This window comes from Sorex fumeus, unplaced genomic scaffold, assembly GCF_029834395.1.
Source record: "Sorex fumeus unplaced genomic scaffold, SorFum_2.1 ptg000265l, whole genome shotgun sequence".
NCBI classification, from domain to species: domain Eukaryota; kingdom Metazoa; phylum Chordata; class Mammalia; order Eulipotyphla; family Soricidae; genus Sorex; species Sorex fumeus.
Genome location: NW_026606322.1, coordinates 28,286,751 through 28,530,543, shown reverse-complemented (window position 1 = coordinate 28,530,543; position 243,793 = coordinate 28,286,751). Strand labels below are relative to the sequence as shown.

The 243,793-nt window shown below is 45.3% G+C and overlaps 4 protein-coding genes and 1 non-coding gene across 11 annotated transcripts; 1 reads left to right on the top strand and 4 right to left on the bottom strand.

Moving 5' to 3' along the window:
• Window positions 1–255: 255 nt before the first annotated feature.
• On the bottom strand, window positions 256–100,355 carry SYNJ1 (synaptojanin 1). 7 transcript variants are annotated; one of them, XM_056109352.1, is made up of 33 exons: window positions 100,222–100,355; window positions 98,830–98,975; window positions 76,620–76,706; window positions 74,030–74,297; window positions 69,330–69,555; window positions 67,150–67,233; window positions 56,246–56,307; window positions 54,757–54,853; window positions 52,757–52,926; window positions 49,628–49,709; window positions 46,076–46,228; window positions 43,149–43,305; window positions 40,710–40,733; window positions 37,997–38,188; window positions 35,713–35,797; window positions 31,138–31,278; window positions 30,564–30,756; window positions 29,694–29,852; window positions 27,295–27,451; window positions 26,070–26,187; window positions 25,755–25,970; window positions 21,455–21,533; window positions 19,512–19,674; window positions 16,861–17,070; window positions 15,844–15,987; window positions 15,285–15,323; window positions 12,973–13,020; window positions 11,743–11,781; window positions 11,556–11,626; window positions 9,358–9,460; window positions 8,720–8,919; window positions 5,716–5,739; window positions 256–3,135 (listed from the first exon to the last, which is right to left on the bottom strand). In XM_056109352.1, the coding sequence occupies exons 1-32, from the start codon at window positions 100,317–100,319 to the stop codon at window positions 5,719–5,721; spliced, it is 4,032 nt and encodes a 1,343-aa protein (XP_055965327.1). In that variant the 5' UTR covers window positions 100,320–100,355; the 3' UTR covers window positions 256–3,135; window positions 5,716–5,718. The 7 variants fall into 7 exon arrangements, with proteins under 7 accessions (XP_055965327.1, XP_055965328.1, XP_055965330.1 ...); XM_056109353.1 differs by having other exon boundaries at window positions 5,716–5,736; XM_056109355.1 differs by lacking the exon at window positions 12,973–13,020.
• A 5,512-nt stretch (window positions 100,356–105,867) lies between these two features.
• On the bottom strand, window positions 105,868–143,878 carry PAXBP1 (PAX3 and PAX7 binding protein 1). Its single transcript, XM_056109359.1, has 18 exons — window positions 143,374–143,878; window positions 141,134–141,262; window positions 136,319–136,495; window positions 133,788–134,009; window positions 132,745–132,848; window positions 130,612–130,829; window positions 129,886–130,075; window positions 125,862–125,985; window positions 122,622–122,721; window positions 122,418–122,533; window positions 121,750–121,949; window positions 120,814–120,958; window positions 118,903–119,024; window positions 117,612–117,688; window positions 117,017–117,083; window positions 113,680–113,826; window positions 110,613–110,767; window positions 105,868–106,345 (listed from the first exon to the last, which is right to left on the bottom strand). The coding sequence occupies exons 1-18, from the start codon at window positions 143,759–143,761 to the stop codon at window positions 106,228–106,230; spliced, it is 2,799 nt and encodes a 932-aa protein (XP_055965334.1). The 5' UTR covers window positions 143,762–143,878; the 3' UTR covers window positions 105,868–106,227.
• On the bottom strand, window positions 109,477–109,582 carry LOC130018773 (U6 spliceosomal RNA). Its single transcript, XR_008791643.1, has one exon. It is a non-coding gene; the product is annotated as a U6 spliceosomal RNA (small nuclear RNA).
• Window positions 143,879–146,453: 2,575 nt separating the features above from the next.
• LOC130018556 (peroxisomal sarcosine oxidase-like) lies at window positions 146,454–147,654 on the top strand. The gene has a single exon (XM_056109302.1). It carries the CDS (start codon window positions 146,473–146,475, stop codon window positions 147,643–147,645), a length of 1,173 nt encoding a protein of 390 aa, XP_055965277.1. The 5' UTR covers window positions 146,454–146,472; the 3' UTR covers window positions 147,646–147,654.
• An 11,142-nt stretch (window positions 147,655–158,796) lies between these two features.
• CUNH21orf62 (chromosome unknown C21orf62 homolog) lies at window positions 158,797–188,362 on the bottom strand. Its single transcript, XM_056109303.1, has 2 exons — window positions 188,342–188,362; window positions 158,797–159,667 (listed from the first exon to the last, which is right to left on the bottom strand). Coding segments are annotated over exons 1-2 (669 nt in total). The 5' UTR covers window positions 188,344–188,362; the 3' UTR covers window positions 158,797–159,000.
• Window positions 188,363–243,793: the final 55,431 nt, after the last annotated feature.

Genomic DNA, 243,793 nt, shown 5'->3' with positions numbered 1-243,793 from the left:
TACAGTCTGCCTCTATGACAGACCTTTTTTTCACTCTCTCGCTCCCCCCATTCCCTACCTTTTAGGCACTGTGGTTTGCAATACTGTGAAAATGTATCATGCGTATCACCTTACCTCTTTTCAGCACTCTATTTTTGTCTATAGTGATCATTTTCAACTATCATTGTCATAGTATTCCCTTCTCTGCCCTACCTGCACTCCTCTCCACCTTGGTAACTTGTGTCCAAGTTTAAGGAAGGTGGTGGAACACAGCAGTATGGTAAAGACAGGTATATTTATTTCATGTGACGGCACATTTCACAGGATATGTATGTACAGAATGCTCAGATACCACTGACTTTCATACTGTATTTCTATAAAGGGTATAGTTATAAATAGTGGATGCCACATCAGCAATAAAATACTTACATATAAACAGAAATCTACTATAGAGAACAAGTAATTCACAAAGAGATTCTTAGTGTCTAATTCCTGCTCTGCTTTCAACAGAGCTGGTAGATACTTTAATACACAGAATAATGGCTAGTTATTGGCAGCAGACCTTCAACTCTCTTCATGGTGCCCTTGTAGCAACTTGCCACTTGTAATGTTCCTGAAAAAAGGCTGAGCTGCTATGTGATATGTATATCGTAGACAGTAGTTTATATTCAATGGGAAACACTGGTCACAGAACTTCAATCGGCACTGGTGATGTTTATATGGAATCGCTTGGCTAATGGAGAGCAAATACCATGTACACTAATCACATCGATGGTAAAGCCACGGGTTCAACAAGTTAGTTCACATTCCGAAGCACACTGCTTAATACTGTTGTTTAAGATATACTACCGCTGAAATGATTAGAACACCCCCCCACCCCCAAAAGCACAATATAAAACTCACAAGAGTGATTTCTAACAGCGAAATACGGGCTGTTAACAGAGAGGATTACTGCTCTAGAGAGTCATTTGATAACATTTGAGCATTTAGAAAAGTGCATTTTTCCTACTAGATTTGCTTCAGGTGCTAAGTGCAATGCAGTTTGCTGTGCTTTTACATTTCACACATTCCGAGCCATGAACTCTGTTTCCTGATCCTCTACCAGTGCATGTCTTGAAAGGTGAGTGCGGACAAAGGAACTCAGGTGGACAGAGACAATTCTTCAGAGAAAAGGAACGCTAAAGTAAGCCTCAGTGAGTGTAGATGCTCTGTACTGGGGACTGACAACAAAATAACTCCTGTTCAAGGAACTTTCTGGTTGGAATGGCCTAATGCTATCAAAATATGACATTCTGTATAAAGTGTAAGTACTTCATAAAATGAATAGAAGCAGGACCACGTGCATACTGGCAGTGCAGGAGACAAGATCAGAAAACTTAAAGCAGCATTGGAGATATATTCCATTGCCTGACAGGGAGAGGGAGCAGGGGGAGAGAGCCCAACACAAAACCCTGACAGCACTCGGTGTGACTGACGAGGTCCCAGAGTACAAGCAGCAAATATCCAAGTGCGGGATGAAATGGGCAACTGACAACTTCATGTTTGGAGAGATGAGTCTGTTCAGCTCTGGCTTTTTCACAGATCTCTGGGGAGTGGGGTCTCTTCTCCAGACCTAAGGCCACAGTGCTTTCTGGAAAGGACTAGAGTGTGCATCTCCACCTTCTCTAGAGGAAAGCACAGAGGCAGCATGGGAGTGGTAAGGGGTAGGGCAGCATCGTCTGAAGGCGGGGGTGGGGTGTGGAATGAGTGATGCTGGTTCTGCGGTGGGATTACTATAGTTTGGGAAGGACAATGAACACAGTGATTGAATACGTTTCCAGCCATCCTTTTGGCTCTGAAATATTGAACAGTGAACCATTAGAATTTTTAGGCAAGAATTTGGCCTGAGTTGTATTCTAACTTAGGAGTTCCCCCAATATGTGTCTCTGTGTGTGGGTCTGTGTGTTTATAGATACTTTTTATTTTTTAAAGCAATGCTTTTCAAAATTCTATTCAGTATAACTTAGATAGCTCTTTGGTAAATTATTATAAATACCAATTGTGAACAAATGCTGAGGGCTGGCAGGAATGACAGCTAGCTGGTTGGGCTTTTTTGAGATTTTCAGAAGACAGACAGGGGACTTCTGCATAATGACTATTTTCTAAAGTAGTTTTGAGCACTTTTTAGGGCTACTACTCTCACTTACTTATCCAAATAGAAACACACCAAAACTCCAGTTAATAATGAGAAGGATTTCTCCTTATTTCCAATATACACATATTCCAGCTCTGTACACATTCAATAGTGGTATCGTGAAGATATCAGTGCACTGAACGGCAACTTATTGCACATCATGAACAACTAATGCCCCACTTACAGCCCCGCCTGCCCCGCCTGCAGAACACTGCTCTCTACTGTGCAGCATCATCTTCCCGTTGAGAGAGGCTGGCGGGCTGGGCTGGGACCATCAGAAAGCCAGGGCCAGGGGGTATGGTCTTCCAGATGGAAAAAACCTTCATCCCCTTTCTCTCCCTCCAGTCAACACCAAAGGTCCATGCTGGAGCCCCAGGCTACCTGGGTTGAGCGCCCCGCAAATCTGGAGAAGGCAAATGGGTTTTGCCCTTCACACTAAAGTCCTCTTCATCCTCAAAGGTCACCCAGCCTTTGGGGTGGCTCGGCTTGACTGTCGACTGGCCTGGCGGCTTGAAACTGTCCTGAAAGCCATCGAGGGATGAAGCGGGACCAGAAGCCAGAGGCTTCAGAGGTGGGAAGGGCCTGGCAGCCATTCGCGGCTCTTTGGAGAACCAAGTGGCTGCCTCTGACTCTTGAAACTCAGCCCGAAAAGGGTTTCCGGGCGCCGCAGTCCTATCCACGAAGGGGTTAGTGCTGGACAAGCCGGCGGTGACCAGGTCTGGGGCGGCGCGCACACTATCCTGGGGCTGACTGCGGGCTGGAATGGGAAGCAGTGGAGGCATGCAACTTGCAGAACTCAAAGTGTTCATGTTACTTGGTGTCGCGGAGGGCAACTGAATCAGAGGCCAGGGGGATGGGCTGGGTGTTGTCGGAACAGAGAACTGAGTCTTGGAGACCGCAAGCAGGTTGAATGACAGGTCATCAAATGGGTCACTCTTGAACGGAGAGTCCAGTCTGACGGCGGCCACTCCGTTTGTCTTTACCTGGAACGCAAGAGAACACGGAGGCATCAGAAGGCTTGGCACACTTGCTTCGAGCACCCCTCAGCCTTCCTGTCTCAGTTACTCTTCATGTGGGATGAGGACGCAAATTAAATGATAATTAAATGAGAAGTAGCTGTTACTCTGCCATTGTCAGTAAGGGAAACGGACTCTATCTCCTTGTCTCAAAACTTCCTCCTAAACCAACCCTTTCTAAGGAAATACCTTAGAAAGTTTTTCTTTCAAATCAAATAGAGCTCTTTTCTTTCATGCAAGGTAAAACAGAGGCACATACAGAATTGGCTAGTGAGTTTGGTCATGCCCTGGAAGATACAACAGGAGCATGAACTTGGAGGCAGATGCAAGGACTGGGGAGACGGCTCAATGGGATGGAGCAATTAGCCGTCCATGTGCAGGCCTGAGTTTGACCCCCCAACACTCCATGGTCCCCTGAGTTCTGCTTGCGAGGCCCCTCCAAAATAAAACTTTTTAAAAAATCAAGCATCCCATTAAAAGAGAATTGCATATTCAGAGCTTATGCTGGATCTATATAGGTAACTTCCAACACCCATCTACGATGATGATGATGTGGTTCCTTTTGTGTTTTAACACATTTTTACTGAAGGTTAATGTGGCAATATTTAACTTTATTGAGGAATGAATTTAATTTTTCCAATATTCATAAGCTGAACATAATCAATTCTTGTCCTTGGGAAAAAAAGAATTTTCAAAATATTCTCTGCCTGTTAAAATCTAAGTTGTCTTTAGCAGACTTAAACCCTGTGAATACCTTGACTATGGTCCTTAACTGACCTTCCATGTAAGGAAGCCAAACAGTTAAAGTCAGAGTGGGCATGAAAAATCCTACTTTCGTTTTGGTGTTGGGATTTTAAAATCAAGATGAAGCAGCACCCAGGGAGGTGGAGAGTTTGTCCTCTGTGACAGAGTTGGGAGCAAGTGGTCTTCACGAGTGTCCAGGTAATTACCAGCTCACGAAGCTCACTAGTGGCTAGTGCATGAAGGCGGCAGAGGAGTGGGAGTGACAGGGGGAGGGCCAGGTGAGGTGGTTTTTCTTACAGGAAACAGAACTAAGATCCAGCCTTGATAAGCAAATGACCTCAGGCACTTCACCTTAATAAGACAATTTTTAAAAACCCTAAAGAACTGAATCTCACTTATGCCAAATTCAAATATAAGAAAAATCAGCTTTGGGGTGGGAAAGGGCAGGAGAGGGCAATTTATAGCTCACGATTTGAAAAGGTAAATGATGGAACAAAGTGAATTCAGACGTTGTTGAAGCAAAATAATGAAACTTTCCACAACTGGGGAAACCAGAGTGGTATGGTACAGAACAGAAATCTGGTGGTGCCTGAGAAGAGGGAAGGCCACTGAGGTGCAAAGCGTGATGGTGTGAATCAGTGTCTCCAACCACTGGAGCGTGGGGGCCACACCAGCCCGCAGGTGTAGAAAGGCCAAAGAAGACTGGCGTGAATTGTAAGGGAGTAACACACTCAGCTCCCTATCTGGTTCCACTGTCCTATGATGCATTTCATAACCCAACAAACAAATATATTTTTAGTCAAACCTATTATGACAACAAATTTTTACAAAATTCATTTAGGCATGTATGTTAATGAGTCAGTCTCTAAATTGTATTCTGTATATATCACAGGTAAGCAAACCTCTATGAAAATCGTTGAGACACATATTTATAATAGACATCATTAAATTATAATTAACTGTATTATCTACAGTCTCAGGAGAATTCGAGCATAAAAAATAGAAATATTAGGCTGGTACCTAATGCTCCCCTGGCAGCTATAAGTCCATAAATCAAAATACTATGCTTTGCATTGCTTAGAACAGTAGGCTCTTGCCAAATAAATTCTACATACTTAATTGTCTTTATTTTCATACTTTGTTTCTCAAAATACAATTTGCAAGAAAAGAATCATTTTGCCCAATCAGGTTTGAAATCATCTGAAAGCCACACCGCCAGTCATTGCATCAGAATTTATTTATAATCAAAACAGTATTTACAATCAGATTAAAAACTGGTGTTTTTATGAAACAGAGAAAGGTGTTGGAAGGACCTTTAAATAATCCTTTAGTTAATTTCACCCTTTTTAATCACCAATTATTCCTTGACAATAAGAATTCTGCTCCTGAAATTACTGGGATGAAGGGTAGGGAACCTCCCCAAAGAAATCCAATACAAAAAAAATATAATTTTTTATTTACATAACTATGCCATTGTTACAACCAAGAACCTATTTGATTTTGCCAGACTTTTACACAGCTAATGCTTACCTTCTTGATGTTATACTGTTAAGTTTTGTTAACTTTCATTAAAAAAAAAGCAAGAAATAGAAAAGCATTAGCTAGAACAACTACGATGGTTCCTAAAAACTCAAAATACTAAGGAAAAGAAAAGGCTTTATGGCATGAAATAGAATTATTAATGTGGACAGGTGGTTTTAATAATGGGTGAAACCTTAGATGTATGAAAGGCAAAAAATTTCATACATCTAATGTGCTCTGACAGATGGAAAGCACAAATAAGACTGAGAAATGATCCAATACCTGTTACCCTGACGGTTGCTCCTGCTTTGAGAAAAGGAACACAGATGTTAAAGGCAAGAGTTAGCAGACCCCCAGCAGCAACCCTACCCAACCAGTCTTCAGAGGACTCTGAACTCCAAGACATGTGGACAGTTCAGGGGTTGTAATTTTGGGGTTTGAGAGACCATTCCAATTTCTTTGTAACTGCAAATGGAAAGATGTCTCTCTGAATGAGGGCTCACACTTTGATTCTGCGTTAGGTGGATTACTAACCCATTTAAAGTCTTGTTATTCTCCAAAGGGTATGGGAGCTCTGAAAATATTTTCAGTGGTCTGTGGTGGGAAATGTTTGCTGCCCATCCCCCCACCCCAGCCCCTCAGTGGTATGGCAACTGGAGATGAGGTGTTTGGGAGAAAACTGGGGTTTGATGAGGTCACAAAGGAGGGGAACCCCAGCCAGGAAAAGAGCTCTCTCCAGAGTGAAGCCATCTCAGACCTGTGAGGCCTCCAGAGCTATGAGGAAACACATTCCTACTGCTCAAGGCACTCAGTGGATAGGGGTTTGTTGTGGCAGCCCACCGAGAGCAGAATACAGTTTATGATCCAAACTCCAGCGTTCTGAGGGAACTGCTCCCATTTTGGAATCCTTCATCACAGAAGTCTCCACACAAACAAGACACTCCCTCCCTGGCAAAGAAAAGTGTGTCTGTGCATAAGATATCCAGAGGAATTTGAGAGGGGGGAAAGTGAGTAAGGATATAAAGCATCTTTGGTCTTCCTGATGAGCCAGATGCAAATAGAGTAGAGAACATCATTAGGCCACAAGCAAAGTACATGCTCCGACCACCTGCCACCACGTCACTACTCCCAGCTCGCGGCAAAGCAGGACCCCACAGAGTGGGGAATATGCTGAAAGGAGTGTGGCCATCACTGCCGTGTTCATCCTAGGGAATGGTGCAGCTGTATGGGACTTTGTACTGGAAACTGCAGTCTGGCTGAGAACTTTGGTTTTTCTGCAGTTTTCCAGAGATTGGGATAGAAGTTCACTTTTACTATGGAAATGGATGCTCAGTTTGTCCTGAAACAGTAGTAAAAAAATTCTAAGATTTGTAGTAAGAAAGGTTTGGGAGTACTTTTCCCCTAAAGCTACATTTATAAAAGATATTCCACACAATGCAAGAAAAAGAGAAGACAATTCCTGGCTCACTACAAGTGGATGGGGAGAGAGAAAAGCAGGGGATATATTGTTTTGTTTTGGGGCCACACCCGGCTGTACTCAGGGCTTACTTCTGGCTCTGAGATCACGAATCACTCCTGGCAGGCTTGAGGGACAATACGGGATGCTGGAGATCAAATCTTGGTCAGTGACCTGCAAGGCAAGCGCCCTACCTACTGTACTATTCCTCGGCCCAAGCAATGTATATTTTTATTTTTAGAGGATTTACAAAATTGTCATCTATCCTTACCAGATTTAATTAAAAACAAAAAAATGCAGAATACCTTTTGGAATTAATCAGCTTTACAGAACATTTTCTTTTCAACTAAATGTCCTTTTTCATCTTGTACAGATGTGACCAATACTCTTAGGAGGGTTAATCACTCGCAATATCCATTTCTGCTCTGAGTTACATTTACTCTCATATCTGCTTTTCACCATGCAGAAGGATTAAGAAACTATTAACTTCTGTCCACCAGTTAAATATGGCCATCTATCTGTAAAAATAAATGTTACTTATTATTTACAAATATGCTTAGGAGACACTGCCGATATGTAGCATTTCAGTATCTTAGAGCTTGTCAAGGAATAAAGACTTTTCAAATTTGACACACCTCTTTGGCCTTCTTGATGGCAATTTCTGGTTATATTTTTAGACTAAAATAAAGTTAAGACTGCACTGCACTGCACTGTCCTCCCGTTGTTCATCGATTTGCTCGAGCGACACCAGTAATGTCTCACAACAAATTGTGAGACTTGTTACTGTTTTTGGCACATCAAATACGTCACAGGTAGCTTGCTAGGCTTTGCAGTGTGGGGGAGATACTCTTGTTAGCTTGCCGGGCTCTCCTAGAGGGGCGGAGGAATTGAACTAGACACTGAAAAAGCTATTTACTAAATATATATATTTTATTTTAGCTATTTTACCGAAATGTACAAAATAAAACTAAATGGATAGAACTGATCACACTGCCTCTCTCTCTCTCTCTGAAGGAAGTGAAAGAAAGTGAAAGCCACCCAAACAAATTTATTAGCTTGGCAGTGAACAATTAAAAAATTATCTACTGTTTATGCTTATTAAATATTTAAGGTAACTCACAAGGGCAGGAGCAATAGTATAGCAGATAAGGCACTTGCCTTACATGCAGTCAACATAGGTTCAATCCCGGGAACCCTCATATGGTTCCTTGAGCCCCACTAGGAATAATCCCTGAGTCAAAAGCCAGGAGTATGCCCTGAGCACTGCTGGGTGTGACCATAAACCAAACAAAACAAAGCAGAAACAAGGTAAATCACACACAAAAAAAACTCCAAGAAAATCAAAGACTGTGTTAAAATAAAACAGGAGAGAAGCCTCTGGAAATCCTCCACTCCGCCCCTCTGCCCCCCGCCCAGAACCCTAATGTTAGAGGCTGAAGGAGACAGTGTAGAGAACTTGCTTGGTATGCAGGCGCCTTGGTTTCGATTCCCAGCACTGCATGGAGCACCAAGTCAGAAAGAGCTCTGAGTACCAATCGATTTATCTCCACAACCAAAATATACTCCGAACCCAGGATCACTCTGACAATCTTGGACCCCTCCAGGAACCCATGTATATCCAAACATCCCAAACCCAAGCCCTGGGTTTATTTTCCTGACTAGTTAGCCAGATGTCAAATGGCACCTAGTTACTGAAGTCATGTCTCATTAAGATGCTATTGCCACCAACACAGGCAAACAGGAAACGGTGGGATGTTGGGGTCCTTCCTCCCAAGGCTCTCGGTTAATATGGCCATGTGCAGAGTCCTCACAACCCTACTGCATGCTTACCTGCGGCTGGGCCGGGGGCTCGGAAGGCAGGTTGTGCGAGGACCTGCTCCGCGGGGGTGGCTGAGGGGGCGTGTCGAGGTTCGGCTGTGCTGCTGCCGTGGGCACCAGGGGCTCCTGCATCTTCTGACCCGGTGGCGGGAGAGAAGGCTGCGCAGGAACGGCTGCCTGAGGCTTCAGTGGTTCAGGAAGGAAAGCTGAACCTAAAGAAAAGTCATTCTCCCTGGTTAGCTGCCTTCCAGAAACGTTTGCTTTGGCCTTCTCAAGCGAAACAATAGGAGAATCTAGGGTTTTGGTCTCTGCTCAACGTCCCCAACTCCCCAAAAAGAAGGAGCCTCATTTCTTGTGGCATAAAGAAGGATGGAGATTCCCTAGTTAGGAAGTTATGGAAGGTCAGCAGAAGAAAAGGAAAAGTTATGGAAAATACGGGCTGAGGAGGTGGCTTAGCAATGGAGCACTTGCGTCGTTATGTGTGAGGCCCTGGGTGTGAGCCCCAACACCACACAAGGGGGAGGCAATATACTAAACTGCTTTCCATGCAGGGGTCCCCCCCGCCCCTAATCCCTCAGCGAGCACTTCCTGATAACTTAAAGAACGGAAGGAAAGAAGAGAGCAAAATCAGGGCTTTTCCCAGTACCCACCTTTCGGTCCTTCTTTGCTTTGGCTTTCGGGGGCGAGTCGACCGGCAGATGCTCGAGCCTGGCTCTGGGGGGCGCTGATCACGCCAGCACGGGGTGGAATAGTCTAAGAATGGGAAGTGGAACCACAGAGACATTTATTTTCAACAGATAAGATCTTGTGGACATGTTACTATAACTTTTAATCACCTTTTTTTTGGGGGGGGGCAGGAAGATGGGGTGTCGTGAGTCACACCAGAGAGAAGGCAAGTGCCTTATCTGCTGTACTGTCTCTCTGGCCCCTATTATTTTTGATTCCCTATTTATAACCATGACATCTTAAGTTTAAAATCCTTCAGTTTTAGAGCCAGAGAAATGGTACTGTGGGTAAAGAAGAAGTTGCCTTGCATGCATCGAACCTAATTGGATTCTGGGCACACCACATGGTCCCCTGAGTGATCCCTGAGCTCAGAGCTGGGAGTTATCTCTGGGCATTGCCGGGGATGGCCCAATACCGTCCCCAACATGGGGGGAAAAAAAAAGAAAAAAATTAGAAAAGAAAAAACCTTCCATTTTACTTTGTTGTTATGGGGGTGCCGGGGATCTAACTCAGGCCTGGAACAGGTAAGGCATATGCTCTACCAACAAGTTCCATCCTCCACGGAGCCTGCTCTCCTCCAAATACCGCTCAGAGGTAGGGCTTACTTAACTCGTTTGCTTATCTATTCTTTGGTCTGGGTCACCGCTGTCAGTGCCAGTCTAATTCTTAGGGCTCGCTCTGGGCAGTAAAGCTAGGGAACAACCTCAGACAGCCCTTGCACAGAACACACTCTCCCTTGGAGCCATCTCTCCAGCCCCACAGTGGGTTTTCTTTTTTGTTTTTGGCCACACCCAGCGATGCTGGGGGCTAACTCCTGCCTCTGCACTCAAGGATCACTCCTGGCAGGGCTTGGGGACCATACGTGGGGGGGGGGGGGGTAGGGTGCAAGCCTGGGTCCACCATGTATTACCCTCTGGCCTCCCTGGAGTTATTTTAAATGTAGCTGAAAGATCCAGGCAGGGGTCAATCACAGTGCAAGCAGGCTGCAGCCTGGCTCTCCTCCCTGCTGTGCAGAGCTGGGGAAGGGCACAAACCCTACTCAGCCAGGAAGGCTCAGACTGGCCAAGCCAAATGCCTCAGAAAAACCACACTCCTTTTCCACACAAAAACACAATTCAGGTGAGTAATAAGCTAACTCAGTCGCACAAAGAGGCAGACTGGTGAAAAATACGTTTTTATTTCCATACACTTGCTGATGCTCTTAGCTCTAATGCTTACTTCCTTCTGGCAATCTCGCAAAATTCTGACTACCTTTTACTACGCCTCCCTGTGCAATTGATGGAAGCACCAGCAGGAAGTGGAACAGCCAATCTCCCATTTTCCGATCAAAGGAGAGTGGGTGGCAGATCTTAGCTCAGTGTGGAGTAGGTACTCTTGGCATTTTTATTCAGAGCGTCACATCAACTACAGAACAGGACCTTTAGATATTAAATGGTCAGATCCAACCAGAAACGAGTCATCTGTCCCCCACACACTAGGAGAGTTTCTTCTGAGAGATGAGGACCAGGCTCCAAGTTTCTCACCCTTCCCCCCGCTGGAGGACAGTAGCGGTTCTGTGTCCTCATGCCTCAGCCCAGGCTCACTGCTTTCCCATCCTGAACTTAGCTTCTCCGATTTCTCTTCAGAATTTTTTATACTCCAGAGTAAAACAAACAAAGAAAAATGGTGAGGGCGGTCAGGGATGGGTTTGAGCCATATCCAGTGGTGCTCAGGGCTTATTCCTGACTCTGTGCTCAAGAGTGACCCCTGGCCATGCTCAGGGGGAACCATATGTGGTGCCAGGGAGTGGAACCAGGTCTTGGCTGCCACTGTCACATGGAAGACAGGTGCCTCTCTGGGCCCCCCTCCTCCCAACCCCGGAGGAAAGAATGATTTAGGTAACAGAATAATCATAACCAGTTTCAGTTCTCAATTCAAGTGTTTCCCCTCTGAAATCTGATTTTTAAACTTTCTTCTTGCGGGATGACCATATTCTCACATAGTCTGTTGGACTCAGATGAAAGGACAGAAAGTTGCTCCGATACACCAGACTAACAGGAAGATGCTCGAAGTGGGCAAGACAGGCGAGTGGCAAATGGGGAGATCAGCCCTGGCCCTCTCTGTTCCCAGGGGTGCTGCCTACCGGTCTGGCCATAGTGTATCCAGCAGGTCCTGGGCCCGCAAGTCCTGCTTGAGGGGAAGGCTGACCGCGTCCTGGAATGAAAACCGCACAGTGTCATGAACGAGAAGAGAAATCATGTACTTATCTACACAAAGTGTCGGTTCCAGTGCAGTTTTAAGGGTAAGTAGCCAAATTCAAGTACTTTTACCTATATTATCTTTCCGTGTCACTCCGGGGCTTTTGGGAGCTTTGCAGCAGGAAGGAAAGAGAATGAGTCATAAATACACGAGAGCACAGTAACTGCAGTACATTATGGCTGCTCTGTTCCGTGAGCAGCAGAGACGGAGGCGTGGCCATGAGGAAGGGGACTGGAGATCCCTGAATGAGATTCTCCCCAGAACAGGGACATGGGAACTGGGGGGATGACAACCCTGATCCTGTCTGACCCCTGCAGGGTCCCTTCAAAGGTGCCTCTCGCCCAGCCCCCCTAGCCCCTGTGCTTATCCATGTGTGCAGGGCTGTGCTGTGGCTACCATTACGGACAGAGGACTCTTACAGGACACACCAAAACTGAAGGGTGAAGGCAGGAGACCGGCATCTTTGAGTATTAGATGCTTGCCTTATGGAACACTGCTCAATTGGGGTTTCAACTATTTAGAAAGGAGCTGGAGAGATGGTACAGGAGGTGGTAATACACTTGTCTTGCATGCAGTCACCCCTGGCCCAATCCCTTGGAACCACATATGATTCTCTGGGCACTGCTAGGGGTCACTCATGAGCACAGGGCCAGAAAAAGCTCCCAAGTACAGCTGGGTGGGATCCCAAAACAAAAACTAAACCCCAAACATTTAGAAAGGGAGCAGAAATAGAATCCCTTTCGGGGGCCAAGAGGAATTTGGCACTTAAGGGAAGCACCTCAGAATTCTCCTTTTGAAAGGAAATTTAAGTGTAATTGTTACCTGAGGTCCATCAATCCTTCAAAAACTCTAGTTTCAATGACTGGCCTCCAGTCCTAATAGCCTTTGGAGCAAATTTAGTTCAACATCATTATGTTGTACATGGCAACAATGCTGTTATCTGAAAGTTATATTTTTAGATTTGAAGAGGGTTCAGTGACAACATACTATCATTAATTTTTTAAAACTCCCAAATATTAGACTCATTTGGTCAAAAATTTTGAAGAATGAGTCTGGACAGTAATTTCACATCCAACGTATAAATGAAGTCTCTACAAAATGACATTAAGACCACAGGGAAACTAAACCAAGAGGTACTGTACACAACAAAGAACGAAAAGAGAAAGAATATGAGATTACAGAGTGAGTAGAAGGAGAGGGAAAGGACAGGCATGGTTGGACCACGGAGGGCTTAGAATGCCTTTCCACACATTGAGGAGAGCACAAGAGAGACCCATTTCCACGGTACACGTGCTGGTTACCTTCCATCTCTCGCCTAGCTACCCCAGGACTGGGAGGGGCTCCAACACCTTTTCAGAGAAAGAACAGAAGCTGTATATTGTTCAGAGCCCACAGCACAGAATGAAAGGCAGGCACACAAAACAAGTTCTGCATTAAACTTACTTTTGCAAAAAAAAGGTCCTCAAGTACTTAAAGGCCTTCAAATTATCAACACAAACCAAAGTGACTTTGGATGGAATGGTCTGAGATGGAGTCCCCCTTTCCACAAACAAGAGTAAAAAGCAGGGATGGGGGAGGGGCACTTTTCACATCTGAGATCACTACTAGCAGGAGGGAATTTTAGAACATGTTTAGTGAAAGCTTTTGTTTTTTTGTTATTCTCATTCCTTACACACAAATAAAAAACTCCAACAGACAGTCAAAAGGAAAATGATAGAGTTTCAATTTCCTTTCAAGTTTTTATGAGAAAAAAAAAACTTTCTATGAGGCTATATCGGTATCTGTGCAGGTAGTTTCTGATGCATTATTTAAAAAGAAACAAAAACAAACTCTAAATGCATCAAAATGACTTTCTTTCAGCTCACTGATTTAAAGGAGTTCTTGATAATATAATATGCTGCAAATGCTACTATAAAATAACTCTAAGAAGCAATTTCAAAAATTAAAATCAGATTTCAAAGTGAGCCACTGAGACGCTCACCTAACTGCTCACAAATTCATTGTAAGATCTATCTTCTACAGGTTGCTTCCCTAATACCAGGAGAAGGGACATAGAATTTATCATGGGAATAAACATAAAAACAGTTGTTTGAAAGGAGGAAGGAGAATGTTTTCTGGAGGTCAGTGAACCATTATCTAGTGGAATTCAGCAGGAGCTGAAATGCTGAGATCTGGGCCACCATGACTGGGTCAAGTCGAGTCTGTAACAACCACATGTAGATCAACTCAACCTGCAGTTACCCTGAATTGGCTGAAAATACTATTAAGCAGCAAGAGCAGAAACAGGCCAATTTCTTCAGATACAGTATGTCCCAACAATACTAAAACTGGACCTGCAAAAGCTCCTTGGTGGAACTGCAGTAATCTGCCACATTCTTTCTTAAGAATTCCATTATGGGACCAGAGCAATAGCACAGTGGTTCAAGTGCTGGCCTTGCATGCAGCTGACCAGGGTTCGAGCCCTAGCACCACATATGGTTCCCCAAGCCCTGCTGGGGTGATCCCTGAGCACAGAGCCAGGAGTCAGCCCCGAGCACAGCTGGATGTGCCCCATCGCCCCCCAAAATAATTACACTGAATTTGACCATTATACATTTGTTAAAGCTCCACAAGAGCTTGGTGGGAATTCTTTGTGTGAGCCAAATAAGCTGTACTTCAAACAAAAAGTGATCCATTTTTTTTAAGGATCTCTGTTGGAAAGAAGATACTCATTTTTATGTAAAAATGGAAGCATATAAGGGCTGGGGCTGAATCTCAATGGCAGAGCGCATGCCTTGCGGGTATGAGGTCCCAGGTTCCATACCTTCATACACATGCCCCCCATACAATAATATCATGAGTTTTAGGTCATGTTAAGCTAAAGCCATGCAAAATGAAAGCAACATTTTAGACAATTACTGTAACTTTAAATTACACTCCTAAGAAATGTTGCTAGTCCACAAGCTATTGGAAAAGGAACATACTAGAGCTCTAATACAAGCTAATGCAATCAAATGTTTGAGAAAAGTTCTATATTCACTGTACCTAAATCACTTAAAATCAGTAGATTTTAGTAATTAACTTCTAATACCAAATTGCCCATATTTGCTAAGTAAAGTAATAGGTGCCAGGATGATGGCTCAATGTCTAGCATATGCTTCGCAGGTGGGGCCGTGGGTTCAATCTCTGGCACTGCAAAGTCTGCAAAATACTACTGGGAGTGATTCCCAAACATTGCACCAGTAGTAGTTCCAAACCAAAGGTATGGCCCCAAAAAGTAACAGTGGAAAAAAAAAGGAATAAATAGGAAAAGGGGGGGAGGGGAGGAAAAGAAAAAGGAAAAAAAGGGGGGTAAGTAATCAGGTCTTGAGAAATCATCAATATCTACTCGAGAAATGGAGGTCTTGTTTGTTCTAGTCACAAATAAAACTTAAGTTCTAATGTTTTACTTGCCTAGGAATATATTACAAGTCGGGGCTATTATTAACTTTGAGTATAAATGCCATTTGTTTTGATGTTGATCAAACACACCTAAAATGTCTTTCAGTTACTGGGCTCAAACTTTCAGTTACGGGGCTCAAACTCCAAAACAGTCAACCAAGATCCACAATTGACAACAAAGAGAAACGGTTACCTCCAAATTCTTTTCTAGCAGGTGCAGGACTCCTAGCCCCTGAGTGTTCATAAGGAAATGTGCGGCAGAAAGGAGATGACAACAGACAAGAGTGGAAATGTCAACGATTGCATTGCACTCATGATGGCAATATGCACTTGGTACAATAAAAAAAGATTACTTAAAGAAAACCCTTCTAATAATTAACACCACTATACTTGTTTAAAATGGTCTCATTTAAACAAATATATATAACTCAATATAATTATCCATTTTTTTGTTCTAATTATACATTACAGAAATTAGAACAATGACATCAAACTAGCAAACCCAAACAAACACAATTTTCATGCTTTTAAGATGGTAGCAAGGAAAACAGGTTACAGAAATCTAGTTAGGACATATTCATTTCACCCATTCTGTTCTGCCTTCCGACGTTCTTTAGAGAACGGCTGAGGAAGTAGCCACAGAGAGGGGAGATCGGTTAAATCTAGAAGCTGCAATCTGAACCCATGTGGGACTGTTTTCCAGAGTGTGGAGGATCTTGTGGAAATGGACACAGAAAGGGGCCGTTACTTACCTGAAGGCGGAGGTGGTCTCTGCGGGGGAGCAGGCCGGGCTGGAGGAGCAACTGGGCGGGGAGGAGGGGGACGCTTGGGCTCCAGGACCTGGGGAGTGTCCTTCTGCTGGAGCTGAGTTCCTGGCACACTGTCAACAGGTGAACCTGGAAGCAGCAGAGTCAGTGAGAAGAGCTGATTCCGGCACATGAGGGTACAAAGGTCTAGCACTGCCTAGAGAGTGAGGCACTCTCTCCCTGTGTTCAATTTCTAAGCTTGCGCTCGGGGCTACTGACATGTGCATCTATGATGAACACATGAGCAAATGTACCGTTAAATTACCCCTGGGTACGTGGGAAGCAGCAGGCAGTAAGTTCTGGGCTTGCCTTGGTCCCAGATTTACCAAGCGGTCCTATTGAGATGGTACCAAGCATTCTACCAGTGTAATCAGTTGTGTTGTGCCAGCAGAGAAATGAGACAGCAAAGGAGTTTCTCTAATTAATGCAGTCAGTCCCCGGAGGGAGAACAGTAGAGATTGCTGAGATAGAAGGTATTTTCTAGATATTTTCTGAAGATACTGGTTAGTAGAGGACAATGATTTAATGATTCCGCAGTCAACAATTTTCAGAGAAAAATCTTTCAACTGTGGGGGGAAATGATGACACATTTTAACCCCCAAATTTGCTCTGTTGCTTTTTCCCTTCTTACCCACTGTAATGTAAATAATGTGCAGATAGGTGGTTAAGGCCAGACAGGTATGGGTTCTTCCAATCATAACAGAGAATCATCCATTTTAAGACAAGAGCCAATTGACCCCAGGCAGGAAGGATAAACACTTTTCCTCTGTGAGGATGAATTTCCTTACCATTTAGGGCTTAACCATCTATAAACTTCCCTTTTAGTAGACACAGACAAAAAGCACACTTTCACATAGGTCACAAGATCTCAACAAAATGGGTCTCCAAAGGCATGAGATCTGACTACTGAAAAGCAAACACAGGAGCCAGAGGAAGTGAAACAACTTTGAATGAGCTACACACTCTGTGAAGACGGGTGCCCGGAAGTTCTTGCTGGTGCTCGACTAGGTCTTGCAGGAAAGGACGGTACAGGGCCCTCGGCTATTGTGGGGGACTGGCAGGGGCTGGTCCGGGGTGAAGAGCCTGGAGAAGTGCCAAGGCCAGAGCTGGAGGAGGGCTGGAGATGCTGAGGAAGAATTTCCTCCACTTCGGCACTATAGTCATCGACATCACCTACAAAAACAAGGTTATCAAAGACATCACCATTTGAACTCTCAGAGTTTCCTTTAGCCCAGCAAGGCTGACGGGGAAAATAAACCACATGAACATGTGAACACTACAATATCACAAATAGGCACCAATGAAGCAAGCATATAAAAGCGTTTGTATATGTAAAACTAGAATTAGTGCCAACACACTTATAAAAACTCTTATTAATGGATTCACCTCAGAGCAAGAGGCCTACTATGATAAATACTTGGAGCTGTATTGATTTAATAATGGCTTTCAAAAGCCCACCGAGCAGCTCCATCCAACCCTCCCCTGCCCTCAGCTCAGTGCATCTGTCATACCCTCTCACCCACCCGAAGATACACTATCTCCCCTTTAATTCAACCCTGGCCCCCCAAGGTCACCTGATCTACTCTAATCTCAGCCTGAGAGAGTGAGATCCTGGTAAACTCATTCCAATCTTCCTCTGCTGAACAAAAAGGCCTATTTCCTCTGAAGCCTTGTTATCAAGAACTGAGGTAACACCTCCTTACTCCATCCCCTCACACTTGAACCCATTCCCTCATTCCTATAGGACACGATGTTAAGTGAGGGGACACCCAAGTCCATAGGTGTTAAGGCTGTGGTATGGGTGGGACAGTGCCTTGCTTTTTTCATTACTGACCTCAAATCTCTCATTCTCTTCACCCTCAGAACTGCACTCCTGAAAAGATGAACGCAGACTCCTCCCTGATATGCCTGTGCCCATCAGGCTCGCCCTTTTTGTCCTCCATTACTCTTTCTTCCTGCATCTGGATCTAGGCCCTGGGTCCGTCAACTCTCAGCCCAACTAGACTAGGCGTCCCTGGATCTAACTTGGGGACCTATAGCTCTCACCGGGGCCGTTCCCCTCTGGCACTGTTCTTCCATCTCTGTCATCTCTGAACAGTGGCACTAGGGAGGCCGCGGTGAGGGCCAGATGAAGCCAGTGTTCAGTGATGACTGCGGTCACATGGGTGAGCTTGTGGTCTTGTCTCATCAGAGTCTAGGGAGGCCTGGGTGCTGCTCTCCCTTACCCCTTTCTACCTCATCTACCTCAACCTTCCTCAACTCTTCAGACCTTAACCCACTCCTGCAGATAACCTTTTTTTTTTTTTTTGACAAGGTGGGGGTACTGGACCACACCTGGCTATGCTAGGGCTAACTCCTGGCTCTGTGTCAAGAGTCACCCCTGGTGATGCTTGGGGGACCCTAAGTGGTGCTGGGGATCAAACCTGTGTTGGCCACTTGTAAGGCAAGCACCCTGCAAGTTGTACTGTCTCTTGGGCCCTTAACTCTTAAACTTCACAGAAGAAAAGAGAAATCTTAAGACTGGAAGAATTTGCAAGTAAGCTGGAGGCCAATCCCTGCGCGCGCGCGCGCACACACACACACACACACACACACACACACACACACACACACAAAGCACCTGGGGATGATCAAATGGGGCCTGCACTTTCTCAGTGACTGCTCTAGCATCCATCAGGTCCTGCCTTTCCCCAATGTTTCTAGGCCTTTCTGTTACTATCAAGCCTGCTCGAGCCTGTCTCATTTCATAACCACACTCCCTGCAAGCCCCGTCTTCTGGGACCACTGTCCTCTTCTCCCCCTCTTCTTGACTCTTTAAAGAGCTGTCTGTGCACGAGCTTTCCACATGTGCACCATCCGCCTTTTTCTCACCACAGAAATGCCTCTGGGGTCCCCACCAGCCTCCTTTCCTGACTCTAGAACACAAGGGACATGTTGTGACCCTCAAGACTTCCCGTTGCTTACAACACACTACTGATGTGTCACTTCTCCTGGTTTTTAAGCTGGTTGAGTCCCTAGGCTCTTCGATATTTCTGTAATATTTCCTTCTCTTTAGATAACTTGTCTAAATTACTTTTTGGGGGAGGGAGAGGTAACCCCAGCAGTGCTCAGAAGTCAAGACTGGTGGTGCTGGGCGTCCACATATGATGTCAAGGATAAACCGGGGCCAGCAGCATGCAAGGCAGGCCCCTTATGCCCTGTACGGTCTCTCTGGCCCTCCAATTCTGAATTTGATGTGGTGACATTTTTTCGGATGGGCTGTTTCAAATGCAAGTGTTCCTAACCACTTTGAGGATTATTTTCCCCAATTACTTTGAAAGAGCCACTCTTTTGTAGGAACTATCTTGAATTCTACTTTTTTGCCTTCAATACCATGAATGCAAATCACCAAAAAACCTATTTGTGCTCACCCCTTTCCAGGATCTAAAGTAACACTGGTAAAGATTCAACCTGCAAATGGCAGGATGGCAAATGCCTTTAAGTCTTGGGATGAGCATATTCAGCAAAACAATCTCATTCCTAATCTTCTCCTAACTGCTGTGTGAGCACAAAGAAGCAGGGGGCCTAAGACTTCACCAGAAGGAGCAGAAGGTGAAGGTATTCAACAGACACACCTTCCATATCGAAATCAGCTGTAAGCTCCGCATCTTCACCGAGCAGGGTAGAACTGGTAGACGATGGCAATGGAACGCTGATTTTCTCTAAACTCATTTCTTCTTCCAAATTTCTAATCCAGTCTGGACTTTTCAAAGTAATGGTTATCGTTCGACCCAATAACTAGTTGAGAAGGAAGACACAAGATAAGAGTTCATGGGCATGAAAACTGACCATTAGAATAAAGCGAATGGCTTGAGTTAGGTTGTGTTGTATATTGGGGTTCGGGGTAATGAAACCTAACTGAATTTGACCTCCCTCCTTCACTCCCAAGAGCCTATGTGCAAAATCTAGTCTTCTTTCCTAGGTGCATCTAGAAGCAGGTTCCCTTTGCAGCAGCCAGCATCTCAGTCTGGATAGATGTAGATTTTTGCTGCATAATTTTTATACTTCTTTTGACTTGGAGTCATATATTAGATAACAATCTTCAACAATAATATTCTTACATTCTTATAACTCTGGGCAAGGGATAGAGCGCCACTGCAGAGTGCATGCTTCACATGAATGAGGCCCTACACACGAGACACACACGCACACATCCCCAGACACACCCCAGTAGAAGAAAAATACTTTTCCTTCGGGCTTCACTGATTGGCATAATAGTCTGGAGAGTTGCTATACTGTGAAAACAGCTTCAACACTCCAAATATCTGAAGAATGAGTATCCTAAGATTTTAGGACTAGTTTAAATCTTTAATAAAAATGAACTTTTACTACATAGGTAAGTCAAAATATCTCTTCCAAAGGCCCAGGGGAGAGTCGGAATTCTTTAGAAAGGGCTGGAATTCAATCCCTGGCACTGGATGGTCCCCTGAGCACCACTGAGCATAACCCATGAATACCGACCAGCAAAAGTGCCAAAGTATTGCTGAATGTGGGCCCCAAAACAAAAAGAAATTAAAATTTTAACAAATTATCAGGGCTGAAGTGATAGTACAGAGGGTAGGATCCTTCTTTGCCTTGCATGCTCCTGACCAGGATTCGATCCCCAACACCCCATATGGTCCCACAAGCACTGCCAGAAGTGATCCCTGAATACAGAGCCAAGAGTCGAACTGAGCAATGTGCGGTGTGGCCCAGAAATTAAAACAAATAAATAAATTATCCCTCCCAGGTTTGATTCCCAGTATCCCATATGGTCCCCTGAGCACCGCCAGGAGTAATTCCTGAGTGCATGAGCCAGGAGTAGCTCCTGTGCATTGCCAGGTGACCACCCCCCAAAAAAAAATCCCAAATAAAATATTGTATGCTTTTTATGATAAAATAATAAAAATCAAATTATGTAGTGTGAGAAGTAGGAGGAGGAAAGTAGTGTAGGGGTAAAGAACTTGTCTTGCGCATAGCTCTCCTGGTTCAATTCCTGGCACTGTGTACTCCCTCCCCAAAGCACCACCAGGGGCCACACAAAGCCAGGAAGAGGTCCTAAGCATCTCTGGGTATGGCCCGAATCAACCTTCTTCCCTCACAAAATTAGGTGGCACACATGTTTTTTTCCTCAGTCTGTATCAGTGGTTAATATTTTTAGGATATAAATATTTTAGGGTATAAAATAATCCTAAACAAATCAGAAAACTGATCTAATTATTAAAGTAAATCATAAAGCCTTTTATTTTAGGGTTTGTTTTCTGAGGGGGGGGTCACGCCTGGTGAATTCAGGGGTTAATCTTGGCTCTGTACTCAGAAATTACTCCTGGGGGTGCTCAGGGGACCACATGGATATCGGGGATTGCGCCCTGGTCAGCCATGTGCAAGGCAAATACCTTGTCCACTGTACTTTATCTCAAGCCCCTCATAAGGCCTTTTATTTTCCTGAACTGGAAATACATTTCTATAGCATTTCTAAATGTCTATAAAAAATAAACCCAGTTTTAGAAAAGCTTACAATGAAAGACTGTCTCCTTACCTGTGTTCCATTTAGGCTGAGAACACTCAAGGCAGAGCTTCCCTCCAAAAATGTAACCCACATTTTATTTTCTACAAACCTTCGAGAAAAAAGAGAAAACAAAACAATAAAAATATAGAATTAATACCTACCCCCTAACTAGACAATGACTAAGCCAATATCTACTGATTAACGAGGGCTGGAAATCCTGAGAGGAAAGCAGTGTGGGGCAGTGACCTGTAGAGGGCATCCTCTCCCCCCAGGAATTCAGATTCAAATTTCTTTCCGATTCAATTGTGGACCCCTCCAATAATGATGCCTGCTAACCCTGTCTGTCGCTTCAGTGACAAGGAAGGAAAGAGCCAGTGGTTAAGTGGGTTGTTCAAAGTGACCCTACAGGCGTCATTTTCACTATCTGAATAACCACTAAAAGGAAATTTCCATTGACCCAAAAAGTAGACAGGACTTGTAAATGTGCATGTATGTACATGGACACACAAGCATACACATCTTACGTATATACATGCACACAAACATGCAAATTCACAACACATGCATGTATGTGTGAGTCCAAAGTGCCCTTAGGTTATGTCCTTTGGGCCCTTTACTCACTGATGCCCATCCACTCTCTAAGGACTTTAATGGTCTTTGCTCTGATTCTAAATGTGTAATTCTGAAGTAATAAATAAAACTCCAAAGTAGGTTATGCCATTTGGTTCCTTACTCATTGATGCCCATCCACTCTTTTAGGAATTTACTGGTCTTTAGCTATGACTCTAAATTTGTAATTTTGAAGCAATCAACTCCCCAAGAGGAAAAAACAAAAGAAAAATTAAAACAAGTACCAAAGCTTATGGTCACTGATATATAAGTAATTACCAAGAGTATCTTGCCCTCACAGCAAAGGTTGGCAAGCTACCCATGATGTATTCGATATGTCAAACACAGTAACAACAAGTCTCACAATGAAGATGTTACTGGGCTTGCTCAAGCAAATCGATGAACAACAGGAGGACAGTGCTACAGTGCTACAGTACTACCTTACCACGCAAAAAAGAATAAAAAGAAACAATAATGTTATTAGTGTTATTTACAGAAACAATCGGATGTTTTGAACTATTCCCAACTATTCCAAAATTCAAGTTTGGAAATCCTTGCAGATATCTTCAGAGTGAGAGAGAAGAATATGTACACCTAAGTACACATAGACACATTCAGCCTAGGATTCAGAAGTACGGTTTAGGAATATGGCAAAGAAAAGCTGAAGACCAAAGTATGTACAAGGACTTTATTTTAGTTCAATTAAAGGTTCTAGAACAATTCTAGGGCCATTCAAACATGACCAAGAAAAGAAAATCTTGGTGTTATTTTGGTCAGGTCACTTATCCTGTAGGTCAGACTGCAGGATACTATCATCTGCAAGACAAAGGGGGGCCTCCTTACATAACACTACAAGGGCACCTTTTTCAAATTCTTGGTGATGGGTGAAGACTCTCCCTCCTCCAAAAGCTGAATCACTGCATGAAGGCTGACTGATGCAGTTCCAGTGTTCAGGCAGCTTTCTTTGTCAAGAGTGCCAATCTAGGGGCTGGAGCGATAGGATAGCAGATACGGCGTCTGCCTTGTACATGGCAGACCTGGGTTCAATTCCCAGCATCCCATATGGTACCCCAAGCACTGCAAGGAGTAATTCCTGAGTGCATGAGCCAGGAGTAAACCCTTAACACCACCAGGTGTGAAACCCCCCGCCCCCCCAACCCCTAAAAAAAAAAGCAAAAAAAGAGAAGAGTGCCAATATATCTGTGGTCCTCTGCAGGGATTGTCACTTGATCCTGGCCTTAATTAGCAATGTGTCCCTTGCACGTTTTCAATGTGAATAAGAGATTCTAACAGCCCTGGCCATTCTTTTAAAGCTGTATTTCACTAGAGTAAATGCTTCTAAATTCTACCCCTCTCCTAATTATTAGGTAACTTTTACATCTAACTTTGTCCCATCTATATCTCCAAGATACTTCTACTAACAGGATTCACACTATTAATAGTGTTTATAGGTTTTAGTCACTTTTTTGTTTGTTTTTGGGCCACACACAGAGATGCTCAGGAGTTATTCCTGGCACTGCAATACTCCTGGCAATACACAGTGGAACATACGGGATGCAAGGCAAGCACCCTATCACTGTAATATCGTTTGGGTCCACAGTTTAAGTCACTCTTAATGGCTCTTATTCTAGACCAAGGACCATATAAGGTTTTGCCTTAACAATCACAGTGGTTCTCTTCTTATGTTCATTGTGTGTCTTCCATTTGATTTAATTTTCTCTCCTAACTGACCGTGTGAATATGTGCCTCACGGAATATTTCAGGCATGGTTTTGAAATGTTAGGGATGCCTCCTTTTACTACCACCAGGACTTTTCCTAATGATAGTAAGAACTTTGCAGGCAGCGTTCCCTACCAAGTTCTTTCCAGACTGAGTTATGGAGCTACACATGTCTTTTGATCTTGATATACACAGAGCACTATTTTACAGCGACATATAAGGACACTTCTCTGTGACTTTGCTGCCCTTTCACATGCCTCCAAGATGCTTGCTCTAGTGGTTTGGCATTTCTGTGCTTGGCAAAACTGACTCATCTGTAAGCTTGGAGATCTCATTATGTACTTCTTAGAACCTTATGTTCTTTGTTATATTTTACAGCGCTGGGAAAGATCTTTATGAAAAGGCTGAGCGAGGCCTAAATACAATTTCCCTCTTTGTTCACGTCTTCTCAGAGAGACACTCGTTTTTGTGGCCATGCCTCTCACTCTGGAACCCATCAACTTCATTGTGTAGATTAGTGTGTCCAATACACACACACGCTGCTCTTCCCAACAAGATAGGGATCAAAGCTTCAATGTCTCTTCTGTTACTCTTCAACAAGAGTAGATATTTGTCCACTAAGTATGTATAAAATGTACTGATATAACAGCACAGAACAGAATTTAATAGTACCTCGTCTCTGTGAAATTCAAATAGACACATGTCAATGTCTGTAACTACTACGTTTTTTTTTTTTTTTTTTTTTTGCTTTTTGGGTCACACCCAGCGATGCACAGGGGTTACTCCTGGCTTTGCACTCCTGGCGGTGCTCAGGGGACCATATGGGATGCTGGGAATCGAACCTGGGTCAGCTGCGTGCAAGGCAAATGCCCTACCCACTGTGCTATCTCTCCAGCCCCAACTACTGTGCTTTTTAAACACGCAAAGAGGCATCTGGGTAAAACAGCAACGAAAACCAAGACTCAGGGAACCACATGGGGTGCTAGAGACTGAATCTGGATCAGCTGTGCACACAGCAAGCATCCTAACTTGAGATATTATCTTTCCAGTCCCCCCAATTAAACATCCTTAAAGTTACTTACAACATCAACTTTCTTGAATCGATGGGAGTAGAATCATCCTAGTTTACTATCTTCCCTTAAAATAATGAAATAGGGGCCAAAGGGGGAGTACAGGAGTTAAGGTGCTTGCCTTGCATGCCACTGACCCAAGTTTGATCCCTGGCACTACAGAATCTTCCTGAGCATCACCAGGGGTCATTCCTGAGTCCCTGAGCACTACTGAATGTGGTCCAAAAACCAAAAATAAAGTAAGTTAAAAACAGTGATCACTGGGGTTGGAGTGACAGTACAGCGGATCAGGTGTTTGCTTAGCAGATGGCCAACCAGGACCTGAATCCCTGGCACTAGCACCCCATAAGGTCCCTCGAACCCTACCAGGAGTGATCCCTGAGCGTAGAGCCAGGAGGAAGCCCTGAGAAGTGCCAGATGTGGCCTCTCCCCAAAGAAAAGCGGTAACACCTTTATGTTGATTTAGTGTTTTGCTATAAATCATACTACAGAGGAATCCTGAGGTGCCACATCTGAATATGTGAATATTTTATCATCAGTGGATCTTGTAAAATTTGACTGCCTGACTAATTTATTATACTTCCTAAGTAGAAAAGGCACTCTCCAAACCTATGAGTTCTTTTCAATATTTTTATCATATGATTTTTTTTTTTTTTTGGTAATGTTGGTGAGGCTAGCTGCTTGTCCACACCAGGTGGTACTCAGAGCTTACTCCTGGCTCTGTGCTCAGGAATCACTCCTGGAGGCCATTGGGACTGTATATGGTACCAGGATTCAAACCAGGCTCCAATACTATCCCTTTAGCTTATCTTATTATAGTTTGGAACTACAAATATTCCTATCCTAATCAAGGACTAACTGTGGAATTTCTAATACATGACATATTAGTTAGAATTATCAACTGCTTTTGGACAACAGATGTTTTTACTCACCTTATGAGTATGACTTCGCCATAGTTTGTAAACTGCTGCAGAAGCTCATCAATCAAAGCATCATCAAAAAAGTTATTTTCTGGGGAGGAACTTTTGATTGAGACCAATACGGTCCCGTCAGGTGGCCCCTGCATGGCAATGACCTCCTTATAAATGTTCTGCCTCTCTTCTGCTTCAACTTCAAAGATATCGATATCGATCAGGGCAATGACGGGCCTGCAGGCAGAGAGGAAGACAGCCTGTGAGGGGGGTCCAAGGAAGGGCGCGCCTGCAACCATTATCGAGCACGATGAACAACACGGGGGTTGTTCGGACCTGTGGTCTGAAGTCTTCAGCTCTGCGCGTCCATAGTGCAGAAGCGTGCCAGGAGTCCACGTGTAGAGGATTTTGCTTCCATCCTGAAAGCTTGCATTGAGAAGGTCTAAGTCTTCAGCTGCATGAGAATAAAACACAAAAGGAGCTGGCTGATATCACAGGGCAAGGGCCAAAATGATCCAGCTCAGTAACTGCAGCTGTCGAAACACTTAAGAAGTAAGAATTACAGACTCCTTTAAGCTCTCTGCTATTGTTTTGTGGGTTTTTTTGCAGGGGTAATTTTACCATTTGATATTTGGTAAAATTTAAGATGAAGCTCCACCTCTAAAATGACTTCAGACCTTGACCAAAATGTTTTGAAAAACAATGTAATATAGAACTCATATGGTGCCAGAGATACGAAGTAGGATCGTGGACAAAGTGTCTTTCCTTCTATACTGTATCTCCAGCTCCCCCAGTACCATTTAAAACAATAAAAGAAAGGTAAAAAACATTTTTGCTCAAGTTTAAAACCTTAATAGGGGGGCTGGAAAGATAGTATGGAAAGAAAGTACGACGCTTACCTTGCACGCGACTGACCTAGGATTCCTAGCATCCCATATGGTCCCCTGAGCACTGCCAGGAGTGATCCCTGAGCAAAGAGCTAGAAGAAACCCATCTCCAGGTATGGCCCCAAAACAAAAAAAAAAATACAAAATAAAGAAACCTTAATAGGAGTTCTAATTTCAATTGACAACCTCATAACCATATTTCCATACTTCTCCTCTTTGACAAGTCACTGAATGAAAATAGATGAAAAATTAAAATTATAAGCAGGTTTGAGAATATTTTTCAAAATCTAGTTTATATTTAAATTGTTTTTATTTATTTTAGATAAACTGTGAAAAGTTGAGCAAAGTAGCCCTCTTCTTAGCTATCAGTACCATTCCCTTCTGCCTCAAAGTCTTTGCCTGGGCTCATTGAGAGGAGCAAATCCAAGGTTAGAGAGAAAATACAACAGGTAAGGAGCTTGCCTTGTATGCAACTGACTTGGATCAATCCCCAGCATCCCATATGGTTTCCTGAACTTGCCAAGAGTGAGCCCTCAACACAAAGCCAGGAATAAGCCCTGAGCTCCACAAGGTGTGGCCCAATAAACAAAAACAAAACAAAGAAGAAGAAGAAAAAGAAGAAGAAGAAGAAGAAGAAGAAGAAGAAGAAGAAAGGAACAAGTGCATTCCCCAACCTGATCTATCAAAAGGCCATTTCCTCCTCCTCCAGAGGACACGGTCCGTCCAGGCAGGGGTGCGGCACTTCTCACTGGTGTCATAGTCATCCGAAAATAAATCATATTTGTATGTTGGAGCAAAGGTTACTTTTCCCTCCAAGAATCCTCTAAAAATCTAAAACAAACACACGAAAGTAAGTTATTCAAAATGCAAGAGATTTTCTAAGATCAGAAGGTAGTCACTCCTTTAAGGCCTACTATGAACTGGAAACACAGGAAACCGTGCATCTGATAACATTATTAAATGAATGAAACAAAGCCATGAAAAATAACCTAAGGCATGGTATTTTTGCATTCCATCTGTTTGATCTTCAATTAAACAAAGTACACCAACATGAAGAAGGAATTTCTACCAGACTTTTGAGTTATTTAAGACATTTAGTATTGAATAGAATTCTGGAGATCATCCAGCCTTGTGTCTTAACTCAAATGAAGGATGAGGCCAAAGTGGTGCCCAAAGCATTAGAACTGATATCTATGTGAGCCAGTGAGGTACTACAGCAGGGAAGGCACTGGCCTTGCCAGGTTTGATTCCTGGCACCACATATGGTCCCCCAACCTCACCAGGAGTGAGCACAGAGCAGAAGTGAACCTGAGCACTTCCCAGTGTGACCCGAAACAAGTGAGCCTGAGCACTGCCCAGTGTGACCTGAAACAAACGAACAAACAAACAAGAACAAAAAAATTAAGTCTAGTGATCATGAAGGCACATTACCAAAAGGTCTCACTTTGAAAAACTCTTTTTATACTAAATCTTCCAAAATATTGTCATTAAGTTTTATTTTGTTTTTTTTCTACGCCTGGCCATGCTTGGGCCCATGTTATAAGTTTTAAGAAATAAGTTTCAAAAGGCAGATGAAAGAAAAACTTTTTTTGTTGTTGTTTTTTGGTCTTTTGGGGTCACACCTGGTGATGCTCAGGATTACTCCTGATTCTGCACTCAGAAATTACTCCTGGTGGTGCTCAGGGAACCATACGCTGCAGATCAAACCTGGGTTGGCCACATGCAAAGCAAATGCCCTACCAGGTATACTATTGCTCCAGTCCCCAAAAAATTTCTTTAAAAAATGCATTTTACCATAGGATATTAAAACCAAGGAAGTAGAATTCTGTAGATTCTAAGATCATTTTATGACTGGGGAAAATGTATATTTTTGAATTTGAAAATGAATCTTACAGGAATATATTTTTCCTCTGGGAACTACTGAGTTTTCCTTTTCCTAGCTTTCTTTTCCATCCCTTCTTCTTCCCATCCTTCCTGATAACTTCGTATCTGCTAAACTACAGATATTTATTTCTTAAGCATAAAGAGAATCAAGAGATTTTCAAAAAGCGAAATTATTTATAAAGTGTGTTTCACAATGAGATATCATCTTATACCACAGAAACTTGCACACATCAAAAAGAACAAGAATAACCAGTGCTGGCACGGATGTGGGGATAAAGGAACTCTCTTTCATTGTTGGTGGGAATGCCAACTGGTCCAGCCTTCCTGAAAAACAATGTGGACATTCCCCAAAAAACTAGAAACTGAGCTTCCATATGACCTAGCAATACCACTTCTGGGAATATATCCCAGAGGGTGCAAAAAAGCACAGTAGAAATGATATCTGCACCTGTATGTTCATTGCAGTTCTGTTCACTATAGCCAGAAACTGGAAACAACCCGAGTGCCTGAGGACAGACAACTGGTTGAATAAACTATGGTACACCTATATAACGGAATACTATACAGCTGTTAGGAAAGATAAAGTCATGAAATTTGCAAATAAGTGGATGGACATGGGAGAGTATCATGCCAAGTCAAAAGAGTCAGAGTGGGACAGACATAGAATGACTGTGCTCATTTGTGGAATATAAAATAACACAATATGAGACTAAAACCCAAGGACAGTAGAGACAAGGGCTAGGAAGATTGCTCCATGGTTGGAAGTCTGCCTCATGAGCTGGGAGAGAAGGCAGCTGGGATAGAGAAGGGATCACTAAGTCAATGATGGTTGGAGGGATCGTTCATGATGAGAGATGTGTGCTGAAAGTAGATAAAGGATCAAATATGATGGCCTAGCAGTATCTATATTGCAAATCATAATGCCCCAAAGCAGAGAGAGAATAAGAAGGAAATTGTCTGCCATAGAGGCAGGGGGTGGGGTCAGGTGGGGGGTGGTGGGAAGGATACTGGGGACACTGGTGGTGGAAAATGTACTGGTGGAGGGATGAGTGTTTGATCATTTTATGACTGAAACTCAATCATGAAAGCTTTGTAACTATATCTCATGGTGATTAAAAAACAAAAAAGTGTGTTTCATAACAAAAGAGCCCTTTCTTCAGTGCAAGTATCATCTTAAGTATGTACATACCTGTCCAGAATTTTTCTGATTGATAAGTTGATCACCTGCAATAAGAGAATCCCAATTTTGCTGTCTTATGAGCTCTTTAACCTCTTCATTTGGAAGATCAATTCGGTAGTTGAAATCACCGCACCAAAATACATAGTCATGAGAAAACAGCATCCTTCCCTGAAAGCAAGGAGATGGCATGTGAATTTCAAAACTACAAATTGAAAAAAAAAAATCAAAACATGTATAAGGGGCTGGAAGATAGCTCAAGTGACTGGAGTATATGCCCTGTATGCAGGGGTTCTGGGCTGGATCCCCAGCACCATGTGGTCCCTCAGCACTGTCAGAATAAACCTTGAGCAATGAGCCAGGAGTAGGCCTTGAGCATCACCAAGTATGACCCCAAAACAACCCAAAATGTATGGGCCCAAGGATATAACTCAGTAGTAGAACACAAACCTGAGGGATTTGAGGCCCTGGGTTTGATACCCAGATCGCCACCACCACCAGCATCAAAACACCATACCGTGGCTTCAGATATGTTTGCTTGCCCACTGTACCCGATTTATGTAATTCAGGAGTGAAAAGACAACCAATATTCATAGGTGAATACTGGAATGTTCTTAAAGTTTCACAAATACTGGCAGAGACTTTGGGAGTACATGAAAAGTAAGGTTCAGAGTCTAGAGAAATAGTACAGGAGGCAGGGTGCTCGCCTTGCAAATGGCTGGCTTGGGCTCAATCCCCAGCACCCCATATGGTCCCCCAAGCCCACCAGCAGTGATCCCAGAGTATAGAGCCAGTAGTAAGTCCTGAGCACAGCTGGGTGTAGTCCCCCAAAAAGAAGAATGTTTAGAACTTCTGCTCTCCTGACAAGCAACGAGTGCTTACCATGGGAAAACTCAACTTGCGTGCTATTTCAACAAAGTCTTCATTTCTTTCTTTGACCTGTGATTGGCCGGCGGCAAAGTGGCTACAGACAAAGCACAGGCTCGTGGTATGGAACAGCATGCGGATTGCCACTGCTCCCTTATTTCCAGTGGCGCCACCCATTCCAGTCTTCACGGTATCGACTGCAACATCCCTTGAAAATAGAATGCGAAATCAGAGCTCTGAAAGATCCAAGTTTCCTTGGGCAGATGAGCCGAGTTACTCTTGAGGAACTGAATACAGTCTCTATAACAGAGACATGGAAATAGGTGGCACTAGAAACGCTTAATGTTACAAGCCAATGTCACTGCCAACCAAAAGCAGAGAAATTGGAGCTATACAGGATATTGTTTTAACTACCTATGTTCTGAGGAGTCAGCCTATGAGACAGTCTAGTAGAAGTTAGTGACTCTTTCATCAAAGACATTTTAATGGAAGAATCATGAGCAAATTTCTCTTGGAAGCAACAGATGTCCTCTCGGCGATCTCTAAGCCTGACGGCAGGGTGTGGCGCGGGCGGGTGCTGCGTACTGACCTGATGAACGGAGCATGCTGGGGCCTGATAAAAACGAACAGGCAGACGCCTACCAACTGCTCGGATGCCAGCAGCACATACTTGTTGTCCCTGGAGATGGTTTTCTGAAGTTCCACAGCCCAGAGTTTCTGATTTGTGGTGCTACCAAGAAAACAACAGGAAGGAACTTTCTTCAGAGGACAGAAGCAAAGGTAGTTTCCTAAGACACTGTCAGTGATCTTAGATACCCATATTCATCAAGACTATCTGGTGGTGAAACCCACAGCAACAGTTAAGTCTTTATGTGAGCTATTCTTTAAAATAAAAAAAACTCTCTGGAGAGAGAGAACAAAGGGGAATGCCCTGCCACAGAGGCAGGGTGGGAGGGGGGGTGGGAGGAAATGGGCACTGGTGGAGGGATGGGTATTTGATCATTGTATGACCGAAACTCAGGCACAAAGATTTGTAAATCTACAACTGTACCTCATGGTGCTTCACTAATAAAAATAAATAAATAAATAAATAAATAATTAAAAAATTAAAAAAACTCTCAAAAATTCAAAGAGCATCACATTTTAAAATCTATTATTCCTTTACGACGAAATTCTAGATCATGGATTAAATGAACATTCACCACATAAATAACCTGGATCTTATACCCAGCTTCAATGGTTACCAACATTTTTTTTCTTTTTTGGGGTCACACCTGGCAATTCTCAGGCGTTACTCCTGGCTCTGCATTCAGGAATCACTCCTGGCAGTGCTCAGGGGATCATAAGGGATGCTGGGGATCGAACCCAGGTTGGCCCCATGCAAGGCAAACACCCTACCCACTGTCCCAGTTACCAACATTTTGCTTCTTTGCCTGCCTGCCTGTCTCTCTCTCTCTCTCTTTCTCTCTCTCTCTCTCTCTCTCTCTCTCTCTCCTTTCTTCCTTCCTTCTTTCCTATTCGTTTTGTTATTAAATGTTTTTTTGTCACACCTGTGATGCTCAGGAGTTCAGGAGTTACTTCTAACTCTGCACTCATGGATCACTCCTGGCTGGGCTCATGGGACCATATGGGATGCTGGGGATCAAACCCGGGTCAAATGCATGCAAGGCAAGCCTACCTGCTATACTATCCCTCCAGCCCATGTTCAATTCATTATCCTTGTGATTGATGTTCCAACTGATCAGATTCAGCCTGGAGCCATTCAAGGTCAGAGAGAGTTCAGGGGGATCCCAAGCACAAAGCCAGGAGTAACCCCAACCACATAGGTGTGGCCCCCAAACCAAACCAACAAAAATCCAGGTTTCTTGACCATGAAACATCCTAGGGCTGGCGAGATAGTACAGGAGCATTCATTCACCTTGCATGCAGCCCGTTCCGCAGTGACACAGGTTTAATGCCTTGCACTGCCTAATGTTCCCTGTGCACTGCCAGGGATAACTTCTGAATACAGAGCCAGGCACAGGTCCTGAGCATTGCTGGGTTGTGGTTTCTGCCACCACTGCCTATTGGTGAACTGTTACTGCGTCTTATCTGTCTCCTCTCCTGCTAGAAAAGAAGGGCATGGGGTAGAAATGTTCGCTTCATTGATTTATCTTTAGCATTTCAAGAGAATGTGCTCTTGAGAGAGGAGCTAAATGAATATGTAGTCATTTTATTAAAGAGTAACTTAATTAAAATCTACATAGACAATTAAAAATCTTTAATACTCAGTAGTCTACAAATACGTTCCATTTGAAGACTTGAACATAAGTTTTCAGGAAAGATATTCAAATAGCAAAATGAACCTGGGTTTCTTTTCTATTTGCCAGTGCGAATTCTATTCACTTTTGAAAAAAAAAATTGTCTAATGGCTATGAAATAGTATGCAGCATACTCCTTTATTTAATTTTGTAACTCTTTTCTTTTGGTTTGCGGGGATCACACCAGGCGATTCTCGGGTGCTACTTCCAACTCTGTGTTTGGGGGAACAAGTTGCATCAGAGCTGAAACCAGGCTTCCGACATGAGAATCTTGTAAAGTAGTATCACAATAGCTGAACACTGTACTGTGGGAGAGGGCAGTCAGGATGGACAAGGGAATATTATGACAATGATGATTGGAGGGATCGCTCTGGATAGGAGATGTGTGCTGAACGTGGGTAAAGGACCAAACATGATGGCCTCTCAGTATCTGTATCGCAAACCATAATGCCCAAAGCAGGGGAGGAGGGCAGAAGGAAAGTGCCTGCCATAGAGGAAGGTTGTGAGGGCTGAGGGGAGGGATAAGGGGGATATTGGTGGTAGAAATGTACACTGGTGAGGGATGAATGCTGGGACATTGTATGACTGAATCTGGAACATGAAAGCTTCGTAACAATCTCATGGTGATTCAATTAAAAAATAAAAGAGTACTGGGGCTGGAACACGGGCCTCCTATGTGCAAAGTGTCCAAAACTGTTCCATCGAAGAGCAAACATGCTTAAAAACAAGCATTGAAACTTTTAAATCCCACCCAAGTAATCTGTATTCATAGTACAAGTTGGGAGCAACAGCTTTAAAAGTGTGCTCTGAAAATATCCCTGGGCCGCTCCACAAATCACAAGATGAAAACTCTTTGGAAGACACTGAGACACTCTCTTTCATTGTGCTGACTCACACTTGTGCAACACTTCAAAAACAACAATGTGTAAACATGCCAAGGCCCTGAATCCAGGCTGCTAGTTTTAACAGATAGTGTTCATTCTGGTCTCTACCACCAAGGATTCGTGATTACACAATACCACTTTACTCAAGAAGATCCTTACCGAAGCAGAATTGGGCTCGGATTATTCAGATGTGGTTATATGGCAACTTTTTTATAAACAAAAATAAGAAAAAACAAAACAAAACTTTGTAAACAAAATTACAATAGGTTCTAAAATACATACTTGAGAGCCTGAAGAAATAGGATAATAGGCACAGGGCATTTGCTTTGAATGCGGCTAACCTGGATTTGATCCTCAGCACCCCATTTGCACCCCTGCCTCAACCCCAAGTTCCTCTTGGAGTGATCCATGAGTGCAGAGTCAGTAGTGAGCCCTGAGCACTGCCAGGTGTGGTTCTCCCCCCCACCCCAAAAATACTTGAAGGATTTTCTGATGCAATCAAATAATATTACTTAACATGATGCTTTGATATCATACAATAAAATGTGTCAAACTCTGGAAGACCTATCTAATTCAACAATTTGTTATTTTCCAAATAAACAATTATGATGTTTAAAATCATGTAAAGTAAGGGATAGAATAATGAGGGCCAGAGCAGTAGCACAGCAGGCAGGGCATTTGCCGTGCATGTAGCCAACCCAGGTTCGATCCCCAGCGTTCCATTTGGTCTCCCATGCACCATCAGGAGTAATTCCTGAGTGCAGAGCCATGAGTAACCCCTGAGCATTGTCAGGTGTGGCCTAACGCCCCCCCCCCAAAGAGAGAGAGAGAGAGAAGAAGGAGAGAGGGAGGGAGAGAGAGAGAGAGAGAGAGAGAAACAGCGACAGGCAGATCAATGAACTTTAATATGCACAAAATGTTCACTGCTAGAGCTATGCTTTGGTAAAGTATCAGAGAAGAAATTTATTTTCATTTTCAATTATACTTGTTATTTTCTTCATATAATTCAATCAAAACAACATATGGTAACAGGCTAACACTTAAGTAGATGTGAAAATTCAGCTGTCTTAAGCCAGATATTAAAGAGAGATTAGTAAAACCATAAAAAATACCATCCACAATGCCATCCTTCTCAATAATTTTTTTTGGGGAAGTTATTTTTATTCTTTGTTTTTTTTTTGTTTTTGTTGCTGTTGTTGTTTGTCTGAAGTTAACACCTGGCAGTATTAAGGGCTTACTCCCAGTTTTGCACTCAGGGATCACTCTTGGTAGGACTTGGGGTACCACATGGGATGCCAGGGATTGAACAGGAGTTGACTACAAGCAAGGCTAGTACCCTACCTGCTGTACTATCACTCTGGGCTGGGAAGAATTAACTTATTAGAGAAAATATGCATTATTTTTTATTCTCTAGTAGGTTTATTACTATTTTTAAATTAAATTAAACTTCATTTTAAATTTTTATTGTGATAATCATGAAAAGCTATGATACATATATATAAAAATCCTGAAACCAACAACTTTGAGAACTATTATTTTGGGGCTTGATAGTACAGGGAAGGTTAAGCATTTGGCTTACATGTAGTAGACCTCTGCTTCAATCCCCAGCACCAAAAGGTACCCCAAGTACTGCCAAGTGTCACCTCTGAGCACAAGCCAGAAATAGGCCCCGAACATAGCATTTTGCATTTAAGAAGCACCTTTAGGGGGGCTGGAGCCATAGTACAGTGCGTCGAGCGTTTGCCTTGAACACAGCGGACCCGAGTTTGATCCCCAGAATCCCATGTGGTCCCCTGAGCACTGCCAGGAGTGATTCCTGAGTGCAGAGCCAGGAGTAACCCCTTAGCCTAGCCACGTGTCACCCCAAAAGCCAAAAAAGGGGGCACCTTTAAAAATATTATTTCAGTTTCTTCTTGAAACTACCTGCCCTCTGTATCACTGATGACAGGAACATTTTCCAGTGTTACCTCACTAGCTTACCTTGCATTCACAATGTTTCCAGCATTCAGTTCTACCATTTCTTCAAAGCCAATTGCAAAAATATCTGTTGGCTTACTTCGTTTGTCTGCAATTAAGCATTCAAGAAAAACTTAAAACATGGCCTCAGTTACATAGCAACTCCCTACCCCAACAAAACAAAGATCAATACCAAATTCACACATACACATAGAATTTTTTTTGTGTGTTTTCAATTTACCAAATTCAAATTAAAAGCAAAAATGCATGAGTGGAACAAAATTAAATTTAGTGGGTCTGTGATAAAGACTGAAATAACAAATGAAGAACACTCAGAATTGGAGTCTTAGCTATCAGTTTATTATTATTATTATTACTATTATTGTAGAAGAATTACTAGTTCAAATACCATTTCAAGTGAGGTTCACAATAAAGAAACAATTTTTTTAAAAATACGGGTTGCAGGATGGAGAGATAGTACAGCAGATAGGGCTTTTGCCTTGCACGTGGCTGACCCAGGTTCAATCCCTGGCATCCTATACGGTCCCCCAAGCACCGCCAGGAGTAATTCCTGAGTGCAGAGCCAGGAGTAACCTCTGAGCAATGCTGGGTGTACCCCAAAAGTGAAAAAAAAATAGGGGTTGCATTTGGCAGGAATCATGAAATGCTAGAGATCAAGATCTTTCACATGTAGACATGTGCTCTACCACTTAAATTGTCTCCCTGGCCCCCCAAAGCACATTTTTACAAATATGTTATAAACTCTAGGATTTAAGATATGAATAAATAAACATAACTAAAAATGAGAACTCATTTTTTGAAATTTATCTTTTTATAAAGTTTTTCATGATGATTTGTTACATTCAATATTCTAACACTACTCCCACCACTACTGCATCTTTCTGTCACCATTATTTCCAATTTTCCCAACCACCCCTCAAGTCTGCCTCTACAGTAGGCTCTGAATAATTTATTAATATGGCTTGTTATAAATAATTCACTAAAAAATTGTCAAAAAGTGTTTCCTTAAAAGAAAGTGTGTGAAGATTATTGCATCTCACCATGAAGCCATAGGAGATTACTAACATGTTGTTACAGGTTAAGCCTTGTATGTTTATATTTTGTTAAGCAAGACTGGTTGCCTTCTACCTTACATGCCATGCAATGTAGTGTGTTACTCATGGTTTATCAGTGATGAAGAATTTGAGATGTTGCATGGCCATATTTGCAGCCATGCGCTCCAGGAATTCAAAAAATTTGAATGGGCTGATACAGCTGGAGTTAAATTTTTAACTGGATGGTGACTTTGGGTGGTTGGACAACTCAGCTGGCACGGGGTCTGGAAGCATCTCTGCTACTTGTTTATCTCTTTCAAGATTAACTTATGAGTCTCTAGATCATGGCCAGTTAATATGCTTATTGGATGCCAGAGGTAGCTCATAGGCATGACTGCCAAAGCTTCTGGAAGAACAAGGGGAGGTAGTCTGTCCCCAACTCCCTCAGAGTCTGGATATTCAGTCACAAAACCTGTATACCTGAATTTTTCAACATATTAACTTAGAACTTATTTTTCTTATCTACATGGTTGCCTTACAGAATATATATTTAAGAATTAATATATCTATTTATATCTATTTAAAATATTCTATTTCCTGAGATTCAGATTCCTAAGGAAAAAAACCTTGGGCATTGGTTTATGAAGTAGAAAATAAAGACCTAGGAATAAAAGAAAGACAAAAAAACCCTAGGACTTGGGAATAGAGAGAGTACAATGGGTAAGATCCTGCATATGGATGATACAGGTTTGAGTTCTGGAACCCCACAAAAGTCCCCTGAGTACTGCTATGAGTGAGTAAGAGAAGGAGTAAGCCCTGGGCACAACCAACAAAGGCCCACAAACCAAAACTAAAAAAATCAACAAAACAAAACAAAACTCCAAATAAAACAAAACCAAGAATTAAATTGCTAAGACTTATAAAAATGCTAGTCTTCAAGTTTATAAATTCTAGGTTTAATAATATATAATATAAACACACACATATAAAGCACTAGACATAGTTTTCTAGATCAATAAATAATAGCCAGAATTTTCAGTCCATATGGAAAAAGTCAACCTTGGGTGGTAGTGAAAGTACAGTGGGGAGGATGCGACTGACCCGGGTTCAATCCCCAGCACCCCATATAATTTCCCAAGCACTGTCAGGAGTAACCCTGGAACTTTGCCAGGGTTTGGTTGCACCAACCACCACCTAGTACCATCTCCCCCCCCACATCCCCTCTCCACACACATACACACACAAAGGGCAACCTTGAAATTCCTGGATGCCAGCCAACTTGGGTGCGTCCAGAAGCCAGTCAGTGAGTGTCTGGTTCTTAAAAGCTATGCTTCGAAACTGCTTCCCGCCATTCACATTCCAGGTGCCAACACACACACGGATTTTCTTGGGCTTCGAATACTTGTAGAAATTCTCACACATGCTCTTTAGTACTTTAGACGATGCTAATCAAAACCAAAACAGAATATTTCTTAATGCACAATATCACTTATAAGTTCTATCTTTCATAATTGAGAAACGGTGTCTGGGAAGTACAGTTACCATCAGAAGCAGAAGCAGGTGTAAGAGGCATGCACAGGTACAAACAGGGAGCAGAGCAACCTCAAAGTTGGACAAAGTCCAGCAAAATGCAATTAACCAACACAAGAAGCAAAAACATTGCACAGAAGTCAGTTTGGAAAAAAAAAGCTTATATAAAATGATTGCAGCAATATAAAACATGCAGAACAAGCAGCTGTTTCAATGAAACAGTACAAGTGAAATTAGGGGCTACACATTTTCAAGAAGAATAGCAGATGATGCTCATATAACTTCCGTTGGAGGAGGGTAAAACATAAACTTTCTCCAAATAGGAACCTTTAAGAGCAATTCCAATCAAGATTCTATCTAGCCCTGGGCAGCTGGTGTGCTGAAAATGACTTCTCTGACAAACATAGAAATTACAGATGATAATGAGATGTTGGAGAATGACCTCATGGGAGATTCTGGACATTTCACAGTGAAATCTTCCAGGCCCTAAACTTTCTGCCCTATTTTTCTGTCCTCATCTGCCAGCCCTCCCTGTTCACTTTCCGGCTCTTCCAATCCCGTGCCAGGTCTGCACCCATCACAGGGTATTTGCACAGGCGGTTCCACTGAAAGCAACCCTCTTTCCTTACCTCCAGGTCTTCGCTTTCCCTTTCTGAACACCTACCTTCTCTGAGATTTCTCTCTGCCCCACACCATTCATTTCTTCTACTTGTTTTATCTGGCTCTCTAGATTGTATCACCATGTACCAATTATATGTTTATTTCTGCTGCAACTATCTGTCACCTCTCCCAAGAATGGAAGCTCGGAGCAGGCAGCACTGTTCATTACAGATTCTCTAGTGATGAGAAGAGTAATGTGGTACACAGTACTCTGGATCTGTTCAATGAATGATACACAGCGCTCTAGACTTGTTCAACAAATGGCTGCTCCATGATTTTGCAGCCTTAGTCACTTTCCTCCGTGTCACACAGTCTCTGTGAATGTGTGTATATGTTGGTTTATTTTTATTTTTTCTTAACCAATTCTCTTCCTTCCGTCTAAACCATACTTCATCTTGGTTAGTTAACTTTAGCACTTAGAAGTAGAGAATGTCAATGTAAAAACAGAGGATGCACTTACTTGGCAGGGTATAGGAAAAGAAAAGGCATGAGAAACAGAAAATCAAAGGTACAAGGAAAAGAAAATTAATGGCCCAAGGGAAAATATTCAAAATAATTTTCACTTTTCCACTGTACAGTCTTTATTGCTATATTTTGTGATACTAAAATTTGTAGAAACTGAGAATGGGGCAGATACCATCTTAGTGACACCGTATGGAAGCCTTTTGCCCATGACTCCCCTGTAACAGCTGTGACTCAGACGCCAAGTACAATCCTATGGTTCCTGGGGACAAGTGGGAAGCTTCTGGCTCTCTTGATTTTTGGGTTCCCTCCTACAGAAAAGCTTCTGGTGAAATGAAAGCAGGTGGTTTGCTCTGGGCTGTTGTGTTATTTGTATTCAAACCTGGCTCTTCTTAGATAGAAAATTATTCTCTTTTTCTGTTATTCTTCATTCTTGCATCTATAGTTACTGCCACACTATCAAAGCAGCTTCTGCACTCTTTGTCCATTAAAACACAACTTCTATAATGATTAAACAGCTTAGAATAGTCAGCAGAACAGAAGAGTGTATACACAAATACACACAGATTCATGTTTTGAGACCAGATCATATATCATAATGAGATATGAATGTATGGGAATGAAGGTATATGATTCCCATGAACAGAAAAGGTGAAAAAAAATGAGTTAAGTTTTACATACTGAACTTTCAACTGTTACCAATCTTAATGATTTTGAAAAGATTTTAATGTAGGTTTTATAGCCACAAAAACATTTCATCTCCTGCATGAGAAGATGAGTCACTCCCTCTCCAGTATTGTGTGTGAGAAGTGCTGCTGGGTCCTCATAAACATCCCAGACAACACTCGGAAATTACCCCTAGAGCGGCACATCCGGCTTTGTTTTCCGTTGGCCTAAGGATAAAATCTAATTTGCTCAATAATACATGAAAGTGAAATTAAAACTAGACAAGTTATGTTTAATTAAAAGTAACAGGCCAGAGAGATAATACAGGGGTGAAGGCGCCTGCCTTGCATGTGGCCCACCCTGGTTCAATGCACTTATGAACCCCAGTCAGGAATAGGTCCAGAGCACCGTGGTATGGCCCCAAACCAATAAATAAATAAGATAAAGTAAACAAAATAAATCATGTGTGACAAGAAGACAAAGAGCACTATATATTTCCTTCGAAGTGAAGTACTTTTTTTTCTCAGAGTAAAACAAGGTATCAAAACAAGGGCAAATTAAGAAATTCCATTTCTGTGACTTTATTTATAACATCATCTTTGGAAATAAAGAAAAAGATGCTTTTATCATTTATTTTCTATACTGTACCTGACTGTAATGTCTGTTCAGAAACTAGGGATGCAGCAAGAAGAAAACAAAGAATCATTAGTCAAACAGCAAGTTAAGAATTCAAATGTAGTATCATGACAGAACATTCTAAGACTGTTTCTCTTTTTTCTTTGAAGTCTATGTGACTACTTTACTTTGCCTGGTGGCTAAAGAGCCCCAAAGACGAACCATGAGCTTGGTTGGCACAAACCCTCTGTACCTAAGAAAAATCGTACAGGAAGTTGGTGGTGTCCAAAGTCTGTCCCCCGCACATCCCAGGCTGCCTCTCTCAGAACGTGGTTATGTACATATATGTGAAGAATAGGAAGCTGAAAACCCAGCAGGCTGGGTGATACTCAATGAGGACAGAGAAGGCCTACTAGATGTCCTTCTGGAATTTACCCTGACAATCCCCAAGCACCGTAAGGGCCTATCATTCAGTGGTCTGGGCTGGATGGCTTACAGCCATTCAGAGTGGCCCCCAGGCCTATTGATCATTGTGTGGGGGTCTCTGCACCCCAATTCACTATGCCAATGTAAAACAGTACAAATTCCCTGTGCCATAGGCTTTTAGGACAATGGGACTAGGGCAAAACTCTCCATCTCCTCCAGACGCCCTCCAGAAGAGGAGCCTGATATCAGCAGCAGCATTCCCTCACAAAGAGGAAATCGGCAAAAAAGAACTGCAACTCCTTCAACATGGCACTTTATCTTGGAAAAGGAGCTTACATTTGCTTGGCAAAATGGGTATCACCAGCATGTAACTGTGAGTGATGGGAGAACAGTTCTCCGAAAGAACAGTGAACAGAAATGTGAATGCAGGGGGCTCCTCGTGCAGCTGGTGAAAGAAGGCAGAGAGATACCTGGAGATGGTGTGGATGTGCATGTGTACTGCATCTCTTTTATCCACCTCTCCTCTGCTTGGAGCAGTTTTCTGAGCTTACCAAGTGCTAGCAGAATCAAGTATAAACTAAGGTAGAAATGGCATTTTCAAAGTTCCCAATCAGAGCATCCTCTCTTGAAGGAGACAGCTTTCTCAGAATAAGTATTGTAGCAAAACTGACCATAAGGACTCTTTTTACACACAGTGCTTGCTTTCCAGGTCTGCTTACTGCTATCTCCATAGAAAAGTGGACACAGGTGGAAAGAGGGATCAGGTGCAAATTAGCCAGGAGCCCACTGCTGGAGGCAGGATGAAAGCCAGCAGATGGAAGCTGTAGCTAAGATCACAGTTTGGTTTTTCAAACATCGGTACCCCAGACACCTCACAGGCACCCCAAGGCACTAGCAGTGGAGATTATCTTCAGCCCCAGGTAGAATTCTGAAAGAAACTATGGTAACCTATTTGACAAAGTAATTACCCCAGAGTATATGACTCACTGAGAAACAATTTCTCCTGTGTGAATAGGGGAAATTCAAAGGTTTGGTTTGGAGACAGCAGAAAGAAAAGAAAAAGGTCAGAGTACTGAAAAGTTAAAATAGGAGAAAGCAGAATTGAAAGTCTAATTGAGTGTTAAGACAAATGCAGTGTTCCCAAGGTACTATGTATACATACATGCTCACTGACATGAGCTCTAACTCTTGCTACAATAAAGAAAAAGGTAAAAGATAAAAAGTCATCAAGAAAGTTATTAGATCTGTTAAGTATTAATAGTGCCAAACAATAAGCAACATCTAAAATTACTGATTAATATGATTTAATGTTTATACAAATGATAGGAATTAAAAGGCAAGATAAAGTTATGTAAACTTTTGGGTAGCGATTAGCAAAATAACTAATCTACTTGTGTTCCTTCCAACAAAGCATTTGTTTTCTACATAATTACTGAATGCTCTTTTAAAAACAATGGCTTTAATTCAATCAGCCTAATCAGTGGCTGAATAAATAGCAGTACTCAGCGGTAGGGCGTTTGCCTTGCACGCAGCCAACATGGCTGACCCGAGTTCGATTCCTCCGCCCCTCTCGGAGAGCCCGGCAAGCTACCGAGAGTATCTCGCCCGCACAGCAGAGCCCGGCAAGCCACCCGTGATGTATTCGATATGCCAAACACAGTAACAACAAAATCTCCAATGGAGACGTTACTGGGCCCACTTGAGCAAATCGATGAACAACGGGAGGGCCTACATAAAAATAAATAAATAAATAAAAACAATGGCTATCTTAAAATATCCTACTTTGTATTACTATTACAGTTAGTAATACTTCAATCATTTACCTCTACAATCATATTTTTTTAAAAAAAGTACGCATGGACTTCTATTTTTGAAAGAAATAAACTTCCTTTGGAGAATGCTTTTAGGATAAAGTTTTAAAAGTTAGATGGACAGAATTTGTTTCTAAAACTACTTTAATCAATGTAATGCAAGATTAATTTGTGTAGTGTTAAATTTACTTCTTGGACTTTTAGAAGGAATATAAATAATACAAAGAATGCATACCACGCAAACTTCCAGTAGTTAAAAGTGCTCGAGCTTTGTCAGCTAAGTCACTATTTAGAGTATTTCCCAGAAGCAAAACATCAATGGCCTCTTGCTTGGAGCTGTCAAAGAAGTTATTTTGAATCGTTCGAGTCACAGAACGAGCACCATCTTTTAACTTTCCAGCCTGTTTGGGGAGAAAGGAGTAGGGACTTTTTTCATTCTAAATACCAGAGTTTACTGAATAAGTATCCTGAACGCTTTAACCAGTTGTATATCATTGTTCTGCAGTAAAAAGGACTGAACGTATCTATTCCAAATATTCAAGTATCACACTGAAATGGCTCAATACTGTCACAACAGCTATAAGAGATGGGAAAAGCTCAGAACTACAACAGCATCCATAAAGGGTATCTAGAGTAGTGAATGTTGATAGCATTTATGTTAAAACAAATAAATGAAAGCAAGCATATTTAAAACAAGGACATTACTTCTTAAATTTATAAACTTGTGATGGGGATAAAGCAAGGGAGAAAAAGCACACACGCTGCACTTAGCCAACTCCTAGTAAAACTCTAAAATACTTAATCGTAGAAAAGTAGAATGAGATTGCTCCCAAACTCTACTAACTGAAACTAAAACTGAATGAGAGAGACGGCTCAATGGACTGGAACACATGCTTTGCACCAGGGAGGCCCCAGGTTGGATCCCTAGTACCACCTGGTCCCTCAGGCACAGCCACAAGTGATCCCTGTGCACTGAGCTGGGAGTAGCCCCTAAGTATCACTGATCATAGTCCAAAACCCCAAATAAGTAAATTAGAGCATAAATGGAGGCCTGGTGTTAAAAGATTAATAAATATATATAAAATATATATATATACCTATATTTCAAAAACAACTCTTACATATCAATTATAGTTTGACAATTGCAGGTCATTTTATCATCTATATAAATATGTAACAAAAATAACATGCCAATTCTGATAGTAAGAGATTCAATTATAAATTTTAATGAAAACATACGTAGGCATGTAATAACAAAATTAAAGGCTCTTTCTGATCTTACAGATACTGATGAATTGTTTAAAAAAGAAACTTTTAGGAAATAAAACACTAGCCTGCGGTTGCTAATTTTTATTAAATAACAGACAGTTTAAAGTGTTACTTCCTTCTCCATACACTGACACACACAAAGGACATGACTTGAAAAGGGCACTCACCATTCACATTATCAGGCAATTAACCAAAGGAACCCAGAGAAGAAGGAAAAGAAAGAGCAGTTCAGAAGTTAGATTTTAGTTCAATCCAAACTAGTATATGTAATATATAAAATTTCATATCTACTTGTTAGAGATAAGAAATTGAAAACATATGTATTCTCTGACATACAATGTCTTAGTTACTGCAGAAATAAAAGGTGGAACATAGTAAGCAATAGTTGTAGACAATCTGGTTTTGATAGGAAGAATTTTGTTCTTAATTTAAAAAAAATGAAAGTTTAACTATTTCAGGTTTTCAAAAATAGTGACCAATTAAGAATTATTTTTTGTAAATGCCAAAACAAATTATTTTTATGAATTAAGAGGATAAAAAACAGAACTCCAGACAAACAAAAAAAGGAATTACAGCCTTATTAAATTTAAGCAACTAAGTCTGAAAAATGGCATTTTATAAGAACAGGACAGGAAGAAGATTTAGAAATTAAAAGATTAAGTGATGAGAAATGTTCTTCAAAAGAATTTCAGTTACTATGCTGAAGAGGCTAAATGGGAACTGTAAGGTGGGCAATATTTTTGTTTTGTTTTGCGAGTATTTTGAGGAGCTCTAGAGAATTTTATTTATTTTTAATTTTTATTAGTGAAACACCATGAGGTACAGTTGTAGACTTACAAATTTGTAAGTTGGGTTTCAGTTATACAATGATTGAGTACCCATCCACCAGTGCCCATTCTCCACACCAATGATCCCAGTATCCCCCCCACCGCCCCAATCTCACCCTGCCTCTGTGGCAGGGCATTCCCTTTTGTTCTCTCTCTCCTTTTGGGTGGTGTGGTTTGCAAAAGAGGCATTGAATGGCAATCATGTTTGGTCTATAGTCTACTTTCAGCATGCATCTCCCATCCTGGGAGAATCCTCCCAACACCCATTATTTGGTGCTCCCTTCGCTTTAGAGAATTTTAATGTTAACAAATTCTACTGAAGCCAGGAACCTTAAGAAGTCATTTAAGTATACAAAAGAGTAAAAAAGATCTCAAGAGTGCTTCCAAAGGGTCAGATACTAGAACAGAAAGTAGTCTATAGATAAGACTGGCAATCAGAAAGTTGAGACATAAATTATAATCAAGTCTACATAACACACTTCCTTTGCATACTCTGATAGCCTGAATCTCAAAGTAAGATAAGAAAAAATGCAAGCCTTAATGGCACTGAGTTAGAGTAGGTGTTATGAAACAGTGATAAATGTCCACTGGTTTGTCTATCACCAACTGTAATGCAACGGTTAACAGGAAGCAACTATCAATTAAACAATATAAGTAAAATACATGCAAGGAAAACGACATAAAAGGGTAAGCAAATCTATAGCCATAGTGAATTTTCACTTAATGGCTAACTATATCATATACCCACCCCTAATCCAAGGAAATAATTATTTTCCAGTCAATTATTCACATCTGGTACAGAAAGAAACATTAAAGAGGACCAAAAAAACATGATAAAAGAAGTCTAAAACAGGTATCTTTAAAAGAAAACTACTGATTAAAAGTAAACACTAAGAAGCTTAAAAAATTTTTTTTTCTTTTAAATTTTTTAATTGAATCACCGGGAGATAGCCCATTACAAAGCTGTTCATGTTTGAGTTTCAGTCATATCCATCCCTCCACCAGCACACCTTATTAGGAGGGAGAAGAAGGGGCCTTTTGTCCAACTGTTATGCTGTAGACCTACCTTTGCCTTTCCTTCGAGAGCACCAGTTCCCGCATATATCTTACTGATGGAATCACCATTCACAGACCACATGGACCTAAAAACTTCTTGAAAACGAGTCACCAGCTGAGGTTTCTCAGCTAAGCCCAGAGCTTCCAACTGTCTAGCTAGCATCTAAAACAGAAAAGAGAAACTTTTTTGAGTATACGCTAGTTACAGTGTATAACTTTTCAATCACAAAGTGAACTTTTCAAGCAAGAGTTACAGTGGGAATTTTTAACCACATCAAAAGTTTGGTCTTTGGGTCTCACAGTTTCTTCATCACCGGTAACAAAGTAATATGGTCAAATCAAAGCAATGAATAATCCTTATTCAGCCTACTTAGCTTATTTGGAACCCAGTCATAGTGTCTATGACTTACAGTTTTATTCCTTCACTGGCTTTACTTATAAAGTATGATTATTATCTACATTTACAGATGGATCAAAAATTAAAGTATTAAAAAGTACTGAAGAAAACATTAATGATATTTTTGAAAACACACTAGGCTAGAGTAGAGAAAAAATCACGGGTCAATACTAAAAATGGCATTTAGCATGAAATATGGTCAAATCAAAGCAATGAATAATCCTTATTCAGCCTACTTAGCTTATTTGGAACCCAGTCATAGTGTCTATGACTTACGGTTTTATTCCTTCACTGGCTTTACTTATAAAGTATGATTATTATCTACATTTACAGATGGATCAAAAATTAAAGTATTAAAAAGTACTGAAGAAAACATTAATGATATTTTTGAAAACACACTAGGCTAGGTTTACTCAATCTCTTAAAGACTTATCCAGGGGTTGGAGAGATAACACAGCAGGTAGGGCATTTGCCTTGCACGCAGCAGACCCAGGTTCGATTCCCAGCATCCCATATGGTTCCCTAAGCACCACCAGGAGTAACTCCTGAGTGCAGAGCCAGGAGTAAACCGTGTGCATCACCAGGTGTGATCCAAAAAGCAAACAAACAAACAAAAAAAGACTTATCCAGGGAGCTACTTGTTTATTTCAGTAAGTATGATTGAGCGATGATAGCACAGCAGTAGGGCGTTTGCCTTGCACGCAGCCAACATGGCCGACCCGAGTTTGATTCCTCCGCCCCTCTCGGAGAGCCCGGCAAGCTACTGAGAGTATCTCGCCCGCACGGCAGAGCCTGGCAAGCTCCCCGTGAGGTATTCGATATGACAAACACAGTAACAACAAAGTCTCCAATGGAGACGTTACTGAGCCCGCTCGAGCAAATCGATGATCAACGGGAGGGCCTTCTATTCTTCCTTCTATGCTTGTTTTGGGTTTTTTGTTTTGGGGCCATACCCTGATAAGGCTCAGGGGTTACTCCTGGTTCTTCTACTTCCTCTGTTACTGGAAGTAACTGGAAGTTACTGGAAGAGGAATTCTCTCTTCAAAGAATTGAAGACTGATCTCTGCACTACTCAGCAACAGTAGTTGCTGTTTACTACTACTTTACCTACTTTGGCAATAAACTTTGTGTGTGTGGGTGGGTGGGCGGGGGAGGGGGCGGAGATGGCAGTTGGTGGGGAGCACATCAACATGCCAAGGCTCTGAACCCAAGAATTACTCTTGGCGGTGCTTGGGGGCCCACTAGGGATGCTGGGGATTAAACCAGGGTCGGCTTTATACAAGACAGGCTCCCTCCCATTTTACTACCACTCTGACACAAAAGTAACCTTTCAAACAATAAACCAATACCAAGGAGCATTCTCATATCTAGTTTCCAGGATAGGATAGTTAAGTTGCAATCTTAAAATTAACACTTTTTAAAATAGTTTTTCAAGTATATCAATAAGCTCATTTTTAGAATCTAAGCAAACATATTCAGGAACTTAAAAACAGAATTCCAGATAAACCCAAGTCCTTCGACTAAACCGTATCCAAAAGACTAAATGCCCACTTTCATTTTTGGCCTGTCATATTTTCTAAATAAGTTATAATAAAACTCAATTAGCTTTCAAAACAGGCAAAATAGTAAATTTTATTCAAACATGTGAAAAATGTATTTCTGAAGAATTTTAGACATTGTTCTTCCATTTTTGTGCTAGGAAGAACTTTAATTGCACAGTAAATACTTTGGTCAAATTTAAGCTTCATTCACTATAAAAAGTACGTATATACTGTTTTTTAAAAATTTCTTTTCTTTATGGTTTTTTTTTTGCAGGGGGAGAGGAGCAAGGCTCGGGCCACATCCAGCAGTGCTCAGGATTACTCCTGGCTCTGTGCTCTTGATATATGTTTGGGGCGGAGATGTTTGGGACCACATTAAGTGGTGTTCAGGGCTTACTTCTAGCTCAGTGCTTAGGGCCTCCTGGTGGGATTGAATTGGGGTTGGCTGTATGCAAGGCAAGTTCCTGAACCCCCTGGACTGTCTCTCTGGTCCTCTTATAAGTAGTTTTAAGTCATTTATTTACTAATCATTTAGCTACATACCTGGCAGTGCACAGGAGACTATGAGGTGCCAAAGACTGAACTGCGATCAGTTGCATGAAAAGCAATTGCCTTAACCCAGTTCTATCTTTCTAGTCCCTGTTTCTTATTAAAAAAAAAAAAGGGGGCTGGAGCAATAGCACAGAGGGTAAGGTGTTTGCCTTGCACGCAGCTGACCTAGGTTCGATTCCCAGCATCCCATATGGTCCCCTGAGCACCGCCAGGTGTGACCCAAAAAGAAAAAAAAGAAAAACCAAAGAAAGTTTCCTGGGCTGGAGAAATAACTCCACAGGCTTATGGAGCGCATGTGTCACTTATAGGGAGTCTTGCATTGAGCACTGGAAGATCAATAGGCATGGCCATAAAACCTATACAGACAAAAATAAACCTCACGGTTGTTCTTTAAATAATTGTATTTGAGAACCGTACTAAGTCCCTGTGGAACTAAATGGAGACTCACCATAGCCTTATGACTCTGCTGTACGAGAAGAAAAGAAGGATCTAGAAATCTCAGCATTGTCATAGTTTGTCAGACAGTTGAAAAGTCTATAGTAAACTGAATTTGATGGATAAATAATGATGAAAAAAACTTTTACAAATGCCATTTAAATAGCACTGATCTGTAGACAATCTAAAGCATTATCCTATAGCCTTGGATATATGAAAATAGACTCTCCCTAATTTCAAGGAGCCTTTTAAAAGACAAGAGAATAAAGGTCACATAAATATACATACACATACTCGCATTTTTTTCTTCCAAAAGACAGGTAAAAGAAGCAATTATTGGAATAGCATCAACAATTGTTTCTTAAAGGGAAAGTTAAAAGTTGAACAGTGGGAAATAGCTACTTTAAATGGAGTACTCTGAACAGATAACAGAAACATTTAAATAAAAAGGGATTTATACCCCATTGCCCCCCAACCCTGTCCCCAAAGACTAGAAGACAGAACATATTTGAGGAAGCAGAACTTTGTTTTGTGGAAAATAACTACTGAGAAACATAAATATTACAAAAGTGCTGACAGAGCAAAGACAACAATCACACTCACACATTACATAAACATAAGGTAACTTATGTTTTACCTCTAAGCCAAAGAATGCCTGCACACTATTTGTTCTATCAAGACAATCCAAGCAGTTTGTCCGAACAGTACCGCTCTGGCATCTGTAACCAATTCAGCAAAGTTAAACAGCTGGCTTGAAACAGAACAAATTGAGAAAAATGAAAGGGGTTACAATTGTACTGCCCCATTCTAGTACCAACAGGTTTATTACAATTTACAAACATACAAGAAAGAAATGCAGAAGTTTGCCAGTGAGTATACCACCATATACACCCACTACCTAGATTTTGCAACTCTGAATATTTGCCATATATGCAAAATACAGTTTTTTAAAAATTCAGAGTCGGGGCTGGAGCGAGATAGCACAGTGGGTAGGGCATTTGCCTTGCATGCGGCTGACCCGGGTTCAATTCCCAGCATCCCATACGATCCCCTGAGCACGGCCAGGAGTAATTACTGAGTGAAGAGCCAGGAGTAACCCCTGTGCATCACTGGATATGACCCAAAAAGCAAAAATAAATAAATAAATATTCAGAGTCATGGGGCTGGAGAAATAGAACAGTGGGTAGGGCATTTGCCTTGCACATGGCCAACCCAGGTTCGATTCCCAGCAACCCATATAGTCCCCTGAGCACCATCAGTAGTGATTCCTGAGTGCAAAGCCAGGAGTAACCCCTGAACATTGCTGGGTGTGACCCAAAAAGCAAAAAATAAATAAATAAATAAATAAATAAATAAAAATTAAGAGTCATGCCCAACAGAACCTGGGGAGCCCAAGACTACCCCAGAAAAAAGGGAGAGGGCCAGAGCAATAGTCCAGTGCGGGGGGGAGGGGGGGGGGGCGTTTTCCTTACACACGGCTGACTTGGGTTCAATTCCCTGGCATCCCATGTAGTCTCCTGAGCACCCCCGGGAATGATTCCTGAATGCAGAGCCAGGAATAATCCCTGAGCATCACTGGGTGGGTGTGACCCAAAAAGCAAAAAAAGAGAAAAGAAACAGGGGTGAAATTGTTTGGTTTTCAGGCCCAGAGACAGAGTGCTACTCAGGTCTACCGGTGTTGGGAAGATACCAGGGCTACACAAGGTGGTGTAAGGAGACCAGGGGATCATAGGATACCAGGAATAAAACTCAAGGCATGAACTATACCAACTGAATGATATCTATGGCACTTGATATATATTTGGGGTGGGGATGTTTGGGGTCACATTTGGTGGTGTTCAGGGCTTACTCCTAGATCAGTGCTCAGGGCCTCTTGGTGGCGCCAGGAATTGAACAGGGGTTGTCTGTATGCAAAGCAAGTGTCTGAACCCTGTGGACTGTCTCTCTTATAAGTAGTTTTTAATCATTTACTTACTTATCATTTATCTATTAATCCACCCCATATATATATTATTTTGGGGTCATACTTGGGGTGTTCAGGTTACTCCTGGCTCTGCACTCAGGGATTCATCCTGGCAGTGCTGAGTCAGCACCTCACACCCCTGATAAATCTGGGTCAGCCGCATGCAAGGCAAGTACCTTACCCTCTATACTATCTCTCCATCCCCAACACACCTATATATTTTTAATTAGCCCAATGAGAAATTAGATACACGTTTAGATTTATAACCTATTTGTGTTCTTGGACCATAAAAAAATAACAAAATATTTATCGAATTAATTTTAAAAAATGAAAATATGGGGCCAGAGAGAGAGAGAGAGAGATAAAGAGAGAGAGTACAGTGGGTAACACACATGCCTTGCATGCAACTGACCTGGGTTTATCAGCATATTGAGTGCTGCCTTGCACCACACATAAGTCTCTAAACCACCACCATGAATGATCCCTGAGCACAGAGCCTGGAGTAAGCCCTGAGCACCACTGGACAGTAGCCCCCCCAAAATTTTTTTTTAAATTAACTTAAATTCTTTATTTTACTCTTATAAAATTTCTATGCCATTGATACTAAAAATTGTACAAATTGAAATTTTTTTTTGCTTTTTTTTTAAACCCAGCAATGCACAGGGGTTATTCCTGGCTCTGTACTCAGGAATTACTCCTGGTGGTGCTCGGGGGACCACATGGGATGCTGGGAATCAAACCCGGGTCTGCCGTATGCAAAGCAAATGCCCTACCAGCTGGACTATCGCTCCAGCCCCTGAAAAAAAATTTTTTTAAAAAGCTTGAGATTCATTAAAGCTGACCTCAATTTGTGTATGCATGGTATCAAGGTTTGTACTCAGCGTCTCCAACACACAAGGCAAGCACTCCACCACTGAGCTACATCTCAAGCATCTTACCCTCAATTTACATTTGGACTTAAATCTTTTAATACTTTTCTTTTGTATTTCATAATCAAAAATGGAGACACAGACAATCAATGTCTTTAACTTCTATTCTGTATTTAACAATTCTCACTGAGGTCAGGAAATAATAAAAGTTTTATGAAAGTAATATAGTCTGATGTAGGGACATATTTAACTTTTACTTATTACATAAGGAGTCGCAGGAGGGAAACTGGGGACATTGGTGGTGGTAAATGTACACTGGTAAATGGTGGGTGTTAAAACATTGTATGACTAAAACCAAATTATGAATAACTTTGTAGCTGTGCATCTCATGTTGATTCAATTTAAAAACTTTTTAAATATACATACTATTTATATTCCATAGCTCAGCACTTCATAGAGTGTGATAGATAATAACCTCTGTCTCAATTTTAATCTGCCCCAATTTCCTTAAATGTGATAAAAAAAGAAAAAAGAAAAACCCAGCCCTACAAATGCTAACACAATATGTAAAGACTAAATATACTGCCTAATCTCTGGTATGTGCCCAATAATTTAAGCTGTTATCAATTGCTGATTTGTAGAGAAAGAAAAACAAGTTTAATACAAAGTATAAAACAGGAACATATTTTATCTCATTATAAATGAATTCTTTCAACTGTTCAATGGTAAGAATAAGTGATCTTGTTTTGTTTTGTTTTGTTTTGGGGCCACACCTGGCAGCGCTCAGGTGATCGATTTAGTTCTGGAATAGAACCGGGGTTGACTGCATGCAAGGCAACTGCTTTATCTGTAGTACAATCTCTCTGGCCCCATGAATAAATTTTAAAGTATAGCAAAGTTCCAGTTTAAAGAAAGAGAAACAGCGTTGTCAAACCTTTGAACATCACTTCCGTTGTAATAAAAAAATCCATAATCTAGAAACTTCTGCACTTGAGGTTTAAGAATACTGTGCAATTTTTCTGCCTTTCCTCCTTTCACCATTTGGTGATAGTCAAAGTTCACCATCTGGATATCAGCAGCATGTTCAGAAGCTTTCAAATGACTCTGAGAATAAAAGGGCAAGTATTCATCAAAAAGTTAACTAAATATATGATCATAGTATAGTGTACAGTGGTTTAAATAGAACATATTTTTTGTTGTTGCTGTTGTGGGGTTAGAAACCCAGGAGGACTTACTCCTGGCTCTGCACTCAGGAATCACTCTTGGCAGGCTTGGAGGGACAACATGGTGTGCTGGGGATCCAACGTAGGCCCACCACATACAAGGCAGGTATCTTAAACCCAATAACAGCTCTTCAGTTCCGGTAAATTACTCTCTAAGGTCAAGCTTATGAAAAATTTAAAAATTCTCAGTTTATGGGGCCAGAGTGACAGCACAGTGGGTAAGGCACTGCAGCCGATGCAGTTTGATTCCCAGCAAAACCCACCAGAGTTGATCCCTGAGCTGCAGAGACAGCAGTAAACTCTGAGCACTACTGGGTCTGTGCCCCACCCCCAATAATCATAACATTTTTAAAAATTAAATTCTGTTTCTTTTCTGCAATGCCAAAAACTGAACTCAGATCTCATGCAAGGCCTTACCACAAATCCCAGCCCTCTGGAAAATTCATTTTTAAACCTTTTCTGTACTTCATTAACTGAACTTTAGAAAATGTTTTATAATCATATAGTTTAATTTTAAATTAGTTTATAATCTTAGGCATAATATAATTTTTATTAATTTATTATTGATTCAACAATCTTTCTTCTTTTTTCTTTTTGGGTCACATCTGGCGATGCTCAGGGGTTACTCCTAGCTCATGCACTCAGGAATTACTCCTGGCGGTGCTCAGGGGACCATATGGGATGCTGGGAATCGAACCAGGGTCGGCCATGTTGGCTGCGTGCAAGGCAAACGCCCTACCCGCTGTGCTATCGCTCCAGCCCCCAACAATCATTTTTGAGGAATATTTTTACTTCAGAAGTCAGACATTTGGTGCTTGCTCTTTAAGTCCAGGCTCACCCTTGGACACTTATCTTGCTTGCTTATCTCAATGTTTTTGTGCTGGCCTATTTCCACTCTGGAGAAGCCTGTGTTCTCTCTTGAACATGTACTTCTCCACTTCCCCTCACATTTTTCTAAATGTTTCGATAAAACCTTTCTTGCTTCACCAAAAGGAAGTAAGTGAGACATTTGGGGCTCTTAATTTGTATTTGAAATTCTTCCATTTTCTCTCACTAATACAGGAAGGTAAATTCAAATGCATTCTTTGCCATCTCACAGTTTTAAAACAGTCACTACGGTTTCTAGGAAAGAGGCAAGGCACTGAACAGATGAAGGAGAAATCTGCCTGGTGTTTTTCTACCAGTGACAGCCGAGTTTGGAAGAGGGGGAATATTCTTCTGCTTCTTCACCAGATAATAAAAGCAGATTTAAAAACACTGCCATGTTTCTTCAAAGGTTCCATACTCCCAATTTACTCCCAATTTCGGCCACCTTACCCTAAGTTGTCTCCTAAGAGCTCCAAAGAATTAATGATTCCAATAAGCACCCATCTTTTCCCAAAAAGAAATGTACCTCCAGGAAGAGGTTGATTATTGTACTGCACTCTCTTTTAAATACCATTCTAGGGGCTGGACAGATATTACAGGGGTTAATGTTCTTGACTTGCATTGCATATGGTAACCCGAGCACCCCAGGACTGATTCCTGAGCACAGGGCCAGCATTTAAGTCTGAGCTCCCAAATCACACACTCCTCCCTGAGCACAGGGCCAGGAGTAAATTCTGAGCACCACCAAGCCAGGTATGGCCCTAAATCACCACCTCTCACCCATCAAAAAATACCACTTTAGATATCCATGAACCAGAAGAGAAAGAAAAATAATCATGCTTACCTGGAAAGCTTTACTTAGCATATGTTCACCTTCCTTAGATCCAAGCAAATTTACTATTATCTGTTTGCCATATAAGTTCTTAAGAGTTCTAAAATGCCTATTGAAGAAAATAGGTATACGTCAAAAGATTTTTTTTTTTAGAAGATACGCCTCTATTATTAGAAGAGAATCAATGTGGCAGAACTTAAGTGAACAGAATTGGCAAAATTGGACACAAATTCATTTCACGTGGTCCTGAAATTCTGAATTTATGAAAGCTTGGTTAATGCCACTTCCGTTCTGACTCATCACTGCTGAAGCTTCCACCTCTGTGGGATGTGCAGTCATCACTCCCTCACTGCTCAGTGATGCTGTGCTGGACAACGTAGAGAACACAGCCACCCACGCAGCTGCACCTCATAGTCCCCAGGATGACTCAGAAGGACCCCCGAGGAGCTACAGCCTTGAAACTGCTCACATGATGAGCTGCTAAATATTGCAGAGGCTACAGTGCAAAGCCATCCAGAGGGAGCACAACATGAATCAAAGAAAGTGTTTAAATCTCCCATAAGAAATATATTGAGAAAGAGTAAACAGATACAACTAATGTACATGTAATTTATTTCATCTAATTCAGGTATCATTTCATCATTTCAACATGTCACTGTCACTGTCCTCCCACTGTTCATCAATTTTCTCAAGCGGGCACCAGCAACATTGTGAGACTTCTTGTTACTGTTTTTGGCATATTGAATACGTCAGGGGTAGCTTGCCAGGCTTTGCCATGTGGGCAGAATACTCTCGGTAGCTTGCTGGGCTTTCTAAGAGGGGCGGAGGAATCGAACCCAGATGGGCTGTGTACAAACCCTACCCGCTATGCTATTGCTCTGGCCCATTTCAACATGTAATCGATATAAAGTTAATTGCTAGTATCACTAAGACTTCTATTTTTAACACTGAGATCAAATGCACATTTCTCTTTCTTGCTATCTTAAAAAATTCTTTGTCTGGGGGCCACAATTGGCTGTGCTCAGGGTTTACTCTTGGCTCTGTGCTCAGGGAAACACTCCATGCAGGGCTCAGGGTCATATGGATGCTGAGGACTGAACCAGGGTCAGCTGCATGCAAGGTAAGCACCTTACCCATTATACTATCTCTCTGGCCCTCAAATGTGTGTTTGTCACTTCCAGTACAACTCAATTGGGACTAGACCCATTTCAGCTGCTGAACAGTTACATCTGACTGAGACTGTCTTCTCGACACCACATCCAAAGAGGAATCTTGAAGGCCAAGAGAAGATGGGCCACACACCTAGCACTACTACTGCTGACACTAGGGGCAGCAGCGATAGTGACAGGGTGTCACTGTCTTCTAGTTAAATTAGAAATCCCAAGAAATTTTACTCAGAATTGAAAAAGAAAAATGGATCTGAATCCGATAAATATATTGAATTAGTCTCACTGCTGACCAACATCAGAACTTAGATCACTACATATAAATGAGAACTCACCGATCAAAAGCAGGTGCATTGGCTTCAAATCCCCTTGACATACGGACACGATGAGATCCCACCTAGGACAAGAGAACCACGTTTAATATACTGAAAGTCAATCTGCTGACAGGAGAATTCCTGTTTATAACATGTAAACAGGAATTCACTGGCTGAACAGAGGAGTATGAACACCTAGCAGCAAATGAAATAATTTATTTACATTCAAATGCTGGGGCAAGGAGGTAGCTCAAGGGGTAGAGCTAATAGAGCTTTGTATGTATGTGGCTCTGAGTTCCATATGCAGCATGGCATGAACCCCAGAGAAACTCCAGGTGTGGGCCAGGGGGCCGTCCCTAAGCTGGGCATGGTTCTTATTGAAAACAAAAATTCTAGGGTTGGAAAGATAGTACAGCAGATAGTACACTTGCCTTACATGCATCTGAGCCAGGACTGATCCTTTGTACTACACAGGGTCCCCAAGCCCTGTGAGTGAGGAGTGAGCCCTGATTTGGGTATGACCCCCAAATCAAAGATAAATAAATACATACCTAGGTGTTTTTCCTCATTTCACTTTTTAAGGTATTTTTTAGAAGGATCTCTGCCTGGCAGTGCTTGGGGCTCACATCTGGTCTGCACTCAGGGAACACTCCAAGCAATGCTTGGGGGACAACATGTGGTGCCAACATAGAACCCAAGTTGGCAGCATGAAAGACAAGTGCCTTAAGCACCGTACTATCTGTCCAGTCCTTCATTTCATCTTTTAAAAAGCACATCTTCAGGGGCTGGAGCGATAGCACAGCGGGTAGGGCGTTTGCCTTGCATGCGGCCGACCCGGGTTTGATTCCCAGCATCCCGTATGGTCTCCTGAGCACTTCCAGGAGTAATTCCTGAGTGCATGAGCCAGGAGTAACCCCTGTGCATTGCCAGGTGTGACCCAAAAAGAAAAAAAAAAAGCACATCTTCATAGGAGTCGGACAGATAGCATAGTGAGTAAGGTAGCTGCCTAACATGTGGTTGGCTCAGGTTTGATTCCTGGCACAACATTTGGTCCTCAGAGTCTACCAGGAGTGATTCATGAGCACAGAGCTAGAAGTAAGCCCTAAGCACAGCAGATGTGACCCAAAGCCAATAAATAAGTAAGTCTTCACAGGGATGGAGAGATAGTTCAACAAGTTATGGGGATGTTTTACATACAGAAGGCCCTGCTCTCCTGAGCAACGCTAAAAGCAACCTCCAAGCACAGGCCCTCAGCAAAGGCTTCTAAATACCACTAAGTATGAACCAAAATCAACATATATAGATGTATTCAGAGAGAGAAAGTGAGAGAGAGAGATGCCTCATAAATTCCAGTTTATACTACTATGAAACATTTGTAAACAACTAACAAGAACTTTCACTCATGAAGATATTTTTAAAGAGTTCTTTCACACATACCAGCTTGCTTTAAGCTCAGACTATATTTTCTGTACAGCTAACAGAAACTAATACCATTTGGACAACAAAAAAGAACTGAAAAACAGGAGGTGCTTTTAACTCAGGAGAGAGAGCAGCGTGGGTAGGGTGTGGTCCCCTGAGCACCGCCAGAGCAATTCCTGAGTGCAGAGCCGGAAATAAGCCCTGGGCATCCTCAGCTAAGGCCCCCAAATCAAACCAAAACAAAACAGAACAAAACAAGACAGAAACACAAACAAGTGAAATAACTTATCCCCTTAGGTCAACATAACTAATTACAAGAAAGACTAGCATTTGAGAGTTCTGAATTTTTACTCTTTCAAGCTATTTTCTCTGTTATGCCAAATACTCCATTAACTTCTTTCACCAAAAAAGAAAAAAACTTCTTGAGGGGGGAAAAGGCGTCTAAGTCAATCTCTTTCACAGCTATAGTAATAACACAACTACAGTAATAATACATTGTATATAGAATCAGAAATTTTGGATTAAGAGATTTAAACAAGGAAAATATCTTCCTGTTTAAAAATACCTATTATGTTTTATGATTTTTCTCATAAAAGACAATAGCAGAGAGATATGATTGAGAAAGATGAAATGGATACAAAGAATAAATATGAAACTGATTATGTGCCCATACCTCACTTTTAAACATTCCCCTGAGACTGGGGAGCAAAGTTTCCTAGGATTTACCCCTGTTAATCTGTGTACAATGTGCCTTTAAAGTGGGCATAATAAGGGGTGAGAGGAACAGAACGGGGGTAGAGTGCTTACTACGTACACAGCTAACCCAGGTTCAGTCTCCAGCACCACATATGGTCCCCTGAACACAAGAGTCAGAATAAGCCCTGAGCACCACTGGGTGTGGTCCAAAAACAAACAAATAAATAAATAATGGGGCCATAAGAGGAAGGCTACCAGTTACATAGTTTAAGAAATAAAATCAGGGGCTAGAGAGTTAATTTAATGGGCTGGACCACATGCTTTGCATACTGGAGACCCAGGTTCAATCCCCAGCTCCACACAATCCCGAGCACTGCCAGAAGTAATCCCCAAACACACAGCCTGGAGTAGCTCCTGAGCACTAGAGGAGCTGGTGGCAGAACCTGGCTCCGCTCACAGGTCAGAAGTTGTAGTTTACGGAAATAGGACGCCCTCAGTCCACAGAGTCCCCCAGAAACCTCACTGGAAGTGTGGGGGGAGGGTGCTGACACACCTCCACACTGGGAAGAAAGGTGCCATGGGAAGGCAGCCCAGAACCCCACCAAGAGTAGTGGGTGAAGCAAGTAATCCTGAGGACGCAATCAGCAATAACCACCTATACACTCTCCCTGAAAGGGACTTCAGACTGGAAATACTTCAGCTGTTTAACGAGCTCAAAGGAACAACAGACCTGACAGTCAATAAAACACTAGAGGCGATGAGAGCAGAAATGAGAAAAACATACAAACAGAAATGACAGAACTGAAATGTATAGGCGGCTAAATGGAAAACTCTGGAAGGACTCAGCAGTGGAGTAACAGCAGCTGAGAACAGAATCAGTAAGCTCCCAGAAGCAGAATCAGTGAGGGGCAGAAAAATCTCCAGACAACAGAAGAGAGAAAAAGGCCCCAAATAACCAAAACCAAATGACAACTATATACATATATAGATATGTAATATATAACTAGATATATGCTCTAATATGTTCAACTCTAAAACAAATGTTTATTATTTGTTAAGTTTTCTCCCTTCCGCCCTAAGTCAGGCAATCTGTTGACTGTTTGATAATTGACAGAATCTCCTTTTTATGGTTTTCCTTTTTGGGGGAGAGAGGGTGAGGGCACACCAACTGGTATTCAGGGCTTACTCCTGGCTCTGTGCTTACTTCTGTGAGCTTAGGGGACCATATGTGGAGCCAGGGATTGAACCCAGGTTGGTCACATGAAGGCAGATGTACTACCCCTGCTTCTATACTATACTATCACTCTGGCCCCGTGTTTTTATTTCTAATAAGAAACTGATCTCCTAATATCACATCTGTATTCAGTTTTATTTTTCAGTGCTTAAAACTCTCTGTAAAATTTAAAAATTTAAAAGATATGTGCCACAAGACCAAAAGCATTTTAGACTGCAAGAAATTTAGCTGAAGTCAATACTTTTTCTAAAGTAATCTCAGATAATTGCCCATAATTCTGTAAAAGCTAACGACTTAGCATTTAATCTCTTGATTTATATTTACCTTGTACTGTATGCAACTGTCAAGATGAAAAAATACAAGTTCTCAGGTTTTCAGAAAATGCCTGTGGTTGTTCTCTGCCTCCATCTCCCTGGTAGGGAGTAGCAAAAGATCATAACCCGCAGAATGATCTACAGTTAGGCTAGACAGGTTTTACTGCTCAATGTTACAGGAAAAAAACACCAAAAAACCTCTAAATAAAAGAACTATTATGTCAACCATGATAAAATAACACTGTAGGAAGTTTTAAGGCCTTAAGTAACCATTAATTTACTCAACTTAAACAAAAAGGCTGTATCAGAGATACTTTTAAAACATTTAATTGGGTACTTTCATTTCCCTGAAATATTATTGCTTCATGCACACATATTTCTAAAACCTCAACTTTTTTCCCCTTGGTTTTTGAGCCACACCCAACAGTGCTCAGGGCTCACTCCTGGCAGGCTCGAAGTACCATGTGGTGTTCCAGGGATCAAATCTGTGCCAGCTACATGCAATGCAAGAATGCTACCTGCTGTACTATCGCTCCAGCCCTTCTGAATTCTCGATTTAACCATCACAGCACAGGCCAGTGTGCTACATCATAAGAGGCCTAGGGTTCACCATGAATATCAGCTATGCTAAAAACCATGTCAGAACAATACAACTGTAAGTGCTAAATAACTTCAGAGAAAGGAAATCATAATCAAGTGAGGTGGCAGAACTTACTAAGTTATTCTTAACTGGGTGGTACTATCACTACTCTGACAATGCAGAAACAAATTCCTGTGGAGGAAAGGGCTAACTCCCAAACAGACCGAGAGCTTGAATTTCTCGTGGGGTATGGGATTCTCTACAGAATGATATGCTCTGGAAGACATCAGTGCGAAGGAACGACCAGAATGTACTCAGAGAGATGCCAGTTGGCCACAGAAGGACCACAAAGCTTAATTCAGGGAGCAGAGGAGCCTGGTTGGAAAAGAACAAGGTTGGGGGCCCGGGAACAGCTCAGTGGAAAAACACTTAACCTGTAAGCTCATGAGGTCACAGGATTGATCCCTGGCCCTGCCCCACAAAAATCTAGGGTAAAACTCAGAGGCGCTGTGGTTTAGGATCCCTAGTGCCACAGCCAAGTGCTGTCATCACCAGTACAGTACAATCAGGAATGGAGGAGCCCCACAATCAAAGTGTGCAAGCACTACAACCAAGACACTGCCAGGAAGTCACCACTAACGACCACAGCCACCAAGCATGTATGTGAGCACTGACTCAGGAAAATCTTCCAGCAAGTACAATCAAGCACTTAGCATCTCCAGCCAACACAGTAGAAACTAAGAAAGGGCAGAGGCTGGACAGACAGTACAGGTGTTAAGGTGTCTGCTGACCCTAGTTCAATCCCTAGCATTATATAGGGTCCCCCAAGCACTACCACCCCCGAGGACTAACCCAGCAGTAAGTCCTGAGCATCTCTGGATGTGGCATCAACACAAACACAAAAAAAGGGGCAAAGTTTTATTATTTATTTACTTTGGGTAGGAGTGGGGGGGACACACCAGGCCATACTCACAGGCTATTCCTGGTTCTGTGCTCAGGAAACCATATACAGTGGCAGAAATGGAACCAGAGTTGGCCAGATGCAGAGCAAGCACTTTAACTCTTACATTATTTTGTGGGTCCCACAGTTAAGTAGCTGCTGTTGCTCTTTCTTTTTAGTTCTTGATTCTGGGATAATACCCAGTAGTGCTCTGAGATCATTCCTGGCAGTGCTCGGGGGACCATCTGGGGTGCTGGGGATCCAACCTAGGGTGGCTATGTACAAGGCAAATGCCCAGTTGGCTGAACTGTTCTATCTCTTCAGCTCCAGGATTAAGTCTTCAAATAAGTGGATGATCCCTGAGCAATGGCAGGTGGGGAGCCCAAGGAGCACCACCATCTTCTCAGGCTAATTGCTGAAATCTCAGGACCTAACTGCTGGAGCCGGTATCACATGGGTAACGTCCTGACCGCCAGAGTTCCGCATGCGGGAAGGGACTCTGAGAGCTTGGTTTCAAGCACTGGCTAGGCAGGCAGCAGTCGTGAAGCCCGGAAGTGGAACAGCAGATGTAGGAAAGAAAGAAGGGGCAGGAGGCTGCATCCCCCTCACTGCCATCTCCCCATGCTCAAGCTCAGGACTGGCGGCTGCAGGACAGGCCTATCTGTCAGCTCTTGGGTCACGTGCCTGGGCCCCATGTGACACAAGTTCTCAAGTCTGAGCAGGAGGGAACTTTTTTTTTGGTTTTGAAAAAATGCTGATTCTTGGCTCTGGACCAAGAGACCATTTCCGAAGAAAGGAAGTAGAAGTCATGAGTCCACATTCTACAAGTTCAGATGATTCCTTTAAAATCTTCTAATTGAATAAAAAATTAGAGGTGTTAATCATGGTGTGTAAGAGGCAAGAAGGGGCACAAAGCTTCTGGCCCTGACTTTTCTAATGACTGAGAAATCGGCTAAAGTAAATTTTGGTCATGAAAACACTCATACACACAGACCCCTAAGCCCAAAGGGCTAGTTTGGGAAGACCCTATTTTCCTTTGTTTATTTGTTTCGGGGTCACACTCTTCTGTGTTCAGGGCTTAGTCTTGGCTCTTTGCTTAGGGATCTCTCCTGGTGGGCTAAGAGGACTATATGGGATGCCGGGGATCAAACCCAGAACAGCTATGTGCAAGGCAATTGCCCTACCCACTCCACTGTTACTCTGGCCCCTTGGAAGACCTCATGGCTTATTTCTGAGCTTGCTATTCTTTTTTCTTCTTTTTCTTCCTTCCTTTTTTTTTTTTGGTTTTGGGCCACACCCAGAGGAGCTCAGGTTTTATTCCTGCCTCTCAGCTTAGAGAACTCTCCTGGTGGTGCTTAGGGGAATCTATTCAGGGCCCAGGAATCAAACCCAACTCAGCCACTCACAAAGCAGGTGCCTTACCTGATTTAGTGTTTCTCAAGCTGAAGGGTTGGCATTTCTTTTTTTTAAATCAATATCTATTTTTCAGTTTAAAAAAAAAATCAGGGGCTGGAGAGATAGCACAGCGGGTAGGGCGTTTGCCTTGCACGCGGCCGACCCGGGTTCGATTCCCAGCATCCCATATGGTCCCCTGAACAACGCCAGGAGTAACTCCTGAGTGCAATGCCAGGAGTAACTCCTGTACATCGCCAGGTGTGACCCAAAAAGCAAAAAAAAAAAAAAAAAAAAAAAAAAATCAATGATGTATTTTTATTCCTCTTCTGCAAATTCCTTTAGAATGGGGAGGGAAATGTTTTTGCTTTGAGATACTCCTGAAATGAATCCGTTCTTCAAGGAAAGGCTGACTTTGAAAACTGCTAAGCTAAATATTTAAGAACTGCTGACCCAATCTTCAACCTAACCCAAGACATGAGGCAAGATCATTGACTGAGAACTGTGGACTTGTCTCAATCTCAAAAATAACTTTGGGGTCGGGGAGATTATATAAAGGGTAGGGCACTTGCCTTTCATGCGGCTGACCTGAGTTCAATTCCCAGCACCCCATATGATCCCCTGAGTACCATCAGAATTGATTCCTGAATGAGATGTAGGAATAAGCCCTGAGCATAGCCAGGGCCCTCAATTACTTTTTTAAAATTACTTTCTTTTTCAAGAAATGAGAGACTGGAAAACCCACCATTTTCAGCCCATATTTATAGGCTATTTGTCAGTCTGACTCTCTGTGTAGGCAAGCCACAGAACATAGATGGGAGGAAAAAGGAAGTCCTGCCTAAGGAGGATCCCTCTGATTTAAGTCTTCAGAACCCACTCTCACTGGATTATTGTTTGTTTGTTTCGGAGTCACACTCTTCTATGTTCAGGGCTTACTCCTGGCTCTTTGCTTAGGGATCTCTCCTGGTGGGCTAAGAGGACTATATGGGATGCCGGGGATCAAACCCAGAACAGCTATGTGCAAGGCAAATGCTCTACCCACTCCACTGTTACTCTGGCCCCTGGTTTTATGAAGATAAAAATAGATATTGATTTATCCTGTTTTATCTTCATAAAACCAGGAGGAGGGCCCAGAGGATACTGGGATATCTCTTTGGGGGTTTTGTTTGTTTTTTAAATTTGAAGTATTATTTGGAGCAATAGCACAGCTGTAGGGCGTTTGCCTTGCACTCAGCCAACATGGCCGATCCGAGTTCGACTCCTCCTCCCCTCTCTGAGAGCTCGGCAAGTTACCGAGAGTATCTCGCCCGCACGGCAGAGCCTGGCAAGCTCCCCGTGACGTATTCGATATGCCAAACACAGTAACAACAAAGTCTCCAATGGAGACGTTACTGGGCCCGCTCGAGCAAATCGATGAACAACGGGAGGGCCTTTACCTTACCTTACCTTATTTGTTTAGTTTTGGGTGCCACACCCCGCAGTGCTCAGAGCTTACTCTTGGCTCTGTGCTCAGGGAGCACTCCTGGCAGGTCTCAGAGGACCATAAGGAGTCCTGATGATCAAATCCAGGTCAGCTGCATGTAAGGCAAATGAAGAGCTCTGCCCACCATCCCATCTCTCTGGCCCTGCCACAGGATTCTCTTGCACTCACCTATTCCTAAAACAAAAGCTTTCACATACCCTGCATCAAATCAGGGCTTCAGGAATGTTCTTAAAACAAATACTCCAACCCAGCCTTCTCTCACGGCAAAGGAGAATGGAGATTAATAGCTGGAATTCTTTCCCAAGAAATCCAGGGATAGATAGACACACTGTTTGCATATAGATAGTGCTAACATATATGCCTAACAAAACTCATACAAGTCAAACTGGTATGGCAAGAAGTCAAGAATTTTAGTGCAGCAGCTCAAGTGTTAGTGTTTGTTAACTCTTCCTGGCCTGCTGTGAGTAAACTGTATTATTCAACTGGTTCCAGAGGTTTGTAGTTTTTCTCCACACTACCCCTCCTAGATATAAGAATCAGCGAAGATCTTGGAAGTCAGGAAGCAATATTATTTTTTTCTGCTCATTTTCTCAAGACCATAGATTACGGTGCAAAATTTACTAAACAATATATACTTGGTGTTGAAAATGAATATGACTTATACTTCAGGGACTAAAGAATTATGAATATAGTAAAATGCAAAACCACTATAGCATTGTTCTCCCATTGTTCATCGATTTGCTCAAGTGGGAACCAGTAACGTCTCCATTTTGAGACTTGTTGTTACTGTGTTTCGCATATTGAATATGTCACGGGTAGCTTGCCAGGTTTTGCCGTGCGGGTGAGATACTCTTGGTAACTTGCCGGGCTCTCTATAATCTAATAATATACTCTACATGAAAAAAATCTTATAAAGATGAGATATTTATAACAAAAAAAAGGAAAAGAAAACAATAATCAATAAAAGGCAAGACAGAGGCAGCAGAAGAAATAGTACAGGTAGCAGGGTATCTGCCTTGCACACGGCTCACACCCCTGCACCCTGAATGGTCCCTTGAACATGGTCAGGAGTGATCCCTGAGCATAAAGCAAAGGATAATCCCTGAGCACAGCTAGGTGTGGCCCAAAAATCAAAAAGAGAAAAAAAAGAAAAGGCAAGTCAGAGAACACAGTCAATGTAACAGTAGATACTAAAAATTACAAAGTAAAATTTCAGCAGCAAATGTATTCTTACAAACAACATCAAGAATATGCACTTCTACAGTGCTGACCATGTATACCAGGCTCAAGTCCAAGTGCGCTTCATTTCATCGATGTTACAAGAGGCTAAAGAGCAGGTACTACTATTCTGTCATTACTCCTATTTTATAGATCAGTTGAGACATAAACACAGAATCCTTTGGCCAAGATCCTGCAGCTAGAAGTGGTAGGGATCCCAATAAACAAATTATTTTCAGCCCTAAGAACTACATTAGAGCTGTAATCCCATCAACGGCCAAAACCCAGATCTATAAAACCCTGCTCCCGGAAGAGAACAGCGCAGAGTCTCCTGCCTCCACACCTGGCTGTCCTCACCGGGGCCCCTTGGAGGAGGGTGAGTTGAATTTCCCTCCCCATCCCAAGGAGAGCCCTGGCAGCTGAAGACCTCCGGTTCCAGCCATGTTCGGACGAACCTCATGCATGAAGGGACCGGTAAAGGAACCCAAGTGTGCGGGACCTGGGGCGTAGATCTCCAAGTGTGCTCGGATTGGGACTGGGGCCTCCTCCACCCAGATTCCCCACCTTCCAGGTGTTACACCCACCAACTGGCCCTGGTGATGTGTAATCCCATCAACGGCCAAGACCCTGCTCCCAGATGCACACGGCCACAAATGCAACCGCGTGACATCTTATTATCTAGGTCTTACTCTGGTGAACCTGGCAGGCTACCAAAAAGTATCCTGCCCACACGGCAGAGTCTGGCAAACTCCTCGTGGTGTATTCAATATGCCAAAAACCAGTAACAATGATGGGTCTCATTCTCCTGACCCTGAAAGAGCCTCAAATGTAGCACTTTTTAAAATCTCAGGGCTAGGACGAAGGAGCTGTTACTGGGGTCTGCTCGAGGCGATCGATGACCAACAGGATGACAGTGATACAGTGATACAGTGAAGAACTATATTTTAATTTAATTTTATATTATGGGGGTGGGCCACACCCAGAAATGCTTAGGGGACCATTCAGAGACTGAGTAAGACAGTCATATGCAAAGCAAACACCTAGAACTCTATACTTTCTCCTCCAACCCCAACATCCTGTTGTTTTTTAATTTGCACAGACTATTAATCTCTAGCTATAGAAGCAAGGTACATATACAATATATTTTGAAATAGGAGATATGGAAACACTTCTGAAAAATCATCATGCTATTGAAACATCAAAAATTAAATATTAAATAGCTGAATTTCCCTGGCTGTTAAAAAAAAAGCATTAAAGGAAAGAAGGTCTGGGGGCTGGGGTGATAGCACAGTGGGTAGGGCGTTTGCCTTGCACACAGCCAACCTGGGTTCGATTTCCAGCATCCCATATGGTCGCCTGAGCACCGCCAGGAATAATTCCTGAGTGCAGAGCCAGGAGTAACCCCTGTGCATTGCTGGGTGTGACCCAAAAATAAAATAAAATAAAATAAATAAATAAATAAATGAAAGAAGGTCCAAGACAATTTCAGGAGTCTGTACTTAAATCTCACTTGTGAGGCTAGATCATTTTATTAGCATAATGAAACTATCGAAGTAAACTGATTAAACTATCCCAAATGTTTAGACAATACAGAAAATTTTCAGAGGAAAAAAAAAAAAGCCCACCAAAATAAACGCCAAATAACATACCTGTAAGCCTGGTTGCTCCCAGAATAATGGAACAGATCCCCGAATTTGTATGAAGGAAGAAACAGAATCATCCAAGTATACAACCTATGAGAAAATAAAGTACAGAGTATTTCCACAAAGCTGTCTTTTCTGTATTGAAGACAAACCCACTCATATCTCTGGCATGTTGCTTATATCGAACTGACCCATCTCTCAAATCCAAATTCTCCAAACAAAAGATTCAAAGTAAGCCACCAAATGAGTTTTTCTTTCCCTCTTTTTTTTTGGGGGGGGGGGCACACTTGGCGGTACATTGGGGTTACTCCCCTCTCTGTGCTTGGGTATTACTCCTGGCAGTAGTCAGGGGACCTTAGGTTTCCAGGGAGAGAATTCAGTCCTCCATAAATTTGATATAGATTAGTGATAGTTCCTCTCTCTGTAAGTACCATGCAAATGGGAGTCAGCACTACAGTATAGTGGGTAAAGTATTTGCCTAGCAAAGCAGCCAAAACAGGTTCAGTACTTGGCACCCATATATCACTTGAGCACCACCAGGAGTAATTCCTGAATGCAGAGCCAAAAGTAAACCCTGAGCATTACCAGCTGTGGCCCAAAAGCAAAAAAAAAAAAAAAAAAAGAATCATGCAAATGGTAAAAATATTAGCTTATGTCTATTCAGAACTTTAAAGAAATGGAATCCCCTTTAAATTTTAGTACTTAAATTTAAGTTTATATATTTCATCTCCTTTTTTTCTTTAGCTTCTTGTTTTATAAAAACTACAAGATCTGAGAGGGCTGGAGAAATAATACAGTGGGTAGGGTGCCTGACTCAGTCCTTGGCACCCATATGGAAACCAACCCTCACCAGGAGCCTCACCAAGCCTCACAGTGAGCAGAGAGCCAGGAGTACGCCCTGAGCACTTCTGGGTATGGTCCAACATAAAAAACAAAAAGAAAAGCAAAACAAAACAAAACAAAAAACTAGAAAATTTGAGATGGGCTGGGTGGAATGGCCTGGATTTACCATTACACAGTTTCAAAGACAAAAAATATGATAACTTTCAATTTTAGATGTTAACAGACCTACCATTAAAACTCTTTGTGGGGCTGGATCAATAGCAGAGTGGGTAGGGTGTTTGCTTTGCACGCGGCCGACCCAGGTTCAATTCCCAGCATTCCATGTGGTCTCCCGAGTACCAACAGGAGTAATTCCTGAGTGCAAACTTAGGAATAATCCCTGTGCATTGCCAGGTGTGATCCCCCCAGAGCCTGGTTCCTTCCCAAGCACACCTGGCCCCGAGAGCACTGCCAGGTATGTCCCTACAGAGGCCCCTTGGGTACTGGAAGGGTGACTTGTGGTTCCTGGCACCAAAGGACCCAAGTAACACAACACAATGACCCACTGGCCTGTCGGCCAAGAATTGCAAATATGGCCTCCTGAATACTGCTTGAGAAATGATGCCCCCCGCCCCCGCTGTTCCCCCAGCAAAGAAAAATTCTTCTTAAGGAATCTAGCTCTAATATTAATAGTTTTATTTTGTTGGTGGTGGTGTTTGTTTTCTGTTGTGCCTTTTTTTTTTTCCAACTTTTGGGGCTTTTGTGGGGATTTCTGGTTTTGGATCATACCCCCAGCTGTGCTCAAAAGCTAGCCTCTTGCCCTGCATTCAAGGATCACTCCTGGCGAGCATGGGAAAGCAAATGGGGTGCTAAGGATCAAACCTGGGTCAGCCAAGTGCAAAGCAAATGAATGCCTTACTCACTGTCCAATCTCTTTAACACCAAATAGTAATGGTTTTAACACTCAACACCAAAGCCTTTTTTCCTGGGAATATCACACAGATGTGTCATTTCTGTTATTCATTTGAAGACTAGTACCTAAATAAGTCTCAGGAAAATCTATATTGATTGTTGTTTGGGAGTCACACTCAGCAGTACTCAGGGCTAACTCCTGGCTCGGCACTCAGTAATCACTGCTGGTGGGGCTCTGGGAACAGTGATCAAACCAGGGTTGACCACATGCAAGGCAAGCACCCTTCTTCAGGGTGTACTTAAGGCCGTTGTACTTAAGGCCAAGTGGTTGTCAAGAACCACTATAAATGACAGTATATGCATCAAAATGAGTTTTGCCATCTAATCGTAAATGGTTCATTCTATTGTTATTTTCAGGGACTCTCATACGATATATGAATTAAGCAATATACCTGCTCCGTTTCCACAAAATTAGCAACATGACCATCATCATTGGTTCCCCGGACATTAAACCTGGTCCCAGCTCGCTCGCAGCTTAGTCTGGAAATGAGGCAAGCCTTGGCCTGCTTGTGCGCAGCATAAATTGTCCTGATTTCTACTCCACCACACATGAGGCGTAATAACCAGTCGTCACAGTTTACACCATAGTGCTTGAGATGCAAGTGCAAAGACTGATTCCTGGCAGAAAAAGAAATGAAATGCATTAGTGGGATGAGGAGCAGTTAACACAGTATACATTTTAAAAGCATGCTCTGGAACATCACGTATATTAAAAGGCAGCAAAAATAAAATCAAAATGCTATGCTAAGGCTCAGAAGCAGCATGGTAAAACAAGTCTGTGGATTTGAAGCCTGTTGCCCATAAAAAACAACATAGAGCTGGAGAGATAGCACAGCTGGTAGGGTGTTTGCCTTGCACGTGGCCGACCCGGGTTCGACTCCCAGCGTCCCATATGGTCCCCTGAGCACCGCCAGGAGTAACTCCTGAGTGCAGAGCCAGAAGTAACCCCTGTGCATCGCCAGGTGTGCAGGTATGACCCAAAAAGCAAAAAAAAAAAAAAGTAGCACTGGTTCTCCGCCCCCCCCCCGCCCCCTGCTGAGGACCGAACCCAGGGCCACAAGCATGAGAGGAGCATGCTTTCCCACAGAATCACAAAAGCACCTTAACATCTTTTAAGATAAGTAGTAAATATATGTGTATATTTCTGATTCTAGAACCAAAGTTTTCCCAAAGAGATTTCATAAACACATCTCCATGCTACATTGGAAAGTCGTACTTTAAAGGATTTTTTTTTGGTGGGGGGAGGGCTTTTTTTTTTGGGGGGGGGGTCATACCTGGCAAAGCTCAGGGGTTACTCCTAGCTTTGCACTCAGAAATTACTCCTGGTAGTACTCAGGAGACCATATGGGATGCTGGGGACTGAACTTGGGTTGGCTGTGTGCAAGGCAAATGCACTAACCACTGTACTATAGCTCCAGCCCTGATACTTTGAAGGGTTTACATGGTGGAAGGCTCAATACAAATTTGAATAGTCAGTGCTGGAGTGATAATACAACAGGCAGGGTGCTTGCACTGCATGCAGCAGGCCCAGGTTCAATCCCTGGCATCCCATATGGTTTCTTGAGCCCCTCCAGGATTGATTCCTGAGTAGAGAGCCAGAAATAAGCCCTAAGTGCTGCTAGGTGTTCCCCCCACCCCACCACTTCCCAAACAAAAACAACATAAAATTATAAGTTTGACTAGCCAGATGGGCTAGTAGCTACCAGATTCATGCATGCCTAGAGACTTCCACTGCTCTGAACACTTGACTCCAGGTAACAGGTGAAGCCTGCCTTCCAAATAATTTCCAGATCCCTGCACCCCCACCAACACACACACCAAAAATAGTAAAAGATGTGGATTCAGGTTGAAGTGATAGTAAGTGGGGAAAGTGCTTGCCCAGCATGCAGCCAGCCTCATTTGATGCCTGGTACCACGTAGTCCTGCTGGGTTTGGGCGCCAAACTCAAAGCAAACTAATAAAATGTGTCATTCTGGTAGGCCAGCTAGAAATTCATCTCTTCCTAGGCAATCAAGAAAGCACCCCAGAGGCAAAGAAGCAGTGGAATAGCATTCTCTGATGACTTATTTGTGGAACACACACAAACTTAAGTTTCTGTACTTAACTCTGACTTCCTCTGACCCAAAGCAAAGCTCAAAGTTCAGTGACCCAGTCTGACCAGGTCCCACATTCACTTGTTCCTGTTTAGAAAGAAGTGAGACTCAATGCATTCCTTCTGGGAGCACTGCCTTCTCTTTGCTGGCCCTGGGCTCCTTTTTAAACTCTCTTTAGACTCATCTCAGCTAGAAGCAGCTTCACAATGCCAACAGAGGAACAATACCTGGCTTTTGTGACAGGTATCTGCTATGCTCAACTGTACCCTGCGCTAATATTTCTCTAAGCCCTGAGGATAGGCACAATGACTTCTCAAAGTTTTCATCTGTCTATGGAAAGTGAAGCCTGAGACTGCCAGTTCCTGGCAAACTGCAACTCTTTGTACATTGTGCTCAGTTATGAACTTTGCCTCTGGGCTCTCAGCCATCCCTTTGCTCGGTCTGTTTCCTGCTGTCCTCACAACCTGCTATCCATATTTGCCACCTTGATGGAATAAACGAAAGGAAATGAGTCCTAGGGCCAGTGTGTTAATACAGCAGCTAGGGCATTTGCCGGAACATGCTCTCTGAGACTCAATCCCCGGCATCCCACATGTTCCCCCAAGCCTCCCCAGGAGTGATCCCTAACACAGAGCCAGGAGTAAGACTTGAGCACTACTGGGTGTGCCCGCCCACCACCAAAAACTAACTTTGGGGGGGGGGGTATCGTTTTTCTGTTCTTTGAGAAGGGCCACACCCAGAAATGCTCGGTGATTACACAGAGCTTTGTACCTACGATTCACTCCTGGCAGTGCTCAGGAGAACCATGTGGGATGCCAGGGATCGAACCTGGGTTGGCCATGTGCAAGCCAGGTGCCCTCCCCACTCTGCTATCACTGAGCCCCATTAGTTGTCTGGTTTAGTGTAGCAAAGGTGCTTGATGGCTGATGGCTGAGCCAACATACCAGGCAATTGGTTGGCCTCTCCGCCTCAGGAAAATTTTGCTCTTTTCATCTAAAGAATGTGGGGAAGCAAGGGAGGGGTGTAAAACAGCTGCCCTAAGCTCCCTCTGCAAGGATTTCAGTGTCTCTGCCATCAAAGAAATGTTTCAAGTTGGGGCCAAGGCAATGGCTCAAAGGCTGAAGTGCAGCCTGGCTTGCAGGAGCGGCAAATTCCCTCCCTGATATTGCACAGTGCCCTGAGCACCTGCGAGTGTAGCCCAGGAGGGTCCTGACATTGTAGGCCAAGCCTAAGCACTATATCTTCAGGTCTGCACAACTGGGATGAGTTTTGCTGGGAGGGGACCCAGGGTTCCGGGAACATCACTTGGGCATACCCCCCAAAAGGAAAAGAACAAATTGTTGAGTTGGCATTGAGCAGACAAGGCATTATGCCCCTCACCTAGAATGACAACCTGGTCCTAACTCCCACCTACACACACTGTCCTCTCTTTTGCACAGTCTCCAAGGGTCCAACTCACTACTAGTGCCATCAGCAATTTTTCCCCCTTCCAATGGGACAAAATCAATAAGCATTCAGTAGTAATGGCATTTCGAGGACCAGGGAGAGAGCTCAAAGGTTGGCAGGAGGCCCGTGTTCCACCCAGAACTCCACACCAAGAACTGCTTGGTACAGCCAAAACATTAACAATAACCATAAATTGTATCACAAAATTTGACTTGATTTACCCCCCGACTATCCATGTGGTGTGTGACCCCTAAGAGATAATGACAGAAGAAACAATGACAACAGCCATGTCCTCCCGGGGGTCAACAATAGCCTCTCACCAGGGGTCAGCACTGACAACCACTATGGGTGAGAGACGGTCCTGACTTGTAATGGTTCAACTGATGACACCTTCAGTAACTTACAAGGGATAATGGAATGGGACCAACCATAAATTAAGGAAGATTTGTCACATGATCTGAAACCTTCAGCATTCTGCCCTCCCCTCTCCAACAGGCTATGACTCAAGTTCATATACCTCCACAGACACTCCAAAATAACCAAGCTCTTGCTCTAAAATAACCAAGCTCTTGCTCCAAAGTCAGTTTTCTTTTTGGTTGTTTTGTTTAGTTTGGGGGCCATACCTGGCAGCGTTCAGGGCTTAGATCTGGCTCTGTGCTCAGAGGACCATATGTGGTGCTGAGGATCAATCTGGGGCTGGCTGCATGTAAGGCAAATGCTCTACCTGATGTAGTATCTCTCTCTACTGATCCCAAAACCCCCTCACACCCAGAATGGTTAGACTTGTGTGCACTCTTCAAGGCCCAGAGGGGAAAATGATGGGAAAGAGTGTGAGGAAAAGAATATACAGGGGGAACACCTTGAATTTGAACTACCCAGGGGGCCTTAGAGCAGAAAGAGGTGGCCTTTGCCTTATCACTCAGGGAAATACAGTCAAATACAATTCGTACACTACGTTCAGGAAAAAAGTCAAGGCTGTAAGGCTGGCTGTGAACAGTACAGAGCACATAACACTTGAAAATCTGGTCTGCTACAATAAGCAGCACTAACTCTAGTCACAAGGTTCAGTTTATCACTTGCGCCTGCCTAGAGACAGCACAGTGCTATCTCACAGTGCAGGATCATAAAACAGATCACAGTAACCCACTTAAATCCCATTTAAATCCCATTTTAGTGGCATACTAAACTTTACCCGGGCACGCGACTTTTTTAATCTGTGGCTCTTAAATCATGAGCTTCAATGTACAACTCAAGAAGACAGGAAGGCTTAGAAAGACAAAACATGCAACCATGGACAAGAGCTCAAAACGGAAGAATGGCAAAGGTTAGTAACACAACTGATCCATTCCTGGTTTTGAAAGAAACTCTGAAAATGTCTTTTCGGAAATGAAAGATCAGTTGAAATCAGGGAGAGTAAACAGCTTCCAGGTGCATTCAACTCCAATAAATGCTCAGTAGAGACCTGCCCTTGGACAGTGACGGTTCAATCTACCAAGTTCCCTAACTGAACAGCGTGCAGTTTCCCGAGGAGGGAAAAGAGGACACCAACTCACCAGAAGAACCTATTATCCGTGGTGTGTTCTTGCATGCTGCGATGGGCATTAAGACTCAGATCTAAACTGACTCCAGATGCAGACCAAGCAAAATAGAAGTTTCCTGAGTTCAACACTTTACGCACTTCTGAAATGCGATCCTCATCTGAAGAATCAACTCGGAGCGATATGAATTCAGTGGAAGTAACACGAAAAACCTCCGATTCTTGAATCTTTCCCACAGACATACATCCTGTGACTAGGACCAGATAATGTAGCATGGTATCACCTGCAGAAAATAAGAATTAAATGGGTCAAAGGTTCCAACCCCTCAAGCTATTCAAAATTCCTTCAGGCCTTCTTCTTTCACTTCTGTCACTGTCCTCCCATTGTTCATCGATTTGTTCCAGCGGGCCCAGTAACACTGTGAGACTTGTATCTGTGTTTGGCATATCAAATATGTCATGGGTAGCTTGCCAGGCTTTGCCGTGCGGGCGAGACTACTCTCGGTAGCTTGCTGGGCTCTTCGAGAGGGGCGGAGGAATCGAACTTGGGTAGGCCATGCTAGCTGCATGCAAGGCAAACACCCTACCTGCTGTGCTATCGTTCCAGCCCTGCTATCGCTTTTACTTCTATCTTTTAAATTTCACATTGCGATCATTTTAAATTTACCATGGACAGATTTAAGTTCTCAACTAGATTTTGGGGAAAAAAATCCTTGTTAAAGTACATTTAGTATGCTGAAGCACTTAAATATTAGCAGAATAATCTCAAATTTCTGTGAATGTTCCCCTACTTAACCAGGGTTATATAAAAGAAAGTTGGGCGGGGGGGGGGGGGGGGAGGAGGCTTGGGGCCACACTCACTGGTGCTCAGAACTTAGCTTACTCTCGTTTCTGTGCTTGGGGGACCATATGTGGTGCTGCGGATTAAGATAGTGTTAGTAGCCTGCACAGTAAGCCCCTTAACCTGCGTACTTATCTCTCTGACCCCATAACTATGTAAGAGTCATCAAATTAAGAAAAGGAATTTTGGGCCAGAGGGATAGTACAGGGGGGGTAGGGCGTTTGCCTAGCATGCAGCCAACCCGGTTCGATTCTGGCATCGTATCCCATATGTTCCCCTGAGCACTGCAAGGAGTGATTCCTAAGTGCAGAGCTAGGAGTAATCCCTGAGCATTGCTGGGTGTGACCCAAAAAGAAAAATTTAAAAAAAGAGGCATTGTCTGATGTGAGATATAATACAGAAGACAAAGCATTTATTTGCCTTGCATGCAGCTAATACCAGTTAGATCCCCAGCAGCTTGTAAGGTCCTCTGAGTACAATGCCAGGAGAAGCACTGAAGCACAGAGCCAGGAGTAGCCCCTGAGCACTTCTGCTGGTTCGCCCTAACACCCCACCCACCAAAAAAATAACTTGTTTTAACTTTCCTATCTTTCTTTTATGACTGGTAGGAATTTCAGATAAGATAGCGAATGTAAGAAGTCTTTGTAAAGAGTAAAGTGGAAAATGATATGCATATGTGAGCATGTGAGCATGTGAACTGGAGCTCTTATATGAGTAAAAAGTTTCTGGCAACAATTTCTGAAGCAATTTGGTATCCATAAATGCTCAAAGATTTTTTTAAATCCAATTTTGACAAGATCTTGCAACATCAATCTATGAAATTGGAATTCACAAGTGAGGTACTTTGAAAATGGGTACTGATAGAGGCAAATGTAGTCCCAAGAGTGGTGCAAGAACTTTTTTATCTTCTGGACCAATTTCAGTGTGTCAATACGAAGAATGGGAGATTCACTCAAACATTAGGTTCCAACAAATGTCACCACACTCTGAGTTACATAAGACAATATTAACTACACACCTCGGCAGAGAACTTTGTAAAAGACTAAAAGAAATAACCTGTTTACAGACTAAGGCTTCTCAGTCCAGTCCAAGAACTGTTGTGACCAGTTCACCGTAAGTAAAGGCGCTTGCCTGCCCATTTTAGAATGGAAACCAATGATGTCACTCATTCATCCTTTGCTTTTTCCCTCCATTTTGAAGGAAGCCATGGGTTGAGGTACATGAAGAGGCAAGCTCTGGATCTCATCACAGACCAATGACAAAGCAGGTTAGGGGACAATCTTAGGTTTTGGACCACACAAGGAGTCACACCATTATAGAGAAATTGGTTTATGTAAAGATAAATGTGCAGCACCAGGTAGCTTTAAGTGGCAGAATTATACTGGAGCTGAAGCCTTCTAAATACAAAAAAGATGTGCTCCCCGCCCTAAATAAACCAGATAAATGGTCTACTTCCCACTGAGACTTCTTTCCCAAGATGCTGTTAGGTAAAGGCAATGAGCAACGCCTTTCTCTTCTGACAAATGATACCAGCTTCTTACAACAGGACCCCATCTCTGAACTTAAAAGCACAGGGGCTGGTGCTTTGAAGCACGTCTTTTCCAGCAACAAACAATAACCCAAGACTGACTTCCTGAAACCTGAAAAGATGCCACCATACTTACAGCTCCAATACAGAACCCAAAATGATACATAGGCAGTCTTTCTCAAATCCGGAGAATCACAGAAACAGAAATCAATTAATTATACTGAATGACAAACTTACCGAGATTTAATCGCAGAACACCAAGGAGTCCATAAGCATCCAGTACTTTGGTGTATGTTCCCTTGATTGCCTCTTTTTCTGCTGATGCTACAAAAAAATAAGTTTTAAGGTTAAAAAAAATGACCTGGGGCTGGAGCGATAGCACAGCAGATAGGGCGTTTGCCTTGCATGCGGCCGACCCGGGTTCGATTCCCAGCATCCCATATGGTCCCCTGAGCACCGCCAGGAGTAATTTCTGAATGAAAAGCCAGGAGTAACCCCTGTGCATCGCCGGGTGTGACCCAAAAAGCAAAAAAAAAAAAAGAAAAAAAACAAAAAACCCTGAAACATTAGATCTAAATGGCTATATAAAGCCATAGTTTCAAATATAAATTTCTTTTCTTTTTTCTTTTTTTCCTTTTTTTTTTTTTTTGGTGTATGTGCGGAGGGTATATCTGACAATGCTCAGGGGTTATTCCTGGCTCTGTGCTCAGAAATTAGTTCGGGTAGTGCCCAGGGAACCAGGTGGGATGCCAGGGATAGAATCTAGGTGGGCCATGTGCACAGCAAATGCCCTACTATAGCTCTGGTCCCTCAAATATAAATTTCTGAATCTAAACCTGATATTTCAATGTACTGCATAAATATTTTTTTAAACTAGGAACTTACCTGGTTAAAAAGCTAAAGTATTCTTGCAGTGTCACCTACTAATCAAACCAACTTTCAGAGTCTGCACATTTATAGGTTGCTTTTTAGACTTTCTTTTCTTTTCCATCTCGATGATCTTAGCTTGCCTATTCTTAGTGAGGGCCACTGGTGATACCATTATGATAATCTACAAGGTCTTAACAAGAAATATCTCAAAGATATATATCTTTATATAATATATAAAATATAATATTTATCGGTCACGGTCCAGTCACGGTCCTCCCGTTGTTCATCGATTTGCTCGAGCAGGCCCAGTAACGTCTCCATCATGAGACTTGTTGTTACTGTGTTTGGCATATCGAATACATCACGGGGAGCTTGCCAGGCTCTGCCATGCGGGCAAGATACTCTCGGAAGCTTGCCGGGCTCTCCAAGAGGGGCGGAGGAATCGAACTCGGGTCGGCTATGTTGGCTGCTTGTAAGGCAAACACCCTACCGCTGTGCTATCGCTCCAGCCCATAATATTTATATTTATATATAATATAACATATAAAATATAAGATAAAATATAACAAAGAAATATCTCAACATACTTCTTCTGCTTCGGTTTTCATCCCTCCCCTCTTCGCCACCACCCCTTCCATCCCTTCTTAAGTTACATGAGACGCTCCCAGTTGCTCACATTCCTTCACATTTCCCTATCTTCATACAATAATCGCCTGCAAGGTCCCACCCAATCTTGGCCTCAAGGCTCCTGGAGTCATGGAAACTACTTCTCCAGGCACAGTGCTTTCCCAGAGCCCCTCAAAAAGTTGAAAAAACAGTTGAAAATATCCACAGCATCTTGTAGTTCCCACTGCTCCTTGAAGATAGAAGCTCACCCTAGTCACCCTTTACCCCTGACTGAGAGCAGTGTCTGGCCCACAGAAGATTGATGTTTTCAATGATGAAAGCCACAGCAAGCCCAAACTACACAGGTTAACACAGGAACTCATCAATCTAGTCTCCTCTGAACTTAAGTCTTCTATTATGAAGGTAAAACTACTCTGGCAAAGTAAAATAACTCACAGAATAATTTCCCTGGGGCAAGCTGCTGCCCTCCTATTGAGAAAAAGCAAAAGCAAATTAAATTTTCCAAATTTCAGGGAAAAGCCTGACATAGTTTTTAGCAAATACACACATTAAAAAACTGACAAGGTTGGGGAGAGATCTCAAATGGTCGAGCACAGCCCTAGCATGAGTGATCTCTGAGTTTGATCCCAGTCTTGTTATGAGCTGGAGGTGTTTAAAGGAGAAGCCCCACCAAGCCTCCAACCATTGCCAAGGGTAGCCCACAGGATCCAGAAGCAACACTGGGAATGATCCCTACTGGAAAAATGGCAAAGAACCAAGGAAACAAACCACAGCTAGAATCCCAAAGCACAGTTAGAAACAATACATACTAAGATTGAAAGATTGGGTCTGATCCCTCCCTCCCTGGATCATATGGGGTGCCAGGGATCGAACCAATCAATCAAACCTGAGTTGACAGGTGCAAGGCAAGCCACCTGCTATACTATCTCTCCGACCCCAAAGGGTCTGATTCTCTTTGTCATCATCCCTGTCCCTTCCAGCTTCTGTCCTGAGCTGTCCTTCCTTTTCCACGCCCCTCTCTGCACCCTCTCCTCACCACTGGGTGGGCTGGTTCACTCCCTGTTTACCATATTCTCTTCCACCTAGTATACAGAGTTAGAGTACAGTTTGGCAAAGCTGGGAAGTTTCGCATTAGAAAAACCTTAATTCCTATGGTCCACCCATTGTGGGTGTCTTTACTGCCAAGGATAGAGCTATCATCTCTGCCTCTTTCTGTGCTTAATTCTCTGTAATATTTCACATTTAGGATCTTTTCTTCTGTCTCCATGGTCTTTCCAGAGTCCTCCAGACTTGGTTGAAAAATCACTGCTCATGACCATAGCATGTTCTCTACTGCTACTTTCACCACCTTTCAGACTATTTTCACTGAAGTCCCCACTTCTGCCTAAGCAAGAAAGCTAGTGGTAGCTGGCAGCAGAGGCCCAGACCAAAGGGTCCAAATACTCAGTGAATGAGATTGTCATTGTTCTCCAGAACTGTGGTTTTCAACCTTTTTATACCTCAAACTGATGAAAATGAGAAATTTCTTGGACCACTAAGGCAAAACTAAAAAATAAGATTTCTCAGAAGACTATACACCCATATTTACAATGGTAGTGCTCTATGATCCAGGAAACCATATGTTAAATGACAAAACCTTTTCACAGATTAACTGGATACCTTTGCAGTTCCACATTGGCCTGTGGACTGGTACCTAAAAACCTCTACTCTACAATATTCATTATTAATGGAGACCTTTATCTTCATCAAACCACCAGTATACAATTACATGAGGATGTCACCAAGCCCTTAAGTTCCAGGTATCTGTATTTCAATATGCATTCCTAGCATTCTCATTATATTATTACTATTAGACTGTATGTTCAAAGAGCAGTTATACCAAGCGTTTAATGCCAGGCAGCACAAATGTAAAACCTTTCAATATAAACTTAAACACTTTTTATCAAGGAAAACATAACTTTCTCCTTAGTTCCACACTGTTAAGAGGACCACAAGCATACAAAATTCAATGTTAGATTCTACCAATGTTGAAAATACTATCATTAGGGCCAGGGATGCACCTCACCTGGAAGAGCACACACTCCTTGCTTATGTAGGACCCTGAGTTTCATCCCTGCACCACATGGCATTCTCCACAACCCCCTGGCAAGAACATAGTTGAGAGCAATGAATTAATCCATTAATAAAATACATGGGCCAGAGCAATAGAACAGGAGGTAGGGTGTTTGCCTTGCTTGCGACCAACCTGGGTCTGATTCCCAGCATCCTATATGGTCTCTTGAGCCCTGCCAGGAGTGACTGCTGAGCAGAGTCAGGAGTCAGTCCCAAGCCCTGCCAGGTGTGGAACAAAAACCAAAACAAAATTTCAAAGCCACATGCTCTTTTGGCTTTAAATGTTTCCAGAAGAATTTTCTTCTTCACGACTTTAAAAAGACTTTGGATGGTTTCCTACTCTTCCTTCCCTACCTCCTGTGAGTTTGAAGACAAGGTCTCTGCCAGCCACTGGACCCCAGACAGGATCAGAGCAATGATCTTATGAAGAAATTATGTAGGCTGGAACCTAAGAAGTGTGGGATGGAGTGCACGGAGGAGTGCCCAGGGCAGAGCTGGAGTCCCGGCGGCTGCCATGGCAACAAAAGTGTGACCACAAGGATGGAGACGGGTCTCCCATGCAGATGGGGAAAGAGAACAAGGGAGAGAACTGGGAGAACATTGGAGAGGTAGGATAGGGTCCTGCTCCTGCATATGGTCCCTTGAGGACTTTTAGGAGTAACTCCTGAGCACAGAGCCAGAAGTCAGCCCTCAGTACCATCAGGTATGGCTCCAACTCCTCCTCCAACCCAAAAGAAAAACCTAAAATGGACACTGAAGTGTGGATTTGAACTGGAGTTACCAGCACATACTTAAGTTTTCACACCAGAAAGAAATGGGTATATCTAACTATTGTAAATATAAATATATAGACTTTTTCCCCCCAGTTTTTTTTTTGGGTCACATTCGGTCATGCTCAGGGGCTACTTCTGTCTTTGCACTCAGAAATCACTCCTGTAGGTGCTCAGAGGACCATATGGAATGCCGGGGATTGAACCCAGGTCGGTCACATGCAAGGCAAATCCCCTACCCACTGTACTATCACTCTGGCTTCATACTTAGACTTTCCTCTTCTACCCACTGATGGAACCTGAAACCAGTGATACTCTGATAGCCCTGACCCTGGTCAGCACCCAGATCTCACTTTCTATTACCATTCTCCAACAAATGGAATTAGGACTCTGTGGAGAAATGACAAATTCCAGGACAAAGGGTGGGGAGGTAAGATGAGGCTGGAATACATTCTTGCACCAGGAAGTGTTCGAAGGAAAATAGAGACACTTCCCCCAAATGCAGATGTTAACTTCAAAGCCCTGAGTGGCAGGATCTGTGCAGTTTGAGTACCAAAAGCGCAAGAAGCAGATCCGAATTCACTAAATAAAACTATAAATTGAAAGCAGATGAGGAATGGGATACTTATGAAGTCCCAAAGTACCTAACTTCAAAACACATAGGAAAAAAGTCTGCTAAGATGCCTTCCAGGTAATACCCGAACCAACTCACTAAAGTGGACACCAACGACAATGGGACCTGTCCAAATGGTGCCACTAGCAGGAAGCTCCACTGCTTGAGAAACTGCCCTGCCAAGCTGCAGAATCTGCATCTGTGCCTATAAACTCATGACACGAACCCAAATGGAGGCACCTGCTGCCAAACATCTAGCCTTCCTCTTCTGAAATGTCACCAACGAACTTCTCTCGACTTAGGGAGACTCGTGAAATGCACAGATCTGTGAATGCACTCTTTCTGCTACAAAAGTCAATGTTGGGAGAGCTGGCAAACTTAAAATGAAGTCTAAAAACCACCACCACCACCACCCCGCCACCAGGATATATGGAAGATACAGAGGACCCACCCATACCTATTATTTTGCTGGCAAATAAACAGCCCAGCTTCACAACTAATCTTGAAAAGAACATGATGTAGTTGAGGTCCCTTTTCCAGGTAGACGGTGTGAGTGAAGAATCTGGGGCCTTCTCAGGATGGGGCCAGACAGAATCCTCTTTCTGAAGGCCCAGCAGCAACCACCCATATCTTCTAGCATAGAAATGGCCCAGTTCCACAACAGAACCACATCAAACTGCCAAGTCACCAATCCAGCTGCACAGCTCTGGTGTTGACGGCAGCATATGCAGGCACATGACACCTCCAAATTTCATATGCTGACAGCCCACTAAGAGCACAGCAAATTTGATGAGAATGTTGCATAGAAGTCCAGCAAACCCAGTGAGCAAAAACTGTAACACAGAAGGCTCAACTAACACCAACCAGCCCGGTAAGTCTTCAGCAGTGACTTTAGTAACAAAACTATGAGACAGAACAATGATCACAAGTTGACTTTCATTGCTCTGTTGATAACTCCATTTGTGTTTTTGTTGTAACAAGTGATATGAAGTACATTTGCTTATGCCTGATAAGGAGGGCAGGTTTGGGGTTTGGAAGGGAAACTGGGGACACTGGTAAAGGGAAAGTAACCCTGGTGGTAGGATTGGTGTTGGAACACTGAATGCCTGAAAACACTGTATTATGAACAACTTTGTAGAACTCAGGACAACTGTGTGTAAGACAAGCACCCTACCTGCTATATTATCATTCCAGCTCCAAAGACAAACCCTTAAAATAGCATACTATCCCCTCTCATACTTTATTCTTAATGAAGAAAAGTGTCCCCTATTTATGAAACTCTGTAACAAAGCTAATTAAATTACTGCCCCATTTATCTGAAAACTTTTCAGAAAATAACAAGTCTTCTACTAATTAAGAAAGCCACTGTAGTTAAAAAATACAGTAAGGGTGGGGTTGGAGCGATAGTACAGGTAGTAGGGTGTTTGCCTTGCATGCAGCAGACCCGGGTTCGATTCCCGGCATCTCATATTGTCACCAGAGAACCGCCATGAATAATACCTGAGTGCAAAGCCAGGAGTAACCCCTGAGCACTGCCACGTGTGACCCAAAACGCCTCCCCTTGAAAAATAAAAGAAAATACAGTAGGGGGGCTGGAGAGATTGTACAGCAGGCAGGCCAACCCAGATTCAATCCCCGGCAGCCCATATAGTCCCTCAAACCCCACCAGGCATGATCCCTGAATGCAGAGGCAAGAGTAAACCTTGAGTACTACCAGGTGTGACTCCAAAACAAAGGGAAGAAGGGAGGAGGGAAGGAAGGGGAAGAGAAACAGGACTGAGCCTAGAGTCAGAGAGACAGTTTAAAGGGCTGAGCATATACACTGCAAGTGAGAGGCCAAGAGTCAATCCCCAGCACCACATTGTCTCTGAGTACCTCTGGGAGGGATTTCCAAGTGTAGAATGTGAGTAACTTCAAGCACTGCCAGATGTGACCCCAAAACAAAAACAGTAAGAAAATAAAGGTCTAGAGAGAGCTCCATGGGTTACAGTACACACTTTGTGTGTAGGGATCCCAGGTTTGATTCCTAGTGCTAGAAGCTTAAGCAATGCAAGAGCACCCTCCACCCCAAGCAGTGAGGAGGGGGAATCCCTGAGCATCACTGAGTATGGTCCCAAAGCCCCCAAACCAAACCAAAACACAACAGAGCATTCAAGGTTCACGTTTCCCCAGCACTGGCAGAAGCTCACCTCTCTTCTTCAGCCCTGGTTTGCCATTTATTCCTATTTGAATCCTCACTTCTTGCTGCCATCTCATGCTGAAGCCAATGAGTCATGCTGTGTTCACCCCATCTTCTCCCTTACCTGCTTTTTGCAGTGTCTGTGAATTCTGCTATATCCTCCAGTTATCTCTGCCCACTTCAAATATTGCCCTACCTTCCATCCCGAACTGAAATGTCATTCTTCCAGCATTTGCTCCACTACCTCTGGCTGCAGTTAAGTCCCGCTCTCTTTTATGGGACAGTCACTTGTAGAATAACAACAATAGAAACAAGGTTTCCTTTCTTTACATTTTCACACCCCACACCCCAGCCCAACACAGCGACTCTCATTCCTGCAGTGGCTGAGTCTCTGCTGAAGGCACAAAATAAACCAAGAAGGTTTTGGCTCACATTAGTGTAAAACACTAGATAAAAAGAACATTGTAGCTTTGCCCTGGATGATATTTCAGTGCCCTTGTTACTGAAACTTAGCCATTCTGGGAAGGAGCATGAGGGTGAGAGGGTGAGGTAAGGTGGGGTTGCCTGCTCAAGACCTCACCTAGGTCTTAAACTCGGAGAGCTTAAGGGGTGGTTGGATGTGTGGGGAGCAGAGAAGCAAGCAGAGACCTAGCAGAAAAAGTAGGCGGGGGAGTGCCAAGGGGAACATACAGGGCGCTCCCTGCCTAGGCCAGCCCTATCTGTCCAGGGATCTACAGAGCTCTCAAAGAGGGAAATAGGCTCTGTCATTTCACAGACTGGAGCCTACGGAAACCTACCCTGCCTTTCACAAGTTACTGATGTCTGGCCACGAGTCTGTGTGACTGGCCAAGAACACCAGTTTCCAGGGAACTGAGGAAATTGAGTCGCCGATCAGGCATCCTGGAGGTTCAGCTAGGGTAAAGAGGCTGCACCTCGTGGGCTCAAGTTTTAAAAGGGAAGTTACTTACAGCAAAGTCCACTCTGAAATGGCTGCTCACACACATTGGGATAAACAGTTCCCAATGCCCAAAAGAGCTGCTTTTAAAGAGAACTTGAGGACTGGAGCAATAGTACAGCAGGTAGGGCATTTGCCTTGCAACAGGCTGACCGGGGTTCCCATATGGTTCCCTGACCACTGCCAAGAGTAATTCCTGAAGCAAAGCCAGGAGTAACCCCTGAGCATCACCAAGTATGACCCAACAAGCAAAAAAGAACAACTCTCAGCACTTTCCTTTATGCTTTCACCATTTCCTGTGTCATTAATCTACCGTGAACATACGTTTCCTGGAAGGATAGCACTATCTTCTCTCTTATGCACAGCACACTGAGGAGATGAAAAAATATTAAAAACTACAAAAAGCCCCAAACTTCATTAAGCAAGCTCAGTTAAAACTACAAAAAGCTCCAGACTTCAATAAGCAAGCCAATACATTAGTTTGCTCCATGCATGCTTACAAACTCTGTTTTTAAGGTGAACAAGTTCATAACTGAACCTACTTATGCTACAGGAAAGAAATGAAAATAAAAGTTGTAGAGAATATTTGTAGACTACAGAAAATACTTGGTAAAAATACATCAATTATTTCCTATCCAAATTTAACATTCTAATTGCTCTCCGCTACATTATTGGACCTGTTTGTGCTGTAGCTTAACCCAGTTTGGCTTTTACAACCCTATGTCGCGTTAACATAACTAGCATTTGGAACTGGTGGGGTCACACTCTGTTCTAACATTAAAGGTAAATAGTGGAGCATGTAAGGCACTTGCACTTCCCCAACTAGGGTTTGATCCCCGGCATCCCATATAGTTTCCTGAGTGCAGAGCCAGGAGTGAGCATTGCTGGGTGTGAAAAAAAAAAAAAAAGACTGTAGAGGAACAAGACCAACAGTATAGTGGGCAGGCTATTTGCCTTGCAGGCAGTTAACCCAGGTTCTATCCCCAGCACCCCATATAATTAGCTGAGGATGACAGCAATGGTCCCTGAGCACAGAGCCAGGAGTAAGCCCTGAGTCCAGCCAGATGCGGGTCCAAGGAAAAACAAAACAAAGAAAGATGAGACTAGAAACTAAGACATAAACAATCACACACTTCGGCCTTGGTTTTCCTGAGCTGACCCTACACAGAATACTGGTTACATGAGGATCACACCTGCACTGCTAATGCCTGTCACTCAACTTATTATCGAGACTTAATAATTGAATTGAATAATTGAATAATTGACTGAATAATTGAAGTCCTTTGCTTTTCACTTAATTCTACTTTGAGAATCATATAATTTTCTCTAACTTTAGATGCATTCCAAATAATTAAGCTACCTACTGAAGGTTCTGCGATCCAAAGTCAACATTCTGCTGAGGCTCAAACCTCCAGATGGGGAACAGACTGTCTTTCCTTAGCTGCCACAGCACAAAAGAAAGTCAATAAAAGTGTGCAAAAAGATGACAAATTAGTGTGAGCCCTTCAGAATTACAATTTGCCTGTGGTTGCATGCATTGCAGTTTGTGGGCAACCAATTTGCATTACAGGTGACACATGGGTGAACCAGCAAGCTGCCTCTCCTCAGAGGCTCCTAGAGCTCATGCACCCCAAGCTACTCATTTTCAGAAGAACGTGACTGGCGGCTAGCTGATTCATCGAAGACCATATAACTAGCTGGCAATAAAACCTCATCACAGTTCATCATACATAACAGAACTTTCATTTGAAAGGAAAAGGTTTTCCTTGCATAATTAACTTATTAAAATTCCAACTCAAAGACATAAAACCATCCAAATTAGGACTATGTAAACTGCACACTAAATGTGATGCAATTTAAAGAAGAAAAGAGTCTTTCACTCATTCAAGCAACAAGTATTGTGCCAACATCCTGGCAAGGCTCTAGGAACACAGAAATTGAGGGGTCTTATACCTTCTCTTCCTTCTCTTAGGAAGACAGGCATTATATAATCACACAAGTGCAAAATTATACAAAGTTCTATGATGGCATTCTAACAGACTGCAATTGGAAGAAGTAATTTAAAATTGTTTATTAGAGAAGGGCAGTAATTAGAATGGGTCAGCCTGCTACCTGAGGAAGTGACCTTTATGCTGAAATCTGAATAAATAGTAAGTCAAACAAATGAAAAGTGATCCTGAAAAGGTCTCTGACAACATATATGAGTTGACCCAGCAATTCCATTCCTAAGGAAATATACACATGTGGGGCTGGAGTGATAGCACAGCGGGTAGGGCACTTACCTTGCACGCGGCAAACCCGGGTTCGATTCCCAGCATCCCATATGGTTCCCCCAAGCACCGCCAGGAGTAATTCCTGAGTGCATGAGCCAAGAGTAACCCCTGTGTATCACCGGGTGTGACCCAAAAAGGAAAAAAAAGCAAAAAATAGAAATATACACATGTGTACAGCAATGGCATAAAGAAGGATGTCCTTATAGTGTGATTTATAACAGGAAACAATGACTACAAAACAAATACCAATTTAAAAAAAACTGGAAAATTCACACAATGAAATATTATGTAGCAATGAAAACAGATCACTGTCATATTCAATGGTAAGTTTGATACTCCATGGTGTGGTAGAAGCCAAACACAATATTGTATCCATAGCAAATCATATAATTAGTGTTGAGTTAAAAACAAGAAAAAGTGAATCTATGATGTAAGAAGTCAGGACACATTGTTGGAAGGAAGTGGACACTGGTGAAGGAATTGGTATTGGAACACTGTATGCTTGAAACTCAATCAGAAGTAACTCTGTAATTCACGGTGATTCAATAAAAATAAATTATCAATTTTTTAAAGTCAGGACAGGGCTGGTGAGATGGTTCAAAGGACTAAAGCACATACTGTGCTTGCAAGAGGCCTAGTTGTCAACGCTGGCACCACAGAGCTTCCAGAGCAACAAGCTGGAAGTAGCCCCTGAGCACTGCTGGGTGTGGGCCCAAAGCCAAAACCAAAAACAAGCGGTAAGAACAGTGATTATCTTTGCAGATCATGGTGGAGCTAATTGGAAAAGGAAGAGGAACTTCTGGAGGGAATAATCTTTGAGATAGAAGTGGTCAACATGGTCCAATCCCCAGTATGACATAGGGTGTCATCCCCTCCCCTACACCCCCCCACACCCACCCAGCACATAGCTGGGAGTAGCTGGAGCACTACTGGGTGTGGTCCAAACCCTCCACCAAAAGAGGAACTTCTGGGGAGTTAGTAATAATATCCGATTTCTTAACAGAGCAGTGGTAAAGTAAGGCCTTTCTCTCTTTACTGATTCAGCAAGTTGTACATTCATGATGGATATACCTTTACATATATAAATGAAGTTTATTTAAAAGGAGAAAGTGTGAAAAGTGTGAGAAGACCCTGAGAAGAGACAGAAGCTGCTATGCTGAGAACTGAAAGGCCAGTGTGACTGGGACAGGAGGAGGGATGAGAGAGGGTCCAGGGGCTGGAGAGCACGACCCAGGGTCACCAGCACTGCATGGCTCCCAGAGCACCTTGTGTGCTCCCCTGGCCCCAAAAGACAAGACTGAAGGAGACAGAGACTCAATGCATTGCATCTCATTTTACGAATCTGATGTTAAATCAGTGGCCAACCACTGAAAGGCATTAAGCATGGGGATGCAACGTGGTATCTAAACTGTGTTTGAAAGACTGGTGTGGGCAGGAGGGGTAAAAGCAGGGAAGTCAGACAAGGGAAGCTACTAAGATGCGCTGTGAAAGAGACCTCGGTGGCTTGACCAGGGTAGAAATATGTAAAATGCGGATGAGACAGATTCTCAATAGAATTGAGAGGCTGAGTTCACTGAGTTAATGGAGTTGAACATAGAAAGTGAAAGAAGCAGAGTGTCAAGGATGGTCTTAGCTTAAACAAATGGATGAAGGGCAATGCATCAAGATCAGAAAGCGTTAATGAATAATTAGGTAGGGAAGTCATTAAATGGGATGAGATCATGCTTTCCATGGAGGAGGCCTAGGTTTGATCTCCAGCATGGCATAGGATTCCCTGAGCATCACCAGATGTGGAGCAAACTTTCCTTGCCTCCTGTCTCAAAAAAAAGAACAGCTAAGACTGTAACTATGGATCATATTCCAATCCTTCTTATTGTAGTTACTGTCCACCACACAGCAATTTCTACCTTCTTTTGCCAAAGGTCTGTCCAACCATGTCTAAAACCTATAACAATCACAGGAATTGGTTTAGGAATGGAGAGAGAACTCAATTTACTGACTGTAAAGGGGAATCCACTTGCAATCTGTATGTGCAAACCCATTACTTCAATTTGAAACAGCTGGATTTCAGCTGTGTTGTCCAAAATAGATAATTCCATCCTGTTCTGCATCTATCCTGCACAGCTTCAGAATATCTATAAAGGGTGCTGGAGCAATTGCTCAGCAGGTAGGGCATTTGCCTTGCACGCGATCGACCCAGGTTCGATTCCCAGCATCCCATATGGTCCCCTGAGCACTGCCAAGGGTAATTCCTGAGTGCAGAGCCAGGAGTAACCTCTGTGCATCACCAGATGTGACCCAAAAAAACAAAACAAAGCAAAACAAAATATTAAACCATCTTAGAATTCTTTGAAAAAGTTAACATTAGATATCTAAGGGGGACTGGGGAAGATGATCTATTTAAACTGATGCCCATTACAATATCTCATATATATTTAGCTTCTGGTTATCTGAAAACTTAACTTTTGGAATTGGGTATATATATAGTTTTATTTTGCCTTTCCTTTTGGAACTTCTCAGATGCTATTCCCTGACTAAGATTGTTTCTAAAGAAAAGTCTTTTCATTCTTTTTGTTCGTTCTTGGACCTTGCACTGCTGTGCTCAGGACTTACTCCTGGCTCTGCTCACAGGGATCACACCTGGTAACGCTCAGGGGACTATATATGGAGTCGGGGATTGAATTCAGGTCAGCGGCATGCAAGGCAAGTGCACTACCCACTATACTATCTTTCTGGCCCCTCATTCCTATGTTCATTTTTCTAGATCAGCAATTCTCAATTGTTATATTGAGCCCATATTGACCCTATATGGGTTCCACTGGCTCCCAGGATAATCCCCAAAAAGTCACCTGTGGGAATTGAGAAAGCAGTGGTCACATGAAGGAAAGAAACAAGGTCAGAAGGGGGCCTTGGTCAGAAAAGAGTTGAGAATCACTGTTCTAGAAAAATATCCTTCCCTTTGTCTTAGGCAGCCTGTTGTTTTGTAGTCATTGTGAACAAGTTTATTTCAGATTTTTTTTTCCTAGTTTGGGAGGACAGTGCTACAGTGCTACAATTTGGGATCAAAGCCAGGCATGTATGCAAATACAGTTTACTATTCAGTCATATTCCTCCCCCTAGTTAAGTTTTTATTACATTATGTTCATTATTTGAATTAAAATGTATAAAGTATATATCTTGAAATTGTTTTATTTTGATTTGGGGGCCACATCTAGCTGTACTCAGGGCTGTGCTCAGCCACATCTATCTGCATTCTGTTCCTGGCAGACTCAGAGGACCATATGGGATTGAACCCTGGTCAGCTGCATGCAAGGCAAGTGCCCTATCTCCTGTAATATAGCACCAGCCCCCCATAATTTATGTGTACATGTACATATATATATGTTTATATATATGTTACTGTTGTTTTGCTTTTGGGGTCACTCCTGGTGATGCTCAGAGCTCACTCCTGGCTTTACATTCAGGAATTACTCCTGATAGTGCTCAGGGAACCATATGGGATGAAGGGGGTGAAATTTGGGCTGGCTTTGTGCAAGGGAAATGCCCTACCCACTGTACTTTCGCTCCAGCCCATGATATATTAATTCTAAAGCTATCCTTCCTTTGAAAGTAAGTAGTCAGCATAAATGTCCATTTTAATCTTCAATAATTTTTTCAAGTTTTCATGTGTTTAGAGGGCCACACCAGCAGCCGGTGAAACTAATGGGTCCACAACACATGCGAGGCTTCTGTTCTATCTCTTGAGCCATCTCCGTGACTTGGGCTGATTTATGAAGTTTTCTCTGTATCAGGCTTCCCCACCCCTGATATCGCTACCCTAAAGCAATTTGGGTATGTTCTTTTTTGTGTAGTTTTCTTTACACTTCCACATCCATTTAGCTTCTTGGATCTGTGGATTTAGAGTTTTCATCAAATCTGGAAAAACTCAAAGCTTATGTTTCTTCAAATATCTTCCTGTTCCACTCCTTCCTTCAGGAATTCCTCTCACACTCACAGACTGAGCCACCTGAGGTCATCTACCAGCCCAGGATGCTCTATTAACATTTATTTGTTTCTTATTTGGGAGAGGGTGGGGACACCCAAGAGTGTTCAGGGGCTTCTCTTGGTTCTGTGTTTGACAGTCACTTCTAGTGGTGCCTACAGTGCCATACAGTGCCAAAGGTTAAACCTGGGCCTCTGACATGCAAAGCATGCAGTCAGTCCATTGAGCTATTTCTCCTGCCTTCTCGTTACTTAAAATTTTTTTGTTGTTGTTCCATGTTGGGTAGCTTTGATTATTATATCTCAAACATGCCAGTCGTTTATTCTGCCATGTCTAATTCCAATCCATTTATATTTTCATTTCAGATGTGATTTCCATATTTCCAGAAGTTTGATTTGGTTCTTTTGCAATTTTCATGTCTTTCCATGACACATTCATTCTTTTCTCTATTTCTTGAACATATGGCATACACTTATAATAGCAGTTTTAATGCCCTTGTTTATCAGTCTTAGCATCTGTTTCTACAGACTGATTTTGCTCCTCATTATGGGATATATATTTCTTCTTCATATATACATACATATATATGTGTGTGTATATATCTATATATACATATATAATTTTAGAGCCATACCCAGTGGTGCTCAGGGATCACTCCCAGCATTGCTCATGCAACCATATGGATGCCAGGGATGAACTGGGTTGGCCAAGTACAAGACAAACACCCTACCTGCTGTACTGTTTCTCTGGCCCCTGAGAGATAATTTTTTATTAAATGTCAGAAATGGGTTGGATGCAGAATAGCTGGTATTCCTATGACTGTTTCAACTCTGTTCTGAGATACAGCTATTTGGAAATGAACCCAATCCTTCTGGATCTTGCTTCAGCTCTGTCAGGCAGGAGCAGAGCAACAGTTGAACTAGGACTACTTTGCCCCACTACTGAAGCAATTACCAGCCCCTGCCTCTACCCTACCCCAGTAGTCACCCGAATTCCCTGAGTGTTTCAGAACTGCCCCAGTCTGGCTGTTTAGAGCATCCACTCTCCCCATGCTAAGAAGCATCAGGATTGTTCTGCCAGATACTTTCCTGCCTTTAGTAGCTTCTTTGCATGATGAATCAAGTCAATTCTTGCAGAACCTCAAGAGGAACCCTCAATACATCTAAGGATTTTGGACCCTCTGTCTCCTCCATGGTACTCTGCCCTGAGAATTTCAGTCACCTGATCGTGCCCAAAGGTGTTGCTCTGTCTCTATAATTCAAGGAGACTGCCAGGCTTTCTACAGGTTCACCTAGCTTGCTCGGTCTCGAGATTCTCAAGGTAAGTAAGCTGCAGCAATAACCGTAAGATGCCCCTTCTTCATTTCCTTTCTCTCAGGAATCAGTGTCTTGTGCTGCATACTATGCAAAGTCTAAAAAGTATTTCACATATCTTATGTGTCTTATGGGTATGTTGTTGCCTTTAAGGTGTGAAGGATAAATCGTGTTTTGGCTATGCTGTCATAGTTAGAAGCAAATATGCTGTGACAGAACTGAACTGGTTCATGTTGTCAGGGAAGTAAGAATATCAGGTAGACCTAAAACCATCCATCTCAAAAGTAACAGAATAGGGCCTCATTGTTCAGTGAGAGAGACATCAGATCAACATAGCAGAATTCAAAGAGAAATCAAAATGCTCAGAATTTACCTAGGAGGCAGGAATGGAGGCCATACCTGGCAGGGCTCAGGGCTTATTCCTGGCTCTGTGCTCAGGGATCACTCATGGCGGTGTTCAGGGGACTGAACCAGGGTTGGCCACATGTAAAGCAAGCATCTTAATGTCTATTACTCTCTTTCTGGCCCCCTCAGCGCTGTTTTAATAAGAGTGCTGCTGCTCCTTAGCCAGGCTGAGTTAAATTTTTTTTTTTTGGCAAAGCACTTATATTTAAACTGCTGCTTACTTCCCTTTTTAGTAATTATGAACATTTCACAAAACACTTCAAGGGGTCAGAGAGATAGTACAGTGGGTAGGGCACTTGCCCTCATGTGGCAAAGCCAGGTTTGATAACCAGCATTTCATATGGTCCCCCAAGCACCACCAGGAGTAATTCGTGAATGCAGAGCCGGGTATGGCACCCCAAAAAAGCAAACAAAAAAAATCATTTCAAAAGGAAAATAAATTTTGGGGTCACAGAGATAGTATAGCAGATAAGGTGCTTGTCTTGCATGTTCTTGCATGTCTTGTACCCCTGGTTCAGTTCCCAAAGCAAGTCCTGAGTACTGTCAGATATAGCCCCAAACCAAAAACAAAAAGAATTTTTGCAACTTAATATAAAGTGATATATAAAATGTTTAAATTCCATCATTCCTGTGCCTAAAAAGTCATCTATAAAAGGGATTCTCGTCTTTGAATTTAAAATTTTTTCTGAAAAGGAGACAAAATCCTGCAAATTCTCTTAAGGTCAATCATGCTCACTGGCAGCACTTGGCAATTAAAACAACCAAAAAAACACAAACAACTACATACATTTCTTGTCATCACCACCTACTATACATCTCCCAAAATTCTAGAGCCTGACATTTAAATGGCCCAGCCAAAAAAGAAAAAAACCCCTTCCATTTTCATTTTCATGACCTAACTGTAAATCAAATCATATTCTCCCTCATATATTAATAGTTCTGTAAGCTAGAGCACAGCATTATCTACATTTTTATGTGGCATTTCAGAAAAAAACTTAATAATGTGGCTAATGCTTGTTTCCAAAAGAATCTTTCAATAGCAATGTCAAACAATGTGTAATATATGTCTTTTATACTGACAGTTCTGTAAAATAGAACAGAAACTCTGTAAAGCAATTCTGTAAAATAGAGGAACTAGGAAAAGACACCATACTCTCAAATATTAGGAAAAGACACTCATACTCTCTTACTCTACTGCATTTTGTCAACTTTCCACAAGCTAGAGGAAGCTGATAGTTTTTCCTTTGCCATTTATTTAATAAGCATTTTATTCTGGAGTTATGAATAAAACCCTGAACTAAGCTCCAGAAATACAATGATATTTAAGATATGGCCTTTTCCTCAAGAACTAAGTTCAGCATTCAAACAGAAACCTGAACTCAACTTCACATAATACTCAGTGCTATAGGAGCATGAGAACTCAATTCAGACTGAGGGTTTTAAGAGAAATCATTATTTGTCCCACAGGAATTAATAACAGCATTAAAATTCTGGAAATGTGGCTCACTGGAATAAAATTTACAGGCAAAAAGTGTAACCCTGTGATCACTCCTAAAAAGACCTATACAAACTATGCTCAGAAATGATCATCCCAATCTAAAGACATCAGAATCTGGGGGGAGGGGGAGGGGAAGGGAAGAGTGGGGTACAAGGGGCACTTGTCCAGGGGCAGAGGATCAATAGGTCAGTAGCTGTAAATCTTCCCTAGGTGATTATTATGTGCGAACAGGGTGAAAACCAGTTCATTAAGTCTTCGCCTCATGATTAACTTAAGCTCAGGAGCCAATGAACGTAAAGATAAATAGACCTTTGGTCCCAAGGAGGACCCATGACCTGAGATTTCTTTCACAGTGTTTCACTTGAGGCCTATTTATTGATATGTACGAATAAGATAGGACTTTTATGGCTGGGTTTTCCAGGAGGTGGTTCAATGACTAAGGCACCTGCCTCACAAGCGTGAGCCCCAGAGCAACCACACATGCCAAGCACCAAACCAGCACCCTGGTACTAAAAGTGATTTCTGGTCACACTCAGTCAGGGGTCTGCAGGCACCTCAAGTAAAGGATGGGATACCTAGAGAGAACACAAGAGCGAGAGTGGAGGGGGGGGGCATACACACTCTTAACCACATGGGCAAGCCAAGGGGGCACACGCCTCCATCTTAGGGAGCACTCTAATCAGAAAGTGTATGAGCACCACAGGGACACAAGTCAGCAAACACCATAGCTGAGTTTGTGTATGTCATTCCCCACTTCCCCTCCCTGCAACAGCATCATCCACAAAGGAAAACGGAAAACAAAATTTCTGGCTCACATCAAGAAAATGAAGTGCCTGCAAGCCCTCACCATGTACTGCTGGTAATATACAATATAATGATGGTGTTTATTTATTCAAGCTGTGCTCAAGGGTCACTCCTGGTGGAGCTCGAGACACCATATGGCAGTGTTAAGGAACAAACCTGAGTGCCATGTGCAAGGCAAGTGCCCCACCCACTCTGTGATCCTCTATTTTATTTTTATTGTATGATTACTTTAAATTTTTATTTATTTGTTTTGGCTTTGAGGTCATACCAGTAATGCTCAGGGGTTACTCTCTGCTCTGTGCTCAGGGTCCAGGGGACCCTACTGGGTGCTTGGAATTAAACCCAAAGCAGCAACATGCAAGACAGACACCCTACCCACTGTATTATCACTCCAGCCCCTCCATTTTTTTTTAAACCTGGACTCTTGAAACTGGAACAGGAGAAATCATAAACTTTAGGTAATATTAAGATTCAGTCCTGCTAGGCTCACTTTCATACCATCTACTTGCCAGAAAAACACTCGAGAACAAGCAAACTAGCATACATAGTGTTCATCTTGGGATACAAACAATCACAATCACTACCATCCTGTTGTTCATCGATTGCCTCGAACAGGCCCCAGTAACGTCTCCTTCGTCCTAGCCCTGAGATTTTTTAAAAAGTGCCATACTAAAGGCTCTTCCAGGGTTAGGAGAATGAGACCCATCATTGTTACTGGTATTTGGCATATTGGGTACACCACAGGGAGTTTGCCAGACTCTGCCGTGTGGGCAGGTTACATTCGGTAGCATACAAAATAAGTTCTAAGAAATAATGCGAAGGAAGAGACAAGATGAGCTGGGTGCTAGGGGATGATGAGTCCCATATAGAATACTTGAGCCTATGTCAGGTCTGGACTGGATTGGAAATTAAAGTTGTAAAGAAAGAGAATGTGATGAAGAAGAACATAAGGAAGAGCATGGACAATGCATAGTACATTGAGAAAGCAAGTCGAAGTCTCAGTCTATTTAAAGGAGACTGATTTTAAGCAACTGTGTGGATTAATCGCAATTTTAGAATAATTTTAAATTATGGATATATGAAAGCCATGATATTCAGGTTGATGAATCCAAACTTAATCATGTTTAAAAAATGGAGTTACACCTTGATGTAACATCAAAAACGCTTTCAGAAGATTTTTCTGGTAGCTGGAAAGATAGGACAGTGGATAGGTACTTGCCTTGCAAGTGGTTAGCCCAGGTTTGATCCCCAGCACCCCATATGATCCCCCCAAACCCTGCCAGGAGTGATTCCCGAGTGCAGAGCCAGGAGTAAATCCTAAGTACAGCTGGGTGTGGTACAAAAACAAAATAAAATTTTAAAAGGGGGAGGGGGGCAGAGTGCTAGAGATTCAGAAGATATTTCCTTACTTTCCTGACCTTTGAGTAAAACAATGCTAAAAACTGGGAATAATACAAATTTTATAGCTGAAATTTTAACTTATAGTATATCATAACTACAATTAAAAAAATACATTTCAAATTTAGGGTCTGGGCAGGTAAGGCATTTTTGTCTTGTACACAGTCAACTCAGGTTCAATCCCTGGATCCCATATGGTCCCTTGAGCACCATCAGGAGTAATTTGTGAGTGCAGAGCCAGGAGAAACTCCTGAGCACCTTCAGATGTGACCCCAAAACCAAAATAATAAATAAATAAAATAAACAGGGGCCAGGAGATAGTACAGTAGGTAGGCCACTTGTCTTGCATGTGGCTGGCCCCAGGTTCAAACCCCAGCACATCAGATGAGCCCTCCAGGAGTGAGTTCTGAGTGCAGAGCCAGGAATAACCACTGAGCACTTCCAGGTGTGCCCTCCCCCCAAAAAATATGAACGAACAAACAAAACACCCACTACCATTTAAAATTTAAGCAAATTAGGAAATCAGATGTCACCAAAAGCAAAGCTTTCAAAAACTATTTCATCATACCTTCATGCCTGAAGATCTCTAATGAAGAATTCATCTCTTTTATAGTATGAAAATTATTCTATGCAAATTAATATTGTAGCAAGTTCTATGTTAGTTATATAAAAATAGGAATGGAGATAGTAAAGAAAGGCTAAAAAAAGAAAAAGAAAAGGCTAGTATAGGTGCTTTGCATGTGGGAGACCTGGGTCTGATTCCTAGAGGATTGCTGGAAGTGACCCCCAAACACTGAGCCACAATAGCCCCTGAGCACTGCTGAATTAGGTAAAACCCCAAAACATAACAATAAATTTTTAAAAACAGTTTGAATGAAGTCCATATTAGCACATATAAAAACCTCGTTACTCCCATGTACAGCTCCACCAGGAGGGACTCCTGAGAACTGAGCCAGGAGTGGCCCAGAAACAAGCGCAAAAGGAAGATGGTGGGCCAGGGGCTTAGCCGAGCAGGACGGGCACCCAGCCGAGTTCCATCCCTGGCACCTGTCAGAAGTGATCCCGCCACCCTACTGCCCGCTGTGGCCCAAAGACAGAAGTGGGAGGAAATAGGGGCGGGGGCTGGGTGGTCATCCTGGGTGACCGCCCTGGGTCCAGCCCTTCATGCTGCAAACAAGGGAAATGGCAGAACACACACACACACACACACACACACAAAACAACAACAACTAAAAAAAAAACCAACCTTATTACTAATGTTTCACAGAGCATATTCCAGGCTTTTCCTGCCCACAGAAACCATGGTACTCCATGTTCCAAATAACATATATACTTCTCAGACACTGTTCTCTGCTTAAGATCTATTATGTTGCAATCCTTTTTCACAAAGCAGACAAAAGTTTACTATTTTACCATATCCATATCAGGTTGCTACTTTGATGTTTGGGCCAGAGAGATAGCTCTGCTGGCTCAGCACATGCTTTGCCTGCAAAAGTCTTGGGTTTGAGCCTTGTCATTCTGGAGTCCACTGAGCACCACCAGGAGTGACCACCCCCCAATACAGTGCCAGAAGCAGCCCCTAAGCACTGCTAGGTATAGTTCAAAAATCACCTACACACATTTGTTAGCTGTTGTTTTGAGCCACACCCAGTGGTGCTCAGGGCTTACTCCTGGCTCTGTGCTCAGAAATCACTTCTGGCAAGACTCAGGGGCCATTTAGGGTACAAGGGATTGAACCCAGATAGGTGACATGAAAGGCAAGTGCCCTACCTGCTGTATTATTGCTCTGACTCCTAAAACCTTAGTGAAAATAAAAGGCGTTCACCATAAAATACTCTGATAATAGTCAACAAATAATCTCAATCTGTTACTATTACTGACTTAAAAGAAAGTCTGTTCAATACAGTTTAAAAAAAAAAAAAGTCAAGCAAGCCATTTCATAGGTGTATGATATGACTTAAACTGCAATTATTTCTTGAATTCGGTTATTTCTTCCAAAACAAAGATTTCCTTCTAGACACAGCAGAAAAACCCAAGAAAGCAAATAACCTTTAACTCAAACCTCTACCTCCCTTTTATCTCAACAAACACCTGCAGAGGGAGGAAAAAAAGAAAATGAAAGTGTGGGGCTGAAGAGACAGGGCAGGGGTTAAGGCACTTGGACTGATTCCAGTTGATCACCTCAGATCCATAAACCCCCTCCCCCCACCACCAAGCAGGACCAGGAATGACCCCTGACCTCTGCAAGGTGAGGAAAGAGAAAGAGAAAAGGGAAAAGAGAGGAAAGGAATGGAAAGGAAAAGGAATGGGGAAGGAGAAAGGTAAGGGGAAAGAGAAGGGGAAGAAGGGGTGGGGGAAGGGAAAGGGAAGGGAAGGGAAGGGAAGGGAAGGGAAGGGAGGGGAAGGGAAGGGAAGGGAAGGGAAGGGAAGGGAAGGGAAGGGAAGGGAAGGGAAGGGAAGGGAAGGGAAAAGCAAAATATGCTAGGTGAAATAGTGAAGGGTTAGGATGCCAAGCGTCTTCTCTTTAAAAAAAAAAAACGTAAATCTTTGCAAACCAAAATAACTGCAAATCCCAACAGAGGCCCCCTCCGCCCCCCCCATCCCCCCCCCCACGCCCGGCGGAGGGCCGGGGGCCGCAGGCGACTTACAGAGCACGGCCACGGCCCCGGACTCGAACATGAGGCATTCCTCCTTGTGTCGCGTCTCCACGATGAGGCTGAAGGGCGGCGGGTCCAGCTTGTGGTAGATCCGGAATCCTTTGCTGAACGCCATCCTCCGCTCGTCCGAGGGGGCCCTGGCGGAAAAGCAAAACAAACCCCAGCGAAGCCGGGCCCATAAAGCGCGGGGTTTCTGAGGGGGGGTCCCGGCTGCCTCCCGTCCTGCAGAACGTGCACAGGGCATGGGCGGGGGGGGGGGGGGACGGGGGACGGGGAGGAGAAGATGCAGGAGGGAGGGGGGGGGGTCTCCCGGCTCTGCTGCCCTGGGGATGGGGCTGGGGGGGCAGGGGCGAGGTGCTCGGAGCCGGGGCCGGTTCCTCCCGGCAGGTGAGACGTGAGACGTCACTTCGTCTCTCCCCCACTACCACCACCACCCCCCCAGGCGGGAGGCCCAGGCGGCCCCCGACTGCCCGGGGCGGTCCACAGGGTGGGCTGCCAGTGCCCGCGGCTGTTTACCGGCGAGCGCCCGCCGCAGCCCCGAGGTGGCCGCCCGGCTCCCCGCCGGGGGAGGACCACGGAGCCTCACTCAGGTCGCAGGGGAGCCGAGTCGGAAACCGAGTCGGAAACTTCAAGCCCGTTCCCCAGAGAGAGAGAGAGAGAGAGTGTATGAGGAAGAGGAGGCTGATGTGATGGGGAGTGGGGGGGGGGATAAAAACGCGGAGTTGGGGGGTGGGGGCGCGGGAGGGGGGAAAGGTAGCGCGCGAGGAGGAGAGACGACGTGAGGGAGAGAGGCTGCAGCCGACCGGCTCAAAGCTCCTTAGCGGGCGGCCGCGCGCGGGGGGGAATGACCCGAGCCTGTGGTGACGGCGACGGCGGAGGGGGGGGGGGTCACCCCTAACGCTTGACCCTCCAGCCCCGGGGACCCGGCCGCGGCGATCACGGCTCCTCAGGGTCAGGGTGGAGGAGGGTGGGTGACCAGACCCCGGCACTCAAGCGCCGGAGCCCGGCGGCGGCTCCGTGCCCGGAGGGAAAGGGCTGAGGGGAGGAGACGGTTAGTGGCCCCCGGGCGGCCCCATCCCTCCGGGCTGACAGGGCGCTGTCACCGCAGTCCCCGCCTGACCCGGCGCCCCGCACCTCCCGGGGGGGGGGGTTGGTTCTCCTCAGCCGCCCGCCCTCCTCAGCCGCCCCGCGTCGCCGCCGCTCCCAGCCGCCTCACCCCTCGCGCCCCCCGGGGGGGCTGCTGCGGCGGCGAGCCCCGCCTCAGGAAGAGTCCGCCCGCGCGCCCGGCCGCCGCCGCCGCCGCCGCTGCTGCCGCCGCCGCTGCTGCTCCCCGCCCCCCACCTCCACACAGTCCTCTCAGCTCGCGCCGCCCGGCAGGCTCACCTCTTCCTCCGGCTCCTCCTCCTCCTTCTCCCGCAGCCGCCGCCGCCACAGCCGCTCGAGACGTCACTTCCGCTCCAGCAGGCCCAGCTCTTCCGCATTGCGCCGCGGCCGGGGGGGGGGGGGAAGCTCCGCCTCTCGCGGGGGAGGGGCGGGGCTTCAGAGAAAGGCCCGCCCCCTCGCCTCTGCCCGCCTCCCTCCTCCCTCCCTCCCTCCCCCACACACGCGCAGCTGCACGCGCGTCCTCGGACCGCTGCCGTCCGGCTTCCCGGGTGGCCTGTCTGCTCCCCACCCCCCAGCCCTGCGCAGGCCGCGGGGACCCGGTCCCAGCGCTCGCTCGGGGGGCTGTCAGGAGAGCGAGGATCCCGCTTCCCCCGGGCCTCTCTCGCGTGGGCTCTGCGGAGCTTACCATGCCTCCCCGTGGGCGCCAGGGAGGGACTTTGGGGAGCAGCTTCGGGGACTGGGTATCGAGACGTGCTCGAGACGGGTGTCGGGACCACCCCCTGCCGCCCCCTCCGGCTCTCCGGGCGACGGAGGAGGGGGGCTCGGGGCTGCGGGCGAGTCTTGCAAAGCGGGCGGCGCCTTCAAGCGCTGTCCATGGTGTCTAGGAGAACAGCGCCGGGTTCTTAGCCCGTGCTGACTGCTCTCGCTGCCTGCTTTTGAAAAGGCTCGCCTTGGCTGGGTCTCTCTGTTCCTCTGTCTGTCTCTGTCTCTGTCTCTGTGTCTCTGTGTGTCTCTATGTCTCTGTGTGTCTCTCTGTCTCTGTCTCTGCTCTCTGTTTCTGTCTGTCTCTGCTGTTTGTCTGTCTCTCTGTCTCTCTGAGTCTCTGTCTCTCTCTGCTGTTTCTCTGTCTGTCTCTCTGTCTCTCTGTCTGTCTCTCTCTGTCTCTGTCTCTGTCTCTCTCTCTCCTGCTCTTGCATCCCAGAGCTCCCAATAGCAGGAAGGAGAGGGCTCCGCTATCTCCAAGGCAGAGATGGGGGGCAGGCTCTCAAACCCGGATGGGAACCCGGCATCCGAACAGGGCTCATCGTGGGGCAAGCTGCGTTGGATGGTTTGTCCACACCCTTCTTGGTTTCCTTTCCCAACAGATAGATCATGCGTCCTTGTCCAAATCAGTGTTCCACCCACTTCTTATTCTGTTTCTTTCTACTAGCCCCACAAAATGAGAACGAAGCCAGAGCTCGGAGACCCAGGAGGAACTGAGAACTCAGAAGAAGCCATTCATTTCCACTTGCCTTTGCGTTTAAAAAAAGGGGGGAGGGGGGAATTTCTTCCTCTTCCTGCTTTTAAATTTTGTGTATTGCACAAAATCATTTCCCCTTCCAGTCCCTATGGACTGATTTCATCCCTCCCCTCCTTCCCCACCCCCAGCTCCATCACCATTCATTTTAGGGAAGCTAAATTGATCCTTTTAGAATATAACTTGTTCTTTTCTAGGTGTGCAGATACGTTCTCATTTAGAAGGGTCTTAGAAAGGCTGCTTTTTGCTCTTTGTAATGGTTACTGACAGAAGCTTCAGGATTCGATTCATTTTTAACATAATCTACTGCTCTGCCTTTGCTTATTCCAGAAGAATTCATTTCAACTGGAGATCTCCTTTGAAAAAGAAAACTAAGTGGGAGTGGGTGAGAATGGAATTTTCCTTATTTTCTTTTTTCGGTGCAATGCCTCTGTAGGCCAGAAGGAATACCAGGCAGAGGTAAGCACCAGAAAAACGTATGATAATCGAGCCAGGGGATATATGTCTGTTTACATAGATCTGTTATTGCTAAACATACAACCCAGAAAGTTCAGTTAAGTATTTGACACCTGCTCTGCTCCTTTAAGACCTGTTTGGCTCCATCTGTGCCCGTGGCAGGAACCCACTTTCTTAGAAGAGGAAGGAAATGTTCTGCCTATTCATGGTTTCTTTTGATTTTGGGGTAAGGAGACTGAGGTTAAATTTTCCTAGTTCTAGAGCCTGAGAGATAGTACAGGGGTTAAGGCTCTTGTCTCGCATGCAATTAACCCCGGTTTGACCCCTGCCATCACATAAGGTCCTCTGAGCCCAGGGTCAGGTATAATCTGTGAGCTCCACTGACCCCCCCCCCCAACTACAAACCAGTGTTTTCTTATTCTTAAGCAGAATTGTTGTTTCCCTCTTCTTCAAATTAAATTGGGGTGTGGGAGGTAAATCACATTAATCACAAAATTAGCAAATGCACAGGATTGAAAATACAAGGGTAATTCTACTAGTGACTCTTGGGGGCAGAAATGCAGAGGTTGGGGCCCACCCTTCAGTGCACAGGGGCCACTCATGGCTCTGCATTCAGGAGTGATCAGTGGTGATGCTTGAAGGATCAGATGCAGTGCCAAGGGTCCACCCAGGGTGGATGACATGCAAAACTTACCCTTCCTACTCTTGCTCATCCTTACCAGGAACTTTTCTTGTTTGATTTTGGGCCATATTCAGTGGTGCCCAGGGCTTATTCCTGGCTCTGTGCTCAGAGATCACTACTGGCAGTCTCCAAAGACCATATGGGGTGCTGGGATTGGACCTGGGTCAGCCATGTGTAAGGCAAACTCTTTACCCGCTGTACTCTCTCTCCAGTTCCCTTCATGAACAATCTGAGTGTTTTCATGACTCCTCTTTTCAACGGTTGGCAACAATAGGCGGAAATAGTCATTGTCATAATCACTGAATGCCCCTCCCGCTATTCCATGGCTATCACCATATGAGAGGTGAGACCTGTACCCAGAAAGAATCACCTGGAGAGATGGTACAGGGATTAAGGTGCAGGCCTCTCATGGAGCTGATACCAGTTTGATCCCTGGCACCACAGGGTCCCCCTAGCCCACAGCCAAGAGTAGCTCCCCCTGGTCCCCACCCCACCCCGACCCCCACCACACCCGCACCCACACCCACACCCACACCAAACCTGGCAGTGGAGTGTATGCAGTAGTTAAGGCTTGCCTTGCATGCTGCCAATACCATTTGATGTACTGCTGGGTGCATTGGATCACCCCCAATCCCATAGAGCCCTTTCATTGAACCCAGTTGGCTGAGTATCACCAGGAGGGGTCCCTGAGCCTCCTGAGCAGATTAAAAGACTGCCTTCCCCCAACCCCCAAACAGAACCACCAAGGCCTGGGGAGATAGCTCAGGGTCAAGGCACTTAACCTGCATCCTGCTGATGGGGCTCAACTCCATCCCACACCTCATATGGTTCTCTGAGCAGAGTCAGGAATAGCCACTGAGCACCCTTGGGTGTGTCTCCAAAATAAATAGAATTTAACAGTCAGGTGCGGGACTAGAGCAACAGTTCAGCGGGTAGCGTTTTTTTTTGCATACAGCCAGCCCGGTTCCACCCCCAGAGCTGATATGGTCCCCTGAGCCTTCCAGGAGTGATCCCTGGAGTGCCATCAGGAGTAAGTCTAAGCCCTGAGCACCGTGTGGCCCAGAAACAAAACAAAATAAAAACAAAAAGGATGGCGCAATATTGAGTATGTTTGTCAGAAAGGTACTTACCTGTGCAGTTTGGGGTCACTGCTGGCCACCAGGGAGCAAATGAAGAGAATCCCTATGGGTGCAGGTACCCAGCCCAGCTATTCCTGCCTGGAGACCAGGTAGCAGGGGTGGTAAGATGTGAATATATCCTCCTGCCTGGGAGATTGACTGGGAACAGACCACACCCTCTGATGACTGCTCTTGGGTATCAGTCTTAATGTAAGCTCCATATTGGGGAGGGGGAAGGGGAGGGGGCACACCTAGAGTGTGTATTACTCCTGGAGGTGCATGGGGGACCATATGGGATACAAGATCAAACCTGGGCCTGCTGCATACACGGCATGTCCTACCCACTGTCATATAGCTCCAGTCTACCCTCCACCTCCATTTTAGAATTAACACAGAAGACTGCTCCAAAAGAGAAAAAACCCACAAAGGCCAAGGTAGGCTTTTAGTTTGCCACCCCTTGAATTTATCTTTTGACCATTCCCTACACAAAAGGTATCCTAGGGTCAGCTAGCAAAGGTGCTTTCCTTGCAGGCAGAAGACCTGGATTCAACCCAAGCCCCACCAGGAGTGACCCCTGAGCACAGACCAGGACTAAATCCTGAGCACTGCTGGGTGTAGCCCTGAAACCCAGAACAACGAAGTATTCCTTCAACTATTAAGAACATTCCCTGGCTGTGATGTAAGAACCACTGCGTCTTAGTTTCATAATTCACCTAACAATAATTATTAACAATGACACAGAAGTTGCAATGTGTTAAACTCTTCAAGTGTGAGCTACCGGTAGTCCTATCAGCATGGTAAGATCCTGGAATGGTGTTCAAGTATATTCCCCAAACCAAAACAGCTTGAGGGATTTATTTCATGGGACAAGTCTCAGTTTACTCCTAATATGGGAATCCCTAAAAGCAAATGTAGAAAGGCAATTGTGCGATAGGTTTAGAAATGCAAACTGCAGGCACAAATGAAGTATACGTTGTGCACTTACACACTGGGAAATTTAGCTCTACTGGTGGTGATGATAAGTCAGCAGGAAAGGTGGTTGGTTGCCTTACACATGGCTGACCTGGGTTCGATCCCTTACACCGCATATGGTTCCCAAAGCATTGCAAGGAATAACTGAGAAAACCAAAACCTCATCCAGGATGTTTGTAGAAATAGCATTTCCATCATAAAGAAAAAAAAAGCTGACACAAAATCAAAGTGCACATACACAATACAAAAGCTATTTGGGGTGTCAGGGCAATAGCACCTGGGGTAGGGCAATTGTCTCGCATGCGGCCTACCTGGGTTCTACCCCTGGTATCCCATATGGTCCCCAAGCCCTGCCAGGACTAAGCCTGGAGTGTGGACAGGTATGCCCCCCCCAAAAAAAAAGCTATTTGACTTGACCACAGGCACATGTGCTAAGAGTATTATTGCAATCATTTGAATCATTTGAAGTAGTCTAAACTTAGTCGCCCACAAGATACAACAAAGGATATATTTAAAAATTAATTTAATCCTTGGCTAAAGCTTAATTACATATATAATTATCAAACAATAGTCCTTAATTTCCAAAAAGTCCCTCTTTTGAAAATCACAGAATCAGAAAGCATAAACTTTAAAACAAGTTCTCTGGATATTTACAACATGGTAGAAACAGCATAGAAGACTATGGATAGTAAACTGCCGGGTTTGGGGAATCAGCAAGGCGTATTCTTTATTGCATATGTCACTCACATATGTGGGATTCTTTTAATGACAGACTGCTCCAATCCAAGTGCAGGTATAGTTAAGCCGGTCAGAGAAACAGTTGGCCAGCCCAAAACCATGCAGTTAGCTTGTGGGACAATGAGTAATTTTCCAGAAAATGAAACTCCTAGGTTCTTTCACAAGTCCTAGTTGCATCTATTGTCGCAAACTTGTGGGAGGTCACGCTGCTTCAGGCGGAGGTCCACCATCTCCCCAACAACGAAGCCCAGACTCGGTGCTCATGTTTAAGGCAGCACACAGCTACAGCCACAGCCATCGCTAACCAGAAGAGAAGGACACCGGTCACCGGCCAGCCCTTTTGTTGCAACAGTGTAGTAAGTTCCTTAAGACAATTTGCTACTGAATAATTTTCTGCTGTTAAAAACGCTTACTCTGTAGAAAAACACCACAAATTTCCAGTGTGAAAGTAACTCCATGGTGGTATAAATATATATTTATATATATGCATAATTACACAATTTACACCGCGCACACTGTTTACAGAGAACAATTAACTGAGGGTTCATCTGAACGACCATATAAAAGGCTTCTGTAAACCAAATATGCCAGGCAGTAAGGAAAACATTCACAGACGCTCTAGAAATAATCTACGTTCCTTTCATTCTGAAGAAATCACATTTAGGGACACCGTATTGAATGTGAATAATGTTCTTTGTATTAAAAGAAATAATTTACAGTTTAAGAAACTTTACATATATACACAATTTTTACATCGGGAATGGTGTGTATTAAAGCAAACACGCTTTTTCAGTCTCACAGATCTATTTTCCTTCAATCAAAGACTTAAATTCTTTCACATTATGTTCACTTGCAACAGACATGGCATGATCCAGCGCTCGAACACTTGCAAGGAGTTTTACTATCTGCTTTATGTTTTCCCTAAAAGAGAAAAAACAGCGGTCATCCCATTAATTCCTTCGGACAAAGCCCATAGGGAAAACTGAAAGCATGAGTTGGCCGCCTAACACCCCAGCTAAAAGGCAACTGCCTTCCTAGCAGCCCTCAAGCCTTGTATCCACTGTGGAAAAACAGACCACAGGACCAGCCCCAGGCATCACTGGGTAAGTCTGGTGGTAAGCCTGAGCGTTTGCAGACAAACAAACCTCCCAAGTGATGCTGCTGGACCAAGAACTGCACTTTAATAATGAGTAAGCTTATGGGCCGGAGTTACAGTACAATGGGGAGGGTGTTTGCCTTGCACACGGCCTACCCAAATTCAATCCCCAGCATCCCACCTGATCCCCTGAGCACGGGTAGTAATTTTTGAGTGCAAAGCCAGGAGTAACCCCTGAGCATCGCTGGGTGTGACCCAAAAAGTCCGAACTCGACCCCACAAAAAGAGTGTTTCATAACAAGTGTATGAAGGGCTGAGGGCCAGTGCAGAAGGGAGGGTGAGTTCAGCTCATCCCGCACAGCCCTACTCCCCAAGTAGTCCCCAAACACCAAAACAGGATCCTGGAAAAGAAAGGAAACCAAAAAGAAATGAAACCGTGCTGAAGCATTAGGCTTGAACCACCTGTGAAAAGCATGGGGGGGGGGGGGGGAGGGAGGAGTGGGAGTAGGAGTGAGAGAGAGAGAGAGAGAGAGAGAGGAAGGAGACAGCTCAGTTGGCTGCAGGGGAGGGGGCAGGAGCCCTGGGGTCACCCTCCAGCACTCCCTGAGTGAACCCAAGCATTAAGTCACCAGCAGCCCCCAGTACAGTCATGCATGTATGTATGCCCCCCAAAAAGACCCAAAACCCCACAGCACAGAAGGGGGGGACACCAGTTGTCTACAAAACTCTGCAGTTCAAAGTGCCTTTTAGGGGAAGAAGATAAACATTTGTAACACTTTGTTAATGGTGGGATCTAATTTGTAGGCATTGCATAGCCCCAGGCGCTTAAGAACCTGCTGGGTTTTCTCCCCTCCCCCCCAGAAAAGCAGACACTTTGTTAATATGTAACTTCAAACTAAAACAGTATTAAATCTAAGTGTTTTGTTTTTAAAGAAGCTTCAGGGCTATGCATACAGCTGATCGGGCAGGGTGCTTGTCTTACAAGAGGCTGTCTGGGTTCTAGTATCCTGAGCCTGACAGGAGTGACCCCTGAACACAGAGCCAGGAGTAAGCCCTGAGCACCACTGGTGTGGCCCCAAACCAAAAAAAGCTTAAGAGCAAGAGATAATTGAAGGGTGAAGGCACTTTCCTTGTACACTGCTGCACTGGGTTTAATGCCAGCACCACCTGGTGTCCTGGGCACAAAGTTAGCCCCAGTACTGCCAGGTGTGGCCCCAAAACACAGAAGGAAAAATAAAAGTTTAAGTGATTCTAGCTAGGACTTATCTAAGAAACTACAATTTTAGAAGAAACATCCACATAACAAATAGCCAACTGGCATACATTAAGATGAAATTAAAATACAAACCAAATCAGTCACCTGATAAATTTACCACTAAAATCTTGTACTACCTAAAAAAAAAAATTGATCAAAAATTTTTGCAACTTTCCTCTCAAGAAAACAGGCTTCTGTATTGTAAAAAGGGAATGAGAGGGGAAAGACTGTGCTATAGGATATAACTAATGATGTAATCTAAGTAAGAAAAAATAATTTGACAGTCAGAAGACTACAGTGCAACTTTCCTTTATTTTTGTTTTTAATTTTTTTGGTTTGGGGACCACACATGACTATGATCAGGGGCTCAGTGCTGGATACTTAGGGACCATATATGCTGTGGAGATGGAATTTGGGTCAGCCATGTGCAAGGCAGGTGAGTCCTCCTGACTTTACAATCTCTCTGGCCCTAGCATGCAACTTTTTGTTTTTTTGTTTTGTGGGTCACATCGGCAGTGCTTATGACTTCCTCCTGGCTCTGTGCTCAGAGATTACTCTTGGCAGGTGCTTGGGGAAATCTATGCAATGTTGGGAATAAAATCCAGATGAACTGCATAAGGCAAGAGCACTACCCACTGTACTGTATCTGAGACCTAAAAATGCAACTTTAATTTTTTGTTTTTGATAGAGGGGGCCACACCCCACTGTGCCCAGGGCTTATTCCTGGCTCTGCACTCAGGGATCATGCCTAGCAGGCTTGGGGGATGATATGGGATCCTGGGGAGCAAACTCAGGTCACGCAAATGCAAGGCAAGAGCCCTCCCTCACAGTACTGTCACTCCAACCCCCTAAAATGCAGCTTTTAAAAGAAAATCCATGAAAATGGGTATGAAAAGCCTTAGAATACAAAACTTGGGAAAATCACCTTCAATATGCTTAGGGTTTCAGTGACATCTTTATTCCAGAGTTTATGTCTATAATCAAACTCCACAGACACATGGGGATCCTAAGAGTTGTAGAACTCTCCCAATGCTTGAAGCTGGAAGGGCACAAGGGGCAGCCGGAGAAGCCCCGGCAGCTCTCCCCCAGCCACCGGCGACTCGGGGTGGGCCTGGGACACTCCCCCAGCCAGGGCAGCCTGGGCCATGAGGCAGACGGTGGACAAAATGAGGGCCAAACCGGTTGATCGATCAGTTACCATTTATTCCATTCTCCCCACGCACCTGCCCCAGTCTCTCTGAGCCCCCCATTCTAGTCTCACACTGCCCCTCATTCCTATCTCCTCCTCTCCCCCGCTCATCTCTCTGGGCTCCATCTCGTAGCCTGGGCTCTCTCTGTCTCCACGTGCCTGCTCCTGTATTCTTCTATATCCTTCTCTCTCGGTCCCTCTTGCTAGTCTCTCCACACTCCATCTTGCTGCCCTGCTCGCTCTCTCGCTCTCTCTCTCTCTCCGCCCCCCTCCCTCTCTCCCTCTCTCCCCAGCTCTCTTGTCTCTCCAACTCCCCAGCATTCTGGGCTGACACTGTACAGTCAGGTACCAAAATCAACATAAGAATGCCCTTCAAAGGGAACACCACTAAAGAGGTATTTCAAAGCCCTTCCAGAATACCTCAGGCAAAATACCTCCTAAGGTGTTTTTCTCCTTTCCTCAGTCTAATAACTCTATCAACATCTTTTTTTTTCATTTATTTTTTATTTATTTTAAATATAGAACGCTTCACAATTTGCGTGTCATCCTTGAGCAGGGGCCATGCTAATCTTCTCTGTATCATTCCAATTTTAGTATATGTGCTGCTGAAGCGAGCACTCTATCAACATCTTAATACTACTCATTTTTGTATGGACACAGTAAGAGATACACTGAGGCTTGTACAGCAGCACTCCTGGGAACATCCTGCCACAGACTCAGACTACAGAGCTCAGGCCAGATTAATCATTCCTAACCCTAGCAGGGTCCGAGTTTAGTTATTACTTTTTGGATCATGACAGCATTTGTCCATGACCAAGCTCTTAACTTACAGTTAAACATTATGGCACTTTGGCCAGGCCCATCTCGATGCCAGGGTAGCAAATAGCTTACCGCTTGCCCTGGTTCCAGCCAGTCCCTCGTCGGGACCCTGCTTTTGGGGGTGATAGGAAGTAAGGGCAGCTGAGGCTTAGGTCCAGAGAACAGATGCCCAGGAGGAAAATATCACTGACAGGTTACGAAAGCATAGCCTATACTGTCTTCTTGTGTCCATACAAAAAGGACATTCTCTGAATAAACTATGTAAAGGACTTAGGGAGAAGAGAAAAACAGTATTTACAAGTCAACAGAGCACAAGGAAAGAAGTTACAAATAAATACAGAGCAATGGGAGCACTGTGATGGGGGAAACCCAATAAACCTAAACTACCTGAAGCTATGCAGGAAGGACAAAACAGTGTTATCCTACCGGGAGGGCTTCATTAAAGTCCTCTCAGGCCACTGATCCTTACCAGAAGGCTTTCCCTTGACACTTCTGTAAATCAGCATACTTTAAGATTAGGGAAAATTGCAAAATTTTAAAAACGATATGTGAAGCAGGAGAGACAGCTCAATGAGCTGATGAGGAATGGGATCTGTGGGCAGGAAGCGGGGCTCCATCCCTGGGACTATGGCACCTGTCTCCCAGCCCCACAGGGAGCAACCGAGCACCACTGGGTATGGTGGAAAAACACAAACACAAACAAAAATGTGTATTTTCGTTATTAACAATGTGTCGACATACAGCTCAAAATACACGTCTCCCTGTAAGTCACTTCAACTATATTACATCTTAAAGATTCTAGATCACAAATTCATAAAATAATAATTACCTTGCGTTTCTTTTTTCCACATCAGAACACCCGATGCTATTTCTGTAAATTGTATCTGCTAAGTGTACAAGGTATCGACAGAAGTTTTCTAACTGAGAAATAGTCCTTTCTCCTTTCAAATTCACGAACCACTGCTTGGGGAAACAATTGATTACCTGTGGAAAAGATGAGAAAGAAAAATTTTTGAAGAATTAAGTAAAAGGTTGAAAAGCTCAGTACACCTACCAGATATAACATACTTGCTACTGGGCCACGGAAGTAATCACTGTGATACTGTGACGGGGCTATTCCTTTAAACCTGACTTCCTATGTGAACTACAGGGTTTTCCCAAACAATACAAGAATTCTCCCTGCAGCAGGCAGGCCCGATATGCAAAGAAAAAGACCAACCATTGGCCAAACGTTTAAGTACAGTAGCTCTTCAAGGTGATAACCAACTGCTTCATTTTTTTTCAGTTTCCCAGGAAGGCCTGGGGGGCTGGTGTCCCAGTGAGGGGCAGAAGTAGTCCAAGCGACCCACAACCTATGCACAAGAGCTCAGTGAGTGGCTTCATGCTGCAGGCTCCTGGGCGGAAGGGCGGGGGGGGGGGGGGGGGGGGGACACACACACACAACACATTCTAATAAAGGGCCTGGCTCGAGAAGAGCCTGCACAGCATGCAGCAGGCATACTGGCAACCTGAGGCTGCTGCCCACCGGGGAGACACGGCTCCCTGATCAGGGATCTAGGGCTCCTTGGAGAAATGACTGATTGCGCAGTCATCTGAGCGCATAGCCAGTACAGAGTGAGTCAGGAACATCTTGTTCCAGAGGGGGGGAGAAATTGCTCCCCCCAAATGAGAATCCAGCTTAAGATAAATGAAAATATGCCACATGTTTACACAAGCCCACTTGGAGATGAAGCTGGGGCCAGGCGAATCTGAACGAGTGAAGAATGACGACGAGGCAGCTCGCAGGGCCGGAGCATGGACTCCACACACAGGAGCCCAGCCACTAAGCCTCGGACCCACACTGGGCTCCTGAGCACCAAGGACCCGGCCCCAACACCAAACAAAAACAACGATCAAACTGTGTAGCTCATACATGTAGCAAAGAAACTAATACCACCCCCTGCCCCACCCCCACAAAAAAGACAAAGATTTCTTGGGGCTAAAGAGATAGCACAGGGGTTCAGGTCTTGCCCACATGTGGCTCATCCTGGTTTCATTCCTACCACGCCCTGAGCAAAGCCAGGTATGGTTCAAACGCCATTCCACAAAATTATTTCTTAAATGCCGAAAATGCTGCTTGAGTAATATTTAATATACAAATGATGACCAAATTAAACAATTAAACAAATTAACAATGATGACCAAATTAAAACTTTTTTTTGGGGGGGGGGGCTTTTTGGGTCATACCAAAATGCTCATGGGTTTACTCCTGGCTCTGCACTCAGAAATTACTCCTGGCATTGCTCGGGGTACCATATGGAATTCCGAGGATCAAACTAGGTCAGTCACATGCAAGGCAAACGTCCTATCCGCTGTACTATAGCTCCGGCCCCCCAAATTAAAACTTTTTAACCATACAAAAATACTGCTATAGATGGAGATATATACACATATAAAGTGTGAGTGTGTGTACAAATACACACTCCAATCTCCAAGCCTGCTCGGATCGGGACTGGGCCTCCTCCACCAGATTTCCCATTCTCTAGTACCTATCTCTCTCTCTCTTCTCTCTCTCTCTCTCTGTATGTGTGTGTATATACACACACACACACTCTCTCTCTCTCTCTCTCTCTCTCTCTCTCTCTCTCTCTCCAATCTCCAAGCCTGCTCGGATATCTATCTCCAAGCCTGCTCGGACACACACACACACACACACACACACACACACACACAAACACACACATTCCAATCTCCAAGTCTCCATCTCGGATGGGGACTGGGACTCCTCCACCCAGATTCCCCATTTTCCATTAGCTAGGCAGTCACACCCACAAACTGCCCCCCCCCCCCCGCCCGCCATGTAATCCATCAACAGCCAAAATCCAGAGAGTATAAAACAAAGCTCCCAGAAGCACACACACAACCTCTTATAGTCCAGGTCGCCCTCTCGAAGAACCTGGCAAACTACCGAGAGTATCCTGCCCACACGGCAGAGCCTGCCAAACTCCACGTGGCATATTCGATATGCCAAAAATGATAATGGGTCTCATTCCCCTGACTCTGAAAAAGCCTCCAATGCGGCACCATTGGGAAGGATGAGTAAAGAGAGGCTGCTAAAATCTCAGGGACAAATGGAGACGTTACTGGAACCCACTCGAGCAAATCGATGAACAATGGGATGACAGTGATATATATATAGGCTGGAACGATAGTAACACAGCAGGTAGGGCGTTTGCCTTGCATGCAGCTGACCCAGGTTTAATTCCTTTGTCCCTCTCGGAGAGCCCGGCAAGCTACCTAGAATATCCCACCTTCACAGGAGAGCCTGGCAAGCTCCTCATGGTGTATTTGATATGCCAAAAACAGTAACAAGAAGTCTTACAGTGGAGACGTTATCTATCCATTTATCTATCTATCTATCTATCTATCTATCTATCTATCTATCTATCTATCTATGTTTTGGTCACGTCCAGAGGTGCCCAGCACTCAAGAAACCATATGTGACACCAGGGAGCAAACCCAGGTAAGCAGGATATAAGAAAAGCCTGTTACCCTTTGAAGTATCTCTCTAGTCCACAGGTGTTAATTTTTTATTGTTTTGGTTTCTTGAGGGTCACACCCAGTGTGCTCAAGGCTGACTCCTGGCTTTGCACTTGGGTACAGAGTGGCAGGGTTCAGAGAACCACATGGGGTGCCAGGGCTCGAACCACCCACATCAGCTGCGTGCAAAGCAAGCTGCTTCAGGTACACATTGTGTGTATATTGCTGTGAGGGTCTGAAACATTCTGAGCATGCAAATTGTCAACTTACAACAACCAAAGAGCTTTTTATAGAATCTCAGATCTTCTTCTAACCAAAGAAAAACATTCATTTTGGTTGATGTACTCTGAAAAATGGTGACGTGTCACTGAACTCACGTTTTGGGCTTTTTTGATGCTGTCATCTCCATATTCTGAATTCTGGAAAGCCATGAGAATGTATCTGTTTAGCAAGCCATCTATTGATAATTCCTGTAGAGTTTTATTTGAGAAAATGCCACACCACTGAAGAAAATTCCCTAATAGCTAGAGAGAAAAAAATGAGAAGCAATGTTAATCCAATTAGGTAGAAAGGGAGTGAGTTATATGGCAACTTGACAACTACTCCTTTAAAAGGTCAAAACATTTCAAAATCTGAGGACTTCAGAATTGGAGGATTTGAATCTTCAATTTTAACAAACTTAATTACTGTACTAAAACCACCATTACATGTAGCTTGATGTCTACCATATTAGAGACTGGATATAAAACATTTCCTGTCCATTACAAAAAGTACAACTATGTTAGTGCTGATTGTCAGGTAAATGTTTCCCATTCAAAGCCAAGCCAGGGTGTAAGAGACAGTCCAAAGGTTAAGGCACTTGTCTTGCATGCAGCTTAACTCCCCAGCATCACATATGGTTCCCTGAGCACTATCAGAATGACCCCTGAGCACAAAGCCAAGAATAAGCCCAAAGCACTGACAGAAGTGGTTCAAGAACCCCAACACTAAATCATGCCAAAGACAGTTCTACGACACATCCAACATCCTCTCCCACCAAAAAAAAGGAAAGGAGGAAAGGAAGAAAGGAAAGGAAAGGAAAGGAAAGGAAAGGAAAGGAAAGGAAAGGAAAGGAAAAGGAAAGAGGAAAGGAAGGAAAAAGGGAGGGAGGATAGGAGGGAGGAAGGAGGGAGAGAGAAAAAACATAACAGATATTCCTATTTTTAAATTTTGGCCACACCCAGCAGTGCTCAGGGATTCCTCCTGGTGGGGCTCAGGGGCCCATATGGGGTGACAATGGACGGAAGCCCAGTTTGGAAGCATGCAAGGCAAGTACCTACCCGCTGTACTCTCTGGCCCCTGGAAGTTCTTTACTGCAGAATACACATTAAAACCCTAGATCTATGGGGCTGGAGAGATAGTACAACGGATAGGGCGTTTGCCTTGCACGCGGCCGACCCGGGTTCAATTCCCAGCATCCCATATGGTCCCCTGAGCACCACCAGGAGTAACTCCTGAGTGCAGAGCCAGGAGTAACCCCTGTGCATCGCCAGGTGTGACCCAAAAAGCAATAAATAAATAAATAAACAAATAAATCAACATGGCGACCTCAAGTTACAGAACCTCAAGATGGGTCAGGCAGAAGCTGAGATCTCTCCACTCTAGAGGTCAAAGATGCTCCAAGTCTCCTAGAACTGTCACTCTTGCCTCCCACCTCTATCTGTGCTATCCCTTTCTCCCCCTTCCCACGGGCTAATTAAGTCACTCTTTCTGCACCCTACAGCCACTCCAGTGATTCAAGTTCTGGAACTGCTACTTCTTAATTAGGCAGGGATTTCCTAAGAATGAAAACCTGTAGAAAACTCCTCACTCTTTTCCCAGGGTCAGGACAAAGCTAGTACCATTCTACATGAACGGGAAAGAAGCGCCCCAAGCACCTCGGCCACGGCAGAGCCCTGGTGACCTTTCTTCTCACTGAGGCCAGCGGCAAGAGCTGCTCCAGAGTGACACTCTTCTGGAGTATCACCAGAAGAACCACCCTCTACAGACAACTCTGTGCATGTTGTACCAGGAGCACAAGAGTCTAGTTTCCAGGACTTGTGAGAATTTACAAGATAATTAGAGCAAAAGTTCATGTTTGCCATATAGACATATAAACATGCAACAAGTTATTTTTTCCCCCTGGGGGTGGGGGAGGGTTGGCTTGGCTACCACCGGCAGTGCTCCAGGATCACTCCTGGCAGTACTCCAAGGATCATATAGCGCCAGGGATTGAATCAGGGTCGACCACATGCCTTATCCCCACAATCTCTCCATCCCCCATGTTCTCTACTTGTAAGCAACAAAGAAAACATTTCCCTCCATCTTATTTTCATGAAGCTACGCTGGTTTACAAATCTGGAAGGAGCCGTGTTAGGGTGCAATGTTACTGCACCATGATCACAATGTCCCCCCACCTTCTACTGAAGGCCCTCTCCCTTTGTAGCCCCCAGCCTCTCACAGAAACCTGGCTGGTCTTTGACATGCAGATCTCAGGTGCTAGCCAGGCCTAACTTTGGGTTGTAGATTCCAAGCTCTAGCAGACTAGTCTTTGGGATGCAAATCCAAGTGCTTGTGGCTTGTGAGAGTGCTTGAGAAAGTTTTTAGTTTTGTATGTTCTTTCAGGAGGCCAAAATTACTGGCCTACAGATGTAAAGAAACAATGTATGTTTTGCTGCCTCAATGTTCTTTCTGTAACTCCTTTTGATGACATCACTGCATTGCACCCTCTGGAGGTACCATGATCAATAAAGGGAGATTTAGGGGCTCTGTAAGGGAACACAGGCCAGAGAGAACCTGGGGGTCACAGGTCTGAGAGAACCTGGGCCCTCCATGACCTAAATTTCTAGGATATAATGAGACTGAAGAGTGAGCTAGGAGAGACAGGAGTGAATGGAGACTGAAGTAATGAGTAATCAAGGAGTAATGAGACTGAAGAGTGGGCAGAGGAGAGACAGGAGTGAATGGAGAGAGGATTGGAATAAACTGCAGCTAAGACCAACCAGCCTGGCCCTCATTTCCTTCCTTCGCCTAACCAACGCCATCGACCTCCCTGGAGTGGGGAAAACAGCCTGAGACTATCAAACATGGACGGCGGGAGAGACAGACCGCTGCTGCCTTTTTGTGTTTACACAACTTTATGTGCCACACATGAGTGAAATACAAAAACCCAACTTAAAAACCATGTATGTGCCCATCTGCCGAGCGGGCTGGGTGGTGCAGCCCCAGAGGCCATGACTCTGTAATGCCCACTGCTCTAGCCTGCTCCCCTTCTGATACGCCAGGGCTCAGCAAGGCATTTTGGTGAACAGTTCGTTCCTAACTTTGGAACCCAGAAATTACTATCTATTGTGCAGAAAGCAAACCTGAAGAAACTTTAAGAATAAAAATTATTTTGTTAAGGGGCTGGAGCAATAGCACAGCGGGTAGGGCATTTGCCTTGCATGAGGCTGACCCGGGTTTAATTCCCAGCATCCCACAGGGTCCCCTGAGCACCGCCAGTGTAGTTCCTGAGTGTAGAGCCAGAAGCAACCCCTGTGCATCGCTGGGTATAACCCAAAAAGAAAAAAATTGCTTTGTTAAGATTAAGAATTCTTATCTATTGGCAGAGCTAAGCGTCTGGGGAAGCAACTTAATGAAACAGGAAAATACTCCACAAAATATAATAAGGTCAAACAGCACAACAAAGATACGTACCTTAACTGAAGACCAAAATTGCCGTTGAAAAAACAAGTAAGGCCCAGAATTTTTATTTTCCAAGACACTGAAAGAGAAACAGCATGATCAAATGTTCTATATTTAAGTACTATATGATTCCAAGAAGAAAAGCTGTCTACAAGTAAAATACATAAAAAAAATCAGGTCATTTTCAAACATCTGTATCTCAGAAGATACTAAGTGTAGAAAGCAGAGAAAATTTACTCCAAGGTACTAAGTGGCAGCAAAGCACTGTTTTGCTTTCTCTGCTTAAGGGAAAAGCTGGCCCCATGGAGTTAGTTTCTTTGGGCAACAGGTTCACACTGAAAAAAGGAAAGATTCTTTCATAAGAAAGCTTTAGTTTCCCCAAACTTAAAAAGTTTGCCCTGGAGGATAATTTAACAATAATACACACACACACACACACACACACACACACACACACACACGTTTTGTTTTGAGAGGGGAGGGGGGTCATACTCAGGACCATATGGGATGCCAGGGATTGAACCCCAATCGGCTGCAAGGCAAACGTCCTCCCCAGCAGCTATACTATTATGCCGGCCCTATATGGTAATTTTTAAAAGTCACTTACTTTTTGGGATATAAGGGCATGAAGACATCATCATCTAATGTTCTTCTCATTCTCAATAGGAGCGCCTTCAGGTATACCTAAAGTGTTCAAGACAGAGCACATCTTTAATGAGGGTTTGGTGAAAGTTCATTCTTGAGAAAGGAAAATAATGTCCTATTTCAGACCATAATTCTCTGAGTATAACTCTCTAGTGAACCGTCTTCCCAACTACCCTCATGAAAGGCCTTACAATCTTTCACATAGACTCCTGCTTGGCCCCTCAACAACTATGAAGCAATCAAGCCATTTCGAAACCATTCCCTGCTTGTCTGTAACCGTGTGCTTCTAAGAATGGGGGTTGGGGGAGCGCTATGGCGCGCCCTTTCCACATCTGAATAGCTCCTGGTGTCTACCAAGGATGATGACATCTGAGGGCTGGGAACAAGTTATAAAACAGCACTTGGCTCTCTTACCTGCTCTTGGAATTGTAATTTCGCTGGTGTTTCCATGCCCCTCCCAATAGTGGGTGGTGCTGGTTTACACCCAGCCTCGCTCTGGGCTTATTCCAGGGGCTGCTTGGGCAGACTGTGTGTGGTGCTGGAGAGGGAACCAAATTCACCAGGTACAAGGTAACCCTTAACCCCTGGGCTATCTTTCCAGTTCCAAGAGATATGCAAAAGAAGTGAGCCGAAGACTAGAGCACAGGCTTCACAATGGGAAGCCTGGGTTCTATCCCCAGCACCACATACTGGCCACTGAGCAGTGCCAGGAGTGACATGTTGAGAAATGAGCCACAAATGACGCCCCCACACCAGTGGAGCTTCGTAAACACATGCTCCATTGATCCCACTGAGAGTGAGGGCGAGGCGACTCAAAGGGACTAATACAGGCTACCTAGACTAAACGTAGCATCCGTGTAATCCGTGTACAGAGATGTTGGGGTTTCTGGGCCACATCTGGCAGTGCTCAGGGCTTTCTCCTGGCTATGCGCACAGGGATTACTCCTGAGGGGGGCCTAGCGGACCATATGGTGTGCTGGGGACCAAATCCAGACAGGCCACATACAAGGCAAGCACCCTATCTGTTGTACCATCACTCTGGCCCCTACTGAGACATTTTCTAATTGAAAACTCTCTCAGATTTCCCATCTCTCAGGCCACACAGGACAAGACTGCCCATGTGGGAGCATTAGATGCTCTGCCTAGCCTGCAATAAACGCTCCAATTATCGCAGTACTTGCTCATTATCAGAAAGGTGTGTGTGTGGCGGGGGGGGCGGGGGGGGAGTGTCATAATAAAATATCATGCATTACCTGCGTGTTTTTGTTTTCTGCATTCACTACCGAAGGATATCCATTTATTAATTTTAGTGTAATCCCGACCATTCTTGATGTCTGTGTTGTAGAAAAAGGATCCCACATATTCTCTGCTATCACTAGAAAGGAAAAGGCAGGCCATGTTAGATATAAACGTAAACAGCACGAGAGTTAAGTCTGATGTCAAGGTGCAGAGCTGTCCAGGGGCTTAGCGTCTGCCTCGGATGCACACGGTCACAAGGTTAGGCTCCTGGTGCCCCACATGTGCCAAGCATGATCCTGAGGGCCCTGAGGAGCTGGGGCCTGGCCACCCTGATGCCTGCTATCTAGAATGTCCCAAGCGACTCCCCATGGCACTGCAGCTGGGCACACACCCCACAGCCCAGGCCAGGTGGGGTGGGGAGGAGAGGAGAGCTGGACAGCCACCCAGGCCATCTCGGCACATGCGTGAGCCCCACTGATGGCAACCTGTGGGTCTCAGCTAGGACAGCAAGGCCTGGCCAGCCCATTGAGAGCACCAAGGAGGGGAGCAACCACAGGTCAGAACTAAGGGGCTGAGTGGAGAACAGGGAGTAAACACGTAACCATAATAAAAAAAGAAAAAGAAAACCCCAATTTATAAATGCCGATCCTGACTCATGTCTCTCTCTAAACAGGCTCACCAACAGTTCTGGCCCACTGTCCTTTTTCAGAAAAAAAAAAAAATTGAATTGCTCATTGCACCCCTGGAAACTTACTTAAAACAACAAATCAGGGGCTGGAGCAATAGCAGAATGGGTCAGGTGCTTGCCCTGCACATGGTCTACCCGGGTTCAATCCCTGGCATCCCATATAGTCCTCCAGGCACTGCCAGGAGTAGTTCCTGAATGCAGAGCCAGAAGTAACCCCTGAGCATCGCCGGGTGTGGGCCCAAAAGCCAAAAATAAACAAATAAAAATAAAACAACAATTCACCCCCAATTACACCCAGAGTTCCTACAGCCCCCTTCCTGCATCCTCCCAGTCCTTGGGGAGCTGAGGGGAGATGGGATGACACAACACGACACATACACCTTAAGGAGGGAAACACTACTACAGTCTAAGTTACAATCATCTTTTGGAGTCACATCCTGTGTTGTTCTGGGCTCAGGGGTCACTCCTTACAGCGTAGAGTGTCAAACCAGGGGCAGTCTTGTTCAAGGCAAGCAGCTTACCCAACTGTCCAATCCCTTTGGCCCCATCTCTGACTGCTGCACTAACTGTAGGAATGTTCAGGATCTCTGTCTCTTTGTCTCTGTCCCTGTCTCTTTCTCTCTGCCCCCTCCTCTCCCAGCCTCCTTCCCTCACCCCCCCCCCCCCCCCCCGCCCCGTGTGTGTAGGTATATGTATGTGTTGGAGGCCAGGATGGGGAGAATTTCTGGAGGGAAAAAAAAAATATTCTAGGAGATGAATATCCAGGCATATCAATAACTGCAATTACATTTGAAATTTGTAAAACAGGCTCCTATTTCAGGATTCACAAATTTTTTGAGGGGAGTTTGGAGCCACACTTGGCAGTGCTCAGGGCTTACTCCTGGCTCTACACACAGGGGTCACTCCTAGCAGGCTTGGGGGGCCCTAGGAGGTGCAGGGAACTGAACCCAGGTCAGTGACATGCAAGACAAGGTCCTTCCTACTGGAATTACTCCGGCCCACAATTCCTAATTTTCCCTAAGAAAGTAACACAAACATTCTAAGTGCTCCCCAGAAAAGGTTTCTCTCCACCAAGACGCTGTGGTTTGGTGACTACAGTCTCTAAAGCGCAGCCAGGACCAATCATCACCCCCAACTTGGGGTACAGCCCTCTCTCCCCAGAACCCCCTGGGAGCAGAGTCCAGGCTCGGGCTGAAGATCTGCTGGGAGGAAGCCCGAGGGCTAGAGGAGACCTCACCTGTGAGCTTCGGAAGAATCACCTTCTCCACGATGGTCGGCAGCAGTGCGACATCCACATCATCTTTCTCTTGCTCTCGTTCTTCACAGCCATAAAATAGCAGCGATTCAAACCACAGCATAGTCTCAAAGTCTCGACACTTTGCCTAGAAAATACGACAAGTTATCAAACACGTGCTTCTAGCCACAGAAGACGGACTGGACTGGAGTCAGCCTTCAAACCAAGCATCGCACAGAAATGAGAATCTTCTATGGTGGGGAGGGTAGGCCCAGGACCTCGGATCCGGGTTGAGTGGAATCAGTCCACAGGAGAACAAAAAATACCAGATGTTCTCACATACCTGCTGTTAGTGAAACATGCGAACCAGCAAAAAAGGCTGAAGGATAGCAAGCCTTTGGCCCTGAACAATATACGGAGAATGCCAAGGAAGGAGGAATGAGGTTGACTGGTGACCACAAAAGGGCACCAGCAAGGGTCCTGGTTATTTTGATCAGATGGAGATTAACTAATCCTATCAAGGGACTGGAGAGCTGGTACAGAGGGCAGGGTGCTCGCCTTACACATGGCCCACCTGGGTTCTATCCCCGACATCCCATATAGTCCCCCGGGACACCGCCAGATGTAATTCCTGAGTACAGAGTCAGGAGTAGTCCGTAACCACAGCCCAGCGTGGCCCAAAACCCAAACCAAACCGAAACTCTGCACATCAGAAGCCCAAGAGTCAAGAGGGGAGTTGGACAAGCAGTTTGCAACAGAGTGAGCATAAGACTCAATAAGCCAAAGGAGCTGGCTCAGGAGACGGTGGGGCAGAAGCCCTGAAGTCCGTGACTGTGACTGACACCCTTGGTTCTATCTCTCCTGAAAGCTATTTTGTGTTCAGTTCACACCCCCAGTCCGGAGTCATGCACCCTGGCTGGGGATGGTGGAGTCACGCACCTCCAGAGGAGTCCACGTGAGCAGCTGCAGCCGGATGAGGGGGTTGAACAACTTTGGCAAGCAAAGGCCAATGTAAGCATCCTTGTAGGACGTGTAGTACTTTGAACGCCATGCTTCAAACTGGGACTTGATACAGTCGATCGAATAGAAACTCTCAAGGACATCTTCAAACACCTTGCTGGACTCTTTTGAAATGCGATCTAGAAACAACAGTAGCAATAAAACCAGAGAGAATCAAAATTTAGTCCAGTTCACTGTCTTCAAAATGTTTTCTTTGTAACCTATTAATAAGATAGGTTCATCAAGAAGAACTGGAATTTTAAAGGACCAGCAAGGGGGCTGGAGCCCAAGTACAGCGGGGGAGAGAGCTTGCCTCGTATACTGCCAACCCCAGCTTTAACCCTCAAAACCCCATTATTATGTGGTCCCCGGAGTACCCCCGGGCTGCCTCGAAAACAAAAACAAGCAAACAAAAATACATGCCATACCCAGAGAGAGTAAGGGGTTAAGGCGCTTGCTTTGCATGTGGCTGACCCCCATTATGTCCCCAGCACTACAAGGACCCCTGAGAATCACCGGGTATGGGGGTTCAAACTTCCCTCCTCCAGCCCAGTACTCAGTCATAAGTCAAACTGATAATGAAACTGATCTCCAAATACACTGCTAACCTTTTTCCAAATTAAAATTTGTAATGTCCGTTGAAGTTTCCTCGTCGTCACTGGAAAGGCCTTCAAGGTGATCTGCCATCTTCCCTGTTTGTTCTCTGGCTTGTCTACGTCGAGTCCTGAAAAGCAAAATAGCAAGTTCCCAAACCAGATATGAGAAAAGCTCCCAGGGCCATCCCACTGACCACCAGGGCATCCTGAAATTACCTCCTGGCCTCCCGTTCGGCAATCCGACGCTTTGCATGCTCTTGATACAGTGCCCGATCTCGTCCGAAGGAATCAAGATTGGGAGCCATCAGAGCTTTATCTGTAAAACAGCAATAGTTACAATTACAAGCCTTCCCTCAACAATCCCGAGGAAAGAGTTTGCACAGAATGAGCCATGACAATGCTGGCTCATCTCAACAGGACTCTGCAGTACCTGGTAAACCAGCTATTTTCTAGTTCAGAGCAAACCTCAACTTTATTGTTCCCATTAAAAAAAAAAATAAGAAAGAAAAAGTAATAGAAAATCAACAAAGTCTCATCGCCCGACACAAACGCAATTGGGCGTGCAAACTTATTCTTGCATCTAAGTAGAAGTTCTTATGCCTTACAACTAGTTTATGGTATTCAAGTGCAAGAAAATTAAAAACCTAAGTTATCTGACTATTTTTTAAAGGAAGAATGTGCTGAATGATATAAAAGACAGCAAAGAATCAGGATAGAATGAGAGAAGTTCTGTTGTTGGAATTCAATCATTTCTTCTATTTTGCTCCAATTTACTTCACTGAAATTCATTCTCTATTGTCGCTTCTAGGAAACAGGCAGAAACAGCTCTGTATACAGAAAACTTCCTTTTTCTTAAAGTACCTTAAGCATTTTAAAATACTACCCTTTCGTAGCAAAAAACCTCCTTTCTTATTTTCCATTCATCTCTCTTTTCTTGACTCATCGGAGTTTTCTGGCTCTAGCATCAAACCTTCCAATTTAAATTTATATTTCAGTTACCAATTCTCAGTTTCTAAGGGATGGTACTTCCTCTGTTTCTATTCTACTCCCACCCCCCCATGTGGATAAGGCCCTCCATGGTCTCCCTGTGGCTATCAGTTCTGTCTGAAACTTTTCTACCACCTGCAATGTCTCCTCGTGCCTTAGATTTTGTCTGTGAATGTGCCTGATGATCCCTAACTCCCCATTCAGAGCTGTATTAACAGATATCTATCAAATCACAAGGTGAAAAAGGCAACTCTTTAGTTGGGGGTCCCCCAATGGTAGTGTCTCTGGGTCTTTTCTCTAGCCTAACTTAAGAGAACCTGCGTCAAAAACACTCTATCCACTATACTATCACTCCCGTCCCTGATGCTATTATTTTTAAAAGTTGACTTTTTGCTATTTTTCATTCATATTTTAAAATAATTCAGATATTCGTGGGACAGGATATACCAGAGTTCACTAATTATAATTATAACCAGTGGAGAAGATGATTTTCAGCTCTACCCCAAATGTGAATTTGCTATATACCAACCATGACTTAGTTAAAAAGACCCCTGCCTCTTTAAGAAGGATTGTCACTCAAGAATTATTTTAGTCAATATTCATTGCTATATTAAACTCAGAATGTGGGGCTGGAGCGATAGTACAGCGGGTAGGGCATCTGCCTTGCTGGCGGCCGACCAGGTTTGATTCCAAGCATCCCATATGGTCCCACGAGCACCACCAGGAGTAATTCCTGAGTGCAGAGCCAGGAGTAACCCCTGTGCATAGCAGGGTGTGACCCAAAAAGGAAAAAAAAGAAAAAAGAAAAGAAAACTAAGAATGTTGCTAACAGGTTTTAAATATATAGAGAGAAAGATATGAGAGATTAGGTTAACTCAAGTGATGGTCTTCTTTCATGTCTGTAGAAGTAATTGTGACAATTGTAACAACTGCTCATAAGTCTGTTTAGTCTAAATTTTGGTTTCCTTAAAGAGACCAGAGAAGGAACTGATACTTTAGCAGCCCAAGTTATTTTCATCAAATCTTTGGCTTCTATTAAGTACCCCCTCTAGGGGTGCATTTTTCACTTTCATACTACTTTTTCAATTCTACTTCCCATTCCCAATGTAAAGTACATCCATCATTTCGGAATCTATACCAGGCAACAGCTTTAAATTGTAAAAAAAAAAAAAAAAAAAAAAAAACACTATAGGCAAGCAAAGTATCTGATGAAGAGCACAGCTCACACCATTTCACTGACAAGAATATGACTTTCCTTCAGAGGAACTATGGTTACCTGTCATCTGCCCCAGAAATCTGGTTCTGTCTGGATCAAAAGTGATCTGGGAGGGATACGTTAGTCATTTAGGTGCCCAATAATATAGCGACTGTTCAGTGGAAACTTGAGTGGCAAAAACTGAAGGTCAAAGTCACATGTACTGCTCAAAGCTGAGTCTGACACAGACTAGAGGGCCTATCACCACCCTCTCTGACTCCAGACCCCATCTGGCACACAGGACATCCTTTCTCGGGTATCCAATGTCTCTCCAGTTCCCATGACACCCTTAACGACAGCAATATTTCAGAAACAATAACCAGAGGGCCCATTGCCCCTGTGTCACCTGAACATGCAGATTACTGGATATGATACTAAACCCAGCAAGACTCACTGTGGGGACAGAACCGGAAATATGCATTCCTAAATAAATATCATGGGTAATTTTAACACATCCTGTCTATTTGAGAAAAGTCACAAGAAATCCATACCAGGAAATTTTCCATAAGAGAACCCCAGAACATAAAGAGCAATGTGAAAACTGAACTTCAGAGGTTTAAATGACCTCAGCCTAATCGTTTAATATGAGACTGACAACCTCTGTAAGAGACTGGTCTCTCATAACAACGTCATAATGAAAGAACCACAGAATCAATTTCTAAATTGCTAACATTAAAATTTCAGAAATTATAGGCAGAGCTGACTTACCAAAACCTAATATCTAAGACAAACTGGAAAATATCCCCCAAATTTAAAAATACAAAATTTTTATTTATCGAAGGGATGAAGCTCAAAAATCCCCTAATCTTGGCTACAACCTCCATCCATCCCTTCCCAAATTTCAAATCTTTCACAGTAGCACCTTTATTGGTGGTATGAAGAAGAAGAAAACAGAAGTTGGAGAGAATTAATCATGGCCAAACAGATTAAGGTTTGTGTTACCACCCTCCACCCCGGACTACGTAAAAGACATATCCCAAGAGTAAGATCGACAGAATATTGGCACATGCTTTTGAGCTCCTCAGAGCAGCTGTATTTTCTTGAATACAATCAGCTATGTGACTTTTATACATCTACCCAACACAAGAAGAACAAGGAAACAATAGCTTAAAAAAAAAAGAAAAAAAGGCTCTGAGATCTCTAATTTTCAATTAGACTGCACTAAGTAAACAAGGTTGTTTAATGAATAATAAAAACCTTCAAGATGGACTGACTTGAATGGCTTGAAAACTCCGAAGATTCATCTTTAATATCATCTTGTCGTCTTTGGACAAGGCGGGAAGCGCGCTGTTTGTACAGCTGATGTATTGCTGATTCAAGTTCATTAATCAGTGGCACCTGTAAAAATACAACACACTCCGTAACACCAAACTCCTCAGCTGCTTCCTTATTTGAGGGTTCCATCCTATTTCCGGATTTCTGAAAAAGTACCCTCTCTATGGACAGAACCACCATGACTTCCTAATGGGACACAAATAGCAAATGAGTTTGGTGATGTTTAGGAAACATCACTTCTTCATTTTAATCCTCCCATAGTACTCTAATGTCCGGTACCGAGCTACTGAAGCAAAAGTTTGGTTAGGAAACTCAACAGTCAGTATTAGTAAAGAAGATAGAGTAATGTCAAGATTTTCAGTGATTTTCCTTTAGAATAAAATAACTGTAAAGTAGTATTTATTTCAAGTACATTTGTTTAATTTTTTTGTTTGTTTGTTTGTTTTGGGGCACAACTGGCAATAATCAGGGCTTATTCCTGGCTCCGCACTCAAGAACTACTCCTGATGGTGCTTGGGGAACCATCTGGGGTGCTGGGGATAGAACCAGGATCAACTGCATACAAGGCAAACCCCCTACCTGCTGTACTATCACTCTGGCCTTCGTCACTTCTATAGTTAAGAGTAAGAATCTTCTAACTGCCTTCTTATACAACAACTAAATTGTTCTTACATATTATTGTCACACTTAATATTAAGAGTATTTTGCAACCTTACTCCATATTTTAAATGTGAACTGCATTGCTTTACATAAGAATAAGGCAAATAAAATTCTCATCACTTAACCTATCTAAAATCAATATACCTTAAAACCAAAGGTATATCAAATATCTAAATTTTTCTTTATTTTACCACAAAATTTTCGCTTGAAAAGGCAATATACTTTTTGAGGTTATTATCTGTAGTTAAGCATTCCCTTGGTTCATACAGAATATGAAAGCTTATAGAACGTGATCTAACTTAAAAAGGATCCCTCCTTACTCAGATAAACCTTAACTTATAACCAAATGACCATTACACATACCCAAGGAAACCAGAAATTCTAGTTTCCTGAATGTTAGCGCAATTTAGTTATTTAGAGTCTGGGAACACTGGCACCAAGTGTTAACCACAGCTTCCGATTAGAACAGAATGCAAATGGTAAATTTTAAAAAAGGGGGGGAAAACGCAGAACAACCCACAGGTGGAATACAGAGATGTCTAGTAAAAGCGAGTTCATGCACATGCATGAGGCCACTGCAAAAGCAGCATGTTCCCAGACAGCTCAAAATGATGGAGTCACGGCTGTCTGCCATGGCCCGGGCAGCAACGTCCCCAAATTGGCAGGATCTTTGGCAATGGAGCCCGGAGACTCTGCACCATGCATCAATTATTCTGATGGGGCTCGAGTGACTTGGGATCCATCTTTGTGACTGACACCTGCCCCTGAATTTCTACAAGCCCTGCAGGGCCATAGCGAGATGGACCAATGGAATCTAGGGTGCAACCTTTTCATCCTGGACACTGTCTGCATCCTCCACCGTGAAAGCCTCACACCCAAAGTGGCATTCTATATAATTTAACTACTCAATTTACAGGGAAAATTCTAATGTGATCCTCTGCTTAAAAGCTCCTTTTCACAAAGACCAGAGAAATCTGTATGCACCATGACATTTTCTTGACCCTCTCCAAATCTGAAATTGTTACTGACTATATTATTTCAGGACCAAAATGAGGGTGAAGAACACAAGGAAGATGACTATAGGGAAACAAAACAATGGAAAGTTAAAATGATCTGCAAATAACTTAAAACCACATAAACTTTTATAACAACAAAAAACCCAAGGAATGTTTATCTTTTTATGGTCTTACCCTGGACAAGTAGTTTTACAGTATAACATGAATATTTCAATTGCTCCTAAACTTCTCCAGGATGACATAAATTATTGCAGCCCTCTTTATAAAACTGAATGCATATGAAAATGTCAAAATGAATTAAAATACTCATCTTTAAAGCGATAGCTACCTCACTTTAAAATACAGTAACTGGAGCTGGATTAATAGCACAGCGGGTAGGGCGTTTGCCTTGCACGCGGCCGACCCGGGATTGATTCCCAGCATCCCATATGGTCCCCTGAGCACAGCCAAGGGTAATTCCTGAGTGCAGAGCCAGGAATTACCCCTGTGCATCGCCGGGTATGACCCAAAAAAGAAAAAAAAAGTAACAAATGAGGTGCAAAGTCTGTTCCTACAATATTTTCCATGGAACTCTGAAACCTTATTAGCACACAGCTCTAGATGTTGCTAAGAACAGGGTCATCAAAGAGAAGGTACACAATGAATTATTTTTAAAATAGTCAACAATGAAAACTATTGATCTATTTGCCCTGCTAATAACTTTAATTCAAGAATGACATAATCTTGTTAATCAAATTTCTCTATTCTTGAAGGGGGGAAGGGCACACCAGTGGTGCTCAGGGCTTACTCCTGGCTCTGTGCTCAGGGATCACTACTGGCAGGGCTCAAGGGACCATGTGGGGTGCTGCGGAAAGAACCTGGCTTGGCACATACAAAGTAAGAGCCCCACATGCTGTTCTGTCATGTCACCCCGCCTGCAGCCAGTATATTTTAAGAGTTAAGTTTACAATTACAAGTATGTCAAGTTCCATAGCAAAGGACAAGAAACTTCAAGGGTTAAAAGAAAAAAAAAAAAACCTCTACAGGGACAAACCTCACTGACAAAGTATGGTTTAGAGCAATGATTCTTTGTTTCTGCCTGAGAGACTGGACCCTACCCAGCTCCACAGGGCCCAGAATGGTTTCCTCAGCAGAAGGAAGGACACTGTAGCAATACCTCACCCTGAGGCCTGCTTCTGGTCTTGACCTTTCAGACCTTGTCCTTGTACTAGTCAAACTAAGCCCCGAAGCTGCCAGGAGGGGGCAAAGGCTGCTTCTCCAGCAATCCTGGGAGGTCAGGGTCTATGAGTGCTGGAAAGGCCTGGACCTGAATCACCACAGAGTGCAGGAGCCCTGAAGCCCACAAGGAAGCACAGGCAGGCAGTTTGCTTCGTCAGCCACTGGACTGAGGGGAGTGAGTGACCAAGACGCAGAGGACAAAGGGAAACTATTTTTGTGAACATACGACATGCTTCTAGACTAATCCACACTGTCAAGCCTACGGAAAAGTATATCTACTAAGCCTGTCATTGAGGGACTGGATCTTTAAAGCACTTCGGATTTTAATTTTTTTTTCAAGAAAAGGTTGTGAAGTCTAGAAATATTTATAAATCAATGCATTGAGTGGGAAGACGAATTACTTTAGAAGTCATCTGAAAAGAAAGGGGATTTTGTATGCAGCAAATTTTAAAAATGCAAACATACTAGAATACAATGCAAATATTTTGCTAGCTGACTATTTGGGGGACTGGGGAAGAACTTAGAAGAAACAAGAACTTAAAAGAAATTATGCCCAATGAATGGTTTCTGAAATGAATGAACTATACTTGAATGAACTATACTTTTTTAGATGAAAACTAGGAACAGCAACGATCAACTTTAGCGTTAAAAAAAAAAAAGTCTGATAAAATCTTGCAATCGAATGTATGGATGGAATTACTTGCCAATTTTTTTTTTAAGTTTAGACCTGAATCACATAAAAGACAGTGCTGTCAAATAAGTTCCTTTGATTCTATTCATTCAGGCCACCACTCTGTTCCCTATTAAGGCAAGACTTGCCAATACTTTACTGCAATGTGCTTTATCATTTATTTGTAACAAAGCCACTTAAGTGTCCCCTAGATAGAATGCCATGAAATATAAGATAAAATGAAATGAAGAAAATGAAGTGTGACTTTTTATAAATTCTAAAGCTCAATTCAGTGGGTATTTTTTGACACAGACAGACAAATAAGATCTATACACGCGGTCATCTAGAACACCCTAAGTTTTGCCTTATTCAAAGAGATTAATATTTTTGCATTCTTACCTTTTCACTGAAACACTCAAGCAAGTCTTGGACATACCCTCGCATTTCTTGCAAAAATTTATACCGTTCACCAATACCCCCAGAAGACCCTTCTAATCTTTCAATAGCCCTGGTCGAGTCCACTCGGCTTTGCAGATGCTTCTCATGCTGCTGGCGGTTGCTTTTGTGCAATTCTTTCATAGAGTCCAACCTTAAGAACACAAAAGGATAAATATAACACATTTACATCCTGAGTCTATGCTGTCAGGACTCTTGCAACATTATTATAATGCATTAAGTTCCACTATTAGTATATAAAAATCATAGGAAATGCATCTTTTCATCTGTACTGCTTTCTCAAAAAAAAAAAAAAACCTAAAAAAATTAAAAAGTAGGGGTGTGCAGCAGACAGACTTCATCTAGTTATCTGGCTAATCAAAATCTGTTTTGCTCCCCCCAGTATCTGGACTACACTTTTCTTTTTCTTTTTTCAGAGTCCAAAAGGTGCAAACTTAGAACTGTCTTCAACAAGCTCATGGAGTGGCATTTTTAAAGAACGTTTCCAGGCATCCACAGAAGGAAGACGAGAAGGCAGCAGAGTGCAATAGGAAGTCATCTTCGGGGTTAGCTTTGGGAGGCAGGCCAAGGAGTCTTCTCTGCCGACAATCAGTGTCTGCTAGCCCAGACTACACGTTGCCTGAGGAACAGAAAGCTAGGACGGGTCTTTAAGAAGGTGATCTGCCCTACCTGTCTTTAAGCTGTTTCTTTACCAAATCAATAGTAACGGGAGTCATCTCATTACTGGGAGTTTTGAAAGGGACTGTATTATCTGATTTTTGAGATTTGGCATCAGATGATCCATAGGCCGAGTAACTATAAGGAATGCCATAGGAGGAACCGTAAGGCATTGCCTGGTAGGTGTTCGGGTAGTACATGTTCACTTCCGTGGGCTGACTTGCTTGAACCTACGGAAGAAGAAAGGGACAGATAGGAAAATGGCCGCCTGAAAACGGGGAAATTGTGTTTCTAAGGTCAAAAAATAATAATAATAATAGAGGAAACATTACACAAATTCTGTAAGCAGTCTAAGGAGAACTGATGCAGAACTCTTCAAAATCAAAATCAGGCTGGTTAAATCACAGGATTTCAGTTCAGAATTTAGTAACTGGAGCATTAGTATAGTAGGGAGGGCATCTGCTTTGCACACAGCCAACCTAGGTTCAATCACTGGCATCCCATATGGCCACCCAAGCACCACCAGGAGTAATTCCTGAGTGTGGAGACAGGAATAAACCCTGAGCACTGCCAGATGTGGCCCCCCCCCCCCCCAACAAATAAAAACTATGAAGTTTAGTGCTGGAAGGGATAGTACAAAGAGCTCAAGACCACTAATTTATTAATAGAAGAGGATCTCAAGCCTTTATATAGTCAGAGGAAAGAGGACAGGAAGCAATTACAATCGAGACTCCTTCAACTTTACCTCCTGTGGAAGCCTCGTTAACTGAATGCAAGCTAAATGCAGTTTCCAAACACTGAGGACAGAAATTTTCCCATTCACCCACCAGGGTTCCACTTCTGCGTTTCCAAATCTACCAAGCGAGGGAGGAAACAGAAAACTACACAGGAAGAAGTACTGCACCCACACAAAAGATTCCTACTAATCCTACTAATCTCAAAGACCTGGTAGCATGAGCCTGGGGCTTCTCACACACAGTCTCTCAAGAGATCATGAGAATTTGGGAGAAGAGGGTGGGGTGGGAGCTCGAGATGTGGCTCTGGGTAGCGCACTTGTCCCAGTTAGTGTGAGGCCCTGGATTCAGACCTCAGCACCATCAAACATTAAAAGGGTGAGAATTTGTACTAATTTGCACTAGTCTATTTGTACTAACAGACTCTCATAATGTTGCTGCTAAGTGAAGGATCACTTTGAGAAAAATAATTAAAAAATAATAAGAAAAGTTTCCAAAAGAAAAAAAAGAAAAGAAAAATTTCCATCATTGTGATTACAAAACTTATTATATCCATCACTATGATGGGGGAGGAGAAAGGGAGGTGGTTTGGGCAACACCTGGCAGAGCTCATAGCTTACTCTGGCTCTGTGCTTAGGGGGTCACTCCTTGTGGGGCTCGGGGACTAAATACACACAGGGGATGAAATCAATCCACCATGAACAAGCGAAGTCTTGCCCTGTACTGTCTTTCTGGCCCTATGATTTTATTTATTCCATTTTTTGGTTTTGGTTTTAGGTCACACCTGACAATGCTCAGTAACTCCTGGATCTGGACTCAGGAATTACTCCTGGTGGTGCTCAGGGGACCATTTGGAGGTTGAACCTTGGTCAGCCTTGCACAAGGCAAATGCCCCACCTGCTGTCCTGTTGCTCTGGAACTCAACTATAAGTAAAAAAGTAAAGGCCCTCCCGTTGATCGTCGATTTGCTCGAGCGGGCCCAGTAACGTCTCCATTGGAGACTTTGTTGTTACTGTGTTTGGCATATCGAATACTCTCGGTAGCCTGCCAGGATCTCCGAGAGGGGCGGAGGAATCGAACTCGGGTCGGCCATGTTGGCCGCTTGTAAGGCGAACGCCCTACCGATGTGCTATCGCTCAACTATGATTTCAATATTGCACTTGTACAAATAACAAAGATCCAATCCAATATGCAATTATTTTACTAAAGTAGATGAAAAAAGAGTGATTTTATTCATCTTTGAGTTTTTGAAATTTTTTTCTGGGGGGGAGGTCCACACCCAGAGGGGTTATTCCTGGAGGTGCCTGGGGGACCATATGGGATGAAACCCAGGTTGACCACATGCAAGGCAAATGCCCTCCCCGCTGTGCTATGGCTCCAGCCAGTTTTTGAAATGGAATAGAGCTCTTACCTGAGGGATATTAATTCCTTTCCGGATCTGCTCCTGCTCCCATCGACTGAGCTCTTCATCTTGTTCTCCAGTTACCAAAGCATCATCATCACTCCCCTCAATACCTAGAGCCGCAACAAGCAGAGTCGTCAACCAAAGATGAGGCAAAAACGTGCTAACCACTTCCTCCACGAATATCAAGACCCAAGAGCAATGTGAACCTGGCCACTGTACTGCGAGGCAGGCTGTACGCTCCATGCTCATTCAATACTCCTCACTGGAACTGTCCTCCACAGTAAGCTCTGAAGCAAAAAATGGTGAGCCTCAAGTCGCTAACAATACTAGTCCATTGCATCAATTCACGTGTGTGAGAGTGATTCATAAACATGGCCATGGGGAAAGGACCTAATAACAGCTCTCAGAAATTGCAAAAGAGAGAGGAGAGGAAGAGGAAGAGGGGAAAGGAGAGGGAGAGAAAGAGGGGAGGGGAGGGGAGGGGAGAGGAGAGGAGAGGAGAGGAGAGGAGAGGAGAGGAGAGGAGAGGAGAGGAGAGGAGAGGAGAGGAGAGGGGAGGGGAGGGGAGGGGAGGGGAGGGGAGAGAGGGAGAGAGGGAGAGAGAGAGAGAGAGAGAGAGAGAGCGAGCGAGAGAGCGAGAGAGCGAGAGAGAGATTGAGATTCTTTTGGCCTATACCTAGCAGTGGATCAGGGCTTACTCCCAGCTCTGAGCTGGGGGGGGTGGGGGGGGGGAGGAGAAGGGGGGGCAGGAGAGAGAGAGAGATTCTTTCTTTTGGCCCACACCTGGCAGTGGGTCAGGGCTTACTCCCACTCTGAGCTCAGGAATCACCCCATACAGGACTTGGGGGTCATAGGGGTTTCCAGGGATCTAACTGCCCACTGTACTATTGGTCCAGCCCCTAGTTTTCAAAAACTTCCAAGATGCTTCTCCTAGCCAAGCCAGCCCTCAAATAGAAACAGCCTGACACAGCCGGCGCACTGGATCACAGCATCACTCTTAGGGAACAGCAACACAGAGGGCGGACGTCCGGACCATTAGATCAAGTTACCTATTTCCTCAGCAATTTTCTGTCGCTGTGATTTTTCTTTCACAGAAAAGACTATGCGGCGCTTCTCGTCATCATCTTCGTCATCACTGGCGTCATTCTCATCTTCTCGAACCAGGCGCCCTTTACCAGGCTCGCTGTCATGGGGGGTGAAGTCCCCTAGTTCCCGGGCCAGCTGTCGCTTCTTCCTCGCAGCGTGTATAAAAGCGGCGTCTGGAATTTCTCCTGGAAATACGGAGCAAGAATAAAACATGGCAGTATGAGGGTCTCAAGGATTAAAAAGAAAATAAGTATAAAAGATTCCCCCCAAGACAACTGTGCTGAAGTGATGCTCAATAGCTGGTGGCCCTTTTCCCAAACTGTCTGCAATTCGACTTCAACTGTTACGTCTGGTTTCTTCGAACAACATCTGGCGATGCTCAGGATTTACTCCTGGTGGGGCTTTAGGGAACAATACGTGGTTCCAAGGACTAAATCTGGGTAAGCCACATCTCATCCAAGGGTCTGATGCACAATATTATCTCTCCAGTTCATTCAATTAATCCAACAATTAAAAAAAAAGTTGGCGCTATCTCCCTGGCCCTTTTTGTGTCTACACCGCCCCCCACCCCCCCGCCCCGCATTAAAGTAGAAAATAAGTCACCTTTTAAACTACAGAAGTGAAATATGCATGGGAGAGAACTGCAGCTGGGAATCCATCACATCAGGCTTATATTTTAAACATCTTTTTTTTTTGGGGGGGGGGGGTTGGAGGCCATATCTGGCAGTGCTTAGGATACCATATGTGGTATCAGGATTAAACCAGCATCAGCCATCTAAAAGGCAAGGACTTTACCCACTGTTATATAGCTCTGGCCTCTATCATGTCTGTTTTTTAAGTGTAAAATTGCCCCCAGGCTGTGGAACGGGTGAGAGCCCTCCCCACCCCAAGGGATCCAGCCCGGGCAGCCAACCTCCGGCAGCCAACCTCCACTGCACCACCACTGCCACGCTCCAGGCTGCTTTCTGGAGCGCAGGCCAAGCCTCACGCAAAAATGCAGTCCCATGGAACCCAGATAATGTGGAACTTTGGTGACCTTGGACTCTGGACTCAAGGGACCTGGAACAGAGCCTCTGCCTGCTTCCCCCAGTCTCAGGTGACCCAAGTATCACACCCATAAGCCACACCCTGCCGGCAACAGGCACCAGATAATCTCATCAGTCATCCTCCAGAACTCATGGATGCTCCTCCCAGATGGGAGTATAGAAGGAGGCCCCCATAACCATGCTACCAGACTCCGCACCAGGCTGTGTGGTGGGTGAGAGCTCTCGTCACCCCAAGGGACCCAGCCCTGGCAGCCGACCTCCACTGCCCAACCACCACCATGCTCCAGGCCACTTTCCGGACCGCAAAGCAGCTGTGCGACACATTATAAGACACTTCCTACCCATTTATGCCTCTCGGAGAGCCCGGCAAGCTACCAATAGTATCCTGCCCGCACAGGCAGAGCCTGGCAATCTCCCAGTGGTGTATTCGATATGCCAAATACAGTAATGACAATAGGACTCATTCCCCTGACCCTGAAAGAGACACCAACTATTGAGAAAAGATGAGTAAGAAAAGGCTGCTAAAACTTCAGGGCTGGGAGGAATAGAGATGTTACTGGCACCCGCTTGATTAAGTCGAAGATAAACGGGATGACAGTGATACAGTGAAAATTTCCCCCACATTTTAAGGTAAAAGCAAAATTAAATATTACTAAATTAGAAAAGAGAAAAATTAAAAATACAGGGGCTGGACAGACATTACAGAGGGTAGGGTGTTTGCCTTGCATGCAACTGACCCGGTTCCATCCCTGGTATCCCATATGACCCCTGGATTACCACCTGAAGTAATTCCTGAGTGCATAGCCAGGAGTAACCCCTTAACATCGCCGGGTATGGCCCCAAAATTTAAAAAAAAAAAAAAACCTAAAACACTAATAATCTCACAATCTAAAAAAAAAAAGCTGTAGTTTTCTTGCAAACAGTATTTAATTCACCTGAAGCATATCTTATAATTCTATGTCTAATTTTCTTCATATTAAAATAAATTTTTTCTCCATGAACCTGTTCAACATTAAATTGATTTTTAAATGTAACCACACTTACTGAACAAACAAAGCAATTCATTAATCAAATAACTGCTCTTTCACTTATAAAAAAAAATTTAGTGTATTACTACTTTCGAATAGTCCTAGTATGCTGAGGGGACTATATGGGATGCCTGGGATCGAACTCGGATCAGCCACGATCCCCATTGCTTGGGCATCCACACACAACTATCTTAATATCATTTATCCATTGACTTGAAATCCATTCACTTTAATCACAAAATCAGCCACCTGAATAAGTCTGAATAAGTTTGAGGTGTTTCTAGTCCTCACTTGATAAGCAAAAGGAAATTGCCCCATGTTTTCTCAACACAGCAGGCAGAAGTAATAGCATTGGCCAGCTTCCACCCCGTCCACCTCGGGGGCTCACTTAGGTTCCCCGCAGCATTTGCAAACACACACCTGGCCTGAGAACATTCAGGGAAGACAAAGCGTTTGCAAAAGCACCCCCAGCCTTTGGTTTCTCTTCCTCCTTCTCGCTTTCCATATCCATTTCCTCGTCTCCGGGTTCACTGATGACAGCTCCGTCCTCCGGATTGGCATCTTTAACATGTCCCATTTTGTCCAGCGGTGGCTCATCTACAGTTTTGGAAATAAGAATTTAAACTTATTTAACTTATTGACATCACTTAAACTTAATGACATCAAACCTGATCAACCGAGGTAGTCTGTGTTTAATTACGGGCTCAATTCGTGGAAACTGAAACTATTTTATAATGACTTATTAAAAAACCCTCAACTCCCCACAGTATGAAAATGGCACACGACAACAGCCATGAGGAGGAAATGAGGCAGCACAGGAACAAGCTGCTCCAGCCTACCAAGATACCATGAGAGGAACTTTACTAGTAGGCTAAAATGACCAAGATACCATGAGAGGAAGTTTACTAGTAGGCTAAAATGAGCTGTTTCTTCCTCGTAGCTCCCAGTGTTGGTCAGTGTTGCATTAAACTGCATCTGAGGGGGCGCTCTACTGCAAACCAAGTGTACAGACCAGACAAACCTCACTGATGTGCAATTTCAGAACTTCTCTTCACCCTTCGCCTGAAGGGGTGAACCCTCGATTCTGGGTGATCCTGACCCACTGCCTGAGAGTGCACTGCTAAAGGAGCAGACACAACCCGATACTTGCTAGGGTTCCGGAATCAGAACAAAGGAACAACACAGAGAAGAGGGGGCAAAAGTAAGCCAGAGAGGAAGGTGTGGGACACTAGCTGGGGCGACAGACATGGTTATCACGCTATGCCTGAGTGTTTCACATCACAACAGACTGTGCTCAGGGAACCAGGCAATGCTGGGGATCAAATGCAGACCCCCTGTGTGGAAAAGCTGCACTCGAGCCCTTGAGCTACCACTCAGCCCAGTCACTATTTGTTCTCTGCATTTTTCTGCTTCACACCAAGAAGCTAGCTTGTAAACTAGTTCTATTATCCCACATATGGCTCAGGCAAAAATGAAGGAGAAAAAAAAAGTTTTTACCTCAGAGCACCATACATACAAACAACAAACAACAAACAGGAAGACAAGAGTTTGTTTTAAATAATATTCTTCTGTTTCCCAAGAATGTTCTGCCGCCCCCCCCCCCCAAATAGCCCTCAAGTCTCTGATTCTGTAACCATACTCTTGTCCAAATTCCCAGGAAAATATTCTCCCTTCCCACTGACCCCAATTTTACAAAGATCTAGGTCACTCTAATTTTTTATTGGTGTTTAGGGCCATGCCCAGAGGTGCTCGGGTTAACTCTTGGCTCTGCACTCAGGAATTACTCGATGGCTCAGGGGACCATATGGGATACCAGGGATCAAAAGTGGGTCAATGGAATGCCTAGTGCCATACCTGCTGAACTCTCTCTAGCCTCTAGAGGTCACTCTGCTTGAGATTAATCACTTTCTAAACTACCTGACAGGCCAGACTTCCTTCTACAGTACAACCTAACATTGGGAGCTTTTTAAAATCAAGGCAAGCTGGATGCAGCAGAAAACTATGTATTTTGGGCCAGAGATATTACAGTGGGCAAGGTGCGTGTGTTGCACACGGCCAACTTTGGTTTGATTTCTGGCACCCCTTATGGTCCCCCAATTAACTCCTGCCAGGAGTTAATTCCTGAGTACAGAACCAGAAGTAAACCTTGAGTCCTGCTAGGTGCAGCCCAAAAACAAAATACAAAACCATATATTCCCTTTTGCCCTACTACATCAATGGCTCATAACTGTCAACATAACCTGTGAAAAGGTTATGTTGTCAGTTATGAGACAGTTATTACAAATCACCTCAGAGAATAAAATGATTTCTGCATATTTTGAAGAATGCAACTGCCAAATGAAGTTAATGAGTATCTGCTTTTGACGAGTATCTGCTTTTGATTACGCAAATTCAAGCAAAGCATGGTGAAAACTGCAGTTTGGGAAGCGGTCATGGATCATTCTTCCACTTCATAAAACAAGATGCAAAGGGCCAAGAGACACAGTACAGGGGTTAGGGAGCTTGCCTTGCCTGCAGCCAACCCCGATTGCATCCCCAACACCAATCACGATTCCCCAAATGCCACCAGCAATGCTCCCTAGGCACAGAACCAGGAGTGGCCTAATGTGTCCCCCACTCCCAAAGGGGCCAAGGTTATGTCTCTGTGAAACAGCACTTGTGTGGATGAGGCTCTGGGTTCAATTTCCTGTATCTTCAAATAAAACAAACAGATGCTAAAAATCTTTTCTTGTAACCTCAATTTCTCCTCCCATGACCTCAAAAATCACCTCTTATGACCTCACTTTCTTTTACCACTGCTTCAGAAAAAAAAAAAAACTGCTTTCAATTAAATTTCCCGTTACCTCAAATTTGTTAAGGTTCTCCCTCTTTTGTTTCAGGAGGCAGAAAATAAAGAAAAGGGGGATTGGGTGGTGCACAAGGCTTATTCCTGGATCTGTAGACAGCAACCACTGGAGGGTGCTCTGGGCCACCACATGGAGTGCCAGGACTCGGCACAAGAGCCTTACCCGTCTGCATCTCCCGGCCCCAAACTCGCCCTCTTGATTCTGACATCCTGGCCTCTCTGTCTACTGTCACCTGCCTCTCCAAAGCAATATGCACCTGCTCCCTATCACTTTTCAGCAACTACACCAAGGATGAGCCTGGCAAACAGCCCTGATTTCTCCCGTTCCCGGTCCACCAACTAACCCAACGCCTGCAGCCAACATTAGCTAAGTTTACCTGCTGAGCAATTTAGAAGCTTCCTCCAGTTCAGCTTCTCTAGTACCCGCTGTACTACAGCTCCAGCCCTGCTCTGGCTCTTATTTGTTTGGGGGCCACACCTGGCCATAATCAGAGCTTACTCTGGGCTCTGTGTTCAGGGATCACTCCTGGCGGTCCTTGGGGAACTATGCAGTGCCGGGATCTAATCTGAAGGTGTGTGCAAGGCACACTCCTCAACCCCTGAACTGTATCTCTCTGACCTCACTTTTTTTTTTAAGCTTTCCATGATTACGTCAATAAGTAATCGTATTATCTTCATTTTTTCAATCTACATCTTTATACTGACTGGCCACTTCAAATGCCAAAGTCAAGTCAGTCTTCTAGGAAGAGCAGATTTAGAAGATGAGTTCTAAGTGGAGACTGGCAATGAATACTCATCTGGGGCTGGGATGTGTCTGGGAATGGTGAGCGGGCTTAGCACCTGGGCACCTTAACTGAGTGGTCAGTGAGTGCAAGGGTGAGCTGTGTGGAGAGGGAAGGCAGGTCGGCCCCAAAGAGGACTTGGAAACCAGGTTCTTGTTCCGGCCACTAAACCCAACAGAAAACTGGCCTTGCCCTGCTCTCATTTCTCCTGACCTTTCCTGTACTAATTCCGCGTCCACAGTTGGTTCTTGATGACTTGGGGAAAATGAGGCAGTTACCCCCACAGAATAACTGGGTCCCCTAAAAATAGTCCTCTTCCCACTGTGTCCTCATTTCTTCACCAAACGTGTGATGATTCGTTCTCTCAGACACTGTGGCACAAAATCTCCAACTCGACTCTTCAGTGCAAGAGGGGAAGCGTTTTTACCCAACTTCCCTTGGGGTATTTCTTTCATCTTTTCTTTCCATTTCTTTCCCCACATGTAAAGCAAGTATTTTTAACTCAACTCTAATTCAGAAAAGCCTCAGTCTGAACCCACTGAGACCTTTAAACCCACCAGTAGTGGATCCAAGCTGGCCCCTGCATTTACACTGCTCTCAGCTTCAGGTTGCTCCTCAGACCATCCGCACTTTGCTCTAGTAACAGGTAAAAGTTCCAACCAGCACCTCACCATTACACGGCAATGCCGAAGCTTTTAGTGGACACTAAACATACTCCACAATCTCCCAATAACTTATCTTTAGCCCTTAACCTCTACTTCTGCCACAAGCTGGCCACCTGGGGCTGTCAGGGTACCTGATATTTTCTGAAAGTTATTTCATTTTTTACTTAAAAAAAAATATATATATAAGATTATATCCCTATTTTTGCTTTCCCATCTTTCAGAACTTCAATGATCAAAGTGCCATCTTCCAATGCCACATTATCTCTAAAGTATTCTTTCTCCTGCCTCTGAAAATTACCATTGGAACCACTACCACTCACTGGACCCTTTGCCAAACACTGGCCACAACAGACTATATTCAGAATGCAATGACATATTTTATCCACATTATGCTTGTAGCTGAAAAAGCGGAAGACAATTCCACCTTTAACTTCACAGGAAGAAAAAAATGGGTCCCACGCTCCTGCATGAGAATAATCAAGAGCCCAGCAGACTGTGATGGACCCACTTTCCTAGAGACAGGACTCAGAGAGGACAGGAGAGTTTACTGACCAGCACAGAAGACAGGAGAGCTGGCAGAACGGGGCCTTTATCCATCAATCCTGCCAGCCCGTGGCTAAGCAGAAGCACCAACAACACTAAACTTAGCATACTCAAAAGTTCTGTCAGGATTAAATATCTGTCAACAGTCCACCAAGCCTGTCTCTAAAACACAAACCCAGGAATTTGGAGATCAGAAACATCACAGGAATGGGGCTGCTTTCTAAAAATGCACTTACGATGCAACTGTCAGAATGAAGCCATAGAACTGTTTCTGACCCCTAGACAGAATTAGATGAAGGAGTTCAAAACACTGACAGCAGCAAATCCAGCAAATCCATCTCTCCCGCGAGAAAGCGCTATCACTGGCCATTTCTAAGAAATCCATTAGCTCAGTACTTACTGTCGGCTGAGGAGTTGAGTTCTGTCTTAATCTTCGACTTTTCAAGATCTTCTTTATATTCTTTCTTAAGCAACTTCACTATTTTTTTACTGTAACTTGATTTCTTCACTTTGAAAACTTCTTCATTTTCTTAAAAAAGAAAAAATGAGATTTGTAGCCATCATTTCCAGTGTCAGTGTCTCCCTCCTAACTGACAGCACCTTACATGCAAATCAGGACACTCCAGCACACACAGTCACAGGTCACCTGAAAGTCATTTCAAACCTACAGACTCTCAAAAAACAAAGTCAACCATAAATTAGTGTGCACTGTCAAACTTGATACCCTTGTTGTGGGGCTACTCTGTGGTGCTGGCAGCATACTCCTGCCTTTGCACTTTGCTCAGGAGGGGTCACTGGCCGAGCCCGGAAGACCCTATGCAGTGCTGGGGAACCCATGTTCTATTGCTCCAACCCTAAATGCAATACTTTTAAAAGGCACAACATAGTAGCTTCCTAGAATTTTTCTGATTGTTTACCCTAAACCATTTATTTCGGGGGGTGGAGGGGGCGGCAGAAACCCCACCACCACTGACAAAATACATCATTACAAGATAATAAGGTACCACAGACAAAATTTCTAAGATGAAAAAGTGATGTTTGAAATTATGATGTCTGAGAGTTGGATATGAAGGGACGTCTCTGGCCAAGCTGGGTTGGATTGGGGGCACCACAAAGGGTCCCCTGAGCCTTACCAGGAAAAGTCTTTGAGGGTTGCCAGATGTGGCCTTAAAGCCCCAAAATTTAAATAGGAAAAAAAAGAAAAGCAATTTTCAAGTCTGGGTTACTCTCCTTCATCACAACCTGATACACTGTTCAAGAAAGACTAAGCTTGGGAGCACATCACTTTTCAAAAATAAACTGAGGTGATGTGGCTAACACCTTCCAAAAGGACATTTCCAAGCCATCCACAAGAACATTGCAACCAACAGTCCCTGCACCACCAAAACAAACAAACAAAAAAAAATCTGCCTGTGCTCCTTCTTAAAGAAACCTCCTGGAAAGGCTCAGAGATTAAAATGGCCCCACTTCGCCGAAAACCCCTGCAAATACATCTTCCCGAGCTCCAGATGCAGGCGGTGATTTTTAAGGGGAAATCTCGATTTCCTTTTTTAAAGTCTCTGGCTGGGACTGGAGCTATAGTACAGCAGGTAGGGCGTTTGCCTTGCACGTTGCCGACCCAGTTTTCATCCCCAGCATCCCATATGGTCCCCAGAGCACCTCCAGGAGTTAATTCCTGAGTGCAGAGCCAGGAGTAACCCCTGTGCATCACAGGGGGTGACCCAAAAAAGCAATAAAAAGTCTATGGCTTCTACCAACACACTCATCTTGGGGCGACAAGTCTGACCATGAAGGAGGAGAGCTCACTGGCAGGAAGCAGGAAAAAGATCGAAGGCTGCAGGAAGTGCGGTGGGGAGGGGGTGGAATCAAAATCCACTGCAGCCTGGGATTGGGATTGGGTTGGACAGACTCTTGGGAGTAAAATCACACCTATCCCTGCAGTGTTGCAAAAGCCAACGGGGAGCGCGGCCGGATATCCGTGCCACCGTTTACTTTCCAGGTGAGGGACCTGGGGAGGGAGGGAGAAAAACTGAGGCCCGGCCATTGCAAAGGACCGGACCAAGGTCACTCAAGACGCACGGCGACAACTCCCAGACGGAGAGAGGGGGGTGTGTTGGGGGGGGGGGGGAAGCTCCGGGTGACGCACGAGCAGAGTGCGAACAACACCCGAGGGAGACGCACGGGTGCAGAGTCGTCGGGTCCGTTTCTCCCCCCTCCCCCCGCAGGTGCAGCCCTAGAGGAGGCCCCACACCCCACACTTTGGTGCTCACTGGAGCATCAGGGAGAAGCAAAAAAAAAAAAAAAGAATAAAGAAAAGAAAAAGAGACACAACCGGGTGTGTATGGGAAGGACACCTCTGCGGGATCTGGCCCCGCGGAGGGGTGGGGTGGGGGTGGGAGAGAAACGCCCTCGGGGGGGGGGGCGAGGAGGACGAGGAGGAGGACGACGAGGAGGAGGGCAAGGAGGAGGCGGGCGAGGAAGAGGAGGAGGAGGGCGAGAAGGAGGAGGAGGCGGCAGCAGTTAAGAAAAGGCTGGCGGCGGGGCGGGAACTCGTGCCCCGTCCGAGCAGACGGCCGGAGGCGGGCACAGAGTGCGGCGGGCAGGTCGGGGAAGGGGAGGCCATCGGGGCGCGGCGGTTACCTTCCTCCTCGTCCTGGAAGCTCAGCAGACTGGCCCTGGGCACCTCTTTGTTCTCGCGCGGCCTCTTACGCGGCTTCAGCCCGTTGCCGGGCTCGGCGCCGCCGGGGAAGCCGCCCCCAGCCTCGGCGGCGGGGCCCGCGGGGAGCGCGGCGGGCGGTGGCGGCTGCGGCTGCGACTGCGGCGGCCCCGGGCCCAGGAGCGACTCCCCGCCGGGGGCCCGGTCGCCGCCGCCGCCGCCGCCGCCGCCGCCGCCGCCCGGCTCCTCGCCCGCGCCCGGCAGCGGCAGCAGCGGCGGCGGCGGCGGCTCCTGCTCGTCGTCGCGCTCTCGCTCCTCCTCCTCCGAGTCGTTCCGCTTGCGCACGTTCACTCGCCGGGCCTTTCGGAACATTGTCGCGGCCCACGGCGCTCTCGCACCCGCTGCCACCCCGCGGCCCCGGCCGGCTCACGGGGCGGGAGCCCGCGACGGCGCACGCGCGCTGCTTCCTCTCTCCCCACACACACACGCGCGCACACACAAGCACACGCGCGCACGCACACCCGGCGCGCACACACACCAACACGCGCGCACACTTAACTCCCACCCCAGCCCCGCACCGCCGCCAGCACCAACCCCGGGTCCCCGCCGGGGCCGGCCCCCGCTCTCCCGCTTCCACGCACTGGGCCAGCGGCGCAGGCGCCGAGCCGCCGCGCTCTCGGAGAGAACCCGGCCCCTCTCGCGAGAACGCCCGCACTCGGCACCGGCCTCTGTCGGCCCGGAGGACCGATGACACGGTGCCGGCCGACGAGTCACAAAGAGGATCATAGAGATGAAGGAGCCAGAGCAGCCGTCCGGGCGCTCCCGCGACCCGCGGTGCTGCAGTGCGTCTTCCGCGTTGACGCGCCGTCACGTGAGGAAGCCTCCCGCCAAGGTGCCGGGAGGGACGGCTGAATGCTGGACGGTGGGGGATGGGAGAGGGCTGCGGGGATGCTCCCTGAAGGTGCCCCCCGCCCCCGTTTGGGAAGGAAGGAGGCACGCGAGGAGGGAGGGTTATTCTTCTCGAAACTGGAAATTGAGCCGTGATCTGGCCTCGATCACCAATTGCACTTAACAACGTGCCTTATTTCCTCCACCGTCGCGTTCCGGGACCACCTGTCAAAGCTTGGAGTTTCCTTTCCGACGACACGTTCCCTGATTGTCGAACCCCTTCTTTTCTACGGCATCCAAAGCCAAGCTGCTGCCCAAGGAATGCCGAGTTTGCTAGAGGCTCTATGGCGAGAGCATAGAGCCTCAAACATAGCAAATTTATTTTTTTAAGTGAAAGTGGTGGTGTCCCATTTCAGATCTGTGTCACTCAGAGATAATCGTTTTAGCTTACTTCTCAAGCCATCCCTGGAACCAACCAGGAAGTTGAACTTACATGCTTTGCATTGCATCTTCAAACTCAGGAACCGTTTTCTTGCAGAAAGGGAGTTCAAGGTAGTAGGGACCCCCAGAGCCCCCAAGTCTAGAAGCCTCTAGTTTACCACCGAAGGTTTAGAGACCCCTGATGAACAATGTAAACCCAAATGCCTATTTTAAGGAGTCAACTTTTTTTTTTTGAACAATGTGTAGTCTGTTTTCAGTCTAATGAAACTTGGTTTCCATCTAAATGTAGCACGTCTCTCTGACCCAGCTGCATAACTATTGTTGGAATATAGCCCAATGTATGTAACCAGTTTCATTTTAAAAAATGCTAAAGATGTTATTTACAGTCTTGCAGATGTTATTTCTCAATCAGCTTTGAAAAATGATTGTCTCAGTAGAAGGAACTAGAATAAGGATAGCTAGGTCCCAATGTATGTGCTTGTAATTTTGCTCATTCTGACACCTACCAGTGCCTATTTCCCTCCACTAACCTCTCCAGATTTTATTAAATATAAGTTCCAAATGGAAGTCAAAGACCCCAAGCTCACCAAGAATTTCAGTTTCATACTTATTCTTTTGCTTTTTCTATGACTGACTGGATTTGAGATCAGTCCTGCCAGCTACTCCCTTTCAGAAAGAGGGAGATAATCTCCATCTAGGCTGAGATTGGCAACATCTTCTCTCTTTGGAAAGGTTAATAACAACTTGCTTCTATTTCACTCGCATTACACAGCAGTTTTATTTTGACTGCTCAGCATTGATTTAAGTTCAGATTCCACCAGAGTTCTGTTGGAGAAATCGAACTCCATCTCCCATGACAAAAATTCCAATTAAGCTTGGTCTGGCTCTGACACAGAGCCAAGAGACGGATCTGCAGTAACCTGAGGAGGCCAGAGGTAGTGAGAAGTGCAGAATATCTGAGTTATTATCTGGGTCTAAAATTTCAAAAAGGTCTTCCACTATATAAGTAAGGATGGAATATGGATCAAGGGGACAAACTCTTGCTGTTGAAAATAGAACCAAGATAATGAAAGATGAATGGCAATCTACATGTTTCAAGAAAGGCCATAAGTAAATCCTTAAGTTCTCTTGCTCCCCACACAAGCCAAAAATCTTTCTACTACAAGTTAAAAATTTGATGGGTATTAAATTTTCTAAAATGAAATCACTGCTTTTATTGCCTATAGATCAGTACACTATCTAAATCTAATTATCTTTTACTGAATTTTTTTAATTCTATTAGACTTTTTGTTGAAACAAGCAATATAAATAAATTATTTTGTGCCTGCTAAGGTTTGGGGAGTGGGTGGAAAACTGGGCACAATGGTGAAGGGAAGGTCATATTGGCCAGTGGGATTGGTGTTGGAACATTGAATATCCAAACAACTTCGTATACCATGGTGTTTAAATAAAGTTAAAAAAAAATTTAAAAAAACCCTAAACAGTATTATTCTATGCTTGCCTGGAAGCAAGTTTGCAGATATTTGTCATTTATTCTATTTATTCCTGCTATTCTATTCTTTCCAGGGTTCATATATGCACTCTAAACTATTTTACATAGGGGATATCCCATTCTTGGTTTTTTATTTTTATTTATTTTTTGTTACAGAGAGAAGTTCCCACAAAAATGATATTTTGTTGTTTGTGTGTGTGTTTCCATTACTTAAAAGCAAAAAGAGATGCGGGCTCGGCGGCTGCGGGTAACGTAGGGCACCATGGCAGCACAGCACCATCTCTATGATGCCGTTGTGATCGGGGCTGGCATCCAGGGCTGCTTCACTGCATACCACCTGGCCAAACACAAGAAGAAGGTCCTCTTGCTGGAGCAGTTTTTCCTACCGCACTCCCGAGGCAGCTCTCACGGGCAGAGCCGGATCATCCGCAGGGCGTACCCTGAAGACTTTTACACCAACATGATGGACGAGTGCTACAAGATGTGGGCCCAGCTGGAGCACGAGACTGGGACCCAGCTACACAGGCAGACGGGATTCCTGCTGCTGGGAATGAAGGAGAATCCAGAGTTGAAGACCATCAAGGCTACTCTGGCTAGGCACGGGGTGGAGCACCAGTGGCTCCAACCTGAAGAGCTGAAGCAGCGTTTTCCCAACATGCGGCCAGCAAGTGGAGAGACGGGCCTCTTGGATGAGTCTGGAGGGATCCTCTATGCTGACAAGGCGCTCAGAGCCCTCCAGAATGCAATTCAACAGCTAGGAGGGATAGTGCGTGATGGAGAGAAGGTGCTGGAGATCAAATCAGGACAACCAGTCACAGTGACAACACCTTCTGGGAGCTACCAAGGCAAGAGCTTGATCATCACTGCAGGCCCTTGGACCAACAGGCTCCTCCGGCCCCTGGGAGCTGAGCTGCCTCTCCAGACACTGCGGATCAATGTATGTTACTGGCGAGAGAAAGTTCCTGGGAGCTATGGTGCAGCCTTTCCGTGCTTCCTGAGCCTGGAACGCAGCCTGGGTCCCCACCACGTGTATGGGCTGCCCTCTCGAGAGTACCCAGGGATGATGAAGGTCTGCTATCACCACGGCAACAAGGTGGATCCAGAGGAGCGGGACTGCCCGGAGGGCCCCTCTGACATCCCGGATGTCCAGATCCTGCGCGACTTTGTCAGCAAACACTTACCAGACCTTGAGTCGGAACCTGCCATTGTAGAACGCTGCATGTACACGAACACTCCTGATGAGCATTTTGTTCTTGACCGACACCCAAAGTACGACAACATTATCATTGGTGCTGGATTCTCTGGGCACGGATTCAAGCTGTCCCCTGTGGTGGGGAAGATCCTGTATGAATTAAGCATGAAACTAACGCCTTCCTATGACTTGACACCTTTTCGAATCAGCCGCTTCCCTAGCCTGGGAAGAGCCAGCCTTTGATCCTGGGCAGCAGCCTCTTCTGTGCCCCGGAGCTAAGAAGGAATCGCAGAGGAAGGAAGTGGAGAGAGTCTCAGATGAAGCAGAGTGACAACACGCTCTTTCTGCTTCTCCCGAGCCCCCTGCAAATAGGAATGATTGAATCTCTCTTCCCTCCCTTGTCAGCTCCTCGGTCCCACACTTTGCTTTCAGAAGGTCTATCAGATATTCCATAATCATAGAGTAATGAAGCCCTTAGAGATGGCGATGAAGCTCCTTCTCTCTCTCTCTCTCTCTCTCTCTCTCTCTCTCTCTCTCTCTCTCTCCTCTCCTCTCCTCTCCTCTCCTCTCCTCTCCTCTCCTCTCCTCTCTCTGTGTATATGTGGTGGGGATCACATCAGCAGTTCCAGCTTAGTGCTTGAGATTTGCTATCAGAGCATCAGACTGGGAGTCCCTGTGTGCAAAACATGCAGTCTAGTCCTTTGAACTATCTCCCTGACCCTGAGGTGAATCTCTTAATAAGAAGGGGCATAAGGAGTGGCCAGGAGACCAGAGCAGTGATCTGAGTGGTCTCTGGGGCAGGGCTGTGGCTCAGGGTAGAGTACCTGCCTTGTGTGCTTGAAGCCAGGATCTCCTTAATTCTGTCGGGTGCCATTCTTGGCTTGGCCCATCTAACCCTCAGTTCTAAAACCAAGTCTGTACCCCCTTGGTGAATGGCAACCACAAAGAGAAGTGGAAAACACAGACTTCTTTTAAGGGGGACATTTGATAAGCTGGAACAGTTTTGACCATGCAGGGGAGAGTGAGGGATAGTCTAACCTTAGAGTCTCCTGGTCTTACAATGAGACCCACCTTCTATTACAATTCCCATCATATCTGGCTGATCTTACACAAAATGTGTTTGTTGAGGAATAACAAGTAATGAATGAATGAATGAATGAATGAAGCTCAGCAGGAAAACACCTGGCCTTCAGGCAGGAGGTCATGAACCAGACTCACCACCACCACCACACAATAACAAGGGAAAGGGGATAAATGAGCAATAAACAGAGAATTAGCAAGATGGCAAAAAAAAAAAAGCAAAAAGAAAGCACTAAGACCAAAGCTCTAACCAATAATCAAGTTATTTTTATTTAATATCCATTTTATCCGTGCAAATGATACAATTTTTAAAGATGCTTATTTTAATTTAAGCTCATTTAAAGATGCTTATTTAAGTACAGAGTTACTAACTCTGTAGCTGTCACCTTTGAAAAACCTATACAGATATGCTTACTGGCCTTTGAGCACCACCAAATCCTGTGGTGCTCAGAGCTAATCCTGGTTCTGTGCTCTGGAGCAACTCCTAGCCATGCCCAGGGGACTTTGTGTGGTGCTGAGGGTCTGAACCAGGCTCAGCAGGATGCAAGGCCAATGCCTTAGTCCTTTACTATCTCTCCAGCTCCTTGATTCATTTTTTTAAATATACCAGTACCACTTAAATGTCTTTCTTTTTAAAACATTTATTTTATTGAATTACCATGAGTTACAAAGTAATTCATGATCGAGTTTCAGGTGTACATTGGTCCAGCACCAATCCTTTCATCAGTGTCCACTTGCCTCCACCAATGTCCCCAGTTACTCTCCCACCCCCAGTCTGCCTCTATGACAGGCACTTTCTACCTCCTCTTAGCACTCGGTTCTCCTGCAGAGTGACCAGTTCTCTGCACCAGTGTTTTATTATACCCTTCCCTGATTTTTCCCATGGCGCATTTGTTATTCCCCAAGCTACCGAGAGTATCCCGCCCTCACGGCAGAGCCTGGCAAGCTCCCCGTGGCATATTCGATATGCCAAAAACAGTAACAAGTCTCACAATGGAGACGTTACTGGTGCCCACTTGAGCAAATCTATGAATAACAGGAGGACAGTGCTACAGTGCTATGTTTATGTCCCAAATATGAGAAAGATCATTCTGTGTCAGTCCCTCTCTCCCAGACCAAATTCCCTCAACATGATACTTTCCAGATCCATCCATGTAGCAGCAAATTGCATGACTTTATCTTTTCTTATGGCCAAATAGGATTCTATTGTGTATATGTACATAGCTCCTTTATGCAATCATCTGTTCTCAGAGTCCTGGCTTATTTCCAGAACCACTTAAATAGCTTTTCATATGCGACGTAAATATCTTGTTTTGTACTTATTTGGGAACAACACTCAGTGGTGCTCAAGGCCTACTCCTGGCTCTGTGCTCAGGGATCACTCCTGGTGGTACCAGGGATGAGATCATGGTCGGCTGTGTGCAAGGAAAGTGCCTTAACCTCTGGCAATATCTTAATTGTATGTATATGTGCCAGGATTCCTGGAATCGGGCATGCCCAGGCACTGTCATTAACCACCGACTTCCTTGGCCAAGAATTGCTGAGCACTAGAAGCAGATCCCTAGACCACCAGAGCACTAGAACCAAACAGAAAAAATTCCTGTGGTTGATGCAGAATATGTTTTCCCAAAAATGACAGTTGAAAGTTCTTGAATGTCTCCTTTGGTACACATATATCACCTGTAACAGGAGAAATCATTCAAATAATTTTATCCAGTTCATTTTTCACACCTCCTGGTGTTATTATGTGAAAGAACATGAACATAATATGACAGTGATATTTATAGCACAGCTCTCCATGGGTACCTTGTAAATCTAAGAACTAAACAGGCCATTCAAAGGTAAAAAGAATAGGATACCATTACAGGAAGATCTTGTTTTGTTCTCATTTAGAAAAAGAAAAATCAAAAGCAGATACGGTATTGGAAAAACAGTATAAAGTATCTCTTCTAGGTATAAATGGAGAATGTTGCTTTCTCCTGCTATTTAGTTTTACTACAGGGCACTAACATATTTAATATCAGAATGTGATGACAGAGGGAAGAACCAAACTTCCAATTCCTCAATGGTGTAGTAGTTTGCTTTTAAAAAGAATCCTTTTCTAATAATAAAATTGCTGCCGGCACATTTTAGATATTTAGAAAAATTAAGACTTTTGAAAAAAAAAAGCATCGCAAATCAGTTTTTGTCCCTTTCCTTTCAGAATCAATCAGTTAAGTATTCATTCACGCTTTCTTAGCCCGGGGGTGGGGGGTGGGGAGTCACCACTCGAGTGTGTGCACTTGGAATGAGCATTCTAAGCCCTCTCCTTTGTTAACCACACTCACCACTAACCTGGACCCTTTTGAGCCAAGCACACCACCACATCTTCAACCTGTTAGCCACGCCCACACATCGCTAACCTTTGTTAGCCACGCCCACCACATCGCTAATCTTTATTGGTCACGCCCATCATCACTTCTCTAACCTTTGTTAGCCACTCCCACCACCACATCTCTAACCTTTGTTAGCCACGCCCACTACGAACTCTTAGCTTTTGTTACCCTCATCCACCGAAGCTCCTCAGCTTCCATCCCCCAGGAGTGCCTCCGAAAGCTCCTCCCCTAGTTCCCTTGTTGTTCTGGGCGTTTTCTCCAGTAACAGCCTTACTTTCATCCTCCAATTCAGTCTTCCCCAAAGTGGGTGAGCCCACTCCCACCTAGTGGTATTGCAATGACCTGGGTTGGTGGGGGTGGTGGGGTGAAAGGCTCAGGTGTAATTTGGGGACCCTTTCTGATTGTTCATTAAGGTAGATTTCCAGTGGGGCATTGACAGTTTTTGCAAAAGGTGCAGTAGGTCTGTTAAGTTTGAGGATCTTGTATTCTCTTTCCTCTCTCTCTCTCTCTCTCTCTCTCTCTCTCTCTCACACACACTCTCTCCCTCCCTCCCTCCCTCCCTCCCTACCACTCCGCCCCCCCCCCTTCTCTCCCCGCCCTTCTGCCTTCCCTACTTAGCAAGGCTGGATCTAACTGCACAGGATTATAGTCCTTCCTCTCTGTGTCTTGCCCTCAAAAACTTCACTTTTCTGATTTTTTTGTTTTAAATGAACTACAGAGTGCCAAGAGTCACAAGTACAATTTTTTTAGTGCCTTATTTCAATATGAATCAAAAAGATGAAGAATCAAGTAATATGGAAGGTTATAACATATACTCAGTGGAATGAAATGTACAGTAGAACTTCTAAAATTCTGTAAAAAGCATAAACATTCCAGAAACTATTAGTCATTAGTTCAGTCTGTGAAACATTTACAGCACTAACTTAGCTATAGTTTAAAAATACTCAGCAAAAATAAATCAAATAAAATTAAAAAATTAAAATACCGGAGAAAATTCTATAAAAGAGTTTATAGAAGATAATAGTCAACCAGGAAAAAAATTTAAATGATATACTAAACTTTAAAAAGTCCTAATTTTATAAAAGTCATTACTACGAAGCACAGCTGGATGTAGCTCAAAACCAAAATCAAACAAACAAAACGAGTTGGAAGTAGGGCAACTGAGCTAGAGAAGGGAGCATTATGACAATGATCGGGGCCAGTGGTCACTCCGGACAGAACTGGGTGCTGAGAGGACAGAAAGTGTTATGAATAAGACCCTTTCAGTGACAGTGTTGCAAATCACAGTACCTAAAAGGAGAAAAGTGTCTGCCACAGGGACAGACTGTGGGGTGAGAGGGAAAGTGAGGGCATAGGTGGAGGAAAGTGAACGCTGGTGGAGGAATGGGTGCGCAAACATTGTGCAAGTAGAACTCAGTCATGATCCATCTGTACTTCACGGTGATTCAATGCTTTAAAAAAAATAAAAACACTTATACTGCCAGAGAAATATTATGGGGAGTAAGGTGCTTGCCTGTAAAAAAAAAATTGTTTTCCATTCCAGGAATGTTTTTTTGGTAATTTTAATGTCATCTAATTAAATCTTATTATATGTATTAGTTGGTAAGACAATAACTTAAAGTAGGAATCCCCTGTTCTAATATTTGCTGAGGTAAAAAATACTTTTACTCCCCGTTACAAAAGGTCTTATATGTTTAGTAAAAAAAGTTTTAGAAAGTGAAGACAGAGAAGATAATCACTGTCAGCCAAGTTCAGTGCTTAATGTTTCGGTGTGAATCCTTCAAATTTTTAACTTGGTTTTCAACGCCGTTTGTTACGTTGAAATGGAACAAGTGACCTCTTCCTTCCTTCGACATTTCTTTCTGCCTGGGGCTCAGCTGCTGGGGCCAACCTGGAGTGGCTCACGAGAGTGGACTGTTACTGCAAGTTCCTTGTTAGACACAGTCATTCTGGAGAAACTGCATTCTATCTGCTTAAATAAATTGCATCCAACCCCCCCTTAATAAATCCTCAAAACTCTTTAATGATTTTGCTACAATTTACTGTTGCGTATGCTGATGTTCTTTGTGGTTGCATTCTAGGACGAATATTCTATCTTTCTATCTTTCTTTCTATCTTCCTGTCTGTCTTTCTGTCTAATCTGCCAGTGGGCACCTTTCTTCAGCTCTCTGCTTATGGTAGCTAACTTTACAGCAGTAAAAATGGTAGTATTTGAAACACTGAAATGGGAAAACACTCTCCGCTTCATTAAGTGTGAGAAAGAGAATGTTGACCATTTAAATAAAACCCTTCCTATGGTGTCCTCAGCGTTTGAGTCTTACCCCCAAACCGAAGAGTACTTTTGCACTTGAAAATGGTCATTGGATTCTGCAGAGAAGTTACTTATCTCATGGGCTGACAAGTGACGATCCCACATAGATTTCTCCCTTGGCACTCTTCTAACTCCTGACACTGGGGACAATAATCAGCTAATAATCATGCCGGAACAATGTTCGTTCATGAATTACAACACCAGACTGGCTTTGAATTTCAAAGAGTTTGACAAAAAAGCAAATAAACCAGTCTTGGGGAATTAATCAGGCTTGTAGAGTTGGTAATAACATGTGCTATATATTTTATTATAATTGTTAGTTCTTTGCTATACAACTTTACATTAGTAACATTTACAACCAATACAAGCACCTGTCTCAGACATGTTACATGTGTGTACACGTATGCATTATTAGTAGTATTCAGGTAATAGCAATACAATGTTGTTCATGTTTATGGTTTAAATATGGATGTACTTTTTGTTTGGGGGCCACGCCTGGCAGTAATTAGGGCTTACTCCAGACTCTGTGCTCAGGATCACTCCTGGAGACTATATACAGGGGATTCTATACAGTGCTGGACCTGAACCAGGATCAGCTGCATGCAAGGCAAGTGTTTTAATCCCTGTACTCTCTTCTCTGGGGTAGGGCGTTTGCCTTGCACACAGTCTACCCAGGTTCTATTCCTCCGTCCCTCTCGGAGAGCCCGGCAAGCTACCAAGAGTATCCCACCCACACAGCAGAGCCTGGCAAGCTCCCAGTGGCGGATTTGATATGCCAAAAACAGCAACAAGTCTCACAACGGAGTTGTTACTGGTGCCCACTCGAGCAAATCTATGAACAATGGGAGGACAGTGCTACTCTCTCTCTCTCTCTCTCTCTCTCTCTCTCTCTCTCTCTCTCTCTCTCTCTCTCTCCCTCTCTCTCTCTCCCCAGCCCTGATTATATCCTTTTGGGGAAAAAAAAGATATTTTTGTTTAATGCTGGGTGGAGGATGCTCGACTCCAATCCGAGTAGGCTTGGAGATCTCGGCCCAGGAACCCGCGTGGCTTGTCCCTCTGCCAGTACCTTCATGTGTGCGGAGAGTGGTCTCAGCATGGTGGTGGCTGGTCCTGGAGGTCTTCGGCCGCTGGAGCCCTGGTCGGGGCGGGGAGGAAAGCTCAACCCGCTCCCCTCCAAGGGGCCCCCGGCAAGGAACAGCCAGGCGCAGGGGCAGGAGACTGCACTGGTCTCGTCCGGGAGCTGGACTTTATAGTCTCTGAGTCTTGGCCGTTGATGGGATTACATTCCTACTTTGGACAAACTTCCAGGCTATCGAATGTAGCCTGCCCACAGGGCAGAGTCTGGCAAACTCCCCGTGGCGTACCAAATATGCCAAATACCAGTAACAATGATGGGTCTCATTCTCCTAAAGAGCCTTGAATATAATCTCAGGGCTAGGTTGAAGGAGATGTTACTGGGGCCTGCTCGAGGCAATCGACGAATAACAGGATGATGAAATGAAATGAAAAAAATGAAATGAAATGTTTAATGCTGGAAATTCAACTTTGTTCCATTCAGAGGTGACAAATGATTTTTCCCAGGCTAGATGGGGGTGCACTCACGATAGTCAGACCCACACAGGTTATTTAAAGCAACAAACAATAAGCACTGACAATTCTGCCCACGCGGACAGATGGGGAGCGTTCCCTTCACACCCTGCAGTTCCTGATCCTCTCCGGAATCATTTGGCCCCATTGTCCTCTGCCATGGTAACACCCAATGCACATGCTGGCCTCCCGTCACCCTCTACATTTCCTCAGGTTGTCACCCCTCTCCCTATCATCCCCAACCCTGCAGCTGAGCTCCTAATGCCATGTCCTCCCCCACACCCAGATATGCTGTGACTGACTTCTCTCTGCTCCTTCCTCTTCCCGAGCACAGGAATCTGATATCCTTAGGCTTAATTTGCATCTGACTTCACTTTCCTCTTCTGTTAAGTCCATGACCCACAGTGGTTTCCTATATGAATCATTTACAAGATGTTAAAGACCTGGGAACAGGGTCAGAGAGAGGGAGCACATGGATTGAGCGCCCACTGCACACAGGAGGCCTGGGTTTGATCCCCGCTATCACATTGGCCCACAAAACACCACTGAAAGCAACTTCTGGTGAAGAGCTGGGTGTAGCCCCCAGAGCTCTGCTGGGTGTAGCCCCTCCAAAATAAATAAAACATGTTAAAGGACTTTGAAACTCTCCAGAGATCCATATCTCAAGGTACCTTATTTCTGGCATCATTTGATTTGTTTTTACTAATAAAAAAATTATTAAAATTCAATTTGATCAGATTTTGGTCATGGATGGCAATAAATATTATTCTTTTCCCTCCAAAGCCCTCTTGCCTGCCTGATCACCGAATTTTTTGCCCTTCTCGTTCTTATTTTTTTTTTTTAACACTTTCATCTTTTCTCTCAAGTACCATTGACAGCAATGAGGTCATTCTGTACTTTTGGTTCTATTAAAATTCATACTTTGGGCTAAATTCTGGCCTAATTTAAAAACTGCCATTGTGAATTCATGCTAATTAGCCTGAACCTCCAAAATCCCCCTCCAATTAAGCAAATGTAGATGTTACAATCTCTTCCAGTTATCTGGTGTTAATGTTAGGAGAGAAAAAAAGGAGTGTGGGGGGTGGGGGAGGCGGGCAAACATGATCTAAAAATCACTTGCCCCAAGATAGGATGATATTTTGTGATAAAATGATCTCTTTTCATTATTGTATTATGAGTGTGATCGTGGTCCAACTTCATACAACAAGCTGAGTGCCAACAGTTCTTCCTGTCTCCAAGGATTCCTTGGTCTCCACTTTAAGGATCTGTTGGTCTGTAGGGACTTTGTCCAAAGACAAGTCTGTGTAATTTGGACCAAATTTTACCAAGTTTCTTACCTCGGTTCCACACAGGAAGCATGTGATGTGGTGTGTTCTGAACTTTGCAGATTTCCTACCCCCCCTAATTTAGGGACCACAATGATGGTGCTCAGGGATTACTCCTGGTTCTGCGCTCAGGGGTAACTCCTGGCTGAGCCCTATGGGTTGGCTGCATGCAAGGCAAACATCCTACCCACTGTACTATGGCTCCAGGCCCCGGAACTTTGCAGTCTTAAACAGACTGAACTCTAAACTCTAAACTCTACTCTTTTGTGAATCTAAAGTTCTTTTGTCTACTAGCAATGATGGTTTCTCCATAGCCACTGGCACAGTGTTGAGGTGATTAGTACTTAACTGGCCCGGCAATTACTGGTATGGCTAGTGCTTTTTCTTGGTCATGGTGGTGGCTGTTGGGGTGCAGAGGGAGATTGGGTCACACTACCAGGGCTCAGGGGCTAGTCCTGGCTCCATACTCAGGAATGACCCCTGGTGATGCCCAGGGGACCCCATAAGTGGTGCCGGGGATTTGGAACGGGGGTGCTTGCAAGGGAAGTGCTTTCCCTCCTATATGACCTTCCCAGCCTGAGGTTCTGATGTTGCTGATCTCAGTTCTAATTTCTGACGCTGGAGGCAGAGGAGTGGATGAGACGATAAGAGGGGATGTAGGGGAAGTGGCACAGAGAGAAGGTAGCTGAATAAATAAATATATAAATAAAAGAGACGGAAATGGAGGAGAGCAGGAAGAAGACAACAACCCCCCCCCCCCACCCCCACTTCCCTGTCAAGGCCTTGCTCAAACCAAACTTTGAGGTATTTGGGATTGGGCCACACCCAGCAGACCACATGCTCAGGGCTACTCCTGGCTCTGTGCTCAGGAGCAATGGCTGGCGTTGCTGGGAATTCAAACCAGGAAAGCTGCATGCAAGCCAAGTGCCTTAACCCCTTTGCTGTTTCTGTGGCTCCTGAAATGTGCAAATTGGGTTTTGTTGTTGTTGTTGTTGTTGTTGTTTTCTCTTTGTGCCAGAGGCTGGGAAGAGGGAGGAGTGGAAAGCAAGTGTGTTATTACAAAAAAATTATTTATTTGGGGATAAGAGCAATAGTACTGTGGGTAGGATATCTGCCTTGTACATGGCTGACCTATGTTCAATTCTGGCATCCCATGTGGTCCCCTGAGCACTGGCAGGAGTGATCCCTGAGTGCAGAGGCAGGAGTAAGCCCTGAGCACCACTGAGTATGGCACAAAAACCAAATTTAAAAAAAAAGATGTATTCTTTAAAAATCATTTTTATGGTTTCTTTCTCTGGGGTGTGTGTGCGTGTGTGTGTGTGTGTGTGTGTGTGTGTGTGTGTGTGTGTGTGTGGTGTTGTGCTGGGCTGGAAGCCAGGGTCTTTGCCTGCAAGGCAAGCAAGCACTCCACCCATGGCCCTGATTGTTCTCTCCGCCCCCCCCTGGGAACCCGGGTGCCCTCACTTGCACCTCATCCAACAGCCCTTTCGAGGCTGTTGGGCCTCCAGGCTTCAATCCTCCTCCTGCCAATCAGACAGTTTCTGAGTGCCCTTTTCTCCAGGCCTCATCTGAGCCAGAGATTTGAGAAACTCCACCAGCGCCTGGATATTCGGGGGCACTGAAATGGATTGTTTCAGTGCTGGGGGTGAGGGGGGGTGGGAGTGGAGGGCAGGCAGCCAGGGAACAAAAAGAAACAGAACAAAGTTAAGGCCGGCTCTTAAGAGCAGATGCCCATCCATACCTGATGGTGCTCAGGACTTGCTCCTGGCTCTGCACTCAGCGATCACTCCTGGCAGCCTCGGGGGACCATATTGGTGCCAGGGATTGATCCTGGGTCAACCGCGTGCAAGGCAAGTGCCCTCCCCGCTGTGCTAGCAGATGCATTTGGGAGGGGGTGGGCAGAGGGAATGGTCTCTTCTTCAGGTGGCTGAGCTGCCCCTGGCCCCTTCCCTGTTTCTTTCTGTCTTTGTTTTGGTTTGGGGGTTAAGATCCTCAGAACTTCTTCCTCTGGGGTACACGGGGAGACTTTATGTGGTACTGGGAATCAGAGTGGGCTCGGCCCATGAAACACGAGTGCTTTATTCCCTCTACTTTTCTTCCTACCCTCCTTTCCAAACTGTGACAAACCTACCCATCATTCCCCACCCCACCCCACCCCCAACCATCCATAGCCAAGATGTGCCTCTGATGGGCTGGGAAGACATGTTTCTGGCTGGAACCCATTTGGTTTATTTGATGGTTTCTTCTTCGGTTTCTTTGTTTGTGGGGCACCCCAAGCAGTGAGCAGGGATTCTGTGCTCAGGAGTCATTCCTGCTCAGGGGGACCCTGTGTGGTGCTAGGGATGACTCAGGGTTGGCCAGATACACGGCAAATGCCTTCTCCACTGTACTATCACTCTAGCCCTGGTTTCTTCATTTTCTTTTCTTTTTTTTTCTATTTATTTATTTAGTTTTTTGGGTTACACCCAGCAATGCTCAGGGGTTACTGGTTTTGCACTATGGAACTACTCCTGGCGGTGCTGAGGGGACCATATGGCCGCGTGCAAGGCAAACGCCCTCTGCACAGTACTAGGGCTCTTTGTGTGCTTTTCCATAGCCTCCAAGTCTGGACGAGAAGTAAAGCGAGTGGAAGGTGGTTGTTCTTAGGTGGAACTTGGAGTCTTGGAGTCCAGGCAAGGTCAGGTGACCAGAGGGGATCCCCAAGCTCGCTTCCTCTGCTTCTTCGTGGAGATGATGTAGAGTTTGGCCCAAGTTGGAGCCAGGAGGGCCAGAGTGATAGTCCAATAGTTAGGGTGCTTGCCTTGCACACAGTCGACCAGGGTTCCAGCACCAGCATCCTGCCAGGATGAGCACCGCTGGGTGTGGCCCCCAAACCCAAATAACACCCCGAAAACCCCCAACGGGCCTCAGGGTTGCCGGGTCAGTAGATGAAGGTGATCACGTAGCTTTGGTTGCCCGGCACAGGACCCAGCGTGTTCAGGAGGGAGAGGCGCGGAAAGCCGTCGGCGGGGCCGGCCACGTTCTCCACGCTGAAGGACTTCAAGGCCGAGTCCCGGTTGAACAGGGCCGTGTCCAGGAAGGAGATGGACAGGCAGGCGGCCGGCCAGGTCCCAGGGGCGGCGTGCGCTAGCAGCAAGCTCTGCTCGGGGGAAGGCCGGGGCGCGCCCACGCGCAGCCGTCGCAGGCCGCACACGGCCAGGTAGCGCGTGGGGAGCCCGCGCGGGCCGCACAGCGCCAGCTTCAGGTCCCCGACGCGCGTGAAGTTGAGCAGCGCGCCCAGCGCCGCCGCGTCCGTGAACCAGATGGTCAGGCGGCCAGAGTAGCTGCCTCGCTCGGCCGCCAGCGGCAGCGCGCTATGGCAGCTGCACAGCAGGTTGGCCAGGCTGTAGTCGCAGTCCCGCACGTCGGCCGAGCAGCTGCAGTTGCGGAGGGAGTTTTCCCGGCTGAGGATGAGGGTGCTGTTGGCCTGCGCCCCCGCGGGCAGCGCCAGCGCGCCCAGCGCGCCCAGCGCGCCCAGCAGCAGCAGGCTGCGGCCGGCAGGGGGCGCCATCCTCCGCGGGCGGGGGCGCCACGTCCCGAGCACACACCTGCAAACAAACAAACCAATCAACCAAAAAAGAAAAAAAAAGAAAAAAACGGGCTGGAGAGAGAGCACTTGCCTCTGGCACGGGGCCTAGAGGGCTTCTATCCCCCTCCCCAACTCCCCCCACCCTGAGCTTCTGGCCCCTGAGTGCTGAGCACTGTTGGGTGGGGCCTCAAGCAAGCAAGCAAACAAACAAAAGTTGTGACCTCAAACATGCCAGCAAGCAAACAAACGAAAGTTGTGAATACCGCAGGTTTTCCAAAGGAGCAGCTTTAGGAAACAAGATATCCCTCCCCTCCCCCCCCTCCCCCCACATACATATATATACACACACACACACACACACACACAAATGACCTCATGTCAACTTTTCCCTCTAGGGAAGTCAGGTGGTGCTTGGCACCCAAGTGCAGGAGGAAAAATAAACAGCTTTTTTTTTCTCTCCCCCCCAGCCTCCTTCTCTGGAGAGGTAGCAGGGAGACAGCTCGCAGCACTCTGCCCTCCCCGCAATGTGCCCTTGAAGGCTTTCGACTCCCCCTGATGTGTGCTGGCAGTGAGGCAGACATGGCAAGAAAGAAGCAGATGCCCGAAGGAAGCCCTAGACTGTGTCTTGCCTTGGGCAGGGATCTGGAGAGATCAATCAGAGCCTGCACACATCCTGCAATTAGCCCTGGGCCTCTAGACAGATGCCTTTCCTTCCTCCCCCTCCCCCCCCTTTGCTATCTTGTTTCCTGGAGTCCAGGAGCCAAACAGTTCCCAGCCGGATTCAGCTACCTGGTCCATAGCACAGCAGGAATACCAGCGACCATGGAATTACTGGTGACTGTTAATTTCTAACTAGACAAACATTCCCCCCTGGAGCACATGCATCTGTATATAGGTCCAGCCATACCTTATTTGGTTTCCTACAAATATTCAGTAGCAGAATTGATTTTGATGGTGTGAGTTGCCGATGAAGAGACACACACTGATCAATCCCATCATCCTCCAACCTCCAGAACCCATCGTGGTTAATCTACCCCCATCATCTTGGTTAATCTATTTCATCAACTTGGTTAAACAAAGGTCATGAGTTAATGGGATTAGTTCATTTATGGTTGGACTCCCAGCACTGCTGAATGCACCCAGGTAGGTGGGAATGCATGTGGAGTTAAATTTTTCAATTAAAAAAAATAGTTTGGGGATTTGGAGCAGTGCTCAGGGCTCCTCCTGGCTCTGTTCTCAGGAGTCACTTCCTAGCAGTGCTCGGAGGACCGTAGGCAGGTGTTGGGGATTAAATCCCAGGCAGCCCCACACAAGTCTAGTGCCTTATCTGCTGTCTCTAGCCCTGCAAACCTAGTTGTAAAGATTACAGGAGGCTCAAAGATGCTCAGGTGTAAAGGACTTGCCTGCTTGTGAAGCAGAGAGTATATATTTATTTGGTGGGAACAGGACCCTCCAAAGTAGTGCTCAGGAGGCCCTGGATTTGAGCTATGATTCTCAGCCAGCAAGGCCACTGGGTCAATGGAAGGACAGGAGGGTACGAGGGGCTCTCCGGTACTGGGAGTGGCCTGGGGCCAATACAGGAGGGTGTGAGGCTGCTGGTGCCCTGTGGTACTGGGGCCCGGCAATGCCAGAGATCCGCGTGGTGCTGGGGATCCAGTCTGGGTCCTGTGCTTGTCCTCTGTACTATCTCCAGGTCCCCGGAGCCTGGGCCATGCATACAGCTCTCCCAGCTGGGATGCTGGTTGGAAACACCAAGGAGGCAGAATCTCCTGCCCCTGCGCCGGGCTGTCTTCACTGGGGCACCTCGAAGTGGGGCAGGTTGAGTTTCCCTCCCCACCCCAAGCAGAACCCCGGCAGCTAAAAACCTCCAGAACCAAGCCACAGCCATGCTCAAGGCCACTCTCCATATGTGTGGATGAGCCTCACCCATGAGGAACCAGCAGAGAAACCCAAGTATGCAGGACCCGGGGCTGAGATCTCCAAGCCTGCTCGGATAGGGACTGGACCTCCTCCACCCAGCATCCCAGTTTTCCAGTAGCTTGGCAGTCACACCCACAAACTGCTCCCCAGTGCCACATAATCTCATCAACGGCCAAGATCTAGAGACTATAAAATAAAGCTCCAGGAAGTCCTCTTATACTCTAGCCCACTGATGTACCTAAAGTAGCACACATTTGTTTGGCTTTAACATACTTGCTTGTATTCTCTTATATACGGGCTTAAATGGCCGCAGAATGAAATACGACAACCCTCACACACTTCCCTCTTATTGTGGTGGGAAGATGCTCGCCGGTGGTGTGGGTGTTTGAGTATTCTCTGTAACGAACTGTTGTGAACTACTTTATGAAAATAAAATGTATAAAAATCACAAAATAAATAAATACGAGAGAGAGAGAGAGGGAGGGAGGGAGGGAGAGAGAGAGAGAGAGAGAGAGAGAGAGAGAGAGAGAGAAACACCAGAGTGGCTAAAAAAAAAGTGCTGAGGACAGGATCCAGCACAGCGCTTAGGGTGTGGGCATGCACTCAGCTGAGGTTTGGTTCCTAGCACCATATGGCCCTTGAATACATCAGAGTGTAGCTTTCAGGCCCCTGGTGCTACCGGAGGGAGTTGGGGCATGGTGGAGGGTTAATCCCGGGAACCCCAGGGTCTGAGCAACACTTACTGCCTGCCACCCAGGTGTTCCCCAAATGTGGCGGGGACCCCTAGCCTCCTGAGGACCACTTGAAAGACTATTCCTTGAAAAAATAAAAACCAAAAAAATCCCTGGGCGGGAGAGATAGCACGTGAGTGACCCCAGTCAAACCCCCAGCACAACATAGGGTCCCCTGACTAGCAGGAGGGATCCCTGAGCGCAGAGTCAGGAGTAAACCCGGAGCACAGCTGAGTGTGGCCTCCAAACATAAAAAAAAAAAACCCACAACAAACCAGAAAGCCGAAGCAAGATCCCAACACAAACCAAAAACCAAAAAGAAAAACCCCAAAAAACCCAAAGCCCAAAATAAACCCCAACAAAACCTCAAAAATAAATTTAAAAAAAAGCCCCCAACATCCAAAATCAAAGCACAACACATTCAATTTCTGGTGTCATCACATGCAAAGAGACAGAGAGACACATCCCCACCTATCAATGAGGAGAAAATAAGTTAATATTTCATATTAAGACTCGTATTCAACCTGTGGGAAAGAACCCAGCAGGCCTGGCAGATCTCAGACACACAGACTTCTTTCATGGTGTGATTTTTATGGGGTGATGATGAAATAGAGTACCAGATTCTAGTGATGCAAAAATAACCCAATTCCCCTGAGCTGCCAGATGGCTGGAGAGAGAGAGAGAGAGAGAGAGAGAGAGAGACAGAGAGACAGAGAGAGACAGAGAGAGAGAGAGACAGAGAGAGAGAGACAGAGAGACAGAGAGAGACACAGAGAGAGAGAGAGACAGACAGACAGACATACATACAGACAGAGAGACAGAGAGAGAGAGACAGAGAGAGAGCGCTAAAACTGTGCAATTCCATTGCCTGGGTCTCTGGCATGAGTTTTGGAAGGTGCATCAGGACAAGGAGAGTCCAGAGGGATAACCAGTTTCCCCTGAGGGCTAGGGACAATCCTTGGAAGGGTCAGGTCAGAGGTAAACATGTATCCAAATAGGAGTTGTTGGCAGGAAAGGGGACAGACAAGCTGGTGAGACTTAGGGTCCAAGTTGAGGCCATGAGGTATAATGCCAGGCAGTGAGAAATCAGGGGAAATGGAAGAAAGAATAAAAAGTGCGTGCGTGAGTGCGTGAGTGTGTGTGTGTGTGTGTGTGTGTGTGTGTGTGTGTGTGTGTGTGTGTAAATGGGCAGGGAGGCCCATCAGAAGAGAGTTCAGAGAGATTCTATTTTGGGGGTGAGGGTTGGGGATATCATACCCAGCAGTGCTCCAGGTTTACTCTTGGCTCTTGCATTCAGGGATCACTGCTGGCAGAGTTTGGGGAACCCCCAAGGGACGCCCAGAAATGCACCCCAGGTTGGCTGCGTGCAAGGCCAAACAACCTACCTGCTGTACTATCCCTGCAGCCTCTGAAGCAGAGATTCTAAATCAGTGCAGGCAGTTAAACTTGAGCAGAAGGCGCGATCTCGGGGTTCACAGCTGCCGGAGCATCGTTCATTCATTCAGCAACCACCTGGTGGAAAATTCGAGGCGTTATCAGACTCTTGGCGACCCAGAGGGATACGTGTGCCCAGAATCCCACAGTGAGCTTCTGGGCTGCTGGATCTGATGAGCTTTGGGAACAGAGAGAGACGCCGCCAGGGTGGAGCGGAAGGCAGCAGAGGCAGGAGACGGGAGACGGGAGACGCACCCCACGGGCTGTGCCAAGCGTGTGGCAGAAGAGACACAGCTGACGCAGATGTGGATCCTGCCATCCAAGGGCTCAGCCACAGAAGGTCCAGGGCAGTGGGCAGGTCAGGGCTCTCTGTGGAGCCAACACTGTGGGGCAGTGAGGACCAGCTCCACCCCGGGCAGGGGATGGAGGGGGGGGGGTGCGGGAGGGGGGGGTGACGAGGTAAGCCACTTGCTCGCTGTGTGTTTACTTTGCAGTTGGCCTGGGTTTTTCTTAAAGGATTACTCATTGGTTCATTTTGTAATAAAAGACAGGGCTTGGAGGAACCCGCCAAGCCAGAATTCCTCCCGAACAACAAAAGGCTGAGCAGCTTCACGTTGGACTCAGCCAGCGGTGCTGGTTCTGATCCCCGAGAAGGCACAGAGGGCCCAGAGCAAGACCGTTTCAGGCCATCATCAGTCAGCCCAGATTCCAGGTGTGGATTTTTGAGAGCTTTGTGTTCGCGTCCCTCTTGCCATCCCTGTCCCGGGAATGGCTGTCCTCCATCTCTCTGGCCTATGCTGATCTCAGCCTGAGAAGGAAGGGGAAAGGACCCTCTGTGACCCCCAAAACCTAGGTGGGGGGGGAAGCAGGAGACAGCGTTGGGCAGGCCTTACTCTTGTGAAGAACTCTGAGGAGTCTGCGCAGAGCAGAGCTATCGAGGGGAGAAAGCCGTGATCTCCAGGACCAGGACCCCTCGGAGCTGGATGTCATCACTGTCATTCCCAAGCGCTTCCCCCATGCTGCCGAAATCCCCACCCAGAGCCAGCACAGATACCCACGTGGAACACACTGCCTTAATTACACCAGCAGCCCCAGCTGAGTTCATGCTCTAGAAACTGGGCCCAGAACAAAGACGAGAGCTCCATTTCTTAGATTCTGATGACACATGGGATACCTGCAACGAGCAGGAGAAACAGAAATTCCTAAGCAGGTTATCTTGAGAAGCGGGGCCTGGACCCCTTCAGGGCCAGGAGCCCACTAGGAGGATGCTCCCAGCTGCCAAGTTTGCAGTGACCGAGACCCGCTCAAGGCCATCCCAAATGCTTTCAGTGCGCATGTCTCCCGACCTCAGCTGCCCTTTTCCGCTCCTGCTCCCTGGCATTAGCCTGCTGGAAGTGTGGGCAGGAGTCTAGTTCCCTCCTCACCAGTAGCTGGGGTCCAGGTGGACCCTGGGTGGTGACCTTTGACCTTTGAACAGCAGGGTTCCCAAAGACCCCATGTAGGGGAGCCAGAGGGCTGGGCTTCTCCAAGAACACAGTTCATGGGATTCCCTCCAAGAGGCCAACGATGCATTTTCTTCCTTGTGTTTTACCGTTAATTCTCTTTCTTTCTAGGCTTGAGAAAGAGGCTGGTGGACACCCTCATTCTACTAGCTGACACAGAAAACTTTACCTCTGTGCTGGCAGATTCAGTGGGAAGTGCTCCTTCCTGCACCCCTACTGGCCCCTAATGTCAGTTTCTCTGTGCCACTTTTTTGGAAAGAAGCAAGATAGTTTCACTGAATGAAATTTGCTTCAAAAGATGTGCTGGGGGACGGGAGAGAAAGAGAGAGAAGTATGTGTTCAGGAGAGAGAACACAGGCTTCTCCAGCATGGAAAAAGCCAGCAGAGAGACACAGAGATAAACAAGCAAGATACGTGTTCTGAGAGAACAAGGCCTTGAAGAACAAACCAATTTGGGTTTTTAAAATGCATTATTATTGGGGCCAGAGCGATAGTACAACGGGCAGGACATTTGCCTTTCATGTGGTCGACCCAGGTTTGATCCCCGGCATCCTATATAGTCCCCCAAACCTTCAGGAGTGATCCCTGAGTACAGAGCCAAGAGTAAGCCTTGCGCACAGTGGGTATACCCCCCAAGTACTGTAGCACTGTCCTCTGGTTGTTCATCAGTTTGCTTGAGCAGGCACCAGTAATGTCTCCATTGTGAGACTTGTTACTGTTTTTGGCATATCGAATACATCACGGGTAGCTTGCCAGGCTTTGCCGTGCGGGTGGGATACTCTCGGTAGCTTGCTGGGCTCTCCGAGAGGGGCAGAGGAATTGAACCTGGGTCGGCCACATGCAAGGCAAACACCCTACCCACTGTGCTACCGCTCCAGCTCCCAAATAATAGTAATTAATAATTAATATTATTATTAGTCTCCCAAGCAGTACCCAAGGCCCATCCTGGCACTTCTCAGCCAACTGGGCTGCAATTCAGTGCAAAGATCCAAGGCTGCAGTGGTCCTGAGGCTCTGCAGTGCTGGACAGCTCTCCAGGGCTATCTCTAGAGATGTTTGGGGACCAAGAAGTGCCATAGATAAAATAGGGTTTGCTCCAGGCACCTTAACCCATGTGCCATCTCTCAGGTCCCCTGAGTTTTAAAAATACCAGTACGTGGAGCTGAAGAGATAGTCCAGTAGGTAGGGTGCTTTGCCTTGTACACAACCGAGAGGGGTTTAATCCCTGGCACCCCATATAGTGTCCTGAGTCCCACTAGCTGTGATCGCTGGGCAGAGAGCCAGGAGTAAGCCCTGAACATAGCTGTGGCCCCCAAACATACAAAATAAAAGAAATAAAATTCTGGTCCTGCCAGTCAGCAGCATAGATAATTTTCCTTTTTTTTTTTTTTTTTTTTTTTTTTTAAATTCTCACTCAGACAGCAACAGTTCCCAGGGCTCTGATGAGTCTCTCAGGAACCCTAGAGTGTGAAACAACTGCTCTGTATGAGGTTGAGGATGCAAGCTTTCCTCACTGGTAGGGTGTTTACCTTGCACATGGCCGACCCAGGTTCAATTCCTCCGCCCCTCAAAGCTTGCCAGGCTTTGCTGTGCAGGCGAGATACTCTCAATAGCTTGTCACGCTCTCCGAGAGGGGTGGAGGAATCGAACCCAGGTCAGCAGCGTGCAAGGCAAACGCCCTATCCGCTATGCTATCACTCTGGCCCATTGCTATCGCTCCGGTCCATACTTCAAATACAAAGCAGTACAAATATGAAGTTTAGAATTACCAGAAAGTTTTGGCTTGTAAGTAATCAAGACTAACTTGGGGAACTGTGACAATGAGAAGTAAAATACAAAGGAAAGGTTAAAGATAAATTTTACCTAAATAAGAGATGCTAGCAAAGGCATGGGGCTGGAGCAATAGCACAGATGGTAGGGCGTTTGCCTTGCACACAGCCAACATGGCTGACCCAAGTTTGATTCCTCCGTCCCTCTCAAAGAGCCTGGAAAGCTACCGAGAGTGTCTTGCCCGCACAGCAAAGCCTGGCAAGCTACCGTGACGTATTCAATATGCCAAACACAGTAACAACAAGTCTCAAAATGGAGACGTTACTGAGCCCGCTCAAGCAAATCAATGAACAATGGGAGGACTGTGACAGTGACAGCAAGGGCATGTTAAACTTCTCTGGGAGGAATAAAGGGGGTAATTCATTCATGAAGTCTAAAGTACTTAGGGTTACTATCCAACACAAAGGAAAGGTTGAAGATAGACTTTAACCAAATTAGGGATGTTAGCATGGGCATGGAAAACTTCTCTGGGAAGAGGAAAGCGGCAATTCACCAGTGAAGCCTAAAACACTTAGGGTTGATACCCAACAGAGAGGAACTGGGGAACATCACTGGCAGAAAGGCAAAATAAACAACAGTAGCAGCCTGCGAGCGCCTTAGCCTGAGTGTCGCCATCTTATCGGCCTAGGTACTAACAAACACAGGGCACCCCTTTGAGAAAATACACCCCACGGATCTTGGTCTTATTTTGCTATATGTATCCACAATTCTGAAGCGCCCCCTTTTCTGGCCCCCCTCTCATTTCTACCCCTCTAAGGAAGCTCTCGGACATCTTGCCAGCTAGGGCACTGCATGTGTAGGCAATTCATGACTTCATTTTTATTTATTTTTTGCTTTTTGGGTCATATCCAGTGACGCTCAGAGGTTACTCCTGGTTCTGCACTCAGAAATTACTCCTGGCGGTGCTTGGGGGACCATATGGTATGGCAGGGATCGAACCAGGGTCAGCCTCGTGCAAGGCAAACACCCTACTGGCTGTACTATCGCTCCGGCTCCAGATTCCTGATTTCAAAGGAGATTCTTGGGGACAGCCAACATGGGCTTTCTTTTGCCTTTCACCCCAGTGATACAGCTCAATTTTTTTTTTTTTCTGGAGATGGTTTGCTCTATGCTGGGCAACTCATTTTATTCACCCTGTTCTTCTCTCTACATGCTTATCTCCTCTTGAAATTAAAAAAAGGAAAAAATCAGCTGCCGGGCCAGAGAGGTAGTACAGTGGTTAAGGCTCTTGCCTGGCATGTAGCTATGACTGCAACGATGCCTTCATCCCAGCCATCACGTTTGGTCCCAAGCACCACCAGTTGTGACCCCTGAGCCCAGAGTCAGCAGTGGCCTCTGAGCTCCACCAGCAGAAGCCCAAACAATAAAATCATCTCCAGCTTCAAAATTCCATTGACTTCTGAATAGCCATGAGCAATGGCTTAAGGATTTCCTATGGCTGAAAGGATTTGGAGAATGCCCAGCTATCCTCAATCCTGTTTTGTCTTTTGTTTAGAAAACTATACATGTCAAAACTCTTATTATTTAAATGTTGTTTGTTTGGAGACCACACCCAGCAGTGCTCAGAGATCACTCCTAGCGACAATATAGGGATGGAAGGGACCATTTCAGGATCAAACTTGGGTCAACTGCATGCAAGGCAGGAGCCCTACTGGCCGTGCTCTCTCTCCGACCCCATAACTCTCAATCTTCACATTCATTCAAATCTGTGTTGGGGCGGAGGTGCAAAGGCTTCCCCCTCACTGACTGTCTCCCTGCTTGTCATATCTTCCTCCGAGCTTCCTACAATATCTTCCTCCTAATGAGTCCAGTTCAGAACATTCCTTTGGGGGCCAAGTGTAAACATTATCTGAATGTTGGGTGTAATCCTAGATTGGGAAGGAATCTGTGTGGGATTTGTTCGGGAGCCAGCGAAGTCTGTGTCTGGTCAATCCAGAAGGCGTTGCTTTGCTGCCGCTCGTTGGGAGGAATACGCTGTGCTATCAAAAAAAAAATTTTTTTTTCAGGGTGCCAAACGCAAATGATATTATTGACCTGATTCTGCATGAAAAGTGCAGAGGCATGTTTTGAGGCTTTAAAGGCTCATGTATCCCACATGCAGACAGTTTTCGGCATCTTGGTGGACCAACAGTGTCCAAGTGTCTATTTGGGTTACATAACATTGTTCTTTGTGTCTTACAACCTTAGGAATGGCAGAACTGCCTTGGGTCCCCAATCTGCCGGCTTCTCCCCCACTCCCTTGGCACAATACTGGACTTCAACACAAGCTTCGCAGTGTGTGTCTGTGTGTGTGTGTGTGTGTGTGTGTGTGTGTGTAGGGGTCATGTGACTCCAGCAATGAAATGTGGTGGCTGGGCTCCAGGGTTCTGAGAGATGACAGAACTAGAAAGACTGAGTGTCTAGTCTCCAGACCATGCAGAGCAGGAGATATTAGACCATTATCAGGGGGCACAGGGCTCTCCCCCTTTCAAAGTCACTGATGATTTGAAGTTGGTTCCAGCAGTGAGCCAGCCCTGGTGGAGGGAGCAGGTGAGTGATGGTCATTTTGGCAATGGATATACCCTTTTTCCTCAAAGACAGCGAGAAGCAAACCTTTGGTGCACGCCAACAGGGGTCAAATAACAGCATCCACAATGGCATCCAAGGCGGGAAATAGAAGAACTATGATGATATTGCCTCTGCCCTTGAGAAACTTGATATCCGCCCCAGAAACATAGCTCTTTTTTTCTTTATTATGGGGATGCGGGGAGGAGAGATTTGAATCCCACCCAGCAGTGCTCAGGGCTTAGTGCAGGCTGTGTAGATCAGGAATGATTCTTGGCAGTGCTTAGGATCATAGGGGCTGCCAGGGATTAAACCGAGGTGAGCTGCAAACAAGCCAAATGCCTTTCCTCCCGTACTAGCCTCCAGCCCCAGGAACTAAGCTCTTCCTGCAGGGAACTCGCCCAGAGCCTACAGCAGGTTGAGGTCGCCTCATGCCAGTAACCACAGAAGGCCAAGTGCAGGAAGGAAGGAAGGAAGAAAGGAAGGAAGGAAGGAAGGAAGGAAGGAAGGAAGGAAGGAAGGGAAGGAAGGAAGGAGGGAAGGAGAAAGTTGTCCAAACGGGGTGCCTGTAGGCTAGGGCAAGAGGAGAAGGGAGACTGCAGAGGAGAGAGGGGCTCCTTAAGCAGATCTCAAAGACTAGAGACCTGAGGCTGGAAATATCACCCGCCAGGGTTCCACAGGCCCTTGGGGCAAAGCTGAAAAGGTTGGGTTCTAGACTCCACTGAACTTCATCCTAGCCACAAAAACTTTGAAAAAATAAGGCTGGAGAGATGGGACACAGGGTAAGGAGTGTGAAAGACAATATTTTTGAAATAATATAATTTGAGACTGACACCCAAGGACAGTAGACACAAGGACCAAGAATATTGCCCCATGGTTGGAAGCCTGTCTCATGAGCAAGGGGAGAAGGCAGCTGGGATAGAGAAGGGATCACTAAGTCAATGATGGTTGGAGGGATCGCTCGGGATGGGAGGTATGCGCTGAAAGTAGAAAAAGAACCAAATGTGATACTAGTCTCTCAAGTGTCTGTATTGCAAACCATCATGCTCAAAATAGAGAGAGTATGGGGAAAGTGTTTGCCATGGAGGCATTTGGGAGGGTTGGAAAGGAGGGGGTATACTGAGGAGATTGGTGGTAGAGAATGTGCACTGGCGGAGGGATGGGTGTTCAATTATTGTATGGCTGAAACTCAAACATGAACATCCTGTAACTATATCTCACGGTGATTCAACAATAACAACAAAAAGACTTTTCCTTTTGTGGGCCTGTATCTCAGACCCCTGCTCAAACCCCTGGGAAGGAACGGGGCATAAAAGAAGCAGGGGTTTGCCAACAGGCAGCCTGAGAAAGCAATCATAAGCCCATTCTTCACCTCCCCAGGGTGGCATGGAGCACTGCCATTTTAATTTAGTTTTTGTTTGGGGCCCACACCTAGCTGTGCTCAGGGCTTACTCCTGACTCTGTGCTCAGGGATCACTCCTGCTGGGGCTCACAGGACCACAGATGGTGCCGGGGATCGAACCTGGTTGGCAGCAGGCAAGGCCAGCAACTTAATCCCTGGACTGTGTCACTGGCCTGGAACCCAGTTCCCAATCAGTCACCATTTGTTCTCTTGGAGTCAAGAGTCTACCGAAACCGGCTCTGGGCTAGTTGCCCACCGTCTTGCCCATCCTCTGGGTCCTCTTGTGCCTGCACGTGAATTCCCTGGTCCCACTCCTTGTGTGTACTCTCCAGATAAACATTCACTCTCTCTGGGGAGTCACTCATCCCTTGGCCAATGAAAAGCCTCACGGGGATGTCCAGAAGACAGGAACAGAGTTTGTTCTAAGTCCTCAAGGAGTGCCTTGGGTTTGGATGGGGCTTCCACTGAATCTGCAAAGTGTCCTGGGCAGGATGGTCACTGGGCAGGTGACAGTGTGAATAAGTGAACTGAAGTAAGTCAGAGGGAGGACAAATGGAGGCTGATTTCATTCATCTGCAGAAGAAAGAGAGAGAGAGAGAGAGAGAGAGAGAGAGAGCTCTAAGGAATAGACAGGATTGAGCAATGGTCAACCCTTGACCATGGATTACAAAACTCATTCATGGCCAGTGCAGAAAGGGGTGGGAGAGGAAAGGGTCAGACCAGAGGTGACATTAAGGACAGTGATGAATTGGACTAGGACGGTGATAGATGGAAATGGCCACTCTAGACAAGAGCTGAGAGCTAAAATTAGGTAAGGGGATAAACATAAAAAAACCTTTCAGTACCTGTATTGCAAACCATAATGTCCAAAAGGAAAGAGAGAAAAAGGGGAGAGAAAGAGAGAGAGATGAGAGAGAGAGACAGAGAGAGAAAGAGAGAGAGAAGTGCCTGCCACAGAGGGAGGCAGAGGTGAGGGGTTGGCAGGAAGGAAACTAGAGGTGCTGGTGATGGGAAATTTACAGTGGTGAAGAAATGGGGGCTGGAATATTGTATGACTGAAACCCAGTCTGAACAACTTTGTGACTGTGTATCTCAAGGTGATTCAATGTTTTAAAAAATTTTCTTGAAAAAAGGATGGTGGTGGTGGGGTGAAGTCACTTTGTCCCTCAAGACCATATATTTAACACTATTAGAACCATATTATCGGGGCTGGAGGGATAGCACAGCGGGTAGGGTGTTTGCCTTGCACGCGGCTGACCTGTGTTTGATTCCCGGATTCCCATATGGTCCCCCAAGCACCACCAGGAGTAATTCCTGAGTGCAGAACCAGGAGTAACCCCTGAGTGTCGCCGGGTGTGACCCACCCAAAAAAATTTTTAAAAAAAAGAACCATATTATCTAAATGATAACAAAATATTAAAGGATGAGAAAGGATTGCCTTGAGTATAGTAGATCCCAATTTGATCCCTGGTAGCCTATTCACTGCTAGGTGTAAACCCTAAGCACTGCTGGCTGTGGCCCCCAAAGCATAAAATGAAATTAATAAAAAAATTTTAATTAAGGGCCAGAGAGCTAGTACAGCAGGTAGTATACTTGTCTTGCACTCAGTTGATCTGGGTACGATCCCTGACATCCCAGATGGTCCCCTGAGCCTGCCAGGAATGATCCCTGAACACAGAGCCAGGAGTAGTACCTGATCAGCGGCTGGTCAAGGCTTGAGCATTGTTGGGCAGGACCCCAAAACCCAAATAAATAAATAAAAATATAAAAAGAATTTTAACCATAAGGAAAAGAAAAGAAAAGGAAAAAAAAGACATCTCCACTTAAAGCCTTTTCTCTCCCCCAATATACTTCTAGAAACATAATAAGAATTAAATAGAAAGGAAGGGCCGGAGAGATTGTACAGGAAGGCACGTGCTTTGCTCGTGATGGACCTGATTAGAGATACAGCACCACGTACGGTCTCTTGAATTCTGCCAGGAACATTCCTTGAGCACAGCGTCAGGAATAAACCCTGAGCAGTGTTGGGTGCGATTCCAAAACAGAACCAAACCGAAATAGAAGTATAGAAAAAGTGATGGGAAGGAAGGGGGTGTGGGCTTTTCTGTCTGGCATACTGGCATCCTGGAATCCAGGGTTACTGATCTCAAGTTCAGCTCCTACCAAATTCAGCCTGTGGGATCCTCCTTCCCTAAAAGTAAGGGGGTAGGGGATGGGGCCAGGGCTGGCGGGTGTGGGGTTGCTCTTGGGTTTGGTGGATGGAATTTCAACCAAGCAGGGAATTTGGGTGCAGCACCTAGGAAAGTTCTTCTTTCTTCTTTCTTTTTCTTTCTTTCTTTCTTTCTTTCTTTCTTTCTTTCTTTCTTTCTTTCTCTTTCTTTTTTCTCTTCTTCTTCTTCTTCTTCTTCTTCTTCCTCTTCTTCCTCTTCTTCTTCCTCCTCCCCCTCCTCCTCCTCCTCCTCCTCCTCCTCTTTCTCCTCCTCCTCCTCCTTTTCCTCCTCCTCCTCCTCCTCCTCCTCCTCCTTTTCCTCCTCCTCCTCCTCCTCCTCCTCTTCCTCCTCCTCTTCCTCCTCCTCCTTCTTCTTCTTCTTTTTGCCACACCTGGTGATGCTCAAGGATTACTCCTGGCCCTGTGCTCAGGGATCATTCCTGGCAATGCTCAGGGAACCATATTGGATGCTGAGGATCGAACTTGGGTTGTGCAAGGCAAGCTCCCTACCCCCTGTACTATTGCTCCGGCCCCTGGGAAAGTTCTTTGAGAAAAATAACTTGGAGCCTTCTCCCTCTCTCCCACTTTGCTCTGGCTCTGTTGCCCTAGCACAAGCCAGGAAGCAGGTGGGGGGCGAGAGAGAAGCAGTGGCGTCTGCCCAGGGCATCTTACCTGGGTACCTCAGCTCCTGTGGGCTCTTGCATGGCCATCATCATCATCATCATCATCATTCCTTCCTCACATTCCACAGCACCAGCCCCATCCGCAGGTGTCTGGCCCTTCCCAGCAGCCGGTCTGAAGTCAGTGCTGTGTGGGAAGCATCACCCCTGGAAGAGTCCCCAGCGTTCAGAGAGGGCACAGGGAGAAGCAGGACACGGAGACCAAAAGAGATTCAAGGAATAGAAATTTGGGCTGATGGACAAGGCAGCACCCTGAAGGATTGCCAACCTCAGCTCTTTCACCCCTGCCAGCAAGAAGAAGGGAGGCGGAGCTGGGGGCGGCAAAGTCACTGTAAATTGGAATTTAGCAACATGCCAAGCCAGCCAATGAGGGAGCGTGGTGGAAGGTGTGAGGGGATGCGCTGGAGGCCAGCAGGAGCCTGCCCAGGTCAGCCCTGTCTGCAGGGCTCGGGGGAGCAGGAGGATGTAGGGCCAGCAGATAGTACCTGACAGGCAGACGGTCAGGCTGCCTCAGCACTGAGGGGTGCGACTAGGACACCCTGACCACCACTGGGGCCAGATCCAGGCGCTGGAGCTATGATACAGCAGATCAGGTATCTGCCTTGCACGTGACTGATCCTGGTTGGATCCCTGACATCCCATACGGTCCCCTGATCTCACCAGGAATGGTCCCTGAACGCAGAGCCAGGAGTAAGCCTCAAACACAGCTGGGTGTAGCCCCCAAACAAAAATACAAGAGCAACAAAAGAAAACCTCCAGGGCTAGAATGATAGGACAGCAGGTAGGGCATTGGCCTTGCATATGGTCAACATGGATTTGATCTCCAGCACCCCAGATGGTCTCCCAGCAGCCCACCGGGAGGGATCCCTAAGTGAAGAGCCAGGAGTAAGTCCTGAGCATGGCACCTGAACAAAATTTCAAACTAAAGCAAAACCAAAAAAAAAAAAAAAAAAAAAAAGAAAGAAAGAAAGAAAAAGAACGAAAAGAAAACTGGTAAGAGGGAAGGAAGTGGGCAGAGCTGAATAGTAGCCCTGAGTAGCACAGCAGCTGCAAACAAGACTCACAGCTAACCTCAGAGCAGGCACTGCAGACCAGCATCTGTCACATGTGTTGACGATTAAGCAGTTTTTCAACTTCTCTATATCCAGGACCACTGCCCCAGAGCGTCTCAGAAACCACCACTTGACTCAATGACTTATTTCACTGTCTTTTTATTTCACACTCGGTGATGCTCAGGATTTATTCTTGGGTCTGTGCTCAGGGCTCACTCCTGCCAGTGCTAGGGGGACCCTCAGCAGTGCCTAGGCGCAGTCTAGTGTTGGCTGCATGCAAGGCCAAGGAGAACAGGCTTGAAAAACAACAAAGGATTATTTTTTTCCTTCCTGCATCATTTCTTTTCCTGGAACAGAATTACAAATGTCTCCCTGTAAATTCCGGAAAATGGGAGGCCTTGAAATTATTAGTGAACAAGTCTGGAGCGTGGAGATCATTGCGCAATCTCTGTTCCCACTAATTAAAATGTGTGTAACATGTTTTTAAAGAATGGTAGGCGTCCAGGTTGCCATCAAAAACAGGTTCTGGTTCCTTCCTGTGCCTGCCAGGGAGGGTGATGGACTGAAGTGTGGGCCCTAGCATGCCTGAGTCCCAATCCCACAGATGGTGACTGTCGTCGCCTTACGAAGCGCAAGGAGGCTGCTTGCACGGCTGAGGTTTCTGAGAGAAAGACTTCTCTGGGTTCCTTTAGTAAACTGGATGCAATCACAAGAGGGACATAAGCAGAGACAGAGGAGGAAACGGTGCACCAGGGTGGGAACTCGCTTTGCATGTGGCCCACTCAGGTTTGATCCCCTGGTCCCCAAAGGGTCCCCTAAACTTGCCAGGGGTGTTTCCTGAGTGCAGAGCCAGGGCTAAGCCCTGAGCACCACTGGGTGTGGTCCCAAAGCCAAAAGTGAACAAAAGAACTTTGGGCTGTGGGGTCTGCCCTGTCAGACGACAAACAGGGACACTGATGGTGTGTGTGTGTGTGGGGGGGGGGGGTGGAACACTGAGCCCCCTTAGTGCTGAGGGTGGCACAGCTCTGGTGCAATGAGGAAGGGGGTGTGGGCAGCACCATTGGGCCCTTCTTGGGGAAATACTGGGTAAGTCTCTTCTCGGCAGGCCAGAGAATCAGCTCGGGGACCCCATGGCAGACACAGGGACAGTCACTGACTACCCCGTGGACATGAAGAACAGAAGCATACAAAAGGCTCATTTGTGACAGCAAAGACCCATTTCTGTCCCAAGAATGCCTGGAGTGGGGCTGGAGCAATAGCACAGCAGGGAGGGCGTTTTCCTTGCACGGGGCCGACCTGGGTTCGATTCCCAGCATCGTGTATGGTCCCCCTAGCACCGCCAGAAGTAATTCCTGAGTGCAGAGCTAGGAGTAATCCCTGTGCATCACTGGGTGTGGCCCAAAAATGAAAATAAAATTTAAAAAAAGAATTCCCAGGGCAGGGGTTGCTGTCACATAGATAGTGGTAGGGTGGAGGCAAGACCCTAAGGGAGGTCCCTGAAAGCTCAGGCCCCAAACACAAGTTGCAAGTCCTATTTTAACAGCAGGATTCCTGCAATGATTGGTCAACTCACTGCTGTGAGATGAATTGAAAAACAAAAATGGATCACAGGGGCTGGGGGATGATTCAGTGACAAAAGCGCCTGTCTTGCAAACGTGAGGCACAGAGTTGGATCCCTGGAGCCTCCCCTTGGTGCCTAGCTTGGGTGGCTCTGCTATTGGGACCCTCTCAGCTAGGACAATGGTGTGAGTGCATGAGAGAAATGTGTTACCTCCTTCGAGATTACAACTGGAATGTGCTTAAGCGATACGGGTAAAGGGGACACCCCTCAGTATGCATTGTGTGTGTACCACGAGCAAGTGCACAAACCTCAGTGAGGCACAACCAAGTGAGGCACAACCCCGTGTGTGCGTGTGTCAGTGTATGTCTGTGTGTGTGTGAGATTCTTCCCAAAGCAACACCACCAACAGCAAATAGGGATAAGGGAAGGCCGTTTAAACCCCGACATTGGCTTCCGGGCTCAGAAACTTCTGGACTAAGATGATTGAGCGCCAGCTGAAAGAACAGCTGTCTGTTTTGGAAAGGGCTGGGCCCAGCTGCGCGGATTTCACCCACTGGAAGGCTGGCCAGAGGCAGAACCTCTCGCTGCTGCCGCTTCATGCCCATTGCACAGAGGTGGCAGGAACGTTTCTGTCGCTCAAAGGAGCGTGTGCACTTGGCTCAGTCAGAGGTCTGTGTTTTGGGGTTCTGTTTGGTTTTGGTTTTTGAGCCACACCAGCCGTACCTACACCCCTGTACTATGTGTTTGGCCCCTAGAGATATGCATATTATTCATACCTCACTTCCTCTCTTTGCTCCCTGGAATTGTGAAGAATAACACCTATAAGCAAAGGCCTCTTGGGGGCGGGTGTGTGTGTGTGTGTGTGATTTTATTGTGTGGCCCAGCTATGCCCAAGGTCCCCCAGCCCCCGTATGAGATTTGGAGCAGAGGGGTTGGAGATTGAGTCAGTAGGGTCTAGCCTGCATGTCTCTTCAAGTCTCCCAACCCATCCCCAGTCGCCAGGAACCAATGAGCTTCTTCCCTGGTTCTATCTGTCTTGGCACTTTCTTGCCATCTGATGGGGTTAAAGAGTAAACACAGGGACTGGAGCCATAGCACAGTGGGTAGGGCACTTGCCTTGCACAAGGCCAAACTGGGTTCAATTCCCAGCATCTCCTATGGTCCCCTGAGCACTGCCAGGAGTAATTCCTGAGTGCAGAGACAGGAGTAACCCCCTGAGCATTGCCGGGTGTGACCCCCCAAAAAAAGAGTGAAACAGTGTAAGAGGGGACCTTGGGCCATCCCCGCCCCGCGCCCCGTCACATCTAACCTGTGGAGGTTTATGTGAGCTTCACAAGGCATTGCTCAAGACCATTTTGCAGGGCATTATACTAGCTCTGCATCAAACTTCCCTACAGTCGCCCAGCTGAGACTCCAGTCTTGTAAAACTTCACTCACATTATGGAGCCAGTATTTAGTGAGTGTGAGGTTGCCAAGGAAAATGAGTCAGAGTAATCCCTTTGCAAGGAGAAGAGAAACAAGAGGAAAAAAAAAAAAGGAGGCTGGCGGACCTTCACTCTTTTCATTACTGGCTTCCAGAGCAATAAATCCGCAGGAGGCTGATCTTTCACTCAGGGGTTGTACTTTATCACCCTCCCCAAAGTCCCTGGAGCTGTTTCCTTAATCATTTCTCTTTCATCTGCATTCAACGGATCCTGGATCCCAAAAAAGCTTCCATTTCCAAAAAAGCAAGGGTCAGGCTTCCCCCATAGCTGTCCTTGTTACAAATATCAACATCAAAGGCGATTTCAACCTCCCTGCTTTCTTGAAATATCTTTAAGGAATGGAAACTGCCTCCTGGGGAAATGAGGCCTGTAGGAAGTGTGAGATTATAAACTGGTGAAGCCATTCTGGAAAAAAAAAAACACCAGGGAACTTCCTCCAAAACTAAAAATAGAACTCAGTGATGACCCAGCAATTGCAAGGCTGAGTATCTATTTGAAGACTATGAGATCATTAACTTGAGGAGTGAGAAGCACCCCAGTGACTGTCTCTGACAGTCAAGAGATGGGAACCATGGGCGTGCCCAGGGAGAAAGGCCCACACCATGCCACGCAGACCTGAACTCTCCTCAGCTCTGAGGAAAGATGCCATTTTCCCATCTGCAGCAAAATGGAAGGCAGGAGAAAAAGCATCCAGTGGAAGAAATATGACAAAGAAAGATGGATAATGTTTTGCCTCGCTCTAATTCTGCAGTCAAATATTCTCAACAATGAAAGCAAAATAAAGGAAAGCACCTCCTTTGGATGGTAAGTGAAGACCTGGTGAGATCCTGCTCTGCTGTGGAAGAGAGAAAGGATAGTGGGTGAACTCCAAGGCAAACTGAGAAAAGGCATGGTCCTCCCTGGCCACAAATCAATATTGCTCCCCTGCTTGTGACAAACATACCAGGCTAATGATAAACTGGAAGGATTAGGGCGTTTGGGTACGGGGGTATAGAAACTCTTGGTACTGTCTGCATAATTTTTATTTATTTATTTATTTATTTGTTTGTTTTTGCCTTTTTGGGTCACATCTGGCGATGCACAGGGTTTACTTCTGTTGCTGCACTCAGGAATTACTCCTGGTGGTGCTCAGGGGACCATATGGGATGCTGGGAATTGAACCTGGGTTGGCTGCGTGCACAATTTTTGTGTAGTCTGAAATTATTCTAAAGAAGTGTATTTATTGATTTGGGGGCCACCTCCAGCTCTGCTTAGGGCTTACTCCTGGCTGTCTGCTCAGGGCTCACTCCTGGGGGTGCTGCCAGGTCATTCATCATGTTGAGTTCTCGACCTAGGTACACATAACTGTTACATTCGGAGATGTCTGTTCTCTTGAAAGTAAATGGAACGTCAGGAACAAGTCCGTTTCTCATAAACATTGTCTTCGTGAGATTCAGCTGTAGTCTGACCTTTCCACTCTCATGGTAGAAGTTGGTCAGCATTTGTGCCACTTGGTTAATGTTTGGTGTTATTAGAACGATGTCATCAGTGAAGTGGAGGTGGTGTAGTTGCCGACCGTCTACCTTCACTCCTGTTCCTTCCCATTCCAGTCATCGCATGATGTTCTTGAAGGTAGCACTGAAGAGTTTCAGTGAAATGGTATCACCCTGCCGAACCCCTCTCTTCTCTGTACTTAAATAAAGTATCAAGAAAAATTCTCCTCCTCTCACTGTGACTGACTTGAGGGAACCTTTTTCTTCTTTTCTTTTCTTTTTTTTTTTAAGAGCAGATCAGGCTAAAACATAATCTGGGCTGATACCCTCCCTCAACCCCACCGCAAGGGGTTCTTGGCACAACTCACACAAAAGCTTTAGAGCTGCTTGGTGCAGAGAAGACTCTGGTATCCTGAATGACGGGGCTAACCAGTCACTTCAGAGGTGAGAGTGGGCAGTAACTCTTTTATGGGAAACAGGTCAAAAGGGAGAAATGAGACAAGGCATCAGGGAGTACTGCAGGAGCACACCCCCAAGGGATGTGTGTGTGTGTGTGTGTGTGTGTGTGTGTGTGTGTGTGTGTGTACGCGCGCGCGTGCGTGCGTTTGTTTATGTGTGAGTACATGCGTTCCATTGTGTTTTCCCTTTCAGCAGCTGGGACCCCCAACCTCCCTCATTGAGAATGTTTTCTATTTCTCACCAGCTAAGAAAACACCTTCTCCTACCTCTTCAACTGCCCTCCCACCCCACCTGCCAGTAAACCCCAATGTGCTTGAGGCCAAGATAGTTCCTGCCTGCCTCCACCCTATTGCTCCTTTGTTGTTTCTACAGTTACACCAGTTGACTATGAAGGAGACTGAGAGCAAGCTTTCAGAAACACACTTGTACTGAAACAGGGAACCCCATACTTTTAGTGTTCAGTTTTTTCTTATTTTAATCACCGTGAGATAGCTACAAAGCTTTCATGTTTGAGTTTCAGTCATACAATGATCAAACACCCATCCCTCCACCAGTGCACATTCTCCCCCACCAATGTACCCAATATCTTGCCCCCTCTATCCCAACCCTCCTCCTGCCTCTATGGCAGACAATTTCCCCCATACTCTCTCTCTACTTTTGGGCATTATGGTTTGCAATACAGGCACTGAGAGGTTATCACATTTGGTCCTTTATCTACTTTCAGCACACATATCCGATCCCAAATGATCCCTCCAATCATCATTGTCTTAGTGATCCCTTCTTTATTCCAGCTTTCTTCTCCCCAGCTCATGAGGCAGGCTTCCAACCATGGGGCAATCTTCCTGGCCCTTGTGTCTTCTGTCCTTGGGTGTCAGTCTCATATTATGTTATTTTATATTCCACAAATGAGTGCAGTCATTCTATGTCTGTCTCTCTCTTTCTGACTCATTTCACTTACCATGATACTCTCCATGACCATCCACTTATAAGCAAATTTCTGACTTCATCTTTCCTAACAGCTGCATAGTATTCCATTGTGTAGATGTACCAAAGTTTCTTTAACCAGTCATCTGTTCTCAGGCACTTGGGTTGTTTCCAGATTCTGGCTATTGTGGGTTTCAGTTTTTTTTTTTTTTCTCAGCCATGCCCAGCCTGTTGGCCTGTTGTTCCTTCGGAACTTTCCCTCATCCCTACTCCAGTGATGACTCTCCCCTCCATTCCCCCAGTGCTAAATCCATGATCAAGTTTCCGTCTCACTTCCTTGAACTTCTCACCATCAGGTGACATCCTGGCCTGTTCCTGCCTTTTTTTTCCGGGGTGGGAGGGGCAGGGGATGGGATAGGTGTTTGGACTCCCCCAGCCATGCTCAGGAGCTCCTCCTGGCTCTGTGCTCAGGGATCACTCCTAGCGGTGCTCAGGGGCCCTATGCGGTGCTGGAGACTGAACCAGGGTTGACTGTGCTCAAGGCCTTGCCCCTCTGTGCTGTCTCTCTGGTCCCATGCTCCTGCCTTTTTGCACAAAACCTTCCTGTACCTTCTTGACACAGGGCAGATTCTCCTTGTTTTCATATTCTTCTGCCTGCTTCTGCTCACTCTCCCCAGCTGCTGCGCTTTCTTCCTGGCGTGGACGTGTGCCCTGTGGCTCTTTTCTACATAGACCATGTAGATCTATGCCCTTGGGCTGCCGGACCCCTCCTAGGGCCAGTTCCCTGCTAACCCTACCCTGGTTTTCACACACGCTTATCCAACCTCTTCCTTGCAAACTCCCTCCCTGCCTGGAAGTGTCACCAACTTCCAAGTCTTGATTCCCGGGAGCACTGAGACACTTGGGAGGGACAAGGAGCCACCATGTCAATACATCACTGCTCCTGGGCCCCAAAGGCTAATCCAGGTAATCAGAGGAAATGGTCATTGATGGGAAAAATGTACTTTAAAGGAGGGGGTGGTTATACATGTGTGAAATGTTGAATTTGGAAAGATCACTGTCCCTGTATCACTGTCATCCCATTATTCATCGATTTATTGGAGCAGGCACCAGTAATGACTCTATTCGTTCCAGCCCTGAGATTTTAGCAATCTCTCCTTACTCATCTTTCCCAACGATTGGAGGGGAATGAGACCTGTTATTGTTACTGGTTTTGGCATATCAAATACTCCACAGGGAGCTTGCCAAGCTCTGCCCATACAGGCAGGATACTCTCAGTAGCTTGCCCATGCATGCCGGGCTCTCAGAGAGACGTGTGTGTGTGTGTGTGTGTGTGTGTGTGTGTGTGTGTATCTCACTGTCACTGTCACTGTCCTCCCGTTAATCATCGATTTTGCTCGAGTGGGCACCAGTGATGTCTACATTGTGAGACTTGTTATTACTGTTTTTGGCATATCGAATACATCACAGGTAGCTTTGTTCTGCGGGTGGGGTACTCTTGGTAGCTTGCCGGGCTCTCAGAGAGGGAAAGTGTAAATTATGTTATGAAATACTACATATCAAATTTTATCTTGTTTTTTGACTCACACCCAGTAGTGCTCAGGGCTCAGCACTCCTGTCTCTGTGCTCAGGAATTACTCTTGGTGGCACCCTGGGGACCATATGGGATACTGAAGATTGAACCCAGGTCAGCTATGTGCAAGGCAAACATCCTACCTGCTATACTATTGCTCCAGCTCTGCAAATATATGACCTTTTTATTGGTTACAAATAACAACATTTATTGGCCTGCGGGGGGGGGGGGGGGAGAGAGTGAGTGAAGAAGAGAGAGGAGAGAGTGAACTAGCAGGAGATGAGATGTTTGCTCTGGATACAGCTGCAGCGGTCATGAACTGGGTTTGATCCCATACCACACAGTCCCTGAGCATTGCCGCGAGTCGCTCCTGAGCACTGAGCCAAGGATTACCCCCGAGCATAGCTATGTGTGGCCACCAAGCCCCAAACAAGTAAACCATAGTAACTTTCCTGAGTGCTTCTCTTGAGCTAGATAAGCTACTCAGAGTACTTTAAACCTTCCGTATTGTTTGATGCTGGCAGTAATCCTGAAGGTAGCGATGATGCAATTTTCATGCTAGTTAACAGAAATATGGGTCAGCAAAGTGACTGGCTCGAGCCCTCTCAGCAGGATGGAAACCGCTATCTGGAAACCAGACAGGTAATGATGCCGTAAAGACTCAGGGCGGAAGCGATGGTGTGATGTCATGGATGGTCCCATCCCCCATATCCTCTGCCTCCAATTCTGTCACTAAGCTCTGACCTTCTACCTCTGGCAGGCAGAGAAAAAAGGAGTCAAACTTGCTCTTCTGTAAGTAAATGTTTTAGAAACAAGTGGTAAATAAGCAATGTCAGACCGCTCCTCTGTGAACCTCACATCTCAGGCAGCTAGAAGGGGGGCAGTAGAGGGACTCACTCACCCCAACAAAGCCCAGGAGGCTGAAAACCAGAATCACCATCCAGTTAAAAGCTTAACTCCAGGGGCCGGAGCAATACTCCTACGAGTAGGGCATTTGCCTCCATGGGGCTGACCCGGTTTTGCTCTCCAGCATCCCATATAGTCCCCTGAGCACCACCAGGAGTAATTCCCTGAGCATCGCTGGGTGTGATCCAAAAAAGGGAAAAAAAAAACCTTAACTCTAGCTGTATCAACCTATTAAAAATTTTAGAATTCCTGGAGCAACTTCTCATACTCTACTGATATACAAGGAGGAACACACCACATTGAATGGGGTGTAAAGTAGAAGGAACTGATCTCAATTAAATATGTATATATATTAAATATATATAAATATATGTATATTTATTTAATTTATTATATAGATATATAAATATACATATAAATATATGTATATTTATATATCTATATATAGATAGATTTATAGAATCTCCTATAAGAATCTCCTGCCCCCATGCCAAGCTGTCTTCACCAGGGCCGCCTTGGAGGGGAGTGGGTTGAGTTTCCCTGCCCACCCCAAGCAGAATCCCGGCAGCCGAAAATCTCCAGAACCCCGCCACAGCCATGCTCAAGGCTGCTCTCCACACGCTTGCATGAGCCTCACCCATGAAGGAGCCAGCAGAGGAACCCAGGTATGCAGGACCCGGGGCTGAGATCTCCAAGCCTGCTTGGATCGGGACTGGGCCTCCTCAGCCAGATCCCCCGTTTTCCAGTAGCTTGGCAGTCACACCCACAAACTTCCCCCAGTGCCATGTAATCTCATCAACAGCCAAGATCCAAAGACTATAAAATAAAACTCCCGGAAGAGAGCGATGCAATTTTTCCTCTCAGAGAGCCCGGCAAGCTACCGACAGTATCCTGCCTGCACGGCAGAGCCTGGCAAGCTACCTGTGGCATATTCGATATGCCAAAAACAGTAAAAATAATGGGCCTCATTCCCCTTACCCTGAAAGAACCACCAATGTGGAAGCATTGGAAAGGAAGAGTAAGGAGAGGTTGCTAAAATCTCAGGCTCTTTGTGTTCCTGGAGTGAGCAGACACCATTCGGCTACATTGGGCTACACTAACATGTGACAGGAATGAATGGAGATGTTACGGGTGCCCGCTCGAGCAAATCGATGAACAACAGGATGACAGTGATATGTGTGTGTGTGTGTGTGTGTGTGTGTGTGTGTATCCATTAGCACACAAAGCTCAACCTGTAACACAGCATGGTAGTAAAATCTCTTATGCAAGGGCTTAATGGCTCCAGGCTGAGATACAACAATCTTCACGTACTTTCTTCTAAGGAAACTTTTTTGAATCATTTTTAGTGGATTATTCATAACAAGCAACACAAAATAAATTATTTAGGGCTTCGATTGGGGCAGACTTGGGTGGTGGTTGGGAAAAAATTGAAATATTGTTGGTGGGAAGGTGTAATGGTGGTGGGACTGGTGTTGGAATATTGGACATTAGAGCCAGGAAAGGGGGACGAGCTCTTGCCGTGCATGTGGCTGACCCAGGTTCCTCCCCCAGCACCCCTGAGCTGTACCCCGGGCGCCACCCTGAGTGATACCTGCACTCAAAGCCAGGAGTAAGCTGAGCACAGCTGGGTATGTACCCCATTTTATTTATTTATTTATTTACTTATTTTTGGGTTTTGCCAGGCTTTGCCATGCGGGCGAGATACTCCTGGTAGCTTGCCGGGCTAGGCCACACTTGCCAGTCTTAGGGCTTACTCCTGGCTCTGTGCTCAGGAGTCACTCCTGGAGGTACTCAGGGGACCATTTGGGATGCCAAGGATTGAACCAGGATCAGCTCCGTGCAAGGCAAACGCTGTACTATTGCTCTGCTCCACCCCTATTTTTTTAAATAAAAAAATTGAAGGATACTAGTTGAGGGTTGCTAATACCAGCATGGAATATGGGACTAAGAGTATCTCAGCCGGGAGCCAACCGGAAGGAGACACTGAGTGTGGGGCTGGGCTGGGCTCCTCATGGCACCATAGAAACAGCAGCAAATAACATTTTCAAATGACACACAGCTACTCTACTTATCCACGTGATGCTGGCCCTGCTTTGGGATCGGGGTTGGACCAGGGACGGCCTCTCCTCAAACCGCTCCCTTGCATGACTTGGGGGATACTTAGATAGTTAGAATACTGGGGGTTCATCCTGCCACGGTACTGTTACCCCTTGGTTGGGACCCCCAAAACAGCAGAGGTGGAAGGGAAGAGTGGAGGAGAACTAGTTCACTTGAAGAACTAGTCACTTGAAATCTTGCCTAAAAGGGATCCAGTCAAAATAGAGAATCAGTGGCTGGGAGGTAGGGACAGGAGCAGATGAAAGGAAGCCTCCAGTCAGGTAGCAGCGATCTTCCTGCACCCCTCCTCTCCCTCGCTGCCTCCCTCTCTCTCCCTCTTCCCTCTCTTCTCTTTTCCTCTCTCTCTCTCTCTCTACTTCCTTTCTCTCTCCCTCCCTCTCTCTCCTCTTCCTCTGTCTCCCTTCCTACTTCCCTCCCTCCTCCTCTCCTCTTCCCTTTCTCCTCTCCCCCTCTCTCTACTGTCTCCCTCTCCCTCTCCTTCCCCCTCTCTCTCCCTCCATCCCTCCCCCTCCTTCTCTCTTCTCCTCCCCTCTCTCCCCTTTCTCTCCCTCCTTCCTTCCCCTCCCTTTTTCCCTCCCTTTCTCCCTCTTTCCCTCCCTTTTCCTTTCCCTCCCTCCCTCCCTCCCTCCCTCCCTCTTTCTTTTCCCTCTTCCTCTCTCTGTCTCTTCACCGCTCACCTGTACCCAGACAGACAGCCCTACAGAGGGATCTCACCTGCATATCTTTGGCTGTGGACAGAAACTCAGGAAAGCGAAGGGGACAGGGAGACACTGGGGTACAGCCCTAGAGAGGCCCAGTGACAAGTGACAGAGCAGCAGCCCCAGTAAAGGGACACATGTGACAGGGGTCCAGCTGAAGATTACAGACCAGGAAGACGAACACGGGAGAGAGAATAGCACAGGGACCAGACCCGACCAGAGTACGCTGGTGTGGGGCACGCAGTGAGAGACAGGACTCAGGAGACTGCACACGGCTCTGGGCATTGAGGCAAAGGGCAGGCAATGCCTATGCGAGTGGAAGGAGAAGCCTGGGCCAGGGGGAGACCTGGACCATCTCCTTAAACTGTACAACAAACTCAGACTTCTTCAGCTTCTGAGTTTCTTTTCTTTTCTTTTCTTTTCATTTCTTTTCTTTTCTTTTTGGGTCACATCCAGCGATTCTTAGGGGTTACTCCTGGCTCTGCAGTCAGGAATTACTCCTGGTGGTGCTCAGGGGACCATATGGAATCCTGGGAATCGAACCCGGGCTGGCCACGTACAAGGTAAACGCCCTCCCCGCTGTGCTATCGCTCCAACCCAGCTTCTGAGTTTTATCTGCAAATCTTTTGTACAGTTCTCAAGAATCCACAAGTGCAGGAATAAACCCGCTTGAGTGCTAACAACCCCACTGAGCTCTGCAGACTGGGTGGTCTCGCCACTGACGCAAACCATGCGCAAACCTGGACAACGATTGGCCAAGCTGGTGGTATATCAGCTTTAAGCAGCACCAACACTGGTATGGAGCAGATCCCCGGGCGCTCCCCGAGAGCTGAGGAAAAGCACTTCACTTCTATAAATATTTTGGAGAAACTGTTATTTTCAGAAAATGCCCAATTACTATCAACATTTTAATTATGTGCTTTTTTTGTTTGTTTGTTTTGAATATATCACATGATTGGGAACTTCGAAAAGTTATTTTAACTCCCCAAAGCTCATTCACCTTATTAAAAAGAAACGAAACAAGTAAATTCTAATACTTTTGGTAGTGCTTGCAGACTGTTTTTTTCTAAAGCTCATGCACAACTTTGTTGAAATATTTCCTTTCTTCAATATACTCCAACACATTTATGGCTAAAAAAAAAAAAAAGCTGTTTCCAAACCATGTTTATTAAACAATGAACTATGCTGAACTACTGAATTTGACCCAAACACTCCAAGAATCTTGATGGTTCATATAGTATTTCTCACGGGGTTGGTTTGTTTTGTACACAGGGACCAATCATTTTAAAAAGTTCACTGGATGGGGTAGGGGGGATGGGGGTGCAGAAGAGATAGTATAGAGGGCAGGGAAGGCCCTTGCCTTGCACATCACCAACCCAAGTTTGATCCCCAGCACCCTATAGAATCCCCCGAGTTCCGCCAGGAGTGACCCTGAGCACAGAGCCAGGAGTAAGCCCTGAGCACTGCCGGGTGTGGTCCAAAAACCAAACAAACAGAAAAAAAAGTTAGCCAATCTGACGTGAATGCTCATCGAAATGTAACTGCTTTTTAATCTTCCCATGTTTCCTCGTGAGCGATTGCAAATAGGCAGCAAATATAATACTGAGTAAAAAAGCAAAGAAACTCCTTGGATCTCTTTTTCAGTGTCTCTGCTCTGCAATCACCATAAGGGAAAGAGACAGGCGGCAGATTGCCTTTATTTAATTACTATTTAGCCTTAAAGACCGGCAGGAAAATATAACCAGATGTTTTCAAATAGAAACAAGAAGTCGCGAGGCCAGGGAGATATCTGTTATATAATATTAGCCCCTCTGAGTTTATCTATTTAGGGACACAGTCAGAAGCCCATTTTATTCTTCGCTTAATGCCCTGAAAACATTTCCTTTTAAAGGCAAAAAAAAAAAAACCCTCCCCCAAGCCACCCCCCCCCCCCCTTAAAAAAATGAAGAAACCACCAACAACAACCCAGTAAGTCACAATCCACATGCCTGGCAGCCTTCAAAAAGTTCTGGAGGAGGAGAAATATCACCCAACAGCGTCCAGCCTGCGTGGGAAACGCAACAGCCACAAGGTGACCCCAGTAGGGGCCGTCCAGAACTTTCCCTGACGTGCACCAGGAAAGCTGCCCCCTTGCAAAAACCTGTTGCTCACAACCAGAACCCGCGTTTCCAAAACAGAACCGAGAAGTGACTTACATCGCGGGGCGAGTCCCGGGGCGAGGCGAGGCGGGTCTCCCTCCCAGGACCGCTGCAGCAGCGCCCAGGCGTCCAGGCGTCCACACAGCCTTCCCTCCGGCTTTGACAGCTGGTTTGATCTGCAGCGCTGGATGGAATGCGCTCTCGCGCTTGGCGGTGCTTTGCAGTTTGCAGAGGGCCGCTGGCCCCGGCTGTGGCCATGGCAACCAGGAGGAAGCTGCCGGCCTACACGATTCATTAACCACGCAGCCCAGGGAGAGAACCTGGCCGGCCGGCCGCGGGAGCTGGCCACGCTGGGCTGGGGGAAGTGGGCTGGGGTAGGTGTCCCCTAAGCTGAAAGTTTCTCCAAGAAAAGTAGGAGACTGGAGTTCTGCAGACTTTCCTGGGAAGGACGTGGAAGAAAAGTCTCCATTCATAGCAAAGGAAATGGATTCTGGAGCCCAAGCGCGCAGACCCAAGGGTGATGCATTTTCCTTCTCTGCGTCCTTCTTTCCCCCTGGACGGTGGCTTCCAACCACAGCTAGGCACTGCCCTTTGCTGGTGGTTCCAAAGAGGAAATGAACCTGCTTCGTCACCAAAGATGTGGTCTTAGTCTTGTTCTATTTTTTTGGTTGTTGTTGTTCTTTTTTCTTTTTCTTTTTTGAAGATGTGACCAGTCACCAAGTTACTTAATATGCAGAAATCATGCTGGGTTTATTAACGGATGTGGCCCCACAAAATACTGAAGAAATCAGAGGGTTGGAAGAAAGCCCTGCTAATTAGAAACAGCAGAAAACTGGAGTAATTGATTTGTTGAGAGCGGCAGGCACATTAGCTAATATTTGACACAGAGAACCTGGTGAAGGAAGGGGATTCATGTATTTGTTATTCCTCCAGTTGCTTTTTCTGGCAAATCTGCTCTTCCCCCCGCCCCCCGCCCCCACCACCCTGCACCCATATGCTCCAGGCCAGGAACTTTATGGGACAGCAGAGATAAAAGTCAAGATTCCTGGCTTCAGGGAAGTTACAATATAGAAAGGGTGATTATGTAAGTGATCTGCGGCAATGTCTGTAAGAAGGTTCAAGGACAAAGTGTGAGTTTCAGAGAACCGCGATCGGAGTTGGCTTTGTAGCAGAGTAAGCATTTGACGGAATAATTCTCATCACTGCATCAATGTGGCACTGTTTTTTTTTGGGGGGGGGTTGAGGGGGGAGGAGGAGCAGGGCGGAAATTGGGTTTTTGAGCCACACCCATTGGTGCTCAGGAGTGACCTCTGGTGGTGCTGGGGATTGAACCAGGGTACTTCCGGGTGCTAGGCAAGTGAGTGCAGTACCTCTCACTCTGTCTTTCTGACCCACCACCCTACCCTAAATTATTTGTAGCCATGTTGGCAGTTTTTTTTTTAAAGCTTAACATAATGGTTACACCTCATTTTGTTTTTGTTCTTTTTTTCCAAAGTAATTGGCATAATATGCCAATATGCCAAATACCAGTAACAATGAAGGGTCTCATTCTCCTAACTCTGAAAGAGCCTTGAATATGGCACTTTTTAAAAAAAATCTCAGGGCTAGGACGAAGGAGACGTTACTGGGGCCTGCTCGAGGCAATCGACAAATAACAGGATGGTTGTGATTGTGATTGTGAATTGGCATAAAACTATAACTAACCAATAATAATTTGGCATAAACTCGTGATGGTTATACAGTGAAATATAGTAGCTTTAGATTAAGATTTTCAAAAATAGCCAGTGTTTCGCCAGAGAGAGGGGAAAAGACAGTCGCACCTCCAGAGAGGGGGCTTGTACCTATGCAGGCCACAAGCTGGTGGATAAAGATTTTTTTTTTCTCTCACCCAGACAGTCCTCACACACTTCTCCTCTGGATTCTCTGCTGGCTGGTCCCCAATATCAAGAACTCAGGTCATTTAAAAAAAATTAATGGGACAAAGGCTTGGAGATGTGAACACCAGGTTTATTCAAGCTCAGGAATCACTCCTAGTGGGCTCAGGGCACCGTATGGGATGCCAGGGATTGAACTTGGGTCAGTCGAGTGCAAGGCAAATGCCCTCCCCACTGTATTATCTCCTTGACCCCCTTTTCAGCTTTCTTGAGTGCCAGTGAATCACAGAAGCCAGGGAATGGGGCCCAGAGAAATTCCATCACTAATGATGTTTGCTTCAGCAGAACAAATACAGAAACCATCAGATAAGAATCAAAAAGTATGGAACTCTAAGCACCACTAGTTTTTCCTGAGTGCAGAGCCTGGAGTAACCCCTGAGCACTGCAAGGGGCCCAAGAACTACCCCCATCCCCACTAAACAAAAACAACACAACAATGAGAGGGACGGAATGGGAGATGTGTGTATCTGTGAGCAGAGCTAGGAATTAGGGACCACTTGGCCCAGTGCATGAATTCCCACCAAACCTGGCCTAGAAACTCGTCTGGAAACCTTCTCTCAGGTCCTTAAGGGCAAACGGTTGCAGTTCCCTGACCTGGAGCCGGGTGTGTTCTGGGAAATCAGTAAGCTAGATCTGAGGTCTTCAACCTCTCCTCCATGAGCCTATCCCTGGTGCAGAATTTGAAAACCACTGGTTACCGTCCTCATTACACCCACTGCTCTGTGGACGATGCACAGGTGCTGGCCTGCAGGTGTGAGAAGGTTGAAGAAAGCTGAACTAGAGAGAAAAGGCCTGATATCAGGGTGAATCCTAAAGATGGGGGCTCGGTTACCCAAAAGAGTGTATGTAGAAGATTCCAGGTGAATTGTTCCAAATTAGTCGTGCTTCCTTCCTAGTAGGTCACATTTCCTGCTAACCTGGGGCCACATCCAGTTCCAAACTCCTTCCTGGTTTTTATTTGCTAAAGCTACCTGGACCGTACGTAAGCAATCTCTCAGACTCTGCTCCAAATGCTCCCAAGCTGAAGATTTCCCAGCTTCTGAGATGAAAGATTTCTTTCTCTACAGTCCCACGTCCCAATTCCCCCTACCCCACTTCCCCCACCCCACCCCCATCATGCCACACCTACTCCTCCCTCCCTGCTCCAGGCTCCTGGGTACCATCTACTGAGAACACTTGATTCTCCCAGAGACTGGCCTTCCACTTGGTCTTCTCAATGACTTAACCTCTTACCGGGACACAGCAATGCTGTATAACTCACAAGCTGTTGACAAAAGATTCAGGTCTAGTAGAGATGCTCTCTGTGAAGCGCTGAGATTCATTTTGCCATAAGCCAGACTTGGAGATGGTGAAGCCAGGAGTGAAAATTAACTGCCTGTTGGCAAGATGAAGGTGAGACCAGTCTGTAATGTGGCAAGGAGACCAGTCCCCCTCTGTTCACCCTTGTCCTACTTCTGACTCTCCTTTCTGGAGCCTTCTTATCTGGGATTTGATCCTTCCAGTTATAAGCCCTTCAAGTCTTTCAGAGAGGAAGGAGCAAACCCCGTGCATTTCAGAGTACTCTACGTTTAGACGACTTATCGCAAATGTTTTAACAGACTCAAGGAATCATATTAGCTTTAAGTGGTAAAGCAATGCTATTCTTTGCTTAGTCAGCAGTGAAAGTTAGGCTCAAGATATATAATATGAAAAGATCCTGTGGGAGGTGCTAGTGGGTGTTGTGTCATAGATATTTGTCTTATTCCCTGTACTATCTCTGCAGCCCCTGACTTCTTTTGGGGACTAAAAGTTTGTGACTCCTCAACCCCTTTATTCAGGCTGCCCACCTTATGGCCCTATTGCCCTAAGACTCTGACATCCATAATCTGGTCTGTACCAATAAGCCTCTTGCTCTTCTTAAATAAATAAATGTTATATCACATATATATGATGCAATCATATATTCATATAATTATATGTTATATATATTTTTGGCTTTATTTTGGGTCATATCTGGTGTTTCTCAGGGGTTTCTCCTAGCTCTGCACTCAGAAATTACTTCTGAAGGTACTCGAGGGACCATATGTGATGTGGGGGATTGAACCTGGGTCTGCTTCACGCAAGGCAAATGTCCTACCTGCTGTACTCTGCTCTGGCCCCGAAAATTTTTTTAAACTTGTGTATTATTTTCATACTATGTTATTAATTAATTTATTTGCTTTTTTGGGTCACACCCGGCGATGCACAGGGGTTACTCCTGGCTCTGCACTCAGGAATTACTCCTGGCAGTGCTCGGGGGACCATATGGGATGCTGGGTTGGGTTGGCCGTGTGCAAGGAAAACTCCCTACCCACTGTGCTATCTCTCCAGCCCCTATGTCTGTATATATATATATATATATATATATATATATATATCCTGCAAATGAGTGCAATAATTCAATGTCTGTCCCTCTTCCTCTGACTCACTTCACTCAGCATGATACTGTCCATGTCCATCCATGAAATCTCATTACTTAATTTTCCCTAATGACTGCACAGTAACCTGCAGTGTAGATATATCATATTATCTTTATCCAATCATTTGCTCTCGGGCACTTGAGAGGCAGGCTGCAGGGGTTGGGGGTGGAGGTGGGAGGGAACCCGGGGACACTGGAGGCCGGAAGTGTACATTGATGAAGGGTTGGGGGTTGGAACACTATGACTGAAATACAATCACCAACAACTTTATATCTCAGGGTGATTCAATTAAATATATATATATATATATATATATATATTTTCAGATTCCATATGTCAGGGTCATAGGATACTTGTTTTAGTCTGGCTTAGCCTAATGACCTCAAGGCTTACCCATGCTATTACTAATGGCAAGCTCTCCTTTTTCCTCATGGTTGAATAGTATTCAGTTGTGTATATAATTATCAACATAATTAATCAATATAAGGTGCTGCCCAGAGACGCAGGTAGGTGTGTGTTTGTTAAGTTTGTCAGTGTGGAGATCATTACAACATGCCAGTCGACCAAAAGCTTGCATTCAGTAGACTGGGAACACCTGTAAAGGTGATTCAAGACTGCCCCAAAAGCCTCTGTCCCTCTCAGAGAGCTTGGCAAGCTACCGAGAGTATCCCGCCTGCACAGCAGAGCCTGGCAAGCTACCTGTGGTGTACTTGATATGCCAAAAATATTATCAATGATGGTACTCATTCCCCTGACCCTGAAAGAGACCCCAATATGCCATCAGGCTACACTAGCACGTGACAGGGACGAATGGAGATGTTACTGGTGCCCGCTCGAGCAAATCAATGAACAACGGGATGACAGTGATACAGCAATACAGTGATAAAACATATAATACCAACAATAACTTTTTAAGTAAAGGTCATGAAATCACACAATGTGTATGTTATATATGAGCATGTTATCTGTTATATATAATATTGGGGAGTGCAAATGATGGTGCATTAAGCCTGGAGGTGCCTCTATAGAATCAAGTTCACGGTCACGGTCACGGTCACAGTCCTCCCGTTGTTCATCGATTTGCTCGAGCGGGCTCAGTAACGTCTCCATCTTGAGACTTGTTGTTACTGTGTTTGGCATATCGAGTACATCACGGGTAGCTTGCCAGGCTCTGCCATGCGGGCGACATACTCTTCAATTTAGTGTTTTAATTTTCATAGCATCTAGAAGTGCAGCTGCTAGGGTATTTGGCATTTCTGTCGGTTTTTTGTCTCTTTGGAGGTGTCCTGGCAGTGTGCAAGGACAATGTGGCTTGGTGTTGAGGGGAGTCACTGCTGGCGGTGCTTGGAGACCATATGGTGTCAGGGATCAAACCTGGGTCTCCACATATAAATCCTGCATTTAGCCTGTTGAGCTCTCTCAGTCCCCTTCACCCTGTTTTTCTTTTGTGGTGATAGGGCTCAAACCCTGGGTCTCACACATGCAGGGCATGGATTCTACTGTGGAACTGCAAATCCGGCATCTCTAGAGTATCTTCATTTAATCTGAAACTGGGGCTGGAGAGATAGTAATGGAGAGATCGAGAGATAAGGCGTTTGCCTTGCACATGGCCAACCTGGGTTTTATCCCTGACACCCCATATGCATCCCCAACCCCCCCCCCCCACCAAGAGCGATCCCTAAAGTCAGAGCCAGGAGTAAGCCCTGAACACTTGTAGGTATGGCCCAAGAAGCCAAATTTGTTTTGAATCTGAATTTGAGTCCTTTATTGAGTCACAGATGTCAAACGCATTCTCCCTCTGAAGTTTCCCTCTTCATCCTTAATGATGTCTTTCAATAAACATTCTTCATTATGATAAACTCCAATTTGCTCATTTTTGTCTATACTAACATTGCATCTTATGTGTCACCTTATAAAAATTATGTCTAACGATATTAACATATTGTCGCACTATGGCACTGTCCTCCGGTTGTTCATTGATTTGCTTGAGCAGGCACCAGATACGTTTCCATTGTGAGATTTGTTGTTACTGTTTTTGGCATATCGAATACACCACGGGAGCTTGCCAGGCTCTGCCCTGCGGGCGGGATACTCTCCGTAGCTTGCCGGGCTCTCCCAGAGGGACGGAGGAATCGAACCCAGGTCAGCAGCGTGCACATTCTCGATTATCTCCATATTCGACAGAAACGGCCAATCCTTTTCCTTCTAGTAACACGCTCTCTAGAATGTCATTCTCAAACTCTTCATTAGTTCCTTATTATTTTTTTTTTAATCTTGTCTGAAATACAGGCCTCTCTTCCGGACAATATTTTTCTTAGTGACTTAAAGACTGGTTTAATCTTCCTTGGAGCACAGGGTGCCAGCGGTGGCTCTCCATACATATTGTACTAAATTTTATTCTCAAAACTTAATGATTAATTAGATTTATTCGTGACCTTATGTAAGTTTCAGGTGTGTGAGTCAGATCAGCTCCAACACGCCCCCGACCTGATGTAGCCCCGCCCCTTTCCTTCCGGGAGCCACTAATTGGTCTTGTACTCCAAAAACTTATTTTGACTTAATTTGATCATCTGTTATTTCTCTCTATCTCACATGACTTCTATTTCTAGACATTTCCAAAATAAAATATTTCCAAAATAAAACCACCACCATAATACCACGTCTGGAAGGTTTGCTAGCTCGAGCCCCGCATGACTCAAGTCCATGAACTGAATCAGGCAAAGCACTGGCCAAGGGAAGCACAACACGCTCATAAACAGGGTCAAAGTACCAGCAATAATGAGGGAATTACCAAGTGCGTTCTGATCTAAAGTACAGGTATTTTCTCCACATTTTCTTTCCTGACTCATTTAGGATTCTTGTCATCCCCAAATCAAAGCAGTTCCCAGCTTGAAATATGGGTAAAGCTGTTGCTAGGAAAGTTTAAATGTAACCTAAAAGTGTGTAACTATTGTAAATAAATGTGCCGGAAATCCTGTTCACGGAAGCTGCTGGCTTCCAAAACGGAGCGTTGCTTTTCCCGGCGGTAGATGGCGCTGTTTCTCTGCAAACCAGCCGCGTGGCCCGCGCTCTCGACAAAACATCTCACTTCCTCTAGGGGGCATCCGAGCTCTTCCAGTTACTCTCCAGACTCAAGAAAATCACAATTTCTTCAACTTAACCCAGGGAGGAGAAGACTGCAGACTGTGAGACACAGAGACACAGAGAAAGGATAAGAGAGTGCAAGAAAAGAGAGGGTGCCCTTAATCACAGCTGACTCCGGGGAAAGCACAAGCGCCTTTCTGAGGATGCAGCGTTGCATCAAACTTTGGATTTGAGAGCCTGGTTTGCTTTCCTCCTCCTTGGTCTTCCCAGTCCACAGGCAAAGAATCAGAATGCCAACAAGGACTACTTTCAAGCAGTTCAATGCCAGGCACTTTCTTCTGTCACCTTTCTTCACTGTATCACTGTCATCCCGTTGTTCATCGATTTACTAGAGCTGGTGCCAGTAATGTCTCTAGTCATCCCAGCCCTGAGATTTTAGCAGCCTCTCCTTACTCATCTTTCCCAATGATTGGAGGCTCTTTCAGGGTCAGGAGAATGAGATCTATTATAGTTACTGGTTTTGGCATATCGACTACGCCACAGGGAGCTTGCCAGGCTCTGTCCGTGTGGGCAGGATACTCTCGGTAGCTAGCTGGGCTCTCCGAGAGGCATATATATATACACACACATATATATATATTTCATCAAGCATGCCGTGGTAATTACGGAAAATGGGTACAAAATATCTTATGATGTGATGTGCAGCCGCAAAGTGTCTGCAGTCCGGAAAGCGTCCTGGAGAGTGGCAGCGATCGGGTAGTGGATGTCGGCTGATAGTGGTTGGGTCCCTTGTGGCAAGGAGGGCTCTCACCCGCCTCCCTCTGGGGCTCCCCGAGTGAAAATAGCCTGGTGCGGAGTTGTCTTTCTTAGTGAAGCCAATTTTTTTTATTGAGAAACGCCACTTTTCATCTGTAGATTCTTTTTAAAAAAATTATTAATTAATTAATTAATTATTTTTGGTCACATCCGGCAATGCTTACAGGTTTCTCCTGGCTCTACACTCAGGAATTACTCCTGGCAGTGCTTGGGGGACCATATGGGATGCTGGGAATCGAACCTGGGTCGGCCGCATGCTAGGCAAAGGCCCTATCCACTGTGCTATTGCTCCAGCCCCAACATCTGTAGATTCTTAGTGTAGATAATACTAGAGACTGAAAATTGCACTAGAGTAGCCAGAGAGATAGTCCAGCGGGCAGGGCACTTGCCTTGAACGTGGACGACCTGGGTTCGATCCCCAACACTCCATAGGGTGTCCAAGCACTGCTAGGAGTGATCCCTGAGTGCAGAGCCAGGAATAATCCCTGAGCACTGCTGGGTGTGGCCCCCAACCCTCCCTCCCCAGGTTGTGCTAGAATTTGGAATGTATTAAGAAGTATATGGTAGGTGCAGAAGCGGCACTGTTAGGCTGTTGTGTAATTCTATCACATTGTTCAAAATTGAGACAGTCCATCAAGAGGTTTTCAATTTTTTTTTTCAAATTCAGGCAAACTCATCTTGTAACTAAAATGCTAATTTTAAAAGTTAACCTGATTATTCTTATTGACCTGATTATTATTTGATTATTAATAAGAAATACTCAACATTATTTTATCAATTTTCTTTATCATTAGGGTTATTATTTTTTAAAAAATCAGCGTAAGGAGAAATAGTGCAATGGCCCCCAAAATCTAACCTTAGAGAAAACCACTATAAACATTTTCTGAGTTCCATGTTTTCCTTTGTGCATTACAAAAAAAGTTTCCTTTGTCCCTAAAAAAAAAAATTATTGAAAGTGAACTCTGGAGAGAGATACTGCCTGCTTGCTAATCTGGAGGTCACCGTGACTGGATTTCTTTATTTGTCAAAGAGACAAATTATTGGGTCAGCCCAGGAGGCTCTGGATAGAGGGACCTTGAAGCCCCTGTGAGCACCTGCGGATGGAGCCCATGAAACCGCCCGGAGATTTCTTTCACCCGCTGGAATTCCTGGAACTTGCAGGAAGCTCCTATCTGGCACAGAAGGTTCTACTCCCTCATTCCATTCTGCCCCTCCCCCATGCGAGTTGCCCTGTAAGATGCCCAGGTAGCTCCACGCTGGGCGCAACCTCACTGGCCTCTTTACCTGCTTTGGTTTTCTTTTACTCTCAGCCTTGGTCTCTTCACTTCTCCACGCAACTTTCACTAATGAGAATGAGAGGGCGAAGAAAACCTCTGTGCCACAGGGTTATTCCTAAGGAAAGGCAGGACATCAGAAAGACCCACTGGCTTGGGGCTGGAGCGATAGAACAGCGAAGGACATTTGCCTTGCACATGACTGACCCAGGTTCGATCCCTGGCATCTCATATGGTCCCCCCAGCACTGCCAGGAGTAATTTCTGAGTGCAGAGCCAGAAGTCACCCCTGAGGACTGTTGGGTGAAGAAAGAAAGAAAGAAAGAAAGAAAGAAAGAAAGAAAGAAAGAGAGAAAGAGGGAAAGAAAGAAAGGAAGGAAGGAAGGAAGGAAGGAAGGAAGGAAGGAAGGAAGGAAGGAAGGAAGGAAGAACACCTCACTCGCTAGGGGCTGGAGTGATAGTACAGTGGGTAGGGTGTTGGCCTTGCACGCAGCCAGCCAGGTTAGATCCCCAGCATCCCATATGGTCTTCCGAACACCACCAGGAGTAATTCTTGAGTGCAGAGCCAGGAGTAAGCCCTATGCATCGCTAGATGTGACCCAAAAAGTAAAAAAAAGACCCACTGGCTTTAGCTTTGTGGCTGTTGTGACTGTCCCTCCATACACTCACTTCTTTGTGGGAGATCATTCTAGTCTGGGAAATTCCAAGTGTAAATGAGATCATGAAAATTCCGCATGCTCTGCCTATGCAGCGATGATAATTGTGAACCATTCAAAGGGCTGGGTCACAAGATGGGGATTTGGACGTGAGAACCGGCCCTGCATGCTCTCATGAGTGACCTGAAAGACAGGTCCTAAAACAAAAATCACAGGTGGCTTCTGTATCCTGGATGGCGAGGGAGTGACCAGGAGGTACCCGAAGTATGGCACTGTTCACAGTCAGCCTCTGAGGGCGGCTTGGCGTGTGCCAACTTACCCGCTCCCTTCTGTACATCTCTCCTCATGACCCATCAGAGCATTCCTTGCTCATTCCAAGTTCCAACCACCCCCTCTGCCATAGGCCTGGAGTCCCCGACTTCCTTTGTTTCTGACCGGACATAAATGCACCATCCGGTGGAGCAACTGAGCCATCGCTGTATCCCACCAACATCCTTGTGCAGAGCTGTAGTGTTCTGTAGTGCTTGAGGAGGAGGAAAACAGGCTGGACAAGAGAAACCAGACGAGGGAGCATTTAAACAGAGCTGCGGGTGAGTGATGCTGATCTCTGAGGACCACAGCCAACGATTTCAGTCAACGATGCTCCCACCCCAGAAATGAGTCGCTCAGTTTTGGAAACTAAAGGTTCAGAACTAGGTGTGGGCAAAGTTGGTTTCCTGTGCATCCTCTTTCCTTGTTCTACAGATGACTGCCCTCTCCTTGTATCTGCATTGTGTCTCCGTGGGACTGAGTCTGAGTCTTTTCTTGTTTGTGTGTGTGTGTGTGTGTGTGTGTGTGTGTGTGTGTGTGTGTGTGTGGTCTCAAGCAGCATGGGTTACTCCTGCCTCTATACTCAGACGTTTCTCTTGGTGGTGCTCAGGAGATCTTTTGTGGTGCTGGATAATCAAACCAGGATCAGCTTCAAGCAAGGGAAACAACCTGTCTTATCTCTCTGTCCCCTTCTCTGGGTCCCCCTTACAAAATCTCTTTATATAAGAATATAAGTCATTTTGGAATAGGACCAGGGCTAATGACCTCAGTCACCACATTCTTTTAATCTCAATTATTTCTTTAAAGACATCAGAGAGAGAGAGAGAGAGAGAGAAGGAGGGAGAGTGAGAGAGAAGGAGGAAGGAAGGGAGGGAGGAGAGAGGGGAAGGGAAGGAGAGAGACAGACAGAGAGAGACAGAGAGAGAAAGAGAGAGAGACAGAGAGAGAGAAAGAGAGAGAAGAAAAGTGCCTGCCATAGAGACAGGCTGGGGGTGGGAAGAAGTACTGGGAGGGAAACTGGGGTCACTGTGGGGTCATTGGTGGTGGGAAATGGACACTGGTGGAGGGATGGGTGTTGAAACATTGTATATCTGAAACCTAATCATGAACAGCTCTGTCCACCAGAAGATGGGTGCAAGGGCCCCAGAACACCCCTGACAGTTGGGGCGAACCTAGGTCCGGACACCGTTCCTGGCCTGTTTCAAGGCTGAGAGCAGGAGGCCAGACCCCGTGACCTGGAGTTTTGAGACTGGGTTGCTGGGTAGGCCCACGGTGCAGGGGCCTTCAGCACTTGCATTTCCAGGTATTTGTGGGTGAGCCAGAGCCTACCCCCACCTCTATGTAAGGGATACCACTCCAGTTTCAGTAGCAGGGAAGGTCTGGCTGCTTCAATGCCCAGAAAGCAGAAGCATAAGTGTTTGCTCAACCATGAGCTAGGAACGCAGGAAACCATGGGTGAGAACAAAGTGGGAACATTCGAGAGAAGCCATTTCCCACAGCACCTAAAGTGGCTGATCTGGGGCGAGGTGGGCAAAACGGGGCTCCTACTGGAAGATGGGTGGAAAGGGCACCCAGCCAAGGAGCCCTAATGAACCTGGCAGAGCCAGGACCTGGCACGAAGGCACGGCCCTTCCCCAGGCTCCACCGTCTCCCTGAAGGGTTGCCCAGCTCTCTTGTATTTTATTTTTGTCCCCAGCATTCTCCTCCTATGCTTCAATATGGTTACAGGGAGTAAACAACCCAAATCACTCAGAACTCTCGCCACCAGCAGCCACCACCACCAAGACCCGGGGGGACTCAGGGAAACGGGACTGTGAATTCAAAGACACAAGTGGCCCTGATGTGATGATCAGTGAAGAATCTATGAATATTTTTGGTGTATGACTGATATTTTAAAGCTTATGTTGGTTTCTTTCCACTAGATAGTCTTTCCCCCTTCCAGTTTTGGGCAATTTGTATTCTTTTGTTTTCTTTTTTCTTTTTGTTTTTGGACCATACCCGGAGGTGCTCAGGGGTTACTCCTGGATCTGCACTCAGGAATTACTCCTATTGGCGCTCAGGGATGGCCCATCACATGGGATGCTGGAGATCAAATGTGGGTTGGTCACATGCAAAAATGCTCTACCTGCTGTATAATTGTTTCGGCTCCAACAATTTGCATTTTAAAAAAATTTTCTCAGAACAGTGTCAGAGTGATAGTATAGCGGGAAGGGTGGCTAAACTGGGTCCAATCCCTGACATCCCAAAAGGTCCCCTGAGCTCTGAGTGCAGAGCCAGGAATAAACACTGAGCGCTGCCAGGAATCACTCAAAACCAACCAGCCAACAAAAAGTTGGTCTCATACAGTATAAAAACTCACTCCTGGAAAAAATGGATAAGTAGTTACATGTAAGACAAATTCCTTTTCAAAAAGGCATGGGATAAAACTGTTTAGACATTGGTATCCAACAAACAAATTAAGTGGACAGAATCCGTAAAAGTAGCCAACATGTTTGGTTCACACAGACAGGAGTCACATGTGGGCTTAGCAGTGGCCCTGGCACACTTGGTTGTGGTGTGTACAGGGGGTTGCCTTTCTGTGGTTGTGCTCACATGTGCTCACCAGGGGTCCCACTCCTGGCTGCAGTGCTCACACATCCTTTTCAGTGGTGTCATGACAGGTCATACCATGGATTTGTGTTCTCAAGGGGTTGTGATATCCTTTGGTTGTGGTACTTACCCATCCCTGGCAGTGTGGCTAGAACTTGCTTGTGATATGAAACAGGGATCAGAGGGCAGAGCTTCTGGCATCAAGCTCACTTGATGTGTGGGCTGACCCCAGGGACTGACCCATGGCCAATCTCGCACTTACAAGTCAGGTGCCTTAGCCACTGAACCATTTTCCAGCCCCATAACCAATATAATAATTATTATTATTTTTTGCTTTTTTGGTTGCACCCAGCCATGCACAGGGGCTTATGTACTCAGGAATTACTCCTGGTGGTGCTCGGGGGACCATATGGGACGCTGGGTATTGAACCCAAGTCGGCTGCATGCAAGGCAAATGCCCTATCTGCTGTACTATCACTACAGCCCTGTTTTTTGGGTCACACCCAGCAATGCTCAGGGGTTACTCCTGGCTCTGCACTCAGGAATTACCCCCAGAAATCCTGGAGAACCATATGGGATGCTGGGGATCAAAGCTGGATCAAATCTGTGCAAGGCAAATGACCTACCCGCTGTAGTATCACTCTGTCCCTGTAACCAACATACTTTAAGGAGAAAAATGTGTGATGTCCATAAGGACTTAGAAAAATGCTAATGCACATAGACCCGGCTTCAATGGAAATTGACTCAAGCCTTTGCATTTATAGTTTGGTCTCCCAAGGAGTTCTCTGAGGGGTCTGGGAATCTGGTGGCCACTCCCAGTGATGCACGGCCAATAGAACCAACAGGTCAAGCAGTTTCAGTGCCAATGATCATGGGGCCAGCCCTGTGGTGTTAGGTAACCTCCAGGGTTGGGGGTTCAACCCTGCTTGGCCGAGTGCAAGCGTGCATCCTAACCCCCGAACTAGCTAACGCTCTGGTCCTCAACCCTTTAGAGAATCAAGTAGCAACCTTGATCTGAGATCATTTTAAAGCTTCCTATTTGGGGAAGATGAAGTAATCAGACTTCTCTGGTCTCCCCTGGGAATAAGCAAACACTAAGGCCTGCCTCACAGATTCAGAGACTTGCATGCAGAGCAGTCAGGCACACCACACATCACAGGACCAGAAACGGGTAGAGAATCCTGGAGTCCGTAGACTCTAAAGACCAAGCTTTCTCATTGAAGTAAATACACCCAGAAATAGGGTGAAGTCCAAATCCACAAACTTGAAGCCATAGCATCTAAGCCTTTAAATAATTGTGATGAAGACAACGTAGCAATATTTGGGGGAGATTGGTTGAGGTCTGGAGAGATCAAGAGATGGGCTGGAGCACTTGCTTTGCTTTCAGTTCTGACCAACCCCTCCACCACTCCTCCTACACAAAAAGATTGGTTGAAAACACACACACAAAAATCACCCGATTGTTTCAATGATCAGATAGCGTTAGCAAACCATAGCAGCTAAGGGCTACGGAGAAGGGTGTGTGGGAGGGTATTTTGTTACTAAGGTGTCTCTCTGAACTTTAGTGCCACTGTATTTATAATTTTACATTGCTAGGGACCACCTGGATTCGTTTATCCCTTTAGTGAAACCATCATTTTCTTCAGAAAAATAACATAGTTATTTAATGCAATTCTACTGAGTTGAATTTCTGGAGGTCTCCAAATATCAACGTGTCTGGCATCATAGTAAGACTCACTCATGCAATTTTGGCTCCACAGAGTCACACAGGCACGGAAGGACAGTCTGGTACCCATGGCCAAGCCTGAGTGTGGCGATAAGACCCACGGACTGCTGGTTTTATCTCAAGGACACCTGTGATGTTACTTTACCCCCACACCTGGTTGTGTTTAGGGCTTACTCCTGGCTCGGTGCTCAGGGATCACCCATGGTGATGCTTTGGGGATCATATACTGTGCTGGAGATTGAGGGCTTAGCTTCCTGTACTATCTCTTTCACCCTGAAAGTTCTTTCTTTACGGGGATGTTCTGAGGATTGAAAGCACTAATACAGGTTGTCCCAAGACAGAGTATGATAGAGGAGTGAGCTGCATTATTGCCCATATTTGCTTTTAGTAAATGAATTCTGGCAGTGTATTTACAGCACCTTCCTTCTTATAGTGGCAATGAGAATAGAAATATGGTGAAGAAGGAGAACATGGTTTTTCTGTGTGGTATAGTCTTATGAAAAATATTTGCATGTAAAATTTAGGAGCTAATTACAATGCAAAAACCACAAGAATATAGGGATAGTTTGATATTATGAAATCTGAAATCAAGATTTATTATATTCATTAGGACACTGGACAAAAACACAATAATCGTATTCTTGTAACCAACAGGGTTTTAACAAAAACTTGATGGTATTTTTAATTTTTTATTTATTTATTTGGGCTCACGGCAGAACCTGGCAAGCCACCTGTGATGTATTCAATATGCCAAACACAGTAACAACAAAATCTCCAATGGAGACGTAACTGGGCCCGCTCGAGCAAATCGATGAACAACGGGAGGGCCTTTACCTTTTACCTTTTTATCTGGGCTGGAGCTATAGCACAGCGGTAGGGCCTTTGCCTTGCACGCAGCCAACATGGCCGACCCGAGTTCGATTCCTCCACCCCTCTCGAAGAGCCCAGCAAGCTGCCGAGAGTATTTCGCCCGCACAGCCTGGCAAAGCCTGGCAAGCTCCGCGTGACGTATTTCATATGCCAAACACAGTAACAAATGTCACAATGGAGACGTTACTGGCCCCGCTTGTGCAAATCGATGAACAACGGGAGGACTATGACCGTGATTTATTTATTTATTTTGGGTCACACCTGGCAATGCACAGGGGTTACTCCTGGATCTGCACTCAGGAATTACTCCTGGCAGTGCTCAGGGGACCATATGGGATGCTGGGATTCGAACCCGGGTTGGCCGCGTGCAAGGCAAATGCCCTACCCGCTGTGCTATCGCTCTAGCCCCCGGTATTTTTTTTTGTGTGTGAAGCTGACTTGATACTGTTTTTATTTTTTCACCTACAGTAATTTTTTAAAAAAAATTTATTAGTGAAACACCACGAGGTACAGTTGTAGATTTACAAATTTTTGTGCTTGGGTTTCGATTATACAATGATCAAGTACCCATCCCTCCACCAGTGCCCATTTTCCACCACCATGGATCCCAGTATCCCTCCCACCCCCTATCCCCCCCATCCCACCCTGCCTCTGTGGCAGGGCATTCCCTTTTGTTCTCTCTCTCCTTTTGGGTTTTGTGGTCTGCAAAAGAGGCATTGAGTGGCAATCATGTTCAGTCCATAGTCTACTTTCAACATGTATCTCCCCTCCTGGGAGGATCCTCCAAACACCCTTTATTTGGTGCTCCCTTCTCTAGCTGAGCTGCCCTTTCCCCTAGAGTGCCCGGCTGGCCCCTAAGCCATGGAGTAATAATCCTCCTGGTATTGATCTCGGCTATTCTTGGATATTAATCTCCCATTTTGTTACTTTATGTCCCCCAGATGAATGCAATCTTTTTATGTCTATCCCTCTCTTTCTCACTCATTTCGCTTAGCATGATACTTTCCATGTGGTACCACTTGTATGTAAAATTCATGACTTCATCTTTTCTAACAGCTACATAGTACTCCATTGTGTAGATGTACCAAAGTTTCTTTAACCAGTCATCTGTTCTTGGGCACTCAGGTTTTTTCCAGATTCTGGCTATTGTAAAGAGTGCTGCAATGAACAAACAAGTGCAGATGTCACTTCGACTATACATTTTTGCCTCTCTGGGATATATTCCCAGGAGTGGTATTGCAGGGTCAAATGGGAGCTCAATTTCTAATTTCTTGAGAATGGTCCATACTGTTTTCCAAAAGGGCTGAACCAGTCGGCATTCCCACCAACAGTGAAGGAGTGTCCCTTTCTCGCCATATCCGCGCCAGCATCGGCTGCTTTTGTTCTTTTGGATGTGGGCCAGTCTCTGAGGTGTGAGGTGGTATCTCATTGTGGTTTTGATCTGCATCTCCCTGATGATTAATGATGTAGAGCACTTTCTCATGTGCTTTTTTGCCATTTGGATTTCTCCATTGAGAAAGTTTCTGTTCATTTCATTGTTCCATTTTTTTTATGGGGTTGGATGTTTTCTTCTTGTGGAGTTCAATCAGTACTTTATATATCCTTGATATCAACCCCTTGTCAGATGCGTTTTGGGCGAATATCCTTTCCCATTCTGTAGACTGTCTTTGTATTTTGGTCACTGTTTCTTTGGAGGTGCAGAAGCTTCTTAGTTCAAGATAGTCCCATTTATCTATCTCTGTTTTCACTTGCTCGGCCAGTGGTGTGACATCTTTGAAGATACTATTAGCTTCAGCATCATGGAGGATTTTGCCAACTTTGTCTTCAATGTACCTTATGGCTTTCGGTCTGATGTTGAGGTCTTTAATCCATTTTGATCTTACTTTTGTACATGGCGTTAGGCAGAGTTCTGAGCCCATATTTTTGCATGTAGCCATCCAGTTTTGCCAGCACCATTTGTTAAAGAGGCTTTCCTTACTCCACTTCACATTTCTTGCACCTTTATCAAAGATTAGATGATCATATGATTGAGGGGAGATGTCAGTGTATTCAACCCTGTTCCATTGGTCTGCAACTCTGCCTTTGTTCCAATACCATGCTGTTTTAATTATTGCTGCTTTGTAGTAGAGCTTGAAGTTAGGGAGGTTGATTCCTCCCATTTTCTTTTTCCCAAGAATTGCTTTAGCTATTCGTGCCCCCGGTATTTTTAAATTTAATTAATTAATTTGCTTTTTGGGTCACACCCAGAGTTGCTCAGGGGTTACTCCTGGCTCTGCATGTAGGAATTATTCCTGGTGGTGCTTGGGGGACCATATGGGATGCTGGGGATGGAACCTGGGTCAGCTGCGTGCAAGGCAAATGCCCTACCCACTCCTTGATGGTATTTTTATTTAAAAATATTAATAAGAAATAGTTCATGGGCACAACAATAACATCACAAATAAACTCGTATACCCATACTATTTGAAAAGCAATTCTAACCCTTAATCATTGCATGCTAAAAATATTTACTTGTTAAGATGATATTGACAATTATGGTTAACTATTGTTCAATATCATTGTGAAAGTACTAGTCATTGATATTGGATAACAAATCTAACCTCAAAGTCAATAAAACTCCAAGCTATAAATAAAGAAAAGGAATTGTTTGCAGATAGCATTTATCTCTAAATTTCATAAAAATTCATGAAGAAGCTGTAAAAATAAAAAGAAACTAAGTCCAGGGCCTGGGTACAAAGTTTAATAGGATTTTTGTGAGTTAACACAGTAGGAAGAAGTCAGTTTTTTCCAAGTTAGGTCGGTGAGATGCATTTTCCACCTCTGTAGACCCGGCTTCCTTCAGCATTCGAGAGGTGGGCTGTGGTGAGAGGCTTTTCTGTTGGATAAACCGAAGTGGTGACTTGGGCAACAAGGCAATTCTATATAAGGACACATTTGTTGTTGTTGTTGTTGTGGTTGCTTCTAATTACCTGCTGGTAAGAGCTAAGTTTGTCTATTAAATATGTGCCATGTAACATCAAATCAGAGTCTTTGAACTTGTTCGAATAAAGAGAATTAGTCATAGTTGCAGAGAGATAGAAAGACGAAGGCTAATGAAGCAGAGTTCATAGGGCTTCATGCACCTATTAACCTTGCTTAAGCAAGGGTAAGCATAAAACGTTACTTGTTGTAATGTGGGTATTTTATGCACTGCTTGCCTTGAAACAGTCACAGATTTAATCAATTCTCCATGGTATTAGACCTCGTGGAGCCACAAACAAAGAAGATGCCCTATCATTCTTTTTAATAGCACATCTAATCCAGAGTCGCAGCAAAATCTTATTAGAAAGTTAGTTCCTGACCATTACATTTTTATACAAATTCCAAACACCATATATTGCTTTATGAGCTACTTTCTGATTCCCTGACATCAAGCCTTTATTCTGATGAACTCTATTGTTACAGTTTACTTCCTCTTTCTAAAATGTGTGTTAACTCATTTGTGGAATATGAAGTAATAGTATAGGAGACTAACACCCAAGGATAGTAGAGATAAGGGCCAGAAGAATCGCTCCATGGCTTGGAAGATAGCCTCATATGCTGGGGGAAAGGGCAGATGGGATGGAAAAGGGGCACACTAAGTGAATAATGCTTGGAGGGCTTGCTCGGGATGGGAGTTGCATGCTGAAAGTAGACTACAGACCAAACATGATGGCCACTTACTACCTGTATGGCAAATCGTAACACCCAAAAGGAGAGAGAGTAAAAGGGACTGTGCCTGCCACAGAGGCAAGGGGAGGGGGGACAGGGTGGAGGTGCAGGAGGGTTACTGAGAACACTAGTGATGGAGAATGGGCACTGGTGGAGGGAGGGTACTCGATTATTGTATGACTGAAACATAATCACAAAAGTTTGTAAGTCTGTAACTAAAAATAAAATAAAATAAAATATGTGTTAAGTACTAAAGTTATTTTGACCTCTTTGAAGCTATGTGATATATTCTATTTTATTCTCCACTGTCAAAAATACCCAGTTCAAATAGGTGATACCATTTTCACTTGTTCACTAGCAAGGAAAAATAAAACTTGGTTTGTGATACAAAGTTGCACTAACACCAACTTCCAGTTCCCTGATCCTGCAGACCATATATTTTATAGTGTCAGAGAAAAACTATTTGGAATATCCACGCTGAAAAGACAGAGTGCTTGATAGGATGATAGAAATGTTGAATTTTGAAAAACCTAATTATGTAGAAAAGACCCAAAATTTAAATTTTATTTTAAAAATCAACTAGAAGAATCTGGTTATTAAATGTTGCTTGGACAACAGACACTTGGTAATACATAAGAAGTAAAAAAAATAGTTACAACACGTAACACAGATCAATTCTGTGGCCAAATAGATGCCACTTTGTAATTAAAGGCAAGTGACACTAAATTAAATAGTGTTTCTCAACCTTTCTCTTCTCCTTCCTAATTTCCTCCTTTAGACACCCCCCATGGAATATTATGTAGGGGGGCAGTGGGCAGAAGACCTTGGAATTCCTTGGTTGAGAAACACTGTCATACAATAATTTTTCACTGAACAAAAATGTAACACAACTCTCAATCTGTCAGAAAAATTCATATGTAGTTAATTAATCTAAAAATGTTCCTGGTTTCACTACAGAATCCAAATGATTCCTTTAAGTAATAAGTTCCTTGAGTATGCCTAAAGGTATTTGATTCATGAAAATTCAAATGGCAAACATCTATTCAAGAGTCTAGCCAATATATCTTTTGCTTAGTCATTTTTCTGGCAGATGTATCTTTGTTTATCTAAGTTCTGTCTCCTTTACTGAATCTGCAATCAACTTTGAAATTCATAAGAAAACATATACAATAAAACTACATAATATTCCTACATGGAACACCGAATTGTATTTGCTTTCATTCATTCATTCAACAAACATGTATACTGAAGACCGTTTGTTGTAGTGAACATGACTAGCTTCAGCTTCTCTTGGACAGCTAGTAAGAAAAGCATGCAAATCACCAGACCTTTCAGCAATCTTCGCTGCTACAGTTCTTCACTATTGCGTGTGGAGGATCATCTCTTCGGGGTGAATCCTAAAAGGATTCAGCAGTAGTAGCAACAATACTAGAGGTTTGCCAACACACCAGCAATTACAATGACCACAGCAACCATCAACCATTCCCATACACAGTGACCGGAGTGACCTGAGCTTATAGATTATTATTGTATCCCACCACTTAACCTGTTCTGCTATTTGCTGTGGGCTTGTGGGATTGACCAACCAGATTGGTTTTGTAAATGAAGAACCAATCAGAAGTCTTGGATATCTGGTCCCTCCTTCCCCACGTCCTCCCTATCTCTACTAACTGCCAGGTGCCTGTGTGTTTATTTTTAATTTTTTAATTTTGTTTTGGCTTTTTGGGTCACACCCTGCGATGCTCAGGGGTTACTCCTGGCTTGGCACTCAGGAATTACTCCTGGTGCTGCTTAGGCACCATATGGGATACTGAGGACAGAGTCTGGGTGGGCTGCGTGAAAAGCAAACACCTACCCACTGTACTATCATTCTGGCCCCAGTTCCAGGGTGTTTAAACTGGACAAAACTCTGGGGGCTGGAGGAATAGCACAGCGGCCGACCTGGGTTCGATTCCCAGCATCCCATATGCTCCCCTGAGCACCGCCAGGAGTAATTCCTGAGTTCAGAGCCAAGAATAACCCCTGTGCATCGCCAGGTGTGACCCAAAAAGCAAAATAAATAAATTAAAAAAATAAATAAAACTGGACAAAATTCTTGTCTTTATGGAGCCTCTATTCTGACTCAGGGTCAGGGGGGCTGGGCTGGGGGGGGGTGTAAAATTCAGTCTATTGACGTCAAATTTGTCCTAAGTAAAAGAACACTCAAATCAGTAGATTCCATTCATCCGAGTTGCCAGTTTATTACTTGTGTAGTTATCAACCATCGGGTATTCTCTGATGATGGTTTTAGTTCTCTAATTGCACAACAGGAAAATATCCTTTTTTTATTTTCAATTCTTGTTCCATTTGATGAGTCTTTGGTGGAGCCAAAAGACTGGTGGCCCTTGCCGACGTTTTCCAACAATATGTCTGCCATTCTGAGTAGACACTCTGAATGGAATTCACACCCCATCCCTCAACTCATTGCAGGTCCTTTTACTCGATTTCCTTTGCGATTTGTTTCTGGGCAACACCCTACAGTGCTCATGGGCTACTCCCAGTGCGGTGTTCATGGGGTCATGGGATGCTGGAGATAGACCCCGGAGCCTTCTGCTTGGAAAGTGTGTATTCCAGCACCTTGTACCTTCTCTCCACCCTCCGATGCCCTGATTTCAATGAGCCCAATTTCTCACCTACTCAATGCTCAAGAAGGAAGAGAAATTTTTGTAACTGTGTGCAATGATGGGTGTTCATTAGACTTACTGAAGTGCTGAGTTTTTCTTCAATTTGTGCAAACAAAAAACCTGGAATGAGTCTATTGTTATATGTCAACTATCCCCCAATTTAAAAAAGGATTATCATGCAGACGAATAAAATCATCGGGGGAAAGTACTTGACAGATGGAGTAACCTTATCCAGGTCCCCCTGAGTGGCAGAGCAGGGATAAACTCACAGCCTCTCACCCTGAGATCAGCCTCTGTCTTATGCCAAGTTTGCATTTGATTACCCGTGGGGAGTTTCTGCACAGGACACCGCAGTACAGGGCTCCCAAAATGGTATTTCAGCCTCCAAGACACAGTCCTGTATATATAGCTCAGACAGTGGCAAGTATACTATCTAGGTTTTCTTGGAGGGGTTGGGGGAGAGGGTTTGAGCCATTTCCAGGAGTGCTCAAGAACTACTCCAGGCTCAGTGCTCAGGAATCATTCTTGGCAGTTTGGCGGGGACGGGGGCGGGGGGCTGTGTTTCTGGGATCAAACTTATTTAACTGCATCCAAGGCAAGCACCTTCACCCTGTATGATCTCTCCAGCCCTCATCTAGATTTATCATTTTGCGTGGTTTTTTTTTTTTTGGTTGGTATTGAGCCCAAAACTGTGCTCAGTCAGGGCTTACTCCTGGCTCTGTGCTCAGGGATCTCTCTGGGGGAGCTCAGGGGACCTTCTGCGGTGCTGGTGATTGAACAAGGGTTGCCACTTTAGCCCAGGACAATCTCTCTAGTCCTATTTCAGGTTTGTTCACATAGTAGCGATGTTCACACCCCCATGAAGTCACCCAGTGGCACGTTTCCCCAGGTGAAGCCCTCTTATTAAGCCGCACATCTCAGTGCTCATCAGTGATTACAAACACGTCAAGTGAAGTGCTAAGCTCCCTGAACTCCTCCAGACCTCAGTGTCCCTGGTTAGACCATCTGGTCTTTGGGATCTCCTTCCTTCCTTCCTTCCTTCCTTCCTTCCTTCCTTCCTTCCTTCCTTCCTTCCTTCCTTCTTTCCTTCCTTCCTTCCTTCCCCTTCCTTCCTTCCTTCCTTCCTTCCCCTTCCTTCCTTCCTTCCTTCCTTCCTTCCTTCCTTCCTTCCTTCCTTCCTTCCTTCCTTCCCCTTCCTTCCTTCCTTCCTTCCTTCCTTCCTTCCTTCCTTCCTTCCTTCCTTCTCTCTTTCTTTCTTTCCTTCCTTTCTTCCTTTCTTTCTTGTTTTTTTTTGCCACATCCAGCATTGCTCAGGACTTACTCCTGGCTCTGCACTAGGGATCACTCTTGTTGGGGGTCAGGGAGCCATATGAGGTGCGGGGATTGAACCCGGGTCTGCCATGTGTAAGGCAAACACCCTACCTGCTGTACTATTGCTCCAGCCCCATTTTGGGACATCTTTCCACCATTTACTTTCATAACTTTGGGTCTGGTGCTCAACTGTCTGACTCAGCCTGGGACCAAAAGGTTTCCCTCGCCCTGCTAGAACCAGGACAGCCCTGGGAATCTGGGGTCCTCTGAACTACAGCTTCCTCTTGGCTCAGTGCCCACCATCATTTTCCTGGCAATGTTGCACACTTCCAGTGGAGCTGAGCCTGCAGAGGGCTCAAGGCTGGCAAACCAGCCAGGCAGCAACTTGCAGTGTCTCCGCCTTCTCCCTCAGCCCTTCTCCCTTTGTATTGCCCTATCGGAAAACTTTCCACAGACCTGTTTTTAACCATCTGCTGATGCAGTTTTAGTTTGGGGAGTTAATCCTATAGCAGCTGGCTTGGATAAAACAAGATGTGGTGTGTATATCTATCCATCCATCCACGAGAATGGAATTCTGTGCAATTGTTTACAAATTTTTACCTTTTTAAAATAGGGGACTGTGCTCTGGCAGTGTGAGTCATGGGGCCACACCCAGTAGCACTAGGTAGGAGAATGTGATACCAGGGACCAAACTTTTTTTTTGTTGTTAATTTTTTTATTATTGAATCATCATGAGATAGCCCATTACAAAGCTCTTCATGATTAAATTTCAGTCATATAATGTTCCAACACCCATCCCTCCAGCAGTGTATATTTCCCACCAACAATGTGTGGAGTTTCCCTTCCGTCACTCCCACTCCTCCTCCTGCTCTCCTTCTCCTCTTCCTTCTGTTCCTCCTCCTCCTCCTTCTCCTCCTCCTCCTCCTCCTCCTTCTCCTCCTCCTCCTCCTCCTCCTCCTCCTCCTTCTCTCTCTTCCTCTCCCTTTGTCTGTCTGTCTGTCTCTCCTTTTGGGCACTGTGGTTTGCAATACAGTTACTGAAAGGCTATCATGTATATCACTTTACATACTTTCAATAACCATTTCTTATCCAGCATAATCATTTCCAACTATTATTGTCATACTGGTCCCTTCTCTGTCTAACCTACCCTTCAGGGATCAAACACTCATGACCTAACACATGCACGCAAGTGTGGTGCCCCTTTAAGCCCTCTTCCCAGCCTCTCACTTATTAAAATAAAGATTCAGGGCCAGAGAGACCGAACAGAGTTTAATCACTTGCCTTGCATGCTGCCAACTCAGGTCAATCCCCTATACCACATAGGGTTCTTTGAGCACTCCCAGGAGCAATCTCTGAGCACAACTAGGAATGGTCTAAAAAGCAAAAGAAAAAGGAAATTTAATAAAGATGCAATCTGGGCTGGAGTGATGGTGCAAGGGGCTGGAGTGTATGATGGGCTTATGGAGCCTGAGGTTCTGTCACAGTCATGTGCTCCCCTGAGCCCCAGGTGGGACCTCTGAATACCAGCAGATGTGGCCCCTCCACAAAAAAGATGAAAGTTATTGATTTCTGACAGCATTGATAGGCCAAAGGGTGTTTCTTACGGTATATAATGCATGCCACTAAGGGGAAACTGAAGCCCAGGGAGGCAGAGAGGACTATGACCGAATCAGTGGTCAGGACAGATTGAACAAACCTAACACTGTGTGATTTCACTCTTGTATCTTGTGGATATAAAGAAGTGAAGCCAAGGAGTCAGAGAAGAAACCGACTCTGGGTACTGAGAGCCAATTGGTTTTTGCAGAGGGGAGGGAATTTGGAGAGCAGGTGGCTAGGTGAGTGGGGTTCAGGGTTCAGGAATGGATGGAAACTAGACGAGTGAGGGGTAGTGATGACAAAGTAGTGAAATGTTAGACCAAACATTTTGGCCATGACACTGGAGGTTTAGCCCAGTAGGTAAGGAGCTTGCCTTGAACACAGCAGACCTGGGTTTGATGCTGAGCACCCCATAGAATGCCTCAATATTGCCATGAGTGATATCTGAGCATGAGAGAGAGGAGTAAGCCCCAGCACCACCAGGCGTTCCCTTCACCCCTGCAAAAAAAAAAAAAAGAGGAGAAGAAATTTTGGCTGCTTAAAACATCTGATAATATAAGTCTGTGTTAATGTTGTAAAATTTCATCAACCATTTTAGGAGTTTCCCTAAAGAGTACCCAGAGGTTTGGGGACCCAAATCAATAATGACTGAACAAAGAAGTCAGACAGTTTGTAACCTCGGGCCTGCCAATGCAGTGCTCCTCTTGCCCAGAGGTGCTGGGGATCAAACTCTGGGCCTCATGGATGCAAAATATATGCTCCAGTCCCCATTGACCTCTTAACATCTTGTTGTAAGAGCCAACCAGCTCTCCTGATCACTAAAGGGACAGTCACAGATGCCCTCTTCTCTGGCAAACTTGATGGTATTTTATGCTTTTGTGGGGGATGGGTAGGTCACACCTGGCAGATGCTCAGGGGTTACTCCTGGCTCTGCACTCAGGAAATATTCCTGGTGCTGCTTGGGGGACCATATGGATGCTGAGGATAGAACCCGGGTTGGCCACATGCAAGACAAACATCCTCCCCTTGCTGTTTTGTTGACCTGGATGGGTGTGTGCAGAAACCTAGTCTTTTCAACACCCCATCTGCTGGCCTGATCAGAAACTCTCCAGGGTGTGCAAATGCTGACTTCTCCTCCTGCCTTTATTTTTATGCTCCTTCTCATTACGGTTCTCACCGCTACCAAAAGACAGTCTCCTCTATGGGAACAACAACAGCGGGGACGTCTCGGAGCACCGTGTTTTGATCCAAACGGAGGCGGAACACCTTTCGGTAGCTCCCAGGAGGCCCAAGAAGCTCTGTCAGCCCCAGCTGAGATATCACTTAACCAAGCGGGGCCCTTCAGGGGCATGGCCCGTTCAACATGTTTACAAGATGTGTAACTATTAGCAACGTCTTCTAGAGCCAGCTAATTAATGGGAGCCGGGCTGATGCAGCCCGCCTCTAAAGAGAGCCACATTGCATCAGTGTTTGGGCTTTAAATTGATACTCCCCCCAAAAAAGCAAGCTCAATAAACATGCCCCCCCCAAAATAAAACAAAACCCCAAAATACAAAAACAGCCCTGCACAGGTGTGCTCAGCCTTTCTTCTCTCCAGCTCAGATCTTGAAAGTGTCCCTGACTTGAAGGCCCTGGGCTGATTACAGGCATCACACATCCAACCTGCAGGCTGAGTGGCAAACGCTGTCCCCTTGCAGGGCAAACTCCCTTCCTTCCCCTCGGTGAATCCCCCATCAATAACCTCAGGTCCTCCCTGGTGGGTTAGAGACCCAGATCTGTGGGTGCTCTGGAGTGGTGGGGGGTTGCTCTCTGTGGTGATCAGGGACCACAAGGAACTAGAGATGGAATCTGGACCTCCCGGCCGTGGGCAAAGCCTGTGGTCTAGCGCTGAGTTGGTCAGGTTAAGTTTTTTTGGTTTGCCCTGTCAATGCGTTCTCTGGTCCAATCAGCCTTTTCCTTCATTCACAGCTTCTTGGGGAAGTAAGGATCCCAACAACGATCTACTCAACTTCTACTTATTTGGATTTTAAGACTTTTCATTTTGTGAAGGAAGCGAACTTGGAATTCAGATGCAACTGACACCTGGATTGGATTTGAGTGTCCTTGTTATTTTTTTGGTTGGGCCTCCTGGGAAGAAGGTTTTAGTGTGTCTTTTATAAAGGATAAACTAGCATTCCCATGATACTGTAAAATTCTACTAGAGTTTAAACGGTACCTCCCAGCATCTGGTGAAAGGGCTGTCAGATGAGTCAGACATCAGATACTTCTTGGCATGGTTGAGAGATTCCAACATCTGTAGGGACATAGAGCAGGACCTAAGGTCCTGCCAGGATATACAAAATTGCAATAACAATAGATGGTCTGAGGGCCACAACTGGTAAGACTGACTTTTGACATTTTATGTCACTGTTAGAGTTGGAAAACTTCAAAAATCAGGCCAAACCTAATAGTAATTTACTTCTCAATAATACAAAAAAAAAAATCCTTTCCCCACCCCCCCATGCCCAGATTGCAATTCAGAGATTCCCTCCCCTCTGGATTGTGTTTATCTCTGAGCACAAAGAGAACGGGGTAGGGCAGGATTCGGGGAGCCCCCTAGGGAAGCTGGAAAATGAACCAGCAGAGCTGGCAAACGTCCGCACACGAGCCAGAGATATGGTTGGAGATGTCACTAGCCATGGCGGTCTCATAGAAACCCAGATGGTCAAGCCCCCTTAAATCTTTGTGGGGTGGGGGTGGGGGTGTATGTTCTTTGAGGGGAGGGTGGGAGAAAGCGTTTCCTTGGGGAAGGAGGAAGCCCTAAGAGCCCTGGCTGCAAGGAACACCGGGCTGGGCCGCCTGCGGATTGTTAATTACAGGCTGGTGAGCACTAGGGCTCCTTGGAGGAAAAGGCCAGTCGCAGAAGCACAAAATAACAACCGAACCTTGCTCCGAATGTTGCCTAACGGCCCTCGTCAGATGCAGGCTTGGGCTGCTCTCACCTCTCAAACTACTTCTCCCTCCAAGATACTGGGCCTCACTGAAGGCCGCCCTCCGGCCCTCCCTACACACACCCCTGCCCTCCACCCCCCTCCACACACCCCTGCCTTCCATACCCCCTCCATACCCTTGCCCTTCAGCCCCCACAACCCTGCCTTTCATCCCCCCTCTACACCCTGCTCTCTGTCCCCCTCCACACCCCTGCCCTCCATCTCCCTCCACACACCCCTAGCCTCCATTCCCACTTCCACACACCCCTGCACCCATCCCCTCTCCACATACCCCTGCCCTCCACATACCCATGCCCTCCACACACCCCTTCCTTTCAGCCCCCCATCCACACAACCCTGCCCTCCATCCCCCCTCCACACACCCCTGCCCTCCATGCCTCCTTCATACACCCCTGCCCTCCATCCCTCTCAATCGAGATTCAGTAAACCTTTTCTTTTATTTCTTCTCTCTCTCTCTCTCTCTCTCTCTCTCTCTCTCTCTCTCTCTCTCTCTGGTCCACACCCAGGGTGAGCATAGGGGGTGCTAGGGAGCAAATCCTGGTTGACCGTGTGCAAGGCAAGTGCTTTACCCACTCACTGTACCATCTCTTTGACCCCTGGGTAAACCTTTTAACCACACACAGTTATCCCCCTCCTCTAACGCGCCCCCTCCCACACTCTACTTTGCTAAAGAGAATGAAGAATAAGAGATTTCTGCCTGCTCGGCTCCCACCCACGCCGCAGAGGCAGGACCAGGCACCTCACTGCTGGGTGGGGAGAACCGAGACAGACGGACGGACAGCCTGTTCCCCTCCTAACCTGAGCCCCCCTTTTCGCCTTCACATCTCACATCCCAGCCCGGTTTCCGGCAGCCACAAGCGGGCAATTAGAAGCAACCACTTTTAGGAGACATTGTTTTGCCCAAGCAAAGACCCCTCAGAGCTCTGCTTTGGAAGGTTTCAGGGGGGCTTGTTCAATGCCAGACTAACTACTCATGAAAGGGGACCATATGCTGCCTTTACAACATCCCTTTAGTGTTTAATTTGATGAAACAATGTGCCATAATCAGCCGTGAGCACGGGGTGGTGGCTGAGGGAGGGGAGCTCACGTGGTACCAAGCTGATTTCAATATCTCCACGCTAATCCCATTACTCGCTTGACTTGCCCTGCTTGAAAAAAGTTATTTTTCTAATGGTTCAATTGCCGTAAGGTCTAGATGATTTAATGTATCATAAAACTCATTAAATAACTGGCATCCCCCACCCCCGAGGATCGTGTTAGTGTCGAGGATGGGGGTGGGGGTGATCCTAGCAGAGACTTAGATGATCATTTAAACTCCACTCAGAGTCTCAAGGGGAACGGGTCCTCCACCTTTAATGACCATGCGAATCTGAGTAGAGTTGTGACTGAGTGTTTAGGCATGAGTGGTAATGCAGGAGCAAGGTCCAGCGAGGGGCGATTGCACTCTGGTCATTGCCTCTGCTGACCCTGGGTCCTTTGAGCACGTCATAGAGTGTAAGCACAGCTATCCTCTAGCTGGCGACGGTTGCTTAAAAAGATCCTAAGAGAAGATAGAGATAGATTAATATTATATCTATTATAGATTAAGATATAACAATATAATTATATATAATTAAAATTATATGTTCATATTACACGTTTTATTTATTTATTTGGGGGGGTAGGTCGTGCCTGGCGATGCTCAGGGGTTATTCCTGGCTCTGCACTCAGGGATCGCTCCTGACAAAGCTTAGAGGACCATTTGGGTGTCAGAATAAAACCCAGGTTGACCATATACAAAGCAAGTGCCCTACCCGCTGGACTCTCTCTGGTCTCTACATACACTTCATTTTTTTTTCTTTTTGCAAAGCTGTTCTTGATTGGGTTTCAGTCATACAATGTTCTGACATCCATCCCTCCACCAGTGTAATTTCCCAGCACCAGTGTCCCCAGTTTTCCTCTCACCCTCCCCCGAGTCAATCCACCCCTGCCACTATGGCAGACACCTCTTCTCTCTCTCTCTCTTCCTCCTTTCTCTCTCTTTCTCTCTCTTTCACTTTAGGCATTATGGTTTGCAATATCAATGCTGAATGTTTACCATGTATATCCCTTTACCTACTTTCAACACTCAGTTCTTGTCCAGAGTGATCATTTGCAGCTAATGTTGTCATAATGAATCCTCCCCTCTCTTAACTACCATCCACCCCCCACACCCTTGTGATAATTTCCAACCATTGACCAATCCTCCTGACCCATTTTCTCTGGCCTTGAATATTAGTTTCATACTGTTTTTTTTATATCCCACAAATGAGTGCAGTCATTCCATATCTGTCCCTCTCCTTCTGACTCATTTTACTCAGCACGATACTCTCCATGTCCATCCATTTTTAGGCAAACTTCATGACTTCATCTTTCCTCACAGCTGTGTAGTATTCCCTTGCGTGGATGTACCATAGTTTCTTTGTCCATTTGTCTGTTCTCGGGCATGTGTGTTGTTTCCAGATTCTGACTATTGTGAATAGTGCTGCAATCTCCATACACATTGGGTTTTGATTGCTATACCACACATCCAGATGTCGTGCCAAATAAAGGATAATGCACCCGAACCTCGACTGGGTGCTCATTGTTCCCCTGGGAGACTCATTTTACCCCTGCAAGGACTGTTAGTAGCTGTCCATGGCTGCAGTTCCTCTTGTGGTGGCCCATGCACTACACACAGCCCTTCCTGATAACTCTGCAGCTCTTTTTGGTGGGAGTGGGGAAGAGAGGATATCAGGTGTCATTTTCTTCAAAGCCAAAGGATGTTTTTAAGCCAAGCCAGGGCTGCTAAGTCATCTCAAGCAGTGGGGCACACACTTGGCATGTGGGAAGCCCTGAGTACTACAGAGAAGCCCTTCGGCACTGCTGGGGTTGGGCCCTGCTGACCCTGAGCACTGTTGGTTTGGGCCCTATTGAAAAAACATAATAGAATGAACCCAGTATCTGGGGCCAGAGAGGTAGTACAGGGGTGTTAAGGCACTGGCTCTGCACATGGTAGAGTCTGGTTTGATCCCTGGAACCGCCTATGGTTCCCTGAGCCCTGCCAGGCGTGATACCTGAGCACAGAGCCAGGAGTAAGTTCTGAGGACCACTGGGTGTAGCCCCAAACCAAAACATTAAAGAAATAAAACTGACAGTTTTATTTCAGCATGCTTTCAGCAGCAGTAGTTTCTGTTTCTCATTGGGGTAACAATCAGAAGTTTTTTGGGGGGAGGGGGGAGTCACACCCAGCGATGCTCAGGGGTTACTCCTGGCTGTGCACTCAGGAATCACTCCTGGCTGTGCTTGAATACCAGGTACTGAACCCGGGTCAGCTGCATACAAGGCAAACACCCTCCCTGCTGTACTATCCTCCAGCCACAACAATCAGAAGTCTTAAATATAATTTAATCTTTATATGAAACTGGGGTCAAACTTTTTGCGTTTGTTTGGGGATCACTCCTGGAGGTGCTCAGGACTGACTCCTGGCTCTGCGTTAAGGATCATTCCTGGCAGTTCCCGGGCACCTGGGTTGTCCGTGTGCAAGGAAATCACTCTCCTTGCTGTACCATTGCTCTGGCCCTTTTTTTTTCCCTTTGTAAGGTTTTACTAATTTATTTTCGTTTGGGGGGCACACTCAGGATCATTCCTGATAGTACTTACGGGGCTGTGTGGGGCCAGGGAATAAACCAGGGTTAGTCACGTGCAAGGCAAACTCCTTAACCCCTGTACTATTTCTCTGGCCCCTCAAGTTTTGACTTTCATTATCCCTGGGTGCTTTTTATAATTTATTTATTTGGGTTTGAGGGTCATACCAGCAAGTGCTTGGAGGCTGCTTGGTGTCTGGGTACCATGAAGTTTTGGGGAGGAAACCCAGCTCCCAATGTGCGAAACCCACGAGCCAGCTCTCTGGGATTCCCCAACCTCCATTTTTTTTTAAAATGTATTTTTACTCTTTTCCAAGGTTTTCCTTTTGTCTCCCCCCACCCCAGTTCCTGGGGGCTTTTTAATGCTTTTATTTTTGGGCCTGGCAGTGCTCAGGGCTGACTCCTGGAAGGGTTTGGGGGACCCTATGGAGTATTGGGGATTAAATGGGGATGTGCCACATGCAAACGCCTGACCCCTTGTGCTATTGCTCCAGCCCTGACTTTTTTTCCCCCACCAGTGACTTTGTTTTAATCATCTTAATTCTTATGATCACATAATTTACAAACTTGTGCAAATGATATCTCCTCTACTAATGAGTTGGCAAAAGCACCGTTATCAATTACATACACAGGGTTAGTTTTCTAAGTGTGCATTTCTGAGTAGCTGCTTAAAAAACAATCCTGAACTACACCAGAGTAGTTTAGTAAAGAACTTTAGTAAAGAACAAGCAAAATTTTCCATTCTTAACTCACCAGGCTAAATTTTAAAAGCACCTTCTCATCTAAAAGTTGTGAGAAGTGTTAAGTATTTTTTATTCAATAGCACAGCGGTAGGGCATTCGCCTTACAAGCGGCCAACATGGCCGACCCGAGTTCGATTCCTCCGCCCCTCTCGGAGAGCCCGGCAAGCTACCGAGAGTATTCGATATGCCAGACACAGTAACAACAAAGTCTCCAATGGAGACGTTACTGGGCCCGCTCGAGCAAATCGACGATCAACGGGAGGGCCTTTACCTTTACCTTTACCTTTACCTTATTATATATACATCACATTACAATACTCTTCAGTAAGTGAAAGGCAACATTTTTAGATACACGGAATTTTAATTAAATCAGCATAATTAAGAAAAGGATATAAAAAGTTCACTGCCAACTAATCTTATCAGGCTAAGAAACACAACCTAAGGAGACAGTGATATCTTCCGTCTCTAGATATATTAATATAGCCAGTTCCATAAATCTGAATAGAAAACTATTCTCCCACAGGTATGAGATGGCCATCTCCATCCCTTGGAAAGGTGAATGTGACGAATTAAGTTCAATCATATCTTTGGAAAGGGACAGTGATTGCACTTGCTGACCTGGAATTATCATTCATTCTAAAAGCTGATCATACTCATTTAAAACACAAGCCAATCTTTTTTAAATCAGGGCTACCCAACAAAAATAGGCTATTGGTCACTCATGATCAGAATTCTGGTGAACGAGATGGATTTAAGTATGGTACACATTAAAAAGTCATGAGACATTTGTTTTGTAATAAATAAGGCAGTGCCAACTTTTACTCATACTAATGTATGAGTAGCTTTTTTGAGGTAAGCTATCAACTCTGCCTGTTCGGTCTTCTTCTTTTTTTTTTCCTTTTTTTCCCCCCCTTTTTTGTAGGAGTACTGCTATTTATTCAGCCACTGATTAGCTGATTGAATTGTACATGAACTCCACCTTACTTTTTTTTTTCTTTTTCCATTTTTTATAATTTTATTTATTGAATCACCGTGAGAGCAGTTACAAAGCTTTCGGGTCTAAGTCTCAGTCATACAATGAAACACCCGTACCTTCACCAGTGCCCATTCTCCACCACCAAAAATCCCAGTATACCCCCATCCCACACCCTCCCCCTGCCTATGGGGCAGATGATTTCTACATTACTCTCTCTCTACTTTGATCACATTCACTATTTCGACACCAGACCCACCATTATTTAAGATTTTACCTCAACACTCAGATCTGCTGAAAAGTCAACAATAGACAATTTGTGTTCTATTGCTGGTTATGAATAACATATGATGTCATGTGGCTGCAGTAGGGTCATGTGGTTTTGAAATTCTGAAATTTTAACACTTAAATCTGGAGGGATTTCTGCCAAAAGCCACTGGGTTTAGAGATCTGCTCCTGAGTCTCTGGGATCATGGCCGTTGAGCAGTTTGATGAGGAGCCAAAGAGGCCGTTCGTGGGCGATGACTAGGGGTCTCATTGGGGTGGGGAAGACAGGCCCGGCTCCACCTCCCCCCCCATCCCGTGAGACCCAACAAGTTTCGTCACTGCGGGCCCAAGCCTGACTGTCCAATGGCCTCTGAAGGATGACAGCCACCAAGTCGCCAAGAGGGAGCAGACGGAGGGACAGCACCCATTTTCCCCCAGGGTGGCCCGGCGACAGTAACCTACTGCGGGGTCCAGACACATTTCTGACAAAAGCCGCTGGGTTTCGAGATTTGTTTCTGAGTCTCTGGGATCAAGGCCGTTGAGCAGCTTGATGAGGAGCCAGAGAGACCGTTTGTGGGCGATGACTTGGGGTCTCGTTAGGGTGGGGAGGACAGGCCCGGCTCCACCTCCCCCCCATCCCGTGAGACCCAACAAGTTTCGTCACTGCGGGCCCAAGCCTGACTGTCCAATGGCCTCTGGAGGATGACAGCCACCAAGTCGCCAAGAGGGAGCAGGCGGAGGGACAGCACCCATTCCCCCCTGGGGTGGCCCGGCGACAGTAACCTACTGCGGGGTCCGGACACATTTCTGACAAAAGCCGCTGGGTTTCGAGATTTGTTTCTGAGTCTCTGGGATCAAGGCCGTTGAGCAGCTTGATGAGGAGCCAGAGAGACCATTTGTGGGCGATGACTTGGGGTCTTGTTAGGGTGGGGAGGACAGGCCCGGCTCCACCTCCCCCCCATCCCGTGAGACCCAACAAGTTTCGTCACTGCGGGCCCAAGCCTGACTGTCCAATGGCCTCTGGAGGATTACAGCCACTAAGTCGCCAAGAGGGAGCAGGCAGAGGGACAACACCCTTTCCTCCCTGGGGTGGCCCAGCGACAGTACCGTACTGTGGAGTCCGGATGCATTTCTGCCAAACGCCACTGGGTTTTGAGATTTGTTTCTGAGTCTCTGGGATCATGGCTGTTAAGAAGCTTGATCAGGAGCCAGAGAGGCCATTCGTGGGCTATGACTTGGGGTCTCGTTGGGGTGGGGAGGACAAGCCCGGCTCCACCCTCATCCCGTGAGGCCCTGTATGTCTCGTCACTGGGGGCCCAAATGTGACTATCCAGTGGCTTCAGATGGATGGCGGCCACTGGGCCTCCAGGGGGAATAGGCCAAGGCACAAAACCTATTCCCACCTGGGTTGGCCCAGCACCGGTAGCCTACTGCAGAGACCAGACACATTTCTACCTAAAGCCACTGGGTTCTGAGATTCGTTTCTGAGTCTCTGGGATCGTGTCCATTAAGCAGTTCGATCAGGAACCAGAGAGGCCATGCCTCCAATTATATAGCTGAGCCGGAGGTGGTTTGTGGGTGTGTTTCCCACATACCTAACTTTTGGCCGTTTACTTTCTTGGTAAACTTTGCCCCAAGTTTTTGGGGTCTGGCCAAAGGCACAGCAGCAATTTTGGGGTATCTGGAAGTCTGAAGGCGCCATGAGGCTGCTGATGCACTTGCCTCACAGGTACAGATTGACCTGCTGGCGGCACCATACCCCCACCCCCCCGGTCTTCTTCTTAATGCCAGCGAAGATCATTTTTGTTCCAGGGATGTACTTCTTGGGATTCTCCAAATACTCCATCAGCGTATCCTCATTCCAGGTGATGCCTTTGTTCTTGTTGGCATCAGTGTAAGAGAATCCAGCTGGCCTGACCTGTCTTTCGCCCAAACAGACCATGGAGATTGGGACCCGCCTTGTGCTTGCCTCCCTTCTACACGGTATGGCACTGAGAGCACTTCTGGACAAAAAATCTTCGTGCCCTTCTCAATATCACTCATCTTTGAATCTCACCTTCGTCTCACGTGACACGGAGAGTCCGCTCTGCGAGTCTGACATCCCGCTCTTTCTAGCCCTGACTTTTTAATCTTACTGGATTGTAAGTGAAGTGTGCCCCACACTGGTGAATGATGACTGAAATCCTGTATTTTCTCATAACGATCCATTGGAATGTGGTCATTGTGGAACAAGAGTTATAAGGAAATCCCATTCCTCAGAACACATTTCTCAAAAAGTATTACTGCATCAAATTTATGCCTATTTTTTTCACTTGAATCACCATGAGATACAATTACAAAGCTTTCATATTTGAGCTTCAGCCATACAACAATCAAACATCCATCCCTCCACCAGTGCACATTCTCCACCACCAATGTCCCCAGCATCTCCCCCCACCATCCCAATCCTCACCTTGTCTCTCTGACAGACAATTTCCCCAATACTCTCTCTCTACTTTTGGGCATTATAGTTTGCTTGAATTTTCCCACCAACCTTCAAGCCTGCCTATCAGGGGCAGACGCTAGATAATTTATTTTCTATTGCTCACTTTGAATATGAGAGGTCTTTTGTGGCTACGCGCTTCTGGAATTCTAAGATTGTAAATGGTTGGGGTTCAGAGACATCTCTGTAGAGCGCCAATCCATTTTGGGATTCAATTGGGAATCCCTGGAGCAGGGCCTCGACCAGGGCCTTGTTTGTGGAAGTTCATGGTTGCTGGGGCTTCATCTGGAGCGGCAGGGAGAGAGCCCCTGATACATCTGAGGTGTCCCAGTGAAATTAGCTCCATATGGGGCCAGAGAGATCTCTCGCGATGTGGTGTCTTCCAGGACTCGCTGCTGTGTCTCTGGACCAGAGGTGTTGGTATGCTAAGATGGCACCCGGAGGTATGTCTATTCTTAGCTCAAGTTTTTCATCAGTTGTGATGCATTAGGGAGAAAACCCTGGCTTTGGGCTGGAGAGAGGGTATAGCTGGAAGGCGTTTGCCTTGCATGCAGCTGACTTTCCTGCAGATGGTCCCCAGTAATTCCAGGAGGGAACCCTGAGCACAGGGTCAGAAGTAAGCCCCGAGAACAGCTGGATATGGGCTCAAACAAACAAACAAACAAACAAACAAACAATTAATCAAGAAGGCCGAAATTGCTAATTCAAGGGCATTAGGTCGAGTGAATTTGAGAACATTCTTATCATTGTTCGCTGTTCATTTCCTATTGTTTTCTCCCACAAAGCAACAGAACTATAGATTTGCTATAACCTATTATTCTGCTGCCGTTCAAATGAAGTAAAGAGTTACCCAACCCCAATCCAATCCAAAAACCTCATGGTTTCCAAATCATATGGTGAAAACCACCACCTTATTCTCAGGTCCCTCACCCTCCCAGGCTTTGCTTGTATTCAGCCTCTTTGCCCAGCACGTGAAGACACCAAAGGAAAAAAAAAACGGGTTTTATCTAATTTATATAGAATGGCTTATGAGAAAGTTTCAAGAAGCAAAATGACCCCTTCGAGGAGACCTATACTGTTTCAAAGGTGGGACAGCATTGTAGTTAGTTTTCTGCAACAGGTAGAAAAATGAATAGAAAAGGATTTTTTTTTTTCTAATCTCCATCCTTCTCTCCCAGGCTGCTCTCTCCCTATAAACACACACACACACACACACACACACACACACACACACACACACACACACGCATCTTAAATTAATTCCATTAGGTTCTCAGCTGCTTTGCAAGAAGCAGGGTGTCGACTGAACAAAATGTTTCCTGCCAAACAATGGTCCTGCTTAATGTGATGCCTTCAAAAAACCCACAATATTCCATGAGACCATTGCAACTATTTTTCCCTTTTTCCTTCTTTCTTCTTCTTGTTCCTGTTCTTCTTCTTCTTTTTTTAATGTTTCTCTTGCAGGACCAGGGAGGGGAGTTGGTGGTGGGGGAGAGACTAAAACAAACTAATTTTTGGTCATTTTATTCCTTTCGCAAACAGTTTGAAGACTAACCAATTTGTCCTTACAAATCAGGGGCGGGGACCCTAAATCCAGGAGCAGTAACTGTTTGTATGCCAAGCTGTTTGTAAGCCTGATTTGACAGGAGAGAGCTATTCATTCCTTTGTCCACTCTCGTCGGAAAAAACGTGAGCGTGCCTGGGTCTGGGGTCTGGGAGCGCTAAATCTTTCGCCCCACCACTGTATAATGAACAGACTGTTTCATTAGGGGGACAATTCATTCGACAGATCCAGCCCAAACAACTTATTTCACAATTTGTGAGCAGAATTAAATTTCGGGGGAGTGGCGCCTGGGGGGGGGGCAGAAAGGGGAGGGGGTGGAGGTGAAGACCGTGTCCAGGGGACCCATGTGGACAGACAATCCGGCCTGCCGCAGTGCGGCTGGGCTGCGGGAGGCCTCAGCATGCAGATCAGAGGATTAGGGGGCCCCCCCTGCAGCATTAGGTCAAGTGTCTCGAGGGGGGCTGATAAACACCCCAAACCTGACAACAGATTTTCCTTTCTTCCCGCACCACTTGTGGAGTGTCAGAGTAAATCTTTTGAATGGCAGTGGAGTTTACTTAGAGACCCTTTCTCCAGGAAGACACTCTAGCCGTTTTTTTTTTTTTTCTGAAGCCCATTGCTGGCTCCTCGGGAATAAATTTGCCCGCCATCTCGCACACAAAAACGCAGTCTCTGTGCTCCACATCTTGACTAGGAGCCATTGTCTCTAGGTGTGTGAACGGGCGCGAGAATCCACACGCACAGCCCCAGGTTTCAGAGTCCGGATTTAGCTTTCACACAGACAGCCACTTTGAAGATTACACAAGCATGTTCCTTATTTTGGAGGGGGTTAGCCTCTCTCTCTCTTTCTTTTTTCTGTCTCTGTCTGTCTGTCTCTCTCTCTCTCTCTCTCTCTCTCTCTCTCTCTCACACACACACACACACACACACACAATCACCTCACTTTTTACACTTGCAATGTGTGTATACCTAAAAAAAGGTTATTTTTAAATGGAATCGCCATGAGATAGAGTTACAAAGTTCTACATGGTTGGGTTTCAGTCATACAGTGTTCCAACACCAACTCTTCACCAGTGCACATTCCCCACCACCAATGTCTCCAGTTTCCTTCCCACCATTGTAGTCCCCCACCCAGCCTGCCTCTATGGCAGGCACTTTCTCTCTCTCTCTCTCTCTCTCTCTCTCTCTCTCTCTCTTCTTTCTCTCCTCTCTCTCCTCTCTTTCCTCTCTCTCCTGTCTCCCTCCTTTATCTCCCCTCCCTCCCTCCCTCCCCCACCCCCATCTCTCTCTGTACAGGTGCTGAAAGGTTGTCCTGTCTATCCCTTTACCTCTTTTCAGCACTCAGTTCTTGTCTCTCGGCGATGTGTGGATTCTGCCAAATGGGAAAGTTGCTATCAGTACTTGAATAACTTGCTAAGAATATTCTCTTTCTACCTCTTCTTTCTTTTCTTTTCTTTTCTTTTCTTTTTCTTTTTGCATTTTTTGAGTCCCAACTGGTGATACTCAGGGATGACTGACTCTTGGCTCTGCACTCAGGAATCACTCCTGGGGGTGCTCAGGGGACGCTTTAGGATGCCAGGGATCGAACCTGATTTGGCCGCATGCAAGGCCAACACCTTCCCTGCCGTGCTATCTCTCAGCCCCTGTCCCTCTCCTTTCGTTCCATCCGAATTAAGTAGCGAGCAGGTGCTCTTCCCAGCTGCAGAGACTCCCCAGTGGAGGAACAGCCATGCTTATTGTAGAACACGGCATTTCTGGGCTCACAGGATGATCTGGGTTGGCACCTCCAGCTTTGGCTGAGTTGGTTTGAACAGAGACGGCATCTTCAGGATGAACTCTTCTCAGAGGTCCACATCTGTCCAGTGATTGAGGGTTCCTTGCTTGGGTTTTCCTTAATGGGTTGATTGAATATTTCTACCAACACATCTTCAATCACTCATATAGGAAGTCCTCTGGAATCAGGATTCTTTCCCAGACATTCATGATCTTGTTTTATTTTATCAGGAGTGTTGGGTTATATGGAGGATGCTGGGGACAACTGGTGGCTAGGTACTGGGCCGGTAGGGTGCTCCAGGCAGTGCTCAGGAGATCCTGTGACATCAAAGACAGAGCCAGACCTGTCCTTTCAGCTGTTACCATGCCTACCACCCCCTTCGGATTTTTACATTGGAACTCTGTGGAATTCTTCGGAACATGTGACAAAAGAGGCATCGGTGGTGTCAGTGTCCTTGTCAACACGAACTTGGTTATGAGCATTGATTCATTAGAATGCCTAACAACCCGAATCGTATGATGACACTTGAATAGATGTGGCTCACTGCCGGCAGTTTCTATCTTCATTGTCTATGCACCAACATCCGATTATGATGAAGGAGAAATTGAGAAGTTCTACATGGAGCTAGAGAAGTTCTATAAAGACCACACCTTCTTTAAGATCATTGTTGATGATTTTAATGCCAAGATAGGACTGAGAAGATCAGCCAAAGAACTCCACATTGGGACCCATGGCCTAGAATGGAATGAACAGGGTGAGAGACTGAGTTCATCATGTCAACCAAGACCATCCATGGTAACTCACAGTTCCAGAAGGCCGAATCTAAATGTTGGACATGGGAGTCTCCCATGGACGGTTCCACAACAAAATTGACCACATCACATTCAATCGACAGTTTTGCCTGACCAATGTTGCTGTTGTCCCAAAATTCCAAACGGGATCGGACCACCGTCTCCTTCGTGCAAAATTCTACTTCACGGAGCAGGGAGAAAGGGTTGCAAAGTTTAAGAAGAGAACTCCCAGAACGACCACCAACTGGGATCTCTTTGGCACTATTGCAGCAACATGGGAAGATACCGTCATTGACAAGGAATACGATCAACTGGTTCAGCACCTCCCTGATTGTGCAAGGAATGCTTAGAGAGAGAGAGAGATAGCCACAAAAAGATGCCTGTCTTCGAAAACTCTTGAGCTTATTCACCAACGTGGCTTGACACAAGCCTCAGGCAACCGCAAGCGAACGTCTGAGCTCTCAAAGCAGTGCAGAGAAGCAATAAAGGAAGACCTCAGAGAGAGAAGAGCAGCCATGCTGGCAGATGCGGCAGAAGCTGGGAAAAGCATTAGCAATGCCCGCCTGTCCTTTGCCAACTACAAGACCAAGATGACTGCCTTCCGATGTCCTGATGGATCTATCACATCTTCCAGAAGGGCAATGAAGAAGATTATCCATGACTTCTACTTGGATCTCTTCAATAGCCATGTCTACCTACCCATATACAAAATTCCACAGGATGGATATGTCGTTCCCAACATTCTCCCTTCCAAAATCCAACACGCCATTTTGTCGATAAAGAAGTGAACAACACCCAGCCCAGACAAGTTCAGACCCAAACACCTGAAGAGCCTACCGTCAGTACTCATCAATACACTGGCTCGGCTCTTCACACGCTACCTGTCTGAATGCAAGTTTCCAACCCAGTGGAAAACCAGCAGGACTGTACTACTGTACAAGAAGGAAGACATCCACGACATTGGCAACTATCGCGTGATCTGCCTGTTGTCTGTCGTCTACAAGCCGTTCACTCTAATCATCATGAATAGGATTGGCAGAACAGTAGATGAAGGACAACCATGCAAATAAGCTGGGTTCTGAAAAGGATTCAGCACCATCGACCATATCCACATGGTGACCAAGCTCATTGCGGTTTCTCAGGAGTTCAAGATGCCGCTCTGTCTAACATTCATTGATTTAAAGGAGGCTTTTGATTCTGTTGAGACTGAAGCGGTCATGGAATCCCTAGCTAAACAGGGCGTTCAAACTCAATACATCAAGATCCTCCATGAGCTGTATTACGAATTCACTACCAGGATCTCACCATTCAACAAGGAAGTGATCATCCATGTCAAGAGAGGGGTTCGACAGGGTGATACCTTTTCACCGAAACTATTCAGTGCCACCCTTGAGAATGTCATGTGATGACTGGAATAGGAAGGAATGGGGGTGAAGATAGATGGTCAGCAACTACACCACTTCTGCTTCGCTGATGACATCATTCTAATAACACCAAACATTAGCCAAGCAGCAAAAAAATGCTGGCCGACTTTGACCGTGAGTGTGGAAATGTCGGACTATAGCTGAATCTCACAAAGACAATGTTTATGAGAAACAGTCTTGTTCCTGACATTCCATTCACTCTCAATGAAATGAACATCTTTGAATGCAACAATTATGTGTAGCTAGGTCAAGAAGTCAACATGACGAATGACCTGGCACCTGAGTTGCGCAGGAGGAAGAGAGCAGCTTGGAATGCTTTCAAGAGCCTTGAAGAAATATCTAAGAGGACAAAGCACCTCCACTCCGAGCACATCTCTTCGATTCTACCATTCTTCCTGCATTAACATATGCCTCAGAGACCTGGGCCCTACAAAAACAGGATGAGAATACTATTCGAATCTCCCAAAGAGGAATCGAAAGAGCTATGTTTGGAGTATCTGTCACTCTTCATTCAAATGAGAGAAAGAATCCGGAGTTCCAACCTCCATCAACAATCAAGAATCAGGGATGCTGTCTCGTTGGCCAAGGCATCAAAAATCAAATGGGTTGGACACATAATGAGATTTGGAGACATCGCTGGACTAGAGCTGTTACCGACTGGATTCCATGGGATGTCAAAAGATTGTGTGGCTGCCCACTTACGAGATGGTCAGACTTCTTTGTCAAGACCCTGAATGATCGGTTTGAGGCTCTTCGTGAACGAGAAGACGCCATTGGGCTACACTAACACGCGACAGGGACCAATGGAGACGTTACTGGCGCCCGCTCGAGCAAATCGATGAGTAATGGGATGTCAAGTGATCAAGTGATCAAGTGATTTATTTATTTTACCATGGGCTGGTCCTCCTGACTTTTGTCTCTACTGTCTTTGGGTATTAGTCTTATATGAATTTTTTTTTTCATATCCTGCAAATGAGTGTGATCATTCTATGTCTGGCCCTCTCCTTCTGACTAATTTTATTCACCATGATACTCTTGTCACAAGGTGGGTGGGAGAGGGCAGAGAAGGGACCACTAGGATGATGAGAATCGGAAATGATCCTGCTGGACAAGAACTGTGGAATGAGGTAAAGAAATATACATAATACCCTTTCAGTAACAGTCTTACAAACAACAGTGCCTGAAAGGGTGGGGGAGAAAGAAGAGAGAGAGAGAGAGAGAGAGAGAGAGAGAGAGAGAGAGAGAGAGAGAGATGTGTCTGCTCTGCTATAGAGTCAGGCTTGGGGGCATTGGAGAGAAATAGGGAACATTGGTGGTGGGAAATATACCTGATGAATGTTGGAACATTGTATGACTGAAACCTGATCATGAACAACTTTATAGCTGTGTATCTCATGGTGATGAAAAAAATTAAAAACTTTTTTTGTTTTTGTTAAGATAATTTTTATGGAAATTTATTTAGAAAGATGTGAAGGGAGAGAAAGAGAGAAGTATATGATCAAGAGAGAACACAGGCTTCTCCATGCAAAGAGACAGAGACAAGCCAGCGAGGTTAAGTGTTCAGGAGAACATGCCCTGAAGAGTGAGCCTGGAATAATAATTTTGGAAACATTTTCCTTTTGTTAGTTTATTTATTTATTTATTTATGTTTTCCCCTTTCATAAGTATTTTGGATTTCTTTTTATACTTTTTAAAAAAATGTATATGGGGGGGGTTGGAGAGATAGTACAGTGGTCAGGGCACTTGCTTTGCATGTAACTGACCCGGTTTCAATCTCTGAACACCCCTGGTATGGTTCCCTGAGAGGAGTAATCGCTACATCACCTATAAAGAAAATGGCAGAGAAATTATCACAATGGGGTGTGTTTGGTATGGAGATGAGTGGTCGAGAGGCTGGAAGTCGAGAAGAGCTTCATGTATTATCATTGGCTGACCCAGGGCTTGGGGGGTTTATTGATGTGGAAGTTTTGTCTATTGGCCCCTGGAAAGATAGCACAGCGTGTAGGACACTTCCCTTGTATGCAGCTGGTCCAGGTTCTCTCCATCAGCACTCTCTATGATTACTCCTGGTGGGACTTAGCCTTAGGGAGTAATTCCTGAGCGCAGAGCCAGGAGTAACCCCCAGCACTGCTGGATGTGGCCAAAGAGCAAACAAACAAACAAACAAAACCCTTTAACCTCTGGTTCAATAAAAATGGCACCAGACCAGCAGTGCTTGGGGGCTATTTCTGGCTGTGTGCTCAGGAGAGCCCCAGTGATGCTCGAGGGACCCTAAGGGGGTATGAGAAAACTAGGGTCTGTGGCATTACAAGGCAGGTTCCTACCCTGTACTCTCTCTCTCTCTCTCTCTCTCTCTCTCTCTCTCTCTCTCTCTCTCTCTCTCCCTACCCATGCCATTTTAAATTGTTTTTGCTCAATAGTACGTCATGACGGTTTATGCCATTTCACTGATGGTTCTGTGTTTGCGCTGTCTCTGTCCATCCTCTGCTCTATCCATGCCACCAGAATACCAGAACCATGCCACACAGCTTAGATCAAGTGCCCACACACTCAGCCATGGAGCTCACCAGCGTCCCACACTTTAGTTGCTGGTGGATGGGCTTTGCCGCCTTCCTGCAACTGATGTGACAGGACCCACCTACCTCCTGCCTTTTCTCTCCAGTCATCGGGGGGAGCTTTCATGGTTCTAGCAGTAGTCAACATTGGTTGACGTCATAAAATGAAAAAAGGGTGCAATTCCATCAAGTAGAAAAACTGTTTCACCCTTTCTCCACGTTGCCACAGAATCTTCACAGCCCCTTTCTAGAAAGTGCCAGCCCTCTCGAGAGTTTTCTCTTTAGTGGATTTGCTCCCTAGTGGCGGGAATGTGGAATTGCACCTATGTTCTATGTCAGGATTTAGGAACTTTGAGAACAGTGGTTGTGCCAAAACACACATTTGTGGACATGTTTGTTTTTCCCACCTCCGTTTATAAGATAGGATTACTTTTTGGCGTCCCTCAATTTTTTTTCTACCCGTGCATGGAACTAGAAGATTTGGTTTTAAAAAGAAAAATAGGGGGACCGGAGCGATAGTACAGCAGGTAGGGCGTTTGCCTTGCATGGGGCCAACCCAGATTCAACCCCCAGAATCCCATATGGTCCCCGGAGCACCACCAGGAGTAGTTCCTGAGTACTGAGCCAGGAGGAACCCCTGAGCATCGCTAGGTGTGACCCAAAAAGCAAAAATAAAATAAAATAAAAAATTGAAAATAAGAAAGAAAAGAAAAAAGGGAACTTCAGGGGCCTGGGAAGTGGCTTAGAGGACTGGAGCTGACCCCCTCCTGAGGGAGCTGGAGCTCAAGCCCCACTCACTACTGCATTGTCCTCAGAGAGCCCACCCAGGCTGTGTCTCCCCACTTCCAAAGGGACCCCGGCCTATGTCTTCATGATTTCTTGGTGGAGAGCATAAGCATACGGCACAGAATGAGGATGAACAACTGGCTTTATGTTTCTATTTTTGGGGGGAGGTGGGGTGGTCAGGCTACAGCGGGCAATGCTCTGCTCTCAGGAATCACTTCTGGTGGTGCTTGGGGGGGGGCATATATGGGATGCCAGGAATCGAACCCTGGTCGGCCATGTGCAAGGCAATTGCCCTACCTTCTGTACTATTTCTTCACCACTGGATTTATGTCTCTCAGAGGAATTTTTGACCTTCTGGCTTGATCATAGAGAGGTCACTGAAGAGCTTGTGAGTCTGACAGCAAGATCAGAGGGGTGTGTGTGTGTGTGTGTGTGTGTGTGTGTGTGTGTGTGTGTGTGTGTAGTCCAGCCTCTCTCCTTCCTGTGTTGCAATTCCGTGGGCTCGTTCACCCAAGACTGGGTTTCCCCTGGAACTATGCTTCTTTGGTGTGTTTGCATGAATTCTTCCCCTCACCTATTTTGACGTTCCTTATTTCCAACAACGGTGGGTGCACACCTGTAGTTCCTGAGTGGTTTCCATCTTCAAGATACAGAGGGCTTGTCACCAGCTGAATTTTTTAAAAAAAACATCTGCTCTGTGAAACCTTTCAGAATGCTTTTGGTTTTCTTTTCTCTGATTCCTAAGTCCTTTTTTTGTTTTGGGGTCACAACCGGCAGTGTTCAGGGCTTACGCCTGGCTCTGCACTCTGGCATCATTCCTGTTGGGATTCAGGGTACCATAGGTGGGTGCTGGGGATTGAACCCGGGTTGAACACGTGCAGGGCAAGTGCCTACCCGCTGTACTACCACTCCAGCTCCTGTTTCCTAAGGCTTACTCTCTGAAGAGATGTGGCTAGTGAATTTAAATGTCAGGTCAAAATGCCTGCCTGCCTGCCTGCCTGCCTGCCTTCCTTCCTTCCTTCCTTCCTTCCTTCCTTCCTTCCTTCCTTCCTCCCTCCCTCCCTCCCTCCCTTCCTTCCTTCCTTCTTTTTAATGGGATTTAATTTCCCTCTCTTAAAAAAATGATACTATGGGTGTTGGAACATTGTATGACTGAAACGAGATCATGAACAACTTTGTAACTGTATTTCACAGTGATTCAATTTTTTAAAAATGATGCTGTTTCCTTTGCTCTTGATAATCAATGGAACTGAAACTGACTTGCACTTGAATTCCTCCATTTACCCAGATATTCCAGGAGAACATTTGCTCTTTCATTCTAATTAGGTGGTTCCCTTGTTAAATTGTTAAAATAGCAACTTTAGGGGAGAAACTAGAATCTGGAATTTTAGTGATGTTGAGAGCAAAATTAGTGGAGGGAGTTTTGGTGGTGGTGGTGGTGGTGTGGGGACACACCTGTCAGTGCTCAGGGCTTATTCCTGTCTCTGCTCTCAGGGACCACTCTTGGCGCACTTCAGGGGGCCATGTTCAGTGCTGGGGATCAAACCAGAGTCGGCCGCATGAAAGGCAAGTGTATAAACTCATGTACCAGTGTAGACTTTTGAACATTGTTTTCTTTGCTGATCCTCTGCAGTATCCAGAACGTACTAGGCTCCCCAAAAATCTTTATGGAAAGAACAAATGCATGCATGAATGGAGACCTAATAAAAAATGATAAACTTTAAATAATTCTAAGTAGCACTGATGAGAATTCCTCCTTCCCTTCTTCCTGAACTTCCTCTCCTTCCTGTTTGTCTGACTGGCTGGGTTATAGCCAGGGTGGTGCAATCTGTGTGTGTGTTTGTGTGTGTGTGTGTGTGTGTGTGTGAGCACGCGTGTGCCTGTGCACGGTGTGTTTGGGGGGTCATACCCAACAGTGCTCAGGCCTTATGTCTGGCTCTGCACTCAGGGGTCACTCCTGGTGGGTTTGGGGAACAATATGGGATGCCAGGATTGAACCCAGGTCAGCCATATGCAAGGTAAATGCCCTCCCCACTGCACTATCACTCCTGGGAAGGCCAATTAAAATCTGAGGACAAGAGCACTGGACACCACATGATTACGATGGGAATAAGATTTTCACTCTGATGGTAGGTAAGTGTGGAAGAGAAATAGGAATGAATTCTTTCCTGGTTGGAGCGAGAATCACTATTATCTGAGTAGTTCATGGAAGAATTAGGCAAGAACCAGCAGAAAAGTTCTTAAAGGGCCGGAGAGATAGCCCAGTGGGCAGGGCACTTGCCTTGCATGTAATGGACCTGGGTTTGATCCCCAACATACCCCATATGGTCTCCCAAGGAACACTGGGAGTGAGCCCTGAGTGAGTGAGCCCTTACTCCCAGAGTTGGGAGTAAGCCAAGAGCACTATTGGATGTAATAAAAAACAAACAAACAAACAAAAAAACCCTAAGCAAATAAAAAGAATCATCAGAAATAGAGCTTTTTCAGTTAAAAACAAAAAAGAGTAGAGGATGAGAGACAGTGAGAACAGGGGTTGTAGCACTTGCCTTGCCTGAGGACAACTCCAATTCCATTCCCCGCTCACCAGATAAGGTCCCCACACCCTGCTAGGAGTGATGCCTGAGCACAGAGACAGAGCAAGCTCTGAGCACCACCACATATGGCCTACCCCCCCACCAAATAAAAATAAAATAAAATGATATAAAATACTGGGAGTGCGTAGGGATATGTTTCAAATAATAGATACATGTCTCCCATCAGGAAAGGCCCTTGGGTGTGACCCCAAGACAGCAACAATAACAAAAAGAGAAATCTGTAGATGTCCTAAAATCAAGATAGATTTTTTAGTTTGTTAAATGTGTTTACAATGACAGAAAATAACACACAGTGCAAAGTATTGAACCATTGTAATCGTTTAGCACCATAACTGTTTTGGGGGGCTCTCAAATGGTCCTCAGGAGGTCCAGGGGGCCCCACCTATGATTCTCCACCTACCAGGTGATACCACTCAGTCCTGCAGTGCTGGACTTTCCTCAGCCACCCAGGAGATAATGGGGCCCTTCAGGGCTGCACTCATGTTACTCAGAGGATCATGTGGTACTGGGAATTGAATCCGGGAAGGAGGGTTGCAAGTCATGTGTCCTAACCGCTATACTATCTCCTAGGCCCCTTCTTAACCAGTTCTAAGGGCATCATCCACAAAGTGTTAACATATCCTCAAGATACTAGGCTGACCTTCAAAGCTTCTCATCTGAGGGCCAGAACCATAGAACAGAGGGGAGGGCATTTGCCTTGCATGTAGCTGACCTGGGTTGGATATTTGTCACCTCATATGGTCCCCTGAGCACTGTCAAGAGTAATTTCTGAGTCTAGAGCCATGGTGTGACCAAAAGAGAAAAAAATAAAAAGAAAAAAAACAAAAAACAAAACCCCACAAACTTCTCATCTGACCAAACAAACTATACCCATCTATTCCCCTTTCCTCCTCCCTCTGGCCCCGTGGCCCCCTCACTCTACTTCCTGTTTTTTTTTTTTTAATGAATAGCCTACATTAGATCTGTTCTCTTGGTGGAATCACAAATCTTTGTTCTTTCATGCCTGGTTGCTTCTGCTCACCTTCAAGTCCTATAGTTCGTTCACTGCATGTTCTCCCCGTGCCTTCCTCGGTCAGTCTAATTAATGAGCAAGACCCCCGTGGGATGTGGACTCCATGCATGGCTGATCCATTCATCCATGGACAAAAAGCTGAGGCACTTTCATTTTGAGGACCCTGCTATTAAACACGGGGGTGGGGGGCAAATATTTCCTTACTGCCCTATTTTCAACTCTTTCCAATAGATCAACAGACATGGAATGGGCCAACTAGATGTTGAGATTTGTGGTGGGGGAGGTGGATGTTAAAGAAAATCATTGCAGGGGCTGTTAGGATACACATGTGTGAGTCTAGCTGCCCACAAGGCACCTGATCTAGTGGCGCTTGGGAAACGGTTTGATCCAGAGCATCTTGGCTCAGGTCAACTGCTGAACTAGCAGCCTGATGGAATCCCTAGGGAAGGTTTGGGGCTATGTTCTTAGTCTATCCTGTTTCCCCCTGCCAGTTTACAACCAGATCCATGAATTCTGCTTTCTGCATTCAAACGTTTCTTCCTCCCTGCCCTCTGTCCTCTTCCTACCCATCACTTGCTTCCAGAGGCTTGACACCCTGAACACTGCAGCCACATATTCCCTGACATCTCACTGACATGGAGAAATTAAAAAAAACAAGCCCAGAGTGAGGTGTCTTCTGATTAAACCCCTCCTTGAAGAGGATTCATTTCATACAGCCACAAGGCAAACAAGTAAATAAACAGCAACAACAAAAAATGGGGGCAGGTTTTAGTTTGGATTGAGCCTGGTAAGCCACAAGAAAACCCAAGTATGTGAAAAGAATCACTAAGTGACTGACAAATAGGCTTAAGTGATTGAAACTGGCACCGTCGCGCTCAGCTTAAACAGCATGTTTTGCCTCAGCTAAATTTCTAAATACCTGCAGTATATTTGTAAACATGGCAATCTAACAGGTTATTGAACAGCACATTCGTGTGCAAATTAGCATAAATGAGGATTTAACAGCTGATTGCCCAGCATGAATGATAGGAACTAATTGTCAGGACACGGGAAGTTGCGCAGATAACGGTCCTAATTCCATCAGCACCCAGCCCTTGTGCCAGGATTGACAGCAACAAATCCTGCAAATTTTGTGGGATCTCCAAGCTAGAAGGACTCCTGGCTTTGAGGGAGGAAGGGAGGGGAGAAGAGGTAGCAGAGGAGGAGGAGAAGGAGGAGGAGGAGGAGGAGGTAGAGGAGGAGAGAGAGGAAGGGCGGGGGAAGGGGATTGGAAGTTTGGTCAGTGGCCTACTGGCGACCCATATCTCTAGTCCCATGATTCCTGCGGACAACAAAAGATCCAAACTTTAAAATAAATTATTTTTATTAATTGAAATTACGTCGGCTAGAGCGATAGCACACTGGTAGGGTGTTTGCCTTGTGCGTAGCTGATGCTGCCGAGCCGGGTTCAATTCTTCTGCCCCTCTCGGAGAGCCTGGCAAGCTATCGAGAGTATCTTGCCCGCATGGCAAAGCCTGGCAAGCTACCCGTGATGTATTTGATATACCAAACACAGTAACAACAAGTCTCACAATGGAGACGTTACTGGGCCCGCTCAAGCAAATCAATGAACAATAGGAGGACAGTGCTACAGTGCTACAGTGAAACTGTGATAGCCAATACTGATATCAGTGGGTTTCCCAGGTAGATCATTCCAACACTACACCCACCATCAGTGAACCCACCTCTCCCCCGCCAAGGATGAATAGTGACCCTCATATCTCAGGATAAGGAAAATTGTGGGGCAGTAGTGAAACTGAATGGACCTCAGAAACTCTTTTGCAAACCACAACACCCAAAAGGACAGAGAGAACAAAAGAGAATGCCCTGCCACAGAGGCAGGGTAGGATGGGGGAATGGGGGAGTGGGAGGGATACTGGATCATTGATGGTGGAGAATGGGCACTAGTGGAGGGATGGGTACTCGATCATTGTATAACTGAAACCCAAGCACAAAGATTTGTAAGTCTACAACTGTACCTTATGTTGTTTCACTAAAAAAAAATAATAAACAAACAAAAATAATAATGCCTGTCCTGGGGCTCGAAAAGGAAAAAAAAGAAAGTAGACTATGACTTATTAAGAGGAACAAGCTATGGGTACTGACAATATGGTACATAAATATGAAAATGTATATGGAGCATAAGAAGTCAGACACAAGAGAATATATATTTTATGATTCTGTTAGTATAAAGTTCAAAAACAGGCGAACTACTCTGTGGGAATAGAAATGAGAACACTGGGTCTGGAGAAAGAGTGCAGTGATGGGTAAGACATCTCTGGCACCACAAAGGGTCCCCTGAGAACCACAAAGAGTCACCATGAGCACAGAGCCAGGGGTAAGCTCTGAGCATCTCTGAGTATGACCCCCACAAAAACAAACAAAGAGAATAGTGCAGGTAGACCGGACAAGGGCACACTGCAATTTCCTGGGACAATAGAAAGCTTGTTTATCTTAGATTCAATGATAGTTAAACAGGTTCTTATTTGTCAAAATTCAAAAAACAGTAGACTTAAGATGTAGACATTTTGTGTTTGTTTGTTTGTTTGCTTTTTTGGGTCACACCTGGTGATGCACAGGGGTTACTCCTGGCTGCGCACTCAGAAATTACCCCTGGACAGGGGCTGGAAAGATAGCACAGCGGGTAGGGCGTTTGCCTTGCACGCAGCCGACCCGGGTTCGATTCCCAGCATCCCATATGGTGTCCCCTGAGCACCGCCAGGAGTAACACCTGAGTGCAGAGCCAGGAGTAAACCCTGTGCATCGCCAGGTGTGACCCAAAAAGAAAAAAAAATACCCCTGGTGGTGCTCAGGGGACCATATGGGGTGCTGGGAATTGAACCCGGGTTGGCCCCATACAAGGCAAATGCCCTACCCACTGTACTATTGCTCCAGCCTCTTTTTTCGGTTTGTTTGTTTTCAAGTCACACCCTGCTCAGGGTTTACTGCTGCCTCTAGAATCCCTCCTGGTGGATTTTGGGGAACTATGGGATAGAACCTGGGTAGGCCTAGTGATTGCTGTGCAATAAATCTGGTCCTAAGCTGTGATAGTTTAGTCTAAAGATATATTGGTGGCATAAGGGACTGAGGAAGAGTAAAAGTCAGACACAGAGAGGCAGAAATGCTTAAAATTTCACTCTAGGAGTTCATTTCTTGCATTAATCAAGTAACAGAAAATGAAAACTGTTTCCCCAGTCCCCCTTGGATTATAAGTATACAAAATACTCTGTTAAATTCTATAACAGTTAGTTCCTAGATGGTTGAAACTTTCAAAAGTAAACTGGGGAATAATGATTCTCATTTGGGTAACAAACTAGTCAAAGTTGATTCTCAATTCAAGTCAAAGCAAGAGTTTCTAGCCTTGGGGACTGCCTCCCCATGCTCTGGGTCCCTGGAGAATCTCTAATAAGTTGGCAGTTCTGCAAAGGAGACACTTGCTACAATCAGCTTCCTTAACTTGAAAGCCCCAAAGACTGCCAGTTAATTGTGGCTGCATCTCCCCTCCCTCCAACCCTCCCACACCCAACCTCTCAACCCTCCCTGCCCCTGGATGGGTTTCTCCTCTGTTCCAGCTGCATCATAGGAAACATTTATATGGGTAGGCCCTTCCTAGCCAGAAATTAAATTGCAAATCATCCATCCTTTTGTTTGAGTTGTGTTTATGGGAGAACTCTTTATGAAGGACCCCACAATAACCACAGTTCTTACACTGTAGTTGAATCAAATGAACTGAGACATTTCTTCAGAGAAAATGGCCCCCAGATTTGGGCCAAAATGTTGGGAAAGTGTGTCAAACACCACTTCTCATGAATCCCAGAAAGCTTAATAGAGAGAGAAGAAAAGTGCCTGTCCTAGTGGAGGTGGGGGGGGGGGGGGGCGGTGGAGATGGGGAGGGAAACTGGGATCAATCGTAGTGGAAAAAGTACACTGGTAAAGGGACAGGTATTGGAACATTGTATAACTGAAATCCAATCATGAACAACTTTGTGAATGTGTTTATCACCGTGACTCAATTGAAAAATGAATAAATAAAAATAATAAAAAATAAAATGTATACACAACTCAAGTAACTTCAAAACAATAAAAAAGGAAGTAGCTCTACCAAAAAATTGACAAAAGATCTAAATAAGCATTTCTCCAAAGAAGACAGAATAAATGGACCATAGACACATGGAGAAGTTCAACCTCATGTATTATTAGGAAACTACAAACAAAACCAAAATGACATAATCACCTTGCACAGTTAAGAATAGCCCAGATAAAAGAGAATGAAAACAACCAAATGCTGTCAAGAATGTGGAGAAGCAGGAAGTGTGGTACATTGTTGGTGGAGTCTCTAGAGAAAATGGCACGGAGATTCCTTTAGAAATTAAAAACAAATTCTTTCCATTTTTATGGGGTGGAGGGGACTTGGGGATATTGCCTGGGGCAAGAGGACACACATGGTGGAATTGGTGTTAGAAAGTTGTATGCCTGAAACAACTCTTTATGGAAAAACTTTGTAAATCACAGTGTCTCAATAAACATTCCTGAAAAAAATAGAAATAAAAACAGAAAAAATGGAAATATCTCATGATCCATAGGTAGTACACCTAAACATTTATCCAAAAGATATTGAAATACTTAATTCAAAAAGTAACTGTCACTGTCACTGTCCTCCCTTGTACATCGATTTTCTCAAGCGGGCTCAGTAACAGTAACATCTCCAGTGTGAGACTTTGTTGTTACGGTGTTTGGCATATTGGATATGTCACGGGGAGTTTGCCAGGCTTTGCCGTGCGGGCGAGATACACTCGGTAGCTTGCTGGGCTCTTCGAGAGGGGCAGAGGAATCAAACCCAGCTTGGCCAGGCTGGCTGCGCAGGAAGCAAACACCCCACCGCTGTGCTATCACTCCAGAGGTGGAGGAGGGGAAGAGAAATTCAGTTCTCAATAGTGATTTGTGCTTCCCAAGACAGAGAGAAGTCTGCAATTATCCATGTAAATGACATGGAAGCAGCTGGCAAAGTCAAGGGCTGGGTGCAGGCACACAGACACCCTAAGGGACACGTGTGCAAGAGGACACCACATGCCAATCACATACAAAGTCTGGTTGGTTCAATAAACCTCCTTAAAAATTTTTTTTCTTTCATTGGTTTTTGTTTTTGGGCCACACCTGGTTGTGCTCAGGGCTTACTCCTGGCTCTAGGTCTAGGGATCATTCCTGATGGGCTCAGGGGACATATGCTGGGGAAAGAAATTTGGTCAGACACATGCAAATCAAGTGCCCTCCCCATTGTACTATCCATCTATTCTGAGCCTCCTTTCTTGGTGGCACTGTTGGTTGTCTGGATTTGGTCTTCTTGTTTCAGGGAATATACTAGCATTTCTCTCCTAAACCATTGTTGTTTCTTTGCTACACCCACTCCTTATTTAAAAAAAATTTTTTTTTAATTGGGGGTCACTTGGCAATGATTGGGGGTTAGTCCTGGCTCTGCACTCAGGAATTACTCCTGGTGGTGCTTGGGGGACAATATGGGATGCTGGAGGTTGACCCAGGTTGGGAGTGAGCAAGACAAGCGCCCTACCCTCTGTACTATCATCTCTGCAGATTTTGCAAACTATCACCCATACCTCTTAAAAACTGCTACAAAGATGGAAGATGGCAATCTTCCTTCTAATTTTTTTTTTTAAAGAATAAAGGGCAGTCCTGGCTCTGCACTCAGAAATTACTCCTAGCGGTGCTGGGAGACCATTTGGGATGCTGGGGATCAAACCCAGGTTGGCTGCATGCAAGTTTAGCACTCTATCCACTGCACTATCACTCCAGTCCTTTCCTTCTCTCTCTCTCTCTCTCTCTCTCTCTCTCTCTCTCTTTTCTTTTGGGTCACACCTGGAGAGGCACAGAGGTTACTTCTGGCTCTGCACTCAGGAATCACTCCTGGTGGTGCTCAGGGGCTCGTATGGGATGCTGGGAATCAAACCCAGGTTGGTCACGTGCAAGACAAATGCCCTACCCGATATACTATTGCTCCAGCCCCTTTACTTATCATTTTTAACCCATTGTGTGCCCATGCCTTTCACCATGTTGCTTACCTACATTGCTTTCTGTTGAGATTGTCGAATGTTCTTTTTCTTTTTTGGTATTATAAAAATGTGGATTTTATTAACCTCAACAGACTGAATTTTTATTTCCAATATTTGTCTTGATCACTGAGGTAAAGTTTGGTTCCAGGATTTGCTCTGTCCAATGTAATTCTGGTTAAGGAAAATGAACCAAGTCTTTAATGTGGTTGTGCGGTGCCAATGTGGTGCCTGAAGTTGCTGGCCCAGAAGCTCAGAGAGACCAGAGACCAAGAGAACTGACCTGACCCCACCCTGCGGCTGGTGCTTACTCAGGGGTCTGACAAGCTCCCCTGACATTGCCAGCCCAGCTGCAAATGACCTCCACGCTAAGTGTAGGAGAACAACTATTTTGTGGTAAGTCCCTAACTGGGACAGTTTGTTGTTCAGTTGGATCCATCAAGTAATCAGGAAGCCTACAATTGTGCAGATTAACCTTTGAGCCAGGCATATATCATAAATGGAAACATTCACCTACAACTCAAATTGTAAAGGTTACATAATATTTCATAAGAGTTGAACAATCCAATTCTCTGCCCCCTACCCCAGCCCCACCCTGCCCTATGCATGCAAGTCAAGATAATTACAAGGGTCCTTCTTGCTCAACGCCATCAACCAAGGATCACCCGTGTGAACCCGAATTCTCTCTGATTAGCAGCTCTCGGCTAAGCCAGTCTAGTCCAGACTTCTGAGTCCAAGAGTCCAAGGCCACTTTCCCAACAAGATTAGTATCAATGCCTAGAGATAGAGAACAGGTCTGAAACTTTTTTTGCTTTTTTTTTTTTTTTTTTTTTTTTTTTGGTGAGGATGACAGC

Bases quoted from the DNA above. Each gene is read 5' to 3' on its own strand.
- SYNJ1 (XM_056109352.1), bottom strand. From the start codon at position 100,319: ATGCGGAAGAGCTGGGCCTGCTGGAGCGGAAGTGACGTCTCGAGCGGC. The intron at 15,324-15,843 runs GTAAGTAACGGC...ATGAACACTCAG, and splicing joins GAGACCACCTCCGCCTTCAG to GGGCTAGGAGTCCTGCACCT. The intron at 13,021-15,284 runs GTAACCGTTTCT...TTCTCTGAAAAG, and splicing joins TGCTAGAAAAGAATTTGGAG to GTGTTGGAGCCCCTCCCAGT.
- PAXBP1 (XM_056109359.1), bottom strand. From the start codon at position 143,761: ATGTTCCGAAAGGCCCGGCGAGTGAACGTGCGCAAGCGGAACGACTCG. The intron at 136,496-141,133 runs GTAAGTACTGAG...CCAAAACTGTAG, and splicing joins ACTCAACTCCTCAGCCGACA to ATGAGCCACCGCTGGACAAA. The intron at 134,010-136,318 runs GTGTGTGTTTGC...CCGTATTTCCAG, and splicing joins CCTGAATGTTCTCAGGCCAG to GAGAAATTCCAGACGCCGCT.
- LOC130018556 (XM_056109302.1), top strand. From the start codon at position 146,473: ATGGCAGCACAGCACCATCTCTATGATGCCGTTGTGATCGGGGCTGGC.